Genomic DNA, 288,358 nt, shown 5'->3' with positions numbered 1-288,358 from the left:
GGGTGATTTTTTAAGAGGAACATTTAGCGAGCTTTTGAAGTATAATTACTGTTTCAGCCAGCCGAACCAGAGGCTCATTATTTTCTTTCATCGCATGGTTGGCAATTTTGTCAAAGCTCTGAGCACCCATCACTTCATCTGTTTCCTTGGGCTTATGCTATTTGTGTGTTTTCCTAGAAGAGTCTCCTTCTCTCTTCCCCCCTTACCCCCTCCCTCCCTCCCTTCTTCCTTCCCTCCCTTCCTCCCTTCTTCCCTCCCTCCCTCCCTCCCTTGAGTTTCCTGCTTCCTGGAGCCTCAGCTAACTGGCAGGTCCCCTCCCCTGAGATGCACCCACCCTGCAGGCAGGGGGTCGACAGCCTACCACCTAGAATGTTGCCCAAAGCGCAGTATTCTTAGTTGTCAGATTTCACGTTTTCTCCTTTTCTGCCTCCATCCAACTCTGGCAAGCAAGGGTGCCCCTAGCAGAATTTCTGTCTGGCTCCACCTGCACCTAAGGAAGAAGCCCCTTGGCCAGCGGGTTCGGGCCTCGCAATGGGAGAGGCCACAGCTCCCTCCCCTGTGCCCACCGGGCGGAGGGTCTGCCTGAGCTCCCATGTTGTCCCAGGGGGAGAGGACCGTGCTGCCCAAGTCCATGGACAACACCTTTACATGTGCAATGTTCATCCTCTGCCTGGCTGTTCCCCAGCTAGAAATCTCTCCCAGAGGATGCTGTCTGCAGGGACTTTCCCTGCTGTTTGCAACTGGGGAGGGAGCCCACGATCCAAGCATGTGCCCTTGACCAGAATTGAACCTGGGACCCTTTTAGTCTGCAGGCCCTAGTTGGTTTGGTTCAGTGGATAGAGTGTTGACCTACAGACTCAAGGGTCCCAGGTTCGATTCCGGTCAAGGGCATGTACCTTGGTTGCAGGCACATCCTTGGGGGGGGGGGGGGGAAGAAGGGGGAGAAAGAAGGCGCGCAGGGGGAATGCAGGAGGCAGCTGGTTAATGCATCTCTCTCATCGATGTTTCTAACTCGCTCTCCCTCTTCCTTCCTCTCTAAAAAAGAAGCAACAGTCCTTGCACTTGAAAGAATACGAGGCAGTTGCACCAGGTAGTTTAAAATACTGCGTCAAAAGAGAAAAAGGAAAAAGACAGTGAGGCAGACCTGCATGGATGGCAGAAAAAATATCTACTATTACATGAAGATAGCTAACGTTTACTGAGGACCTACTGCATGCCAGGCACCACGGAGAAAAGGCTAAAGCATGTGAATCTGCCGCCTGGTGAGATGGGCACGGCCAGGGTTTGTAGCTAAACAGAAACGAGGCTGGAGGGAACTGTGTGGTGTACTCAGCGGGGACATAGTTTGAATGAGGGTTTTCTTTTTATTTATTTATTTATTTATTTATTTATTTATTTATTTATTTTGTTTATAAACATTTGGAATTTTATTAAAAAAAAAAATCACAACCATGAACACCGTTACAGTTAGAGGCCCTCTTGGCATGCTCACAGGGCTCCCGTCAGTTAGTTAAACAACCATCTTTAAAAGGAAGAAAGAAAACTCGGCACACTACCGTTGAACTTGTTTTAATGTTTCTTCACAAATGGTGAAAAATACTAAAGTACAGACAAGGAATAATCATAATGTTGTGGCCAACATTATAAATATGGAATTATAAATTTAAAACATTTCTGGTTTAAAAAATAAATCTGGTAGCCAACGCAGCCTGCGGGGTCTCTCATCTAGTAGGGCCGGTCTCTGCGCTCCTGGCGGTGCTCGCCTTTATCCATCTTCCCGGGTCCTCCACGCCCGCCTCTCCGTCCTCCCATCTGCTCCATCAGAGGCCCAGGAGGACCCCCGGGGCCGCCCCGTCTGCCGCCACCGAAGCCGCCGCGGTCCATGCCCCGGCCGCCGCGGAAGCCGCCTCTGTCCCCGCCGCGGCCGCCTCGGAACATGCCGCCGGGCCCGCCGCGGTCCATGAGGCCGCCTCTGCCTCCCCGCATGCCGCCGGGCCCGCCTCTCCCGCGGTCGCCGCCCGGGGGCGGGAAGGGCGGCGGGAGGAAGCCCTCAGGCTTCGGGGCCTTACACTGGTTGCATTCTGTTCTCCAGGCGAAATTCTGGTTGCCACACCCCGGGTTGGGGCACTGCCAGTCTCCGGCGCGGTGCTGCACGTTGCCGCCTCCGGAGGGGTTTCCCCGGGAGCCCCGGGGCCCGCGTGGCGGGAAGCCGCCTCTGTCTCCTCCTCGGCCTCCCATGCGGCCCATGGGGCCGCCGGGACCTCCTGGGCCCCCCGGACCTCCCCGCAGCGGCGGCGGCATCCCCCTGCCCTCCCGGGGCGGCATGCCCCCCCGCATGCTGTTCATCGGGGGCTTCTTCCGGGCCAGGGAGACCTTCAGCTTGCTGCCCTGGAAATCCTTCCCGTCAAACCAGTCCACGGCCGCCTTGGCAGTCGGCGGGTCCTCATAGGACACTGTGGCGTCGCCTTTGGGCTTTCCCGTTTCCTTGTCCAAGTAGATGTGGATCATGGGCTGTCCAGTTCTCTTGTTCATCTTAACCACGCCGCACTGCTTGAAGAAGTCTGCCAGGTCGTCCAGAGTCACATTGTCATTTAAGCCTTGCACATAAATGGCACTATTGTCAGAGTCTAAATCAAGATCCGGTCCTTCATCCATGGGTCCACCAGGCTTATTGAAGCCACCTCGCTCTCCAGCGCTGCCCATTCCACCGCGTCCTCCTCCCCGCCCACCTCTGCTCATGCCTCCACGATCAAATCCCCCTCTTCCCCTGCCCCGGCTATCAGGGCCACTCATGCTCCGGTTCTCTCCGGGTCCGGAAAATCCGCCCGACTCCTGCCCATAAACACCCATGCTGCTGGGGTGGTCCTGTCGGAATGAACTCTGCTGCCCGTAGCCGCTGCTCTGCTGGCTATACTGGCTCGGAGCCTGGCTGTAGGATCCAGTCTGGGGGGGGGTAACTAGTGGGCGGCTGCTGCCCATAGCTGCTTTGTTGGCCATAGCTACTCTGCTGTCCATAGCTGCTCGGCTGCCCATAGGTGTTCTGCTGAGAGTAACTGCTCTGATCATAACTAGTCGGCTGTGAAGAAGAATAGCTGGTGGGAGGGTAGGACGGTGGCGCGGTGACGGGCTGCATGGGGTAGCTCCCCGGCACCTGGGGGTAGCTGTAGTTACTCTGTCCGTAGCCCAGGCTGGGCTGGTTGTAGCCCCCCGTGCTGGACTGAGGCTGGCTGCTCTCAGCGGGCTTGTTGCCATCCTGCGGTCTTGCAGGTGCAGTGGTTGCCGGCTGCTGCCCGTAGGCTGGGTAAGCAGGCTGAGTGCCGTACGCAGACTGAGCTGCATAGGAGGCCTGAGTGGTGGTGACCGTAGCAGTGGTGGTGTCGTAAGCACCAGTGCCATACCCTTGGACAGGCTGACTGTAGGCCTGGGGGGCAGCTGGCGTGGTGTAACCTGCGGGGGGCTGTCCGTAAGAAGTGGCGTAGGCCGTCTGCCCGTAGGTAGCAGTGGTCTGAGCCTGGGTGTAGCTGACATCAGTGGGCTGTCCATAGGTTCCATAACTTTGCTGCCCATATGCCTGCGTGCTCTGTGTGTATCCTTGAGTGGGCTGCGCGGTGTAAGCGCTGTAGCCCTGCTGGGCTGCAGCTTGGCTGTAGGTACTGTAATCCGTGGACGCCATTTTCTCTCCTTCCTCCTCGTTCTCTCAACGTCCGTCTCCCTCTCCCTTTCCCCCGCGGCGCCGCACTGCCTGAATGAAGGTTTTCTGATTTTACTCTCTAGGCTTCTATATTGAGTTTCCCCCACAGTAAATATGCATTGTGTTTGTAATTAAAGTAATACAAAATGAGTCCAGCCAGTGTAGTGCAGTAGTTGAGCATTGACCTATGAGTAAGGAGGTTCGATTCCAGGTCAGGGCACCTGCCAGGGTTACAGGCTCAGCCCTGAATAAGGGGTGTGCAGGAGACAGCCCATCAATGATTCCCTCTCATCATTGATGTTCCTCTCTCTCTCTCTCTCTCTCTCTCTCTCTCTCTCTCTCTCTGGAATCAACAAAAATATACTAAGAAAAGAAAAATAACACAAAATGAGGAAATGAAGTACAGGGGACATGCAGAAATGGAGTCCAGGAGGCAGCCCGGCCGGAGAGCGGGGACACTATTGCTCTGGCTTCCCATCGGATCATAGTGTGACCTTTAATTTTTCGAGGAAAAGAAGGCAGAGAAACAAAACCTCTGTGGGGGAGGTTTCAGGGTCCCCCCAGCTGTTACTGCCTGACCCACAGGCTTCAGGCCTCAAGTCTGGAATCCAATTCAGGGTCAAGTGTTGCATTTAGTTGTCCAGACTCTTTAGTTTCCCTTCATCTAGAGCAGTTCCCTCAGCCCATTTGTGTCTTTTCAGACATGTAGATACTTGAAAAGTCCAAGCCAGTTGTGTTAAAACTGCAATTACTTTAAATATCATAATTGAGCCGAAACCGGTTTGGCTCAGTGGATAGAGCGTCGGCCTGCGGACTGAGGGGTCCCAGGTTCGATTCCGGTCAAGGGCATGTACTTTGGTTGCGGCTGATCGATGTTTCTCTCTCATCGATGTTTCTAACTCTCTATCCCTCTCTCTTCCTCTCTGTAGAAAATCAATAAAATATGTTTTTAAAAAAATAAAAATAAATAAACATTATACTTGAATTCTATGTGGTATCCTCATCCTGTGTAAAATTTCTTATTCCACTAGGTGGCGCTCTTGGTAAGCCTTGGGCCTCAAAAGCCCTTGTGAAAGGGCAATAAAGGGCAAAGCAAGCAAGGCTCTTTGGTAAAGCACAGCATATTGGAAATGCCTTCCTAGTTGTAAAGATGTTATTTCTCTTGAGTGTGACTTCTCACCTATGATTCATAATCACATTGCTCTGTTTATGGGTTCTGGATCATAGCATCCTGATTTAGTGGGCCTGGGGTGGGTCCTAAGATTCTGCCTTCTAACAAGCGGCCAGGTGACTGGGTGACTGGGATACTGCTGGTCTGCAGACCACACTTTCAGGAGCAGGTATTAGAACAAGCACATGAAGAAAGGAATTTGCCGAGACCGGTTTGACTCAGTGGATAGAGCGTCGGCCTGCAGACTGAAGGGTCCCGGGTTCGATTCCGGTCAAGGGCATGTACCTTGGTTGCGGGCACATCCCTCGTCGAGGGCATGCTAGAGGCAGCTGATTAATGTTTCTCTCTCATCGATGTTTCTAACTCTCTATCTCCCTTCCTCTCTGTAAAAATTCAATAAAATATATTTTAAAAAAAGAAAAAAGAGGAATCTATGGGGTGTCCCTCAAAATGTATATACACATTTGAGTTGATAGCTTAATTCATGTTTCTCTTCAGATTTAACCATTGAGATTAATAATTATTCAAAGTATGTACACATTTTTTGGGACACCCTGTATTTATAATTAGGCAACTTTTATTTTTATACCATAATCAGCAATGGTGCTTCTCCTATTGCTGCCCCCCACCTCTCTCTCCCTCTGTCACTGCACCCCAGCCCTTTGGCCTCCTTGCTCTCCGGACTTCAGGGCTTTTGCTGTACTTGTTTCCTCTGCCTGGAAAGCTCTTTCCACAGTAGCCTTCTGCTTGGCTGATGTCCTGGGCTCCCTCAAGCTGTTGCTCAAATCTCATTCTTTTTCTTCTTTTTTAATTGATTTCAGAGAAGAAATGAGAGGGAGGGAGAGAGAGGTAGAAACATCAATGATGAGAGAGAATCGTTGATTGGCTGCCTCCTGCACATTCCCCACTGAGGATCGAGCCCGCAACCCAGGCATGTGCCCTTGACCAGAATTGAACCTGGGACCCTTTTAGTCTGCAGGTCAACCCTCTATCCACCGAGACAAACCAGCTAGGGCTCAAATCTCTCTTCTTAATGAGGCTCTCCCAGACCGAGATTTTTGTCCGGTGTTCCCTCCCCCCCCTACCCCCAATACAGCCTAAACACCTATAACAATGTTTGGCACATAGTAGGTACACAAGAAAATATTCATGCATCTTAATGGAACCTTCAAGGTAATGGAGCCCAGTCCCCTCATTTGGTTGATAAAGAAATGAGCACCAGGTCTTTCTTTGGGCAACATCAAGACCGGCCCAAGGTCATTTAGACTGTAGGGATATTCTCTTAAATGAACAAAATCAAAAGTAAGACTTGTTTGTATGGGTTAATTTTTAAGCTACAATTTTAATTTTTACTATGTGCACTGGGCCTTTTCCAAAAAGGATCTGAAGTAGCCAACAAGATCAAAGGTCATGTGAAATGGAACAGTCAGTAGTCAAAATGGAAGCGATATCATCTAAAAGGAAGAGGGAGCCCACGTAACAGGCACTTGAGGGCAGTAAATTACTCCGCTGGGGTGCAGAGTTTGGCTCGGAATTCCTTGGCAGCTGAGTTAAACAGGAAGCACGTGGGATTGCAAAGTGTCTGCCGTCTAAGCACCCAGAGGCGTTGGTGCGGGAGAACTCCGAGCAACACCCCTTGGACCCCAAATTAGCCAATATTTACAAAAAAACAAAGTCACGGTTGAAGAATGCAATGCTTTTAACTGCGAAGACTAAGCGAATAGCATCAAAGCACACAGCTCTGGTGCCTCAGGTGAATTCTATTCTGATGTTCTACCCGGAAATAAAGATGAAAACGAGAGAATCTAGAATACCTAGTTCAACGTGTCCAGAAATATCTTTCACAGATAGCTGAGGTCTCATATCTTTGATAAACATTGAACCACAGGCAATTAATTCATGGGTTAGATTTTCATGTTTAAGAAATATTTAATGAGCTTTTACTATAAATGTTTGTTCCCCTTTTTCCACAGGCTCTCCTCAGCCCAGCTATCTCCCGGCTACATGAAGGGAAGCCACTTCTGTTTCTCCAAGTTGCACAGAGTGTTTGCCAGGGTTTACCGTGTGTCCAGAAGAGAGACACTGCACATGGGTAACGCCTTCTGGTCACCAGGGAACTGTCCTCCACCTCTGAGCGGGGACAACGCTGTTTTCTAGGAATGCTTTTCCAAAACCCAGGTGCTGTTTTTACAAAGCCTCGCACTATCCTCTGAGTGAATACTGGTCAATATATTCAAAAATGACAATACATTTTTTCTTATACACCCCTTATCTTTTTTTTTTTAATTTAAAGAAGTTTACCATTTCTTCATACTGTACAACCATTACCACCAGCCATCTTGAAAACTGAAACATTTAATAACAGCCCGGCCAGAGCAGCAGCCAGACCCTGATAACCCAATTCTCCCCTTTTAGCCTCTGGCAACCACTCCTCTACTTTTCCTCTCCATGCTTGTGTGTCTTCAGTATGTTTTTCTATTGATTTTAGAGAGAGAGGAAAGGAGAAGGATAGAAAGATTTAAAAATAAATCGCTGAGAGACATCAATCCACTACCTCCTGCATGCCCCTCACTGGAGAATGAGCCTTAACTGGGAATCCAACTGGTGACCTCTTGGTTCCTGGGTCATGGCTCAACTACTGAGCCAACCTGTCAGGCCCCTCCCTTCCTTGCTCATTAAAAAAAAAAAAAAGTATTTATTTATTGATTTCAGAGGAGAGAGCAATAGAAACATCAATGATGAGAGAGAATCACTGTCCCCTGCACACACACACACACACACACACACACACACCACTGGGGATCAAGCCCACAACCCAGGCATTTGCCCTTGGCCGGAATCGAACCTGGGACCCTTCAGTCCGAAGTCTCATGCTCTATCTACTGAGCCAGGCCAGCTAGGGCCCTTGCTCATTTTTTAGTCAAGTTGTTTGTTGTTGAGTTTTAGGGTTTTTCCTCTATATTCTGGATATGAATCCCTTATCAGATATATGATTTATAAATATTTTAATATATTTCTTCTCCATTTTTTTTCTGTCTGACTGTGTCTTCAACTGAGCCCCTCTGTACTCTGCCCATCATGGATGCCTCACACCCACGGAATATTCTTTCTCCAGAAGGAGCCCCAGAGCACTAATAACAAACTACCTCAGTGCCAGTGGTCCTTCCTAAACAATCAAGACCTCAAATGGTAAATTTGCATACCAAGGGATCTCCCGAAATGGCATGGCCCAAAGCTTCCTGGAAGATAAAAGGGCCACCTCATTCGTCCTCTTGTTCTTACCAGCCCTGCCAGAGCAGCAGCCGGATCCTGAGCTCTGCTGAGCTCCGGGACACACACTGTTAACTGGTGGCTGGTGGCGTGACAGAGCTTTCACAGAGGGTTTTGGATGCCTGTTCAGGTTCGGTCCTCACTCTGAAGGCACTGAAATCCACTCCTTCCTTTCCCCAGGACCCAGTCCCAGGTTCCTTCTAAGTCCCAACCATGGCGTTGCCCAAGGCACTCGCTCCTGTCTCTAAGTTCTCTTAACAAACTCTCCTCCTGCTGCCAATTCTGGTCCCAACAGCCCAAGCCCTGAGGAGGGCAGAGGTGGCTGCACCAGAAACTCACGGGATAGTTTCTGGCACTCGTCAGACCCCCCTGTGCCAAGAGGTTCCAGGAAAACTGGCACATCCCAGGATTGGAGGAAGTAGGGCAGCAACAGGGGACTTTTTCCTAATGAATTCAATCAACTCAGAACAATAATCCACCGACGGTCAACTATAGATAGAAAACAACGCAACAGGCTTTTGGAGGCATTTTTTTTGTTTTGTTTTCCTAAAGAGAGAGAAAAATAGAAAATATTCCATGCACTGGCTCTCAAAATAAACCACTGGGTATATAAAACTCATCCATCAATAGGGGTAGGATAAGCTTCAGTTTTGTATGACGGCCCGTTACCTGGGGGCAAGAGGCGGAAGGGAACTTGGAGGAGAAGGGAAAAGAGGAAGCAGAGAAAGGATGAGAGATGAGAGGGAGGGAGAACTTTTGTTGGATCACGTCTCTGAAGAACTGATAACAGCTATGGACCGTTTTTGCAGAAAACTGTGTGCTTTCACAATTTTTGGCACCTACTCTCAGAGGTCCACCATGCACTGCCCCTGCCCCACTCTGTGGACCCAACTGTGGAGACTTGTCCTCAAAGTCTCCACAGAGTTCTTGCTGAGCAACTTTAGGGACCCTCTCCCAACTCTTAAAGACTGAGCCAAGCCAGTGGGAGTCTGACAGAAATCCCCAGGGGACAGCGGAGGCTTCATGAAAGGGACCGGTTGAATCCGAAGGGCCCCAGGGCCCCACCAGCCCCTCCCTTGCCCCAGGGCCTTAGCACCTCCCTTTTGTCAGCGTGCTCCCTCACCTCACCTTTTCCACCTGGTGCTCTACCTACCCTCAGGTCTTGGGTTGGACTCAACTTCCCCTTAGACAGGAGCCCTGTGCCCTACTTTCCTGTGAATTTCTCCACCACAGCATTTGTCCCACAGTTGCAATTGGCTCTCAGCTAATCTGTATCTACTGTGTGTGTGGTTTGTCCCAGGAGAGAAGGTGCCCCCTGTTTTTTATAATCTTCTTCCCAACAATGTGGAGAAAGCCGGGCATAATGGATGTGAACTCGTTGGGCAAAACGATTTCCCAGTACTTACCGTGTCCACCGTCATCATCTCAGGAAGCAAGCTGACCACCAGTTCACCCCTGTCACCTGGAGGGAATCTTCCTGCATAAACAAGCGGGCCCATTAAGGTGTTGACTGCTTTGGGTTTTACAGCGTTTAACAAGCACGAGCTGAGCCACGGGACTACAAGCCATCTGTGTTAGCTCGGACCACTTGGCTGTAGACAACAAGGCCCATCCCTTGTTGGGGTGGAGATGACTGTCTGCTGCCCAAGGCTTCTGTCTCTAAGTTCTCTTAATAAACTCGACCTACTCCCAGGGTTGTCAGCCTCTTTCTTCCCTCTCCAGGCCCCAGGAGATTTCCTCAACAAAGTTTCTTGAGTCAATAAATGAATAACTAACTGGCAGGTTTAATGCAGGATTTCTCAACCTTGGCATTACTGGCGTGTTGGTCTTGGTAATTTTTGTCTCCGGGGACTGTCCTGTGCAGTGCAGCATCCCTGGCTTTCCTACCCACCAGATGCCACCAGCTCCCCATTCAGGTGTGACAACTAAAAATCTCTCTGGGCGAACGGAGGCAAAATCACCGAGGTAGAAAAATCAGTTCCAATGAATGCATGTTGTTGACCTCGGAGTCCAACGGCCCATCTCGAGTCTCTGTCTGGGAGTGAGAGTTCAGTGAATCAGTTAACACCAATGGGCGCTTAGTATAGGCTCATGAAATGGGTGGCTTACCTCTTAGGGCTCGTTGGAATGGGGAGAAAATTCCACTAGGCCTTTGCTATGGAGAGTTTCAAGCCTTTTAATGACTTGTTACAACGCAAGAACACAAGGGGGCGCTCCGACTACCACGTTCAACCGCGGAGAAAGAAGGCCTTTCAAGAAGCTGGTGACTGGACACTCTTGTTGAGTGATGAGCTTGGACTAAGATGCTTTGCTATGCCCTCCACTAAGACAGTGAACCAGGGTCCTGGATTTAGAGAAATCCTTAGTCATAAAACCTACAATGAAAGATCCCTGCCTGTGTGGTTTCCTTGGTGACAAAGACAGTAAGGGTAAATAATTAAAAACCCACTTATGCCCCATAAATAAGTCATAAGCAGCAAGAAGAGAGTCTTCCCAGCTTCCACAGCAATGGCCCTGCTCTGGTCACAACAACGGACTGATGAATGGTCCAGGGACTCTGGCCAGGTTGTTAGAAATCATCTAATCCTTTGCTTCCGACCGGAGTCCATGGCCCTCAAAACTAGGAAGCTGTATAACATGTTTGGGACACAACTTGGTGTGTGGTACAACTTTGTGCCTCTATAGCTCCCATCGTATTTTCAAAGGAGTCTAAACCCTGTCAATGTTACGAACCATTCGTTTAATCTCACTTTAGAGATAAAAAATCGGAAGCTCTGAAGTTCAAGTTTCTGCAGCTGGAACCTAGCAGAGCCAGGACGCACTCGGATCTCCCCCTGCCTTCAGGCCCAGGGGGGTGGTGCTCTGACGGGAACCCGGCCTAAGGGGTGGCAAGGTCTGCGGTCTCTGAGGAACATGGATCCCAAGGCTTAGAGGGTGGGAGGGTGCTTTACCGGTAGGGTTGCCAGATAAATATTGGATCCTAGTTAAATGCAAATTTCAGGTCAATGAATACTTTTATAGCATAAATATGTAGCAAACATTACATGGGACATATTTATACTCAAATATTCATTTATTTGAAATTCAAATTTAACCGGGCATCCCGAGTTTGGGGAGGTTTTGCTGGTTTTTGTTCAATCTGTCAACGCTGGCTGCCAGGACAGCCTCGGAGCCTCCAGTGGGCAGCAAACACGGAAGCCCCGGCCAATGGATATTAACGACTCAGTGTTTGAGACGGGCCACCCCCAGCCCTGACTTCAGTGGAGGCACAGAGGCCCTTGGCCTCTGCTGACCGGACCTGCTTGGTTCTCTCTATGATGTCAGCAGGCCTGCGGAGTCTGTGAGCACTACAGCTATCCTTTATGCATGCGGCCTCTCAGAAGATGACATTTCACAGGTCTTTGAAGAATAAAGATCAAATTTATTGAATACAACACCCGCCAGAGTGCCTGCAGCTGTGTCACCGGGGCAGCTGAAGGGAGCGGTCTCGGTTTGGTGTGCTCGCTAGTGAGATTCCAATGGAGAGGGCGGCAGCCTTTCTCTCACTCGCCCACTCAAGACACCATCGGAAACATCGTAAGACCTCAGGAGACCATTTCTTTAGCAAGGAATAAATAAAAAAAAATTAGTAAGAAAAATATGCATTTCATTCTTCTATTAAAAATAATATTTGCTGTAGGCAACCATCTTCCTGTGGCTCCGCCTTCAGCGTGGGAGAGGAAAAGAAACAGAGAAAAACAGCTTAAGAACATCTGTGCTGTCCAGCTCCGTTTTCTGTTTGGTGCATTGCCCGGGGTGAACCCTGTCTTCAAGTTGACATATCAATGGGGCTGCTTCCAAGCAGCGTTGTTTTCCCATTTGTGTCGGGCAAGGTTGCAGAGAGGACAGGGTGCAGCTGTCCGCTCAGTGCTATGCACTTCCAAGGAGCAAGGACTATCCAGAACTACAGGCCTTTGAAGGACCAAAGACAAAGAGAGAGAAAAAAAAAACAAACACAACTAGCCCCTAAGCCAGGCCATTTGCTAGAAGTGATCCACTACAAAAATAAAAAATTAAAAATAAATCAAACCCCCAAAACAAGCCAGGTTTCTGTGTATGAAGGTACTTGGAATAGTTTTTCATCTCTGTACAAGACAACATATTCAAGTTTCAAAATATCCCAGTAGCCTGCTGACTCCGAACCTCCTGCTGCTGTTCGCCCTCCCCAGGATGCTCCCACCGGGGGGAGGCGGGCCCTGTGGGGAGTCAGCCAGCCCCTCCGGATCTCTTCACGCCCAGCATCAATGCAGCGAGCCGGCGGGAGGGACTGGTGGCATGGCCGGAGGAGCTGCTGTGCTCAGTGGGGGCAGGGCAGGCTCAGAAGGAAGCGCACAGAGCTCTTGGGATCGGGAATCGTCTGCTCTTCTTCGAATGTGGAGGTCCTCCGGGGGACGAGGGTCGACTCTCGCAGTCCTAAGTGCCGTCAAGGGAGCCTTCCGTTCTCTGCAGTGACAAGACACAAGGCGAGGATGGTCACACCCTTCAGGACTGAAGACTGGCATGCTGAAACACAGACAGCGCTTCTCAAAGGAACTCCAAAGCAAGGCTGTCACCCACTGGCACCGCCCACACACATTCCCCCGCGCTCCATGCCTGCCCTGCAGGGCCTGCAGCCTCGACTGCCCACGTACATGCTGCACAGCAGACCACCACCTCAAGCACCTCATCCAATGGGGGAATAAGGACACATATGGAATACCTTAATCAATAATAACAACAGCAACAATAATAATTAATCTACTCTAAAAAAATGGTTAAGTGGGCCAGGAAGCTCAATTGGTTAGTGCATTGTCCTAATATGCCAAGGCTGCAGACTCGATCCCTGGTCAGGGCACATACTACAAGAATCAACTAATGAAGGTATAAGTAAGTGAAACAACAAATCAATGTTTCTCTCTTTCTCTCTCTTTCATTTTCTCTCTCCCTCTCTCGCTATAAAATCAATCAATAAAATATTTAATGGTTAAAATGGTACACTTTATTTCATGTATGTTTTGTAACAATAAAAAAAGGGATTCCATACACCTTCTTGTAGTGCTCTCTAACTGCTTCATACGGTGTTTATGTTACCTGCCCACCCATCAGTGACCAGACCCACATCTTACCCAGGCAGTTCTCTATGCTGAGGATGCAAGAACCTGACAGGCTTCTCTCTCCCCCCTCTCCCCCCCCCCCCCCCCCCCCCCCCCGCAAACAACACCCACAAACAACACTGCTGTGAACTAGAAGGGAGAAGAGATTCTAACAATGAGTAGGAGTTCAGAGGTGGAGCACGATGAAGGTCTGAGGGGCTTCAGGTGGAAGTCCCAGCCTCCACCTTCTCCTCTGCCAGGAGAGACCCTGCGGGCGGGCCAAGGAGCTGTGCTGGCTCCAGGGGGCTGGAGGCCCGCCAGCCTTGGCAGCTACCCCCACCCCATTTCCTCCACCACCAGAGGGTGACCCTGGTGTCCAGTCTTTTTGCAGGGCCCAGACCAAGTCCCTCCCCAGTCACCTCTGCTCTCCTTCTCCGAGGGAAGCCAGCACGTAGGGAACTGCTGTCGGCCCAGCCCTGCAGACAGGAAGGGCTAGGCCACCGTTAGCTGTGCCTGGGGATTTTGAAGTAAAGGTGAACACGCTCACATCTAAGGCCTGTGCTTAAATCAGAGGCCAGCCGCCAGCCACGCAGACAGAAGAGATCGCCCTGCTTTCTGGCCAAAGGTCATGTTGCTTCTAACACCCCCAGGGGATCTCTACTTCCTGCTTCTAGACTATGCCCCTGATGGGCATTTCCAACAAGCCAGGTCTGTGCTAGGTGCTCATTTAATTCTTGCAACAACCGGGGAAGGGGACTTTAAAACTTACAGGTGAGGTAATGGAGGCCCTGAAAAAATCTGCCCAAGGCACATGGCTGATAAGCAGCTAACAAGGAAAAAAGTCCAGCTTTCATGGGGTCTCTGACCCTAACTCTATGCCTGGCTTTGGCTGAATCCTGTGACTTGCGTAAGAAAGTGCCCTGTCCCTCTGTGACGGGGGGCATCTCAAGGCCATGTGAAGCGCCCACATCCACACCCAAACCGCCACAGCGTTTGATGAAAAGAACTTCAAAATGGATCATAAACTAGCTTTCAAATGATGGTTGGCATAGGACTTTGCACGTTTCTCATTTAACACTGAAGAAGTCCTAATGGGTAATTATTGTCTCTGATGTTGTCATCTCCATTTTACAGATCAGAAAGCTTGAGGAAGACAGGATCGCCCAAAGGATGTCTGGAGAACTGGGTCTCACACTCCCATCTCCTGATCCCAACTCCTGGGCAATGCCTATCGCAGCCTTGCTGCTCGCCGGCTCCCAGCGGGGAGGAAGCGAGTTGTAAATATTATAGGAGCTGCCTTTCTTCAGTAAGAAGGCAAGGTTCTTTCCAAGATCCCAAGACCCACGCAGGCCCCGATTCCCCCCTTTCGCCTAAGGACTGGGTGTTCTCTTCCACGTTATCTGTCTGCCTCCCTCCGCCACAAATACCATTTATAAACAAGGCGAAAATGGCAGAGGAAAATGAAGTCAGAGTGTGCCATTGAAGCAAGTCAAACAATACTAAATTGGTATTTGGCTGAGTGGCTATCTCATTGTTAAGATATTTCCTCCAATATGTTTTCAGAAGCCCTTGCCATTAAACAACTGGGAATGATTGCCAGGTTTGATTTCAGGAAGGAAATCCCCTCCCATTTCCCTGCTGGGCAATTCAATTAATTTTTCTCCTGCCCCTCACCCACCAGCTGATTATTAGGGCAACCATACTTGCTTCTTTTATAAACAAAACGCTTTCACTTAAAGATTCAAAATTCCTTCCAATGGCTGGGAACCCCTGCTCTCCCACCAAAAGACCTGAGTATTTTGAAGAGCAGGACCAGTCCTGGGTGGGCTCTGGGGAAAGGGAACTTTCTGTCTGTCCTGGACCTTCGAGCCTCTGTCCAAGAGACCATTTGGATTGAAGATAAATAAGTCGGTCCTGCAGGTCCAGCAGACCTGCCTTGGGTGGACACAGCCGTGTTTACTGCAGCGTTTCCGTATCTGGCTCCCACACTGCCCAGGGAACAATGGTCTCACCTTCCACTCTTCCGAGGCCGTGATGGCTGGGATGGTGACGTCACTTCCTGGAGGGAGCCTTGTGTGGTGGGCTGGCTTGGGGAGGAGGGAGCCTGGACACTAAAATTCCAGTCCTGGCTCTGTATGAGCTAGCTGGGTAACCCTGGGCAAGCTGTTTTGCCAATTTAGGTCTCGGTTTTCTCACCTATCAGTTGGGCTCTCTGCCCTTCCGATGTAATAGTCTCTGATTTCAGCCTGGCTGGCTGGCTCACTAGCTGAATGTTGACCTATGAACCTGGAGGTCATGATCAGAGCACATGCCCAGGTTGTGGGTTCAATCCCTGGTGGGGGGTGTGCAGGAGGCAGCCGATCAATGATTCTCTCTCATCATTGATGTTTCTATCTCTCTCTCTCTGTTCCTCTCCCTTCCTCTCTGAAATCAATAAAATATATAATTTTAAGTCTCTGATTTCAGAAGTCTGGGTGGGTATGGGTTAGGAAAAGACATTCATCCATTCCTTTTGTCTTTAAATTGATAGCTTTCCTCCACAATAAGGATGTCAGCGCTTCCTGTCTGTCAAAGGCACAATGACTTCTCTGTTTTATAAGAAGGAAGACTCAGGCAAAGAAAGGAAGCCAGGGGCCATTGGAAGGGCTAACTAACTTGCTGCAAGTTCTTCCCAGACCTTAAAGAAACAGTTTAGTGGGCAAACTCTTCATCTCTGAAGATGCAATCTGCACTGCTGTGTGGCTCATAAAAAGGCTGGGAGTAGGAAGACAGGGGAAGATGGGTCTTTGCAACATTTGAACTTGGACTTCTGCAAGCCTTCTTCCCAGGCCTGGACCCTGGATGAGCAAGAAATATGAACTTGGCTTGTTTGGAGCTAAGTGTCTTAGATTCCCAGTTCTCTGGGAGGGGATTTCCAAGGTCTCCCTTCATATGAGGGCTGAGATGTAATGATGGAAACAGTGGGAGAGAATATTTGACATCACAACTGGCCCACAAAGCTGGCTGGTCTAATGACCCAATCTCCATGGGCCCAGGGCTCCTGGTCTGAAACAGACGAGGCCAGTACATGGGTGTAATCAGTGGGAATGCAGAATCAAGGTGAGTCTGGAAATATTTCACTGTTCAGTGGACTATATTAAAAAATGTATATAAAATGTGTACTTACAGAATATCTGTTTTCCATGAAATCTGTAAAACAAAGGGTAACAGGGAAGTGAGCAATGCAAAGAGAGCATGTTTGGGTCCTCCCACCCCAACTTCTCAGGGGCTGATCCCAGAAGGGGAAGGGGGAGATGATGCAGAAGATGCCGGACCCACAAGTTTACTGGGTTCCCAGGTTTATGGCTCTTTTGCGCAGACAGCTTCCCCTGGGCCCTGTGGCTCCATGTGACAAGCATACCACGCCCCTGCCAACTTATTTGACATTTAAATGACATATATATGTTTGTATTGATTTCAGAGAGAGGGAGAGAGAGAAACATTAATTGGCTGCCTCCTGCATGCCCCTTATTGGGGATTGAGCCTGCAACTCACGCATGTGCCCTGAATGGAAATCATACCAGCAACCCCTTGGTGCAGGGGACAACACTCAACCTCAACAACTGAGCCACACTGGCCAGGGCTCACTTGACATTTTAAACAGTTTGGTTTTTTTTTTTAAATTAGTACCGCCTATTATTTTAAGAACAAAACTGAAAATCATAGAAAAGTAACAGATTAAAGTATCTCCAGTTCTACTTTTTGAACCCAGTTTATACTTTTCCTCTTTTCTGCCACCAGTAGGCTCCTTTGGGAGTTATAATAATACAGCGCCTGCCATTTCATAGCCTATCTTTTTCACATAACATGATTTTGTAAACATTTTCTGGCACCTTCTTAAACATTATTGTTAGCCGCTGCATAATCATCATTTGATGGATGTTTATTTACTTATCCGGTTCCTTACTTTAATAATTTAGGTTCTTTCCAAGTTTTTGCTATTTTACATAATGCTGCCAATATCTTGTTTGGGAATAAAGCTGTTTTCATATGCCTTACTAGCCTGGCCATTCCCCGGAGTGGAATCAGCGGAGCAGAAAGTATAAACATTGCTGACACTCTTGGCATCTGTGGCCCAAGTGCTGGTCTGGAGGGCAGCACTGCCACATTCCTGTCCCTGAAGAGACTCGCTTCCACTGTCCAGAGACCACATTGTCTTCTTGCCAGAGTGCATGCTGGGACCAGCTGGCCCTGCCAGGCTTCAGTGATGAAAATGGCCCTGGCCAAATGTCAGGAAGAAGAGAGTAGGAGTAAGAAAAACCCAATGAGACGGGCCGGTGTGCTCAGTGGTTGAGCACTGACCTATGAACCAGGAGGTCATGGTTCGATTCCTGGTCAGAGCACACACCCGGGCTGCGGGCTCGATCCCTGGCGTGCAGGAGGCAGCTGATCAATGATTCTCATCATTGATGTTCTCTCTCCCTCACCCTTCCTCTCTCTGAAATCAATTTTAAAAATATATTAAAGGGAAAATCAATGAGAACAGAAGGCTGAATTGTCCCTGACTGCATTAGTTAAGAGTTAGTTTTCACTACAAGGTAAGAAAGGGGTATGGCCGAAACCGGTGTGGCTCAGTGAATAGAGTGTCAGCCTGCAGACTGAAAGGTCCCAGGTTCAATTCCAGTCAAGGGCATGTACCTTGGTTGTGGGCACATCCCCAGTGAGGGGAGTGCAGGAGGCAGCTGATTGATGATTCTCTCTCATCGGATGTTTCTAGCTCTCTGTCCCCCCTCCCTTCCTCTCTGTAAAAAGTCGATAAAATATATATATTTTTTTTAAAAGAAAGGGGTATGATTTGCCCCACTAATAGCAGAGTTTCTGAATGGTCAGTGACCCACATGTTGGGGCTGATTCCTTGAGACTGTGGCCATAGACATAAAGACGGAGAAGCCACAGGGACCTCTTGTTACCTGAGGAAGGCCCCGAGAGGAGATTTAGATTCGAATTGGGGGTGGTTGCCATTCTTGATGGCTATGGGGTGAAGGTGGGAACGCCATAACCCCTCCCCGAGTCCCCAGTCTTACTGGTGGAAGCTCTCCAAGGGGCCTAGGTTTCTACCAGCCACCCAAACTCAAACCTGGTCCCGCCCGAGTCTTGGGCCGTCTCAGGGCCCACCTGTACAACCCTTCTTTTTCTTTTTCTGATTTAGAAATATCCTGTTTCCACAAGTCCACTTCCCCCTCGAGCCCTGTCTTATCACCGCTCCATTGTGTGTCCCCTCCAGAAGAAACAGGGCCAGAAGTGCTAAGGGGCCCCTTCAGTCCCAGCCGGGACAGAGGCAGGCGGCAATGGCCAAATGGATGAATCAGCCCGACCGAGAAGCTGAGCCATTGTGTAAACTTCCACACATTGAGCGAGGCGGGCAGCACCCCACCCCCACCCCAAATCTGACCTGGGAGGACCCAGAGGACCCCATGCTTCCTGTTCCCTCAAAGCCCCAGAGGCCCTGGAATGAGACGGGTGAGGGGGAAAGCCTCAGTCCATGTTTCCTACAGCAATCTGAACAAAACACTAACTTTTGAGTCTGCTGATATACACCAAGTTTCTGTACACACGTTTCTGTAGTTTTCTTTGTGGTAATAGAGGAACCACAACAAAAATAGAATCTGGAGAGCAGTGTCCTCCTCCCTCTCCCTCACCCCTAACAGAGAACATTTTACCCTCTCGAAGTCCAAGCCTGGCTACTCTGGGCCTCACAGGGTGGGGGTGGTGGGGGACATGCCCGGAGGCCCTCTGTTCTATTTTCTGAATGACCAGCTACTCTTGTTTACTGGGTTTCTCCCCCTTAAGAAACATCTGTAAGTCTGAATCCCAGGCAAAGGGAAGCAGAAGGTGGAGGCTGAGTGAGCAGATACTCAGGCTGGAAGGCGGGCTCTGTCTGACCCAAAAGGCTTAGGTGAGTGTCTGGAGTGGGACTGGGTATCTTTTCCCAGGCCCTGGAGTCGTCAGATGGGATGTGCCCAAGACACCTCCCAAGGTGGGCACAGGGCACCTAGAGAGGAAAACCAGCTCTGCTGTTGGAAGATGGCGGGAGGTGAATGCCTCTAAGCCGGGGTTTCTTAACATTGGCACTCTCGGCATCCTGGTCTGGATAAGTCTTTGATTTGAGACTTGCCCTGTGCACTGGGAGGTGTCCAGCAGCATCCCTGGCCTCCACTCATTACATGCTATAGAATCCCCCTCCGTCCAAGCTATGACAACCAAAAATATCTCCAGACATGGCCAAATGTCGCCTAGATTGAGAACCACTGCTCTAAGCGCTGGAATACTACTCACTCACTGGAGTTCTTTCACTGGGAAGAACTTGACCATGTTGCTAATTGTAAGAAACCACTTTACCCTTCTGTTTCAAAATCCAGTGTAGACATGGGCTAATGAGTTTTGCTTTGGATGGCCTATGAGCCACTTTATAAAGTATTTTCAGAATTAGCTGGAGCCCACATGTGCCGAATCAGAGGTAAACTCTCCTGGCCAGAAATTACAGTTCACACAGTCGTGGCTCAGCCAGGCGGAGGGAGCTGCTGAGAGCCATGGACCACCAGTTTACAGAGAGACTCCCTACCTTGCTTTCACTTCTCTAGGAGAACACAGGGGGGGGGGGGGAGAGAGAAAATGAAATCCTCCCTTGGCTTAGCCAGGACCAGACAGAGAAGTGGTGGGTGTGAGGTGGGGTTGACTCCAGGTCACCTGCAACCCAGAGCGCCAGAGGCAGGAACAAGCCCCGGGAAGACACTGCCGCCTAACGCACACAACTCAGGGGAGTAACAGACGGTCCTGCACAAAGTCCTCGGCCCCAGGATGGGGGCAGATCGGGGCTGCTTACAGGTTAAGAGAAAGGCACCACACTGTTACCTCGGCTTCTTTCTTTAACCGCTCACCTCTTCAGACCACTACATTACTGCTTCTGCCTAACCATAAACCATAACTAGAGCGCCTGTTGCTGACTCAGATCTGCAAATAAGTGAAAGGAGAACAAGAACTTTGGGAAACCTCAAGTGCTAAGCTTGCAGATGTAGTCATGAGATATTTCAGTATTTTCTCCATTTCCCTAAGAAACAAGATTACAGACACAACAAAAGCTCTCAATTTGGTTTCTTTCTGATGTAATTTTTCTAGTTTTGGGCACCCCTCTCCTTCCTTCCCTAACATGTAGCAACAAATAATCTCCCCCCCCCCCTTTAATTTAATTCTTTATTATTTAAAGTATTACATATGTAGCCGGGACCAGTTTGGCTCAGTGGATAGAGCGTCGGCCTGAGGACTGAAAGGTCCCGGGTTCGATTCCGGCAAGGGCATGTACTTTGGTTGCGGACACATCCCCAGTGGGGGAAGGGGGGTGCGAGATGCAGCTAATCGATGATTCTCTCTCATCGATGTTTCTAACTCTCTTTCCCTCTCTCTTCCTCTCTGTGAAAAATAATAAATAAAGAAATAAAAAAATAAAAAAATAAAGTATTACATATGTCTTCTTTTTCCCCCATTGACCTCTCCCTGGTCATTTCCCTCCCCCCCTCATCCCCCCCCCCCCCCCCAGCATATGCCCTACTGTCTGTGTCCATGGGTTATAGTCATATGCATGCATACAAGTCCTTTGGTTGATCTCTCACTGCACCCTGCACCCCCCCCACACACACACACACAACCTTCCCTCTGAGGTTGGATGGTCTGTTCAATGCTTCCATCATCTTATAATTGGAAAGGGGAGAAGATCAAAGACCAAGAGGTTTCCTTGCCATAGACTAAGAGTAATTGCTGGGACAAGATGTCAGATTAAGTATATATCAACATATGGTAGGCTCTGAGGGGACAGAATAGCAGACTTTCATGGCCATGGCCATGACTCAGCGGGAGACATGGAGTTGGAAGAGATGTCCCCTTCCTCCTCATTTTATTTACTTCATTATTATCATACTTTTTAATCATCACCCAAGGACTTGTTTATTTTTAGAGAGAGAGAAAGGGAGAGGGAAGGAGGAAGGGAGGGAGGGAGGGGGGGAGAGAGAGAGAGAGAGAGAGAGAGAGAGAGAGAGAGAGAGAGAGAGAGAGAGATATTAATTGTCTACCAATACATGCCCCAAGCGGGTATCAAACCCACAACCTGGATATGTGTCCTGACTGGAAATCAAACTTGCAAACTTTTTGGTGTATGGAAGGACGCTCCAACCAACTGAACCACCTTGCTGGGGTCCCCTCCTCCTAATTTTAAAGAACCCATCTGCCTACCACAGCCCTTCTTTATCCACCTTAGGGCCACGTACACGGATGTGTTTACAGTAATTCTACATGGGTCAGGGCATTTTGTTGAGAATTAATGAGAAAATTACCACTGGTGGATGGGAGGGGGTTGAGAAATGAGGGGGCAAGTCATATAACCTGCTAAGGGCAGAGCTGAGACCAAACCCCAGGTCTCCATCTCCTATGTAGCATGTTCTCCTTTGGAGAGATCAACCAAAGGACTTGTATGCATGCATGTGACAGAGAACCATTCAAGGACTCTGGCCAACGTGAATGCAGCAGAAACCCAGTTACTGGGCCCCTGAGATACCTAACTTAATTAGACTTGAAGGGGAAACTCAGGCTTCAAGGCAAATATCTATGTGGTCTTGGAATCAAGGGTGGGTAAAGGATTAGGACTGGGACTAAGGGAGTGACTCCTAGAAGTGACTGACAACCCCCTCCTCACCAACATGTTCAGGGGGATGATGCTTCCAGACTGACTGAGGCATAGACCAATGACCATGACTGTCACTTCCAAATACCGGGACACTGAGACTCTCTGAATGTTATCACTGACAGGCAACAAAGATCATGCTTTCAGCCACCTCCTTTGACAGATGAAAAGGCAGAGCTCAGTCACACTCACAGGGGCACAGAGGAGCCTGGTTGTTGTTGGGGCTTAGGAGAGAAGGGGGTTTTGTTTATTGGGGATGAAGTTTCAGTTTGGGAAGACGAAAAACTTGTGGGGATAGATGGTGGTGATGGTTGTCCAATATTGTGAATGGATTTAATGCCCCTGTAATGTACACACTTAAAAGTGGTTAAAATGGCAATTGTGAGGTATACTGTACCACAGTTAAAATAAATAAATAAGCCCAGCCAGTGTGGTTTAGTGGACTGAGTATCAACCATGCACCAAGAGGCCACGCGTTCAATTCTGGTCAGGGCACATGCCCAGGGTCGGGTTCCATCCCCAGTAGGGGGCGTGCAGGAGGCAACTGATCAATGATGTTCCTCTCACATGGATGTTTCTATCTCTCCCTCTCTCTTTGCCTCTCTCTAAAAATCAATAAAAATATGCCAGGACCGGTTTGGCTCAATGGATGGAGCGTCGGCTTGGGGACTGAAGGGCCCCGGGTTCGATTCCGGTTAAGGGCATGTACCTTGGTTGTGGGCATGTCCCCGGTAGGGGGTGTGCAGGAGGCAGCTGATCAATGACTCTCTCTCATTGATGTTTCGAATTCTCTATCTCTCTCCCTTCCACTCTGTACAAAAATCAATAAAATATTTTAAAAAATCAATAAAAATACATTTCTAAATAAATATATAAGTAAGGAAGTAAATAAAGCCGAGCTTAGAGACTAAAGCTAAGGTCACAAGGACCTGTGCCTCCCACCGCCTATGAGATCACGTCTCAGTCAGGACACTTCTCAGCCAGCCCCTGCCCTGGGGCTGCTCCGTGGAGGCAGGCCTGCCCTGTGCCCCGTCGCTTATCTAGAAAAGCAGTTTGTTTTGTATCACTCAGGGGAAAATAGGGTGTAAGAGCCAGAACTACGCCCTGTGAGCCAGTTCCCGAAATAGCCAGTCCTGAAGTGCTGCCCGTTGGAAGACGCTGGGGCACTGAGAAATTAAGGTGGGGAAGAATGAAAAATTAAGAAGGAAAGGTCAGATAAGACTCAGCTCTGCCCTCAGCCTGCTCACGGACCTATCCAGAGACCCATTCCCCCACCAGGGCTTTTGTTTTATTGTGGTACACACACACACACACACACACACACACACACACACACACACGGTTATCTCTGCTGTCCACCCTGAGCCATCCTTCCAGATCATTGAGGGCAAGAAGACCCTACACCTTCACACAAGAAGCAGAACTCAGAGTATACACAATCAAGGGAACAGGGGTGGGGAACCTTTTTTTCTTCCAAGGGCTATTTGGATATTTATAACATCATTCTCAGGCCATACAACATTTTCAACTTAAAAATTAACCAGATATAGCCGAAACCGGTTTGGCTCAGTGGATAGAGCATCGGCCTGCAGACTGAAAGGTCCCAGGTTCGATTCCGGTCAAGGGCATGTACCTTGGTTGCGGGCACATCTCCAGTAGGGGGTGTGCAAGAGGCAGCTGATCGATGTCCCTCTCTCATCGATGTTTCTAGCTTTCTATTCCTCTCTCTCTTCCTCAATGTAAAAACTCAATAAATAAATAAATAAAAAATTAACCTGCTATATTTGGTAAACAATTAATTAACTCACCCCTAATGCCCTTGGCAGGGCCATACCGAACGATTTCTGGAGCTGGACGTTCCCCACCCCTGATCTAGAAGGCAGTTCTGAAAGTGTGGTCCCCAGACCACCACCAGCAGCAGCTGTGGGCATTGGTTGGAAATGCAACTCTCAGCCCCACTCCACACCTACTGAGTGGGAAATGCAGGAGGTGGTGCCATGCCACCTGTGTTCAGACAAACCGGGAAATCCCTGTCCTACATCCAAGCCCATGCCCCTCATTTCAGAGACCGAGGTTAGAGAGGTTCCATGGCTCACTCAGAGTCCCCCAGACTAGACCAGACCAGGCTGTTACCCTTAGCTCCTGAATTAGAGAGAGTAGAATCCTATAATTAAGCTGGTGATAATGTGGAAACCAACCAACCAACCAAACAAACAAAAAAGCAGGAAAATGTAGAAGCTCAGTCAATCGGTTTATACACAGTGGATGTGTGAAGGCTCTGCAGCCAGGATCCCTGCCTTGAGTCCCTGCTGGGCCACTGCTGGCGTTGGCACCAAAGACCCATTTCCTCCTCTGTAGAGCAGGAGAAATAACAGATTCCCCATCGGCCCTATGATGATTTTGAGAATTGAGTGAGCATCTGACAGTAAGAGGAAGAGAAAGAAAAGAGGAATCAACCGAGGCCTCTATGCAGCAGCTGAGAGGGAAACAGAAACAGGAAGTGCCTTGGCTTCCAGGACGGGAACCAAGCCCAACTGACCCCTGCTGGCCCAGATGGGAGCCCCTGGCCTGGGAGTGGGGAGATGGCTTTGGTCTCACCCTGGCCCCTGGGGTTCTAGTTCTTCCTGTGTTTTCCAGCTAAAACAGACTGGATGCTTGCTATAGAGTAGCGATAATACACTGACTGCCTTCGTGGGGTGAGTAATTAGCACCATCTCCCCTGATCCTGTCTCATCCCCCTTTCTCATTGAATTCCATCTCCAAGTTGGTCCGAAGGTTGTGGGTTATTGTTAAGCTGCATTCCATCTCCATTTAACAATTGAAGAAATTCAGCCTCAAAGACGTTAGGCATCTCAGTCAAAGGATCAAAGTCACACAGCTGGAGAGGTTGAGGACTCCCAACAAAACAGGGCCCTTCACGGTCTTGAATCCCTCCCTCCGGGGCTGCTGTGGTGCCTGCGGTCCATTCTGTCCCAAGGCCAGAGGGAGCAGTCACATTCGGACAGCCTGGCACTGAGGATCCGGCACCTGGAGCCGGCCTGGGGACCCTGGGAGAGCCCACTTGAGCAGCTGCCTCAGAGCAGATGCAGGAAACCAGAACACACCGCCCCGAGATACGCCACTGCCACTTTGGCACAACAGTTATTTAGAGCTGGAAGCAGAGAATCGGCGGATGCACAAAGAAGCCAACTGGGAACTCCTCTTATCGGAGTAAAAGCAGAAACTTCTGAGACCTAAGAACTGCCATACATCCCCGGTCCCAGGAAGTTTTATGGTCATGAAGACAAGGAAAAGTTGGTGCCGAGGTGGACACCCACAAATAAGCCTGACACCCCAAGGAGTGTCCCCCATGTATTTACCTTCCCACAGCTCTCTACCCTGGAACCCTTTTTCCTTTGTTTTGTCACTTCTCTGAGAATTTATTATTCTTGGTTAACACGCTAAATGAGCCACACATTTTAATCACTTGCTCGTTTTCCTCTTGTTAATCTGTCTTTTTTCAGCAGGGCCTCTAACAACAGCCCTTGGGAATCCACACTGGGCGTGGCCTTCCGCAGCCGGAAGGGGCCTCCAGGGGTAGCCTTAGGTGACTGCAGACCCCAAGGCCTTATCCCCGCGGCCTGACCGCCTACCGGCTTCCCTTCCAAAGACAGTGCTGCTCAGGGGTCAGGAGCATGGAGCCTGGCTCTGGGGTGGACCAGTTCTCAGGGACTTGCTTGCTGTGTGACCTCGGGCAAGTATTTTAACCTCTCTATGCCCCAGTATCCTCATCTGTAAAATGGGATTTATTGTGAGGATTGAAAGAGATCATGTAACATAGACCACTTGGCACAAAAGCTCAGTCAATGTGAGCGTTTGCAGAACCAAAGCAATTACAAGGGAACCATGTCTGGGACCATGAGGAAAGCGGAAGAGACATTTTTGCAGTTACTGAACAGGACCAGCCTTGAACCCTACCTGACCTTTAGCTTTCTGTTACATGGACGAACAGAGAGAAGAACAGAGAAAGCCTGTTTATTTCCAAATTTACATTTTACTAGCTCTGAATATATTGAAAAAATGCAAAATCAGGTACTTAAGTCAAAAATTCCCCTGCAAATGGTTTTCAAAAATTACTTAGTGTTGAGTCCTACAAGGGGCTGAGTTTCTGCTCCAACCATGAAATAGCATTAAAAAAAAAAAATTACTATTTCAGAGAAAAAGTAGGCTCTTCAGGTAAGACAGTTACCTGTCTTCTCAAATGATGTCAGCATCAGAAACATCTGGGAACATGCTAGAGTCCAGACTCTGGCGACTGTGATTCTGTGGGTCGGGCTGGGCCCGGGACCATGGCTGCTTCCGGCCTGTGGACCACACTCGCATTAGCTGGGCTTTCCTGAGTCTCCCAGGCCCCCTTTTAAGAATTCCCTTCCAAAGAATTCATTTAAATAGGGGTCTGTTGTTCAAAGGAAGATGCCCCTCTAGCAACTGTCTCCCCCAGGATGCTTATGCCTTTTAGGTTGCAGTTTATTTTCAGAACTTAAAAGTAACCTCTGTAGATTTCATTTCTGCAGAATGGAATACTATAATTATAACAAAAAACAAGATGGTTGGGAGCATCCCGGTTCCATGTCTGCCAGGCACTGCGCTTGGTCGAGGAGAAGCTCTTCACCAGCAGGCGGGGAGGTGGGAGTGGAAGTGGGTCTAGGCAGAGGCTAAGAGAAAGGAGCAGATCCGACTCCCTCCCCCAAGGTCCGCATGCCCCCGGGAAGGCTGAAGCCACTGACCATCTTCAAAGCAAAGCGCCGACTCTGTCTAAGACCTTCTTGGGGACAGGGGGCTCAGCACCAGGGGTCACAGGAGAGCTCTGCCGAGTGTCCTGAGAACACACACTGTTGCCAGCACCCACTCCCGTCCAAGTCACCCAGCAGCTGGGCGCCTGTTTGCCTGGTGAGAGTCAACTCTGTGTAAGAGGTGGCACCCCTTCTTGACCTCCTTTGCTCCCTCTTTTGCCTGCCCACTCCCAGGACCTCATGGATGATGCCGGGGGTCAGGGCCCCTCACTCACCGGGGTTAGCTTTCCGGATCTCACTGTACACTGTCTCCGTGCCTTTCCTTCCCAGACCTGGAAAGGGACCAGGCACAGGTCAATAGCTGCCTCCGAGAACCAGGTGGGCCCACTACTGAAGCAGGAGAGTGCCCGAGGCTCCCCAGGAAGGCTGCACCCTGCTACCCCAGCCCACAAGCACCGTCTTCAGGAGCGCCTGCAGATCGATCCCCTCACCACTAAGCCAGCGCCACTTCCCAGCTGTAGGAGACCTGGCCTAACCAGTGTCACTCAGCTGGAAGTAGGAGGCTAATAGGTCACCTTGGGAATGCTGGACCGGAGGGGACTGCAGTCTGAAGCTGGGGGTAGGGGTGAGGGGGAGGGGGAGGGTTCCTCCCTGTTTCCCGGCCACTGTGACCCATGTCCAGCGGCACTGTGCCCCCGGAGGCTTGGCTACAGCTTCCCAATCGCCCGAGGTCCGGAAGACAGCCTGGGTGTCCTCTGTGCCTGAGGGTTAGCTGGGACGGAGACCATTTACAAACCTAGGCAGCTGGGCGGCTCAGGTTCACGTGCCCACACCTGGGCCTCACTGCAGCTGCTGTTTGCATTTGTCTGGGGTGGGCCCTGGCTTTGGTGATTTTTTAAGCGCTGCCAGGGGGTCCTAACATGAGACTGGGCTGAGATCCTCTGGGCTGGGCTATTGTGAAACAGCAGGCCAGATGGGCCACCCCGGGTGTGGATTCCACCCAGAGAAGACGCAAGGGTTTGGGAGACCAAGAGCACCCATTCGGCCATCTGTTTAAGTATTAGGCACTGCCTGTATACACACACACACACGGACACACACTCCTAGTGCATCTACACGCATGGTCCACACACACAGTATGCACACATAGTGTGCACACACAGGCCTGCACACCCGTGCGTACACTCACATACACACCCACAGACCCTCAGGGAACAGGATGGAGCCCAGCTGCGTCCCTGGCTCCTCTCACCTGCACCGAGCACCCGGAAGCCTCCCTGTGAAAAGGCATCTGATGCCATGTGGCCAGCACGCTCCCTCTGCACACTGGGAGACGGAGCCCCAACAGGGTGAGACCTTCCTGCTGCCACAGCCAGTGCCATGTAGATGTTTCTTTTCTCAGTGGCAGATGGCCAGGGCATACCCATGGGCTCTAACTGCACCAAGATACCCTCAACTCGCCCTGTTCCAGGGACACCCCCCTCTCGTGCCCCTGATCCTGCACAAATCCCTCCACTACCTGCATGGCCTTTCTCTCTTGCACTATTCCTCCTCATCCTCTAAGCCCCAAGATAAGCATGGCTCCTCTATTCAGAGCACACACCGTCACACACCTACATACTCCCTCACACACTCACCCCTTCCTGTGCCCCCGGCAGTGACAGAGGCCCCTGTGCCTCACAGCACTCCGGGGACACGTCCCAGGACACGCTGACATTCTTTGTCCCCACAGCTGCCTCCCCTGCTGGCCCCGGAGCTCCTCCAGGGCGGTGCCCGGGGTCCTGTGCACCTCCCGCCCCAGCACCTGCGGGGCTACCTGGAGGCACCTGGAAAGGTTTGATGTGACAGCGAAGGCACCCGTCAACGTCCCTGTAAGTGTCTCTAAGATCCAGGGCCTTCGGGAAGGTCTTGGCACAATCAGCCCCATCCCTGAGGTTTTTGGTTTCAGGATTAAAATCCCGGTCATCCATTACACACCGAAATGGTGAGGGCTCTGTGGCAGGACCCGAATGCCAGAAACAGCCTGGGGGTGGGTCAGATCCTCGCGCTGAACTTGAGGCACTGGGGCTTGCCAGGGCCTTGAAGAAGGCGACTCCCCGGTGGCAGGGAACGGGAGCTGGGACTCACAGAGCGGCTGAGATACCCGGCACCTCCCTAAGGGGACAGCGGAGAGGCCCACGCCACTCGCCCCCTGGGACACACAGGTTTGGGGGTATAAAGGGAAGCTCCAGGGGTCCACCACATCCCTAGGGCACTCTCTGCTCAATGTCAGGCCTGGCCAGCCCCTCGCTCAGTGTGATCCTAACAGCTCCCGTGTGCCGGGCACCGCAGAAGAGGAAACGGGGAACTGGACCAGCTTTCAGGAGACCAGGCTACGGGGTGATAGATGTGCAAGCAGCGCTGTAGGGCCGTGTGTCCAGGCGCACCAGGCCGCTGCCAGCTCATCCTCTGACCCAGCTCCCCATGGAAGTGGAGGAGGGGCAGGGGACCCTGCGGGCTAAGCCCGGGGCCCTGGGCACCCTGTGAACTCTGCTGCCCCAGGTGCACAGGGGTGGCCTCTCTGGTTACCTTGGGGACACTATCACCCTCTGGACCCGAAGAGCCACACTCAACCCCCTTTCACCTCCTAACGGCTGGCCAGCCTGGGCAGCAGGGTGGCTGCCTCTTCATGGTGCCCCGGGGTTTCTCCTGGGCTCTCCTGGTTCTTCCCAGCTCAGTGGTGGGCGGGAGCTTGCAGCTCATCACTCCCCTCCCCCCAGCTGCTGCCAGCAGCTGCCTGCTAATGACTAAACCAGCCAGCAGGCTGTTTGTCTCTGCCGTCAGAGAGATTTCCAGATGGGCCTTTATTTTGGCTTGTTGTTCTCTGTTGACAGAGAAAGAGATGGCTTCAACCTCATGGGGTTTTCCCAGCAATTAGGCTCAGAGCAAACAGGCAGCGAACCGGGGCTTACCGAGTTCCTTCCTGCTCCTCCTCCACCCTCAAGGGACACTTGGCCAGCTGCCAGCCATGGTTAGCAGTGCCCTCTGTTAGCATCCTCCTTTCTTCTGAGGAGGAAGTAAGCTGCTCCCCGCAGACCAAGCCCAGGATGCCCAGCGATGGAGGGGCTCGGGCTGGACCAGGGAAGGCTGCAGGGAGTCCCCTCCCAGTCCCACCTGCCACAGCCTTCCCAGACTCAGTTCTGAGCACGAGAGCCCTGTGCTGCCCCCTCTTGGGCACCTGGAATTTAACCCAACTGAACCAGTGGCCGCCACGGGCATATTCCTCCCAATCTCAGACATCACAGCCAGCCATGAAGGAATTTTGTCTCCCCCACCCTGGCTGTGAAATTTTTCATCCAGTGTTGCGATCTGTCTGCAGAATATACCTGGAATCCATCCATCGCCAGCACTTTGGCACTGCGCTCACCCCCTCTTGTCTACTGATAACATTCTTGTTCCCCGTCACATCCGTCCTCCACACCGGCCAGAGGGATTGCCTTTTAAAGAAGGAAGCTGGAACCTGCCACTTCCCTGCTTACAGGCTTCCAAATCCACTGAGACCAGAATGCAAAGAGGACCTAGGAGGCCCCATCCCGTCCACCCAGCTCCATCTGCCTCTTCTCTCTGCAGATCCTTAAGTGAGCCACGCTCTGGGCCACCTTCACGCCGCCCTTCTCGTTTCCTGGGTCCTTCCTCCTCTGGGCGTGGCCACCTTCTTTGTGCCCCTTCAGGCTGCAGCTTAGATGCCACCCCTCAAACGGGCCTCCAGGGGCCACACACGCTGGAAGAGGCATCACCTGTCACGCCTTCTCACTGTACCCCGTCTCTTCCTTCTGAGCACCTGCTATAACCTGATACGATTTACTCTTTGGTTCCTTGTTTGCTTGGCTGTACCTCTGTGGGAGGTATCTTTGCTGCTGGTGCATGATGGGCCCTTCATTTATTAACTTAGCAAGTGAATCATTTTACAGTGAAATAAAGAGGAAGAGAACTTCAGGCCCCCCTCCCCCCTCCCAGGTCCAGTCTGGACTTAGAAGTAGGATGTGCACATGGGCCACACCAACTCTAGGGGCCATTCTCACTGCCGGCTACGGGAACGGTGCCCAGCCTAAGGGCAGCTCACAGCCTAAGGCTGTATGGGACCGTGTTACCTGGAAGGCTCTCTGCACACATCTGCTGACATGTATTGGGAGCCTAAGTGAGAAAAGAAAGAAGGAACCCAAAATGCTTCCCAGTTCTGAGCAAGAGAGGAGGAGAGCCAAAACCGGTTTGGCTCAGTGGTAGAGCATTGGTCTGTGGACTGAAAGGTCCTGGGTTCGATTCCGGTCAAGGGCATGTACCTTGGTTGCGGCCACATCCCCGGTAGGGGGTGTGCAAGAGGCAATTGGTCGATGTTTCTCTCTCATTGACGTTTCTAGCTCTCTCTCTCTCTCTCCCTTCCTCTCTGTAAAAAAATAAATTAAAAATATTTAAAAAAAAGAAAAGAAAAAAAAAAGAGATGAGGAGAGATGCCATCACCATCTGGCTCTGGCTAAACCTATGCTGGCCTGTCCTGGAAAACAGCTCCAGGCCTGCCTGGCTGAGTGGACACTGTCTGCCCTCTGCCTTGATAGGGGACAGCGAGGGGCAACAGCCTGTGAGCTTCCCAGCCGCTGAGATGAATGTTCTAGTGTTTGCTGAGCACTGGCCCACTCCTGACCAGTCTCCCCAGCACAGTACCGGGGACCTCCAGGCCAGCCTGCCCCTGAGGGTACCACACACATAAAACCAAAACCAGAGCCACTAATTTACACAGGAAGGGATTCTGTGCTTTCAAAAGCCTTTTCCCAAGTGTTCCTCTAACTAGCAAAGCACCCACTACGCTCAAAATGCATTTCATTTACACAGCTCTGTCTGCAAGCAACTTTTTAAGGAGGATGCTGGGTTTGAGCCAGGGGGTATACCTCTGGAAGAAAGCTCAAAAACCCAGGAGTGAGGCTGATTTCAAAAAGTCTCAAAAAACACATTTCTTAGGGCTTAGTAAATTGCTCAATAAAACATATCCATTATTCATAGTATGCTAAATAGTAATTGATGAGATTTTACACCTCAAAGCCAGGGTGTGGTCATTGCTCCTGCCTTAGGCATGTTCAGCGGGTCTGTCTGCTGACTGACTACCTCTCTTCTTGAGTGACTGAGGGCTACTGGTCCCTTGTCCCTGGGTCCCAGCCCACCTTACCCAGGAGAGAGCAAAGGGTGAGGAATCACTCGAACGATGGCATTTACCTTCATGAGGCTCAATGGAGTTCACTTCCACTTCTGTGTACTCCACGTCCAAGGTCAGAGGCTCTGCCAAAGGAAACACAGCACCCTGCGGTTAGACAGACTTCCCTTGGGAGCCTTGGGCGGCACTCTAGATTTCCATTCATATGATTGAAGTTTTCCGTATTTTGAAGGGAAGCCAGCACAGGTGTATCTCCATTCTAAGTGGGAGAGAAATCTCGGGCAGGGGAAGGCAGTGTTAGCGGAGCACTCCCTGGAACATGGAGGGGCCCTCCTGCCTGGGTCCCTGGTGTTTCTGCAGTGGGAGGGTTAGTAAAAGCTCAGTAGCCTGGTCGGTGTGGCTCAATGGTTGAGCATTAACCTATAAACCAAGAGGTCACAGTTCGATTCCCAGTCAGGGCACATGCCTTGGTTGCAGGCTTCATCCCCCATGTGGGCAGCTGATCAATGATTCTCTCTCATCATTGATGCTTCTATCTCTCTCGCCTCTCTTTTCCTCTCTAAAATCAATAAAGCTATATTAAAATTTTAAAAAGCTCGCCGAAACCGGTTTGGCTCGGTGGTAGAGCGTCGGTCTGCGGACTGAAAGGTCCTGGGTTCGATTCCGGTCAAGGGCGTGTACGTTGGCTGCAGGCACATCGGGGATGTGCAGGAGGCAGCTGGTCGATGTTTCTCTCTCATCGACATTTCTGGCTCTCTATCACTCTCCCTTCCTCTCTGTAAAAATCAATAAAATATATTTAAAAAAATTTTTTAAAAAAGCTCAATAGATTGCATGCCTTACCATCACCCTTTTTTTTTTTTTACCAGCCCCTTAACACTCTTCTCCCAGCTTCTCTGAGATAGAATTGACATATAACTTAAGTTGAAGATGTCCAACCTGATGGTTTGCAGCTATGCTATTAAAAATAAAATAAAATAAAATAAAATACCCACCTCCTCCTCTACTCTCTAAGAGAAAAGAGATCCTCCTACCTTATTCAGTAGTCCATTCTGATTTAGGAAGTTCTTTTTTGAGTCTAACCCAGTTCTCTCCTATCCCAATTTAGGTCACTTTCTCATTAATGACACTAGATGTGTCTTTGAAGAAAGTGTCCATTTTACTTATCAGCCGCTAACATCATTAAGAGAGGTGGGGAAATACCCACCCACAGGTATTAACCGTTTTAGTTCTTTTCCTAGGGGTCTTTATTCATGTAAAGATTTCTAATATTTAAAAAACCCACTACATTATATAATTACCTTTCTTTTCTTTTACTGGGTTTGTTTCATGGTTTCCAATATCTTCATTGTAACCTAGTTTGAAAAATAACAATTAGGATGGGTGGCAGTGGAAATTCTAGTTTTCTATACATAACTTTTTTTCTTCCTCCTCCCTCATCCCCACTTCCCCCTCCCCAGCAGTGTCTCTGGGTTCTGGATCCCCTCCTGGTCTCCCTGTGGCCCCAGCCAACCCACTGTGCGGTCTCTCCCTAACACCTGTGGGATGACCGCCATTCCGTGGGAGGGACACTTCTGCTTGTGAATGGTTTAAGATTCCGAATTGTTCACTCTGAGCAAGTTCATGAGAAATTAAACTTAATTGCAGAAGGGACGGCTCTGTAACCACAACCAGGAAGGACACTAGGGTGCTAACCTCCTCAAGCAGAAGAAGGGGACCCGTGAGAACAGGTTTTAAAGGCAATGCCTCCAGGCTGCCACCTCAGTAGGCAAACAAATGTTTGATCATTTAATCAGGTTGATCTTTATTTTTTAATCTTTATTGTTGACAGTATTGCATATGTCCCCCCCCCTTTTTTCCCCCCATTGACCCCCTCTAGCCTGCCCCCAGCCCCAGGGTATTCTTTATTAAAAGCAATTCTTCATAATGTTGTAAATAAACAAGTGGCCTGGTGCACAAATTTGTGCACATTGAAAGGAAATTAATTAGGAGAAATATTTTAATATGGCTATTTGCCCTTTCTCTGTAATAGAACTATCAACCAAATTCATGATCGACAATGACAGATGGAAACACACATGCAATTGGTGCCAGTGAGAGCTTTATATGTATCGCAAAAGTGTGAGTCAACTTAGCCTGTTATATAGAGAGAGTAAACTTGCTTAATTAGACCTGCTTTCTGATTTAGCTAAACTTTTTCCAGCCCATCGAAGTACCCCAACTTCTCTTTCAGGTAATTGTCAGAAACACAGCAGTAAATATCAACACAAAGCAGATTATTATTGTAGATCACACAGGGAGAACAAAGGGTAAAATATTTAAGTGCAGCAGTTTGTTTGTTTTTTAATATATTCTGTGCAGTGAAAATGACCTGAAGTCATTTTCAAGGTCTACCTTTCTTACTTCTTTTCAGTCAGGTCAAGTTTCTAAGCTTTCTAAATCCCCGTTTTCTGACTAATGAAAAGAAAATAGAATCTCCTATCTACCTACTCCACGACTTCTGTGAGGATCAAATGAGGTGAGGCACGGGAAAACCCTTCACAGATATTTGGTTAAAGTGTGAAATGTTTCCACCTGGCTTAAAGTAAGTCGTGCTCCTGGGCTGAAGAAACTACAAGGAGGCTAGTCTCTAGGGCACATGTGTCAAACACAAGGCCCGCGGGCCAAATCCGTCCCGCCAGGCCTTGCAATGTGGCCCGCACCGCGCTGTCATCACTGCACTCCACTGCGTTTCCATCACAATGACAGTTTATGACTGTTCAGTAAACCATTCGGCCCGAGATTTAGGCTGGATTTTAGATTTTGGCCCCTTCTCTAATTGAGATCGACACCCCTACTCTAGGGAGAGGAAGCCAGGCATTGCTACATGACATCATTACCTAGGCAGACACTTAGCATATTAGGCTTTTATATATAGAGATATTATCCCTGTTGAACACAAGGCTTCCATTGTACCTCAATATATTTGAACTAATTGCTATTGTGATTAACAACATATATTTATAAACTGAAATAATCCATGGATAGATAACCCAAGACTATTTCTTGCATTTCGGAAATTCTGGGGGAAATTCTGTTTTAATATGTCTATATCAACATTCCATTTAAAGTATCTCAGTATTTCTGTTTAGATAATACAATAGTCAGCAGAACCCATCTTCTACCACAAAAAAGGGTATTTTCTCTATAGCACTGGATTCATTTTGGCCAAATAGTCACTAAAGTTTTCTGAATGTTGTTTCTTAAATAATTTATTTGCTCTTTTCTCTTTATTGGAGCATTACTTTTCTTACTATAAATGTTTCATTTCACTTTTTAAAATTTTATGATTTATTACTAAAAGAATTGATGGATTCTTAAAACGTATCTCTCAAGTATGCCTTGCAAAAGGCATGTCCTGAAATTTTCTTATTTACATATTTATTTTTATTCTCTTTACATTTTTTAAACTTTTTTCTTTCTTCCTTTCTTTCTCTGTTGTACTTTTCTTCTGAACTTTTTCTTATTTTTGTGGAATACTGTTACTAACTTAGAAAAGAACCTGGGCATCCTACTCCCAAACCTGCCGAAAAGGAAAGAAAACTGCTCCAACTCTGGCCCTGGACAAAACTTCCTATGCGATGTGATTACAGTCCCCTCCGGAGCAATTTTCTCCTAGACTTAAAGGGATTAAGAACTCCTGGGATTGGCTACCCACCCAACTGCGCTGACGCAAGCTTATACCAGGTAAGCCCTATGTTGTTGCATTTTTTTTTAAATGCCTCTACTAACAGGGAAATAATTCAATTAGTTTCCTGTTGTGTCAAGTGTGAGATGAAAATGTCTTGTGCTTGTCATAATTCCATCTGAGAAGATGTTTCATCAATGCCTCAAGTTGCTCTCCGGTCTCTCTCACAAGGTATGGTGATTATGCTCAGACAATGTTCAAAGTCTTTGACGATGAGTCAGGATGGGAATTCACAGTATTACCATTTTTGTCCACCTTTTCATTCCTGGGATGTTTAGAAGGTGGTGAAATTAGAGTAAAATGTTCTGGCTTTCTGTTCTGCTTTGCTTATCAGCTCACCGTCCAATGGCTGATTAGGTAAACTGTCCTTCCTGAGGGTGGGGCTTCCCTAGGAATTTATCCCCACCACCTACTCCTGAGAGGGGGGAGCAAGTTGGGAAACCTCTTAGCAACTGCAGGAACCAGTGACTGTACCGTAAGGTCTGTTGGCTTCGGGACTGGATCCTGACATCTTCTCGTTGTTGGAGGTCAGAAGCGGTGCTGCCGGCCTTAAAAGGAAATTTGAAAAGGAAAAAAATATACAATTTTTTGGCTTTAATGTCAAACCAACAAAATAATCAAAGAAAGATCATGAGAAAACCAGGAAGAGGTTTCCGAAACGAGGCCAACTTTACTCTCTCATTTGGAAAACTGACTTTTTCTTTCGGTCAGATTATTTAACAATCACTTTTTGCTGTTAAGATGTGTGTCGGGGCCAATGGGCACAGTGACAACAGGAGTCCTTCCCTAACTGAGCCCACCCCTCTGAGTCCCTCATTCTGTGCTGCAAAGCCATTGTTTGCTTGTTTTTGTTTTCTTTTTAAATTTTTCTTCTTTTGTACCCATGCTTTTGGATTTTGAATCTCAAGAACAGTAAAAGTAGTATGACTGCTTTATATATATATATATATATATATATATATATATATATATATATATGCCAACTCTATTTTGCAAAGTAGGTAAATTTTAAAAATTCCACCTACTACCATTGTAATTTCATAAGGGAAAGGGGATTTCACACATAACTGTATAGGAAGGACGTGACCTCAGAATAAAGCTATTTCTTCACAGGAAAGGACAGTTGGCAATCTTTCACACACACACACACACACACACACACACACACACCCCTATACTATTCACACCCTTGTTATTCAGAGTTTCCCAAGAACCACTGAGCGCTTCCTAATGGCCAGACTCTCCCCACAGACAGGCTCTCTTCCTCGGACACACACTGACCTGGACATCTCCACAGGCATCTGCTTGGCTTTAAAAGAGAAAGAGAAAAACCAAAGTCAGTAAAAAGTGTCCATGTCTGTAACAGATAGGAACTTTCATTTCAACCACATTTGACTTCCTTGAAGATTGGATAACCATAAAAAGAGAACAGAAAGCCAGATATATTTCCACTTTTAAAAAAAGGAAAAGAAAAAATAAAACAAACCAAAGCAGGCCTTCTCTCACATTTATTCTGAGAGATTTCACATCATTTCATCCAGAATATGACATTTTGTTGTGTTAGCCAGGAGCTGTTTTCTTTAGTGGAAAAAGGTAGAGATGAAGACAATGATACAGGAACCAGATTAGCCAGATAAAAAGACAACTTTAAAAAAATATATATGTGGGTGTTTTTTAAATTGATTTCAGAGAGAAGAAAGGAGGAGAGATAGAAACATCAATGATGAGAGAGAATCATTGAGTGGCTGCCTCCTGTATGCCCCTTCCTGGGGATCGAGCCCACAACCCAGGCATGTGCTCTGCCTGGGAATAGAACCTCAATCTCCTGGTTCCTGAGTCAATGCTCAACCACTGAGCCATACGGGCCAGACAAAAGGCAACTCCTTGATTCAAGACAATTCCAAAGAGTAAAGGCTATATTAATCCCTGTGCTTTGAATTCCAAGCTGGTCTGAGAACGAGTCTGTCCTCTAACTTTGTTCTGTGATGGCCCAGTCCCCTTAGAAGGGGTTTGTTCTGGAACCTCTTTTCAGAGGGATTTCCTGTTCTAGAAAAAAAAAGGGGGGGGGCCTTCTTATCTAATCTGCCCCCACCCTTCCCAAGCAGCAGCACCACGCTTCCAACAAAAACTGCCTTAACCCACACAAATCTTGGCAGAATATACAGGTGCTGGGCCCTTTTCCTTGAGTCCAGGCTAACTGTCTGTGGTGCCAGAATATCAACAGGTGGTCCAGGCTTCCCTTCCCGGTTCTATGTGCGGCTAATCTCAAGCACAGGGTAGAAATCAAGCACAGCAGATTAACAGGGGGTCATTCAGTGTATGTGGGGGTGTCTCCATAACACTCACAACCCACTCTACCAACTGCAGGACTAAATGTGGCCAAACCCACAGAGACGGCTTCTTCTGGCCCTACATAGATGGGACTTTCCCCCGAATTCATCTTTTCTGGGTTGCCCAACTAAGAAAGCAACCACATTCTGTTATGCCTAGGGGCAGTAAAAGCACCACACAGAAGCCAAGGTCTTTGGTTATCAAGGTGACACCCCGAGGAGAACAACTGTGGTCAGTTACATCTCCTGAGCTCCCGCTGGGGCAGAGCACAGCCGCCCCTAAAGTTGCATGAAGCCCCTCACATCCACGCGCTTTCCTGGCGAGGGCAACCTGTCAGAAGGCAATGAAGAAACTGCTCACCCTTGGCTTTCTTCCAAAAATAGTATCTGGCCCCAACTGCCAACATGGCAATGATCACGGCGATGACAACCACTGCAATAACTCCTTTCTTCCAGGGGGCAAGAAAGACTGGAAATAGGAAAAATTAAATTAGTTTTTTTCTTCTCTGCCAGCAAGAAACAATAGTAGCCTTAAGCAACAAATAAGACTGATCTGTAGCTCCTGTAATCGTGTCTTATACCAAGCATCTACCTCCGAGGGATTCTGTGTTCAGAGACGGTGCAGAAATGGTTGTTCTTGCTACCGAGTCAGCTATTGTCTTTAAAGAACTGGAGGACGAACGTAGATGCCTTTCTGGGTCTGTTTGATCTTCCTCCTTCTCTAGGAAACCACCCCCTCTATTCACATAGGTGGGCTCCTCTAACCATCTCTGTTCTGCATGACCCAATCCCCATGGCCACGGGTGGGCTCATGGGTAGAAGTTTAACCCAGGGTGGGCCATTTGCTATCTCTCCACCAGGAATTTGGAATTACAACTGTATGAAATACTTCCAATTCCTTGTGAATTGGTTTCTGTCACTTATTGGTCTCATTGCCTTCAGTAATAAGCACTAAACACCACCCACTTCCTCTTACAAATGGTGAGTTTGCTGGCCTCACCCTTGGTGATCACACATCCATCTCACTGTTGAGACCAGTGACTCACCTCTGACAGTCAGTAAGTTGCTTTGGGGGACATTTGTGTTGGCTCTGTTGGAGGCCTTGCAGTAATACTGTCCCCCCTGTTCCATGCCAACATTTGCCTTGTACCAAATGGCCTGGGTCTCATTCGAGGTAGTTATGTGGAAGGGCTTGGCATCTTTTTCCCTGTAAAACTTGTAGGTGATTGGACCAGAGGCTTTGTTCACGAAGCATCGAAGCACGAGATCTGCCCCGGACTCCACTTGTTTATTATTCAGGATAGCAAGCTTGACCTCAACCACCGGAGCTGAAAAGCAGGAAGAGGATTAGCACTGAGAAAAGACAGGAGGTTGGGGGTTGAGGGGTGAAGATCATGACACAGCCACTGTTCATGGCTAGCCTCCACCTATGCCGTGACTCAGACTTGGATTTTGTCTCTCCGCTTAGCCCACATTCTTCGGTTCCTCCCCTAATTAGTCCAGCAAGGCAGCAACAGATGCCTCCTGTCCTCATGTGTTGATTAAATACAAGATGCTTCATTTACCACCTCAAGGCTTACTGACCACTCAGCTTGACTATACCCATTACCTTATGCGTTCTGTGGGGGTCTATTCTGCATGACTTTATGCGTGTGCACCAGGGTGAGTATGTGTGCATGTGAGTGTGTGGTTTCTTTGCTTACAAAGATACATAGCATTACCAGCTCTTAATAACAAGTAACTTAAAAACAAAGAATATGTCTTTTTTTAAAAATATGTCCTAAAGCATTAGTTGCTTTATGTATACGGATGTTAATTTGAAAAGTATTCTTAGACTACATATTAATAGTAGCAGGAATCTCTATCCAATTCAAGCTGTCCACATGGCACATGTAGATAAAAGTTATTAAGCCGGAAGAAAGAGGAGGAAGAGAAGGGAAGCTTATATGCTTTTTACAACAGGATGCAGACTATCTCAGAGATGCAGGCAATGGCACTCCTAAGGCCTCTGAGAGGCACAGATAGAGACTCAAGGAAAAATATCCACCCAGGATGATGGGTATGTGAGTCCCAGGCCATTGTTAGCATGTCCTGTGAGACTATAGCCTGAAGCTCTAATGACTGCGGGTTCTCACATGACAGTTGCCTGACAAGGGTCAACCACAAGAGAAGAATTCTGGTCAACAACTCTGAGATGTCTGGAAGTTCACCTAAAAAGGAGCAAATGCTAAGAGAGTCTAAAAGCACAATTAGAGTCAGGATACTTCACTCTTATGTTCACTTGAGGGGTTCTGAAAAGAGAGGGCACTGGCCACACCAAACACCCCCAGATATTTTCTGGCTCCGTTGACCTGGGGCTTGTCCTGCTTGGCTACGTGTTATGTTTATGGACTTGGCATAACTACCATTCACTTCCCTTGTCCACACCATCCCTGGGTAATCCCAAAGCTTTGAAAATGTGACCTAAAGCCCACACCCCACATGATAACTTTTTAAAAATCCTCACCCTGCTGGGACTGGTTTGGCTCAGTGGATAGAGCGTCGGCCTGCGGACTGAGGGGTCCCGGGTTCGATTCCGGTCAAGGGCATGTGCATTGGTTGCGGGCACATCCCCAGTGCGGGGTGTGCAAGAGGCAGATGGTTGATGTTTCTCTCTCATCGACGTTTCTATCTCTCTGTCCCTCTCAATTCCTCTCTGTGTAAAATCAATAAAATATATTTAAAAAAAAAAAATAAAAAAAAATAAAAATCCTCACCCTAGGATATGTTTAGAGAGAAGGAGAAGGAGAGGGGGTGGGGGGAGAGAGAGAGAGACAGAGAGAGAGAGAAACATCAATATGAAAGAGAAACATTGATTGGTTGCCTCCCATACACACCTTGACCACGGATCAGACCCGAAACCGAAGTACCGGTATGTACGCTGACTGGGAATCGAACCCGCTACTTTTTGGTGTATGGGATGACACTCCAACCAACTGAGTCACCTGGCCAGGGCCCCTGATTTCTTCTCATAGCACAGCAACTTACCTATCACCTTGACCACCAGAGGTTCACTGATCATTGCAGGGGAGGAATGGCAATTATCTGCCTGACACTGGTATTCGGTGTCTTCTGTGGGGTTGTCTTTGAATACTGTGGGCTCATTGGAGCCTACGGTGTAATTCTCCAAACTGTTACTTGCTTTTAAAAATTGATAAGAAATAGGCGCGGTTCCATTTATGGATTGGCAATGGACTTCTATGGTCTTGCCTTTTATCACCTCAGACTTGGAGTCATAAAAAATCGTGGGCTTGGAGAGCATTTCTAGAATGACAGAGAGAGAAACAATCTTAAGCAACACATCGCACCCAAGGGATTCTGTCTCCAAACTCTGTTGATTTTAAGTGCCTGCCTGACTCATCTACCTATCAGGTCTCCTTTAACAGCGGCAGGGAGTGTGAGTGTGTGTGTGTGTGTGTGTGTGTGTGTGTGTGTGTGTGTTGAAGAGACAGAGGGAAAGGGAATGAATGCTCTAAATAAAAGATTATATAAATTCAAGAAAAACATTACGCCTCTCTAAATTCATGTTTATTGTTTCATACATGCACATCCATATGAGGTTATTTTGTTGTTTTTTAGTATTGAGAAAGGATGCACACAGGAAAAGCTTTAAAAACACAGAAACAAGAGCATTATGCTAAATGAAATAAGCCAGTCAGAGAAGGATAAGTATCACATGATCTCACTCATTTGTGGAATATAATGAGCAACGTAAAATGATGAACAAAAATAGATCCAGAGACATAGAAACATCGAACAGACCATCAAATCTCAGAGGGAAGGCAGGGGTGGGTGGGGGGCAGGGCAGGGGGTGGTGGTGTAAGAGATCAACCAAAGACTTGTATGCATGCATATAAGCCTGACCAATGGACACAGACAGTAGGGGAGTAAGGGTGTGTGCTGGGGGGTGGGAGCTGTCGGGGAGAGGTAATGGGGGGGAAAAGGAGACATATGTAATACTTTCAACAATAAAGAATTTAAATGAAAAACAAAACAAGAACACAAACAGAAAATCTTTTCAAAGAAATTCCCAGTGCCTCAGCCTCTCCTGATTGGAAATTGCATGCCTCCAAAACAAGAATCCTACTAGGTCATTACTTAAAAGTTAGCTTATTCATAAAGCTTCTACAAAGAAATGACCTCCTCCAAAGAACAACAAAAAGAACTAAAATGCAATGACCCACATTTGTGTCTTGCATTATTTCCTTTCGAGTTAGATGACTAGAGGATTGGCTGAAATACTGGTTCAGTTCAGACTAAGATCTTAGTTGGAGAAAACATAGCCACAGGTTAAAATGAAAGACCAGGACCAAATGATGACAGTGATAGTGACAGCTTGGCCAGAGTTCATAGAGCCCCTTTACTCAGAGTGTGGCCCAGGGCCCAGCAGAGCCAGCATCTTCAAGGTGCTACTAAGAGATGTGGAATCTGGCCCCATCCTGACCCACACTGTAACCAGGTTTTGCACATTCATCAAGTCTAAGACACGTAGCTCTAGGTGGCCCATGACCTTCTGGTCAGCCAGGATATGGATTAAAAACTGGAGCTTCTAAGGGGGAGAGATCAACCAAAAGACTTGTATTCATGCATATAAACATAACCAATGGACAGAGACAGCAGGTGGAGAGTGGGGTGGGAGGGCAATGGCGGGGGAAGGGGGTAATGAACAAATATGTAATACCTTAATCAAAAATAAAAATTGTTTTAAATACTGGGGCTTTGACCTTAAAGTTTGATGTTGACTAAGCATCATTTACTGCCTGACCTTATGGATAGGTACCTGCTCCAGCAACCAGAATCCTGCCAATTCAGAGGCCACATCACCAGCCACCTTAAAGCCATGAAAATGCTTTTTGCCAACAATATTTCCTTTGTATCGCCCCTCTCCTGGACTCTAAGCAGAAATATCACTTGCTTCTGTCCGGTCTCTTAATTTCACTCATCTTCCTTTCCCTCAAGTTCTAATCCTCCCTCAGTCTGATCTGCCTTCATGCCAGAGAGAGTGGCAACTTCCCTTTTTCCCACTCAGGACTCTGAGCCAGCAAGGGTGTACTCACCACACACGGTTATCAGGACTTCGTTGCTTCTTTTGATCACCTTGCCCATGCTTGCAAGACAGGTGTAGCTCCCACTGTCCCATTTGGAGGCTATCCTGGTGAAATTTTGAGCCTGGGACACATCCATACCTCCCTTCTGGATGGCAAAGTCGACTCCAGGTGCTCCTGGGATGGAGCACCACAGGTTCAGGATGTCACCCTGGTCCAGATGTGTGGCGGAAGACTCCAGCTTGGGTTTGGGAAATAGCTCTGAAAAACCAGTGAGTGGGGATGGAGCAAGACGTTTCCGGGAACCACTCCCACAACCCCTTCACAGAGAGTCCCTGGCCCAGCTGCTCTTGGCAGAACCAACTCCCAACTTCCTTCAAAAGGGTTCCCTTTGCCTCTCAAGGACCTGATAATTATGCAATTTAAAGAACCGGCACATTTGCATCCCTTGTTAATCCAAATTATTTCATAGACATGGATTAGGAAAGTTTTACAACTTGTAATGATTCATGCATTTACCTATTTGTCCATTCCCTCGCACATTTTATTCCATAGTATTTATTTCAAGCGATGTCTGTGCTGGGCACCTCGGTTGGTCTTGGGGAGACAATAGAGAGAAAGAAACAGTCCCTGACTTCCAAGAGCTGACGTCTGGCGGGCGACTCAAACACGGTGTTTGCAGCAGAGCCCATAGAGGGGCCACTGGGCCTAGGCTTAGAGGAATCATCCAGGCAAAGAGGGCAAGGGGCACAGGCAGAGGGAGTAGCATCTGGAAGACTTGGCAGAATGTTCGAGCCTCTGAAAGTTCAGTTGCCCTGGAACATAGTGGGAGCAGGAGAGGCCAAAGGAGGACTGTGGATCTTGAGGGACCTTGGAAACCACCCAAAGACGTACGGATTGCATCCCCACAGCGGTGGGAAGATTGAAGAATCTGGGTCAGGGGGAGGGCAGAGATGTGTGTTGTGGGCAGATCTCTGGGAGTAGAATGAATGGGTGATACTTCCTGAGGTCAAGCTGTGAGCTACACATCCTTTGTCACTTTAAGGAGTTATTAGTACCCTCATTTAGATTGCATGGCAACAGTAGTAAAGACGGAAGTTGACTTATAAAAGGTCTTGCCTTATTTACTTATTTATTTGTTTGTTTGTTTGTTTGTTTAAAACATTGGCCCTTCTGCCTGCTAGCTTTTTTATTAAAGGCCAGTTTTGCCTTATTGGAATATTTCCTGAAATACATCAATATTTCATAGTTATAGTATGTGCTTTTATTTTCAGCTACAGGGAAAGTACTAATTAACTACTTAACCAATGTGAAGACTTGGCTCCTACATGTAAAGTTTGCCTTGTAAACCAATGCACCCTGACTTCATGGTTATACCCTTGATGCGGAACGAAGGAGTCAGTGATTCTTTTTTTCTTCTTCTTCAAATCCTCACTCAAGGATATTTTCCCATTGATTTTTAGAGAGAGTGGAAGAGAGAAGAAAAGACAGAGAGAAAAAGCGATGTGAGAGAAACACATGGATTGGTTGCCTCCTGCACACACCCTGACCAGGGTCTGGGCTGCGGAGGAGCCTGTAACCGAGACACATGCTCTTGACTGGAACTGAACACAGGGCCCTTCGGTCCACAGACTAACGGTCTATTCACTAAGCCAAACCGGAGAGGGTGAGGAGTCAGTAATTCTTGAGACTCTCTGCATATTGAGAAAGGAACTGAGTCCCAAAGTTCCTGTTAGGAAAGTTTTGGGCTTGAGTTTTGAGAATGCAACCAGGAATCAGGAAGTCGAATTCTACCTTTGTCTATAAATTTGCCTGCTGTACAAATCAACATTGTCATCATTGATGTTATCATCGTTACTATGGAAGTGATTTCCATCTAGTCCACAGTGTCTTCCTAGTTTCTTGTACAGGGAATAAAATAAAACTTCAGGTAAGGTGGTGCCCCAATAATGAATGGATATTTTATTAAGGCACATGCCACTCTGCCTTCCTTCCTTACAGTTGGTGTTGACTCCTCACCCTAGCTGGCTTTCAGAGCTCTAGGTTAGGAGTGGGGGAAAGGAACCAAAGAAATTGACATCCTAAAGTGCCTTACCATCTCTTGGGCAGATTCCAAACAAATGTGAAAAAGTGACTTAGATTAAAAAAATCCCAAGGCAATGACTTTACATTTAAAAATATGTAAACAAAAAGGTCAAAAATAGAAACCATGTTGCCTAGGCGGGTACAGGAGGTTTACAATTAGGAAGGAAATGTTAGGGAACAGTCTACTAATAGAGGAGATAATGGAAACAGACTGGCAGAGCCATGACATGAACTAATCAGGATCGGTCTTTTATTCTCTCATGAAGGGATATTCATGGAGCTCCTAGAATGTGCCAGGTTCTAAGCACCAATGATTTAAGATGAATTGAGCCCACAGACCTGGCTGTTCAAGAGCTCACCGTGGGTGGTGAAGACAGATGCTAAATCTTTGCAGTTACTCTTGTCATCAAGACATGAGCAGAAGGCAATGGGACCTGAGGTGTGACTATGGGACTCGGCCTGGGGGAGCCTGGATTGAGATTTGGGGCTTAGCTCTTAAGGACAACAGAAGGTTTCAGTGGCCAAGGAGATAAGATAGGCTGAGTGGGGAGAGATGCTTATAAGAGGGTGGGGTCAAGGTGAAGGATCGTGGCCCTTCAGGAGTCAAAGCCCAGGAATAGTTATGCCAAATAGGGGCCATCTTTCGAGGGCTTCTTCTGCAGCTGGCTGAGGGGTGAATTGGGACAGAGATGCTCAGGGAGAACCCTGGTGTGAGGCCAGTGTTAGGATGTGATTGCAGAGCTGAGAAAGACGGGACAACAGTGACAGACATGTTAGCACTTGGTGACAGATTGGGTCTGAAAAGAAAGACGGGGGGGAGGGGGGTGGAAGAAACCTTTTTTTCTATCTAAAAACAAATACAATGATTTTTAGGTTCACAAAATTATTTTGCTCCTCCAATATTACTATTTAGAGCCATTCACAGTGAGGCTTGATATAATAGTAACAGGGACAAGGAAAGCCAGGTGCATTAAGTGGGCTTGCAGACATTTCCAAAGGCTTGGTAGAATTTGAACATGGAGGTGTCTGCCTGCCAGTCCTGAGGTGGCTGGGTCAGCACCACATGGAAAGGAGAGAGCTCAGGCTCACAGTGCACGCAGGCTGAGGGCGTGAAGGGACAGACCGAGCATAACACTTGGCTTTCCTGTGCCACGGAGACTGATTCACCACATGACTTACATGCCCCGCATGACACAGACATCTGGATGTGAGTAATCAGCTACAATAGTAGCTTATGGCCCAACGATGCTGTATGCTTTCCTAAAGTAGCCAGGCCCAGGGGAGAAGGCTGCTTCTCTAACTGGTGAAACAATCCACATGTTCACCACTTGATCCCTGTTGCTTTCACAGCAATAGGCCAAGCCTTTATGGACTTCCTCATCGCATTGCATTCTAAGGTCTGTTCATGTCTGTGAATTCTTCAAGGGCAAAGCCTGACATTAGGCAGATCTCTATCCTCAACAGGTTGCCCAGAAAAACAGAAGGTGCTCAATATATGTTGAATTGAATACTTTTCTCTAATGAAATGAGACTTGTCACAAAAACATCATGTGCCTCAAAATATTTGTCATCATCAACAATAAACTAAATTGGTAGCACACACTATAGACCAGCAGTACCCAGTACACATACCAATCACCTAGTTCGGGTGTTGGCAGCCTACTGGGCGACTGTTGCTGTGACACTCAATGCTTAACACACAGGAGGCTTTCAGTAAATGAATGAACAAACGGAGAAATGAGTGAATGCCTTCACTTGGGAACAAAGAAGTGCCGACTCTCGAGAATAAAATAAATACCTGTTCATGACATCAGAAAGAGAAAGAAAAGAAATGCTGGCTCTGTTCTCTGAGACACTTTCATCCTATATTCACATGTTCATGCAACAAATAAGTTTTAAATTCCTACTGTGTGCCAGGCCCTGTATAAAATAGGTAATGTTTCCGTCCTAATCAGCTTACACTCTAGATTCCACATCCATAAAGGTGCAATCATGACACGGATCTCATTGCATTGTTATGACCATGAAATCGAAAGTATGCAAGCCAGTCACACAGTGTTCAACAAAAGAGGAATTGTTACCATTATTTGTGAGTTTGCTAATGCTTTCTCACACCTGCCCGTCATAGGGCCTGTCTGGTATGATAGCACAGTGCTTGGCACGGAGGAAAGATAAATGTGCTCTATTATAATAATAGAAACACTAGCTAACCTTCACTGGGTCCTAGCAGTGTGCTCTGTCATTACCTTCATCTCATAGAGTTGTGGCCAAGAGGCACTCAGTAAGTCACCTGAGGTCACAGAGGTGGTGAGTGGCAAGGTTGGGATCTGATGCCAGAATCTGCACCCTCAACCGCCACAGCTAACCGCTTACTGGCTCTGCATTGACTTTTCCCCTCGAGCACACCCCTGCCTGAGTGCATTCATTCGGACAAGCAGGAGTAGAAATATCGGTGTCACTGGCCAACCCAGATTCCAGCACTGTCGCTTCTTGAGCCCGCAATAGGCTGACACCGTCCAGCAGCACCCCTACCTGTGATGTTGACCACGATGCTGCTGACCTTGGAGATCTGGCTGGTTTCCACTTTGCACGTGTAGTTGCCGTTCTCCTTCATTGTGGCCATCACCGAGTAGGTGGCCTCATTGCCCTGCTTGCTGTGCCCCACAATGGTCTTGTCCCTCTGGATGATGATTTCCGGAAATACCTGGGCCATGTGCGTCACCTGAATGGTGCACCTAATGTGCAGCTGGTCCCCTTCGGTGATCATCCCCGCGGGGCTTACGTGGAACTGGGGGTTGGAGAAGGATTCTACAAGAAGAGGACAAGCCAGTTGGACTCAGGTTCCAGCCTGGGTGAGGGAAAGGGGCACATCCTCCTCTTCTCTGCTCTTTTCGTTGCAACCACTATTTTTCCTTATTAATTAAAAACAAACTCAATCTGTCTTCTCAAACAGCTTTGGCTAGGCTGCTCTGAGGCTCCCTCCCTTCTCGCTCCTTCTTGCATCTCCAACCTTCTTCTTAACTGCAATTCTCTAACTTTCTTGAGCTTCCCAAAGGCTAAACCATCGTCTCTAAATCTAAATCTCCAAATCATGTGCAGAACCTTCTTCAAATGACCTCAGAAATAAAGAGTCATTAGACACAGACTCTTCCCTCACCCAGCAAGGATTATCTAAGTTCCTCTCGCGCTGTTCATACAACTCTGGTACTTCAGCATAAACAGCCCATAGCTTTAAAAAATGACAATGGTGTAGACGGTGCTATTTCATGAAAATAAATATTTAAATAACCAGTTGCAAAAATGGTGTATTCTACTTCTTTCTTTAAAATGTTGATTGTAACTGACTGAATTGATTTCCTGGCTCACAGTTTAAAAACACCGTCTTAATAAAATGTGTCAGACACCAGGGGGTGGAATCTCCAGGAGACAGAAAGGGAAGCAGGGCTAGGCCTTCCCTCACTCCAGCTAAAAAATAGCAGAGCATAGAAAGTATGTACAGATAGGATCGTTAAAAATGCCAAAAGTGGTCCTCGCTGGTTTGGCTCAGTGGATAGAGAGTCAGCCTTTGGGCTGAAAGGTCCCAGGTTCGATTCCGGTCAAAGGCCTGTACATTGGTTGCTGGCACATCCCCAGTAGTGGGTATGCAAGAGGCAGCTGATCGATGTTTCTAACTCTCTATCCCCCTCCCTTCCTCTCTGTAAAAAATCAATAAAATACATATTTTTAAAAATAAATAAATAAAATAAAAAGTAATGACAAACTGGAGGAAATATTTGCATGGTGCCAAAGAGCTAATTCCTTTAATTTATAAAGGGCTCAAATAAATCAACAAGAAACAGTAAAAATGGGCCAAGTGCATAGACATAGGCAGTTTATGGGGTCAAATGTAACAGACCCCATAAACATAAAGACTCTATTCAACCTCACTGGAGACCAAAGAAATACAAATCAACCATTTCGGGGAGCACTTTGGCAATATCTATCAATATTGAAAATGCACAAAACATTTCAATCAACAATTTGACTACTAGGAGTCAAGCCCATAAATAATAATAATAATAATAATAATAATAATAATAATAAAATACTTGTAAAAATACACAATTTTTAAGTGCAAGTATGTCTGTTGCAAAATTGTTTTAATAGCAAAAACTAGGAAAATACGTAAATGTCCATCAATGGAAAAAGGTAATACATTATGGCACATCCCTCCAATAGGATTCCGAGCTGCACTAAAATGATATAGAGCTACCTTTCCTGATGTGGACAAAAATCTATAACATATTAAGTTAAGAAAAAGTTATAAAATGGTTTCACAAGTCCTATTTTTCTATAAAAACAAAGAAAAACAAAAACTTTGTGTTTGTATGAACCTACAATCGGAATATGTCTAGAGGACCACACAAGTGGTTTTCTTGGATAGCTGTACATCAGTGTGAAAATGGAGCATCTATCAACTGCCTCCTGCACACTCCCACCAGGGATCCAGCCTGAAACCCAGGCATGTGCCCCAACCAGGAAATGAACCAGCAACCTTTCGATGCCTGGATCGTTACCCAACCAACTGAGCCACATGGGCCAGGGCTGAGCTCTTTATACTTTGCTAGAGGCCCAACGCACGAAATTCATGCACGAGTAGCCTTCCCTCTCCCAGCTGCCAGCATCGGGTTCCCAGGCTTCCCTCATAGCCCTGGCTTTGTCCAGAAGGTCATCCGAAAGAATGTCCAGTCTAATTAGCATATTACACTTTTATTATTATAGATATCATACCGTATTTCCTGGAAATTTAACCCATACCATGAAATCTAATCAGAAGAATATTATAGCTCTAACTGGTTTGGCCCTGGGAATAGAGCGTCAGCCTTCGGACTGCAGGGTCCTGGGTTTTATTCTGGTCAAAGGCACATGCCCAGATTGCAGGCTCAATCCCCAGTGGGGGTTGTGCAGGAGGCAGCCGATCGATGATTCTCTCTCATCATTGATGTTTCTATCTCTCTCTTCCTCCCTGAAATCAATAAAAATATATTTTAAAAATAATAAATAAATAAAACTTATTTTAAAAAGAATATTATATATACATGATATTTATATATGCGTATAAATATACTTATTATGTAATATATGTAGACACATATACAAACACATGGGCAGGGGTGAGGTCAGGTGCTGAAAGCAGAGGGTCATCTACCAAGCTTTAGGGCTCCTACTTTGAAAATATTTGTGGCTATCTGCATGAGAATGTGCCTTCCCCTGACTCCACCCCTGGTTGCCTGTCCTGGACACTCACACCCAGGCTTCCTTCTGCTCTCATCTTTTTCTCTCCAGAGCAATTCTCAGGTCGCCTCATTTGCTTCCTATTGGTCCAAGGTCTTGTTGATGGGGTGTGGGGAGAAGAGGGGAGCTCCTTATCCAATGTGGGAGGCAAAGGCTGAGGACCTGGCCCCCCTTCCCTCCTGATGTCCTCAAACCTCACTCCTTGATGTCTGACCCACATTGCCCTAAAGCTATGGTTTCCAAACTGTAGGTCACACAGCACATCATTTCAGTGAGTCCTGGCCAGAGTTTAAAAAAAACACAAACAAAACTGAAATAGAATAGAAAAGAGCAAAATACACCATATATAAAGGTTAAGTATCATGTGTGAAATTCTGTTTGAGAATCATATATATATAATAGAATACTTGCAAAAGTATACAAGTTTTAAGTACAAGTATGTCATGGGACAAAAGCAGGTTTACAGTTGTTCGTATGGAAAATAATACAATAATAACTAAAGAATAATACAAGAATAAACTCTATGTTTCACACTCACAACTGTAAAACGACTTTTTCGCCTATATATATTAAACTGTGTCACAGTCAAAAAGTTTGAGCCCGGCTGGTACGGCTCAGTGGTTGAGGGTCCACCTATGAGCCAGGAGGTCACGGTTTAATCCCTCATCAGGGTACATGCCCAGGTTTCAACCTCAATCCCCCGTGAGAGGCCTGCCAGGAGGCAGCCGATCAATGATTCTCTCTCATCATTGGTATTTCTAGCTCTCATTTCCTCTCTAAAATCAATTAAAAAAATTTTTTTAAGTTTGAAAACTATGAACCTAAAGTGATTACGAACAGTCTTGAGAACAGCAGCCCAGCCAGAAGTCCCCAGCCCCTTTCCAATCCTGAGCTGTTTCTCCCTGTACCAAACCAGCAAGCCAGAGCAGGACTCTCACCCCTCACGGTGACCAGGTCGCTCTTGGTGGTCTCCGAGGTCTCCAGGTGTTTCCCAGAAATGATGCTGGCTTGACAGAGGAAATAGATCATACGGTCCTGCTCTTCCACTGTGAAGTCCAGCATCACAAAATTCTGGTGCTGAGAATTTTTTTCTCTTTTTTGCTTGGGAACTCTTGTATCTAGTTCGACTTTTTCAATGGTGAAGTGTACTGGGGCCTTTTCGTTGGGGACAGAACAATTGACAATCACGACCCCGCCCTCGATCGCCTCCTTCTTGTCCAGTGTCACTCTGGGACTGGACACTCCTTTGGGGAAAGAGAAAGCACATTAGTATCAGTTTGACTGAATGGCACAAGTGAGTCATTGTGGTTGACCCATCTAAGGGTTCTTTTCTTGGCTGGCCAGTGTGACTCGGTGGATGGGTATCAACCTATGAACCAGGAGGTCACAGTTTGATTCCCAGTCAGGGCACATGCCCGGGTTACGGGCTTGATCCCCAGTGTGGGGTGTGCAGGAGGCAGCTGATCAATGATTCTCATCATTGTTGTGTCTATCTCTCTCTCTCATTCTCCCTTCCTCTCTGAAATCAATAAAAATATTTTTTTAAATAATAAGAGTTCTTTTTTTTAAAATTCCCAGAACACCCAGTGCCACCTACCAGGTAATTATTGAGCATGTATGTGTCCAGCACTTCACCAAGTACTTTGAAAAGTACAAAATATCGATATGTTGAAGATGTGGTTGGTGCTTTCAACATTTATAATCCTATTGGGAAAACAAGTCTCCCCAAGAAAACAGTTAAAAATAAAATAGCCCAGCCAGTATTCATTAGTATTACTGTGGTTGTTGTTATATTCAAAACCCCATATAATTCTCATAATAATCCTCCAGCGTGAGTATGAAAGATAAAGCTATGCCCATTTTACAGATGAAGAATGTGAAGCTCAGGGAAGTTCAAGGCTCATCCAAAACCTCATAGTTATCAAGCCCCCAGAGTTGAGATTCGACCCCAGGTTTGTCTGACTCCAAAGCCTGAGGTTGGGACATAGGAGGGGAGAGAAAGAGGAGTGTGCAAGGCCTCCCATTTAAAAGCAAAGCTGAGCCGAAACTGGTTTGGCTCAGTGGATAGAGCATCGGCCTGCCGGACTCAAAGGTCCCAGGTTCGATTCCAGTCAGGGCAGGTACCCGGGTTGCGGGCACATCCCTAGTGGGGGGTGTGCAAGATGCAGCTGATCAATGATTCTCTCTCATTGATGTTTCTAACTCTCTATCCCTCTCTCTTCCTCTCTGTAAAAAAATCAATGAAATATATATATTTTTAAAAAATAAAAGCAAAGCTGAAAATAACTGAGCATCAGAGGGTGCTGCAGAGACAGTGGGTGATGGAGAAGTCAGGAAAGGAGCGGGATCTCTTTGCCTGGGGGTTCAGAGAAAATGCTAGAAAGGAACAGGGTCTGAGGGGAACCTTGGAGGAAGGGTGCTATTTGGGCAGATGTTGTAGGATGGGGGCTAAGAACAGGCTTTCTGGGTACACACGCACATGGGCAACTGCTGGGGCTGAGGTGTGTGAGGGGAGGGCCTAAAAGAGAGAAAGGGGTGGAGAGAAAGATACATCGAGTGGTGAACCAGGTCAGATTAGGGAGGGCGGGGAGAACCTGGCTGAGATTAGATGTCCTGTCCAGCCCCCATGGTCTTGTGGTCATGAACTTCATCTTGGAGTCCGACAGACTTGCTTGCATACTAAACCTGGCTCTTCCTGGATGTGCCACCTCACCCTGTCACTTATGACTCTTTTTTTTTTTTTTTTTTTTTTTTTTTTTTTTTTTTTTTTTTTTACTATGAATAATCACTTTATTTTTTTTTTTTTTTTTTGAGGCATTCTTCATTATTAAATTTTTTTCCAAGAAGAAAGTTTTTTTTTTTTGTTTTTTTTTAATAAGTTTTTATTGTTCATATTATTACAAATGTTCCTCCCCCTCCCCACCATTGCTCTCCTCCACCAGGTTCCCACCCCACCCTCTGCCCTTTCCCCTCTCCCCATTGTCCTCATCCATAGGTGCACAGTTTATGTTCAGTCTCTTCCCATGCCCCCTTCTCCCCTTTTCCCCAAGAATCGTCAGTTCACTCCCCTTCCATACCTCTGATTCTATTATATTCAATAGTTAATATTGTTCATTCAGATTTTTTTAATTTCCTTGGTTTTTAGATTCACTTGTTGATAGTTACGTATTTGTTGTTCATAATTTTTATCTTTGTTTACTTTCTCTTCTGATAGAACCCCCTTCAGCAATTCATATAAATCTGGTTTGGCGGTGATGAACTCCTTTAGCTTTTTTTTTATTAGTGAAGCTCTTTATCTGGCCTTTGATTCTGAGTGATAGCTTAGCTGGGTAGATTATTTTTGGCTGTAGGTTCTTGCTATTCATCACCTTGAATATTTCTTGCCATTCCCTTCTGGCCTGCATGGTTTCTGTTGAGAAGTCAGCTGACAATCGTATAGGTGCTCCTTTATAGGTTACTACCTTCTTTGCTCTTGCTTCTTTTAATATTCTCTCTTTGTCTTTTGCTCTTGGAATTTTAATAATGATGTGTCTCGGTGTGGTCCTCTTTGGATTCCTTTTGTTTGGAGTTCTGTGCGCTTCCTGGACTTGTAAGTCTAATTCTTTCCCCAGGTTGGGAAAGTTTTCTGTCACTATTTCTTTCAGTATGTTTTCGATATCTTGCTCTCTCTCATCTTCTGGGACCCCAATAATTCTGATGTTGGTTCGCTTGAAGTTGTCCCAGAGGTTTCTTACATTATCTTCAATTTTCTGGATTCTCTTGCCTTCTAACTTCTGTGGAGGAGTGTCTTCTGGCTCTTTATGTTCCAAATCTTTGACTTGATTCTTGTGATCTTCCCTTCTGTTTTTAGGACTCCGTAAAATATTTTTTATTTCAGACAATGTATTCTTTATTTCTTGTTGATCCCTTATTAATTCTAGTTGATCTCTTTTCATATCCTCATGGGCCTTATCCATCTTTTCTAGGAAATTCTTGAAAAACCTTATAAGCATAGATTTGAACTCTATATCCAGACGCTTCTTGTCCTCCATTTCTTTCGTTTGTGATCTATTTTGTTGTCGCATTTCGCAGTTACAGATGGGACGGGGTTTCAGGGTGGAGCCTGCAGCTTTGGCTTCCGTCAGCCCCGCCCTATGCGGGTCCTTCAGTGCTCACTGCCGGCGCCTCTGAGAGAAAGGTGCCCTCGATTTTCGCCTGCTGCCAAACAGTCTATGCTCTCCCCTAATGAGCCCGGTATTGGGGTTCAGTTCAGTTGGAAGTGGAGTTGGAGGTGGCGTTCACAGCAGTCTGGAGCCCCTGTCTCCTTCCCGTCAGGGCAATCTCGCGGCCCAGCCGACCGTCCCTTCTCTATGCGCAGTGTGCGCACCGCTGGGACCTCCTTTCGCCGCTTCCCCGGGTTCCGCCTTAGAGCCCGGCTCCCTGTGGCTGAGCCTGAGTCCCCGGGGTCTGGCTTAAAACTGGGGTTCAGAGCAGTTGGGGGCCCAGCACAGTCGGAGCTTTTCTCTCCTTTCCGCTCAGGAACGCCCGCCAGGCACTCGGCCTCCCTCCTCTCCGGCTCCGTCCTCTCCGCGCGCCGCGTCTCCGTACCTTGGGCTTTTCCAGCTCCTCCGCGCCTCCTTCTGGTTTTCTCCTTGCTTCTCACTGTAGAATTTCCAGTCAGTCAACCTTCCTGTAGTTCTGGGCAATGTCCGTTTTATATTTTAGTTGTATTTTATTGAAATTGTTGTGTGCGGCTGCGGCTAGGTGTTCACCTGGGCGCAGCCATCTTGGATCCTCCCTCTCTGACTCTTATGAATTTTGTTGTTGTTCTTGTTTGTTAATCCTCACCTGAGAATATCTTTTTCATTAATTTTTAGAGAGGATAGAAGGGAGGGGGAGACACACAGAGAGAGAAACATCGACGTGAGAAAGACACATCGATTGGTTGCCTCCTGCATAGCCCCGACCACTGCTGGGGATTGAACCTGCAACTCAGGTACCTACCCTTAACCAGAATCGGACCCATGACTCTTCAGCCCCATATTGTCTAACCACTGAGCGAACTGATTAGTGATCTTTTTTTTTCTTTTTTTTTTTTGGACCCATCAGATTTGGAGAAGGAGGGCTGTCTGCTTGGGAAGAAGACCTGGACTGTTTTCATACCACTACTGCTAGCTGGGATGCAGCTGTTATGAAGGTTCACATCTCCCTCTATCCTCAAGGGAGATGAAGAAGGAACCATGTCTTACTCACTGCTGGCTGCTGGGCCTGGCTCAGAGTAAAAACTCAATAAATGTTTATGAATGGATCAACTGCCTTTAGTCTACCTCGAAGACCTAGCATAGTAATAATCACAACTTAGAGGTCATCTTTAGAGTCAAATAAATCTTGGTTCTAACACTAGCTTTGCCTTTGATGAAGTGTGAAACTCAACCTCTCTGAGCCCCAAAGTACGCGCCTGTGAAGGGGAGGAACTACGCTTCTCTCCCAGTACTATCGTGGGGGTAAAATGAAATGTGTGTCAAGCACTTATAACCGTTTATCTCACGAGAGCCTAATAAATGGTAGTTCTAATTACTGGAAGTAATTAGATAGTTTAAATGACTGTCCTGACCACAAAAGCACAAAAATGCAGAAATGAGTTATGGCAGCAGCTGTCAGAAAGCAAGGGGCTGAATTTACTAACTCTGTCCATTCAATCATCCAAGTTTTAAGAAAAAGTACCCTAACTTTCTAAAGCCTGCTGGCACATTTCTTTCCAACAGACATTTCCAAAACTCTTGATCTACCACTCTTTCCTCGTCACTAATATAAATGCCCAGGCATGTTGCTTCCTCCTCTATCCTCAGGGAAGATGAAGAAGGGTGGGTTTGCATTTCTGTGGCTGTTGCTCCTGGTAACACAAGAGATGCCCGACACCTATGGAGGAACTGGCCTGAAAGATGGTGCTGTCATATTCTCCCATGTGAGCCTCAAAGATGGACAAGAAAGTGGTCAGAGCCGGCTGGTGTTGCTCAGGGGTTGAGCATCTACCTATGTACCAGGAGGTCATGGTTCAATTCCTGGCCAGGGCACATCAATTTTAAAAGTAAAAATAAAAAAAGGAAAAGAAAAGAAAGTGATCAGAGATTGCATACTTATGAAAGGAAAATGCCACCAGACCCTTAACCACTGGTTCTTCCTGCCTCCTATTTGCTGTAAGCATTATTTTTTTCTAAGGATGGCCTGACCCAGTACCTCATACATGATGGGCCATTTATTCATTCAACACTTGGTTTCTGAGCACACTTCATTCACTATTCATTTAATCCTTAAAACAAAATAATCCTTCAAGGGTACATGCCTTTAACTAGTTATCTCTATTTTAGGAATAGGAAATGAAGATCCCAAGAGGTTGGGCATTCTGCTGGGATATTCCCCTCTTTCTCAGCCTCTGCTCATTCACAGATACCACTTGTCTCTTGTTCTACTTCATCATCAAGCAAACTCTTACATGATCTTCTGGATTTGGACCCGATTCCCTCCCTCCAGGAAGACATCTCAAAGTTCTCTAAGCAGAATTATTTCCTCCCGCCTTTGTGCTCCCCAGGCACTCAGATCTTATAACTATTGGACTGTAATTATCTGTGTAAATGTCTTCCTTCCCCACCAGACTGCAACTGCCTCTGGAGGTGGGGCCTGCCTGATGCACATTCATGTCTTGCCTGGTTTTTTCTTGACTTGCAGCCTTGGGAATTGTTTCTTGAGGGAATGAATGAATGAATGAATGAATGAAACCCTATATCTCTGAACCCAAATTTCCCATACTGATTTCTCTCCTGTTTCTCCATCTACTTCTACTTCCCCTTTTCATCTGTTTAATTTATTTCACAATCATTTATTGATGGCCTACTATGAGCCAGATTCTTTATTTGAAATATAAAAATAGACCAAATACCACCTCTTGTCTCATGAGTTCACAGTCCAGAAAAGCAGACACATGAGTGAGAAATAGTTGCAATATCGAGTAAAAGAGTAAATGCCATTTACTGGGCACTCATTATGTGCTAGTATTAGGCTAAGCTCTTTACCCACAGGTATCTTTTAATCCTCTCCAAATTCCCTGAGCTGGGTATTATTATTATCTTCATTTCACTGATGAGAATTTTAAAGTTTAGAGAGGTTCAGGGACTTGCCCAGATTGGAATCCAGGCAGACTGACTACAGAATCTAGTGTTAAACCTTGACTCAATGACCTTTATACAAATGCCACTGAATGTAGAGAGACCCTCGGAGAGCTGTGAGGACCTCCTGGGTGAGATCGATTTTTCCTGGAAACGTGTCAGAGAAAAGATCATCGAGCTGAGTCTTCAAGGAGGAATAGTAATTCTCGAGGAGATGAGATGAGGAAGGGTATTCCTGGGAGAGGGAGCAGGATGTGCAAAGGCAAGACGGTGAGAAATAGCCAGGCATGTTGGGACCGTGTCTAACACCCACATTTTCATGTTGGGAAAATGCCAGGCAGATGCGCGAGAAAGGTGATGGGTGAGCAGGGAGGCCTAGCGTTACTACGCATTCAATCACTGTTCTTGCTACTGCATGTGTTAGCTTCATCTGCTTGAGCTACGTTCAATTCCAGGGACTCACCTCTCACCGTCACTTCGTACTCCGATGTGGTTTTCATCTTGTTGTTCAGAATCACAGTGCACTTGTATATCCCTGCGTTGTAGACGCGGGCTTGGGGGATGAAATAACTCTCTGTGCTCTTCATGGAGGAGACGTTGTGAAACTGCTCGTCATCCTTATAGAAGAGCACCTGGTGCTGAGGCCTGACATGAGAAGTGGTGCTGATGTCCACGACGCACTGCAGGGTCAGATTCTCCCCGTTTTGCACCTCCTGCTTCGGCAGGATCACCATGTGGACACTGTTGATGGTAAAAGCTAGATAAGAAGGGAAGAAACGAAGACTCCTGTTATCTGAGAAACAACATTGTCCTGGTGACCTTCACCACGCTGGCTTGCCATCACCCGACGCAGTATAGGGTCCAGGGTCCCACATGCCTTCGGGGCCAAGTGGGTAATGACTCTGGGCAGTGGGTCAAGCATGAGGCAGTTGGTACTGCTCATACTACACCCCAAGACAAGGTGGCAGTCTTCAGAGTGTGACAAGTAAGATTTGCCCCTGCCCTCGCTGGTTTGGCTCAGTGGATAGAATGTCGGCCTGCGGATTGAAAGGTCCCAGGTTCATTGGGACCATGTCTAATGCCTAAATTTTCATGTTAGGAAAATGCCAGGTAGATGAGTGAGAAAGTGTGATGGGCACATGCTCCAGTGTGGGCTGGACAATCCCCAGTAGGAGGTGTACAGGAGGCAGTCGATCAATGATTCTCATAATTGATGTTTCTATCTCTCTCTCTCCCTTCCTCTCTCTAAAATCAATACAAATATATCTTAAAAATAAAAATAAACAAAACACGTCCTTAAAATATATGTAGCACATAAGCTGCCACACTGTGGCCCCTAGAAGAAGCATAGAATTCAGGCAGACAAGCATGCAACTTCTGGTTCATCATTTCTTTTGCTTTCTTTCTTTTTTAATATATCTTATTGATTTTTTACAGAAAGTAAGGGAGTGAGTTAGAGTTAGAAACATCGATGAGAAACTCCGATCAGCTGCCTCCTGCACACCTCCTACTGGGGATGTACCCACAACTAAGGTACATGCCCCTGACCAGAATCGAACCTGGGACCTTTCAGTCCACAGGCTGACACTCTAGCCACTGAGCCAAACTGGTTAGGGCTGGTTCATCATTTCTTATGTGATCTTAAGTGATAAACCTCTTTATGCTCTGCTTCCTCATTGGTAAGATGAGGTAATAATATTTAGTAGGTTGTTGTAGGCTTATTGGAGACTTACTGAGTCTCCTGGACACTCTAATGCTCCTTATTTTTAGGCTGAGGAACAGCCACTGAGCTTAAAAGCAGATCCCTCAGTTTCAGACAAGTCTTTTGATCATTGTAACCTGGCCAACTTTTTATCTGCAATTTCCTGATAGACCCAGATTCAGAACCACCCAACTAAGCCACTCCTGGATTCCTTACCCTCAGAAACAGTGTGAGGCAGTAAATTGTTATCTTAAGCCACAGTTTTGGGGTAATTTGTTAAGCAGCAATAGATAACAAATATACCACCCAAACAATTTTCATAAATATTTACCTGATAATTAAGATAATACAGAAAATGGGAAATATTATTATAGCTCTTTGTGAATAAACTGCCCAGGAATAACCAAACTGGGTTACTACGGCCTATAGATCTCACTATTCACACAACAGTGATTGTTCCCCACCTGGGCTCCCTGGAAGGTCACCAGTGGGTGTTAGGAGTCTGTGAACCACCTCCACTTGTGTGCAAGTGTGAATTTTATAGAGAGCAGATCCACAGATCCCCTTAACAAATCCAGGTTTACAACTATTGTGATGAAAGGACAAGGTTGTGAAACAACCTAAAGAGGTCAGATCTGTCTGGCTGGTGTGGCTGAGTGATTGAACATCGACCTATGAATCAGGAGATCATGGTTCAATTCCTGGTCAGGGTGTATGCCAGGGTTGGGGCTTGATCCCCAATGGAAGTGAGTAGGCGGCAGCTGATCAATGATTCTCCCTTATCATTGAGATTTCTATTTCTCTCCCTCTCGGAAATCTATATCTATATCTATATCTATATCTATATCTATATCTATATCTATATCTATATCTATATCTATCTATAGATAGATAGATTTTTTTTTTTTATTATGTCACGTCTTTTCAATCTGGGAAGGTGAAGGCTGGTGAAGTAGAATCCAATGTAACAGAGTCACCACAGTACAGCGCCCACAGTGCCAAATCCTCAAACCCACAACCAAGGAGCCTGCTTTCTTCTGCCTCCAGCTACCAGTCAGCTGGTGCTCTGGGAAGATGAGACATGACTCAGTCAGCCACGTGTCCCTCAACCTGGAAATGACTCAGAAAGAAAGGTGGGAGGAGGGAGGAAGAGGGAGGAGAAGGGGGAGGGGGAGAAGCCACACACCATGGTCTGGAAAATCACTGGAGGCATGAAGCATGGAGTCCCTGCTGAACTTCAGTGCTCAGCATAGAGCATGCTGGTGCATCTGCTCATTTGAGTCAGAAATATCTCCAAGTTCAGTTGGAGTCTCCTTCAAGGAGACATTCACCGAGCACCTGCGCCAGGTAGTGGGCTTACAACGTGAATACAAAATCATCCTTCTGTCATGGTCCATGCCGGCTGGTGGAGACCCAGATAACTGGAATACAGCGATGCAAACACCAAGAGGAAGGCTGCCCAGGAGAGGCCAAGGAAAGTCTGAAGGAAGTGACTCCTGAACCAAGCCTTAACCTGGCCAAGAACAGGGGTGCTCGGGCAGAACAGCATGTACCAGGACACAGGGGCATGACAAATGAATGAATCTGGGCACAAACAGTTCCCGGAAGGAGAGTATGGGGCCAGAGGGGCCGTGAGAGCCAGGTAGGAGGTGCCAGAATAGAGGGCCTTGCCTGCTGGGCTGACAAGCTGAGTCCTGTCCTGAGGGTGTTTAGGAGAAGGTGACAGAATGACACTGAGCTTTAGAAAGATTACTGTGGGCTGGGCAGAGAGACCAGCTTGGACAGGGTTCAGGTGAAAGCTGAGGAGGCCTGAGAGAGGGCAGGTGCAGTAGGAATGAAGGGAAGGGATGGACTTGAGAAATACTGAGTGGACACAAAAGGACTTATTTCGGGGGCGAGAGGGGGGTTTCTGGAACTAGACAGTGGTGATGTTTGCACATTATGAATATACAAAATATCATTAATAAAAATAAATTTTATGTTATATGTATTTTATTTTAAAAATGTTTAAAGACTTGTTTGATCGAATATGGGGGTTGAGACAAGAGTGGAAAATAAGGTTCTGGATTAGGAACTCAGGAGGATATCGGTGTCTGCTGACTAACAGGGCAGAAAGAGATAGGGTGAAGAAGAAAGTCAGGTGGTGAGACTGGTTTGAGGGACCTGGGAGATGACTAGGAGATGTCACCTATGGCCCCGCATGATGCTCAGGGGACAGGCCAGGGCTCCGCTAGACCAGTGGGGCATGTGGAGGAGCAGAGGGGGTTGAGCCGCTCCAGAGCGGATAAGACCTGTGAGCCTGCAGAGACAAGAGGATGGAGGGAGTTCTATTCCTGGGGAAGTCACACATCCCCTGGGGTTTGTCAGGGATGAAAGAGCACCAGGGAAGAGGGCCAGGGTGGCCAAGGAAAACTTAGTGCACAGGCAGCACAGGGCCCCAGAGCTGAGGGCTGGAATGTTCACAGCTTTGGTGTCAGGCTCCAGGAGAGGTTTTCGGAGCAGGGAATGGGGGGAGAGGGGATGTGTGTGCACAGCCAGGTGCTAAGTGAGGACTGACTGAGAGGTGAGGAAGCACAGACAGGGAGTATAAACCAGCCTTCAGAAACCAACGGAGAGATAGGGGACGTGAGATAAATGGAAGGGGTGGGTTGTGTGTGATTTTCCTTTTCCCCAAAAAAAATAAGAACCACCAATCGCATTTGTCGGGAAAGACCAAGAGAGGGGACGGGGGAAAGATACTAAAAGTGGGATGGCAATTGCATAAATTATAGATTGTGATCCTGGGGGGCAATGCAAGGCCTGGACTCAGACCCCAGGGGTACAGGCTGGCCCAGGTCTACGTAAGGAGGGGGGGGGGGGGGGGGGGGGGGGACAGCCGCCTCTCTGAATCTGGAGGGAAGCCTGGAGGATGGGTGGGGATGCAGATAAGCCTGCAGCCAGGGCAGGGCGGGAAGTTGAGGGAGTTCCCTCCAGACAGCACTGTTTTCAAGGTGAAGATGGGATTGAGATCATCTCCTGAGACTGGCAGGCCTAGTGGGCTGAGGGCCTGAGATAAAGGAGTGGAAGAGGCCCAGGCTGACCAAGCACCTCGGCCACAGAGAGCCTGCGGTGTAGAGCAGGCTCCTGGTGTGAAGGGCTGTGACAGGCGAGAGCAAAGCAAGAAGGATGGGCCAAGTACAGGAGGTGCCTAGCCATGGACAGTGACAGGGTGGGACCTCACCCCCAGGGTGACCTTTCCTCCCCCAGTATCTCCACTGGGGTTTGGGCCCCCGGGCCTTTCCTCCCAGGGATAACCTCTAGCCCTCAGTTGTATTTCAGCTCCAGGCCCAGAAAAGCCACCGAACCAGCCACCCCAGGGCTGACCTCAGGACCAGCTGCATTAAATAATGACCCCTGCCCTGGTGCTGGCCAATCCATCAGTGGAGACCACAGCCCTAAAAGGACACCCCTGGGAAACTGCTGAATATCCTATTGAGCTCTTCCCCTGGGACCGCCCCTAAAATCTCCGTCTATAAAACCGGTAGGACAGAGGACCCGCAGGCTCTTCCTCCCAGCAGCACACCAGTCCCTTTCCCAGTCCCTCTTCCTGCCCTCCCTGCCCATCCTCCCCTCCCCACCCCATTATCTTCCTCAGTCCCAGGCTCCTAGGGCCCTTCCTTTGCCTCTACAACTTGTTTCCTAAGCCCATTTCTTCTACAAATGACTTCTTCTACTTTTGCGACTTTATAAATAGATATTCTCTTAAGAGTTGGAATGTTGGCTCTGAATTCTTTCCTAGCCAGAGTTCAAATACCACGGTGGCTGAGCCCAGGTCCAGTCTGACCCCACAAGTCTAACACCTGGTGCTGTTCCCGCCGCCTGCAGCCATGGGTCATGCGTGTCCCATGCCCAGACAGCATGGTCTTGGGTGGCCTAAGGAATGGGAGACCCGGGCCCTAGCCTCCACTCTCACACCCAGTGCACAAGGACTTTCTGGCCTCTGGGCCTCAGTTTCCTCAATTGTAAAACAAGGTGGAGGCATGGGAAGAGATCAACCAATGAACTTGGGTGTATAGATGCATAACCTGTGGACACAGACAATAGGGTGGTGAAGGTACGGGGCGGGGCAGGACCGGAGCGGGCTGGAAGAGTTTAATGGAGAGAAAGGAGGATCTATGTAATACTTTCCACATAGAAAGTGTTTTTAACAATTAAAAGAAAAAGTAAAAAACTAAAAAACCAGGAGGAGGCCTGAGGAGGCGGTGGGAGAGCCTCCTGCCTGAGTCATGCAGTTCCCGGGTTTTCCCTGAAGGTACAAAGACGTTTTCTCTACGAACCACCACGGGAAGGAGGTGATTTACTTCCATGTGAGGTGGGGAAGGAGCGGGGAGAGCCGGGAGGTCCTGGGAAACAGGATGTGCAAGAGACACAGAAGCCCAGAGGCAGGAGTGTTGGCAGGGTGTGGTTGGTCAAAAGCTGGCGGGAGTGGGCTGGCTGGACAGACAGGGTGGTGCGGGAGCGATTGCAAAGGTGGGGAGGACCCAGGACTGCGTGATAGTAAACCATCCCTCATCACATGCTGGGCAGGCCGGTCACCTCCTTTTAGCTACTCTCACCCTCACGGGACTCCACGGTTAATCCTCTTATCATCCCCGCTCTGAGAAAAGGGCTCACAGAGGCTGAGACTGGCCATAGAGAGTTGAGGCAGGCCTATGGCTGCAGACAGATTTGGCGGGTTTTGGAAAGTGGAGATTCTAGTGCCGACGCCCTGCCAACTGGCCAGTCGGTTATTTCTCTGAGATGCAGAGACACCATCAGTTAATTGGGGTGATGAGGATGGTTATGGATATCCTGCCTCCATGGGTTGGATCAACCGCCTGCAGTAGCACATGGGCCGTTGACCTGGAGACCTGCAGACGGGCTTTGCTGGTCACCACACCAGCCCTCTTTGTCCTGGAGCCTCTGCTCTGAGCCCTGGCTCATCAAACCGGCATCATCCAAGTACATCATCTCCAGAGGCTGTACAATTCTCTACAACCCAGTCACCCCCATACTTTGCTGACTGAAGTGACCACTGACCAGGGATCCTGCTCCGTGGGCCTCACTAAGCCCCCAGCCCCAGCCCAAGATGAAGCAAAACCGTACCCACTTATCCTGTTTCAAAATTAGCTCCAAAGTGGATGATCAAACAGACTCCAAGGATAAGCCCGCTCCCCGTGCACAGCCACACGGGATTGCAGTTATAATTGCTGCCTCATGGATGTATGAGAAACGGAACCCAGTATGTTTTAGGTCATTTGGGAGAAAACGTTTGTAACAACAATTTACACTCTGTCCTGCCTTCCTGCATCTAACCAACTGATTACCTTTCACCTGGGAATGAAACCATTTGGAAGTGGGTAGAATAGGCAATCGAGAAATTTAGGGTAGAAAACAACAACAAAACAAATGACGCACTCACTCACTTTTTAAAAATCACCTCCCCAAACCTAACAGACAGCAGTGAACTGGGACCTAGCAAAGGTATGCTACTTCTAGATTATGTTGATTAGAACTTGGCTTAGAACAACAGTTTTTTGTTTTTTTTTTCTTTTCTTTCTAAAACCTTCTAAAAAAATGTCCGAAAGCAATAAACTTCAGCTCTCCACTGGACTATCTTTTCTCAATTGTTACAGATATTAAACCCAAGCAATTTGACAGGAGAGTTAAGAATCTCGAAAAGACACAATGCACTGAGGTAGAAACTTTACAACTTACAGTTCTCTTGACCCTCGAGGCTCGAACCTGGAAAAGACAGAAGAAATATGGTGACTTCATTTGCTTCAGTTCTCACGAAGCGCAAGTGATGTGGAAAGAGAAGAAAACTCACAGAGCAGAAGCACTAGCAGGACTCTCAGCCACATCTTGCCTTCTTCGGTCAACCTCGGCTGCATCCAGAAAGCAAGGCTGCGGGCAGGCGGTCACAGCCGCCCCTGGGCCATGCCCCGGGGGCAGAAGCCTCTTCCCTGCAGTGCTGGAGCCGCCCTGCGAACAGCAGAGAGGTCACTGGTGGCTTCTCCCAGCGCAGCCAGAGGAGATGGGCTGGAAGCTGGTCAGGTAATGGCGGCCATTGCTGGAAGCCGGGAACAATGACTGGGCTGGCCTGATATCTCCTCAGGAAATGACTGGTCTTCCTGAGGGGCCACTGAACACACTGCTTTGTTTAGTTTTTAAGGGGGAAAAGGCGCAAGTGGTCATTTCGCCTCAGATTTCCTGGCCCTCCTGGTTAGGCCGGGTAGGGAGCCCCTTCTCGTGGCAGGGGAAGAGGGTCCTCTCTCTCTCCCTAGGCACACAGCAAGACCCCTCTGCCCCCCAAGGGGCTCTTCCCACACAGCCTAAGTGTGGACCTCCTGCCTTTCCCAGGAGGCCGTGGGACAGGGCTGACTTTTCCAGAACATCGCAGGTTCATCAGGGAACCTCCTAATGGCTCCCACTGCTCTCCAGAGAAAGCCCATTTACAATCCTCGCCTTCCAGCCCTGGCTTATCTCGCCCGGTATCTCAGGACAAAAAGAGTTTAGGGAAAGTAACCTCCGGGGTGATCTAATCGTAAACTCCTATCGGAGTGGGTCGCTCAAGCTCAGACATGTGACTTTTTGGTTTCTAATCGATTTTCGGGAAAGTGGAAGGAGGAAGGGGTGGGATATCGGTTTGTTCCACGTATTCATGCCTTCATTGGTTCCTTCTTGTATGTGCCCTGACCAAGGATTAAACTCAGAGCCTTGGTGTATCTGGACGTCACTCTAACCAACTGAACTAACCAGCCAGGGCCTATGACTTTTTAGTAAAAGGTCAGTCTTTGCCTTAAGCAGACCCTATGCGTCATTTTTTGTGCATCTAGGTTAACACACCTTTGAACCTCTAGGTAACCACCCTCAAGAGAGCACATAGGCCCTTTGGCAGGGGAAGTTGGGGGGGGGGGGGAGTAAGAGATCAACGAAAGGACTTGTATGCAATGGACTCCAACACCCGGGGGGGGAGGGGGGGGAGGGTATGGGGTGGGGTGGGGTTTTGATGGAGGGATGAGAACACATATGTAGAACCTTAATAAATAAAGAAATTTTAAAAATAAAATATTTTTAGGTGAAAAAAATAAAAATAAAAAGAGAGTACATAGGTCCTTTGGCAGGTGGGCGGGGGGGAAGGAGACATACGTAAAACTTTAGACCACATGTGTCAAACACAAGGCCCGCGGGCCAAATCCGTCCCGCCAGGCCTTGCAATGTGGCCCTCACCGCACTGTCATCACTGCACTCCACTGCGTTTCCATCACAATGACAGTTTATGACTGTTCAGTAAACCATTCGGCCCGCGATTTAGGCTGGATTTTAGATTTTGGCCCCTTCTCTGATTGAGTTCGACACCCCTACTTTAGACAATAAAAAAAAAGAGGGCACATAATCTTTATATATATATATATATATATATATTATTGATTTTTTTCAGAGAGGAAGGGAGAGAGAGAGAGAGCTAGAAACATTGATGAGAGAGAAACATTGACCAGCTGCCTCTTGCACACCCCCTACTGGGGATGTGCCCACCACCAAGGTACATGCCCTTGACCTTTCAGTCCCCAAGCCCTTAATTTCTTATGCATAACAGAAACTGCTTCCTGGCAATTGTCCTCAGTTTGGGCTCAGATAAACACCTATAAAAATGCTCCACAGATTTGGACTTTTCTCTCTTTTTTTATGAGTTTATTTGCGCCAAATTAACGGCATAGGCTAGGGAACAAGATCTCAAATGCTCCTGGACATTTCTTTTATTTTTAAAATTTATTTCATAGAGGAAGGAAAAGGGAGGGAGGGAGAGAAACATCAATGATGAAAGAGAAGAACTGGCAGCCTCCTGCACGCCCCACACTGAGCCCCAACCCAGGCATGACAGGGAACTGAACCATGACCCCCTGGTTCATAGACTGACACTCAACCACGGAGCCATGCCAGCCAGCGGACATTTCTTAAGAATGCTCTTGAACATCTCTTAAATTGACATCTCTCACCCTCTGCCTTCCTTGACCCTGCGTTCTTGCTGTTAGAATTTACCAGTTCCCAGAACACACCATGTGTCTGTGCCTTTGCCAATGCTGTTCCCTGCTTGGAGTACTCATCCCCCTCCTTTTTTTTTCTGCCTGACTCCATTCACCATAAGACGGCATGCCATGCTTTTCTGAAATGCTACCCTCTCCTTCTGCCACACGGTAACGCTAAGTCAGACTTGAACTGAGATTATGGAAACCAAAGATTTCTCTGCTTCAGGGCCAGTACCAAGACGTGGTGGCTTCCAGCTCAAGAACAATTCTTTTCTCTGACCTGTGATTCAGTAAGTTCTGATAAGCGCTGTTGAGGAGCAGTGGGAGCGTAAAGGAGTTTTCCTGTTGCTTTTTGTTGTTTTGTGTTCTCCATTCCCCACTCTAAACCATCTTCTTTGGCAATCTGCTGGAAAGTATTCCCGCCCACATACCAAATTTTGATTTGTCAGGGAAAAAGGATACACCACGAGTACCGTATTTTCCAGCGTATAAGACGACTTTTGAAACGGAAAAAAAAAGTCAACCGAAAATCGGGGCAAAAGACCAAAATTGCACAAAAATTACCTGCAGATCTTGACGGCAAAGTAAGTCTTTTCTTTGAAGTAGGAGGTAGTCTTTTACAGCGAATATAGGCCTAAACCTATGTTTTAACTGTAAAATTAGGGGGTCGTCTTATACGCCGGAAAATACGGGGTAAGAAAATAAATGTTGACTTCAAAAGTAACTTTCACATACTGTACAGTAAGCAACTTTTGCTTCTCAAGCAATAGGGACAAATGTCCCTTCCCTTACTACTAAGCTTAAAAGTAAGCTTCTAAAAATTAGTCATTGTTTCAGATTCAATGCTAATACTTTTAGAACACCAGGAGGGGGGAAAAGGCTTTATTTCAAAAATAAATGTCAGTGTTTTAAAAGAAAAGCAGAAAAACTGTATCCTACAACTTACATCATGCACCAGAACAAATTCCAAATGGACCAACCATCTGAAGGTACAAAGGAAACCATAAACGTTCTAGAAGAAAACATGAAAGAATTCCTCACAATCTTGGAATGGTAAAGGCTGGTTTAACTATGACTTAAAACCCAGAAGCCATAAAAGAAAAGACTGTTAAATTGTACTTCATGAAAAGTTTGCTTTGCCAAAAAATAAAAAAATTAGTCCAGAGAAAAACTGGAAAATATCTTTGCAACTCATATCCTAAACAAAGAGTGAATCTTTCTAATATGTATAAAGCTCTCAGAAATTAAGAAAAAATACTTTTTAAAAAAGAGATAAAAGAAGAAAAAGATAAACAATATAATAGAGCTCTAACTGGTTTGGCTCAGTGGATAGAGCAACAGCCTTTGGACTGAAGGGTCCCAGGTTCAGTTACTGTCAGGAGCATGTACCTTGGTTGTGGGCACATCCCCCAGAGGTGTGCAGGAGGCAGCTGATCTATGTTTCTCTCTGATCGAGGTTTCTAACTCTCTGTCCCTCTCCCTTCATCTCTGTAAAAAAAAAAAAAAAATCAGTAAAATATATTTTAAAAAACACAGAATACAATAGAAATATGGGCAAAGGACATGAACAGATAGATAACAATCAAAAGTATCTGAAATTCAGAAATAGGTAAAAAGGGTCTCAGTGTGTTCTTTCAGTGCCTGGCATAAGTAGCAGGCTCTCCTAGGGCTTACCTGCCCTTCTAAAGGTATGTAAACCTTTGTTTGACTTGCTGTTACTAAAGATGAAGATATTTTATAATCCATAAAGGTAAACATTAATTTTTGGAATGTCTACAACGATACAAATAATTCCTGTTATCTGTGGTGGGGGGACAGGTGGTGAGAACTGAGCAGTTGGCACCCTTTCATTGTAATCTTCCCTAATTTTTAGTTTTAAATTACGAGTCTATTACTTTTTAGAATTATCTTTTAAAATTGTAATAAGAAGTTGAAGTTTTAACATCTTTATTGAGGTATCATTGATATATAGTACACAGCACATATTTATTATTTTTTAATATATTTTTATTTATTTCAGAGAGGAAGGGAGAGGGAGAGAGGTAGAAACATCAATGATGAGAGAGAATCATTGATTGGCTGCCTTTTGCATGCTCCTTTCTGGGGGTCGAGCCTGAAACCCGGGTGTGTGCCTTTGACCAGAATTGAACCTGGGACCCTTCAGTCTGCAGGCTCTATCCACTGAGAAAAAAAAACACACACACAAAAAAAAACTAAGGCTAAACTGCCCATATTTAAAAAGTACAATTAGAAGTGTTGACATAAGTATATGCCATGACACAACAGCCACAATTAAGCAAGTGTACAAATGGTCAGGGAGATGAATAATCCCGCCCCATCATCCTTTAGTTCTTATGGCTGGAATAATAAAATAATAAAATTGCCAGAAAACCAGGTAAACAGGGAAACACAACGTAATGCTTGTGCCCAGGGGAATCATAATATGACACTCCTCAGATCATAAAATAAAGCTCAAAGAAATGACTGAATTAGGCAACTTATACTTTTCAGACAAAAAAAAAACACACATTTCTGAGAAATAAGACAAAGAAAGCGCTCATTAGAAAGTAATCTGAGCAAGTTTCAGCTTGGGTAATAAATTAGTAAAGGCCTTATAAGGCATTTATACAAGCTTTTCACTCTGGATTTTATAAGTACATCTTCTAATAAGGTTTATTTCCTTCATTTAAAAACAAAACAAAACATGTTTTTATTTATTTCAGAGAGGAAGGAAATGAGAGAGAAACACTCCACATTCAGGATTGAGTCTACAAACCCCTCCACTCCCCTCCCTTCCACTCACCCCCCTTCATGTTTAAATGAAATGTTTCCTATTTTGCCTTTTTAAAAAGCGTAAACTCAGTGGCTTTCTATATGTGCATGACTTTTACATGTCTTCCCCTTCTTTCTTCCCCTTTCCTTAGTGAATTCCTTGATCAGGAAAAAAGGTTCCCCACGACTATTTTAGTTCTCTGGTAACTAATCAAGTCTCTGACTTATACATTGCCAAGGTGGTGGTCCCAGGTGTGCTCACCAGGCATGAACCACTCACCCAACACCCTATTTCCCCAGGACCACCGCCCCCTCTTCCCCTTTTTGGCCAAAGGGACTTTAAGGAGGACAGAATGGTTTGTACATGCTGTGCTTCTGCCTTCAAACACCAGGAACGTCATGCAAACCCCAGTCACATATGTCTTTGCCACATGAAAAAGCTACCTGCTAGAATAAACCTCAGGAAGTGTCTTTTCTGAGAAGTGGGAGTGGGTGAGGCAGGCAGTGGTCTTGCCAGGCAGCTACAGGCACCACACACCGCTGACCTCCCATCTATCTCAGGACCGAGGTGTTAGGAAATAAGATGCCAGCCATTTCTGCCAGCCTGTAGCCGCCCATCTGGTGAATTAACACTCAGATCAGAAGCCAGAGTTCCAGACTCTTCTCTGCAGTTTAATAACTTGTGTCTTGAGGTGCATTTTCCTTGCCTATAAATGGGAATAATATGCTCATTCTACCTATTTTTCTCTTGTTGTGAAGATCAAAGAGAGCTGGCATTTGAAAGACATTTAAACTGCAGAGTACAATGGAAATATAAAAACAATGAAAATAAGAGTATTAATAGCAATAGTCGTGGGTCTGGTTTGGGGCCCAGCCTGCCCCATCTGAACTGCTGCTCTGGAAACTCTGCTGTCTTACTGAGCTCCAGCGGAGGGCCACAAAGCCCCCTGTTCGGTGCCAGCCTGGGTGCTGCCCTCTAGCTTTCCTCCTCGGTTTAAGGTGGATAAAGAGATTGACCTCCAGCTTAGCTGGCCTGCTCAGTAGTTTGTCATAGACCTATAAACCAAGAGGTCACAGTTCAATTTCTGGTCCAGGATGTGGGCTCGATCCCCAGTGTAGGACATGCAGGAGGCAGGCAATCATTGGTTCTGTTTCAATGGTTCTCTCTCTCATTGATATTTCTATCTCTCTTTCCCTCTCCCTTCCTCTCTGAAATCAATAAAAACATATTTAATTAAAATAAAAAGATTGACCTCCAGGTTAGAGCCTTTATCCATTCTCTTGACAATTGATTCTGTCCTCGGACTTCTCCCTCTCAGCTTTGAATCATCTACAGATTTTATCAGATCACCATAATCCCCATCATTAGTCATTAATAAAAATATTCAATAGAGAAATAACGATCAAGACCCTTGGCTCTCTACCGGAGATTTGCTCTTCGGTAAAGACCTATGGCTCTTTACCAGCTTTGGAGCTGACCTCAATCAAAATTCTTTTGATATAAATGTTCAGCAAGCTATAAATTCGCTTACTCTACTATCATTCTCTCAACCCCCCTCCATGAAGCTATGAGGACTCCTCATGAGGATAAAACCCAGAAGCACTAGTAAACCACACATCCATTCGATAGTGGCTACTCTTGATACTGTCATAGCATCAGTAATGATAATAATAATAACAATAATCAAAATCAAAAGAATAATTTTTCGTCCTTTCCCTCCCTTTCCTGACTTTTCTATCCAAGATGAATACATTTTACTAAAATAAGAGGAAACCCCAATTGGTTTATCATAAATTCTTGGAGAAATTACTCTGCCAGAAAAAAACTCCTGAGGAAGTGGTGGGGAGTGGGGGCGAGTAGTTGTGGTTTAACTAAAGACCAATAAAATGAATTTTAGATATAAAAAATGACTTATGTTTAAAGTATAGGCAGTTTCCAGCTTATCCTCAGGTTTCAATTCATAGTTTATTTATTTTTCTTTTCTTGTGTTTTTTTATTAATGAGGTATATTATCTTTTTTAAATATATATATATATATATATATATATATATATATATATATATATATATATTATTTCAGAGAGGAAGGGAAAGAGAGATAGAAGCATCAGTGATCAGAGAGAATCATTGATCAGCTACCTCCTGCATGCCCCCTTACTAGGGATTGAGCCTGCAACTCAGGCATGTGCCTTAACTGGGAATTGAACCATGACCTCCTGGTTCATAGGTCGACACTCAACCACTGAGCCACACTGGCCAGGCCAGAGTTTGTTTTTAAACCGATTGTTGAGCAAATGCTAAGTGTACTCAACAACCATCTAGGGAACACTGATGAAGTTCTCTGGCCAGCCCCGCTCAAACTATTTACCCGCAATGAAGTTAAACTTGACTATGAGCAATGTGCAATCTAATGAACAAACTGAACTAGCAAGCAAAACAGAGACAGACTCATAGATGGAGAGCAGGCTGACAGCTTAGAGTGGGGTGAGGGGCTATTGTGGGAATAAAGGGATTGAGAAAAAAAAGAGAGAGAGAACTCATGGAAAAGAGTGTGGTGATTATGGGGGTTACGGGGTGGGTGGAGGTGAAGGAAGGTAGAGGGGAGATAAATGGTAATGGAAAAAACAAAGAGGGGGAAAGGGTAAAGAAGATAAATATATGTGACAGAAGATGATGTGACTTTGTGTGGTGGGAACACAATGCAATATACAGATCATGTATCATAGAAATGGACACTTGAAATCTATATTATCCTATTAACCAATGTCACTCCAATACATTTAATTTTTAAAAGTCCCCCCAAAAGACATTTACTGTGAGCAGCCTGAGCCTCAAGTCTCTTCAATGTCTGAGCTCTGAACCCCTTTATTCCTGGGGGCAGGTGGGACTGGGCAGCTGCCCATGTGGCGGGATCACATTAAGTTGAATGTCTGTAACTTAACGAAGTGTTTAATAGAGCCTCAGCCCCTTTGTCATGGGACTTACCAACAGGAACAGTGTCCCCTTCCCTCACGTCACCCACCAGTGCCTGGAGACTCCTACCTGAGTACCCGAGCCTCCCCTGGTAGCCCAGAAGGTAGCAGCCATTTATCTGACTGGTTTTCTTAAGCCTCAAGCTTTGGGCTTTAAGTATCCATCCTTTCCTGAATAGTTTAATGTTAGGGATTGAGGGGGAGCAGCAGAAAACAGAGAAAGTAAGAGACAGAATGTTGGCTGACAGCTGCTGTTCCCATCATCCCTCTGGGGTTTTGCCCACTTCCGCACATAGGCTCTGGAATTTACAAGCGAATAATACTTTAAAATACTTAAAACACAACTCACCGGATTGGTTCTCAGTCTAGTGAGTGATTAGCTTTGTCCAAGTCCAACCAGCAGAAGTGTGTGACCTTTCTTATCATGACGGCTGTCACCTCAATTTGAAAAGGAAATCTGGCCGGAGATGCTGCAGAAGCTGTGGCCAAGAGGGCATGCTCTTCTCTGCTCTCAGCCGAGGGCGCTGTTTTCTGCTTTGAAAGGAAACATCGGCTCTTAATTAAGAGGCTTCTCCTTCCAGCTTTTAGGACCAAGCCCGTGGGTGCTATTCCTGAGCTCCGGCTGATGAAGGTGTGCGGAGCAAACTTGTCTCTTCTACTATCCAGCCTGAAGCCCAGAAAATGTCCTGAGCTGAAGAAAACAGGGATGGGGGAGGAGGAAGGGGGAGAGAATTCCAAAACCATAGATCACAGAGGCCTCCATACTCATCTTCTACAAAAGTCCAACAGGAAAAAAACAAACAAAAAAAAAATGGCCAAGAGGTTATTTATTAGGTATGTAAAAACTTTATCTGTCTAAGCATCCCCTACAGTCTTTTCCTAGTGAGTCATGACTCACAGTGTGCAGAACTTCAATAGAGTCTTTGTTGAAAACATTATGGAGAGGGTCCAGGCTTCTATGGCTGGAGTTAACAGAAAGGTAGAGACTGAGGAGTGTGGACCAGGCCTGACAACAGCTGCCTGTGAAGGGATCAGGCCAGGAGGGATCAGGCCAGGAATTCAAGTCTAGCTGAGGCCTGGGGTATGAAGCAGGGGGGCCAGGAGAAGGGGTGCTCAGTGGGATGGGGACCTAGCAGCCAATAGCTGGTGCTGACCAGAGCAGAACTCTTTCAGGTTTTGGTAGAGGATACTAGTAGCTACCAGGCCAGAAGCAGAGATGACCAGAAACCAGCAAGGGTTTTCTAACAATATGTCAGGACAAGTTAACTAGCTTTCAACTGTTGTCAGGGCTACTAGGTTGTTAAAACAGTCAAATACTGCAAATATAGGGTTTCTGGATTTCAGAAGGACATATACCCAGGCCTGTCCTGGGGTCTTCACAGAAGAGTGTGTGGCAACTGTCATTTGTAGGACAATTATAGCAAGGGCTCTTTTTAAAAAAAAAAAAAATCTTTTTAATTGATTTCAGAGAGGAAGGGAGAGAGGAAGGGAGATAGAAACATCAATGATGAGAGAGAATCATAGATCGGTTGCCTCCTACATGACCCACACTGGGGATCGAGTCCCCAACCTGGTCATGTGCTCTGACTGGGAATCGAACAATGACCTCCTTGTTCATAGTTCAATGCTCAACCACTGAGCCACTCCAACCAGGCCCAAAAGAGTTTTGATCAGGTTTCATTCAAAGAAGCTCTCTAGTGGAGTGCCACATGATTCTGTCTTCTTCCCTCTCTTGGTTGACACGTTTAGCTGAAACACAGTGATTGAATCACTAATGATACAGCACTGAGAGGGATAGGGAAGAGGCCAAATGATAGAATCGGCAGTCAAGAGGAAGCAATGGGCCAAATGGTGACATGTATTGAGTGGTGAGATTATTATTATCTCTGAACACATAATAAATTGGCCAACCATTGTATACCTATATAATAAAAGGCTAATATGCAAATTGTCTCCTCGACCAGGAGTTCAAGCAGCAGGCATGCTGGTCAACTGCCCATGTCCTCTCCCTCTGGCCAGGCTGGCCAAACCCCACCCCACCCCACCCATACACAAATTCATGCATCAGGCCTCAAACACACATACACACACACACACACACACACACACACACACACACACGAATCCTTTTCTCTCTGGGAGAAACCTGTGGCCACCAAACATCTCTCCACCTTATAGATGAAGCTGCTAAAGAGGCAAATCAAAACCAAAGCCATGAGTCAGAGAAGTGTTCCTGGGAATGAAGTGATTGCTGGGGCTGAAGACAAAAGAAAAGGAAAAGAGACAGTTATCGTTAGTCATGGCAGAGGTGGTTAGTGGCGCCTGTTGCCGGTGGGCTTGATCACGGTTCTGGCTTGGTGCTGAGAAGGGCCCTGACTTTGTGGAGCCCATGAAGGCCCAACCAGACGGCATTTCCCTTCGAGGAAACCTGAGCACATCCACTGACCAACCGAACAGCAAGTATGACAGGGACCAAAAAGACAGAAGGAGAACAAAATGTGGCCCAAGTGCTCACAGTCTTCATCCCCCAGGACTCAGGGCAGAAGAAGGACACACGCCATGGATGGGACACAGAACTGAGGAAGAGAGGAGGGTGACAGAGCAAGACGTATGGCTGATGTTGGGAGGGGCAGCAGGAACTTGACTTTCTCTGGGAAGTGTGTTACAATTCTCCCCTCGCAGCCTCCCTCGACTAGCCCCCTTCAAACCACCTGCCTCGGAGGGCTGTGTTGTTCTCCGTGGGATTGCTGCTGGAATGTATGGAGCACTCAGTGTCTCCCAGGTGGAGCATACACGTGTTTTCCAGCGTCTCGTTGGATCCTAGGAGCCACGTGTATCCTCATTGTACAGGAGAGAAACAAGACCCTCACTGAGGTTAGTACACTTGCCCAAGGCCCTACAGCTAGTTTCAGTGGTCAAGTGCATTGGAGTCCTGGCTGCCTGATTCTAGCGCGGAGCCCTTCAGCTTTTGCACAGTGTCTCTAGAAGAAAAACGTTTTGAATGCCCCACAATAGGAAAATCTTTGGCTCAGAACAACAACTGACGGGGTCAAAACCTGAAAAAGTGGAAGTACACAGAATATGAAGTATTTATTCACCAAGGTTATTCTAGGACGTCATCCTTCAATTTGTTCTATACAACTGTCTTAATGTTTCCTGTTTCTTTACAGCTTCGTTACCTGATTAAACACAATTAGAATCACTAGATACCTCCAGATGTGAAAGGCAGCCAAGCTGGGGCATGAGAATATGCACAGGAAGCGGTGCTTCTAGCAGAACTGTGATTTGTGTGAGTTAGGACCAAGTCAGGAATCTGTATAAACATTTCTAATATTGAGGATGTGAGAACTCATACAGATCTCCAAATGAATCTCTACGTACCTCAAGGATCTGCTTTAATTAGAGCTGTTTTAAAAATGGACCAGTTCCCCAAATAAATTTAAAAGAAACACACACACACACACACACAATGTTATGTTCACACAAAAATCTGAATCTGAATGTTGACACGGCTTTATTTGTCCTTCCAGCTTTCTTGGAAAACTGGAAGCAGCCCAGGTGTCCTCTAATGGCTGAATGGTTTAGCACACCGTGGTCCATCCATGCCATGGAATATTCCATACTATGGAATATTCCTCAGCAATAAAAAGGAAGGAGCACCAGATCCATGTAACATCTTGGGTGAAACTCCAGGGAAATTCTTGCTGAGCAAAAAAACCAACCCTCCAAATATGTTTCTATTTATAACATTTTTTAAATAACAACATTTTAGACATGGAGGACAGGTTAGCAGTTTCCAGAGGTTGGGGATGAGGACAGGGAAGGAAGTGGGTATGGCTATAAAAGGACAGAGAAGGGCCCTGCTCAGGTAGCTCAACTGGTGAGAGCATCATTCTGATACACCAAGGTTGCAGGTTTGATACCTGGTCAGGACAGGTATCTGATCCAGGCACTGGCCTCTAAGGAATGTCCTAAGTGCTGGGCCAAACCCAGCAGCCTCAGCCCTCTCCTGCCTCCAGCTGAGAACTCCTGGAATGCAGAAGTGACTGATAAAGATACTGTGTTTCGCCAAAACCGGTTTGGCTCAGTGGATAGAGAGTCGGCCTGCGAACTGAAAGGTCCCGGGTTCAATTCCGGTCAAGGGCATGTACCTTCGTTGCGGGCACATCCCCACTGGCGGGTGTGCAAGACGCAGCAGCTGATCGATGACTCTCTCTCATCGATGTTTCTAACTCTCTATCCCTCTCTCTTCCTCTCTGTGTAAAATCAATAAAATATATATATATATAAAAAAAAAAAAGATACCGTGTTTCCCCGAAAATAAGACATCCTTCGAAAATAAGACCTAGCGCATGGAAAGATGAAACATCCCCTAAAAATAAGACCTAGCGCAACTTTGGGAGAAAACATTTATATAAGACACTGTCTTATTTTCGGGGGAACAGGGTACGAATGTGCCGTGCTCCTCAAATACCAATAGCCCCTCCACCAGAATCAACCAATGAATTCATAACTAAGTGGAACAACAAATCAATGTTTTTCTCTCTCTCAAACCAGTAACTTAAAAGAAAAATATTTTAAAAATAAAAGCCCCTGCCCTAGCCAGCTTGGTTCAGTGGATAGAGCATTGGCCTAAAGACTGAAAGGTCCTGGGTTCGACTCCCAACAAGGGCACATGCCCAGGTTGTAAGCTCCATCCCCAGTAGGGGGCATGCAGGAGGCAGCCTATCAATGATTCTCTCTCATCGTTGATGTTTCTATCACACACACTCTCTCTCCCTTCCTCTCTGAAATCAGTAAAAATATATTTTTTTAAAAAAACAGTAATAAAATAAAAGCCCCTGTGGTGCTGGAATCTTGTCTTAACTGGTAGAGGACACATGAACCTGTCAGATGACAAGGCGATGTAGAACTGCATACAGACACAACGAGAACAAGTAAAACTGGGTTGTAGCCACGTCAAGTTCCTGGTTGCAACATTACATTGTAGTTTCACAAAACATTACCATTGGGAGGAATTGGTCAGGTATACTAGGGATCTCTCTGCATTACTGACTACAAATGCATGAATCTACTATTATCGCAATCAAAAACCTCTATTTTTAGAAAATGAACTGGACAGTTTCTGGTCCTTGAAGGATTCAAGCTCTGGCCAGATGCTCCCTGTCTCAGGTGTTGGGGGATTAACTCAGTAGGTAGCCCCTACAGTGTTCAACCCTCCAGCTCTCCTGAGGTCTTATGGGGAGTGAGGAGAAAGCTGAGCATCGCACGAAAGCCCTCCCTTTCTGCCGGCCCCATAAGCACACGGAATCAGGGAGAACTGGAATGTCCTCCCCAAAGAGGCTCATCCTCTCGGACCGAGAGGAAGAGGTGGGCTGCGCTGCTCTGAAGGCTGGACCACCGCTGTCACCACCGGCTTTTCCCAGAGGCCGGGGCTCCCTGAGGTGCAGGGACTCGGGCCACTCCTCTAGCAAAAATAAAACATAAATTTTCACATTGCAAGCCTAAAACCCCAGGGTGACAAGGAGCAAACATGCTCCGAATAAAGGGACATCCCAGACGGAAAGTGGAGAGGAACATTTGAGACCTAAGGAAGACACAGAAAGAACTTGGATGTTCAAGGAGGCGAAGGGGGATTTTTGGACATTATTCTAGAGACGCCCTGAAATGCCCAGTTCCTAATCATTTCGTGATCAAGTTGCACCCGAAAAGTATTCTTTAACGAACCTCTGGAGCAGTGAGATGGGTAAATGTGAGGTGTCCGAGGTCCCCCTTTGCCCCTGTAGGATGATGCCAAGAGAGCCATCCTTTAGGTCAACTTACAGAGAAGGTCCCTGAGGAGGGCAGCCAGGGAGGGGTCTGGGAGCTTCCTTCACTGTCTCTGGGACCCCCACTCACCACCTGCCCTGTGTGCTTACATCCAGGACCCCCACAGGCCCTGGGTGCTCTGACGCAGGCACTGGCCTCTAAGCAATGTCCTGAGTGCAGCCAAATCTAGCCACCTCAGCGCGCCTGCCTCCAGCGGAGAACACCTGACACTCCTGCGAATGCGGGAGTGACTGATGATGCGGGAGTGCCCTGTGCCAGAACACCAATCTCCCCTCTGCTGCTATCTCAATTCCGCCTGCAGCTCCCCTCTCCGGTATGCACAGGCGCCCTCCAGCTGCAAGCCTGACCCTCCAAGAGGGGATTTCTCTTGGGGTCTCCACAGGCGGGTAAGCACATGCAGAGGAAGGGGCTGTGCCCTGCCTGGACTCGCAGCTGCCCCTGCCTGCGCGGAAGGCTTGGCCACACAAAGCTAACACACTATTACCTGCGCCTGCCTAGAAAGCCATTTTAAAAGTGTGGCGAGGAATGCGAGGGAAGGGGAAGAGCAGGGGCCCCAGTTCAGCCATTGTTCGCACACCAGCATTGTTCTCAGGCCTCCCGCTAACCCTGAAGGCCCCCGGGACCCCTGGGGAACCAAAGGAGATTGTTTTTCCCAAGCTGGGCTCTTCAGGTGTGAGCGCCGTCCTAGGACGGCGACAGCAGTGACGGCGGCATTTCTGCAACAGGAAAGAGGAAGGAACTACTGATCTGTGCAGCAAAGGCCGTCAACAATGACAACGTGCGCCCCCAACCAGCCAGCCGCGGAGGGAAGGGAGCTGGGTTTCCATGGTGATCAGTCCGCAGGACTTTTCCCTCTGCTGCAAACACATTACTCACCCCAGAGCTGGTTAGACGCCTGGCACCTCTCCAGGCTGACCCTCCAGAACCACAGGTACAGGAAGAACGAGCAGGCCCCCTGCCAGATGGAAATCAACACTGAAAATCCCTGGCCACTGAGAGCGGGAGGAAAGGGGTTTGGGCTACTCTTAAAGGTATACATGGGGCACAGGTGCCCGGACGACTCGGTGAAGCCCAGCACTGTGTCATACTTGGGTGGCCAACTGCTGACTTTAAAGCTCTTATAGAGTGTAGGCCACCTAAACTATTCCCTTTCATTAACTCCCATTGTGCCCCGCACCATACTGGGTTCCATCATGAGCCCCTCAGCATGGGTATTATTAGCCCTTTCATGGCGGAAGAACTGACCAGGTGAGGGAGAGTGCTTGGCCAGAAACAACCCATCAAGTAGAGATGGCTGCCACAAGCCACTTCCGAAGGTCCCCAGGGCTCTCATCTGATACTATCTCTTGCCAAAAATCAGACTTTTTTTCCCTAAGGAAAATTCCAGGATATTTTTTTAATGCTCTGAAATGCTATTTGTTCCAAGCCTCGTTGGTCACTATTTTTTTTAAATATATTTTATTGATTTTTTACAGAGAGGAAGGGAGAGAGAGAGAGAGAGCTAGAAACGTCGACAAGAGAGAAACATCGACCAGCTGCCTCCTGCACACCCCCTACTGGGGATGTGCCCACAACCAATGCACATGCGTTGACCGGAATTGAACTTGGGACCTTTCAGTCCGCAGACCGACGCTCTACCACTGAGCCAAACTGGCTTCGGCCCTTTGGTCACTCTTCATCGTGCCATGTTGTCATGCCTCTTGCCTTTTCATATGCTGTTCCCTCTGCTTGGAATGCTGTTCCCTGACTCTCTGACCAGTTAACTCCTGAGGGAGATGCCTGGCCCCTCCTTCCCAGCGGCTCAGACACCTTGCTTTCTGGGCCTCCACAGAACGTACCACACCATGTGGTGAGCACAGAGTAGTGGTAAGAAAAGGCTCCTCTAGGCCCAGCCTAGCTGCATGCCCTTGAGGGACTGACTTAACCTCTCTGGGCCTCCAATTTTTCATGGGCAAGATGGAGAGAGTGATAGTATCTGCCTTACAGCATTTGTGAAGGTTAGATGTTTACACACATAAAGCATGTAGAAAACTCTAGCACACGGTTAGTGGTCAGTAAACATGAGCTGCTGATGAATTCATTTTCCTAAAGCTGGGGCCATCTTCCATGCAAATCCTCAAACCTCAGACCGAGATGCTTCAGCCCTCCGTGAGTGTTCAGCAACATGAACACTGACTGAGCACGTCAAATGAATTCTGAATTTGTGGACGGCTGTTTTCAAGCTACCATTTATACAACAGACACAGAGCGAGGCACCTTGACACTTCACTAAATATTTCAAGACTGAACCCGGGTAGCTACAGACCAGCATTTTGCCAGTGGAGCACGCAGCATCCTTGAATGGGAACTTCTGATTTCCTGACAGCCCCTCCAAACTGCCTTGCCCTGGCGGGGCCTGGAAAGGGTCCCTACCCTCACTGCTAGGCCACAGCCGGATTACTAACTGGATTACTCATGTGGTCTGTAAACACCAAGAGATTCAAATATTCCACATACCTGCAAAACGAGTGCCACTCGGATGGCAGAAGACAAAACACACCACCTTAGGCAGCCAGCTTGCGCTTGAAAAAGTGAAACCAAACTCTTCATATAAATATACCTTGTGGTTTCACTTGGAAAGGTGGAACCAAACTCTTCATGTAAACACTTTGATTTTAAACTAAATTGTAGCCTGGCCAGCATGTCTCAGTGGTTGAGCGTCGACCTATGAACCAGAAGGTCACGGTTCAATTCCCAGTCCAGGCACATGCCCACATTGCAGGCTCGAGCCTCAGTGTGGGGTATGCAGGAGGAAACCTATCAATGATTCTCTCTCATCACTGAAGTCTCTTTCTCTCTCTCTCTCTCTCTCTCTCTCTCTCTCTCTCTCTCTCTCTCTCTCCCTCCCTCCCTCCCTCCCTCTCTTCCTTTCTGAAATCAATACAAAATATATTTTAAAAATAAATAAACTAAGTTGTATAACAGCCAAATCTCTCCCCTTAAAAATGCAGCCTTCTTCAACTCTATAGAGACAGAATGTAGACCCATGGTTGCCTGGGCTGTGAGAAATCAGGGATCCACTGCAAATGAGCAAAAGGGAATTTTGGAGGTGATGGACATGTTCTAAAACTAGCTTGTGGTGATCATATATATTTATAAAATGTCAAGTTTTCAAAATTAGCAAATAAAAACGGGACATTCCGTTAAATTTGAATTTCAGATAAACGACAAATAATATTTTTAGTGGATGTATGTCCTAGATATTGCATGGGACATACTTATACTAAAAAAGCATGTGTTGTTTATCTGAAATTCAAATTTAACTGGCAATCCTAACTAAAAGTCATTACAGTGTGCAATTAGAATGGGTATATTTTACGGGCCTGCAAATTATACTTTGGTGTTAAATTTAGCACAGTGCCTACAGTCGTTTTGTTGATTAAGAAAAGCACAGCTTTTCCTCCCATATACCCTCTCACTCCCTCCCCACTCTCACCCCTGGCAAAATGCAACTATAAAGGACCACCCCACCAGCCCAGGAACCCAAAGAAGTCAACAGTGTAGGAAATCGAAACAGTCGCCATAGCTTTGTTTTCCTGGGGCTTGGAGCCCGCAGAGGGACAGATCCCAAGGTCAGAAACACACAGACTTTAATTGCAGGGTGATCCTAGCCCTATAATCACCTCCCCCTGCCCCCTCATTAATTGCCGCCCAGCAATTCAACTCTCATCAGCTTGGCGGCCAGCCACCAACTGCCCAGCTTGGACTGCCCAGCACAGGCTGGGCAGGGGGCTGCACAAATGAGTGTGTCGCTGCCCTGCTCTCAAGTACTATCTTAAGAATTGCAAGCCCAGTACATAGCCACCCGCCAACATACACACTAAGAGCATTAAAAACAGAGAAAAAGTACACTTTTCTCTGCTAGGGAAGAGAAAGTTTTTCACCTTCTCCAAGAAAATGAACTTCCTATACTGTATCTGTGGGGTTTGCCCAGAATTGCATTGTGCAATCAGAAAGATAATGTCAGTTATCTTATTAGAATTAGCATAGTTAATGCTTCGTACGTAGTAACTATAGTTGCCTCTGAACAACACGGGTTTGAGCTGCAAGGCCCGTGTATACTTGTATCTTTTTTTAATGTCCCTTCGTATCCCTGGGTTTCACATCCACAGATTCAACCAACTTCTGAACAAAAACAGTATTTTCTCATTCCCCAATGGCAGATTCCTAACTGTGGATGGAAAATACTGTTTTCAATCCTCAATTGGTTGAATCCCTGAGTGCAAAGTGCCAACAAGATTTCCTACCGTGCAGGGGTCAGTTCCCCTAATTTCTGAGTTCTTCACAGGTAAACTGTACATACAAAGCCAAATTCTGACCAACGGTCAAAATTGATAATCTGGTTTTTGGTTTTTCTTAATCCTCACCTGAGGATATTTTTCCATTGATTTTTCAGAGAGAGTGGAAGGGAGAGGAAGAGACAGAGAGAAAGAAATATCAATATGAGAGAGACACATCAATTGTTGCCTCCCACATGCAACCTGACCAGGGTCGGGAGCCTGCAACCCAGGTACATGCCCTTGACTAGAATCGAACTGGGGACCCTTCAGTCATCGGGCTGATGCTCTATCCACTGAGACAAACCAGCTAGGGCAACGGTATTATTATTATTATTATTAATATTATTATTATTATTATTATTATTATTACTAAATTCCTTCAATAAGCACTTCAATTCATTTATCCCCACTGACTTGAAATAGGGTATTTCTGAAGGAAGCTCTTACTTTTTTTTTTTCAAATGACTTAAAAGAAAAGCAAGCAAAAATAGTCTTTACAGGCAGAAAAAATGGGCTGGTGGGTTCCTTTCCAGGCCCATTTGAAACTACAGAAATTTGACAACAGCGCCATCTAATGGAAGATTAGAAGGTTAAACAAAAACAAAAAAACATATTTCTTTCAAATTTGTTTTAGCAGCAGCTTCTCCTAAACACCTTTTTATCAGCTTTGGATGTCCCCGTTATTTATGTCACCTTAAAGTTATAATTTTTAAAAAATATTTTATTGATTTTTTACAGAGAGGAAGAGGGAGGGATAGAGAGTTAGAAACATCGATGAGAGAGAATCATCTATCTGCTACCTCTTGCACATCCCCTACTGGGGATGTGCCCTCAACCAAGGTACATGCCCTTGACCGGAATCGAACCTGGGACCTTTCAGTCCGCAGGCCGACGCTCTATCCAATGAGCCAAACCAGTTTCGGCTTAAAGTTTTAATTGATAGCAGGAATATACCATTGATGTAAAAAAAAAAAATGTATATGAAAATAGTATAAAAATATTGAAAACTTCCCTATTTATTTCTCTAGACATATATACATATACATTAATGAACAAATACATAAACATCTCTATATATTTATATGTGTGTATACATATACTTTATAAATAAATGGGCGCTGTTATATATTTTCAGCAACATGGTGGGGTTTTTTGCTTATCATGAACATATTTCCATTTAAATACAGAGAACTACCTTGTTCATTTGTTTTTTAATCTTTAAAAAAATTGTTATTGATTCAGAGAGGAAAGGAGAGGAAGAGATAGAAACATTAATGATGAGAGATAATCATTGATTGGCTGCCTCCTACACAACCCACACTGGGGATCGAGCCTGCAACCTAGGCATGTGCCTTGATCAGGAATTGAACCATGACCTCCTGGTTCATAGTTTGTAGTTCAACCACTGAGCTACTCCTACTCCAGCTGGACTTCCTCATTTTTTGTTTTAAATGGCTTCAAAACATCTCATCATGTGCGGAATTTCTTTTCAGGTTAATAAAAATTTTCTAAAACTAGATTGTGTTGATGGAACTATATACTTTAAGTTTTATGGCATGTGAATTATATCTCAAAAAAGCTGTTTATCAAAAAGCACAGATATCAAAAAAAAATTCCCCATTGTAAGATCTCCCATAATTTAAGTTACTAGTTCCCAATTGATGGGCACTTTGCAGTTTTTCATGATTATAAGCAAAACTGGATGGATGCCCTATGCCTAACGTTGCATCCCTGTCGAGGGGAGATTCTAGGGCTACACAATCCAGCTCTGGATATGCATGCAGGAATTCACTGGTGTGGTAGAAGCCACTTCAAATTTCTTCCAAGAATATAGGGTTGTAATTTGCTAAAGTACATTTTCTGTTGCAGATGGACTGGTGTTCCCCTCAGTGACCATGGATACAGGAGGAGAGAAAGCTGGTTTAGTCTTCTAAAGAGAAGTACCATAGTTGGGGTGGTGATGGAATATATTAAAAATTTTTTGATCCATGAATTAAGTTACATATCTATATAACTCTACTGGTTGTTAAATATTTTAATAACTAGTGGCCCAGTGCACAAAATTCGTGTCCGGAGGGGTTCTCTCTCAGTCCTGCCTGACCCTCTCCAGTCTGGGACCCCTCAGACATCCCTCTCGAAATCCAGGACCACTGGCTCCTAACTGTTCGACCTGCCTGCCTGCCTGATCATCCCTAACCACTCTACCTGCCGGCCTTCTTGCCCCCCTGCCAACCTGATCATCCCCAACTTCCCCCCCACCAGCCTGCTCGCCCCCAACTGCTCCCCCTGCTGGCCTGATTGCCCCCAACTGTCCCCCCTGTTGGCCTGCTCACCTCAACTGCTCTCCTCTCCTGGCCTGATCACCTCTAACCGCCTTTGCCTCAGGGCCCTGCCACCATGGCTTTGTCCGGAAGGTCTCCCGGTCTAATTAGTATATTACCCTTTTATTGTATAGATACTTCTGGCCCTAGCTGGCTTGGTTCAGTAGATAGAGCGTTGGCCTGCGGACTGAAGGATCCTGGGTTAGATTCCACTCAAGGGCACTTGCCCAGGTTTTGGGCTCAATCCCCAGTAGGGGGCGTGCAGGAGGAAGCCAATCAATGATTTGTCTCATTGATGTTTCTATCTCTCTCTGATAGAAACATCACCTCATTGATGTTTCCCTTCTTCTCTGAAATCAATAAAAATATTGATTTAAATAATAATAATAATAATAATAATAATACTTCTGTATACCTTATAGCAGTTTTATAGGGATTAGAATTATAGGTATTACACAAAGACAATGTAAGATCTGCGTGAGGCTTAGACAACAGGAAGGAATATAGTACCTTTCCTGTTTGTATGACTATATTTATTGTTATTACAATCTTACCAATATGGTGAGTTACGGTGGACCACGAGAAAGTGTGTTTGCCATCATTTGGGTCCCCAGGGATGTGCCCCATCCATGTACAAACTTTGTTTTTTTCCATTTCCGCTGTCACTTCTGACTTATTGTGTAACTTTTAACAAATTACGTCCCCTTTCCTGGGGCCTCACTGAAGTGCTCCTAGCAACGTTTACAAACAGCTGCAAGTTGCACTTCCTCTGGTTTCCTCTGCTATAGTTGTGTCTAAGCTGTGGTCTGAGAGCTTCCTGCCTCAGCTGAAAGGTTCCAGACACACAAATGCCCCAGCCATGTCAGCTTTTCTGAAAGACCCCAGTCTTCTCAGGCACAATGGCTTTCAGGGCCCAGCCCCACCCTCTGCTCAGCACAGATGGATGAGATGCTGGCTGGTAAAGTATCAAGAATAAAACCTCCAACTCCCTTAGCAGAAACTCTGGCATTCCCAGGGTCATCTTACCAGAGATCAAATTTGTGGGGTTCTTTCCCTTCCTTTTGTGAAAGAAATTGCCACTAATATCACAATGTGAAAATCACCATCTATCACTGAGTGCTGTCTTTCTTAGGAGAGTTGGTGCCCAGTAGTAAATTTGACTGTCAGAAGGAAATTAGGGCCTTTTGCAAACTGAGGGCTACATGAGAGGATTTGCTTCCAGACAGGAGTGGGCAGCCAGGGAGGAAAGAGGAGGGGCAGCAGCTGGCCCGCCTCCGTTCAGACCCCAGTGGTGGCTATCACCATCGTTGATAGTAGAGGTTGGAGAATGTCCTAGAACAGGGGTGGGAAACCTTTCTTCTGCCGAGGGTCATTTGGATATTTATAACATCATTCACGAGCCAAACAAAATTATCAACTTAAAAATGAGCCTGGTATATTTGGTCAAACATGTAATTAACTTACCCCTAATACCTGGGCAGGGCCAAACCAAATGATTTTTTGGGTCTTATGTAGCCCTCGGGTCGGACGTTCCCCACCCCTATCCTAGAACAACCCATACCCGGGCAGGGACCTGGCTTCCCCACAGAGAGGGCACCTGGCCACAGGAACGTGCGAGACCTACAAGGCCAACCCTGGCTGACAACAAGAACCAGTAGCCCGAGTGGCCCAGTCACAGTTCTCTCCACTTGGGAAGCCCCTCAGCACTTCCCAGGCCCCACTTCAGAGTGGCGACACCAGAATATGTGGTTTTATCTGTGTACACTTCACAGAGCCAGGAGAATTCTGCATCAGGTAGAAGTGAACCACAGTATATTCTGTGATGTAATTTAGAGACTCTGAGACAGCTGAGGCTCTTGTTAAAATTTAGAGTCCCAGGTTTCACCCCCAGTAAGTGTGGAATAGGGCCTAGGAATCTACATTTCACAAAATCAGGCATTTCTTTTTTTTTTTTTTAATATATTTTATTGATTTTGTACAGAGAGGAAGGGAGAGATAGAGAGTTAGAAACATCGATGAGAGAGAGTCATCGATCAGCTGCCTCTTGCACACCCCCTACCGGGGATATGCCCGCAACCAAGGTACATGCCCTTGACCGGAATCGAACCCGGGACCTTTCAGTCACCAAGCCGACGCTCTATCCATTGAGCCAAACCAGTCCCGGAAAAATCAGGCATTTCTGATGCCTTGCTTGTGTATGTCTGCTCTAGACACTCAATATTTATTTCCCAAGGCTAAAGCAAACTTCCATTAAGTTCCTTTTGTTATAGGCCAAATCCAAAGAGAGATGATCAGGTGGGTTTTCAAAAGACAACAGTCATATTTTTATTCCTCTCCCCCCACCCCCCAACCCCAACTCCCACAAGCACACAGTTCAACTTCTCTTCCAACCTGAGTTGGCCCAACTTCCCACATCTCTCTCTCTTCTTACAAGAAGTCATTAACACGTGTTGAACAAACCAACCAGTCGTATTATGCCAAGCTTACGCAGGCAACTGTGAACTCTATAAGTTAGTCTAAAAGAAAGAAGTTCTCTAAGTGACTCACCACTATGGTGCCACCACACCTCCTTTGGCTTCTTCTCCAATTTCACTCCAGAGAATGCGGAGCCATATGAACAGACAAAGGCATTTTTCTTCTGTCACATCTAAAGCTTGCATCTCAAAACCAAACTGTGATGTGGAAAAAAAGTTTTTTTTGGTTTCTTTTCTCTCTTTTGACTCTAAAAGCAGAACTGGATTCTGAGACAATGAAAAAAACAAACAGTAAGTTTCATTTACTTCTCTCTCTTGTACTAAAACAGTCTTCACCAAAACAGTGGATGGTCAGCTTTAAACATGATCTTTCATGAATAAGTTTTTCGATGCTTTTAGATGAATAACCAGAGTAAAGTCTTTTCTATTACCTGCTGTTTAAAATGAAGTGATTTTAGGGAGGGGGTTGGAGTATCTTTCCTGAGACTGAGAGATAAATTATTGTTAATTGTTAGGCATGATAACGGTAATTGTTATGTTCACAAAAGGGTCCATATCTTTTAGCGATTCAAACTACCAATATCCTCCAGCCAAAGATCACCAGGGATACCCATGTAGTTGAACAAAGTTGGGTTTGGGGAGAAAATGTATACCAAGAAAATCATGGGATCTCTCAGTAGGAGGATGATAGAAAGGTCTTATGATAAGATTTAGATCTGTATTAGGTGGTTTGGAGGAAGATTCAAAGCAGCAGTCTCTACTCTGGATTGGATCCAATTAGAAAATGGAAATAATGATATAATTAGGTATATTAGTAATTCTGATCTATGTCCAGACATGGTTATGGAGTTGTCTCTTTTTTGTCTTGATCCATCATGGTCATAGAGTGGCCTTGGTATTGGTTTTTTAGCTGTGAGTGACAGGTCAGTTCCTAGCCAGGCCAGTCCCCAACAGTCAGGGGCTATTTTTCTCTTTCTCAATACTGAAATTTATGGATGCAATAACATGCGGTCTGGTATTTTCTTTAAAATAATGGAAAGGGGTGGGAGGCAGATGAAGTAGGATGGACCATGAGTTGATCGTTATTGAAGCTGGGTGATAGGTCCATGGAAGATCATTGTACTCTCTTCTACTATTATTTTGAAAGTTCTTATTTTCCAAAATAAGAAATTTTAAATAAATAATGGACAAAACTAGCTACCAGACATAAAAGTTGGTTATAGAACCTAGAACTTTAATATTTCTAAGTCAGCATAGCCATGTTTATTGGGTCCACTTCAGGCTCTTACTGGCCAGAGAGATAGCAAGCACAAAAAGGCTTGTCGAGGCCACCATCTCTCATTGGGTGGGGCCTCTGTAGGCCCTGAGACTTCCTCACACACTGATCAGCCAGGCTGTGTAGGCAAGAAACGCCCTCTTAGGAAAGTTTGCCAAGAGCATTATCTCCACCACTTTGATTCACAAAATGTGGCCAATTATTATCAAGGGACATTAACAAGAACTTTCTCTTATGTTATGTTGTTTTCCAGAATGCACGTCTCCAAGTTTGTACTCAGAAACAAATATAGTCGTAAAGGGTCAAAATGTATCTCTAAGTTGTTCCCACCAGAACCAATCACTAAAAATCACCTTGTTTCGGGAGAAGAACTGCATAGGAACCATCCAGGAGAGCAAAGGAAAACCCGTGATTTTTAACCTAAGCATCTCAGAAGCCCGTGATTTGGGGCCCTACAAATGCAAAGCTGTATTTTCCAACTGTACAACCTACAGTCCCGAGTTCAACTTCACAATTGTGGGTAAGAAGAACACTCATTACACAGGGCCCTGTGATGTGTAGGGCCCTCTTCTATTCTATAATGGTCTCTCTTCCCCTTGCAAGCACTCACTTGAGAGCCTGAAAAGTATGTCACTGAGACCTTTATTCTTAACTAGAAGCCGTGTGCATGAATTTGTGCACAGGTGGGGTCCAGCCGGCCCTCCCCAATTGGGGCAATTGGGTGGGGCCGGTGGGAGGGAGGGGCTGAGGGTTGGTCAGTTGGCCCCGCCTCCCAATCAAACTCCCAGTCAAGGGGATAATTTGCATATTAGCCTTTTACTATATAGGATAATTCCACTTCACTTTCTCCCCAAAGACTTTTTGGCTATTTCAGATGATAATAGGCTGGTTATCTAAGACAAAAAGTCTTACATCAATGATTTGGAAAGTTGTTGAAATCTTTTCTAGAGGCTTTACTCTAGGATGACCATCAGCTAGGCAAAAATTACTTCTTTCTCTGCAGATTAGAGCGAGAAGTCTGAGAATCAATGTTGGGCCTGGTGGCAAAGGATCTCCAAAGCCCCAGGCTTTGCCCACCTCTTCCCTTTGCAATGACCACCCACCAGCCCATGTTCTTCCTGCCCAACCACATCCTATTGATTCTATATATTTCTCTCCCATATCCCACCCTAAGCCTCTCACAACCTGGCATTAATGGGCTCCTCTATAAAGGTGACCTTGATAATAAACTCCCGGGAGAGAGGGTTTCCAGGTAATACATGTACAGTGTGCCTGGATTCTTCTAAACATAGATGCTCTGATACTGGCAAAACCTTGGAGCGGTTCCCTAGATCTATATTCTCCATTATGGCAGCCATCAGTCACACATGGCAATTTAAATTTAATATTTAATCAAAATTAGATGGGATAAAAAAACATAGTCCCTCAGTCTCCTTAGTCACATTTCAGGTGTTCAGTAGCCATAGGTGGCTGCCATATTAGACACCACAGACACAGAACATTTCTATCATTACAGAATGTTCTATTGGACACCTCTGCTCTAGGTCAGTGGTTCTTAGCTTTTTAGATTATAGCCGTTTTAACAATCTAATGATAGGGCGGTCACTGGCCTTTCCCAATGGTTGCAATCTTCTTGACTTCTCAGGAAGGGTGTCCATCATCTCTGGGACCACATCGGGGAATAGAGTAGGGTTTTGATCCACATTTATGGACTGGGTGAGTGAACCCAATCTGTATCCCTGTAACATGCGCTTTCATTTTTCTAGACCCAGTGACCACTCCAGTGCTGAAAATTGTCATTCAAAAACAGCCAAACCTTTATATAACACTAAGCTGCATCTCCTTCAACGGTTCTCTGCCCATCAATTATACTTTCTTTAAAAAGGGCATCGCCCTGTCACCAGTTATTTCCAAGCACGTAAGGGAGCCTGCTGAATTTGATTTAACCAAGAGCAACACCAGAGAAGGGGAAGAGTATAGTTGTGAAGCTAAAAACAGCCTGCCTGACTATGCAAGACGCAGTCATCCCGCCACTGTGCCTTCAACAAGTAAGGACTACCTGAGCTCTTTCAACAGGGTCTGGATTTGCTTCCAGAAACTTCTCCTGCCAGTTCACTTCCCACTTTGGCCACCTGCTTCCAAGTGCTTTTCCTTTGGTAGGGTCCATACAAACTGATGGGATTGCTTTCTGCCATAAAAACAAAACAAAACAAAACAAAAAGTCATAGAAAAGCCTAGACACTGTGGCAGGAAGAGACTTTGCAATGAGACTTTCTGACTGGACCCTGCTTCCTGCCTCGACCTTCCACTTTCTGGGTTCTGAGCAATCACACTAGAATCTGCATCTCTCTTGGAGCCGCCAGGTCTCTTTTGCTTTTTCGGTGACTTCTAATGCCTACTTGGCTGTTTATTGCCCCACTGCTAACAGTTGGTGAGTCTAGACTTTCAGGGTGACTCTTGGGGCAAGAGGGGCCCCTGTCCCTTTCCTGGGTTTTGGAGGGTACTGCTCTGGTGTATCTTGGCCATGCACATTCCCACAGGCTGAGGAGTCCAGGGGGCCATGGGAATATGCCCACCTGGACCCTGTATCCCCACTTTTTTACACCACACTCTTGGTACCTGTGTCCAAATTCCCTACCCAATCAGATCAGAACCCACCCACGGGGCCCGGGCAAGTCTCTTTCCCAGTTCATCCTCCCAAGGGTGGACCACAGTGCGGATTCCTGAACCCAAGCTAAGGGAGCTGTTTGTGGGGGGTGTAAATGGCATTTGGACATGCAGGCTAGGGTCCACATGCATGCAAGGCCCCTCAGGGTGCAGGTCAGAGCCTGGGTGGAAAGGGGGGTCAGGCTGGAACTGGGGCTGGCTCTCACCTATGCTGCCCCATGTTCCAGTACAGAACTCCAAAAAGCCTGCGAATTCTAGTTTCAAACCTGGCCAAAAGGTAGGTTAGCAAAGGCAATAGGCACACTTGGCAGTAGCACTCCACCCGGCCTCATCCTCAGAAGAGCCCACACCCTAGCTTTAAGTCCTAAAGAGCGAGGCAGCCTGTGGGAGTCAGACCCCAGGATCAGGCTTTTGCCCACAAATCATAGCCTTCCCGCCTACTAGATGTGTGACCTTAAGAAAATCACTTAACCCTTTCTGAGCCTTATTCTACTCATATGTAAAACGGGAGTGACACTAATAAGACAAATAAGGCAATGCATGTGAAGTGCTTAACACAGTGTCTGACGTGCAGCTAATAATAAATGGTAGCCGTTTGGGTGCCATAAATTATGCCAACATGACTAAGGGCTTTGTCCAATAAATGGCCAGGCCATTCGGAAGCTTATTGTAGCCACATTCTGGTCTGTTAAATGCTGTGTTGTCTCCTTGTGTGACCCCTGTGGAAGATGCAACTTGGTTGTGACTTTAAGAACTTCACTGGGAATTGCAGATGTCCACAGCAGTGCAGGGAGAGGGTGCACAATACATTGGTTACCATGGAAACGATCACTTTTTCCAAACAATTCACAGTCCACCGTCATTAGGAAAGAAAGCTGTGCACTGACCGGTGAATGCCATCTTCCTCCAGGTGGAGACGGCTGTCCACTCTGCCTGCAGCTACTGCTTCCACTGCTGATGCTAATTGTAATCCTACTTCTGGCATTTTGGATTCGACAGAAGTACAAAGCCAGTAAGTTCTATTGAAGCTTTTCCATTGTTTCCCATGGGTTTTGGAGACAGACTGAAGGGGAGGTGAGGAGGAAGGGAAAGGGGAATCAGAAATGGATGTGAAGAAATATAAAGAGAAGAAAAAGCTGAGAAAGGGGAAGGTAAATGGCACAGATTTGCTGTTGTTGTTGATAAGAGCTTTTCTTATCTAGATTGCTCAACGGTGTGGGCCCTAACCCTAACCCTAACCCCTACCCCTAACCCTAACCCTAACCCTAACCCTAACCCTAAACCCTAACCTAGCACACTATTCATAGCCCAAAGGTGGAATAACCCAAGAGCACAACATGGATGGGCCTTGAGGACATTAGGTAACTGACATGAGCTAGTTACAAAAGGACAGATTCTCTAGGACAGCGTTTTTCAACCGCTGTTCCGCGGCACACTAGTGTGCCGCGAGATGTTGCCTGGTGTGCCGTAGGTGCAGACAAGACAAGAATTTTATAATTTTTCACTATTTTGTTTACTTAATATTTCATAATAAAGTAATTATAAAATACTTTCTTTGTGTTTATTTGATTCCTATTCAAGAGAATTACTTTATATATAGTCAATATAGGCACAGAGTTAAATTTTTTTAACATTTTCTAATGGTGGTGTGCCTCGTGATTTTTTTCATGAAACAAGTGTGCCTTTGCCCAAAAAAGGTTGAAAAACACTGCTCTAGGATCCCACTTGTATGAGGTCCTCCCTAGAGTAGACAAGCAGAATGGTAGGGGCCCGGGGCTAGGGGGAGGGAGAGGTGACTGTGAGCTAGTGTTTGAGGGGGCAGAGTTTCGTTTTACAAGATGAGAACAGTGCTGGGGATGGATGGTGGTGATGGTTGCACAACAATGAGAATACTCAGTGCCCCTGAACTGTATACTTAACCTGATTAAGATGGTACATTTTATGGTCATGTATATTTTACCACAATTTAAAAAGTAATTTTCCCTTGGTGGTTAACTGTCGACCTATGAACCAGAAGATCATGGTTCGATTCCCGGTCAGGACATATGACTGGGTTGAGATTTGATCCCCAATAGAGGGTGTGCAGGAGGCAGCCAATTAATGATTCTCTGTCATCATTGATGTTTCTCTCTCTCTCTCTCTCTCTGAAATCAATAAAAATACATATATTTTTATCTCTTAACGGTTTCATGTGACGCCACCAGGTTGAATCCTCCGGGCGGACTGCGGGGACCCCACCCGTTTACCTCTTAATTAATTACTTTTTAAAAATATATAAAAATACATATATTTTTAAAAAGTAATTTTAAAAAGTGAAAAGTATTAAGAATTTCAAGCCAGTGACAGCATGGAGCATTAAACCAAGCGTGGGGCTCTTCTTAGCACAGGCGCTCACTGCCCAAAAAACCTGGCGGGCCAGATCAGACTCCTCTGCGGGCCGCATGTGGCCCGCGGGCCGTAGTTTGAAGACGCCTGCTAGTATAGACTCTTACTAGGACCACAGTTTTCCTTCAATAGACAACAAGGCCATTGGAGCAGCTCATTGTTTGTTTCAGAACTTTGGGGAATTCTGCTCCTTGGCAGAGGAGATCAGAAAAATGTGGCTGAATTGGTTTAATTCAATTAATTTTGCATAATTTACACAGGAAAAGCTATGAGAAATAAAGCACCCAGAGACTATGGAAATACACCCACAGAAGTTGGAATATATGCCAATGTCCATGAAGATCAAGCAGGTAAGATAACTTTTTTGGGTATTTTCATTCGTTTGGTTGGTTGGTTTTCATCTTATTTTTTAAAGGTCATACAGACACACAGGTACAATGTTTCCTTCCCACCCCTGATGCCCAGTCCTACTTTCCAGAGACAACAATCAGTTTTTTAAATCTTTCTACAGATAGTCTATGTGTGTGCTGACTTCTAAACACAGGGCAGAAATAGCAGTGTGTCACAGAGAAGTTATTCTACATCTTGATTTTTTTTCACTAAACAACAGACCTTGGAAATTTTTTAATATCAGTTTGGAATGATCTTCACTGTGCCCCAAATCCCTTTATGATCACTTAAAAAATATTTTTTATTGATTTCAGAAGGGGAGGGAGAGAGATAGATAGAAACATCAAAGATGAGAAAGAATCATTGATTGGCTGCCTTCTGCACGCCCTGCACTGGGGATTGAGCCCATAAACCAGGCACATGCCCCAACCAGGAATCTAACCGTTATCCCTTGTTTCACAGCTCAGTGCTCAACCACTGAGCCATGCCAGTTAGGCACCTTTTTTTAAATTTTTTTTTAATTGATTTAAGGGAGAGGGAGAGAGATAGAAACACTGATTTGCTGCCTCCTGCAGGCCCTCTACTGGGAATCAAGCCCCGAACCGGGCATGTACCCTGACTGGGAATTAAACTGGTGACCTCTTGGTGCATGGGACAATGCTCAACCTATTGAGCCACACTGACTGGGCTATGATCACCTCTTAAAGCAGCCATCACACACGGAGTTATGGTCAACAGACCCACAGCCTTGGCCAACAAGAACAAATCCAGTCCACACTGACTGAGGGCCAGCCGAGTTCCAGGCACAGTGCTAAGCAATTTACTTGCCCTGTCCAACATAAACAGCCCTAACTCCCAATCTATGCCGTTCCCATCTTACAGATAAGGAGTCAGTGCCAGGCGTGGCACCAAGACAGTGTGTTTTCACAGCCCAAGAGGGTAAGCACTCCCTGCAAAGTCCAGAGGCTACATGCCATTGCGAGGGCAGCCAGCTAAGCCACTGCCCTTGAGTGACCAGGGGTTCAGCTCATAGGCCCAATAATTCTGTTTCTTGTCTTTTGCCCAGAAACTGAACATTCTCACGAGATACATTATGCCACCCCCATGTTCCTGGAGGTGATACCAGGTGAGCCATAGTTTGGGATAAGAGATACTGGTGAATGAGACAGTGGTCCCTGTGAGACCACCACATTCCAGGACTTCAGGAGCCCAAAAATGGGGTGGATGGGGACAACACGCACACCCAGGAGACCAAGAGTAACCAGTACCCCGGCTCCTAACAGGGAAGAGGGAACAGTGGGACAGGGGGAGTATCACATAAAACATCGAGAGGAGGATGCAGGAGCATTTCTAAGCCATTTTCAATAATAAATTACTTGAAACAGGTGAAGAAATTAAGAAGTACAAATTGGTAGTTACAAAACAGTCATGGGATGTAAAGTACAGCATAGAGCATATAGACAGTAATATTATAATAACTACGTCCGGTGTCAGGTGGCTACTAGAAATATCGGGAGAACATGATGTAAAGTATATGATTATCTAACCACTGTGCTATATACCTGAACCTAGTACAAAATAATATTGAATGTAAAGTGTAATTGAAAAATAATTTTATTTTTAAATAATAAATTACTTGATATAGTCCAGGAGAAAAGTTAATAGTTGTTTGTCAGTTCACCCTGCTACTAAAATAAAAAATGTTAAGCGACTCTATGGCTATATATTCTAATTTTACTAAATTATTTCTTCTTTTATATTTCAGAAGTGCAAAATGATGATAAAACTAGATGTGTCTATGCTGAACTCAGCTTATGAAATTTAAAGATACAAACTACATCTCAAGGTAAGATAATTTTTACAAAGCTGATTTACATGAAGAAAAGGCACACTTGATTTGACATTTTAAATATGTTTGTATTGATTTCAGAGAGGAAGGGAGAGGGAAAGAGATATAGAAACATCAATGATGAGAGAGAATCGTGGATCAGCTGGAGATTGAACCCACAACCCAGGCATTTGCCCTGACCAGAAATTGAACCATGACCTCTGGTAAATAGGTTGATGTTCAACCACAAAGCCACACTGTTGGTTTTGAGCCTTAACATTGTTGAGCCTTAACCCAAGACCTCTTGGTTCTTGGGTTAAGGCTCAACCACTGAGTCAGTTAAGGCTGGGCTTGACTGACACTAAAATATCTCTCCTGCCCAGCTGGTGTGGCTTAGCAAATGAGCATCCACCTATGAACCAGGAGGTCACAGTCTGATTCCAGTCAGGGCACACGACGGGGTTGTGGGTTCGATCCCCAGTAGGGGGGCATACAGGAGACAGCCAGCCAATCAAGATTCTCTCTCATTGATGTTTCTATCTCTCCCTCTCCTTTCCTCTCTGAAATCATTTTTTTTTTTAATAAGTTTTTATTGTTCATATTATTACAAATGTTCCTTCCCCACCCCCCCACCATTGCTCTCCTCCACCAGGTTCCCACCCCACCCTCTGCCCTTTCCCCTCTCCCCATTGTCCTCATCCATAGGTGCACAGTTTATGTTCAGTCTCTTCCCACGCCCCCCTCTCCCCTTTTCCCCAAGAATCGTCAGTTCACTCCCCTTCCATACCTCTGATTCTATTATATTCAACAGTTAATATTGTTCATCAGATTTTTTAAATTTCCTTGTTTTTTAGATTCACTTGTTGATAGTTACGTATTTGTTGTTCATAATTTTTATCTTTGTTTACTTTCTCTTCTGAAAGAACCCCCTTCAGCAATTCATATAATTCTGGTTTGGTGGTGATGAACTCCTTTAGCTTTTTTTTATTAGTGAAGCTCTTTATCTGGCCTTCGATTCTGAGTGATAGCTTTGCAGGGTAGATTATTTTTGGCTGTAGGTTCTTGCTATTCATCACCTTGAATATTTCTTGCCATTCCCTTCTGGCCTGCATGGTTTCTGTTGAGAAATCAGCTGACAATCGTATAGGTGCTCCTTTATAGGTTACTACCTTCTTTGCTCTTGCTTCTTTTAATATTCTCTCTTTGTCTTTTGCTCTTGGAATTTTAATAATGATGTGTCTCGGTGTGGTCCTCTTTGGATTCCTTTTGTTTGGAGTTCTGTGCGCTTCCTGGACTTGCAAGTCTAATTCTTTGCCCAGGTGGGGGAAGTTTTCTGTCACTATTTCTTTCAGTATGTTTTCGATATCTTGCTCTCTCTCATCTTCTGGGACCCCCATAATTCTGATGTTGGTTCGCTTGAAGTTGTCCCAGAGGTTTCTTACATTATCTTCAATTTTCTGGATTCTCTTGCCTTCTAGCTTCTGTGGAGGAGTGTCTTCTGGCTCTTTATGTTCCAAATCTTTGACTTGATTCTTGTGATCTTCCCTTCTGTTTTTAGGACTCTGTAAAATATTTTTTATTTCAGACAATATATTCTTTATTTCTTGTTGACTCCTTATTAATTCTAGTTGATCTCTTTTCATGTCCTCATAGGTCTTATCCATTTTTTCTAGGAAATTCTTGAAAAACCTTATAAGCGTAGATTTGAACTCTATATCCAGACGCTTTTTGTCCTCCATTTCTTTCGTTTGTGATCTATTTTGTTGTCGCATTTCGCAGTTACAGATGGGACGGGGTTTCAGGGTGGAGCCTGCAGCTTTGGCTTCCGTCAGCCCCGCCCTATGCGGGTCCTTCTGTGCTCGCTGCCGGTGCCTCTGAGAGAAAGGTGCCCTCGATTTTCGCCTGCTGCCAAACAGTCTATGCTCTCCCCCAATGAGCCCGGTGTTGGGGTTCAGTTCAGTTGGAAGTGGAGTTGGAGGTGGCGTTCGGAGCAGTCTGGAGCCCCAGTCTCCTTCCCGTCAGGGCAATCCCGCGGCACAGCCGACCGTCCCTTCTCTGCGCACAGTGTGAGCGCCTCCGGGACCTCCTTTCGCCTCTCCCCGGGGTTCCGCCTTACAGCCCAGCTCCCTATGGCTGAGCCTGAGTCCCCGGGGTCTGGCCTAAAACTGGGGTTCAGAGCAGTCGGGGGCCCAGCACAGTCGGAGTTTTATCTCCTTTCCGCTAGGGAACGCCCGCCAGGCACTCTGCCTCCCTCCTCTCCGACTCTGTCCTCTCCACGCGCTGCGTCTCCGTACCTTGGGCTTTTCCAGCTCCTCCCCGCCTCCTTCTGGTTTTCTCCTTGCTTCTCACTGTAGAATTTCCAGTCAGTCAACCTTCCTGTAGTTCTGGGCAATGTCCGTTTTATATTTTAGTTGTATTTTATTGAAATTGTTGTGTGCGGCTGCGGCTAGGTGTTCACCTGGGCGCAGCCATCTTGGATCCCCTGAAATCATTTTTTTTTTAAATGTCTCTCCTGGAGTATTATGCTAAGTGAAATAAGTCAGTCAGAGAAAGATAAGTATCCCATGATTTCACTCATAAGTGGCATTTCAGTAACAAAATAAACTGAGGAATGGAGTGGATCCAGAGGCTCCAAGCCTGGAACAGAGTGCGGAATCTCGGAGGGAAAGTGGGGGAGGGAAGTGGATGGGAGGTAATCAACCAAGGACCCTGTATGCATATAGGCATGCCCCATGGACACACACACACAAGTCTCTCGTGGTTACCTACAGTGAATCACTGATTTTTGTGATTAAACGCTCTCCCTTTGGCACATTCAGGCACTGCCAATCCTGTCATCAGACCACAGCTTTGTCAGGTGGGATCCTGACTGGTGACAGTTCTTAAATGCTTTTGCTATTTTAGGCATGAACTGTTCTCCCCATTTTCACGTCACTTAACTGTTAGGCCACTGTGCTTTTCATAAATGCATCCTGAAAACATTATGGCCATCTTTCTGGTTTCCCTGGCCATGTGCTCAATAAAGGTTCAAAGCAAAAACACAAAGGTCTAAATTCTAAAACAAAAAAACGGTGACCTTGAAAAGGTGTCTAAAGAAAACAGTGAGAGGCAGGCCAGATTACTCAACAAGTACGCGCTTGTTACTCATTGCCATTGAAATCTGTTCTCAAATCTTCAGAGGCTGCAAAAATAATAATTTATTTATTGATATTTATTATTTTTTAATTTATTTCAAAGAGAGAGAGAGAAACATCAATGATGAGAGAGAATCATTTATTAGCTGCCTCCTGCCTGCTCCCTACTGGGGATTGAGCCCCCATCCGGGCATATGCCCTGACTAATCGAACCAGTGACTTCTTGGTTCTTGGGTTAAGGCTCAACCCCTGAGCTACACCCAGCTGGGCTGCAAAAATATTTATATTTATTTTTCAGTGATTTTCTCAGTCCTCAAGACTGAGCTAATGTCAAAGGCATGACTAATAAGTGTTGCATATCCGATCAGTGTTCTGTGGAGAGAACAGCACAGAGTTGAGTTGGTGGAGAAGAGAGAATGGATTACTTTCCTAGGACTGTGGTAACAAATTATCATTATCTGGTGAATTAAAACAGAAAATTTTTTCTCACAGTTCTGGAGGCTAGAAATCCAAAACCAAGGTGTCCACAGGCCCACACACCCTCCAAAGGCACTATGGGAGAATCCTGCCTGCCCCTCCGTTTCCGGTGGTTCTTGGTTCGCAGCAGCATCACTCCAATCTCTACCTCTGTCTTCATGTGGCCTCCCCTTCCTCTGACATTCTCTTATAGGAAAACTGGTCACAAGATTTAGGAACTGGCCGAAACCGTTTTGGCTCAGTGGTAGAGCATCGATCTGCGGACTGAAAGGTCCCAGGTTCGATTCCAGTCAGGGGCATGTACCTTGGTTGCGGGCACATCCCCGGTAGGGGTGTGCAGGAGGCAGCTGGTTGATGTTTCTCTCTCATAGACACTTCTAGCTCTCTCGCTCTCTCCCTTCCTCTCTGTAAAAAATCAATAAAAATATATTTAAAAAAATAAATTTAGGAACCGCCTGGATAATCCAGAATGACCTCATTTTAAAATCCTTAACCTAATTTCATCTGCAAACACTCTTTTTCCAAATAAGGTGACATTCACAGGCTCCAGGAGTTAGGACTTGGACTATGTTTTTTGGGGGGAGTCTATTCAGCCCACTACAGGGGACAAATGAGAGAAAAACAACACCTATGTCATGGAGCACCTATGAGAGTTAATTCAGGCTTCTTCACTTCTTAACCTGAGCTCCTTGCTGAAGCAGACCTGAGACAAGACTTGGGTGCAAGTTGTTTATATGGGAGGTGATCCCAGGGAGCAGGAGAGTCCAGGGAGAGTGAAACAGGGAAGGAAAAGAAGCCAACACAAAGGGTAGGGAAGGGCTACATCTACACAATGGAATACTACGCCACTATAAAAAAAGAAGGAACTTTTACCATTTGCAACAGTGAAATAAGCCAGTCGGAGAAAGATAAATATCACATGATCTCTCATATGTGGGATATAATGACCAACATAATTTGATGAACAAAAATAGATCCAGAGACATATTGCAGGGAGGTGTGGGGGGAGGGTAGAGAGCAGCCAAAGGACTTGTATGCCTGCATATTGGCATAACCAATGGACACAAACACTGGGGTGGTGGGGACTTGCCAGGATGGGAATGGCTGGGGTGGGGGGTGGGGGTGTCAATTGGGGGAAAAAGGAGACATATGTAAAACTTTAGACAATAATTATTTTTAAAAAAAGAGTAGGGAGGAGCTAGCAAATGAGTGACCATTCTGGTCATTAGATTTGGTCCTATTTAGACCTCCCAAGGTCTTGAAGTGCAGAATGCTGCTGAGTTGCACAACTTACCCTCAAACTATCCATAGCTTCTCATTTTCTCCTTGCAAAGCTTCTGAAGTGGTTAGTAAAGCCAACCAACACCACCATCCATATAATTACCATTGCCCTGTGTCTTCCAAGTGCTAGAACTATTGCTTAACCTAGTGCTCACTGCCTCTGCAGTGGAAAGTCTGACTAAGTGTGAAGCTCTAGTGTGTAAGGGTAATCACCACTCCCTTTACTTCCATCCAGGAAGTAATTCCCTTTCTCAGGGCTGCTTTCTAGAACCTTCTAATACCCCATCTTATCCTGGGCTAGCCCTGAAAGCAGAGCCTGAGATAAGATCTTCTGGGCAAGCCCTGGCCAGTGTTGCTCAGTTGGTTAAGCATTGTCCCAAAGATTAAGAGATTGCTGGTTCAATTCCCAGTCAGGCACCCAGGTTGCGGGTTCGATCCTTGATAGGGGGTGTGCAGGAGGCAGCTAATCGACGTTTCCCTCTCCTATCAATGTTTCTTCTCCCTTCCTTGATCGCTAAAAATCAATAAAAATATTTTTTTAAAAAGATCTTTCAGGCAAATAATTTATTTGTGAGGAAACAGGCATGAGGCACTGGAGAAAAAGCCAGTCCAAGGCTGTATTGCTGTGTTGAGCACTGCTGTGGGCCACTGGGGCTGGATCCCATGGGACCTGCTGAGGAATGAGAAAGGTGCCTCTCAGAACTGTCCACTTGAGGAAATTGTGAGAATCATGTGTCCAGGAGGTGAGGAACCGCCCCCCACACCCCAGCCCGACTTCTGGGCTATGCCTGTGGGCATTCCAAGCAGTCTCCCAGCAGTGTCTCACCCAGGACACGGGCAAGCCCCAGGGCAGAAAGTGAGTGGTATGTGTTGTACACTTGAAGCATGAAACTGTCAACACAAAGTGAGTGAAGTCGCAGATGCAGCTGGAGTCAGAGGTGAGGCCCAGAGGATGTGACACGGGGCACCGAGGGGGCTGGGATGCCATCTCTCGATGTTTCCTTTGTAACAACTATAAGGACAATAACTATCAAGTGTTGAGCACGTAGCAGGTTCCAGGTACTTCAGTGCTTCGTGTACCTATCCTCATGTAGTCCTCAAAAGCCCCTTCTCCCCCAGCTCCGCCTCAGCCCTGCACAGACGTCAGCCACCCTTGCCATGTGCCACACACCATGGCTTCTGGATTGAATTGTGTAGGAAGGGAAAAAGAAGAGGAAGAGGAGAACCTACTGGATTTTCATTTCAGTATCTACTTTTTTTCATGTCTAGAAGTTTCACTTTGATTCTTTTTCAAATCCACCAATTCTTTCAATATTTTTTTGTTGTGAAATACAGCACACATTATATGGAGATGAATAAAAAATATATATATATATATATATTATATATATACGCAGTTTGATGTCACCAGCAGTCTAGAAACCCTTGGCAGGTCTCTTCCCAATCACAACCGCACCTCCCCAACTTAACTACTACTATTTAATTGGATATTTAGGTGGTTGTGAGTTTGGGGCTAGTACAAATAATGGGGCTATGCCTGGCTGGCGTGGCTCAGTGGTGGAGAGTTGACCTGTGAGTCGGTTTGGCTCAGTGGATAGAGCACCGGCCTGCATACCAAAGGGTCCTGGGTTTGATTCCAGTCACATACTGTGGTTGCAGGCTCCTCTCCAACCCTGCCCTGGTGAGGCACGTGCAGGAGGTGTTTCTCTCACATCGATATTTCTCTCTGTCTTTCCCTCTCTCTTCAATTCTCTCTAAAAATTAATGGAAAAATATCCTTAGGTGAGAATTAAAAAAGAAAGAAAAAGAAAACATTAATGTGAATCCATGATGAGTTTTTTAATTTGTGGGGAAATACACATACACACAGATATGTTTGCTATAATAGCTCTAAACCAGCGTTTTTCAACCGCTGTTCCGCGGCACACTATGTTGCCTGGTGTGCCGTAGGTGCAGACAAGACAAGAATTTTATAATTTTTCACTATTTTGTTTACTTAATATTTCATAATAAAGTAATTATAAAATACTTTCTTTGTGTTTATTTGATTCCTATTCAAGAGAATTACTTTATATATAGTCAATATAGGCACAGAGTTAAATTTTTTAACATTTTCTAATGGTGGTGTGCCTCGTGATTTTTTTCATGAAACAAGTGTGCCTTTGCCCAAAAAAGGTTGAAAAACACTGCTCTAAACACTGAAAAGACGTCCAATTTAGCATCCAAAAGATTAACTTTAAAGGGGATGAATCCAATATTTATCCCAAACCTTTTCCACACCACTAAGCAAACAGTAGATGAAACATTTTCCTTTATAGAATTACTAGAAGCCAATGCACAAGATTCATGCACTTGGAGGGTCCCTCAGCCCGGCCTGCGCCCTCTCTCAGGCCGGGAGCCCTCAGAGGATGTCTGACTGACGCTCCCCTTAGCGCTGCCCCAAAAGCAGAAGAGGCTCCTGCCACCACTGCTGCACTAGTCAACTGACTACCAGGGGGCAGCTCCTGCGTTGAGTGTATGCCCTCTGGTGGTCAGTGCACGTCAGAGCGACCTGTCCTTTCAACCGATTTGCGTATTAGCCTTTTATTATATAAGGTAGAATTCTAGCTAACAAAAGAAGACAGAATCAGAATATCACCACTTTGCCATCTAAAGAACTGACTGATCTATGTATTGATCAATGACTGCTGGCATCCCCTCAAAAGAAACAAACAGACATTACTAACGCCTAATGGGAAAATACAACCTAATTAATCTGGCTACAAAAATTGCACTTAAAAGATGATCAAGCCTCTGGTTTCAATTTCCAATCTAGAGGAACAGGTTAAATAAACTATATCCTGAGGATGTAATAAAATCCAAACAGTAAAAAACCCGATAATAATTCAATTCTGAGAGAGAGAATGAACCTGTAGGATGAGAGCTAACAACCAATTTTAATAAATTAATATGACACCCAAATTAAAAAACACAAATATTTATTAAACCAATATTGAAATTTATACATTCTTAGCTGATGATATATACTTGGTTAAAAAGTCTTTTACTTTGGATATATGCATCATTTCCTTCATAGTGGTGTCTCTACTTCTCAGATGTATTAATCCATTCTCCAAAGTAGCATCAGTAATCAAAACTGTGAAGAGGATACTCATTTCATCATATCTAAGAAAAAAGGTAGTTAAACAAAATACATGCACACATACATAAATTGTAAATGCACCACATTAGCAGCTTTAATTACTTTAGAACCCATGCCACTTTCAGAGACATGAAATTCAAAGCAGGGCTGCAGGGCTAGACCAAAACCACTTTTTTCAAGTTTCTGAATCGTATTTTAAGTAAAATTTTCAGAAAGTTTCTGACTCATTGTAATAGCTGAAAAGTCATAAAAAGAAAATAAAGTCTGAAATAATAAAAATATCATTTGGGGTGATATTATGGGTGAACCTCAGAATAACCTCCACCTTTTGGCACTTTAATGCAGTCCAAGAAAATTATTTTAGATGAAAGTCTCTTATAATGCTACCATAATAAAAGTCCAGTGCACAATATAGCATACCAAAATCATGCTTGATATGTAACTTTGTAGGCCAACAGCTTTTTAGTCAGTCACACTATCTCACTGTTTCTTTGTTTTGTTGAACTCTTATCAACATTATCTTACTTATCTATTTATTTGTTTAGTGTCTATTTATCCCACTAGCTGCATAAGCTGCATAAGGACAGGAAACTTTCCTGACTTTTTTACTGCTATATCAAAGTACAGAAAACACAATAGGTGCTTAATAAATATTTGGATAAAAATACCCTAAATCAATAGAACCTTTACTGTATCAAGAACAACTATAACTAACCTGATAACGTCCATATGACTCAAAGGATATAATTCTAGAATGGAGAGGACTGGAAAGTTTAAATACCATCCCTTCATTTTGGTTTATCTTACCCATAGCAACCTACTTTTCTTTTTACATCATCTGAAAGGTGTATTTTAACCAGTTATTAGAGAACCAAAGAGCAAAACACAAAGTTTGACAACTTTTCACCCAAAAGATAATGTATTCAACACAAAAAGCTACATAAAATAACAAAATAAACCCAGAGAGAAGAATGAATTCCTTTATTTAAAAAACAGAAGTTTTAAAATTAGAGACAGGAAGGTCAATTAGGAGATTACTTCAATAATCCAGGCAAGAGATATTGGTGACCTTCACTTGGTTAGTAGCAGTGAAGATGGAGAGATGTGCATTTGAAATGTATTTAAGAAGCAGGGACAACATTTTATGATAAAATGAATGTGGAGAATAAGGAAGAGGGGGGAGCTAAAAATAACACCCAACTTTTAATCTTGAGCGACCAGGTAAACAGAGGTGCCAATCACTGAGGAGACTAGTTTTCTGTCCTCTGGGTTGGAATTATTTTCCGTTAGGCCTCAAAATAAACACCAGTAAGGAAAAGGCATTCGATTCAAAAATGCATCCAATTACATAATTCAAATCCTGATAAATCAATAAACTCAGGCATACGTACTTCATGACATTAAGTCTTGAAGATACACATAGCATGTACTCAAGTATGCCTGATGAAGAGTGTTTCCTATGGGCATGTGGTTCTGTAAATGGAAAAATTAGGAATACTTTCAAGTTACATTATATAAAGATATATTTAGAAGGGAGATCTGTTACTCATAAAATAAAAAAGGAATACAAAAAAAAAAAAAAAACCCTCTAAAAAAATACTGTTTTATCGAAAGGAAGGCAATTCTTACTTTGAATAAAGTTGTTCCAATGAGGATTGTGCAGTTTCCAAATAACCAGGCCACACAGAAATTCCACTTTCTAGTAATTCATTAAACAGCCCTTGACAAACCTGGAAAAAATAATTTCAAACATGAAAGAAATAAAAGTAGCTAGAGTGAATACTCTTATTTTTTTTGAAACCACAAGTTACCTTTTTCAATCTTAAAAATGGGCATAAATTCCCTTAATTATGTGATAATATTGCTTATAATTTATATATTGTACACTTAAAAATTGTATACTTTCTCTGAAAATAAAGAAATTAAGCTCTGCAAATCTGAATATTAAATGCAAGTCTTCTGCCGAAACCGGTTTGGCTCAATGGATAGAACGTCGGCTTGGGGACTAAAGGGTCCCGGGTTCGATTCCGGTCAAGGGCATGTACCTTGGTTGCGGGCATATCCCCAGTAGGGGGTGTGCAAGAGGCAGCTGATCGATGACTCTCTCTCATCGATGTTTCTAACTCTCTATCTCTCTCCCTTCCTCTCTGTACAAAATCAATAAAATATATATTTAAAATAAAAATAAAAAAATAAATGCAAGTCTTCTGAGAGAAAATTTTATAACAAATATAAGAATTTTTATCATCATTATAATTCAAAACACAAATAAACCCAAAATAGGTTTTATCAGAGAAAAACAAGTATTATACAAAGGGCTATCTATGTCCACTCTAAACTCAAGTTGAGAAACTGAGCCTGAAGGTTTTACTACCATATCAGGAAGAGAAGAGCCAGGAAAGGAAACTACGGAGAAGCCACCAGACAAGTATGAGGACAACTTCGAGAGTAGTATTCTTGGAGCAAACTAAAGAAAATGCCTCGAAAAGAAGAAGATTAGTTACAGTGGAACGCTGAAGACAAAAGCCTGACTGGAAATACAGACGTAATAATGAGTCAATGACATAGTAAATTTACTGTTCTTAACAAGCAATGGTGGAGCAAAATGAAGTAAAATTTTAAACGCCCCTGCCCTGGCCAATGTTTTTTAGTGGTTGGAGCATCGGCCAACCACCCAAAGGTCTCTGTTCCATTTCTGGTCAAAGGCATATATCTGGGTTGTGGGTTCAGGAGGCAACCAGTCAATGTGTCTCTCTCACATCAATGTTTCTCTCTTTCTTCCTCTCCCTCTCTCCCTCCTTCCCTTCCTCTATCCCTTTCCTCAACCCAGAAAAAACAATGGAAAAAATATCCTCCAGTGAGGATTAACAATAACAACAAAAGTGGTTTGTTTTGTAAACACCCTTAACAATCTAGAGCTAAAACATTAGAGTAGAATTTCTCCCCTTTGGCTCTGCTGACATAATATGTTTAGAAGCATCCCTGGCCTCCACTAGATCAACTCCAGTAGCACCCCTTCTTCACTGTGACAACCAAAAGTGTCCTACTTAAAGAAGAATAATTTTTTTTTACAAGAAGATGAATCAAAATAAAATTCTAAATGGCAAACTCCTCATTTACTTGAAATAATGGTTATAATTAAAATCATGATATCAGAACTCATTTAACCCACCTGTCTTAGTTCCACTGTTGGGCCTTTTCCCATATCCAAAGCAACCTTAATAGGAGCCAGACAAGGGTGAAGCTTAAGTACCTAAAGCAAATGAAAGGGGTGGGAGAATACATCTTACGTAAGTAAAATACAACCACTAACAAACATGGGCTTCTTAAACAGTAAAATTTTCTGTGTGAAAATGGAAGCTAGCTGGGGCCATACAAAATCCTGTAACGATGTCTTCAGTTGTGTATACCCAGCTGCTCATGGATTTCTCCAGATGTTCTGCAGAAATGAGTTCACCTGATAACTCTCCCATTTTCTGACAACTCTATTTTTTGTCAGTCAAAATGCCTCCTGGCATCATTGTTTTCCCTCTCAGCTTATGGACTTACCACTTAGAAAGAGTGGAGGTGGGAAGAAATGGTCTGATTCAGGATATATTTTGAAGGCAAAGTCAAACAGGTTTTGCTGATGGTTTGATGTGGGGTATAAGAGAAAGGATCCACCTTGTTTGTATGCTACAGACACCCTATAACTCCCATCCCCCAGAGCAGTTCTATAATCTGACTTTCTCTATGGCCACAGGTTAACTGAGCACTGCATAACCAATCACTTAACTCCACAGAGTGTGCTACAAACTCACAGTTTCCAAATCCAGTTGAACACTCAACGTGTTAAAACTTTGATTTGGGACAGCTGCCTTTCACGTTCAAGGGGAATATGACCATTCTAAACTATTGCCACTTAAATCCCTATTCCTCCACATTTTAAGCTAATTCTTGCCTCCTAATTCCCAAAGAAAATACAGTGTATCAGTAAAACTTCCTGCAAAGGCTAACCAGTCCTGGTAGCCTATTTATATCTATACCATCATTTCTTTCCTCCCTGTTTCAACTAACTTCTTTTCAAATCCCTCCATCTATACTCAATTCTGTCTCGATTCTTCCTGTTTCTTCCAAAATTTTACTTCTTTTAAAAAAATTCATCTTTATTGTTGAAAGTATTACAGATGTCTTTTTACCCCCTTGACTTCCCAAATATTACTCTTTAGTAATTTATTTCCTTTCCTACATAGTAATCTTTCTTTCCTATAGCATTAATTCCTTCTGCCTCTCGATTTTCAGTCCGCCTCCCCTTCCCTCACCAAAAACTTGTTTGTCCTAAAATAAGCCTTTCCCTTAATCCATCCCATATCTAATCCCTATGATCCAGGGATCAGCCACTGGAAATCAGACCAGAAGCAGAGGTCAATACCACAGTTTTGACCTCACCCGTCTTATTTACGTACTCTTACTTAACCCTCAGCTTCTGAGGCAAACGGAAGCTATCAATGGAAAGGCTTAAAGGCTAAAAATCAGAGATAGCTGTCTAGCTCTCTAAGATGAAACAGAAATGCCTTTTGGATTACCCAATAGGAATGTCTTGTTATATTCTGTGAGCACCTGCTAATTATTCCTACAGCCAGATTCTAAAAACAAACTGAAAAATACTCAAATTACTTGCACTAAAATAAAATTATTTTTCAGGCTTTATGTTAGAAACTAAGCACACTAACATTAAAAAAAGGAGGGAAACACATATTTTGTTTTCCTAAGTCTATCTCTGAAATAACAAAAGCACCTTTCTATGAAGATTTTTCTTTCTTGTAAAGGAATTCTCTGTTAGCTGGAAAGAATCGTAGAGGTAAGCCAGCATGCCTCGGTCGAGATCTCCATTTATAGATAAAACAGAAGGAACCACATTTTTTCGTCCATCTCGGCCCTTCACAGAAAAGTAGAACAAAAACAAAATCATTTAGCAGAGCTATCTTTTAAAATTACATATTTTAGACATAAAATCAGATGGTAAACTAACCAATAAATCTAAAAGAAATTATAAAATTATTTATTTAAAAATCACCATTTGGCAACCCTTTGTGGTAATAATTGATTTGGGCAAGAATCATCAATGGAAGCTGCAACTGGCAGGTCAAAATTTTGTGAAAAGCAAATAATCTTTAAGTATCTGCCCAAAAAAGACTTATCAATTACTCATAATTAATAAATACAACTTTACATTGGAGAAACTCACCATGCATAGCAACATCTAGCAACAAGTTAACCAAGTGATAAAAATTAATATCACCAATAACCAATTTATATCACAAGCCTCCTGTGATATAAGGAATGAGCAGCATCATTTCTGTGGCTGAAGAAATATGAAACTCAAACTAAGGAACATCCTACAAAGGAGCTGGCCTGTACTCTTCAAAAATATCAAGATTATGAAAGACAAGGAAAGACACAAGATATTGTTCATTTGAAGGAGACTATCAGAATACACGACAACTGCAAGAACTATGTGACTAGATAAGGTCCAGAACCTATAAAGGGCATACTGGAATAATCGGCTACATTTGAAGGATTCTCTGATTGGATGGTAATCCTGGATTACTCTTACTTTCCTCATTTTGATGGTTGCATTGTGGTTATGTAGGCGAGTGTCCTTCCACTCGAGAAATACACACTGAAGTATTAAGAGATCATGTGCACATGTCTTCAGCTTACTAGTATTTTCATTCAAATGGTCCAAAAATGATCCCAGAGAATCTGGGTAAAGGATACACTAGGAGTTGAAGGTAATACACACATGTAATTGAGACACATTTCCAGGATACATGTGTAAAAGTTCCTGATCTCCTAGATTCCACAGCGTTTCTATTGGCTCCTTTCCCCAGGGAAAATTGTAGTAAAGTTTGTTTCCTTTCCGTCCCTCTTCATCCTGACAGTCACTGCTGCTGAAGTTAGATGGACTCACAGCAAACTGAAAAAGAAAGTTTGTCTTATTAACTTAATAAAGTAAGTGTTGAAAAGTAAGTTGCCTAAGGCTATTATCCAGCAGCTGAATAAAAATGGTCAAGCCTAAATCAAAACTACAGAGAAAAACTGTTGATGACCATATATATATTAATTAATAAGATGGGAAGGCAACCAAGGATTAAGTGAGATGAAGAAGTATCACATACCATACTTATCCTTTTGTAAAGAGCTTGATTGTGATTATTCCATTTAATTTAGGTTGGTGTTTGGGGATTTTAAGAGTTGAAGAAATGGGGAGACAGAAATGCTTACTTCAACTCTTTCGTCTTCAGCATATACTAAAACCTGATTACAAATTATAGAACCATTTTTACTAATATGGAGAGTTTGTGGAGATAGGGAGCCATAAGAGTGGACAAAGGTCAAATTCATACCAGCCAGGAAGGAATGCCAGGTGAGGAATGTGAACTTTACCTTGAATGTAAAAGCTTATCAACAAAGGTTTTTGAGCAAGAGAGAAATACTAACAAATGTCTTTACCAAAGTAACTTTGTTAGAAGGAACAATGAAAATCATTAGTTTTTATTCATATTTGTTAATTTAATATAGCTGTATCTTATAACATAGCTCCATCAAAAATTTTCATTTATTAAAGATAAATATTACCTCAGACACGTTAAGACAACATATTATTAACTACTGGAATAAGGGTGATTACTGTCGTACCTTTCTCCACCACAGGAGTCGATGACGTAACCAGAAATCAAGCCACTGGCTGGCAGTTCTCGCTGAAGTAAACCATACCAGTGAAGCTTCCATCGTCTCACCGATTCTTTGAATATCAGAAATATCAAATAGTTACTTATTTGAAAATCATATAATCTATCTCAAGTGAAAATGACTGGTTCTTGACTATTTAAACACAAGCCATTTTTCTGTACCTTTTAGCGCCATTAGGTGTCTGCTTAGTATCAGAAGCAGGATGAAAACACACTCCAATCTGAGCGAGGCCATAAGGCAGCCTCTTGTTTACCAGATCCAAGCAATTAACATACTGCTTCAAGGCACCTGTCAAAAGGTAAATCAATTATGTAAATCTATTCTATAAATCCAAATCATTTTGGTCAATTCACAGACAAATTAATAATATATTAATGCTAACACAACAGTACAAGTAGCTTAGAGCTATTTATTAAGGCAGATGTTTTTAAAATATATATATTTTATTGATTTTTTACGGAGAGGGAAGGAGGGGAATAGGGAGCTGCTTCCTGCACACCCCCTACTGGGGATGTACCTGCAAGCAAAGTACATGCCCTTGACCAGAATAGAACCTGGGACCTTTCAATCTGCAGCCGAGGCTCTATCCATTGAGCCAAACCGGTTTTGGCAAGGCAGATTAATTACCACTTAATTTTAGATAGCTTTCCAACTTTTCATTTTGAAGATTTTCAAATCTACAAGGAAGTTGAAATTGTACAAGCATCAAATATCTGTAAACCTTTTACCAACATTCACCAATTATCAACATTTTGCCACACTTTTTTTGTTCACTTCAAAAACATTTCCGCATTCAGCCGGGGCCGGTTTGGCTCAATGGATAGAGCGTTGGCTTGGAGACTGAAGGGTCCCGGGTTCGATTCCGGTCAAGGGCATGTACTTTGGTTGTGGGCATATCCCCAGTAGGGGGTGTGCAATAGACAACTGATTGATGACTCTCTCTCATCGACGTTTCTGGCTCTCTATCTCTCTCCCTTCCTCTCTGTAAAAAATCAATAAAATATATATTTAAAAAAAAACAAAAAACATTTCCGCATTCATCTCCTAATTTTCTGTTACCATAATTTCATCTAACATATGGTCAATATCCTTATTTTGTCCAATTATCAGCCAACATGTCATTTATTGCTGTTCTCTTTCTCCCAAAGGTTCAAACACCATTTTGACCAAGTCTCTTTAATCTCTTTGAATCTAGAAATTTCCCGACTCCTCCCTAACTTTGCTTTTAATGACACTGACCTTTGAGTCCAAGCCAATCAAAGGTTATTTCACATTAGAGATTTGTCTGATTGCTTCCTTATGATTTAATTTGGGTTAATTATTTTTAGCAGAAATAATACTACATAGTCAATGTGAATGTCTTTGTCATAGTGCATCTTAATAGGAGGAAAATATTAAATTATCCTATTAATGAAACAAATTTGATTACCTGATTAAGGTAATCCATTTCCTAACAATACCCTGCTCCCCCATAATCTTCCACTTATATTTTAGAATCCATTGATGATCCTTGCTTCAATCAGTTATACCTTTGGGGATTATAAAATCATAGCATGGTGATTTTTCTAATCAATCTTTCCTTCTACATTTAATGCAGTTTCTGTACTAGTAAAAACTTTTCCCTTCAACATCAGCCCAATTATTTACTTCTTTCATTAACACTATGGTTTAAATTTATTTAACATGTATGATCCATTACCATCAATATTTAATATTCAATTTGTCTCAAATTTAGCCAGTGGGAGACAGTCTCCTTCAAGCCAACATGTGTCCTTTTGACAAGTTTTCAAGTAATTCGTTGCTTTCTAGCACCATAAAATGTCCCAAACTCACCTTGTACTTTCCCTGCCCTGGATCTGGAATCAGCCATTTCTCCAAGCACTGGTTTATTTCAGAAACCAGATGTTGGGTACTAGGTGTACTCATTGTTATTGTCATTGCTTCTAGGTCCTTTCAATGAAGAAAGTTAGGGGGGAAAAACTTTTTTTTAAATCCCGAGTTCATACTGATATTGCCAATTCAAATTTAGCATTACAAAATGTATTGTCTTTTTTGTATTTTTTCTTTTATATTTGCCTATTTTCTATTACTGAGAAAATCTTGGTTTCTAATAAGATTAAGCTATTTGCTTTATCCTATAATATATATGAAATAGCCTCAGAGTTATAATTCCAACGTTTCTACTTAGAGTAAACCTAAGTTCAAAATTTCTTTGTAGTTGTCTATGCTAGTTATATAAAAGGTTATATCCCACTAAATGACAGGAATGTGTTCAAAAGTTACTTGAGATTCCCACTAGCTTGGTATAGCTGGTCCAGAAACTTAAAAAAAAAAAAAAAAAAAATTGTTTAAAGACACAGGAGAATGCCCTAGCTGGTTTGGTTTGGTGGCTAGAGCATTGGCCTGTGGATTTAAGGATACCGGGTTCGATTCCACTCAAGGGCACAATATTTTTTTTATTTTTTTGAAGACACAGAACTATCAAGGCAGTAAGGACTTGAGGGTCCAAATTTTGGAGAAAAGGAAAGAGCATAGAAAATCCAACATTCAGTGCTATTTTTCCAATTCTCAAGTAGCAGAGCTTCCTGACATTTTATGTGATTGGAAAGTACAAAAATTATACTTCCTGCCCTAGACGATTTGGCTCAGTGGATAGAGCGTTGGCCTGTGAACTGAAGGGTCCCAAGTTCCATTCTGGTCAAGGGCACATGCCCAGGTTGTGAGCTTGATCCCAGTAGGGGGTGTCCAGGAGCCAGCCAATCAATGATTCTCCCTCATCACTGATGTTTCTCTCTCTCTCCCTTCTCTTCTGAAATCAATATAATAAAAAGATAATTTGCAAATTGACCAAATGGTAGAGCTACCGGTTGCAATGATACTGACCTCTAGGAGGCATTGGTCAATGCAGGAGGTGCCCCTGGTGGTCAGTGGGCTCCCACAGGGGGAGCTCCGCTCAGCCAGAACCAGGCTCACAGCTGGTGAGTGCAGCTGGGTGGCAGGAGCTTCTTCCATCTCTGCAGCAGCACTAAGGACCCCTTAGCCAAGGAGCAGGCCTAAGTGGACATCCTCCAACGGGTCCTGTACTGTGAGAGGGCGCAGGCCAGGCTGCGGACCCCTGCCCTAGTGCATGAATGTCCTGCACCGGGCCTCCAGGATATACAAAATTATAGATCTTGCTTCATCAAGGAGGGGCCCTGGTAAATAGCCCCACCTTTCACTAGGGACACTACATACACTCTAGGGGCAGAGATGACTAAAAAAACAGAAGCCCAGTCTCCAACTAAATTTAATCCTGGATTGTTATTAAGAAGATATGCCCCCACTCTAGCTGCCTGCAAAAAGCAAAAGTAAATCCTTCCAGAAAAAAGAAAACACCACTCAAAGCCTCAATTTATCTCCACAATTTTCACAACTCACCTAGACTATCAGGAAAGTCCAAATGACCACAAGCCCAGAGAAAACCAGATAGTAGAAACAGATACATGTAAGTTACTGGACATGGACTTTAAAATGGGATTGTGTTTAACTAAAATATGTCTAATTATCACAGAAAGATAGGAGAATGAGTAAAAATATTTGAAGACAAAATGGCCAAAAATTTTAAAATACTAATAATAAAGAAAGGAAGGGTGCACAGCCGGTGTGACTCAGTGGTTGAGCATCGACCTATGAACCAAAAAATAAAGGTTCAATTCCTGGTCAGCGCATATGCACAGGGCAATTTCAGGGTGGTGGGCTGGATCCCCAGTGGGGGACGTGCAGGAGGCAGCCGATCAATGATTCTCTCTTATCACAGAGAGAGATGTTCCTGTCTCTCTCTGCTCCTCTCTGAAATCAATATATTAAAACAAAAAACAAACAGACAAAAAAAAAGGGGGGGGGGGGAGGGAAGGTTATTGGAAATTGTAAGCAATGGCAAACCAGGTGACTCTTAAGCTAAAAACACTAGATTACCATAGGCAACAGAAAGTCTGGCACAACATAGATGCTTTGATGGGTGGGCATCTAAGAGAGCTAAGTTTCATTTTCTAATAGGAAGAAAAGATTGATTTGTTTTGGGACATGGTAATGAGCAGTGGTTTAACTCCCCCAAAGTAAAACCATCATGGAATAAAATAATGTAAATAAAATTATCACATTTACTCATGTTTCCACTTGATTTATTCCCTTAAGGCAGTGTTTCCCAAACTTCTCTCATGATGAGAATCACCTGGTGGAGTTGTTAAAATACAGATTCCTGAATCCCAACTAGGAAGTGCTAAACCAGAATTTTTGGGAACATATAGGTAAAATTGTATACTTAACTAGTGCTCTAAGCTTACAATTTTACAATTGTATACTTAACTAGTGCTCTAAGCTTACAATTTTACAATTGTATACTTAGTAACTAGTGCTCTAAGCTTACAATTTTACAATTTTACCTATATGTTCCCAAAAATTCTGGTTTAGCACTTCTTAGTTGGGATTCAGGAATCTGTATTTTAACAACTCCACCAGGTGATTCTCATCATGAGAGAAGTTTGGGAAACACTGCGTTAAGGAAATCTTTTAACAAATTTATAATTTAGGTACTGGTTTTCAGAGAACCACGGACATTGGTTATTTTAAATTACTTTATAGTATCACTTAATAAAAAATGGCAAGGATAGCATTTTGCAAAGATGAGATGCTGTGCCTGCAAGTTGGTCCTATAAAGAACCTGAGTTACTGAAAATCTCTGCAATCATGTTCTATTTGACTTTAAAAGCAAATGGTCCCCTATAAGTCTGTTTATACACTCAAAAATCACTTACAAAGTTTGATTAGTCCTATTTTGCCTACATGACTCTTGAAACAAGATTGTAGGTCAGAAAAACCAGGAAAGGGCATTTTCTTTTTGCTATAGGAAAAGGATGTTGATTTTGTGTAAAACTGAAGGGTGATTGTGGAAGTATTTGCAAGCATTTTAGTAACAATGAACAAATTATTGAAATACAGGCTTTAATTTAGGTCCTAATTCTAGGGCTGCTCAATTAACTCTAAAATTATAAGGGTTGCTCTGTGAAACGGGAGAGCATTATCAGGTTGCTCCCTTCGGTCAGATTAACAGTAAGGATTACATGGACCAGCTTTCTCCAGTACAGAAGCACTGTCAACACACCCAACTACGTACTTCAAAAAGTTGAGAACCACGTAACTTCCTTCCCACGTGAGGGAAGGGCCAGTTCCAATTCGCGGAATCGCGCGAGATTGCCTTTCCTCCCCGACACCTATTTTGAAGCAAGAAATCATGAAGCATACCGTGAAGAAGGTTCTCCCGTAGTTTCCCAGGAGTTTTTAATAAGTTCTCAAGAAATGCTACTAGCTGTTCCTTACTCAGTTCTTTGTCTTGCAGGATTTCGCGTATAGTTTCTGCGGCAACTAACCTGAAGGCATTGTCCCCGGGCAGCGAAGGGCCCGATTCATGGTGGAGGGCGTCTACCGGAAAGACCTGTTCCCTGAACGCCACCACGGAGGACCACCATTCTGCCTTCAGGTTCTTCCGCAGCTCTAAGCCCAGGGGGCCAAAGCCGGCGTGGCACCCGCTCAGGAGAGAATCGCGGCTAACCCGCCGCTGGGTGCCATTGAGGAAATGTCTCCTCTGACAGATCTCTACCAGCGTTTCGCTCCCCTCTCCAGACTCTGGGACTTCTCTTGGTTCGCGCCCCCCGGGCAGTTCCGTGTGCGAACTCGGGGGCCCTCCAAGGAGGTTATTCCCTTCCGTCATCGGCTCTGGCTGGCCTCCATCTACGCGACCCCCCAAACCAGACAACAGGCATCTGCAGACTTTCTGGCAGGCCCTGACAGCTGCCCCAGAGCGCATGGCCCTCGGGAGTTAAAGTACACAGTCCATTAGCGGGCAAGCAACCCCTACAAACAGCCGCAACCAAAGAACCCGGAAACCAACTTCGCAGCCGCGTCGGAAGTGACCTTGCGTGCAGCTGGCCACGCCCACGGAAGTGCGTCAAAGTCCCGGCTGCGGCCGCCCAGGGCCTACCTCGCTCGCCCAGGCAGACAGGCCCTCCTAAACTGTCTAGCCTGGTCCCCCCGCCAGTTGTCCTCAGCACAGCATTCCCAGTTACTTTTCACTGTCGTGCGGTAGCCGCCGCTGCATCAGCTTCACTTTCCTTCTCCATTCTCTTGTGTATCAGACGTGAAAGTATTTAAGATTGAGGTGATGTGGAGAACATCTTTGGTTCCCGTTTTAGTCCTTTGTGGTGGTTTAGAAACCAAGATCGTCCAAATACACCAGCGTGCCTGCCTCAGTTCTCCTGGATGTGAATGGGGTTGTAACTGGGAAGAGGTAGGGTAGCTACTCTATCAAGGGGCAGTGCGGGGAAACTGCACCATTTGGGAACCTTAACCTGAGGGACTCAACACTTTTAAATAAGCCCTGCATGTGAATGTATGTACTTGTACAACTGAGAACCAATAGTAAGTTCCTCTACCAGAGGTTCCTTTTAGGTTCCATCAAAACATGCAATATAACTTGACAACCCAGGATTGCCTTAGCAGGCCTATTTAAAAAAATTTTTTTAATTAAAAGCCCATACAAAAATTACTCAGAAAAAGTGTAAAAAATGAAAATTGTTCATCCCCAAACCCATGATTATGTCTTCCAGGTTCCCTTCAAGTTGTTTAGGAAAACCTTGAAAAATTCAGGTGAAATGAACTACTAGATTCCACTGGGGCAATTTTCGGAGGGTAATAGCAACTAACAGTAATATAGAACAGCTAAAACTTTTCATCACAATAGTGTTGTAGGACAATCTCAGAAAATCATTCCATACAGCAAGTGTTATTAAAATTTGTAAAAAGAGAAACTAGAAAATGGGAACAATTGCTAGAAAGCAATTATATTAACTGCAAAGCTGGGCACTATTAATGTACGTTTCTCACACTCAAGAAACGAACCAAAGAGGCCTACACACAAATAAACCAGAGAGAGAATGGGGAGGGAAAAAAAACATTTATTAAAGACAACCACAGGCTGGACACAACACACATGCTAAAAAGTGGACTGTCTTTTAAAACTTCAAAGGTAAATAGGTAAATGTTTCCCACAGCCCCACAATCATTTCAATTAAGTGTTTACAAATTTAAAGGCCCACATTAGACATTAAACAGTAAAATATGTAATAGATACTCCAACCTACCCCGAAAGCTTATGAGTTGTCATTATGAATTTGACCTATCATGCTATTGAAAACTTAGAGGTTGATCAGTTTTCAATGTATTAGTCTAAAAATACCACTCCCCCGCCCCTCCAAATCTATTTCAAGGATAAGGCATTAACATTAATTAAAGCCTCAGCTTAATAATCAGAATTTAAATGTCTTAAAACTTCTCTCCTGGCAAGAACGTATACATACCACTTTCTGGGTAGACCATCAGACCTACTTGTAGACATTATTGAAATAGAGTACTAAGAAATATTGGTGAGCCAAAGCTAGTTCCTGGTTCTTTCTAGCAATAAACCCATGTTGACACTAACAAGACTTGTACTATAGTCCCTGTGCTCTTGGTTGTTACTTCCTCTTGGTTAACCATTAACTTTGATGAGGATTTTTGTGTTCAAAAGATTAAGACCTTAGTTTGAAGTGCTGTAGAGTTCCCTGGATTATTGGAAAAACATTCAATGATTCCCAGTGTGACTGCAATTATGAGTCCCCGGGAGCCTGTGAAGACTAGAATTTGCAATAAGAAAGCAAATTTAAACAGCTCCTGCCAACCTTATCTTTAAAGATGCAGTCTTACTTTTGCTCAACATTCCAATAATTCATAATAGACAGGAGAATGAATATGATCTTGGAAAAAAGTTTTTGGAGCTATTAAATGATAAATTTTGCAAAAGGAATGAAGTCATCCATGTTCCTACACTAACCAGTTTGAAGGTGGGGCTATTCAGTTGATTTCCTATTTACTTTAATCTCATTTCTCCATTCTAACGAATAGGCTACTAAATGACTCACATTATGTTAGGAGGTACTGACAGAAAGCCATTATGAAATTTAGCCTAGAATTATAAATTAACCTAAATCTCACTTTAATTCTTGCAATATAAATAGATCACTACAAAGGCCTTCTGATCTCCCCAATTCCCAAAACTAAATTATGTAAAGTTTAACTTTTGATTAAAAAAAAACAAAAAAACAAAACACAAAACCAACGGACCACCTTAGCAGTTTTACATGACATTATATATGTAAAATAAAGTACAATTTCCACTTAATTCAGTCTTCAAATATTTTTTATTGGAAGGCCATGCATTGCCTTCATTCATTGTATTTCAAATCACTGTACATTTACTTTGTGAAAACACTGCCTGCATTTTCTAGTACAAAAAAAACCTAAAAATTGTTTCAGGAATGTAGAGAAATATCCAACTTAAATAGCGAAAAAGTGCACCATAATTACTGCTGCACTGCAGTCATTTCTGCATTTCCCATGTTTCTTAAATAACTATCTTGTCTGATAACACACAATATAAAGAGCAATTATGAAAAACAGACATTTACATATACTTCTAAAGTCTTATTGAGAATATCCTGTTGGCATTGGATAACCAATCATAGGTGCAGCTGCAGTAGCAGGATATGCATATGCCTGTTGGTTCATACCATTGTGCATGTTTGGAACATTACTTCCATATTGCTGAGTGCTATCATAACCATTCTGGTAAGTCCCTGTTGGATTACCAGTCCTAAAACTGGTCTGTAGACCAGCAGACACAAAATTACTTCCAAAGCTCCCATTGGTGTAACTTGCAGCACTATAAACACCATTCTGGGTCTTTGCCCCAAAATCTCTCTTAAGCAGACTAGAATAACCTCTGTCATAATTTTCCCTGTCTCTAAAGGTAGTAAATCCACCCCTTTTGCCTGCAGAGTATCTGTCCCGACGGTCATCCTTCATGCCTCCTCTACCCCTGGAACGACCTGTTAAGAAAAAACAATTGTAAGCTGATTACTTCTGTGGCACAAATCATTTCTAACACAGAAGGAACTAGGTACCTCTCACTATAGATGAGGATCACTTTCTCAACTTGTGTCACACTTGCCAATCCCTTTTAAAAACGGGTCTGTAGAAAATTATGTACCCAAAACCACCATTTCTTAATGAAGATTAGTCTTACCTGAACCTCTGTCTTCAACCAACTGAAGCAACTTGGGATTAATTGCTTGATTAGCTTCACGAAGCACAGAGATAAGGTCGCTCACTTGCTTTATATTATTAGGTGTAAAGAAAGTGTAAGCTGTGCCTGTTTTGGTACTGCGAGCAGTTCTTCCAATTCGATGAATATAATCCTCTGAGGAGTTAGGGTAGTCATAATTGATGACAAATTTCACATCTTCCACATCTGTAAGGTGTTGCAGTGTGGCAAAATAGCAATGTATGGAGTTTTGCACACCACAACAGCCAGACCAAAAATAAAAAGTTAGACATTTGTATTCCCAAGAAGGTACGGGCTGCAAAAAATGGTCAAAATGGTTATCTGTTCCCTGTAGGAATACCATTAAGTTTGGGGAGGGGGGAAAAAGAAAAAAGAAAAAAAGAAAAAAACACACTTCGTGTGTTACTGCCCACCCAAAGATAGAACCTGTCAAAAGGATGTATGTGTATTCCCTAACACCTTCCCAAATCAGCAAGTCCCCGTATAGGTTATCAAGTGACATCTGAATGCTTCTGTGCAGTAGGGCCACTTAAAGGTTCACAGCAACCTCTTCATGTGCTCACTTTTAGGACCTTTAAACAAAAATGTACGTGGTCCTTTGCATTACACACTCATCAGAAGTTCAAAATTCTGGCCACACTGCTTGTCTTGCCAAGACCTTACAACTGCAGCTGCAAGAAAAACATACCTGTCCCCCAAAAGTTGTTTTTATGCACTGTGTCTCGTCTAGGCAAGCACTTCCAAGAAGCCAGGATTCACTTGAGAATGTGTCTCTCTCTGGCAGGTCTCGACATGACGACTACTGTGTAGGTGAGGGAGGAACTTTCAAAGCAGTTTTATTTTCCCACTGACTAAGTGTGGGAAGTTGTTCCTGCTCTAGAGGCTCATGTGCCAGTACTCACCAATTTGTAAAAGGCTTTTAGTACCTTTTAAAGCTGCTCTCTCCATTTCAAACTTGAACAAAAATGTCATTGAACATTGAAGTTTGGAAATATTTCTTCGACATTTCAGCAAACTCACTGAAACTCAAAGACTCACAGATCACAGTAAACAGTCTGAAACAATGCAGTACCATGGCAATCATGCAAAGCATGGGACAGAAGAAATACCACGGCAGTGACTGTGAGGATAACTTCCATTTTTTTCCCCCGGAGAGAACAGTTTATGCGGCAGAAGTCGTATGTTCTGCCTTTTGAAGATTACTGGCACACTTTCAGTTTTTCACCTCTCTAATCGACTGGAAGCAGCCAGCCGATCACTAGTCCTCCATCCCCCTCGAGTCCTCCGATTGTCATGCCTAGGCCTTGCCACAAAGACTGCACCTTTATATGAAAAAGAACTTAGAAAAATGCAGAGGTTAAAGAAAGCAATAAACTTTCTTTAAAAATTGTATGGAGATCTTCCGGAAAACCAAGCCATGAATTCGAGTTTGTACTAACCTAGCCCTCTGGAAGCCACATCTGTAGCAATCAGAATAGGAGCTTTTCCATGTTTGAATTCTGCAAAACAAGGTGTATATACATATATATATGATCACTAATCTGAACAAAATCTTATGCTGTAGGGAGGGAATCTTCATTTTAAATACTTACCATTTAGAACCCAATCACGTTCCTGTTGACTCTTGTCACCATGAATACCCATGGCAGGCCACCTAAATTAGAGGTTTTATTAGTATACTTGCATATAAAACCTCATAGATTTTATTTTAACACCTAACCATTTGGGGGGGCAGGGTGTCACAGATCCCTCCCAATTTCCCCTGAAATAGTTACAGTTTTACCTACAATATGACTCTCATCTACAAAACTCAAATCACTCCTGACCTAAGTTTGTCCTTCCCCTAAACTCAGCTCTAATACATCTGCTCCAATGGAGGAAGCCCACGTACCCATCTCTCCTCATTTTTCTAGTAAGTTCATCACATCTCCTTTTGGTTTCAACAAAGACAATGGTTTTATTCTCCTTCTCACTCATGATCTCTTCCATCAGACGAATAAGTCTTGAAAAAAAGAAAAAGAGGGAAAAAAAGATTGTTAATTTTAAAAGAAGTCCATGGTGTGATCATAAATTTATGGTCAATGTAAATGGCTAACCACCTGATTAGTAAACACTCATCAAGCAATTATACCCCTTTGCCCTTAAACCACAGAATCCCCAAGTTCCATTTCCTACAGAAATTCGGTAGTAATAGCCAATTATCTGAATTAAGAAAGCAAGAATTTTTAAAAATTACTGACAGGCTAATTTTAAATTAACATATTCAGGTTACACCCATCTGAAAGTAACTTTTAAGATAATCTATAAAACAGGAACTGAATTTACAGCTGTTTTTGTGCAAGAAATAACTTACTTTTCATCCTTTTCTACATCATGACACACGTCCACAATCTGAAGAATGTTGTGGTTTGCACTCAGTTCCAGTGCACCAATGTTTATATGAATATAGTCTTTCAGGAAATCTTCAGCAAGCTGTCTTACTTCTTTTGGCCAAGTTGCACTCCACATTAGGGTTTGTCTGTCAGGCTAAAGAATTTTGAATTAAAAACCCACAAGCCTTATAATTCTAAGAATAAGCTTAGAGCTTGAAAAAAGTTTGAAAAAAATTTATGTATGGACACTTACTCTTATCTGATCCACAATCTTTCTTATTTGGGGTTCAAAGCCCATATCAAGCATTCTATCTGCTTCATCAAGGACAAGGTAGGTGGTTCGTCTCAGATTTGTTTTTCCACACTCCAAAAAGTCAATCAGTCTTCCAGGTGTTGCAATGCAGATTTCCACACCTTCAATTAAATACATAGACTAAGACATCTAGAACTTTTCATAGCATCAGTGACAAAAAGAATCTTTTGCTACGTACCTCTCTCCAAATCTCGTATTTGTGGTCCCTTGGGAGCACCACCATAGATGCAAGTAGACTTCAATCGGCATGCTCTACAGTATTCAGCAGCCACTTGCTGCACCTGCTGGGCCAGTTCCCGAGTTGGTGCCAGCACCAAGCACTAAAGAAAGAGGAGCAAAAAAGTAGAGCAGCTTTTAGTAGAATCCTAAAGCCTACTTTTAAACTAATTATTATACCAACAGACGACAATATCCAACTAAACCAAATAAGACAAAAAATCACAAATTACGTCTTTTGTTATATATTCTACAATATCTCCACACCAAACTTATGGCTAAAAATTGAAGAAGAAAAAATACTTACAATAGGTCCATCACCTCTCTCTAGGAACGGCTGATGATTGATGTGGACAATGGCAGGCAGCAAATACTATTTAAGGGGTAACAGAACAGAAGGTGTATTTAAAAAATATCGGATTTATTTTTATTCCCAATCCATTCCCTTCAAACATCTCAAAAATTCTCCAAACTTACGGACAATGTTTTCCCAGATCCAGTCTGTGCTACTCCAACCATATCCAATCCACTTAGGGCAACTGGCCATCCCTGAGCTTGAATAGCAGTGGGGTCAGTAAAGTTCTGTCTTGCAATCACATCCATGATGTTTGCTGCAATTAGTAGCAATTTAGAAAAATTAGTAATGCCAAGAGAAAGAAGGGCATTTTTTCAAAAGAAAGAAAACTCAAAACTAGCACTTACCAGGAAAGTTTGCTTCATAAAAATTCAGAACTGGCTTTGGGCAGTTGTGACCTCTAACTGTAATTTCCTTGCTTCTTCTGTATGTCTCTACCTCTTGCTACAAAACAAACAATTTAGTTAAATTTTATGACAATTCCCCTAACTTAAATATGCAACTAGTAAACCCCTAAGTTTATAAATGATTAGGTATTTCAACACGGCCATTTTAAATCTGGATCCACATATAAAAACGTCACTTAATACACAAAACACCTATTGTGTTATACATAATCATCCTAAGTAGAAAAATTCAAAACCATCTGTTTCCAAAAGTGAGCAACATTTCTTTCCCAACAAATTATTAAGCATGAATTTCCTACAATTTGGTCATTTGGAAAACAATTTTTTTCTGATATTGATTCACTATGTTATTTTTTAGTTAAGCTTGAAGCTACATGAAATTACTCACCGCTGTGCGCCTGGCCAAATCAGGATGTTCTTGATAAAAATTCTTCTCAAATTTGGGCAGCTCGTCAAGATTCCACTTCTTTTTAACTAGTTTCTCCCCAGGGTTTCCAAACTTCTTTCCTGATAGAGGCCCTGCCCTACTTCCTCCAAATCGAGGTGCACCAAACCTGAAATAACAAAACAAATAAAAAAAACTCACGCTTTCAAATGCCTACATAGCAACCTTTAAGGTGTGCCAAACTACCATCCGCTTGGCACACCCTAAAGATCAATTAAAGAATTGTAGTTGTGAGATCGAGCGCTGTCCTTAGCACCCCAGGTTTCATTTCCTGTTGCCCTAAGTACACACTACAGAAGCCAAGTCAATAGCCCAGGATTTACCAGGTCAGAAACTGGCTGCCCAAAGGCCAAAAGCTTAGATTACACGGATAGACTGCAGCTTGTGGCTACCAGTCTTTCCCACGAGCTCAGGAATTAAGTATCTGGGAGAGACAATACACGAAGGGAGGAGCTTAGCGGTGATATGCTTTACCAGCTGTTTTCAAGCCAAGAAGCTTTGGTTTTCATGAATAACGGGGCAGAACAGGCAAGGAGAACAGAACGTGGACTGGGGGGGAAGAAGGGGTCTCTGGGACACTTATAAAAGCCAATTGAAATCCCGCGGAAGGGCTCTCGATACCGGTAGCAAAATTATATAACTAAAAAAAAGAGAAGGAGGAGCCGGCGACTACCGGGGGAGGAGTCGCGGCCCGGGCGGAGTCGGCCGGGCGGCGTTCCCGCTGGGGCGGCGCTTCCCCCTTTGTCTCGCATTTCTCTCTGCGCCACATTTTCTCGCCGCTGCCATTTTGAGCTCCTCCGCCGGGCGGGGTAACAAAGGCGCCGCCATGTCCGGCAGCGGCATTTTGTGCCCGCGGCCCCGCCACATGGCGGAATCCCGTGGCGCCGGCCACCGTCCTGCCCCCGCCGCGCCCATGGCTTCGAAGGTGGCCCTCTCCGCTCCCACAGAATTCCCGGGGCCCCTAAAACGCCTCTCGGAAGTAGCACCTCGCAGCGGCGACGTCGCCCGCCTCGAAGCGTCGCCGTCTCTCCCCCTTTACAATCGTACGTTCCTCCGAATTCTCCTCACAGCGGCCTAATCGCCGAGGCCCCAGAGCCCCGTCCCAAACTAAAGGCGAGGTTGACGGCCGTTAACAGGAAAAAATTTTCAGTCAGCTTTGGACAAAAATCGAAATGGCGCAATCCTTCGACGGATGAGGCCCCAAAATTCGGTTGAAAACCTATGTTCCCATCGCTACCCACCCCTCGTTACCTCACCGGCCTCCCATCCCCCACCCAGTCGGGCCTGACAGGTCGGTTCCCACACTCACCCTCGATCCCGGCCGCGGTCGCGGTCGCTCGAGTAGCCCGACATGGCGTCAATGATTGCGGTTGGCGGGGAACGAAGCGGAGAGAATCGGGTGCGACGAGTCGCTGGTAAAGGCTTCGGCGATAGCGAAGCCTTGCGGAGGCGGCAGCGGCGGAGGGGCGGCGATGATAGAAGCCGGAGCTGCTCGCCTGGAGGCCGGTGGAAATGAATGAGGTGCCGGCCGCGTCCCGGCAGCCGGTTTTATAGGCTGGCCCGCCTCCTCTGCCGCAGAGGATGCTGGGAGCCGCTCTATGACCTAATCACCCCGCCCCTGCGCAGAGGCCGCAACGCCCGCCGGCGTTCCGGAATCCGCCATGTTCTCGCCCCTCCCCCCAACCCCTCTTCAGATTCGCCCGTTTTTTTGTGTGTGTTTTTTTGCCCTTTTCTTGGCTGGGCCCACCCACCACCGCGATGCCTCAGCCGGCACTCTCTTGACTTCACCTTTTTCTCGTCTTTCTACACCTCGAGGAAGCCACACCACCCTTTTTCAGATCCAGCCCAAGCGATAAAATGGCCAACACAAGACAACCCACTCCTCCTCCTCGGAGTTGTTTACGTCCCCAAAGAGCCTTCACGCCCATAACCAAATGAGACGAGAAGGCGGAGCCCGTGTTTGTCACGTGGCTGCCCCGCCCACCGAGTGAGAAGGCTGCACTATTTCCTCATTTGGAGTCGGCGGAGGGATACAAAACGAGAAGCGCACCGGAAGTGCCACGCTAGGCCGCGCTGAGGCCGCACTAATGCCGCGGGGAGACCACCAGGGGCTGTAGGTGACCCGCTCTGTCAAGCCCACCCACCTGAGAATCCCTCAGCGCGATCTTGCCTGAGGAGAACAGTATATAAGGTCCGCAAACTGCCGCCTCGGCGCGCGCGGCGAGAGGAAGTGCCCCGACGACCAATCAGCAGCGAAAAGCCGTTTTACCGTTCCTCCCTCTCTCGCCCCTCCTCCCGGGTCTGTGTGCGCGCCGTGCGACCCTTCCCGGACACCGTCCCTCGCGCGCCCAGCTCGGAGTCCGGACGCCGCGACCGGTCTCCGCGACATGGCCGGCTCAGAGGCTGGTGAGTCTCGGTCTGGAGTCCGGGTTTATGCGGACTAAAAGCCTTCCAAGTCCCCGGACGCCCTTGCCCGCTTTATATTGCGACCACAGGCCAGCTCTGCTAAGTCTGGCTTCTGCCGATCTCCCGTCGTGTTGGGCGTGTTCTCTGGATGGGGTCTCTCAGCCCAGCCCTGTCCGACGGGAGGTCAGGGGGTGCGATTTGGGTTTGGGGGTAGAGAAGACCCGTGGTATACACCCGCATCCTGGCTGCAAAAAGCAGTGGAAAGTTTCTGCCCCGGACTCCTATTTCTCTGCGGAATCCAGCCGCTGTCAAGGGGCTCTCTGCTTTTGCATTGTGGGGACTGAGGTCGTACCTGCGCCTGAACTTACGAGGAACGACACTGGCAGGAGAGATCTGTCGGTGCCCCAGCCAAAGTAGAATGGTTGTGGGTTTTTCTCTTCAGTGCCCTATGGAGTGACCGTCTTTGTGTAGCACAGCTTTTGAAAGCGACTTGGTTTGGTTGTCTAGGACGCTTTCCTCCTCTGCTCCCGGACTGCGTTCAAACTACCAGATGTCATGGTTTGGTCATATGGGAGAGAGGGAGATAATGTGTCTTTAACACTCAGTCACACACATGTCTAGAACATAATCGAATACAGAATAAAAATAACTTTCCCTTTAATCACCCATCACTTCAGGGAATATATTTCAAAGTTTTTAAGCTACCTTGGTCGAGAAACCTTAGAAATAACTTTGCTAATTCCAACAATATGGGTGGTGGGAGGGGTACACAGAAAATTTAAACAGTATTGGCAATATGCTAATTCTTAGCTTAGGGACTTTTGGTGTGTATTTTTCCATATTTCCTTTAATATAACCAAATATAAAAAACTAACAAATGCACTAATGTTGAACAGCCTATGTTAATTACTACCTATTTGGACACCAGATTCTGCCTTGCACAAGTGGATAAAAAACTATAACTAATGCTATTGGGAATTTGAAACAACATCCATTAATTAGTTTCTAGTAGCCTCAATATCATTAACAACACGTCTTGAGACATAATCCCATTTACTTGTAAACACGTTCTAAATAATAATAAAAAAAAAAACACCACACATATGGCTTATAAATAGGAACTACAGTAAATAACAAGATTTTAGGTTCCAAACAGTGAAGATTAGATTTGCATCATATTCTTGAAATTATAGCAGTCTGGAAGACATTCCAAGACATTAAAAAATCATACCTTGGAGAGTCTTTGAAATTCTGTCATAATCAAATTTCTTATATAGAGTTCTATCCCTATTCTTTGTCAGTTTTGTGAGGATTGGTGTTTTAAAAATGTATGATTTTTTTCTAGTGCTATTTAAAGCTGAACTTTTCCCTGTCTTTCCCTGTCGTGCCCCCAGAGTGGGTAACGGTTGCCAATAATCTTCTCCTGAAATGTCACATACACCTGAGGATACGTGAACTAGAAGATTGTGATGCTAATGTCTTTATTGCTCTTTATCAATGCATTTTGGGAGAAAAGGTACCAGGTAAGGATACTAAAAAATGAGAGTGATAATGTTTGTATCTTGAGCCAGAAGTTTCTAGTGCCGTTAGTTAAAGCCTATAGTATTTATAAAACCTTGAGTTTTCGCTTTGTCTACATGTTATTTCTTCTAAATTATTCCATTTATTTCTGTAATGATATCTTATGAGACCAAGCCGTAATAACAGCATAGGTCAGATCTGTTTGACTGGTCTTGGTCATTGCTGTTTAATCTAATCATGCTAAATTCCCTGTGAAAGTCACACCTTTTCTGTAAATGTACCTTCAGAGGTCCTAAAATTGAGTGGTCAGGTTCTCTTATTTAACCAATATTATGGATGAGAATTGGTATTTGTACTGTATCCTTGGACATTCAGTAAGCCTCCTTTCACACCTGTTGTGGGATTTTTTCTCATTGAAAGGAGCCTATGATTATTAGTTCAAGTCTTACCCTCATGTATTGCCTCACTTATTATCATACAATAATATCTAATATTGATTAGATATTATATTAATAATATCTAATATTGCTAATTCCATGTTGTTGGAATTAGCAATATTAGAGGCCTGCTGCTCAAAAATTCGTGCAGTAGGCCTGCCTTCCCCCAGCTGCCGGCACTGGTTTCCCTCCGGGACCCCGGCTTCCCTTCTCCGGCCGTCTGCAGCCACCCAGGACCGGGCTGGCTTCCCTCAGGCTGCCTGTAGGCACCTGGGACCCAGGCTGCTTTCCTCCTGGCACAGCTTTGTCAGGAAGGACATCTGGTCTAATTAGCATATTACTCTTTTATTATTATAGTAGAGGCCAAATGCATGAAATTTGTGCACAGGGGAGGGGTCCCTCAGGCCAGCCTGCCCCTTCTCACATACTGGGAGCCCTCAGGGAATGTCCTACTAATGGCTTAGGCCCGCTCCTCATTGGGTGTGGACCTAAGCTGCAGTCTGGCCTCCCTTTGTGGGAGGTGACCAGGCTGATCAGGGGAATGCGCCAGCTTCATCACCCCACTGCTACAGCCACTGCCAGTCACCTCAGCTGCCAAGGTGTTTTCATCAGCATGGACTCCAGTCCCTTCACCATGAAAATGAGGATATGTTTCCATTGCTTTTTCCCTTCCCTCTGATCCCAGGCTCGGTCCCTCCTTACCCCCGCCCCTCTGATTGCCAGCTCAGGCCGCCCAGGCTTTAGGCTTGGGCAGGCCTGCTCCCCAACCCTCTCATTGAAGACTTATATTGCATATAAGGCTAATATGCAAATTGTCCCCTTGGGAGTTTGACTGTTCACTATGACGTGTGCTGACCACCAAGGGGTGACACAGAACGAAGGAAGGCCCCAGCCAGCAGCTGGGGGAAGGAAGGCCCAGATCTGGGGACCCTACCCATGCACCAATTTCATGCACTGGGCCTCTTGTGTTCATATATTTACTAAACTATATTCAATCAATAAATAGTCAACCAATAAATATTGTACTGTGTGGAATTTATGTATGCTCTGTTAACTTTATCTTTACTTTTAAAAACCTGTTCTATTTGGGACAGAGTTTGCTTTTGTGGTAGGTGAGCTTATTTAGAAGCCTAATCAGAGACAGATGAAAATGTGGACCCTCATAGATGCAAAATCATGTAGCTTTCTTCCTCTCCTCTCCTCCCCCCAGACCTCATAACTAATCCCAGGAGTCAAGAGGATGAAGCTCACAATGTACAAGCAGTAATTGATTCTTTGGCCTTGGATTACCTGCAGGTCAGCTTGTCTCACATAACAGGTTGGTATATACTTAACCACTAGATAATTTTGCATTCTACTAACATAACTTGTTTAGAACCCTAGACATTGTTTAGCAAAATGACTAAGCTTATGATATAGACCAAACAACAAGAGTGAACTAAGACAGATGATGGGGTATAGTTAAGGCAACCATCCTTGAAAACTTTTCGAGGACAGTCAAACATCATATATGATCCTATATAATAAAGAGCTAATAGTAAATGGTCATCACACCCTCATGCTATCATGGCTTAGACACTTAACATTGGGGAGAGAGGAATGGGAATCAGCCAGGCTGCTGCCTGGGAGAGGGACAAGCCGCCTGCTCTGCAGTCCTTGGTGCCAGCAGCTGCACTTGCGCCTGCGACTGGGAAAGGGACAAACTGCATACCCCGTGGTCCGGGGCACCAGCAGTTAGGGCCTGGGCAAAGCCACCCGCCCATGATCCCCTGCAGCTGCAGCTGCAGCTGGCCTGGGTCCTGGGTGCTTGCGCCGGCCAGAGGGAGGGAAACCTGGGTCCCGGGTACCTGCGACTGGCCAGAAGAGGGAATCCTGGGTGCAGGGCAAGGTAGAGGCGGTTAGGGATGATCAAGCCAGCAGGAGAGCAGTTAGGAGCTATCAGGCCAGTAGGGGAGCAGTTAGGGGTGATCAGGCAGGCAGGCAGAGGTGGTTAGGGGCACTCAGGCAGGCAGGCAGGCAGACTGGCGCGTGGTTAGGAGGCAGTTGGACATCCCCAAGGGGTCCTGGATTGGAGGCGGTGCAGGCTGGGCTGAGGGACCAACCCCTGCCCCCACACAAATTTCGTGCACTGGGCCTCTAGTTGAGTTTTAAATTTATCTGGGTCCATAGTACTAGCTGGTAGTTTGAAGTGTGATTTTATTTTAAAGCTACCATGCTGCTTGTTTGTAGTAGCTAAGAAACACTTAGATGTCCATTAATGTCAACAGGTTAAGTAAATTATGGTAGCTCCATAGAGGCAGCTACTCTGCAGGTAATTATAATGCACTTAATGTACAGTGTTCCATGTTAGTGAAATAATCTCCAGTAGAGTGAGAAAAATGGTGTAGTTACAATGACAATATGTAGAATATGCTGTTATTTGTAAATACAAAGGTAGGGACAACATATGTGCAGTTGATTTCATACAGAAGGACTCTCTCGAAGCATATACAGGAAACCCATCGTACTGTTTGCCTCCAATAAGAGGAACTAAAGGACTCCAGGACAAGGGAGGATGAAACTTTCCATTGTATGTCTATTATACTTTTTGAATTTTGAAGCGTGAATATTACCTATTCAGAATAAATGAAACTGTAAATTATTTTTGAACCTTTCTCTTACAGTGAATTATTTCCAGCTAACAAACAGAGGGTATCTTGGAGACTTGAAACTATATTTAACTCACTTGAGAGAAGGTTTATATTGTTGATCTATTCTTTGACAGTATGTAGTTAAAAGAGATAAATGTTAATCAGGATAGGCCAATTACATCTCTTAATTTAATATTCACAAGAACAAATTTTTGTAAAAATACTATCTTAAGTTTTTGAGTACAGTTCTACTCAAAATGTGGTAAATTAGGTTTGGACATAATTTATTTTGAGGGCTAATCCTGGGGTTTGTTTCCCTGTTCTTTTTTGCAATTTAGAATTGCTGTATCATTGGAGTAGGGCAATTTCTAGTATTTGTGCTTTCTAAACATACTATATAGCAATGTTGTATATGCTTACAGAACTTTTTTTATTGTAGAACTTCCCCAAGTAACTCATTCCCACCCCATGAAAAGTTGCAAAACTGCTTACCTCTTCCAGTAGACTGCAAAGCAGCTTTTTACTCCTTGTGTTTTGTTTAAATCAGTTTCCATGAATTACTGGATTCTGGCAGGCAGTCTTAGTTGCTGGGTTGACAGAGTATAGTCCCCTGCCTGGAAACTGTGAAGTCCTAAGTATGCCCTTGGGTATACCTGTGTATCTTGTTAAACCAGAAAAACATAAAGCTGTAAGATTTCTGTTTAGTAGTTGTTTTAAACAAAAAAAATCTGTCAAATATTGTTTGACTAGCAGTATTGCAAAACATTAAGTTTCTGGTTGGTTTTGCATCATAATTAAAGTTACAAATGGCTAGATTCTCTCAAATATCAAATTTCCACTCTGCTTCTTCCATGCTGCTTTGAACACATGAGAATGCCAGGCATGATGTCCCCATCTTGAGTGTCTCAAGAATTTTGTCCATACCTGATGTTGATTAAAGTCTATCTTATGGGACATTTAACACATCAAGTTTCCATGCTTTTAGGAACCCATTTCTTGTCAACATTTTCAATTGAACTTTTATTAAAAATGTATTCTAGGCCAGGTGGTGAGCTAGGTACTATTTCAAGATTAACTTATGGGCAAAAAGTGGATGTAGTGGGAGATGAAGCTGGAGAGGTTGAGGATGAAGTGAGATTAAAAAGGGTTTTATAGCCCTAGCTGGTTTGACTCAGTGGATAGAGTGTCAGCCTGCGGACTAAAAGGTCCCAGGTTTGATTCCAGTAAAGAGCACATGCCTGGATTGCAGGCTCGATCGCCAGTAGGGGGCGTGCAGGAGGCAGCCAATCAATGATTCTCATCATTGATGTTTCTCTCTATCCCTTTCTTTCTCTGAAAGCAATAAAAAATGTGTGTGTGTGTGTGTGTGTGTCTTAAGAAGTGTTTTATATGTTGGGAGCCATTGGCGGTTTGTTGTTCGTTTGTTTTTATTGATTTAAGAAAGAGAAACATCAACCCTAACTGATAATCAAACCCACCACCTTTGGTTTTTGGTGTACGGAGATGAGGCAGACCAACTAAGGCACACTACCAGGGTGCATTGATAGTTTGTTTTTGTTTTGTTTTGTTTTTTTAATTTTCACCTGAGGATATTTTTTCCATTGATTTTTAGAGAGTGGAAGGAGTGGGGTAGAGAGAGAAACATTGATGTTAGACAAGCACATCAGTTAGTCAGTTGCCTCCAGCAAGCATCCTGACTGGGGTCTGGGATAAACCTGCAATCCAGGTATGTGCCCTTGATCCTGAATTGAACCCTTCATCCTTCAGTGGTATGCACACCAACACCATACCACTGAACCACACCAGCCAGGGCCCATTTAGTTTTTAATATTAAAAAAAAAAAAATGGTATGATCTATGCACAATGAATAGGAATTAACATATTTGAAAAAAATTAGGAAATCTGATTAAAGTATCCCAACACATTTTTTATTGTTTTCTTTTTATACTTCTTTATTGCTATTATCTCCAAAAATCCACCATCTAGGAGTAGGATGCCACAATTTGTAACAGTGTTCTCTCCTGCCATTTTTTTTCACCAGCCAAATAAAGTTCTGCTTAGCTGTTTTATACTTTGGTATAAATTTTGTCAGAGCATGTTTTCTTAAGTCCATTTATTTTGCTTCTTGATAAAGGAGGGAATATGCCAATGAATTAACAAACACCATATTCAAGCCTACCCTCTTTGTTTCTTCAGATATAATCGGGTATCAGGAAATTGATGTTTTTAGTACAGTGATCTTTGAGCAACACAGGGGTTAGGAGTCCCAATCCTTGAGCAGTCAAAAATTCAGGTATAACAAGTTAGCACTCCACATAAGCGGATTCCCAACCACAGATAGAAAATACTGTTTTTAAACTGTGTTTGGTTAAATTCACAGACACAAAACCCAAAGATACAGAGGGCTCACTGTATATTTATTGGGCGGGGGGAGGAATTAGCAATATTCCCTGACTGTATATTTATTGGGCGGGGGGGAGGGAATCTGTGTGAGTGGATCCATGGAGTTCAAATCTGTGTTGTTCAGGGTCAATAGTATTACATTGTTTCTTCAAAATTGGTTTATAACCCTTGTATTTTGAACAATATTTTCATAGTGGTATATCCATTTCAAAATTATGAGGCTTTTGATTTGTTGGTTAAATTTTTTAATAGCTCTGTATTCTATGTCCAGGAGAAAATATAATGAAAGGAGATAAAGAATCTATTAAGAATCTCCTAGAAATATTTGATGGGTTGCTGGAGTATCTTACAGAACACATCAGTGAAGCATCTCACGAGAAAAGTAAGTTTAAGAACAGAAATTTGGTTTAGTTCATTTGTTATGTCCCTTTTTGCCTTTTATATTTGGGCCTCCCTATGTAGTCATACCTTAGTTGGACAGTGTTTTCTAAAGTCTGATTGTTACCTTGCAGGTCTAAGTTTATATGGCAGTATTACCTGTAGCTAATCAGATTCCTCAAAACATCAATTAATGATGGGAAATAAGTCTTTATTAACACTAGTCACATCTGGTGTGCAGAGCAGCTTCTTTGGTACCTGACCTAGCACTTCACTTACCAACATTAAAAAGGTATTTGAAGGCAGACCATGGGCTAAGTGCCATTCACTGTATGACTGAAGCTCTCTAAGCCTGTTTTCTCATCTGAAATTCACTTACAGCTGTAAAGAAGGTTAAGTAAGTAGATATGCATAAGTAGTTAACACCAAGCCTACCTCAGAATAAATGCACAATGATTGTTACCTAATGTTATTAAAATGTTGCTTGGTAAATACAGAGGGGTAGATCTAAATCATAGGACGTTTCACCCACATACCTCCTGAAATCCTCCCCTCGTGAGTTAATGCCGCTAGTGAAAGTGTATTTATCATGTATGTTGGTGTAGAAAAAGATGGATAGTCCTAAGGAAAATATTATGCAAGACTTGATGTGGTCTCACTCTTAGATAGAGCTGATGGTAGACTGACAAAGTCATTTTTTTCTGAAGCCATACCCTAGTCATCTTGCCTCAGACATCCCTTACAGATAGAGAAGTATAAGGATAATAAATAAATCTGCTACCTAACTTAAATAATAAAACATTGCTAATACAACTGTAGACTCACCTTTTTTTGTTGTTGTTGTTGTTTGTTTGTTTGTTAATCCTTACCCAAGGATATTTTTCCACTGATTTTTAGAAAAAGTGGAAGGGAGAGGGAGAGAAAAACATCTATGTGAGAGAGACACATCGATTTGCTGCCTCCTGCACGCACCCCATCCAGGGCTGGGGATCCTGCAACTGAGGTACGTGCTCTGAACCAAAATCAAACCCAGGACCCTTCAGTCCAAGGGCTGACACACTCCACTAAGCCAGGGCTAGGGCTCGAGCCCGCTTTTAAAACAATACTTGTACCCTAGCTGGTTTGGTTCAGTAGATGGAGTGTCAGCCTTAGGACTGAGGGGTCCTGGGTTCGATTCCAATCAAGGGCACATGCCCAGGTTACAGGCTCGATCCTCAGTAGAGGGTGTGCAGGATGCAGCCGATCATTGATTTTCTCTCATCATTGATGTTTCTGTCTCTCCTTTTCCCTCTCTCTCTAAAATAACATATACTTTAAAAAACAAACAAAAAAAAAACAATATTATATTGTTTCTTTGTTATCCAAATAATACATTCTCATTATAAGTGATGATTTGGTCCTTTCAAATTTCAATTTTGCAAGAGCCCAGTTTACCAGGAAGAGTTGAGGGTGCCATACTATTCCTACCTTTACCCACTCCTGTATAGAAATAGTAGTATATTAACTTGGGGTTTTGTGTGTGGTGTTTTTTGGTATTGTTTTTATCTATTCTAAACAGGTGAAACTGGAGAATGTTTTAAGGAATCCCATAGAGAAGAACCTTTGGAAGAATCAGAAAGTACTAAAGAATCCAAATCATCATGGAAAAGTGTTTCTTCTGGGAGGTATCACTCAATGTCTGAATTTAGTCATAACAAGTTATACTTTTTCCTTCTCCTAACAATTAAAATTGTACATAATATACCATAATGGCAGCAAAAAAACCACACACACACACAAAGCTAGTGTGAAAATTTTACTAACTTTTAAACCTCTCTGAAGGAGTTTTAAGAACCTTGAGCTATATACAGAGCTTAATTCTCAACATTAACTACCTATTTATTTTTTTAATTTTCTACTACCTTCAAAATAGTTTACATTCCTTGCAAAAAGCCTATAAAGGAGAGAAATTAAAAAAAAAAAGAGAGAGAAAGAGAGATCTACTATTTAGTATAAATAGTTACTTTAACAGTTTGTTATACTTCAGTCTTCCTTACTGTGTTTTTTTTATTTAGTTATATTGTTTATATAAATTTGTTTCCTGCATTTTAAAATTAGCATATCAAGTCTTTTTCCAAATTGTTAAACTCTTTATAATCATTTTTTTAAAGAATTTTTTTAAAAATATATTTTATTAATTTTACACAGAGAGGAATTGAGAGGGATAGAGAGTTAGAAACGTCGATGAGAGAGATACATCGACCAGCTGCCTCTTGCACACCCCCCACCGGGGATGTGCCCGCAACCAAGGTACGTGCCCTTGACCGGAATCAAACCCAGGATCTTTCAGTCCGCAGGCCAACGCTCTATCCATTGAGCCAAACTGGTTTCGGCTCTTTATAATCATTTTTAATCACTGTGATAACATACCATTCTTATGGGTGTATCATAATTTACTAAACCACTTCTCTAAAGTGAAGGTGGTTGTTCCAGTGTGTGTGTGTGTGTGTGTGTGTGTGTGTGTGTGTGTGCTTTTTAATATATATATAATTGATGCGAGGGAGGAAAATAATTGATGCTAGAGTGCAACATTGATTGTCTGCCCCCCAGTCCCCCGGGGATGGAGCCCACAACCCATGCATGTGTTTATATTATTTTTTTAAATGTGATCTGTACCTTTGTTTATTCTTTCTTCCCCTTTCCTCCCAATATCTTTAAGTTGCACTCATAGTCAAAGAGTATAAATGCTACAAGGCTGTCAAAAATTGTTAAATTGCTTTCCCAAAAGGTCATGATTATACGCCCACTAGCTTAGCAGGATGAAAATGCTGGGTCATTGAACCCTCGTGTACCAGAATCATGTACCAATATCATTAACCAATAGCGAGTTTTAAAATTGGTGCTACTTTCATAGAAAAAATAATTATTACAGGCTTGATTATACTTCTGCTAATTAGATGTTGAACATTATAATATTACTTTCTTTTAAATATATGGTTCTCAGATAAGCACAAGAAGTGATAAGTGATAGAGGGAGTATCTTTTTCTTTCTGTGTATAGCACATGTGTCAAACACAAGGCCCGCGGGCCAAATCCGTCCCGCCAGGCCTTGCAATGTGGCCCGCACCGCGCTGTCATCACTGCACTCCGCTGCGTTTCCATCACAATGACAGTTTATGACTGTTCAGTAAACCATTCGGCCCGCGATTTAGGCTGGATTTTAGATTTTGGCCCCTTCTCTGATTGAGTTCGACACCCCTAGTGAGCAATCTGATACTCACAGGCAGGCTGCTTGAAGCAGCTCTTGGGGTTCTCATGGGAGGGGCCCTCTATGGTCAGGCTGGGCCCTGAGTAATTAAGGGAACTCTTTCAGGTGTTCCCGGTCATCTGAGGCTTTGGACCCCTCTTGGGATGGAGATGAATTAGAATCTACTGGTGAGATAATTAGACTTGGAGACACAGCACACACCTTTTCTCTAAGAAGTAATGGTGAGTAGTTAAACTTTAAATATCAGTTATTGTTATTCAGCATACAACTATTAAAATGTAAATAATTATATTTAGAAGTGTTTAAAGTTGAGAATAGAGAGAGCCCTAATTGGACTTAAGAATTGAAATCCCTGAATATCACCATTACCCACTAAATATGAACAGTTATCTGAAATCTATGAAGTGGGAATCATAGGCACATGGGCAAATAGGCGAATGCAAGTTTGTCCTGTAATATGTGGGCCTTGATGCCATGGGAATGGAATTCTAGATGCAGCTTAACAATCTATCACATTCAGAGTACCTCTTAAGTATAGTTTCCTGAACTGGGTGACTCTTTTTTTCATGGTTTCAACCAACATTCTGTACATCCAGTGGCAGTTTTTCTCTCAGGCTTCAGCACACATATCCTATAATCTACTGCTTATATACAATAAACCGGAATATCTTTCAGGCCTATTTTGAGCCTTTCTCCTTACCCGCCTCCAACCATCCCAATTCCCTGTGCTGTCCACTTGATTGCCATGCTCTTCTCTGATATATTGTTTTTTCTGCAGGGATGCTTTTCCTTTCTATTCCTGGCAAATTCGCCCTACAAAGTTGTGTCTCTCCCTGACCTGCCTCAGGCTCTGGGGCTCTTTAACCCTGAGTATAATCCTCACCTTACTTTGGTAACACCATTGTATTTTCTTAATATATCATGAAAATAATATCTCCCTTTCTCTCTGAAATCAGTAATATATATATATATATATATATATATATATATATATATATATATATGTAAATAAAATGCACAGCTCTAGCCAGTTTAGCTCACTGGATAGAGCGTCAGCTTGCAGACTGACGGGTCCAGGGTTCATTTCCAGTCAAGGGTACATGCCCAGGTGGAGGGCTTAATCCCCAGTGAGGGGCATGTAGGAGGCAGTCAATCAATGATTCTCTCTCATTGATGTTTCTGCCTCTCTCTCCCTCTGAAATCAATATATATATATTTAACTTTACTTTTTTTAAATTTCTTTATTGATTAAGGTACTATTAAAATATATATGTACCCTTATCATCCCACTACCCCCACCCCAATCATGCCCTCACTCCCCTGTAAATGCACAGAGACCCTGGCCGGGTAGCTCATTAACTTGGAACCAAGGTTTTGGCTTCAATCCCAGCCAGGGCACATACAGGAATTAGCCAATGAATGCATAAATAAGTGGAACAAATAAGGGGGAAAAGGAGATAACTACAATAGTGTCAACATTAAAAATTTAAATAGTTTTAAAAATAAAAATTGAAAAAGGGATTAAAAAGTCAGGAGAGGAGAAGTTATGAATCCATTTCATTTATGCAAAGTGTGTATGGTAGATTTATAAAGGAGCAAAGTGGATATCCCCTCAATTGCAATAATATTTTAATATAATTTTGTTTGATCTATAAATCTTTGATTATGGTATCATCCAAGACTCCTAGCTCAGAGCTATACTTACACAACAGTCAGCATTTCTACAACTCTGGCATCTATTTTTCTAAAGCAAACTAATGAAACATTAGTTCGTAAAACTTATCTTTCAAGTTGTACACATGATTCTGGGCTACAGAACTACATCTTGCTAACTAACAGTCATTAAAAATAATTGTTAATTTGAAAAATCACACCAACATAGTTCTGTTATTATGTCATTTCTGAGATCTTTATCTTCTGTGTACAAAATTTTTGTTTCAGTATGACATTCACAATTTTAAAAATTTATCTTTAATATTTTCTAGGTACTCAAGGTCCTAACAAAATGCATTCTGAACAATCCTCAACTGTACCATGTTCTAAGTCAGGTGAAGAAGTGTTGAACCCTCTCTCACCCAGTATTTTGTTCAAGAGTAAGACATCCTTTCTTAAAGACAGTGAGTAGTAATGTTATTAGTTTTTGGACAATTTCTATGTGTTGGAGATAATAATTAGTTCCTGGGACAATGCTGCTGCTGTTAGCTCTTTTCCTTTTGTTGCTCTACACTTTATGCAGTTTTTGTTTTTTTTTTACATGATCCTACTTGTAAACTAGAGGCCCAATGCACAAAAATCATGCACTTGGGGGGTGCCTCAGCCCAGCCTGTGTCCTCTTGCAGTCTGGGAGCCTCAGGGGATGTCTGGCTAACAGCTTAGGCCCACTCAGCAGTTGGATATCTTTAGCACTGCCACAGAGGAGGGAAAGGCTCCCACCACTGCTCCTGCACTTGCCAGCCATAAGCCTGGCCTCTGGTTGAGCGGCCATCCCTCCTGTGGGAGGACACTGACCACCAGGGGCAGCTCCTGCGTTAAGCGTCTGCCCCTTGGTCGTCAGTGTGCATCATACCAACCGGTCATTCCGCAGATTGGTCAGTTTGCATTTTAGCCTTTTATTACCGTATTTTTCGGACCATAAGACGCTCCGGACCATAAGACGCACCAGTTTTTAGAGAAGGGAAATGAAGAAAAAAAGATTCTGAAACAAATAGTGTCCTAAAATATTTTATGTGCATTAAAACCCAACATCACAGTCATAAACACATGTAATCAACCCTGTAAAGTAAACAGCAGCATTTAGAACCATTTTAGAGCCGGGCAAGCACACAGAGACCACACAGAGCCGGGCAAGTAAAAAAACTTTTTTTTTAAAGTATATGTGTAGGCTATATTTGGACCATAAGACGCAGGGACTTTCCCCCCACACTTCTGGGGGGGAAAAAGTGCGTCCTATGGTCCGAAAAATACGGTATATAGGACTAGGGGCCCAGTGCACGAATTCATGCACCTTGAAAAGAACTCTGTGGGCTGCAAGGCTTCAAGTGAGCACAGGGGTGGGTCTCATCCCATCCTCCACACTGCTGCCCAGCCCCTCCTGCTGTGGACTCCAGTCCCCTCTCTATCAGCAGCTCTGGTCCCACTGCTGCCGCTTCCATGTGCTGACAGTGCCAGCCCCACTCATACCCACTGACGGCACAGAGCAATCAGGGCCGCCAGCCACCACTCGCACCCACTGACAATACCAAGTGATCGGGACCGGCGCCGGGTGCTAGCAGCCAGGTGCAGCACCAGGCAGGACCACGGCATGCAGGAGCAAAGAATTTTCAGTAACCACCAGAGGTTCGCTCCAATGCCAGCGACCGGTGCCCCATTTTGGTCTGGTGCTCCTGTTCATCTGCTCCACCATCCCTCTGCAGCTGACACCCGCCACCTTCCACACATACCCCCTGGTGGTCAGCACACATCATAGTGACCGGTGTTTCGTGGTTCATATTAGCCTTTTATTATATAGGAGAATATTTGCTATTAAGTATGAGCTCTGATTTCTTTTTAAGATGGTCTTTGGGCATACATTTTATATCCCCCATTTTATTACCTAAGTCCTCTCTTCTCAAAGACTTTAAGACAATAAGAGTCCCTGATATATTAGTTTATCAGGTGGTAGTCTTCAAATTATTCATGAATGACAAAATGTAGTAACTTGAAAAATATTGTTACTTATTGTTATATCTTGGGTTTTCATGTGATTAGTATTACATAAAACCATTGTTATTGACTGCCTTTATAACATGTAGACAACCATAATTATATAATTATTCTTCAAGCCATTTAGGATTTTTAGTAGATTTTTCATTGCTTTTAGATAACTTTTCAGGAAACTTTTATAATAATTAAAATTACATTCTTCCTTATTTATTTATTTATTTATTTTTAAATATATATATTTTATTGATTTTTCACAGAGAGGAAGAGAGAGGGATAGAGAGTTAGAAACATTGATGAGAGAGAATGATTGATCAGCTGCCTCTTGCACACCCCCTACTGGGCATGTGCCCGCAACCAAGGTACATGCCCTTGACCGGAATCGAACCTGGGACCCTTCAGTCTGCAGGCCGATGCTCTATCCACTGAGCCAAACCGGTCCCAGCACATTCTTCCTAATTTAATTAGATCTCTACTTGTTTACTGAAAATGAGTCCCTGGTTTTTTTTTGTTGTTGTTGCTTTTTAAAAAAAAATCAAGTTAAAATATATTTCTAAGTAGTATTATGAACATGTTTCTATAGATATATGTATATATAAGATGATTTATTTCTTAGAATTTCATTTTTTTTCACTTTCTCATTTCTATTTACTCATTTTGATTACTTAAGAAAATAAACTTATGTAGAATTTCATTTTAATGTTCACTTAAATTCATCCAACTAGCAGAAATTCCTTCTGTGGATATGACTCCAAGTGCTAGGAAGCTAGGAGAGCCTATCCAATCAGCTATTCCTTTACATCCACCTTATCAGCCTTCAGAGCCTCGTGCACCCTACCCCATAGGAAAAGAATACTTGCATTCAAGTCACTGCTCCCCTGCCATGAATTCTACTGGAGAGGGCACAGAATTTTCTGTGGTAAGTAAAAGAGCTTGCTTTCAATTGGTTAGATGTCTAGAGATTTAAAGAAGTCTCTGCTACAATAGTAGTCAAGGATATTACACTAATCAGAGCACTGTACTTCTTAAACTTTACTTCTGCATACTCCTAATGGTCTTACTTTAGGAATATAGGAACAGAATGGATGTGTAAATATGGGAATAATAAGAGCCGACACATTTACTTTGTACCAGGCACAGTTCTAGTTACTTTACAAATAGTGCATAATTTACTCTTCTCAACACAGCCCTGGCAGTAGATACTATTTTTATTTCCCATGGAGAAGCAGATAGAGGTTTATATCTTGTTCCAGGTCACACAGCAATTGTAGAGCCAGGATTTGAACTCAAGTATTCTGACTTCAAAACCCACATTTTATGTCCCTGATTAAATAAAATGTTTAAAAGTATAAAAAGTGAAAAATAACCTTTTATTCAGCATGAACTACTGTTAATATCTTGGCCTATTTGCTTCCACTCTTATTCTTTAAAAGAAAAAAATTCTGCCAAGACCGGTTTGGCTCAATGGATAGAGCGTCAGCTTGGGGACTGAAGGGTCCCGGGTTTGATTCCGGTCAAGGGCATGTACCTTGGTTGCGGGCATATCCCCAGTAGGGGGTGTGCAAGAGGCAGCTGATCGATGACTCTCTCTCATCGATGTTTCTAACTCTCTATCTCTCTCCCTTCCTCTCTGTACAAAATCAATAAAATATATTTAAAAAAAAGAAAAAAGAAAAAAATTCTTTATAGAGTTACCTGTCCTTCATCTTCCTAAAAATAAGAACAGGCAGGTATATGCAAAGAGTAAATTTATAAATAATGATATATTTTCATTTTGAAAAAGTCAAAACAATGCAGAAAAAGTACAGAGAGAAAATGAGCATCGTTAGCATTAGGGTGACCACCATTTTAAACATCCTATGTATCTATTCAGATAGGATGGTGGATGAAAGAAAAGAGAGAGAAAGGAATTACAGGACAATGATTGCATTTGAAAGAGGCTTGGGGGGGGTGTGGTGGTGAAAGGACTTATGAATTGTTGGTAATACTCTATTTCTTGACCCTAGTGGCAGGTGGGAATATTCATTTTGAAATAATTGTTGAGCAGGATAGTTAAACTTCAATTAAAAAGTTTTTAAAGTATTTTTAAAGTTTTAAAAAAATATTATAGTTATTTACTAAAAAATATTAAATTTTAACTTCAATAGAAGAAAAAGATATTGAAGTGAAACTAAAGACGTTGTTAAATATCAAATATTCCTTTTTAAAAATATTTTCCATAAGATTCCCTCTGAAGTTAAGAAATAATTAAAAATGTTACAAATTTATATTCATATTTTAGGAGGTTTTGTCTTTGTTTCAATTTTGGACAATATATATTGACTGCTTAATATGAAAGATAATGACTTTAATACTTTGCACTTGTGATTTGATCATTTTTCATTGTTCAGGTTTACCCATAATCCCTGTATTTTCATATTTGCGAATACCTCACCTGTCTTTATAGTTGAATGACATCCCGAGCCACACTTTTTCTCCAAGTACAAGTTTACAGACATTGCTCCATTCTTTTAGTATTGAGGATCCATCGAGTATTTTGACAAATTTTCTATTTTTTTAAAAAAAGGAAAACAGAGAGAATAAAGGGAACTAGCTTTATGCAATGGATCCTCCCCCTCCCCCACACTCAAAATGTTATTTTTGTGTGTCTTCTTTATAGTTTTTCAAATCAACTCTTTTTGTTTTTAATAGGAACCAGATAATAGAGTTTTCTTAACTTTCAAGTTGCCTGAAGATAGCAAACAGGAAACAAGTCCAACTCAAGTCCGAAGCCCTAGGACAAGGAAGTTTCCTAAAGGAAAAAGGTAACATTCCCCGCAGGCTTCATTGTTTACAATCTGGTAAAGGGGTTTGAAGTTAGGGGTATATTCTCCAAATTTAGCTGTGAAGACGAGTATGAAATACTTGTTAAAGCACATATTACAGTTATTTTAAACTAAGTAATGTACTAAATATCTGCTGCCTAAATATCACCAGGTCATTTTATTACAGATATGAAAACAGAGGGGCAGCCTCATCCTGGAATCCACCTTTCTCTCAGAAGCCGGAAGATAGGTTAACAAGGCAAGAATTACATGCAGTGTCAGAGAAACTCTCTCAGCGGCTCTCTGAGCTAGATTGGGCAAGTCTTGTTTTTATCTATATTGATATTGCCATAGTTAGTGGTCATTAAATAATTTTATAATTGAAAGAGAAAGCTAAGCTAAAAACCAGAACGTTACTTGTGTTTTAGTTGCTGTGAAAATGTTCTTTAAATAAGACAGCTAGAACAGAGGATGAAAAACAATAGTATAGCCTTTCGTGGTATAACTAACTTTAGTACAGACCCAAATTTTTATTGAATTCTGATCAAAACAAATCACTTAACATAAGTGATTACATGAAATCATTTATCTTTTTTGTTTGTTTTAAAATATATTTGTAGGAGATCCAGTGGTGCAATTGGTTAGCATGGTACTTATAAAATATATTTGTATTGATGTCAGAGAGAAAAGGAGAGGGAAAGAGAGATAGAATCAGTGATGAGAGAGAACCATTGATTGGCTGTCTCCTGCACAATCCCCCAATGGAGATCAAGCCCATAACCTGACCAGGAATTGAACTGTGCATGACCTGGTTCATAGCTCCACACCTGACCACGGATCCACACTGGCTGAGCTAAATCATTTATCTTTTGATACATCTATAATGTAGTTCCCTTTTGTCACTAAAATTATATGGATCTCTGATTCTCACAAAATACAATATAATAGTTTGGGGTTATCACTGAATAAATGTATTAAATCCTTATTGAATTACTCTAACGTTTTTTGAAACTGAATAGCCCATAGCACTGGTGTACACTCTTTAGAAATTAAACATGCATAAACATCTGAAAACTTATTAGTGCCTAATTATCAGGGGAAGCTTTCTAAAGGTTATATCTGTTCTGTCCTTCCAACTTGCTTTCTGTTAAAAATCAATGAAAAGATGTTGAATTTCATTGGTAGATGTTAAAAAGTGCCCTGGGTGATCGAATTAAAGAAAAGACTTACCACAAAGAAGATACTGGAAATGAAGAGGTGAAGAGAGGAAATGATGAGATACTGTCACAGCACAGTGACGGCATCATAGAGTGTGGGCCGAAGAAGCGAAAGCCAGGTACCTATCCCAGAGGGTCAGGATGAGGACCACATAGGCACTTCTATGTGTTTATAATGACTGTCTTTATTATTTTAAATAGTTCATAAATATAAAAAGGATAAAAAATATCAAATACCTATATCTTCACCATCTAGAAGTAGCAGATGTTAGTAGTTATATTTACTTTACACCTTTGTGTTGATATCTTATCTGTTCTTCCCATAGTCCATTCTTTTTCCTTCCCTCAAAGAAACCCCTCTCAAAATTAGCATATTTTTTCTTATTCCTGTTTTTTATTTTTTCTTTGCAGTTTTATTGAGATATAATTAACATCATGATTTGATATATGTATCTACTGCAAAATGATTCCACAACTTTAGTTAACATATAACCTTTAATCTCTTAGAAACTTTCAAATATGCAATACAGTATTTTTAACTAAAGTCTCCATGAAGAACATTATATTCCCAGAACTTGTAACAAAAAGTTTGTACCTTTTGTCCACCTCCACACATTTCGCCACTCCTAACCCCCACCTTTGTCACCTGCAAATCTGTTCTCTGTACGTGAGTGGATTTTTTAGGTTCTACATATGAGTGAGAAAATAGACCATTTATCTTTTTTGTCTGACATAATTCATTCAGCATAATACCCTCAATGCCCATCTATGCTGCCACAACGACAGGATTTTCTTCTTCTTTTATGGTTGAATAATATTGCATTGCATTTATATGCATTCGTTATCCATTTATCTGTTAGTGAACACTTAGGTTGTTTCCATGTCTTGACTGTTGTAATACTACTACTTTTCACGTGGGGTATAGCTATCTTTTACATGTTTCAAAATAGCAAACAAACCAGCCCCCAGCACTGTGGCTCCAAGTCCTTAGCCCCCACATTGCCGTGAATTCTCTAATTATTTAGATGACAATGTTCCTTCACTTTGTGGTTTCTGGAGAATTGCCGTTTTCTGTTACCTGTGACCTTGGTTACTCATGGTACTCGATTGCATATTTGAAGTAGTGAACACCTTTATTTAGGTATAGTCTTGATTTTAACAATCCAGCAGGTTGATAATTAGGTCTTTCTTTTTTTCCCCAGTAGGTGGTGCTATAGCACAAGTTTTTGTTTTCTCTTACCTGCACTATTTTGCACCTCTAGGATTGTGGTTGGTGGGGGGATGTGGTTGTAGGAGTCTCCACCTGGGTGACTGGGTGTGTGTCCCTGCTGTATCTTAGTTACTTGGATCTCCAGACATCACCTTCATGGTGGGGAGATGTGACATGTGGGGACAGGCTCGATTTTTGAGCCTGCTACCTGGTTCCCTGAGGCTGCTGGCGCTACTATGCTGTAGCCAAGAGGCTGTAGACATGTCTCCACTGCTACTGCATGGCCCACTGCAGCCAGGGGAGGGAGTAAATTCTCAGATGCAGACACTGATTCTGCCCCTCTTACCCTCTGCAGGGCTGTAATGTTTGGGCTGCACCCCTATTACACCACCACCACCACTGTTGTGTTAGCTGGAGCCATGGGTCTAGCCACAGCAGCGGAACTGCATCTGCAGGCATCATCCTTGTCCTTACCCTCACCTCTACATTCTATCTAATATAACCACCTTCAGATGTACCAATGTATGGATCTCTCAGGTGTGGTAGTGTTGAACAGAGGAACCTTTGTTGGGTTATAGATATCTGATTAGTTATAAATTTAAGGATAGATACATAGGAGTCTTCCCACTCCACAATGATGCTGACGTCACTCCTCTACTGCCATTTTGAAGAGGAACCCTTTTAACCCTGTGTTTATATGTCTCTTCTGTGTTATAGGACTTGCCACGCCCAGAAAGCCATCCCATAGATCTCATTCGCTCTCTCCATCTCCAGTTAACAAAAGCAAACAGTTCCATATGGAAAGAAAAAAGCAAAGAAAGCCAAAAGAAACAGACACCCGCCAATTCCAAGCTAAGGTACATTCCATCTCTTGACTATCATTGGACAGTAGGCAGTATCATTTACCCTCAGCCAAATGCTATAATGAACATGCTGTTGATTAAAGGCTGAAATGTATTTAATATTATTGAGCTAAGTAGATGATAGCAAATTATATGACATGGCTTTTATGTCCCCCATGTGAGAGCATAAAACTTGTACTCACAAAATTTTAAGAAGACTAACCTTATCAGATACAGACCAGTACTGAAGGAATTTAAGAAAGAGTTGATAGTTTCAGAGAGAGCTTTAGAGAGTAACAGAATTTGAGGTAGATTAAATGTGACAGGCCATTTGAGGTACAGATAGGATGACAGTAACCAAAACAGGAATGAGAGGAGGTGATTAAGATTCAACAAGGAGAATGTATGATTACTAAGGAAGACTTCCTGCTATGAAATAGGGATTTTTGAAATGTAATATAAATTTAGAACACTTAAGTTGTTTTCTATAGTATCCTATATAATGAAGAGCAAATATGCAAATTGTGCCCTCGGGTGGTCATTCACCAGGAGACCGGGAGTTCAGCTGCTTGCTATGACATGTGCTGACCACCAGGGGACAAGCGTGGAAAATGGCGGGAGTTGGTGATGCACTGCGACCTCTCGCTTGCTACCTGGGGGTGGAGGAGATGGGGACAGAGGTGCAGTGAGAATGTGGGGTGTCCACTGAACTCACTCTCATTCCCCCTGCTCACTTCCCCTGGGACGCCAGGGCTCAGGTGCTGGGCACCTTCGAGGAGCCCATCCCATGGGCTCCCCGTGGGTCATGCAGGAGCTGGTCTGTGAGGCCTGCTGGGAAAGAGTGCGCTGCCAGCCCCATGGGGAATTGGGCACTGTGACTCAGGCGGAGAAGTGTGCAGCCCAGCAACCAGAGGCCCACGTGCTGCCCAGGTCCCAGAGATTGGCTGGGACCTGCCTTTCCATGCCAGACGTTTGTTCTTTGATGGCCAGCCAGGCCTAGGGACTGCACCGATGCAGGAATTCATGCACAGGTGGGGTCCCTCAGCCTGGCCAACGATCGGGGCCATCTTGCCCAGTCCGTCAGTGCCGATGGGGATGAGCCGGCCAAGGGAGGGATCATGGAAGGTGGAGGTTGGCCGTGGGAGTGCACTGACCACCAGGAGACAGCTCCTGCTTTGAGTACCTGCCCCCTGGTGGTCAGTGCACATCATAGCTACCATCCGGTCATAATGGTTGCTTAGGCCAGCGGTTGTCAACCTTTCGGACATCATGGACCACCAGTTGGCAATTGCTGGCTTAGGCTTTTATATATATATAGTTGTGTTACAATAGCATGCAACTTCAATTCAATATGTAAATTCCACTCAAGGGAGTATCAAAATAATTTCAAGAACTAAGAGGAAAAAAAAAATACATTATGTAGAATTTTATTTTATGTCTCAAGTACATGTCTATTAAATAATGTATATTTGTGATATAGAGCCTGAAAGATACTTTTTAAAAAAGTGAATACATTGGCAGGATCTTAGATGGATTTTTCTTCCTTCATTTTCATTTGTATGTTTTTTTATAACTAAATGTCATATGGTCTTTTCCTGTGTAGGCACTAACTGAGGCATTTGAAAGGGAACTAAGAAGAAATAAAGTTCAAGAAAATATTGAATCTCCAGAAACAAATGAGGAGGAAACAGTGGGTAAAAGTCTCTACTGTAATAAATGCCATTTGATCAGATCAGTGGAAAGTAAAGAGATGAACTTTTTAATATGAAAAAAGAATCAGCAGGCCATTAGCTCCGTAGAAAAAGCAGGATTTCATTTCATGATGAGGGGTTTTTCTCTTATTTATAGGGTATCCAAGTTGCTAAATGTAGCAAGACATTATACCAAAGGACACAAGCATTTTTCCTTCCTGCCCAAAGGTTTAATAGTCTAGGCCAGTGGTCGGCAAACTCATTAGTCAACAGAGCCAAATCTCAACAGTACAATGATTGAAATTTCTTTGGAGAGCCAAATTTTTTAAATTTAAACTTCTTCTAACAGCACTTCTTCAAAATAGATTCACCCAGGCCTTGGTATTTTGTGGAAGAGCCACACTCAAGGGGCCAAAGAGCCGCATGTGGCTGTAGAGCTGCAGTTTGCCGACCACGGGACTAGGCTAACAAGTTAAAGGGACATAAAAGAAGACAGGAAACCTCAGTTGTTACATACCCGGTGGGAAGAAACCCAAACATCAATTTCCATTGCCTTTCAAAAGGATGGTTACAGAAACTGAAAGCATGGAAAAAAATGCTTATGCTAAAGTGTTCATAAATAAAAGAGGATACAACTAAACATTGGGAACTTTGACAACTTTTTCCAATTAGATTTAAAAAGAAACAAGTACACCAAAACATTATTAGTTGTATTTAGGAAGTAGGAATGTGGTGACTATGAAATAAAAAAAATAAAAAAATTCAGTCCTTTTTCAAATTCCAGAGGATGCCAAAAGTCAAAGATTCTTTTTACTTAGAGTATATAAAAACCAGATTTTAGAAATCTAAAGTAAGATGATTTGGCTTGGGATTAGTTAGCTATTTTTGTCAATATGTAATATTTAAGATGATTATTAACAAGTTATTAGACTTCTGTCTTACTTCTATTCTGTTTTATATATGCTTTTAAGGAAAAAATATACCGAGAAGATGGTCATAAAAGAATTCCAAAACATAGTCAACCCTGGAAGATTTACTCTAGAAACACCATAACTCCGAGTCCAAGAGGTGGCTTGCCAAAAGCAAATAAAGAAGTTCCAAGTAAGAACCACAAAATTGTACTTTGTGCAAAACTGGCCTTTAAAAGTGTGTGCTACATCCCAAGGACGTGCACTGAAAACTGACATCCACAAGTTAGTTGGAGAAAGTTACCTCTTTTATCACTGCCATGCACTAGATTTCTGTAAAAAGATAAAACTCTTCAATAAGGCATTTATTTAAAACTCATCAATAATATCTTAGTGAGGTTTATATCCTTAGCACCAAAGGAATGCTAGGGCCACTCACTACCTGCTGCTCTGGCTTTTGTTTTACTCTGCTCATTTATGCTGGCTGCCTTTTCTTTGTTTCTGGGAAGTTGGTAAAATCAGAGGGATGCTCCAAAGCAAGCAGATGGCCTGTCCAGCTCCTGTTATACTGACAGTTGGTGCTAGTGAGTACTAGAGTCCTGTTACAAGGAAAATGAGGCCATATGAAATGCCAAGGTGCAGTTTCAAAGATGGCTGGCCTTCTAACTGCATCCCATCAGACACACACTTTGCCAACTAGGAGGGCTGAGGAGTATGTGTGACTACACACACAGCATCCACCCAAGGCAGCCGAGTCAGCTGAGCAGTTAGAAAGGACTTCACAAGACCAGCTTGTCCTCAATCAGAACTGTTGAGCTTCTTTTCATTTGTACTAGTAGTTGGCTCACTCTGAGCAAGGATGCAAAAGTAATAACATACTTTTAGAATTGTTCTTTTCAGGATCAGAACCACATCACGTAGGTAAGCTTTGATCTATCAGGAAGGTAGGATGAGAGTTATTAAAAGCTGTCAGCAACTCTCTCAGATTAAGAGCTTTTGGGTTTTTTTCCTTGCAGTGAAAGTAAATGAACACAGTCTCCTGCCCCTGATGCTTGAGCAGTTTCCATTTCTCTATGTTTCTGGCCAAACACTAAGCAAAATGTGGAAACAGCAAATTGCACAGATTGAACAGCTCAAAAAAGATGCATATAGAGAAGATCGATCAAAGAAGAAACTCCAGGATGAAGTAAGCTGTCAATTTTAAGCATAGGAATAATCAAAAAGGGAAAGAACTTACCCTGAAAATTTAATTAATAGAAATTATTAACCTCCTTCCCTGTTGTCCCACTTAAAGATAGAAGAGGCCTTAAGAAGGCATGACCTGCTTACTGCACTTGTCAAGAAAGAATACGAACATAACAAGAGATTGGTATGTCAAGAGCAAGTTGGTATAACTTTGAATTTATAACTTGTATTACTTACTTTTATTTGTACCAGCTGGGCAGTAGCCCCACAGATGTTACCTTGAACACTTGCCTGTGGAAGCATCTGGACTTGAACCAAAACTGATGGGGGAGTTGCTAGGTGCTTTCTAGCACATAGTTTCGCTTAGTCTTTTTTGTAACAAGATGGACACATTTTCTATGAACTAAAAAAACCAAGGCTTTGAGATGTTAACTTGCCCTGGATCTCACAATAATCAGTAAGAAGGAAGGTTGAGATTTTAATCCAAGTCTGTTTCTACCTTCATGGCCCCTTTGAGGTACCACGTGGTTGTAACTAGTGCTTTAGTCCTCTCCCATCTTCCCAGGTCCCAGGTAGAGATGAGGTAGTTTACCAGCCTCCATTATAATTGGGATAGAGAATCGTACACAGCACATTATCTTCTGTTGAGAATAATGAAGGGAAAGGACAGCGGTTAGACACAATATGCCAGAGAAAGGGATTTAAAAATGATTGGCTGAAAGTAGAGACAGGCAATGAGAACGATAATTAATCCCAAACATTTCCAAAGAAGGGGAAGCCATCTGAAGAACTGCATGTGGTACTTTGCTATGAGGGAAAGGAAACAGATATCTGAACACCTAGTTAGAGGGTTTATGTGCATGACCTCATTTCATCCTCACTCTTTTGTAAGAAGATATTGCTTAATTTCCTTAGTATTGATGTAAATACTCTTGGTAACTCAAATTTTGCTTGAAAGAGTTTTCTACTAACTGGCATGTGGATGTGGAATGGAGATGAGATCCTCAGCTCCACCAGGTCTCTGCTGCTCTCTGCAGCAGAGGGGGCTCATTGGGGCAGCTCTTAGGACTAAGGTGATGAACCACCAAAGGATAGAGGACATCTGGGGGCTGAGTCTTTCACACTCTGTGCCAGACAGTAGGCCACTGGTCCTCCATACCTGGCTGACTGCTGGAAGACATTGTGGGGACAAATGAGAATGCTGGAGTCTGTATTCCTCTTATCCTTCTGTTTCTCTTTCCCTTTCCCAGCAAGACTTCAAGGACCGCATTCATAGGCAGAAGTTGACCCAATCAAAAATAAAAGAAAGTCGACAGCAGATTGTTCGAGCCCGAAAATATTATGATGATTATCGAGTTCAGTTGTGTGCAAAAATGATGAGAATGAGGACACGAGAAGAATTGGTAAGTATGGCTTTTCAAGCTAACCCTGTTACGAAGGTGCATTTTGTCTGTTACCTTTCAAGACCACCTTCTTTGTGTGTAACACTTGTCCCAGTTTGAATCCAATATTCAAATACAAGTCCTAAAATGGTGGCTGTGAGAGTTCAGGCTTGACCATACCTCATATTATTATCCCAGTAGTATATCCCAGGCTCTTCTCAGTCTCCACTGCCCTCATCCGAATTCCCTCTGAGCTACTGCACACAGGTACTTCCCCCATAAAACGGCTTTAGGGGTTTGGGGGCATATTATCAAAGACAGGAACTTAAGATGTGATTAGATGACCTAGGTTTCCACATAAAATCAGGAAAAAACATAGGGCACATATGCTTTGAGATGTTTCCACAAAGTATTTACAGTCTCATCCAAATCAGGCTGAAATGCTTAATATTTGAGATTCTAAACTGGCAATAAATTTCATCCCTAAACTAAAACTTGAAGGTAATTATAGTTAACTGGGCTGAATACTCTAAAGTGGATCATACGTATATTATTCTCATTTCTAGAAGATACTACGAAGGCTTTGAGTGGTTAAGTGACTTGAGTAAGATAATCTGGCTGGCTTGATCAAGAATTCTTATTTAATCAATGGAGGACAAGTGGGCATATCCAAATCCATTGAACAGTTTGCTTTCCTGTGGCCTGCTACATGCTAATCAACATCATCCTCAGTTATTCACAAGAGTAGATGCAACATTTATTTCTGCTTTGGGGTTCTTGCCCTATATAAATGACTGCTTTAGATATCTTTTCTGAAAGCAATAAAGAATCTTTGGGCTCCAGGAAAAGATGCTGAAACATCATTAGTCATAACAGAAATATAAATCAAAACCACAGTGAGATACCAGCACACCCACTAAGATGGCTGAAATAAAAAAGACAAGTGGTGGCAAGGATGTGAACATGGAACCCTCACGCAGTGCTGGTGGGGCTATAAAATGGTACAATGACTTTGGAACAGTCTGCGAGTTCCTCCAAAAGTTAACATAGACCTACCATATCATTCAGCAATTTCACACAGATAACTTACAAGTGTTTGCAGAAGCACTATTTATAGTAGCCAAAATGAGGAAATAACCCAAATGCTATCAGCTGATGAGTGGATAAAAGAAAATTATATCCATACAGTATTATAAACTTTGGCGATAACAAGGAATGACACATTGATACATGCTACTATCTTAGATGAACCTTGAAGACAAGACGTCAAGTGAAAAAAGCCAAATACAAAAGGCCACATAGTACATAATTCCATTTATATGAAACTAGAGGCCCATTGCGGGAAGATTCCTGCAATAGGGCTTCCTCTGCAGTCTCCCCTGCTTCGCTTGGTTGCTTCTCTACAGCTTCACTCCCTTTTGCAGTGCTTGGCTTCTTTCTACCCTGTCTTGATAAGCAAATTAACTGCCATCTTGGTTGGGTTAATTTGCATCCCTAATTGGCTGGTGGTTGTGGCTTGGGCATAGCGAAGGTACAGTCAATTTGCATATTTCTCTTTTATTATATAGGATGCCCAAAATAGGCAAATCTATAGACATAGAAAGTAGATTAGTGGTTGCCTGGGGAGGGCAGAATGGGAAGTAGGGTTTCTTTTTGTAGTCATGAAAATATACTGAAATTAATAGTTGCACAACTCTGAATATAATAAAACTTTCTGAATTATACATCTTCAGAAGGTGAACTTTATGGTATGTGAACTGTCTCAATAAATGTTACTTAAAAAAAAAATCTTTGTGCCCTAACTGGTTTGGCTTAGTGGATAGAGTGTCAGCCTGTGGACTGAAGGGCCCCAGGTTTGATTCTGGTCAGGGGCACATGCCTAGGTTGCAGCTTGATCCCCAGTGGGAGGTGTGCAAGAGGCATCCAATCAGTGATTCTCTCTCGCCATTGATGTTTCTATCTCTCTCTACCATCCCCCTTCCTCTCTGAAATTAATAAAAAAATATATTTTTAAAAATCTTTGTGAAATATAATGAATATATACCTCTATTTGGGTAAAATGATTATATTCCTCCATGAAAAGTTCAGCAGAACTTAATTTTTCTAATTAAATAACTGACAGATATTTAAGAAATTGTTTGAAGAAGGCTTACAAATTCAAAAGCAACGATTACGAGACCTAAGAAACTATGCCAAAGAAAAGCGAGATGAACAAAAGAGACAGCACCAGAATGAACTGAACTCGATGGAGAACTACTATAAAGACCAGGTGGGCTTACTGATGCCTGCTTACTTTCTCATGTGCTTAGTACTGACCACTCTGTCAAAAGGCAGCTCAGTCTGCTGAACTGTAGCTCTACGTATTAATTCAGAACTTGTGACTATGCAGGTTAGACTAACCCATTTTCAAGATTGAAATTTAAGACTAAGTTAGTGTTTAACTAAAGTACAGGTTCTATATTGCCCTATTTCTATTAAAATAAAAATATAGAACTGTTATATTTATACTACAAATAAAATACTTGATTTTTTTTTTTCTTCCCTGTAAACAGTTTTCATTGCTGGCAGAAGCCATAACACAGGAACATCAAGAACTCAAAGCCAGAGAAAAATCCCAAGCCCAGGTAATGATTAACAGGATAGAAATTTATTTACATTTTTAAGAAGTAAAAAAACACAATTATATCCGTAAGGGGAACAGAGAGAATACTAGTAAAAAGGTCCATCTATGGTCCAAAACATTTATCCTATGATTTCAACTTTACCTACTAAGGCCTCTGTATATTAAATTAAAATTATTTCAAGTGCTTGATCAGCTATAAGTTGGAGAAGGAATAAAAATAGATAGATGAGGGTGGCCTGGCTATATGTTCTGAATAGCAGGATGACATGAATTCTCTTTTAGACATTATATAAGGTGAAGAGGGAGCTGAGATCTAAGATGGAGAAGGAAATTCAACAACTGCAGTGCATGATCACACAGCATGACGAAGATGCTTTCTTCCGGGAATTAGAAGCTCAGCGCTTCAAATCTCGGCTTCACATGGCTTCCTTTCAGTACAGTAAAAATCCCTTCCCCTGAGGCTACTTCCCCAGGGCAGACTTAGAATTGAGTAAGTAAACTAAACCAAAAGAATCATTTCTAAACGTCTTGTCTACATATTCATTCTAATACTTTTAATGAAATAACGTAATAAAAATTGTTTTCTTAAAATTTATTGCTCTTGAATTTATGAACTAAAGCCTTAAAGGCACACATTCTTCATTAGTCTTTTGTACTAAAGCAATCAACAAGCCTTGATTGAGCAGCCAGCTCCTGAAGCCTATTGTGTGTCAGCAAAAATAGAAAGGAAAAAAAGTGCCTGAGGACAAAAAAACCTAATTCAAAGAAGAGAAGTGTGAGCTTGTCATCAGAGATGGGACATAGGAGTAAACCTTAAAGACAGGTTCAATTGTATGTAGCTTTTTCACATGGTGGCTAGAAGAAAATTTATGCATATGGCTTCCAGCGGTTGGTAGCATGAGGAGAGGCCAAGGTGGAAGGCCAAATGGTGTGTGTCTTAAAAGCAAATTAGTGATGGCAGATGGGAAAGAGGCATAATAGACTTGAAGTAAGCAAGAGTACACCAACCCTAGTGTGAGAGAACATGAGAAAAAAGAAAACCCACTTGGTGTGGTGTCTTCCATGGAGAAGAGGGCTTCAATGGAGGCTAAGAACTAGAGAAAGGTTTTGGAGCAGTTGAGAATATGAGGACTTTTGCTGATCAAAGCCACAGAATGGCAGGTGACACAAGGAAAGGATGGTTGTAAGGGAGAAGAGAGATTCCCATTAGGGCATGTAGAAAGGAGCATGGCGCCCTAGCTGGTTTGGCTCAGTGGATAGTGTCTCGGCCTGTGGACTATAGGGTCCTGGGTTTGAATTCTCTCAAAGGCAAATGCTGGGATTGCGGGCTCATTCCTCAGTAAGAGGCATGCAGGAGGCTGATCAATGATTCTCCCTTTATCATTGATGTTTCTATCTCTTCCCCTATGAAATCAATAAAATAATATTTTTTAAAAAAGGAAAGTAGCATGGTGATGAGATTATGATCGGTGGTCAATGGAACAGAACAGCCCACACATATGTGGTCAAATAATTTATGACAAGTGAGCCAAAAATATGGGGAAAGGACAGTGTGTAAATGTTGGGCAATCTGGATAGTAACATGCGAAAGAATGACACTGGACCAGCAGATCTTACACTGTACACAAAAATTGACTCAAAGTGGATTAAAGACTTGAATATAAAATTACAAGAAAACATAGGTGATGAACTCCTTGACGCTGATATTGGCAACCATTTTTCTGATTTGACGCAAAAGCGCAATGAAAAAGTAGAACTATATCAAACTAAACAGCTTCTGCATAACAAAGGAAACCAACAAAATGAAAAGGTAACCTATGAAATAGAAAATTTTTTTTGCAAATCAGATTATCTAATAAGGAGTTACTATCCAAAATAGAGAACTCATACAACTCAATAGCAAAAAATCAATCCTATTAAAAAATGGGCAGAGGAACCTAACATTTTTCTGAAGAAGACAAAGATGACCAAAGATACATGAAAAGATATTCAGCATCACTACTCATCTGGGAAATGCAAATCAAAACCACAAGGAGATACTACCTCTCAACTATTAGAATGGCTGCTACCAAAAAGATAAGAAATAAATGTAGAGGGCATCAAGAAAAAGGAGCCTTGTGCACTACCAGTGGGAATGTAAATGGATGTAGCTACTGTGGAAAACGTGAAAATATTAAAAATAGAACTACCTAGCACTTCCACTCTGGGCATTTATCCAAAGAAAACAAACACTAACTGGAAAAGATAGCTGCACACTCCGCCCATGTTCACTGCACCAGCATTTACAATAGTCAAGATGCGAGTAAGTGTCCATCAGCAGATGAGTGAAGAAATGTGGTGTGTATGTATACAATGGAATATTATTCAGCCTTGAAAAAAAAGAAATTTTGACACTTGCAACAAGGTGGACCTTGCATTATGCTAAGTGAAATAAGTCAGAGAAAGACAAATACCATATGATCTCACATATACTGTATGTGGAAAACAAAAAAACTGAGCTCATAGATAAAAACTGGTTAAAGGTTGTCAGAAGGATTTGGGGAGTTAGGGAAAGGGGTCAAAAGGTATAAACTTCCAGTTATGAGATGTGATGTACAGAATGGAGACCATTGTTAACAATACTATATGGCACAAAAGTTCCCTTCACACACAAAAATTTATGTACAGTGATAGGTGTTTAGTACTAGATTTATTGTGGTGATCATTTCAGAATATATACAAATCATCATGTTGTACACCTGACACTAATATAATAATGTATGTCAATTACACTTCAATTAAAAGAAATACCTTTTTGGTCTCGCTGGTTCTCCACCACCTGGCAATGCCAGCATTGTCTTGGGGGCAGTGAGTGGTCTAAAAGGTTGAATCTGATGTGCTCTCCATCTTCACTCCCAAATCTGGGGCTGAAAGTGAGACAACTTCATGAACACTTAAGTGGGCAGGAAAAACTTCGAAGGGTCTACCAAGACCCTTCCCCACAGACTGCTGTATTTGCCTCTCTCCACTTTTTACTTATAAAACACTCACCATAAGGGAGATAAAAGTGGGATTCACAGCTCATATTAGAGACTAATTGATAACCTAGATAAGCCCCAGCCCAAATACTAACAGGAGGTATATAAGAGTTGAGCACATTACCTTGGAAATGCAGCCAACCGTATGATGAACACAAGGAAGGAGCTACCTGTCCTGGAGACCAGTATCTGAAGTATCATGGATCTGAAGTATCTGAAGTATCATGAGGGCAGGAGGTAGAACAAAATCGATGGTTTTAAAAACCAAATCTGGGACTCGAGGCCTTGCTGAAGAAAGGTACTTAATCCTGTGCTCCCATCATGAAGGACTTCTTTGCTATACACAAACTGAGTTATGAGTACCCAGATTTAAATTACAGTTTTTAACAACTATCCTAAACTAGTACGGAGCCTGACACATGGTAGCAGCATAGTTATCTGTTGAATAAACAAAGAACAAGTCACATTTAGGGCAAATACCTTTTAATACCATGTAACTTTAAAATCTGCTTTGTCTTATTTAGCTAAAAATATTAATGTAGGAATGTAACCCTTTTTCTGTATAATTACCTTTATCCTATCACTAGGCTATTGTTCTGTTATGTATTTCCTACTATAAGAATTTAGGACAAATAAATGCAGTTGGTGCCAAGGTTAACCATTATAATGAAGGGACAAACCCTCTAGGTCACCACACAGAAAAACATCACATATTAGTCAAATCAAACTTTGGGTAATTTATAGATTACTAGTGCATGAATTTGTGCACCACTGGGTCCCTTGGCGTGACCTGTGAGGATCAGCAGAAACCAGCAGTCCAACGCTGCCTTCTGCTTCAGTTCATCCTGGCCCCACTGCACCTGCCACCACTGCCGCTCAGTAGGCTCACTGCAGCGGCCAGCCACGAGCACTGTGTCTGGTGCCCATCAGTCAGCTGAGTGGCACTCCCGTTGTGGGAGCGCACTGACCACCAGAGGGCAGCTCTTTGCGTTAAGCATCTGCTCCCTGGCGATCAGTGCATGTCATAGCTAACCGTCAAAGATTCGCTATGGCATGCACTGACCACCAGGGGGCAGACAACACAGGAGCTGAGCCTTGGTGGTCAGTGTGCTCCCACAGCCAGCCAACCTCTCACAGTCCCTCCCCCAGGCCAGCCTGCCCCCACTGGGACTGAGCAAGATGGCCCCAATTGCCAGCCAGTCCAAGGAACCCCACCCATGCACAAATTCATGCACCAAGCCTCTAGTATAGGTAATACTAAATTCCTTATTTTACTAAAACTTTACAAATTTTTTTATATATATTTTTTAATATCTATGACTTTTTAAAAAAAATTTTTTTGATTTTTTTACAGAGAGGAAAGGAGAGGGAGAGAGAATTAGAAACATTGATGAGAGAGAAACATCGATCAGCTGCCTCCTGCACACCCCCTACTGGGGATGTGCCCGCAACCAAGGTAGATGCCCTTGATGGGAATCGAACCTGGGATCCTTCAGTCCGCAGATCGATGCTCTATCCACTGAGCCAAACCAGTCATGGCTAAAATATCTATGATTTTTATTGGCACCAAAGCCACAGGAATATGAAAATATATATATAAAATTGATTTGAGAGAAGAAGGGCAAGAGGGACAGAAACATCAATGATGAGAGAGAATCACCAATCAGCTGCCTCCTGTACACCCCCCACTGGGGATCAAGCCCACAACCAACCGGAACTGAACCTGGGACCCCTCAGTCCACAGACTAATGCTCTATCCACTGAGCCAAACAAGCTAGGGCTATGGTTGTTTTTTTGTTGTTGTTGTTGTTTTGCTTTCAGAGAGGAAAGGTGAAGAAGAGAGAGAAACATCAATGATCAGAGTATCATTGATTGGCTGTCCCCTGCACGCCCCCTATTGGGGATCAAGCCTGCAACCCTGGAATATACCTTTGACCAGAATCAAACCTGGGACCCTTCAGTTCTCAGACCAATGCTCTACCCACTGAGCCAATCTGGTTAGAGCGAATTTTACAGATTTTAGATAATAACCAGTAAATATGGCAATATGAGACAAAGCAAAAAATAAATTCAAAAGGATAAAAATGGACAGCATGCCCACTCCTGGAACTTTAATACACTGCTGCTACATCACTGTATTTCCCAGACCTTTACTGTGGAGAGACAACACAGACTACATTGTGGATGAAAAAGCATCATCTCCATTCTTTTCCCCACCAGGTATTAAAGCTGGACTTTCATCCACTGTCATGTATAGAGTTGTGAATAATTACCCTTAAGAAAGTCATGGCTTCATTTCATTCTGAGGATTCTACTGTTCAACACCAGGGTAGGAAGTGAAGCCCCTACTGTAGCTCTGCCCTCCAGAACCCTGGCACATTGTTTGCTGGACTGGAACACTCCAGAACCCAGTAAGCCTAAGAAACCATCTCTACATGCTCCCCCTTCCCCCAACACACAGCAACTATTGACCAATTTGCCATGGTAGCACAAATGCCATTAGGCACTTCCCTGCTTTACCTGGAGACAGAAACGAGGTCCTGAGCGCTCTGACTTGACAGAGGCATCAACTAAGGAAGGTGTGTGAAACTTCTGAAACTTCTCACTTTCTGGTTCACATGCTGTCACTTTTCAAAGAGCCAATCAAGTTTTTTCAAAACAATTCATTATAAACTCAGTCTTCTTTAAAAACTTTGATGCTGTGACAGTGCAAACAGCATTCATTTTATTGCTCAACTTCGGCATGGGCACATACATAGTTAATTTTTTAAAACCATTTATACAGATGTTATTGATAAAGCTCATGTAACAACTGAGTGAAAATACAAAGAATATCAAAGCTAAAACACTCTGTAATAAATACAAATACAATGAAAATGATAAAACTTTGTTTTTAAAGTCAGTTTGAGAGAAGGAAGAATCTTACATTAAGTGAACTAATTACATCGAGAAACAAAACAACTCAGCATTTGGTACAATCATCACCCAACAGAAGGTTAAATACCACAAATGGCACCCACGTGTGGTGCTGCAGCTTACAAACAGAAGCGGAGGCTGCTCTGTCAACGAAAAGATGGCTGGAAAACCGCTAACTCCCATCAATGCAATCAGCTCAATGCACCAGAAGTTCAAAGCGGACTTAGTGTTGTAAAATAAAGCAAATTACATTGTATTTAAAAGAAAGGAAATTTGTGCTTTGGACTGTAAATACAAGGGGGAAAAATGACAATAAAAATAAAACCCAAGGCAACAAACTATGTGCAAAACAAGATGTACATTATACACAGCACTATTTAAAAACTCTTTACACCGAGAAATAAGACCCTCTGAAATAAAACTCACCTCTGTACTGCATATGAGCACTACAAAGTAACCACTGTTCATAATTAAGAATTCATGATGGAAAGGCAATGCATGGGTAACACGACAGCACATATCTGAAATAACACTAGAGGATTAGGGGGAAACCCAGTTAAGAGGGACATGTGGAAATAAATATTCACATTAAACACGAGGTGCAAATCTAAGGTTCAAAGGACACATGAGGGGGGGGAGGTTGTTTGCTTAGCACCTATTTGGGAATAATTAGGTAACAACTTTTGAAAATAAAATCTAAATCATGTTTTTATAAATTACGTTGGTGATACCACAGACTATTAGGGTAATTTATTTCTTTAAAGCTCTATTAAGTCATTTTATAAAATTTAAAAAGGCACTCAGAAAGCGATGGTATTTGCCTGCTTGATATTGTCCATTATGACAGTAGCATTTCATTAGCACTGCCTCCATCAGCTATGATTTCTCTGAAGTGTTCACATACTTAATTTTTACTGAAAGATTCTAAGAGTAGGCACAATGACACTGCACTCGTGCTGTAATACGGGAGAGATGGACCTGCGACTGGTTATCAAATAATACACAAACCTTTTCTGTACCTTTCAAGATGTTCTTCCATGCTACTAAGAATGCAGAGGGAAAGCACAAATTGGGAAGAAAAAAGCCAGTAAAAGCACAGTTAAGATTATAACTAGGTTTGCATGTAACAGTCAAATCTGGCTGAATACAATGAATTTAAATTCTTAGAAACTACAGAAGTAGTTTTCAACTTTTTTAAAAAAGCAGGTTTCTACTTCTTTTATACTCCCCTACCCTATGAAAGCTTACTTGGAATTCCTATAAAAGAAAGAATCTGGAGCTGCTCCGGGTAAAGGGGGTGGAGGTGGAGGTAAGGAGTTAGAAGCCCCTGCTGAATACCAACTAGTCCTCTCCTCTCCCTCACTCTGTCCCTCCTCTCGAAAACCTCCATTCTGAGGCACCTCTGAGAACCCGTGGCTCCATGCACAGACTGAAAACCAGTCCATCCCATGAAAGAACACACGGGCCTATTATTCACTTGGTAAGCCACAAAATTTAAACAAAGCTATATCATCAACACTTGCTATTGTTGGTTTCACATCAATATATTTTAAAAGAATAGTTCAGATTTCTAATGGCCAAGTTAAAAAAAAAATCTGCCCATGATTTCAGATTTTTCCAGTCCCTCACTCCAGTATTATGGTTGCCTTCTGGATCATGCGACATGCCACACCCTGAAAGCTAAATCTGGATATTTCAAACTCAGAAGCTGATCTTCAACACCAAGGGAACTGGGATTCCCTTCCAAAATTCACTCTTCGGTTTAAAGTCATTTATACCATAGAGTTAGAATCACTGTTTCTTTAGTAATCACATCCCCTGCCCCACCAGCCGCACCAGCCCCACTTCATTTTGTTAAGTAAAAGCAGGGTTTTTTAAGTTAGCTAAATAATCTTTAGAGCAATTTTTTTTCCCTATTTCATAACTTTAACTGATTAAAATATCATGAGCAGCTGAATAAAGATTTACGATGATTTGCTTGATAGAAACTTACACCATATATAATATATAATATAAACTAGGTGTACTGGTCAGAGGAGACTTTGGTTTACAAGAAATAGCATATCTATTAAAGTTAAGTTGACCCAGCAAAAGAGTTAAAATCCTATCCCATCCACATGATTTGAGAAGCTATAAAAATGCAGGATTTCCATTTAAGGTGAAAAGTAAAATCCAAAACGCCTGGTCATACTGATTCAAGATAAAAAATTAGAATTTGTTTTTAAAGTCTCTTAAAAATAGGGAGCCCCTGAAAGCATCTTATGTAGCAGTAAGCTACTAAATTTAGACTAAATGGTTGCATTAGGAATTTGACAACCAAAATTATATAGCTGTATTCCAGGTAATTTGTGCTTGAAAAAATATAAAAAAGACTCACCTAGGCTAGGTTGAAACATATAATGCTTTTAAAATATAATGCTTTGCTATAGAAAAATGTAATTAAATGTATAAATGGCTTACTTTTTTAAAGACAATGATTCTTTTAGCCAATTGTTTACAAAGGTAGAATAATTCAAAATAATTTTATTTCATTTTTTTTTTTTTACAAAGAGCAAGTACAGGAGCTGTTCAAAATCATGTATTCAATCAAAAGGAAATGTGACTTGTACCGCCTGCTGAAGTTGTCTTGATGTCTGAGACTTGAAATCTGTGAAGCGATGTGAATAGGTTACCTTTTATAAAAATAGTAGTAGTCTTTAAGTGTAGAATACTGCCTAACTCTGGAAATGTAGGAAAAGTCAGCATTCTTTAGGTTCAAGATATTAATTTTAAATAGCAGCTGAATGCGGCCCCATGGCAATGCATAAAGACCTGTTTGTTTGTTTTTTTCCTTGAAAAGGAATTTCAAAATTGTCCTTTCCCCTCACAGTGTCCTAAAATTTAAAAAAGGGAGGGGGCATGTTCCTGCACTTCAGCATCCCTTGAAACTGCTGAGAGGAGGCTGTTGAGCATAAATAGAGTCCGGGGTAACTCCGTGAAGTCTGTCATTCCACAGCAAATCCACACGTTTCTTCAATGGCTGTTAGCAGCTTCTCATATAACTTTTCATAGCTCTCATAGGGTGGAATGTCGATTCGATTGAAGCTGTAAATAAGCACATCAGGTTTAAAATAAGCAAACCAGCCTCATCTAGCCACATCGCTCTTTGTGTCACACAGAGAAGTAAAGGAATAAGGTTCTATTTCTCTATAGCAGAGATTACCACTTTTGGGTGTTCCCACCAATGTCAGAATAACCTTAAATCACTGAGTTCTTATCATTCCTTTTACAGGTCCATTTAATAGTAAGAACAATAAATGAAAAGCTACCTGTTTAAAACTAATACACACCTGGAATAAGGGGAGAAAGCTACAAAAATAACTCACCACGTGTGGGCTTTGGGCAGGTTGTTAGTGCAGGCATCAATCTGGTGGATGGTAAAGAGTCGTGGGCCTGCAGCACCTGCCAAAGAAGCAAGCATGGGTCAGGTCACTGCAGGTGCCTGTATTCGTCTCTAAGATATCAGGATGAAACTGGCACAGAAACCACAGGGTCTAGGGATAGAGGAAAACCGGCGACTCTACACAAGCTGCCAAAAAAAAATTATTTTGCCAGGAAAAGAATCTGCGTTTGAAAGCTGGAATTGACCTTGGATAAGGCTGGATTCCTTAATATCCTGGCATTTCAAATTCGAGAAAAGGTTCAGGATTGAAATCCTCTGCCAGCTTCTTTCTTATTGATATATAGGATATCAATGTCCCAAAAGCATGAGAAGAAAAGTAAATGGGCAAATCCATGATTAAATATACACACATTCAGGTTTCAATGACTCAGACTTGGCTGAGAGCAAAAGATCAGCAGTCTATAGAATAAATTTGTTAACATAAGACAGCCATACAAATATATGTAGAAATACAACTTCACTTTACAGGCAGGCTGATAAGAATGAGTTTTCACAGTAGGGACAGTCAGCATAACTCCGAGTATGCTTTCCCCAAGGACTTCTGACACTGCACTGTGGGCAACAATGTCAGAGCATGTACTGTCTAGCTTTGTATATCCTCAGTCACCAGCAGCAGCAACTTGGAAAATGAAGAGCTTCGAAGATAAAGCACTGCCATCCAGTTAAGCATCATTGTCCAGTCATTAGCAATTTTACCAACTCATCCAAAAGGTAAGCAGCTATTCCACAGCAAAGTATGCATTAAAATGGAATGTGGTTGTAAATAAGCAGGCTGATGCCATGCAGTAATGCACATGCACTGACCCATCAAATGGCTTCCACCACTCATGCTGCCTCTTTCTGTTAAGGGATGAAAAAGGAGAGGGGAGAGGCGCCCCGGGCTGAGATGTGGAGACGGCAGTGGGCAGACTTCCCCACGGGAATGTGCAGCAGAATCGACAGCGAGGGCGTGGAGAGGCAGAGCATCACCACACACAGTCCAGCGTGCAACACTCACTACAATCACAGAGAACCCCAGCAGAAAAGGCTCTTGGGAGAGTAACAAAGAAAAAGAAGGAGAAGAAGGGATCAAGACATGAGAGTTACAGATCAGAAACAAGGTGAAAGAGAATCGACTGATAAGCACGGGGTTGTAAACCAGCTAGATAACCCAAACACAGACCCCTCCCCATGATGTGGTGCCAGCGCCGGCCCCTGGCTGGCTACCTTGTAAAGCTTTGAAGCCCTGCAGAGGCACTCGAGACGATCCCGTCACAAACTGAAGCAACCGTGCTCGCTGCTCTTCATCAAAAAACTCCACGGCTTTCCAGAACCACTTGACCACATTGCTGTCCGGTGTGCAGTGTTTCAACCGGGTGTTGACCTTCCAGTCGTTAACATCTATCTTCCCAAGTCCACAAATAATGAGCTGTTAAAATATTGCACAAAGCATGAGCCAATGGAAACCCAAGTGAAGCCAAAAATTCCTCAAAATAGAACTTCAGATGTGTAGTGTTGGTTCTCAAAGGGTGATTCTTAAATTCATCAAGGGTACACACCAGAATCATCTTGAAAGTTTTTCAAAATACACACACTAGGTCCTATGCACGGAGATTTTAATCTGTGGATTAGGGTGATACTCAGAAGCTGTGTTTTAAAAAGCTCTATTGGCACCTATATTCACTTTCAAATTCCCCACCCAGAGTCTGAGAACCACTCCTGTGAGCAACTCGGCAAGATGGAAGTTCCATAATTCCATATAATTCTTTTTTTTAATGGGCAGAAACTAGACTCCACAAATAAATACAATTTATATGTGCCTTACTTAAGACCTGCATCATATTCTAGTTTCAACACTTATTAACTTGGGGATTCTGAGCAATTCAGTACAGCCCTTGGCCAGCAATTAGTTCCCTATGGCAGTAACATCTATTTCACTGCATCCTTGACAGCAACCTGTGTTTAGGAACTCAAGAAATGTGGCTGAAAAATGAAAGAAATTTGTTGAAAAGTAATGCAATATGTTCAATAATCTTACAATTGTATCAAAGTACAAAATACATAAATGCACTGATCTAGCGCTCTGTGTGGTGTCCTGATGCAGGGTCATTGTAGGTGAACTCTATCAACATCACCTCAAACTATTAATACTTAGGGTCCTTTGGGTCCAGTGCTAGCTCATCTCAGCAATGTGTTCTAACAGTGAATTAGGATAGTGTGTAGTGTAAAACATAACTTGCAAGCCCTATCATTCTATTAACCCAGTATAACACTAAAATAAATTACAATATATATTTTTGTAAAACAAAAATTTTAATTTCATTAGCAGCAGAAGCTATATAATAAACCCTATCTCTATTGTATAAACTCTCCAACAAAGCTTCTACAGGGTTCTGAGGATTACGGAGCCACAGCCACACTGAAGAGGGAAGTGGCTATCCAAACAGGATCACAGAAGTATTTATACCAAAAAGGTAACTCGTAAATTCTTTTCTTCAGCCGAGTGGTAATTATAAGGCCAAATTCCCCATTCATTGTATGAACTAATGAAAATGTATTGTATTTCAACTTTATTATCAATCTTATTCTTTTCCTCCTCCTGACTACTTCATTCTAACCATTCACTGTTGAGTAATTCAATTACAAAGAGGAAAGGGGATGGTACTGAGTCAAATCAATTTTTACATTTGTTTGCTAACAGGTCTGCTAACAGATTTAGTTTAAAAAGACACTGAGGTTAATTAATAAATCATGTAGACTTTGAATATTTATGCTCTCCATAGTTAAATTTGGAACCTCTGGTAGAATAAAACCTCATTGATTTTTTTTTTTTTTTTACAAAGTAGTTCAATGAAAATTCAGATGTATTTGTTAAAGGTCTTAATAAAAATTAATTAATTAATTAAAATTTTTTAAAAAACCCCAGACCTAAGGTGCTTAAAGGACCAGCTTTAAATGAAAAAAAAAAAAAAAGTTAACTGTTTATTACTGCTACTATTACTAATGAATGTTTCCAAAGAGCCTGAGGATGTTTAGATACAGTTTATCCTAAGTGTTTTAATTATTTCCTCTATGATCTTGTTTACCAAATGCTTTCTTGCAAAGCTTTGCGTAAATCGACTGAGCTTAGGATTTCATTCCAATAAATTTCAATAGAAAACAACATTGGAAGAAGTTATACATAAGACATGAAATCTGTTGAAAGCAAGAAAGAATATGAAAAAATAAAATGTTCACAACATAAGGGAGATTGCTCACTTGTAGAAATTCCACAGCAAGATGGACTTCCTATGAATAGGAATGCTCACAATACTGAGCCATGAAACTTCAAAAGTGCCAGAAAACTAAGAGAAAATTCCTAACCTTTCCTTGTTACACTAGATGTCATGACATTAATATACTGACCTCTAACTCCTTCTCATCAAATGTCTTCAGCAGATGCTGTGGAATGACTTCATTAAATCCTTTCTGCAGAGCCAGGAACTGGGCCTCAATGCCTCGTAAAAACCTCCAGTTCACATAGAGCCTGGAAACATGGGGCGGGGGTTTCATATGATCCAACATGTTCAGCTTTGGTCATTATGATGAATCTCTACTTTAGCAATATTAAAAGGTGGTAACCGTCCATTAACAAAAGCTGCATCAATAAAGCAACTCCTCACATCAGATAAATTCTGAGTAAACTGGAAGCTGGCTGGAGCTTGGATGGGTCTGAAGTCACAATGTGGATGAGACTTCCTTCTAAACTTCTAGCCAAAAGCCACAAACAGGAGGCCATTCAAAAAAATCACTATTTTTCTGATTTCGCTTGAAAATATGGTCTGAATATGTTAGACGTTCTGTTTATATTTTGGGAGCAGTAGATGAGGGAAGAGGAGGTAAAGAGAATGAGAAGCAATAGTAAAAGCCAATAGTAAGCGCCTTTTAGTTAAATATTCATTGTTCCCTGGAGGCTTTAAAACCCACAGAAGATGTAATTTACCAACAAAAAGTACACTACACCCAATGTGTAGCCTTTTTTGATGCTTTTAACTTGTAATTTTATTAGTGAATTGCTTTTTAAGAAAATCTACTGAAGAAAACCTCTCCATCTCACAATCTCAGAACTATTCATCTTCCAAGTTTGTCAACATATCCTTTGCCAAATTTGGAGGAATAGTTCTCTACTTTAAGAAATAAATTACTTAACATTAATTATATGCTTTGGGGGAACCTCATTTTTGTGTGTTTGGTTAAGAGGACACCAAAACTTCTCATCTATAAAAAGGTTTTCTTTGTCTCAAAACTCTACTGGATGAAGGATATTACTAAGCCCTATAACCACAACCGACTCCTGGAGAGTGGGAGCCAGGGCCTGAGCAGTCCACACCAGGTCCTGGAAGTGACGCACGACAAATTCAGGAAATGCCCATCCATTCTTTCATTTTTTTAATTAGAAATATCATAGGTGCTTGTTAGATAAAGAAGGGAAAAAACACCTAACTGTGGAGACAGAGTAAACGCTGAAAGTCCATTATTTTATCCGCTTTCCCCTCTCTACTCCCAGGCCCAGGATCTCTGCTCCCTCATCCCAAACACTTCATTTGGTGAACAGCCTTTCTGAACATCTTACGTATAATTATAAAACACAGACCTTGTCTCTACATAATTTTTCTAAGACTTGCTTTTTAAATCCAACAGCTTATACAGTCTCTGTTCCTTTTAAAAATCCACATACTCTTCTGCCAAACATATATATATTTCTCTAAATATATTCATTCTCCTCTAAAAACATTTAGCAGTTTTTAATTTTTACAAGTAATATTTAGTTGAACATCCTTTCTCATAATTATGTAATTGCATGTGTTTCCACAGCATAGATTCCTAAAGCTGGAGCTGCTAGTTAAAAAGCATACACATTTTTATTTTGGAAGCTATTATCAAACTGCTTTCCAAAAAAGCTAACTCGATGCTCACGCCCATCAACTGTCTGTGATAGGACTTGTGCATAAAGTGGGAACATTTTAGCTAATAAGACTTGGGTACATAATCTATATAAAGTAGTATAGATGCATGTTTTTATTTATATTCTTAATTTGGTTACCAGCTTTATGTTTAGGAGAACTTTAGTTCCCACAGCCAAATGATCACTACTTTTAAATTCCTCCATCAACAGGTGATTTTGTAAAACTCAGAGAACATTTTCTTGTATCTACCCTTAACCTCACAACATGCTTATTGACAACAGGGCAGGTGCTAGAATACAGCACAGAAGTGCTTCTGCACAGCCAGCCTGGAAGCTCACAGCACACGCCCATGCACCATGTTTCCTGGTATCTGTGCCTGTACAGTCTCCTCCACACTGAACCTGGGTGGGCATGTGACTGGCTCTAACCAAAAATATAAAGCACAGAGGTGGCGCCGACCAGTTCTAGGCTTAGGCCTTAAAAAGCTCTGACAACTTCTCTTGTGCTGTGGGAAACCAGCCATCCACCCCTCTACCTTGCTGAAGAGAGTGAGAGACCTCTGATTCCACGTGGGGATAACCATGGAACCCCGCCAGCCAGCCCCAGCCCTCGGGGCCACCCCTCTTGAGTCATCAGATATGTGAGTGAGGAGGCTATCTTGCCGTTTCCGTCCCCACTAACACCAGGTGGAGGAGCGGTGTGCTATCCTGTTAATTCATCCAAACTCCTGATCCTCAGGACTGAGCAAGAATAAAATGAGTTGTTTTTAAGCCACTAATTTCTGCAGAAACCTATTTTGTAGCAATAAGTAACATGACCTAAATACTGAAATGTTTTTTCTGTTTTGCTACTCTAGAACATTTAAACAATTCTCAGTTTTGGGAACACAGAAGTGTTTACCTGACATATTCCTTTTTATTTTCTTCGGTAACAGGGATACTCTTGCCATTTGGCTTAAGTTCATGCTGAATAATTTCCCCATATGCATTATGTTCGACACAGAAGGTATGGTCCAAAACACCTGTAATATCATTCTCACTAGAAAGGAAAGATACTTAATTGGAAAATCTAAAATACAGATGTATTAACTGTGAGACAAATAAGACAGTTTATGGCATGACCGTGACAAATACAAGATCAGATTCCTTTTAATATTCCTATACCCAAACCTCCTAGTTCTTGGGCAGAAAAGTCAGAGCTTTTACCCTCATCAGCACAGGAAGCATTTCACTTCCTGAGCAATGAGAAAGGGCTCTGGCCATGGCCGGGCTTTACCACAGGGAAACTCCAGTTGTGTCCGGCCTGCAGGTAAGAGGCCCTACTTGAGTCTCATTGGTTTGGCAAATAAGTATGGCCAATATATCTTCATAAGATAATGCCCTCCCTCAAAACAGAACTGGTTCTTACAGACGCCTTTTTTAAAGCATGGCTTCAACAATCATCACTTCTGCAGGAATCTGCTATTCTAACACATGCAGGACTGGAAACAAACTGCATCACTTGGAGAAAATCACTTACATATAGTTGTACTTTTTACAATAGAATATATTAGATATTATTTTCCTTTTTAAAGTAATAAAGTTCACAAACTTCTAGGAATTTGAAATATTCAGGAAAGCAGTAGAAAAAGGAAAAATCTAATGTGGTCCTATCATTCAAATAGTCACTCTTCGTGCTTTCTATGTTTTTTAAATTTTAAAGAAGTACATCCATTGAGACAGGACCTTTTTTTAAAAGCTCAGATTCTAACTATAATGAACAAGACTCAATACATACAGTATCCACACTAAACTGTTATGAAGATCTGGATCAACTAACTCCATGTCATCCAAAGTAATTGACTTCCCAAGCAGCTGTTTATAGAACGGCAGTGTGAAGCCACCATCGATGTAATGTCCATGAAACACAGCCATTCCCATTATTCGTCCAACGAAATGGAAATATGATAAGTGTTCCTGAAATGGAAAAGAGTTTATATAAATACTGAAGCTAGACACCATTCAGGGAATTTTTAATAAAAAATTAAATATTTAAGCAACATTAACCTTTTTATAATATCAACTTATACTTTAAATTACAACTATTTCAATGGAACAGGCTATCATACCAAAGCTCAGTAATCATTAGGGAGAGTTTCTATTGGGCATGCTCAAGATTCCCTACATCGCTATAAAATGTTACAGAGTCAAGCCTCTCTCAAAGGATATAGTCATTTTGTAAAATTCATCTTGAGATATTAAGTCCAGACAAGAGTCCCATTGCAGCTTCATTAAACCACCCATAGATCCTGTTCTCTTCCTCTCACATCCTGCTAAGTCTTTTACAATCTTGGCTGTCACAGAGAAAGAAAAAAAAAAAAAGCTTTCAACCCTAAACCTCCCTATTTCCCTGACCTAACCAGAAACTGAAATTCAAAACCTCACAGATTTAGGGCACAGATTTCATGTCTAACTTGGACTTGAGTCCTGAGTCTGCCAGTTACTTGTTATGCATACTTGGGCAAATTACTTAACCCCTATAGGATTAATTTTCCACATCTGGAAAAATAATTGTAATAATAGTGTCTAAAAAGGATCTCTGTGAGGAGTAAAATGAGATAATGGAGCCCATGGCACTGTAGCTGGCAGAGGATAAAAGCTCAACAACAAACATGAACTATTATTACTACAACTACAATGGCAGTAATGGGACCCCAAGCAAAACCTTTGCCTAAAAATCTTCCCTTTATTAAGGATCTCCTGCAATGTATCTAACATTCCTACCATGTTTGGGTATATCTGGTCTTTCCTGATAAATTGTTTTGTTAATTAGTATTTTAAACTTCTTTTACTTCTCTAAAAAGTAATCTTTAAACACCCCTTTTATCTTAAAAACAGCATTTATTTCTTTGTAAAACGTAATATATGTTCATTACCCATAATCTAATACCCATAAATAACTAATGTCAATATTACAGGATAGATCCTTTCAATCTACATATACAAATTTACCAAAATTATATTATACTATTTTCCAACCATCTTTTTACTTAATACATCACAAATACCACCTTGAAATGTCATTAACTTTTATCCCACAATGTCATTTTGGTGGCTATATAGTATGCCCTTGTACGAAAAGCTAATGGAAATAATGTAGAAACAAATTAGTAACAGCTGCTAACTTTTGTTGAGTGCTGAATAATTTTTATATGGTTAATAATGTAAAGCGCCATGCTAAATATAAGTGCAGAATCTCACTGAATCCTCACAGCCCTTCTCTGAGGTACAAACTATATTATTATTAGCAACTAGAGGCCCGCTGCACAAAGATTCATGCAAGAAGAGGCCTTCCTTCCCCGGGCTTCCCTCCCGGTGCCCAGGAGCCTGCAAGTCCTCACTCCCCAGTGGAGCACCACTCCTGTAGCTCCCTCCACCACTCCCCTCCTCCTCATAGCAGGTGCCCCGCCTCTCCTGGCCACTCTGTGCCAGCATATGTCAGGTTAATTTGCATATTCGCTCTTGACTGACTGGGTGTAGCAGAGGTACGGTCAATTTACATGTTTGTCTATTATTAGGTAATAAAATTGAAGCTCAAGTCAATAAATTTGCCTGAGGTCACAAAGCTATTAAGTAATAGGACCTAGTTATTATCTCATGTCTAACTCCAGAATTTATGTTTTGTAACTGCTAATGTCATTCTGCTTCATGTCACAATGTAATCAACCCTCTGCTTATGGACAATGATGCTCTTTCAAATTGAAGCTACTACAAACAAAGATGCCGTTAATATCCGTAGGCCCAAATTGCTGAACACATCCATAAGCATTTACTTGAGCAATTTTCTAAAAAGGAACTGCTAAATCGAAGGCTGTGACTAGGACAAGGAAAATAATCCAGATTACATTGACATTTAAAGATGACAAGTATTGTAGATCACTTGTTAATTCACATTACCAGAACAGCAACCATACCGGGTTAACTGCAGAATCAGGATTGATCTGCAATGTATAGATATCATCTCTTGAATACTGGAAGAGGCCATAGTATGGATTCAACATTTCATGTGACAAGAGATATAACCACTCCCTAGAAAACAAGACATGACAAAGGAATTTTTTGTTAAAGAATATATTTTTATTAAAATATGCTATTGATCATTTCAGCAAATAACTTTTTAAATTAAATAAAGCACTAATTATAGATCACAATGGAAAAATCTACATGCCCAAAAAGCAAATGGAAATGCCTGTTTTATTATTATGCAGTCACTTCTCTCTCACACAGGTAACTTTATGACATAGCAGCAGAGTGTAAAGATATTACCCAGAAGTACCAACTATTCATCACATAATGCATCCCAGCAGTCTGCTCCTTTTAACGCTAAATAAATTTGTAATCCATCGTAAGTATAAAATAAAGGGAAAGGAATAGTTTTTGTGTAAAACTTGAAATGTGGTGTGATAAAAGTGTAAGTGGTCACTTAAAACCAAGAAGTGGTATGGAACATACTAAGAAATACATCTTGTCCTCACCTGTATTTTTTGGTGTGTTCCTTATCTCTTATTGGTTTCAAATGCACATCAATATTTTTAAAACCTCATAATAAATAGTACTATCACCTTAAATTTATTAAATCCCTCATATTTTTCAAAGGATGAAAGATAACACTCAATTGAGGAAACTGAAACACAATCACTAGGCTCTCTCAGATGCAATTCTCACCCTGATTCCTGGCACTCCTCAGCTAGGAAAGGTATTTAAATGATATGTTCTGTTATTATGGATTAAACACATTGAATTACCTACTTCAAGGAAATACTGTGAAATACTTTTAACAGAAAGTTAAAGAAAAATGTTTTTCAGTTCTATAATGTGATGAAGTCTAGCTCAAATCATCTCCATTTATGTAATATTTGAAAAACTCTATAGAGATTAAAAACGAAAAGTGAGGTCTCCATATAAGCAACTTTCACAACACACTAACACTCACAGACATGTCTATACTTTTTTTGTTGTTTTTTGTTTAAATATATTTTGATTTTTTACAGTGAGGAAGAGAGAGTTAGAAACATCGATGAGAGAGAATCATCGATCAGCTACCTCTTGCACACACCCCCACCGGGGATGTGCCCACAACCAAGGTACATGCCCTTGACTGGAATCGAACCTGGAACCTTTCAGTCCGCAGGCTGATGCTCTATCCACTGAGCCAAATTGGTTTCGGCTATACGTTTCTTATATATGTATGTGTGTTTTTAAAGAAAATTCTAATTTTTGTTTTGTTTCACCATGTATTTAGAACACATGTGAAAGCAGAACCCAACTACTTTTGGCTTCTAGCATGGAATTAAGATCAGAGAAAGCAGTTCTCTGCCACATCCCTTTTACTCTGCCTAAACCCTGAGAATAGTGGGGTTAAGAAATAACAAAAATGATTTATCTGGCATATATAATTATGGCATTTAGATCCCATCAGCATGTAATTAATAAGTTTTCATAATAATCATTCAAAACCAAGTTATAAATAAATAAGAATGCCACAGAAACAATCAAGTCCTAAGTATAATATACAAGCAATCAATTCTAAAAATCCAAATTTAAGGTACTTCCATTTGCAGGTAAAAAGGTTGCAGAATGAAAGTAAGTCTATAGGTAAAAACAAGTAATGCTAAGTAATAATTATGGGACTTGGTGAAAATACAATTTAATTAAGCCTGGATTTAGATTAGGGTAAGTGGAATTATCATGATGGTTCTTTAGAATGTTTCAATATTGAGCTATGTTTTTGCTACATTTACATAAAGTGAATTTTCACACCTAAAAAAAATACTTTATGTATGAAAACAACAATAGGACCACACACACACTCCTTTAACAAGGTTAAAAAGCACGGCAGTGAAAGCAAAGGGAGCAGTATTCCGTTTAGATTATGTCATTAAAGCCTGAAGATTGCCCCTGACAATGTAAAGCAGAGGGAATAACACACACTGAAGGGGTAATGAAGAAGATACAGGGCCTGCCAGTATATCAACAACCCTTGTATGGTTGCAGCTAGTTTTCAGAGGGCGTTCCATTGGCCTCCATGATCTATTAAGGAGTCCCAAATGGAAATTCCAAAATAATGTAAGTAATCATTAGTGTCCTCTTCTGGTGGAAGTACTATCCTAACCTCATTATGAATGTATTGATTAGGATATCCTCCTAATGCAAACACTAGGGAATATTATACTAGAAAATAAGTATCAATGAGAAGGTTATACCACAGGGAGTCTCTTAAATTTGTATATATAAGGATTCATGTGACATTTCCTGATTAGCAAGTCTTTACCTGGCAACCCCTCCATAGTCAAGACCTTCTTCTCCACGAAATTTTATCATCAATCGCTTCCAAAGATCTTTTGGTCTCATTTTCATGACCTGTCGATAAGATTCCTAAAAAGATAAATAAATAAAATTTAAAAATAAATAAAAATTAATATACTATAATTACTAGGTGCTTTAAACCTGTTATTTAAATTCTTCCTCCTATTCCACCAACAAAAGGTATTTATAAATAAGGTGAAATTCAACAATCAAAGCAATGGATAAAATCCAAGTGTTTGAAACCTCTTTGGAACTTCTAAAAACAAAATGAATATTGTTTAATGCTACTGAAACCAATTCACGTGATGAATACTATATTAAAACCTACAAGTGCAAAGTTCTATGAACCATAGCAATGATTTCACTCATATTAAAAACAGAATTTGAGCCGAGACCGGTTTGGCTCAATGGATAGAGCGTCGGCTTGGGGACTGAAGGGTCCCGGGTTCGATTCCGGTCAAGGGCATGTACCTTGGTTGCGGGCATATCCCCAGTAGGGGGTGTGCAGGAGGCAGCTGATCGATGACTCTCTCTCATCGATGTTTCTAACTCTCTATCTCTCCCTTCCTCTCAGTACAAAATCAATAAAAAAAAAATAAAAAAAATAATAATAAATAAAAAATATAAAAACAGAATTTGATAGAAGTACCAAAGTTTTCAAATTGGTCGAATTAAATCTAGGTCACAGGCAACAATAGAAAATAAAGGTAAGAAAAAGAAAATTCCAAAACAATATAAGTAATCATTAGTGTCCTCTTCATTAAATGGACAATGTTATTATTTTAAAATACAAATGATGGACTATAGACAAGACCAGAACTGTTCTGAGAGAAAAAAAAGTTTATCTTTTGGGAAAAGGGTTCTCAAGTCCCCAAACCTCTTGCCCAGGAGTCAGCTAAAGAATGGAAGTGCTGCCTTGGAGCTCTGCACTAATTCTGTAAGAACTCCGGAGGTGATGTTAGGGTATAAAACCCAAAGATAAAAAAGTATATTAGGAAGGTAGATTTTCAATAAACGAAGGAAGTAGTCCAACAGTAATGAAAGAAAGTGATTTTGAGTTAATAGCCCCTTACCTTTTGGAAGCATTAGAAAATAAGAGGTGGATGATACTTAAGGTCTTTCAAAACTCATTATTAACAAACACTGGCAATGCAGAGGCCACGCTGAACCACTGGAACACCAACCACTCTTCATCCTATTTAAATGTTTACCTTCTACATTACATCTCTCCCATGTTATTGCCGTTAGTCCCCACAATCGAAAAAGAAATTAATGAAAACTCTTTCATTCTAAAGAGTCTCAAAAAGTTTATTGGAAAACACAGCAAAACATTAAAATGTCATTTTTCAGTAAGACTTAAAAGTTTACCTCAAAAATCTCTTCCCTGGAAACCTCAATGCGGCAATGGCCAGCCTGAGGCTGTTGTTGGGAAAGTTCTTGCCGCAAAATCTTTAGTTTCTGGACCAGGTCTCGCTTGTACCGTGGGACTGTCAGACACTCAGTGTCGTCAGGGCATAACGATACCACCTGCTGTTGCTGTTGATCTTTTAACTGGTTCTGCCGACTAGAAGTAAATAAAAATACTACTGAACGAAAAAGATTACAAATACACATTTAAAATAACCATCAACCATAAAAAAAATCTAGCTGTATCATTTCCACACCTTATGTATTCTTGGCTTGTCATTTGTGACAACGATAAACTAGCTCCAAAGGTTATTTCTGAGAATCCATATGACTGTATGGAGTTGGGAAATGGAGTTTTATCCATCTACCCATAAAGCAGCCTGTCTCTTCCCGTGTGCCATGGTGCAGGCTGCTGCTTAAGCACAGCAGGATTAAAATACTCATATTTTAACATCAAAGTAAAACTTGTCATATTCTTATATAACATTTTGTTCAACAAAATAATGGAAGACAGCAGTCTATCACATTACAGAAAGCACCATCCGTCTTCTCATGTTCAAACTTGCATTTTCACACATATTGTTTCAAAAACTTACTTTAAAACTAAATGCAAGTTAGCAGAGAGCCGAGGATCTGTGAACTGTGTTGTTCTGTTGTTATGGTCAACAAAATAAACTCTGCCTGTTGCTGTATTACGGATCTCCCATCCAGGAGGCAATGGACCAAGCTCTTCACAATTGATGTTGCTAAGATCCCTGCAAAAACAAATAAAAAATAAAAAATACCTCATTGCTGAGCCTGCTGAGCCAAGCAAGTGTAAATGACACAGAACAATTCCATGAAGTCTGAGAAAATGTATTGTTTCAGAAACTTGAGATGTTCAGCTGGAATCTTTAATTCCCAATGGTTTAACAAACTTGCATATTTAAAACTCAATCCATAAATGGCCCAGAAACTTATCACATAGCCTACATTTTTTAAAAATTTGTTCCTGGGCTTTAATGTGACACAGATTTTAAATTAATATAAAAGCAATCACAACACTTGCCAACATAAACTGTACTTCAATCTTTATCTGACAAAATATTGTTTTACAAATGCCAGTGGTATAAGGAATGAAATGTTTTCTAAAATTTCCCTTCAATTTTTCTTTCATTACTATACTGTAAAATATGGGTAAATAAATGTTCATTCTATTATTAATTTTAGGCTCTCCAACAAAGCAAAACTATAAGTTATATTAAAATTCGGATCCTTAAAATAATCACAGCATATATTTTAAAGAATAACATCTGCATTTTGAATTTTTAAGCTAGTGAGTGAAGAACCTGTTTAAGATACGTAAGGAAGAATAGTCTAAGGCTTGCTGCTACAAAAAAAAACAAAAACAGGAACACTTTTATTTTTTAAAAAATATTTTATTGATTTTTTTTTACAGAGAGGAAAGGAGAGGAATAGAGAGTTAGAAACACTGATCAGCTGCCTCCTGCACACCCCCTACTGGGGATGTGCCCGCAACAAGGTACATGCCCTTGACCGGAATCGAACCTGGAACCTTTCAGTCCGCAGACAGATGCTCTATCCACTGAGCCAAACTGGTTTCGGCTAGAAACACTTTTAATGGACCATTCCCATTGTTATGTATCACACATTCTTAAATATTATAAACAAAGATTTACAAGACCTTAAGAATGAAATAAGAACAGCATGTCTAATGTAAACTTAAACTCTAACAAATAATTATAATGACAAATATCTTCAAAATCATGTTTTAAAAGTTAAACTAGGAAAAAATTTCGACTGGTCATAATGAAACACAGCTATATGCACATATAAGCACCCATAGATTTGTTGAAACCATAACTCTGGCTTTTGCTTATGGGTGCTCCAAGAGACTCTTGCTACAAAACTATAGCTTGACAAGAACACAGTATTTGACACACTGTCAGTCTCAAAAGAGACAAGAGGGAAAGTTCTAAAATTCCTTCTCAAATTTTAAAGAAAAAGTGGATTGAGCTTGCCCTAGCTGACACAGCTCAGTGATTAGAGCGTCAGCCCAAGCACCAGAGGGTAGAGAGTTCGATTCCCAGTCAAGGGCACGTACCTGGGTTGCAAACTCAATCCCCTGCCCCAGTCAGGGCACATGCAGGAGGCAACTAATTTGTGTGTCTCTCTCTCACATGGATGTTTCTCTCTCTCTCTCTCTCTCTCTCTCTCTCTCTCTCTCTCTCTCTTCCCCTCCCTCCCTCCCTCCCTCCCTCCCACCTTCCCTTCCTACCTCACTCCCCACATCTCTTCCACTCTCTCTAAAAATCAATGAAAAGCCAAAACCGGTTTGGTTCAGTGGTAGAGCATCGGTCTGCGGACTGAAAGGTCCCAGGTTCGATTCTGGTCAAGGGCATGTATATTGGTTGCGGGCACATCCCCAGTAGGGGGTGTGCAGGAGGCAGCTGGTCGATGTTTCTCTCTCATCGACGTTTCTAGCTCTCTATCTCTCTCCCTTCTTCTCTGCAAAAAATCAATAAAATATATTTTTAATAAATAAATAAAAATCAATGAAAAAAAAATCAGGTGAGGATTAAAAAATAAAGTGGATTGAAATTTAGCTGGTACCCCAGTGGCAGGAAGGCACAGGGGTAGGATCGCCAGTGGGTAGCTGTTAATTGGAAAACAGCCTCAGGTCAGCAGCAAGGTTGGAAAAGAAAATCTGACACTTCCTCCCTAAGTTGGAAACTAAAAAAGAAAAATGAAGGGATCCCAGGAAAACTTCCTAAATTCCAACTTAGGTCCACAGAACTTAAACTAATTAAGATCAAACAAATTCACACAGATCACCAAACACTTCAGAAAGGAAAGTCAAGCTGATTGAGAGTCAGTGGAAACAATAAACCACAGAATCAGATCCCTAAGTATTGTCAGAGATCAGAGAACAGCTATGATATGGGACATTAAAAAAAAAGGGGGGGAAAATAATAATAAAATAAGGAAACAATTACAAAGGCAAACTATCAATGAAGAGATTATTAAAAATGAACAGCTGGATTTTTAAGTGGAGCTTTTAGAAATAAAAAGCAAATACTGAAATCAAAGGACAATGCTGATATAACGCAGAATTTTATTTCATATTTTTTTACTTCAAACTTATAAATCTACAGTTTTACATGGAGAGCTATAAAGAATTGATTAAAAGAGCAGAAAACTGGGAACAATATTTATTTCCACTTGGAAAATGATTGAAGAAAAATGTTTCATAGCCATAAAAAGTAATAGCTATATTTCAAGACTACACAGTGAGGATGCAATGGCATTAATCACTGTTTTAAAGAGATAAGCAAAACTTGATGAAATGGGACTTCTCAGATAAACCTAAGTTTACTGGATATGTTGAAATGAAGTATCTGAGTTATACTATTTTATAAATGTCTTTGAATAGTGTTTTTAAAAAATGTACTTTTATTGATTTCAGAGAGGAAGGGAGAAGGGAGAGAGAGATAGAAACATCAATGATGAGAGAATCATTAATAAGCTGCCACCTGCACATCCCCTACTGGGGACTGAGTCCACAACCCAGGCATGTGCCCTTGACTGGAATCAAACCCCGAACCTTTCAGTCCACAGACTGACACTCTATCCACTGAGCCAAACCAGCTAAGGCTGAATAGTAATATTTTAACAGAATCTAGATATTTATAATCTGCTTTGATAACAGATCCTCCATACAAACAGCATGTTTACTAAAGGATCCTCCAAAAACAAGAGATATGATGATACTAGTGGCATTCGTGCACACTGAAAGGAAATTAGAAGAAATATTTTAATATCGCTATTTGCCCTTTCTCTATATTAAAAGTGTCAACCAAATTCACGATCAACATGGCAGATGGAAACACACGCATGTGACTGGCGCCAGTGAGAGCTTTATATGTATTGCACATGCGCAAGTCAACTTAGTGTTGTTGTTGTTTTTATTAAATTATTATCTTTGTACATATTTTAACATTGCTTAGTGTTTTATATATGTGTGTGTGTGTGTATATATATATATATATATATATATATATATATGAGAGAATGTGTGTGTGTGTGTGTGTGTGTGTGAGAGAGAGAGAGAGAGAGAGAGAGAGAGAGAGAGAGAGAGAGAACTTGCTTAGACTTGCTTTCTGATTAGCTAAACTTTTTCTAGCCCATTGAAGCACCCTAACTTCTCTTTCAGGTAGTTGTCAGCAACACAGCAGTAAATATAAACACAAAACAGATTATTACTGTAGATCACACAGGGAGAACAAAGGGTAAAATATTTAAATGTAGCAGTTTTTTTACTATATTCTGCAAAGTGAGAAAACCTGAAGTCATTTTCAAGGTCCACCATTTCTTACTTCTTTTCAGTCAGGTCAAGTTTCTAAGCTTTCTAAATCTCCGTGTTTTCTGGCTAATGAAAAGAAAATAGGATTCCACTGAGTCTCCTATCTACCTACTCCAGGACTTCGGTGAGGATGGGCATGGGAAATGCTTCACAGACATTTGGTTACAGTGTAAAATGTTTCCACCTGGCTATAAAGCAAGTTGTGTTCCTGAGCTGAAGAAACTCCAAGGAGGCTAGTCATCACTAGGGAAAAGAAGCCAAGTGTTGCTCTGTGACATCATTACCTGGACGAACAGTTAGCATATTAGCCTTTTATGTATATAGATATGATGATATGAAGATTGTTAAGATAACAATTTGGAGCATAGAGATTAAGGAAAAGAAAAATAATCCAGAGCATAATTTAATAAAGCCATTATTCAGTACTCAACATGAAATATTCTTAAACCTTTATTGAAACCATATATACATTAATGAAAAACTGACACGTTTCCTTAGGAGTAAAAACATATTACCAACAGTGCTGCCAAGACATCTCTATTTCATCTTCTGATGCCAACTTACATATTATTCTTTCAACAGATAACTCAAGATGTACTTTCTCACTACTGTAAAACATTTAGTTTTTAAAAATCACTTTCTTCTATACATTTCCTTCTAATGATTTTAAATTATTTTATTGAAAAGCTCATCACTGACCTTCAGTTGGACGCATACCACTTTTTATAATTTACATAATAAAAGTCTTGTTGCTAAACGTCAGGCCCATGGATTTTTTTTCAATGAGCTTATTCATAAAACAAAAATTTCCTCCCCACTACTTTTTTTTAAACTAACAACTTATATTACCAAGACAGAGAAATGGCAATCTTGATACGAAAGTTAGTGATAGCACATTTCTTTGGTTACCAACCTCAAAAGACTAAGCTCTATGACAAAGTAAAATATTTTTATTACTTTGCTTTATTTATAAATAAAGAGAGGGTATCAAAGCAATCCAAAATCAGCTAGTCACATCTGGTTTTGTCATGAATCTTGACAAATAGAGCTCTGAGTATAAGCTTTGGCATTTAATAAAAATTTAATTTAATTAGGTTATTTATTTTCTATATTAAAATGAAGCTTTATTAAGGAACACTGGATATACTCACATAAGGTTAAAATAAACTCTTTGTTTAAAAAAAAAAAAAAAAAAGCTAACCAAAAATAAAAATATCAATTTACTACCGTTTAAAAAATGGGTGTTTTGGTTTTTTTGGTTTTTTTGTTTTTGTTTTTTTTTAAGATTTTGTATGTTTTCCCTCCAGGTCAGTTTTCAAACTCCCAAAAGACTCGTGTTTTTGCCCAGATATTTTTTTTAATTTTTTAATTGATTTTTAGAGAGGAAGGAGGAGGAAAGAGAGAAGCATCAATGATGAGAGAGAATTATTGATCAGCTGCCTCCTGCACATCCCCTACTGGGGATCTAGCCTGCAACAGGACATGTGCCCTGACCGGGAATCAAATCCTGATCTCCTGGTTCACAGGTATTAGCTCAACTACTAAGCCACATTGGCCAGGCATTTTGCCCAGACTTTTTAAAAGGGAAGAGTGGTGAGAGACTGGTTAGAGGTTAGGACACTGGGGTAGGATTGCAGAGAGATAGGTAAGATTTTCTACAGACTTCAAACTGAAATGAGTATTAGGAAGATCCAACTTTTACATAAGCTATTTTAAGACATTAAAGATTAAAAATCAAAGAAATCCTAAGTAAAATGGAGATTCACGATATGAGGAACATTTAGAATGTGTTCTTACCTAGGCACTCTTGGATCATGCCACGTGCTCACGCCAGTTTGAGTATGTAAGAAATACACCTGACCTTGTTGTGTTGTCCTCTGTTCTGTAAAATTAAGAAACACTAATAATAAAGATATATTCAGAATGTTCAAATAAAAGACAGCTATAGACATGAGAATATTATATTAAGTTATCCAAATGATCAACCTGTATCATTACAACAATTTTGTTTCACAAATCATTTGTTCTGAACTCAGAATACATTTTCTCCTAAAAACAATCTTATTAGTGATGAGGTGTCATAGGTTAGCTATTTAAAGCCAACTATACTTATAATATGGCTCAAATACTAACCATGGTGCAGTGCAAAATAGAAACAGGATTGTGACAGTACCGATGATTCAACAAGACAAACGTGAAGAAATGACCCTTTATTTGTCTTGAATGTGGAGCGTGAGGGAACAAGAGAAGGCTCAGAGAAAGCTAGCCAACTTTGGGAAGATTTTGAGGAACTTTCAGAAAGTTTCAAAGGGTTTGCAGGACAGTAATGTTTATTTTTTCTTATGTCTAGTTTTTTTCCTTAGAGAGGTATATTGTCAAGACCAAATTTGGACTTAAAAGGGAGACAAGACGCTCTATAGTTAAAAATAGGCAAAGATGAGGACTAAAGAGCAGGGTGCATACTGGAGAGTGAGGAAGCCAGGGCAGAGAGGGGGGGTCTGTGGAACGTTCACTGGTGGTTTAGGTCTTTACTTATCCATTTTTTTAAACAAAATCTAATGAAAAATTCCAACATACAAAATGACAACACATTGCTAATTATTTATTAGTATAAATTTGTTTATAAACTTATAATTAAGTCAATGAATTTCAAGTTTAAACTTTTAAAAATTATAAACATAAAAATAATTAAAATTGGTTATAGATGACAACTGCAAAGATTTCAGCCTTGGTACCCACTTTACTCCTATGTTTTGGTTGGATTTTTTAAAAATTTAATCCATACCATACAAATATTATAAAAGTATAACCATTCCCACTCCAAACAGCTTGCCTTATAATTTCAATTAAAGAGAAATGGCAGAAAATACTTTATTCTGAGGTCTGAGCATTAATAATAGCAGCTACAATTTACTAAGTGCTTTCTATGCTAGACATTGTATCAGGCACTTCAAATGAAATTACCACTTATTTCTTGTAACAAGCCTACATGGTTGGTACTATCATTTTCCCCTTTTTTTAGAAGATAAAATTGGGGTTCAGAAAGGTTAAATAATGTGCTCACTATTATACAACTCATATGTGGCCAAGCCAGGATATAAACCATGCCTGCCTGTTCCTCAAGCCCAAGCTGTGCTGTAAGTTCACCTGTGTAGCATAGCACAATGAAAAACAGGGTAAAATTTAAGTAAAGAGTTAAAATACGTTAAAAAAAAATCGTGTCTGCAAAAAAGTTTAAAAAATATCCTACATTAAAAATAAAAGTTAGATCAGGTGATTCCCAATATTGGCCACTAGGTGGCACGAGCAGTCCAGGACAGTTTATGAGCAGACTGTTGAGAGCACAAGGATGTAACTGGTTAGCATTTAGCAAGAAAGGACAGTTGAGTTCATACTATCTGCAAGAGTGTTCACAAGTTGTGATTTAGAAAGTTTCATATTCAACTAAAAGATTCATGTCATCCTTCACATGAAATTCTACAATTCAGGAAATTATATAAGATTATAATTTTATACAAACAGAAATGAATAAATCATTTGTAACAATAACCCAATTATGCAGATAATTCAAAATTATAGGCAATACAAATATATAAATACCAACAGAAATATGCTTTTGGAATTACTTCTAAAATGTATATCTAGAAAATTACATTTCAGGTCTGAATGCAGATTTCCATTATCAATAACAATACCATCTTACCTTTATACAGTGCCTATTTTACAAGGAAGTAAATTATTTCATATGCTGTTCACAATACTTTTGTGATACAGAGAGGTATCATTCATCTTATTTCATTACAAAAGAGCAAAAAGTCCCTGGCTGGTTTGGCTCAGTGGATAGAGAATTGGCCTAAGGGCACCAGGTTTGATTCCTGTCAAGGGCACATGCCCGGGTTGTTTCTCTCTCTCCCTTTCCCTTCCTCTCTGAAACCAATAAAAATATCTTTTTTTAAAAATAAAAGAGCAAAAATGCTGAGATTAAATGATTAGCCCAAGGTCAAACTGTTGGTTAGGCAGTCTTCCACAATTTCAAACACTTTTCAAAGTTGGGAGGTTTTACATTTACTTTTATTTTCATGCAGAATTCCAAAACCCAGATTAATAACTTATTTAAAAAGTAGATTTTCCAGATTTCTTAGTAAACCACACTTTATTTTTTAAATTAGTAAACCACACTTTATTTTTCCTCTGCTAGTTGTCATACCATAGCCTTCTGGTAGGTCTGGAGGAGTATGTAAATGTGTCCTGCTCATGTAATTTCTATGTCGCTGTGACCTGACTCTCCTCTCTGCCAGTCTGGGATCTGAAGATTGTCCACACGTTGCACCATTTGTTCCACTAATTGGAGTGTTCTCATCAACAAAGCAGCTAAGAGGTCTGCCAGGACTCGAATATTCAGATGCCGGTCTATTGAAAAGTAACAAGAAAAAAAAGTAACTCAAAATTCAAATATCAAAAGTAGAACTCTCTAAACAATGTATGTACTTGCCGTAACAATAACTTATAGGAAAATGGAATGATTAATACAAATATAATGATTTCAAAAACTCTGAATAAAAGCCTGAAACCTCTAAGCACCAATGAAATTTGAGAGATTAGCAGAATGTCAATTATGTCTTTAAATCATTTAATATTTATTTTAATTACATTTTATATGAAATCCACATATATCTATAGATATAAGTACTAGCTCGCCAAGCACGACTTGACTTAGCTACAGCCCACTTCTCAGACCTGACTTCTGCTTCTGCCACACTGACATTCTCCCTGCTCCCTAAACTTGCACAGGTGGGCTACCTTTAGTTCTGGACAGTAAGCTCCTCCTTCCACCTAAAATGTGGATTTTTTTCCTATTCCTCCTAGACCAGGGTCCTTTATTTTCTTTTTTTCGCGCATGTGGGTTGTGTGTGTGTATGTGTGTGTATCATTCAAATCACATTTAGCTTTAATGAGGCCTTGCAGAGGTCCTTCCTGACATTAAAATCTGAAGTAATCACATTTGATAGGGCATCATCCTAATTCATCAGCATAGCAATTATCTCTGATATTGTTCTTATTTGCTTCCTTGTTTTGTCCGTCTTCCAGCACTAGAACACTTACTGAGAGACGAGAGTGCCTAGTTTGTTCCCCTTTACAAATACCCCCTCACCCAAAATAGTGCCTGGCATACATGTAAGAGCAGCTCAATAAATACTGAATGAATAAAAGAAAATAGTCTGTCTTTTCAAAGAGCTTCCAGTCTATTGAAGGTCATCCAAAATAAGAGGATAATCAAGAGTTAATTTTTAAACTAACATTTACAACACAATCAACTTTATACGTGTGGAAATTAAAGTCAATTTTATCAGTTTGAATGAAGTAGAAGGAAACGGATTTCACTAAAATACTAACATAAGTACACATTCGTTTATACTCAAATATAATAAAAAAGCTATCTCACGTCAATAAAAACGTTGGTCATTTAATGCAACTCTCAAGCATCTTTTTTTTTAAGAGACTGAGATAGGCTTTTATTTCAGAAAGGCAAGCCTGATAAACAGAGTGAAGGCTGGGCATGGGAATAAATTCTATCAGCAGAAAAATATTTTCTCTTAGATTCTGAAAGTCCAAGACAATAACCTGACACAAAAAACAAAATGCTAATTTGCTCATTGTGCTATCAAGAATTTTTTAAGCCGAAACCGGTTTGGCTCAGTGGTAGAGCGTCGGTCTGCGGACTGAAAGGTCCTGGGTTCGATTCCGGTCCAGGGCATATACATTGGTTGCGGGCACATCCCCGGTAGGGGGTGTGCAAGAGGCAGATGGTCGATGTTTCTCTCTCTTCAATGTTTTTAGCTCTCTATCTCTCTCCCTTCCTCTCTGTAAAAATATCAATAAAATATATATATTTTTTAAAGAATTTTTTAAAATAGTAACATGAGCTAAGTTTTTAACCAAGAATCACAATAGGGAAAATTGTGACTCAGTGAGTTAAACAATTAATCCCTAGCAAATAAAAGTACATATAGCTAATGAGAAGCATTTGATGTTCTATGTCTAGTGCCAGCCAGGCCTGCTCAGGGTGGAGTGGGGACAAAACAAACACTGAGTACAGGTGGCAATAAACTTTGTTCTTACTTTTTTTTGTTATTGAACTTTGTTCTTTTAAAAAAAATGAAAAAATATTCAGCCACTTATCCTATTTTCAGTAATGTATAAAGTACTCCCTTGGAGTTTAAAAAAAAAATATCTTGCATCCCTATGTCTTCACACATTAAGCTCCATGAAGGTCTTTCCGACGTGTTTTGAGCACAGTGCCTGGCATATGACCATTGGTGCACTGCACGACAGCTGTGAGCACTCCTACCTTCCCCTTACCTGGCTAACCCCTCACATTTTTTCAGGATTTAGTTCAGAGATTTTGCCCCTTCAGAGTTTTCCTCCGCAAGTTCCACCACCCCCTTCCCCCCATTCTAAGCCAGGTGCCCCTCCATATAACCTCAGAGCATCTGGTTCTTATCGTGATTACAGACCTTACTGGGTGCAATACAATACATTCATCCCCCTACATGACTGAACAAATGTAGATCCTGTATACATATTTTGTTACAGCAATTCAATAGGCTCAACAAATTTTAAGAGTCCCAGAAATAAGATGACTTCTCGAATTATTCATTTACCTTATTTAATAAATATTTATTGAGTATCATCGCAGGCCCTGCAGCTACAATAACAGGATAACCTGCTAAACAATCCTTATTGAAAATTACTTTTAAAAATAATAATGGCACTTGCTATAAGATCTACTGATCTAGAGAAGTATAAACCAAGATAGGAAATCTGGTAAAGCTGATATAGCTAAACAGAAAGGAACGCCTTCAGGAGGGTGAACAACATAAACTATGGGAAGATATTTGTATGTTCTTACCGTGTTGGGCGTTCCCATTGCGTAGTTCTTGTTATGTGGTTTAGATACTGGATTCTTCCAGAGGCAGTTCTCCTTTCTTCCCAGCTTAAATAAAAATATTGAAAGATAAGGTATTAGTAGGAAGCTGGATACAAAATCTTTTCAGTGCATTAACCAAGCCAGGAAAAGATTTGTGAGTATGAATCAAGAATGACAAATTGAAAGATCAAGCCACAAACTATAGAAATTTTTTCAACTTATTTTTAAAATGTATCGATACAATATATTTTCTGGAATTCTGAAGCTTCTAAAATATTTATATTGAGGTGTAATTAATATTTTCCATCAGCCAAACTGAGAATTTTTCAATAATGTCAAAAAGGTTCAATTAAATTACACTAATTGTCAAGAATTTAGGAGGGAGGGCAGTGCAGACCATACTAAAATCCACATAATTTTTTAAATATTTAATTTAACTAAGAAAATACATAAAAGCTTTTTAAAGCATTTAGCCTACTCAAACTAATTTTTTAAAAAGCAAGACTGTCACCTTTTCCTCAATATCTTATTAATTTACATAACAAAAATTAGTCTAATGACTATAGAGATGTGGTAATGTTAATATTTCCACTAAAACACTGGCAGACCATTGGAAGGTCTTAAAAAATAGAAAATAAGGCCTGACCAACATGGCTCAGTGGTTGAGCATCAACCCATGAACCAGAAGATCATGGTTCGATTCCTGCTCAGGGCACACATGTCCCAATTGCAGGCTCAATCCCCAGTGTGGGGTGTGTAGGAGGCAGCCAATCAATGATTCCCTCTCATCATGAATGTTTTTCCCTCTCTCTCTCTCTCCCTTCCTCTCTGAAATGAATAAAAATATATTTTTAAAAAGAAAAGAAAAGGAGATGTTAACATGATCTCTTCCCTGTGATTACAATTATATAGTACTAGAAACACAGCATGTGAAATTGCATGGCCCCCCCCACTCGCCACACTCACACTCCGCCCACCCGTGCTGGCCTTTTATAGTATAAAGCAAGTTTAGAATGATTAAGCTTTACATTGTTGATTAGTTATTTCACCTTCAACTTCCCCATAAAAACTACCATAATATACCTCACATCCATAAAAGTTAACAGATCTATCAAGAAGCTAAAAAGATCTATGAATTGGACAAATTTAAGTGCTTTTTATCAGTTTAAATAAAATGAGCAAATGCCACAGCTTGAATGTAAAATGTCATGTCAAAAATAATTTAAGTCACAACTCAGCTGCTTATACATACACTTTATATGGATATAATCTATAGAATATAAGCTACACCTCATTGAAGTTAATTAAAAATACTTTGAAAGTTAAAAATAAAATCAAAAAAGTGTCAGAACTAGTATCAAAGATAGAGAAGAATGATAAATAAGCATGAGCTTTGGAATAAGTTTAGATTAATGTTCCAGCTCTTGCCATCTACCATGTGGCCTTTGGCAAGTTACATAATTTTTTGAGTTTCAGTTTTTTAATCTGTGAAATGAATGAGGGTTTCAAGGATAGTAGCAGCAGTAATAATAGTAAATTATTTTTAAAATTACATATTGATTTCAGAGAGAGGAAGGGAGAGGGAGAGAGAGACAGAAACATCAGTGATGACAGGGAATCATTGATCAGCTGCCTCCTGCACACCCCCTACTGGGGATCGAGCCCGCAACTTGGGCATATGCCCTGGCTGGAATCGAACCTGGGATCCTTCAGTCCGCAGGCTGACGCTCTATCCACTGAGCCAAACAGTCTAGGGCAATAGCTAATTATTTATTAAGCACTTACTATATGCAAGACATTGTGCTAAGTGATTACTGGAATAATTTCATTTAGTCCTCACAACAATTTATGGCACAGGCACTATGATCATCATCCTCTTTTATAAATAAGTATAAACCAAAACTTACATAATAAATTTATTATATTCATACAGCTAGTAAGCATAAGAGTAAGGATACCAGATCATCTAATTCCAGAACCATATGCTATGAGAATTAAAATATATAAATGCATTATACTGTGCTTATAACAGTATTTGACATATGTATACTCAATAAATGTTACTATGTTATTATAATTATTATTATATAGATTCTCAATTCTATACCTCTAAACAGAGCAATGTTTCAGATTCAGTACTTACTAGTATATAGCCAGTTTTGAGTAATTTTTTAACATATATTTTTATTGATTTCACAGAGGAAGGAAAAGGGAAAGAGAGATAGAACATCAGTGATGAGAGAATCACTGATCAGTTCCTTCCTACATGCCCCACACTGGGATCAAGCCTGCAACCCAGGCATGTGCCCTGACTAGAAATTAAACCGTGACCTCCTGGTTCATAGTTTGATGCTCAACCACTGACCCACACCAGCCAGGCTTGAATAATTTAATAAAACAAAAAACGTTTTCTTTTGAATATATAATATTTACAAAAGAGTTCTATTTGTCAAAAAATTTTTTCCTAATCAAAACTCTTCAAAAACAAATTTAGCATCTAATTTGTGGTTTATTTTATAAATTTATGACAAGATCCCTTACTAATTTTCCAAATACAAGGAAAACCTAGATTTTGGAATTGATCAGCAAATTTTTAAAGTTACATATACAATAAACTCCAACTTCTTTCTCATTGTTTTAAGGATGTTATCCACATATTTCTCTAATGATTTTAGCTTACCCATCTGGTAAATCGTTATCAAACAAGCGACTGCAGTCCACAACTTGTCCTCCTGTGCCTATCCGGTCTCTTGACTGAAGACTTACTATTAAACAACAGAAGCATTACTAAGAGTCATAGATAAGAAAGAATTGTTACAATTTCATAAGACATTTAGCTTAATTTTTAATACTTTACAATGAACTCTTTAGTAATTTATTTTTCCATGAGATTTTTTCCTTTAAGAGTGATGATATTAGAGTTTTAAGGTTTGCTACACTTTATCATATTCATGGAGAAGAGTCTAATTACTTTTTCCACTATAATGGGCAATGCAAAGCTACTACTTCATTTAAGAAAAGGCAGCACACACAAACGGTACATTCATGTACAGAAGAATTTGAAAAGATCACATTAATTTCAGTTTAATTCTTGACTCATTTAAAAAAAAATACACTAGATTCTGACATTGGACAATAACTGAATTCCATGAGTTAAAACAGTAATCATCATCCAGTGTAATATAAAACTATCACTATATGCCAAAACCGGTTTGGCTCAGTGGATAGAGCATCGGCCTGAGGACTGAAGGGTCCCAGGTGCAATTCCGGTCAAGGGCATGTACCTTGGTTATGGGCACATCCCCAGTAGGGGGTGTGCAGGAGGCAGCTGGTCAATGTTTCTCTCTCATCGATGTTTCTAACTCTCTATCCCTCTCCCTTCCTCTCTGTAAAAAAGTCAATAAAATATATGTATATATATTTTTTTTTTAAATAAAACTATCATTATAAACTTGGCAGCAAGAGATGTAAACTCTAAACCAGGCTACACCGACTAGTTTAGCTCTGTGGCCTTGAACAAAATACTTTTAAGTTTTTGAGGGTAAAATAATCCCAATCTGAATAATGAGGAAATTTGGCTAAATGATATGCCTGAAATCCTTGCTGCTCTTATTCTTTAACTAGAGGCCCAATGCACGAAATTCATTCAAGGGTAGGCCTTCCTTCACCCAGCTGCTGGCACCAGCTTCCCTCTGGCACCCCGGCCCCACGCTTCCCTTGCAGGCACCCCGGCCCCACGCTTCCCTTGCAGCCCAGCTTCATTGGGAAGAACATCTGGTCTAATTAGCATATTAAGTTTTTATTATTATAGATTGTATTTTTAGCAACTCTCTCAAATCAAGAAGAGATACAGGAAAACTTAACTATAGCCCAACTTCTTAAAAGAGCACTACATAAAGTATGACATCTTAAACACCTTTCATTCTAGGAAGGCTCTCAAAATTCTGAAACTTTCTGAGTCTATAAAAATTTTGAAAAATCAGACAGTTCAATGCATTGTTCCATTTACAGGAGACAATACCCTAACACACTTTCTCAGTGAATGCAAATAAGACGTTAGTGTTAGAATTATACTAGAAAACTATATCAGAAAAGCTAAGTGAAATGCTTACCACAATAAAATCCCAGCAGAAACAAGGTATTTTCTCATTAGCTTTGTTCAGAATAATATTAAAGATCAAAGCTATACGATTTCATGAGCTTCAATGTATATCTCCAGAATACTGTCTTACAAAAGACCTCAGAAATTTTTAGATGATATTCTGATTTTAAGTAGCCTAATTCTAGCAATATATAAAATGAGTCATAGAAACCCTATGTTTATCACAGCAACTACTCATAGTATTAAAACATCAGAAATAACCTAAATGTCCGACAATAAAAACTGGTTAAATTAGTTACTCGTCTTACCACAGACTACCAAACAAAATTTTAAAATGCTATAGAAATGTATCCAGGTTCCCTAACTGGACATCGAACCCATGACCTTCCTGTGCATGGGATGATGCTCCAACGAATTGAACCACACCGGCCAGGGCTGCACTTCTATTTAAAAGGATTTAGAGTTTAGGTCAGCTTAAATGAAGGCAAAAATTCATGTAATTTTGAGTCCCACACTTACCTACTATCTGTCCTCTAACTGTATCATTGTCATTTGGCCCAAGTTTGCAGAGATCCAACCTCTGATCTATTTCAAATCAGCAACAACAAAAAGCAATTAAAAAAAAATAGACTGGTTGCAGAGATTCTAACATCTATTAAGTGACAGTAATTTTCCACAATCCACTGGAAATCGGCCTATCACTTAAAGCAAGCATGTCAAACTCATGGCCTGCGGGCTGAATTTGACATGCTTGATTTAAAGAATTAATTATGTTTTAATGATAAAACATGTTTTAAATTTTCTGACTACATATGTAATTGATGTAAATGTCTCAACAAACGTTTTGATAAATTTAGATTTCAAAAACCTTGAGACACTGGTGTGATACTGCCAATATGCAATTACTTTCTCTTGAAAGGTTTCAGACCACTTCAGTCTGTGTCTTGGCTCCACACTTAAATAGCTGTTGTTCTTAAGCAATTTATCCCCGAGTAACATTCAATAAATGTTAGTGTCATTGTTTTTCTCTCTAACCACTGCAAACACCCCCCACCCCATCACCACTACCACCACACACAAAGCAAGTATTAACAAGCAGCCAAGTATAAACTGTAAGATAAGGGTTTGTGTCAGTTCTGCTAACTCAGGTAGGGGCAACCCATTCTCTCATGTCCCATCTATAATGTCTACCTTTCTATAACTTTAATTTTTTTCAGCTTTATAGATCATTTTTATTCACTAGTAATTCCCCTTTAACTGCCACCTTAAACACTCCAATTGTCTAAATAAAACTCACTTTATTTCACAAATCCACCAAAGCCAAAGAAGGGTGCTAAGAAATAAAAAAGGCACATATATTCTGACATCTTTCTTTTTTTATTATTTATTTTATTTTATTTTTTTATTGATTATGGTCTCACATATTAGTCTTTATTCCCCCATCCCATTCCCATCCTAACCCCCCTTCCCCCCTCCGACATCTTTCTTATTACTCTCTGGAGAGCAATCATTTCTGAACCTTTACATATTCACTGGAAACCTAGCACCAGCTCTGATTCAGGATTCACATATCTAAAATATTTTGTTGCTTCTTTTAAATAATATGAAATAAATTTAGACCAGGAATTATTACAACTGTTTCAAACATACACAGAAGTTCTTAAACTCTTCCCCAAAACATGTATATATGTGTATGTATATATGTACATTTTATCTACTCACAACCAGTGTCTTTGAGGCGGTTGATGGCATTGGAAAGAAGACGAACACAACCAAGAAATCCAGCACCTTGTTTTTTATGGATCTTCTTGTGATTCCATACACTGATCGTAACTGAATCAGACTTTCCAATATACCTAAAAACACAAAATGACTACATGAGTAACTTGACAATTTTAAATAAGCAGTATAAAATTTTCATTTTGCTTTTGTAGCCTAGAGTCACAAATGGCTAAGTAATGTATAACATGTTTTGAGTTCAATCAATCCATAGTATTGTATTTAAAAAATTTTTTGTAATCTTAAGAGTAAAATCTAAAAAAAATTGGTTTTTAATTGCTTTTTAGAGAGAGGAAGGAGAAGAGAGAGAGAGAAAGAGAGAGAAACATTGATGTGTTGCTTTCCATATGTGCCCCAACTGGGGATCAAACCCACAAACTTTTGGTGCATGGAATGATGTTCCAACCAACTAAGCCACATTGGCCAGGGGTAAAAAGAATTTTTAATGTATCTTTATCACATCTGCCACTCTCAGGCTGAGTTATAATTTTTATTAGTGAAAAAAACTATTTTAGTAGCTGGTGTTAAATAACACCATGAGAATGTATGGTTATTCCAAGAACAAAATCTTGTAAAAAGATCTTTATAGTCACATTTTAAATATATCTCAATGATATGACTTGCTACCTCATCAGTACTCCGTTCATTTTCAAGGGGCAGTGTCAAGGCTGACAGACCAAAAATCTGACATACCTGTTATGTTTTTAAATGCTGTAGAACAAAAGCTGACTGTAACGCTTTTTCCCTGCTTCTTTCCTGTATGCAGGCCTTGAGCGAGCAGGACTCTTGCAGATTTCACTTCACTGCCTGCAGACAAGCAGAGCAGGGAAAAGCGTTACTACACTTGTCTGTGCATATACCTGTAAGCATGTAAAAGCTCTACCACAGCCAATTGTTCACATGGTGTCATCCCATGCAAAAATATAATAAGATAACATAATGCTATCAGAAGGACCCTAACTATATTTCAATGTCTCTAAGCGGTCAAATTTTTGGTCCAGCAACCTTGATCTTAATGTCATTTAATACAGCAGCAAATTCAGAAAAATTCACCAATACATTAAAAAGGCTAAACCAGTAAGTGAGAACTAAAACTTTTACATGAGGAACATGAAAGCCACATGTGTGTTCCTGGATCCAGCTGTGTTTAAAGCATGCCCATCCCATTCCCTAACTTTTAATTAAGCACTCTCTTAATTAAGCACTCTCTTAATTAAAGAGAGTGCTTAATTAAAAGCATTCTACATTCTTTTTTTTAATTAGGCCAATTTGAATTTCATGCCTGTTGCTTGAAATAAAATATCTTAACTAAAGTATCACTAAGTATGAATGTACCGATTTTCAAATAGACCTAACAGACCTAACATGGCAAATACCTAACACATGACATGTTGAAGTTCTAGAACCAGATCATGTATTAAATAGCTAAACATTTTTTTTTAAATCACATTAAATCAGTTTCCCAACTGGGAAGCTGATTTATAAGTATGCTAAAATACTGATTCCCTCAGGTCTGAGAACAGCCCACCATGGCTGAAGTTGCCTGTTGGGAGGCTAGATGTCAAGACACATAGAGACCCTGAGGCCACACACTGCAAACAGGGAAGCTTCTGTCAGTCTGTATTCCTGAATGGCTGTTTGGCAGTCTCACCTCCCTGCCAAATGGACTTTATACACCAAATACTAGTACACTTCTAGTGTTATTAAGCCAATGAAAATTTGATGCTGTCTGCTCTAATCGATAGAGAAGACAAGTCATAAAGGGCCTTGTCAGCCAGGGTATGAACTTTGGCTTCTATTTGGAAGTTAAAAATGTGAGAGCAGAAATAAGAAGGGAGCAGAGAATTGCATTTTCCCATTAAAAGTCTCACAGTGGTATCATTTGCCTTTTTGAAAAAGTATATATCCCATCCTATATAATAAAAGCCTAATATGCTAAGTGTCCAGTTGTCCATGCAACCAATCAAAATATGATATGCTAAGGCCACTCAACTGCTCACCATGATGTGCACTGACCACCAGGGGGCAGACAGCTGACCAGTAGACCAGTTGCTATGATGTGCACTGATCACCGGGGGAAGATGCTCTGACAGGTAGGTGAGCTTGCTGCTTGGGTCTGGCTGATTGGGACTGAGCAAGACAGACCAGACACACCCCAAACCCTCCTGAGGTCCCTCTCCAGCCCCAATCATGCACCGGTGGGGTCCCTGGGCTTGGCCTGCACCCTCTCACAATTTAGGACCCCTCAGGGGATGTCAGGGAACCTGTTTCAGCCCAATCCCATAGGCCAAGGGACCCCACTGGTACGAATTTGTGCACTAAATCTCTAGTATTATTATGATTAAAATAAAATTTAACAGAAATAAACCATCCATATAGAAGCAAAAAGAATGCCTATAGTGAACCCCAATTATGATCTGGTTTTATATTTATAATTGGCCTAAAGTGAATTAATACCTTCATTTAATTGATAGAAGTGGAGGGAGGGAACTGTGTATACATTTTGTTCTTCATAGAGTCATCATGAAGGTTACTTCATTTTCCAAAACCAGCTATAAATTAACCAAAGTACCTTCTCAGTAGGTTTTATATTCCTCTGTGAAGAACAAATTATACCATAGATCAAACCCAGATCTTTTTTAGTGTTTATAGATCTTTTTCAAGACTATCAAGTAATACTGATTTCTATGTTTCATTTCAGATTAATCATTTAAACCTACAGGTCATAATGTTGATTCCACTTTGGATCGAGTGTATTCTTCACAGTATCTGTAGAATGGCATTGCCCAGATCCATCAACCACCACCTTAGCAAATGGGTCTGGAAGTCCTGTGAAAAAGGAGATGATTTTTTTTTTTATTAAAAAATATTTGACATAAAGATTATTATTTAATACAAAGATTACTTCATTCTTTATAAAAGTTTAATGTTTACCTAAAAAAGTGATCCATTTAAAAACTAAGATTAAAGTTAATTCTACATTAAATACCAAAACCTACATTTTTTTCTTAATTTAAAAAAATATATATTTTATTGATTTTTTACAGAGAGTAAGGGAGAGAGATAGAGAGCTAGAAACGTCAAAGAGAGAGAAACATCAACCAGCTGCCTTTTGCACACCTCCGAGGGTGTGCCTGCAACCAATGTACATGCCCTTGACCAGAATCGAACCTGGGACCTTTCAGTCCGCAGACCAACGCTCTACCACAAGCCAAACTGGTTTCGGCTACATTTTTTTCTTATTCCTATCTCAAAACATTCTCAGCTTTAAACTACCTAGAGGTTACCTCAAATGTGGAAGTTTTTATACATCTTTATCTCTGACCCCAGGAAGGAGAATGCTTATAACACTCCTGGTTCTCAGAGCTTTTCCAAGGTCTCCCTGGGTAGCTTATTTAAAGAAAGAGTTTACTAAAGGTTTTCACACAGGAACATGGGCCACAGAGAAATTAAATGAGCCAAAAAGTTTTACTGAGTAACTTCCATGAGTGTTGAGAAATTGAAACAAAAAATTTAATACCCTGCCTTAAAAGAGATTAATAGCTAATTGGGGAAATAAGAATGCCACACACACACACACACACACATACACACAGAGCCCTGAAAATAAATGATTGAACTGATCTGTAATGCTATGAATGTTTTACATATGTATTAAATCTCTTAATCCTCACAATAACCTTATAGAGTAAATAATACCATTATCTCATTTTATCTATAAAGAACCTGAGGCATAAAGGGTAATTAACTAGTCCAAGGTTACAGTAGTAAGTGGCAAAGCCAGGGTCTAAAGTTTAGATTCTAAAACCAAACACACACAATCTGGTTCCTGATTTCATGCTTTTAACTACTATGCTGTACTATACCTCTCTCTTACTATGTGATTCACCAGTCTGTACAAAAGCAACAGTTTGAGTTTGAACAGTAAAGAAAAGCTTTTTCTTTTCTTTTGAGGGGAGGGGACTCATTTGGGCTTTAAAGAATAAGTAGGAAGAGCACCAAGGAGAGTATAATAATATCTGAAGGGCTCAGAGTAGTCTAACCACAGGGTTTGTGCTAAGGTGTAAAAGTAAATATGGTTGGAGAAATAAGATTGACCCACGAGAGACTGAAAAGTCAGAAAATCCAGGCTGAAAGTGACTGAGGTAGATAGCAGAGAGCTATTTTAGGTTCCTGACTGGCGGTGAATATATTTTCATAATTTCTATTAGTGGTATTCAGATGGGCTAAGCAGCATAAAGAACACTAAGACGAATAGACCCTGAAGCAGTGAAGTCACATGGAAAGGAAAAGGAAATGACAGTGAAGAAAGCTACTCTCAAAGATCTAATATAATTCCTAAGAAACTAACGTCAAAAATGACACTACACTTTTCAGCCCAGACAACACTTCAAACAGTGGCCCTTTTGGCCAAAAAAAGTTAGGAGAAAATAGAACTAAATAAGATATTAAAAAGACAAAAATGACCGTTTAGATGTGAGACATATTGGTATATGGTATAGATTTCCTATGGACAGCTGAAAAATAACAAAATTTGATTAAGTGTTAATAATTGGAGAAACTTTGCACCTAGACAAACTTTGCTAGCTTCTTTTTAAAGTCATGATACTAATATGCCAAGATTCAAAATCAGACAGAAATCAGGACATCTGTAATGGTGTCAACAAAAATAGTTATTTTTAAAAGTATGAATGCTTGAATCTCACCTTCCTATGTCTCTCTTCTATTAAAGAACACAAAATACAAGCTCTATATCCTAACCAAAAAATACCTAATTATATTATTCTACAAAATTTTCACCAGAGAGCCAAGTTAATCTAATGTGGTCAAAGAGCTATCAAGTTTGCTGAAATTAGAGAGGCCTCTAAGAGTAGTAAATATAAAGTGGCTAAAGTATTTTCTGTATTTTTTTAGATGTCTCAATTTTCCCCATCACTCCGGAGTCATATAAAATAGCTAAAGCTCAAGAACTTTTTTACTACACAAATTTACTTAATGAGCTGAAAATAATAAAATAAAAACTTCAACTTAAAACTGAGTTACTTACTAGGGAAAAAATTTGAACTTAAAACTGAGTTACTTACTAGGGAAGCTTTGTTTTTGATTAGGGAAGAAAAAAAGAATTCAGCTAAACAATCTTGGTTCTGAGTGACTTCAGTATGGCCCCTATACAACATCTCAACAGAGTATATTACACACAGATATTTAAATGTTGAATAAAAGAAAAAATAATTTGAAGCTAATAGCATTCTTTTAAAATAAACATAATGGGTATACGGATAAAGTTAATGGTAAAATCAAATGGTGTTTTCACTGTAAAATTCTTTATATGGTCCTATTTGTTTGAACATTTTGCTGTTAAAATTTTGGAAGAAGGAGAAGTACCTATTTTTAAAAGCCAATAATCTGGTAAACAGTTCTAAAAAAATGACTGAGCAAAACTTTTCTCAACAAGGGTAGATACCCTGAATTAAATAGTATTATCTCAAATTATTCTACAAAAGACCACACATGGCAGTACATTTTTTCCTATAGTTAATAATAATAATTATATATATGGTCCTGCCTCATATTAAAATTTACTTTTCTCGCCGAAACCAGTTTGGCTCAGTGGATAGAGTGTCAGCCTGCGGACTGAAAGGTCCCAGGTTCGATTCCAGTCAAGGGCATGTACCTTGATTGTGGGCACATCCCCAGTAGGGGGTGTGCAAGAGGCAGCTAGTCGATGATTCTCTCTCATTGATGTTTCTAACTTTCTATCCCTCTCTCTTCCTCTCTGTAAAAAATCAATAAAATATTTTTTTTTTAATTTTTTTACTTTTCTCATACAACACGATTTAAACTGAATTACAACAAAAACTTAGCTATATTTCACTAACAATGATAATTACATTCTGGTTTCACTCAAACTTAAGAGATTTAAGAATTATTATTTAATTCTTTCTCTGAAACTAATGTGAACAACCTACAACTTATAAACAGAGGGAAACAAAGGTAAATCTACCAGAGCGGGAGGACCGTCATCACAGTGTGAACCTGGGGTGGTCCATCCTGGCTGATTCCCTTCTGAGGCCTCAGGACTGGCTTTCCTGTTTCCCTTTCCAGGGCCATCAAGTGTTTCTTCTACTCCGGGTTTTAAAGATAGTCACACAGTTTCCCCTAAATTTTTTATCCCTAAAAACAAGCTCACTATTCTTAAGAATCTTCATCATTTTTTTACTGCTTATGCCAATAAAAGGGAGAAAGTTTCCTTTTTTGTGTTGTTTTTTTTTACATACAAATTAAGGACAGATAAAGATCATTTGAGTGATAATCGCCTCTTAGAGGTTTACAAAGAATTAAAGTAAGATCCCTTTAGATTTCCTAGGAAAGCTGAGACATGGCTATCTGGATATTTCATTGGAGAAACTATCTTGGGGCTGTGAAGGAAGGAAAACAATTTGGGGAGGAAGGCTGGAAGACAAAACTGAAGATTTTATCTTTAAAACCAGAGCAGATGTCTTGGGAAGTATGCAGCTGAACTTGTGCAGTCCTCACTTTCTCGTCCTTTTCTCCTGGTCACCAACCTATCTGATCCTACTTGCCATACTGCAGTCCCACTAGGATAAATCCTATCTCAGACCAATCTTAAGAAGGGTAAAAAGAGTACACACTGGCCCAGCTGGCATGGCTCGGTGGTTGAGCCTCCACCTATGAAGCAGAAGGTCATGGTTCAATTCCCAGTGTGGGCACATGCACGGGTTATGGGCTTAATCCCCAATAGGAGGCATGCAGAAGGCAACCAATCAATGATTCTCTCTCATCCCTGATGTTTCTATCATTTCTCTCCCTCTCCCTTCCTCTCTGAAATCAATATATATATAAAATAAAATAAAAATAAAAAGAATACACACTGGTTACTAGGTTATTAGAGACAAGGTTGATGGTAGTGAGTAGTCAAGCACTAGCTTGTGAACATAACAGTAATTAGTGGCAGCCCAGAGAAAGACCACTGAGTACAAAATTGGGGCACAGGGTACATGGTACATCAACTGCTTATATCTTTCTTCTTAACTATGTCTTATAGCACAGATACCACACCAATTTTTAATTAGAGTTTTATAATAAGTTATTTTATAAGCTTTAATTCAGATTCTACATTAGGAAGACTGGAAATAGTAAAGTTTCAAGTGGAATAAATTAAGTACGATTTAAAAATATATCAAGAGCTGAAACCGGTTTGGCTCAGTGGATAGAGCATCCGCCTGCGGACTCAAAGGTCCCAGGTTCGATTCCGGTCAAGGGCATGTAACTTGGTTGTGGCACATCCCCGATAGGAGATGTGCAGGAGGCAGCTGGTCAATGTTTCTCTCTCATCAATGTTTCTAGCTCTCTATTCCTCTCTCTTCCTCTCTGTGAAAAATCAATAGAATATATTTTAAAAATAAAAAATAAAAAATAAAAATATATCAAGAGATTGTTATTTCTTTTAACCAAACCCTCAAGAATTATATAATGTCATATTAAGTTAGCACTTACAGCTAGATTTTGCTGGCTGCTAGGGCATGAATTTTTTAAAATATATTTTTATTAATTTCAGAGAGGAAGGGAGTGGGAGAGAGAGAAACATCAATGATGAGAGAGAATCATTGATTGGCTGCCTCCTGCATGCCCTCTATTAGGGATCAAGCCTGCAACGCAGAATCAAACCTGGGATCCTTCAGTCCACAAGCTCAACCCACTGAGCCAAACCAGCTAGGGCTAGAACATAAATTTTAAAATCTAATAATTATTGATTTCTAACTTCAAATACTTTACATATAAAATTTTGTTGGCTTAGAGTTTTTAATAAAAATTTTATCCTGTTATACTCAATAAATTAAAGCTACCCTTAATTTATCCTTCTTCACAAAACTTAATCCTAAATAAAGCCACAAGAAAATTTCACAATAGATCAGCAAAGAGACTGCAAATGCAGGAACCAAATGTCCACTTTGGAGTCTGAGACAAGAGCATCTATGATCAAATGTGGCAGAGATTTCTTTCCTACAGCCTGGAAACTCCAAGCAAACTGAATGACTTTGCTACTTTCCAAGGAATCCTGAATGCATGGGTAAAATTTGCTATAAAATGTTAGGGGGAAAGTGTTTACAAAACAAATAATCTCCAACTTTTTCTAGAAATCTAGTAGCATAAACATCTTTAATATACATTATACTCATCTGCATATACACAGCAGCGTGCACACTCACACACACACACACACACACACACACACACACACACACATTTCACACAAATATATCGGAGGGATGACTAAAGGGAAAAGGATTAAAACTAAAAAGATCAAAATCCTCTAAAAGGAGGAAAACTGCTCTAGTCGGTTTGGCTCAGTGGATAGAGCGTCAGCCTGCAAAATGAAAGGCCCCGGGTTCGATTCCAATCCAGGGCACATGCCTAGGTGGCAGGCCAGATCCCCAGTGGAGGGCGTGCAGGAGGCAGCCAATCAATGACTGTCATCATTGATGTTTCTATCTCTCTCCCTCTCCCTTCCTCTCTTAAAATCAATAAAAAATACATTTTTTTTAAAAACACACACAGAAAAAGTGATGCCAAAAGGCTCTGAACCAAACAACAACAATGCTGAGTATGTTTCTGAATAGAAAAATTCATAAAATCAGACAAGACAATTCTGAAAATGCTATCCAAAAAATTCACACAAAACATACAATATTTAAAGTTAATTTTACTTACGGAAAAAATCCTTTTTCACCAAGTTTTTTGCACAGAGTACTGTAAAGGAAGCAAAAAATACATAGAAAATTAAAATAAAATGGTAAGACTGCATTGTCAAAAGTGTCATTTTCAAACACTGAAAACACCACTGAATAATAAACACTAACTATAGCCAGGTATGAAATATGATCACAAACTTTCATTAAAAGACTAGCAGTAGACAGTTGAATTAATTAGTGGTTGCAACTTTAGCAATGTAACAGTTGAGGGCAGAAAGTTTGTAAATCTGGTATTTTAATAAGGACCCAATTCCTATCTTCCATCAAGATCTGTTCTCAGGGTAGCTTGGTGGCAAGGGGAAAATAGCTCTAAGGCAGAAATATGTAAATTCGGGTTAACATATATTTTAGGACAGTGGTTACCAACCAGACCACTGGTGGTCCATGAGGTCTGAAAGGCTGGCAACCACTGTTTTAGGAGATAACGTAACTTTATGCTGAAGAGGACCATAAATAAAATAAAGCTCCCCTGATATAGATGAGTTGTTTTGTTTTTTTTAAATAACACTTTGTTATTTACTCTGCATCTAAATGCCACAGAAACTTTACAGGAGAGATAAATTACCTTCTAAGTTATCAGCTCAACTAGTAGCCCAGTGCACAGATTTGTGCACATTGAAAGGAAATTAATTAGAAAAAACATTTTAATATTGCTATTCGCCCTTTCTCTATAATAGAAGTGTCAGAGATGAAAGAAAATTGGTAAAATGTATATGATAATATGTAAATTGATTAACAAACAGTAACATGACATAACAATAAAGACAGAATATAAAAACAACTAAAACATGGTATAAAAACAACAAAAACATTATATAATAACATTGATAAAAACAATGACTGATAAATTGATTAAACTTATTTTAATATCTCCCTGTATACCACATTAAGAGTAAAAACACTTTTAGAGTGCTTGACAAATTTTCCTTGTGATGAAGTATTTACAACTTTAACACCACATGCTCTTCAAACTCAAGAGAAAGCATATAACTGACCATGTCTTAAAATGGGTTCAGGTAGGAATATTCCTACTCTGTCTAGAGTTTGTCCTTATTAATAGTCATCACAAATGCTGGCATCACAGGAAACTGTCTTCGAATTGATTTAAATGGGAGGTCAGTGTCATACAGGGACAAATCAATTCTTGGAATCAGAACAACCTCTCCTTCTGCAGATCCTTTTAATACTTCAGCTTCAATTATGTTAGGTCACAATCTTTTGATAATAAATCTAGTACCATTACAAAGATCCCATTTAATATTAAGATTTCTCAGTAGCATGATGATTGCACCTACGGATTTATGTCATGGCATTTCTGAAGGGGTAATACTATTAAGAAATTTGATGGGAAAATTTTCCTTTTTGGCATCATCTGCCGAATTGATGGAATCATCATTCAAATAGGTGTGGAAATCTCCATCAAGTATATCCAAAATTTCTTCATTTAACTTATGAACGTGCACATTTTTAGGTCAAAAAATCACACGTTTAAAGTGTATTTTTAATATTATCTATAGATATACTATTTCCAAAGGCAGCTTAAATAATAGATCCATTACAAATCATTTCACAGGGGATTTCAATAATATCCATTCTGAGAGGTTTACATGTATTGCACATGTGCAAGTCAATTTTTTTAAAAAAATATTTTATTGGTGTTTTTTTTTTTACAGAGAGGAAGGTAGAGGGATAGAGAGTTAGAAACATCGATGAGAGAGAAACATCGACCAGCTGCCTCCTGCACACCCCCTACTGGGGATGTGTCCACAACCAATTTACATGCCCTTGACCGGAATCGAACCTGGGACCCTTGAGTCCACAGGCTGATGCTCTATCCACTGAGCCAAACCGGTTTTGGCTCAACATTTATTTTTAAACTGCCAGTGCACGTCAGACTAGCTGGTTTGTCAGCTGGTCAATCGGACGGAATGTCGGGCACTTAGCTATACATACACACACACACACACACACACACACACACACACACACACATATGACAAGATAGATCTACTATACCTTAATAAAAATCAAGAGTTGCCCTAACTGATTTGGCTCAATGGATAGAGCCCATTTGTATTTTCACAGAAGCTTATTGTTCATCACACTTCATTATAAGTGCAGAATCTATATAATAAAGAGATAACATGCTAATTGGTCCTAATGGTGTTTCAGTCACAATCAGGCTGCGTGTGCACAGCAGCTGGTGGACGGGGATGGGGACGGGGACTTGCACCATGAGGACATGAGGCTGCCCCAGTGGAAGCATGCAGAGACCTGCAGCACTACCTGGCCTGGAGGGGAGCATTATGACGGGCTGCAGCAGCGGCCCCCACAGAAGCACAGACAGGCCTATGGTGCCACCCGGCCTGTAGGGGGGGTGTCAAGACAGGGTTGGAGACTCAATGGAGAGCTCTCAGCACTCCTGTGCCAGGGTCTGAAGGCATGGAGAGGAAGGGAGAGCACATAGGCAGTTAGGCGGATCAGGCCAGGAGGGGAGTACAGATAGGCAGTTGGGGGATCAGGCCAGGAGGAGAGAGCAGATAGACAATTAGGGGGATCAGACAAGGAGGGGAGAGCAGTTGGGGCATCAGGCAGGCAGGAAAGCAGTTAGGGGCATCAGGCAAGCAGGTGAATACTTAGGAGCCTGTAGTTCTAGATTGTGAGAGGGATTCCAGATTGCAGAGGGTGCAAGCCAGGCTGAGGGACCCCCTCCCCCTGGGCATGAATTCCATGCACCGGGCCACTAGTCTATACTATAATAGAGGAATATGCAAATTGTCCGGGACACCGTCACAGTAACAGTAACGGTCAGCAGACTGCCTGAGGTGACAAGGCCAGCAGGTAGGTTAGTGAGGGATAACCAAATGATTGAACAGCAGGCTGCATAGGGTGACCAGACATGCAGGGGAGGCCATTAGAGGTGACCAGGCCAGCAGAGGGCGGGGGGGCCACTAAGGAGCGACCTGGCCAGCGGGGGAGGTGGCAGTTAGGGGTGACCAGGCCGGAGGGGGAGAGGGGGAGAGCAGTTAGGGGCAATCAGGCCAGCAGGAATGGGGGTGGGGGGGGGGGGCGTTGGGGATGACCAGCTGGCAGAGGAGACAGTTAGGGTAGTTCAGGTAGGCAGGCAGTGGCAGTTAGAGGCAATCATGCAAGCAGGCAGATGAGCAGTTAGGAGCCAGTGGTCCCGGATTGTGAGAGTGATGTCCGACTACCAGTAGTCAGGCATCCCCCAAGGGGTCCCGGATTGGAGAGGGTGCAAGCTGGGCTGAGGGGACCCTACCCCCATGCACAAATTTCATGCACTGGGCCTCTAGTGTTGTTTATAAGTATAGAAGTGGTAAACTCCATACAGCAAAAACTATGTCTGCCTCATTCATTTGTACTTCCAGCCTCAATTACACATTGCCAGGCATTTGATGGGCCCTCAATAAATACTTGTTGAATGAATGAAGCAGACTTCAAAAAAAAACTAAAATAGCCGGGACCGGTTTGGCTCAATGGATAGAGCGTCGGCTTGGGGACTGAAGGGTCCCGGGTTCGATTCCGGTCAAGGGCATGTACCTTGGTTGCGGGCATATCCCCAGTAGGGGGTGTGCAAGAGGCAACTGATCGATGACTCTCGCTCATCGATGTTTCTGGCTATCTCTCTCCCTTCCTCTCTGTACAAAATCAATAAAATATATATTTAAAAAAAAAAAAAAAAAAAAAAAAAAAAAACTAAAATAATTGCATTGAAAAAGTAACTTTTATTCTGAATGATAAATAAATTGCGGATTCTCAAGTAATCATGATTTTGACTTATGAAATCTTATTTTTAGAGTATCCCTTTATTTAAAACTTACCCATCAGACAAATTTTCTTTTAAAAATCACAAATAAGATGTTGCTAATATATGAAAAAGTTTCAAAAGGCAACTGAAAAATCAAAATAACAAAGAATTTTAAAATCAAGTTTATAGTTTATGAAGAGAAACTGAAATTCAGTAATCCAGAGACTAGAGAAAATAAAACAGGGTCCTACAAGAGATTCATTTAAAACATAAAGAAATACTAGGATTGGTCAGATTGCTAACTTTAACACTAGATAGACGGCTCCAACCAATTTTGTTTTAAGATTTTTAATTGATTTTTTTAGAGAGGAAGGGAGAGGGAAAGAGAAACATTGAGATACTGATAAACTGCTTCTGCACACTCCTAACCAGGGATCAAGCTACAACGCAGGCATGTGCCCTGACCAGAAATCGAACCATCAACCTTTTGCTGCATGGAATGATGCCCAAGCAAATGAGTCATACCAGCCACGACCAGCCAGTTTTTCCTTAAATAATTTTATACCCTAAAAGAAAAAAAACTCTCAGTTGTATATTTCAAAAGACTGATTCTTAAACATAATTTGAGATTCGGTGATTTGCATAAATAAATTATTTTCATGCCTTGGAGTCTTTATTACACTGTTCTTTTTCTTGGAAATATACTCTGAGTACTTGAACTAGCACCCATTGCTCTTTCCATCCTTAGTACCAATTATAAGAGCTCAGGAAATGCTCAGTGAATTAATGTATTAATAGGACAAATCCTATTTGTCACCATAATAAATTCTCAACTACAGAGGTACTGTATATATCAGAATCTCCCGGGGAATGTATGCACCATATTAGAATGTAACTTTATATGTGTAACAAATGTATATTTGTATAAATTTGTATTTGTAAATTTAAGATATTTTTGTAATAGTTACAATCGAAATTTGAAACAAGATTGGAAATTGTGAAGCTAGGGAGGAGTAGCAGTGTGGAAGAACTTTCATTTTAGTTTTCTAAATGATTATTACAGAATAAAGGTTTAGAAATACCAGACTAAGCTACTAGAAGGGACTAGCAGGAGAGAAAACCTGTAAGGTGGATGGGACCAGAGCAAAGGCTGGAGAGTATATACTTTTTCCTAAATAGTTACCAATATTTCAATAATTTTAATGTTTAGTAAGCTTTCTACTGAAGTAACATATACAGAAAGGTGCAAAAATCTTAAGTATATAACAATAAATTTTCACTAATTTTTGTACTAAAACAAAACATTAAACTGGACTCTAGATATTTATGTAGCAGTCATGTGTCAATTTGATTAATGCTAACCACAAATGTGGCATTACACCAGCACAACCCCATTACTCCAGAATCCATTAGGGACCATGTCTCACATGGCCTATAGATTTGCACTAGATTAATCTTACTCAGCTACTTTGATCATCTACCTTTCTCAAATTCCTTCAAAGTATTTCTCATTCTTAAGTTTACACTTCTAAAATCTAGCCTGTACTAGTTATTCTAATCACCCCTTCTACAGATAGATGGTTTGAAATAGGTGGAGGAGATTATCAAAATAAGCTAAGGTTGGCCTCATTGGTGTACGGGTAACTCCTATTTCATACAGATGCAGATATGACCATCTTGAAATGCTTAATGAGAAGGGAGCACTACCTACATCATTCATTCTTTCATTCAAAATTTCCTGAGCACCCACTTTGAGCCAAGTGCTATGATAGATTCTGCAGATACAAAGATAAATAAGATGTCGTCCTTCACCCTAAGAGCCTGCAAGTCAAGTATAATTCAAATATGCTATAAATGCCTTTGTTGTTGTTTTCTCAAGAAATGTTCTCAAATTTTGCAAAAATCCCCTTTTAGTAACTTTCATTTGAGGCAGTAACTGGAGGAAATCATTTGCAGAAGTGCAGATGTAATAAATATTACCATTTCACTTAAGTCAATAATTCTTTTCTGGATGGAAAGGAGTTACTACATGCAAAACACTATGTAATAATATCAGAGTATAAATCCCAGCTGTAGAAATAGAATGCTATTGCTGTTCTTACTGAGTTGTACTCATAATGAATGGCTGTCTATGCTTCATCTGAATAAAACTCCCAACTGCTCAGTGTCTTCTTGCCAAAAATTCCCTTTCCTCCTCCAGATTGGAGTTGCATTCCAATTACACTGCTGATTGGAATGAGACTGCTTGAAAGAAAGGAAAAAGAAACACTCAGATATCCCGACTTCCTTCGCTGTACAAAAACAGATTTTATAATACTGTTCCTGCAACTCAAAAGTTGTACAGACTATTTTTGAACAGAGTAGATTTCTCTGGGTTTTCTTTGAACTTATATTATCATTGTAAAATAAAACTGAAGTTCAAAATTCCTATGCAAATTCCAACAAGATGGGCTAGTGTTTTAAAAATGTCTACTAATATGCACCCTTCCTGATTGCTGGCACATAACAGCAATTGAGATTTTTCTGCTCCAAGAAACAACCTCTACCTCAACTCTAAAATGTGAAGTGAAAATGAAATAAGTTCTACAGAAAACTTGTACACAATATAACTTGTATAGGTCTTGTTGTAGTAGTTATTGTTGCTTGAAACAGGAGCACTGCACAAAGAGCCACATTCAAGAGTGCTATTATAAAACGAGAGGCCCGGTGCCCGAAAATCTGTGCGAGAGCAGGCCTTCCCCCCACTGCCGCACCGGCTTCCCCCCAGCACCCGGGACCCAGGCTCCGGTGCACGAAAATCTGTGCGAGAGCAGGCCCTCCCCCAGCTGCCGCACCGGCTTCCCTCCAGCACCCGGGACCCAGGCTCCGGTGCACGAAAATCTGTGCAAGAGCAGGCCTTCCCCCAGCTGCCGCACCGGCTTCCCTCCAGCACCCGGGAGCCAGGCTGCTTCCCTCCTCCAACCACCGGCAGGCAGGCACCCAGGACCCAGACTGGCTTCCCTCGGGCCACCCGTAGGCTCTCGGGACCTGGGCTGGCTTCCCTCTGGCCCCGCTTCATCAGGAATGACATCCAGAAGATGTCATCCAGAAGATGTCGGTCTAATTAGCATATTACCCTTTTATTATTATAAATGTTGCAATGAGCAAAAATATCAAATACAACCCTATTTGCCCAATAATAATAAAATGGATAAGGATGACAAACAGCATCTTGAAATATTACAGAGCCATTAAAATTATGTAAATATGTTTATTGACAAAATATTTTCTTAACATGCTATTAAAAATAAAAGTCCAACCTTGGCAGTGTGGTTTGGTGGTTGAGCATCAACTCATGACCAGATTTGATTCCTGGTCAGGGGACATGCCCAGGTTGGGGGCTGGATACCCAGTAGGGGGCATGCAGGAGGCAGCCAATCCATTATTTTCTCTCATCACTGATGTTTCTATCCCTCACTCCCTCTCCCTTCCTCTCTGAAATCAATAAAAGCATTTTTTAAAAGGTTAAAAGTCATTTACAAATAGTACATTAATACAATGTAATTTTAGTAAGGAATATAAAAAAATTGTGTAACATTTATTGAATATTTACTATGTGCAAGTAAGTATGTATCACCCACTCTGTGAAGTCAATAGTATTACCTATATTTTATTTATTTTAGAAATAAAGAAACTAAAGTTCAGGCATAAAAGACTTGCTAAAGAATACTCTAAGTTCTAGAGTTTCGATTCCAAGTCAAATTAATCTAATTACCGAACCCAAACTCTTAACCACCATATATAAAATGAAACAGTCCCTTAGGTCAGCTCTTCCTTTTCAAAGCTACTTAAAGCAATTATTGGTGATACAGTTTCACAAGATGGTTATTAAAAACTTAGATTCCAGAAGAGCCTTCTCCAAAATATAAGAAGAGCTTTCTCCCACCTTCATGTAATCTTCCTTCCTTAATTCCAAATGCAGAAAATAAACTTCGAACTGTTATTCTGGGAAGCATTGTTCTCAGTCTATTGAAATCTTGCTTCCAGATATATCTTCTGTTTGGCTCAAATAAACTCTAATAAATTATTTTTAAAAATACACATAAGAATTTTCCTCTTTCAATAGCTATAATAAGTTTACTTCTACATCCATATTAGACCTACTTTTAGCTAAATATCTTGCTACAATGCCATCTAATCAAGGAATTTTAGGCAATTCATGCTGCAAAACAAACTGGACCTCTAAGTTTAACTTATTGGACTTAGTACCTGGCAGGTAATTTAATTAGTGTATCAGATGATGTATTAAAAGACACAGGTTCTACCACAATGAGGTAAATATTCTTACTAAAACAACAAGCAATATCAGCATTTAAATATTTCACCAAAGGAAAAACTGGTTCGTAAGTTAACCAATTAAAAATGACTTTTCTAGCCCTAGCCAGTTTGGCTCAGTGGATAGAGGGTGGGCCTGTGGACTGAAGGGTCTCCAGATTTGATTCGGGTCAAGGGCACATACCTCAGCTGCAGGCTCCATTCCCAGCCCTTGCAGGGCCTCATTGTGGGAGGCAACCAATCGATGTGTCTCTCTCACATCATGTTTTTCTCTGTCTCTTCCCCTCCATTCCACTCTCTCTAAAAATCAAAGGAAAAATATCCTCGGGTGAGGATTAACAACAACAAAAATGACTCACTTATATTAAACGTATGAAGATTTTAGTCAAAAAGTTTCCCAACACGTGTAGTTTTAAACTGAATAAAACTGAAACCAGATTAGGGTATACAAATAAGAGCTTTTTTAAAGTTAAGTGCAAGTTTATTAACTTTCTCAACAAAAACAATGTTCTACTTTTATGTAATAAATGCAGATATTATTTGTTCCAGCCAGCCACAACTGTAAATTGTTACCTTACAGAGATCAGAGGTAGCTTTAAAATAAAGCTTCTCTTAGGAACATAATAATCACGTTCTGGTGTAAATTCACGTTAAAAAATAAATAAGGTTCAGCTAAAGCCAAGCAAGACATTCAGCACGAGATAAATGCAAAGCAAGTAGTCTAGGTGCCTGGCACATTGGAGGCACACTGTGGAAGCTATTACTGCCAGAAACTATCTGAAAGCATTTCAGCTATATATCTTAAGTAAGTATTTCCATAAATTTCTCCAACTTGAGGATGAAAACACATAAAAGTACTTTCATTCACCATGTTAATTGTAGACTGAACACTATCCTAGTTAGTGCTATTGGAGACTAAGCCACCCACCACCTTCTCTCTACTGGTCACTTTTATTCAAACAGATCCACTTCCTTATTGAGGACTAAAGGCCCGATGCACGAATTCATGCAGGGGGTGGGGAGTCTCCCTCAGGTTGGCCTACAGAAATCGGGCCCCAGCTCGAACCCCCAGGCTCACAGCCCTGAAATCCTCACCTACTCCACCAATCTGCCTGTGGGGCAATCCATTGGGCTGGCCCCCTCCCCTGTCACACCTGCCTTGGCCTGGTGCTGCTCGCTCACCTGCTCTGCCATCCTGCTGTGGTCCCACTCTCATTGGGGTCTATCAGGGACTGGCAGCACCTCCGCTGCTGCCCTCTGGTGGTCAGCACACGTCATAGCAAGCGGTTGAACTCTCGGTCTCCTGGTCATTAGGAACAGTCATCCTTTTATTTACAGGATGACTGTTCAAGAGATTTGATACAGTATATCTAAATTTAGTCACATTCTTCGTAGGAACACCAAGAGAAAGAAACATTATATGATTTAAGTAAATAGTTGCAATGAAGCCACAACGCTATTCTATATGTAGGGGGGAAATTGCATCACTTTCTGCCATTCCTAAATTTCTCTCCTGTGCCTTCCTTTTCTATAGACAGCATAGTTTAGTGTTGAGCTATCTTTAATCATAAAAGCCTAAGCGACCATCGCAACCAAACGGACAACCGAACAGGTTGCATGGGCGACTAGGCTGGCAGGGGGTTAGTGAGGGGCGACCAAACAACTGAGCAGCAGGTTGTGTGGGGCAACCAGCCGGCAGGGGCATTAGTGAGAGGCGACCAAATGCAGGCTGCATTAGGGGAGCCAGTCCTGCAGTGGGGGCTGTTGGGGATGACCAGGCTGGCAGGGGGGGACAGTGAGGAGCAACTAGACTAGCAGAGGGGGAGCAGTGAGGGGCGACCAGGCTGGCAGGAGGGGGGCAGTTGAGGGAGACCAGGCTGGTGGGAGGGCAGTTACAAGGCACCAGGCCAGTGGGGTGGGGGGCAGTTGGGGGTAACCAGGCTAGCAGTCAGAGGCGGTTAGGGTGATCAGGTGAAAGGCAGGTGAGCAGTTAGGAGCCAGTGGTCCCAGATTGTGAGAGGGATGTCCAACTGCCGATTTAGGCCCGATTTAAACCGGCAGTTGGACATCCCCCAATGGGTCCCGAATTGGAGAGGGTTCAGACTGGGCTGAGGAGACCCCACCTTCATAAATCTCATGTACCAGGCCTCTAGTAAGACTATATAAAGTTAAACACTTAGAGTCAGATGCCTGGGTTTTACTGGTATTTATTAACTTGTGAAGCTGAACAACTACTTAATATCTCTTTACCTCAGCTAGCTGATCTGTAAAAATGAAAATACTAATACCTGATAGTGCTGATTTAAAGATTAAATAAATTAAAATATAAAACACTTGGAATATTACCTGATATACAAGTGCTCAATAAATACCAGCTATCATTATTCCTTCTACTCTAAAATTTAAAATAAAATTAATCCACCAGATTGCAAATCTTAAAGAGCAAGAAAGGAATCTTCTCACAACATGGTGAGAATCCTGTTTTTGTTTGGGCTGCCATAACACAGAGGTGGTTTAACATTTATCTCCTACAGTTCAAGAGGCTGCAAAGACCAAGATCAAGGTGTCAGCAGATTCAATGCCTAGCAAAGGTCCTCTTCTGTTCTGCAGACAGCGCCTTCTTGCTGTATCCTCACGTGGCCAAGAAAATGGTGACCAAGAAAATACAAGTCTCTTCTTATAATGGCACAAATCCAAATATAAGAGCTCTACCCTCTGGATCTAATTACTTTCCCAAAGTAATAACATCACATTGAGGACTGGGGCTTCAACATATGAAATTTGGGGGACACATTCAATCAATAACAAAGTTTATGCATCTAATAAATTTTCAGTAAACATGAATAAGTATGTCTAAATCTGTATGTCTCAAAAAAACACAAAACTCTGTATGTCTAGCCTCACTCCTCTCTCAAGCTCCAAGCCCACATTTCAGTCAACTACCACATACCCACTGTGAAATCTCACCAGCATTTCAAATTATATTTATTCAAAATTGAATTAATCAGCTTCCCTAGTGAACCAGCTCTTCTTTCTTTTGACCTCTCTGGTTCTGTGAACTGCACCACATGCTTCCCATTATCCAGAAAGCAAATGTCTTCCTTATCTCTCCCTCTCCCTGGCCACCCCACACCTAATACAGTTGCCAGATTACATCAAGTATCACATATCTCTCTGCCTATTTCCATTTCCAATATTCACATTTAAATATCTATTTTATAATGTGCCAAAAGAAAAAGAAAGAAAGAAAAAGACCTCCACACACAGTTTCTTGCTTGATCCTTAAAAGTTTGTGAGTTATGTTTTAATATCCACAGAAAAGGAAATTACAGCTGAGAGCTGTGGCTTGCCCCAACCTGTCACCTTGTAAAATGAGCATTCTGAACCCAGGCTCCATCCTCTTTTTTCTATAGATTCCTCACACAAAAGGCTATCAGTGATCTCAGCCTTGTCTCTCATTAACCTCTAGACTAAAAATCTGAACCTCTTTGTTCCCACTAATAAGCCCAGGACTTTTCTGCCTTTGCCTTAATTCAAAATATTCCCCTCATCTCAAGTGCTATGATTCTTTTTTTTTTTTTTTCAAGTTCTATGATTCTAACCACTGACTCTCAAAATCTTATCCATTTATTAATTTTTTGTTGTTTTGTTTATTAATACTTTCCTGAAGGTATTTTTCCATTGATTTTTAGAGAGTGGAAGGAAGGGAAAGACACAGAGAAAAACAAGAATGTGAGAGACATATCAATTGATTGCCTCCCACAGGCTCCCTAACTGGGGCAGGGGACCAAGCCTGCAACTGAGGTACATACATATGTGCTCTTGACTGGAATCAAACCCAGGACCCTTCAGTCCGAGGGCCAACACTCTATCCACTGAGCCAACCTGGCTAGGGCACCATTTATCAAATTTTAATCCCATGTGAAACCTCTGATTCTCCTTTTTTCACAATCTGATTTTGTTCTCTCCCTTCCTGTGAACTTCCAACAATATTTTGACTCATTTTTCATGTCTCCTCATTAAGCTCTAAATTTCTTAGAGATAAAGTTGTGACTTTTTAGCTCTCCTACAGCTTATTATATAATATCTTAAATATAATATGCATTAAAATCTTGCTGAATCAAGACAATCCTCTAAAAACCACTGCCAAGGTGGTTTTTTGCTCATAAAGATGAGCAAACTAAAAGGTAAATAATAAAGTAAAACTCACTCCTGGCTTTTCTTATCCTCGTAAGTCTTTTTCTTCAAATCAGAATTGCTTCCTCAACTATTTGTAAGCTTAATCTAGGGCCCAACTAACCTTCCCCTAATATCAAACATGTCAGTGAGCCTTCTCTCTAACTGTGGCTGGCAAACTGCAGCTCTCGAGCCACATGAGGCTCTTTGGCCCCTTGAGAATAGCTCTTCCACAAATACCATGGCCTGGGCTAGTCTATTTTGAAGAAGCGGCGTGAGAAGAAGTTTAAGTTTAAAAGATTTGGTTCTCAAAAGAAATTTCAATCATTGTACTGTTGATATTTGGCTCTGTTGACTAGTGAGTTTGCTGACTTCTGCTCTAACACAATAAAAAGGTATATTGTCACATAATGTTTTCCAATTATATAAACCATATCTCTATGACAAGGATAAGCTCCTTGGTCTTCTGCATCCTTCCAACCTCTAAAAGTCTGTAGTCCCTCAAATACCTGATGGCCTACTCTAACAGAGCAAAGTGGCCGCCAAGATATTTAGTTTCCCAAATAGACTCCATTTGTATTATAGTACAAACGGGGGGGGGGCCTATAAAAGCTGTTAATTTGTAATAAAAAATATTTCTGCCCTAGGCAGTTTTGCTCAGTGGATAGAGCATCGGCCTGCAGACTTAAGGGTCCCTGGTTCAATGGCTTGGTCCCCAATAGGGGGCGTGCAGAATACAGCTAATCAATGACTCTCTCTCATCAATGATATTTCTCTCTTCATCTCCCTTCCTCTGTGAAATCAATAAAAATATTTTTAAAAACAACTTCATACTTTTAAAAAATATGTTTTTATTAATTTCAGAGAGAGGAAGGGGGAGACATAAAAACATCAATGAAGAGAATCATTGATCGGCTGCCTCCTGTACCCCTCCCCCTTTTCTGAGGACTGAACCAACAACCTCTTGGTTCATGGGTTAATATTCATCCACTGAACCACACTGGCCAGGCTATTACTTCATAATTTTGAAGTATTTCCTGGGTTAATAGGGAATTACTAAATTTAATAAATTTATTTTAGAATAATTTTAGATTTACAGAAAAGTTACAAAGATAGTATAGGGTTTTCATATATGCACACCCATTTATCCTATTGTTAATATCTTACATTTGTCACACTTTAATGAACTATTGTAATATTGATACCTATTAACTAAATCTCATATTTTATTCAAATGTCCTAAGTTGTCACATCTTTTATCTGTTTAAAGATCCCAATGAAGACACCATATTACATTCAGTCATCATGTCTCCTTAGACTCCTCTTGGCTATGAGAGTTTCTCAGATTTTTTGTTTCTCAGACTTGTTATTAATGACCTTGAAAGTTTTTAAGAACAATGTCGTTTTGTAGAATGCCCCTCTATTAAATTTGTCTGATTTTTCATGATTATTCTATGTTCATGGGTTGTTGGAGGAAGGTAAGAATACCGTTTTCACAATATCCTATCAAGGGTATATACTATCAAATGACTTACCACTGTTGATATTAACTTTGACCTGACTCAAGTTGTGTTTTTAAGGTCTCCTCTACACTGTAAAATTATTCTTTTATCCTACTTTCTATAGTGTACTCTTTAAACAGAAGTCACTATATGCAGCCCATATTAAGAAACAGTGAGTTATTCTCCCCTTCCTTAACAATGGAATGGCTACATAAGTTATTTGGAATTCTGCATGAGAGATTTGTTTACCCTCTCCCATTTATCTATTTTTTCAATCACTTATTTTTATCAGTATAGATTCATAAATATTTATTTTATACTTTGGGCTATAATCCAATACAACTTGGTTTTATTCTTTAAATTATTTTAACTTTGGTATTGGGAGCTGCAATAGTTGGTTTCTGTGTTCCTTTGACATACTCACATCACTGGGGAGAAAGAAGCACACTTCCATACTTTCTGACTCTAGAAAAAGCTTTAGGCTTATCTTGTATGTTCCCTGGCCCAGCCCAGGAATCAGTCATTTCTCCAAGAAGGCCTAAGAATTAACAAACTTAAACATACATAAAGACCCACATTTTTCAAACAAACAGTTAAGCCAATTAACTCTTCAGTTCCTAAGGTCTTCCTCAACTACATTAAACTCCATGAGGTCAAGAGCTTAATTTTGATCTCTTTTGCATCCCCAGAGCCTAAAATACCATGCAGAGAATACACAATTCAGTAACTACTACAGATACTAAAGTCTCAGAAATTCTGAAGCTCTATAGCAGGGCTCAGGATTGAGTCACAACTCGCCATTCCAATGGAATCTGCCTAGCTTTATCATATTTAGACTTTTGTTCTAACATCGCTATGTCTAATTCACTGCATTGTTTTACAGTAAACAAAAGGCTTCCTTTTTCCACTGCTCCTCCCTCTTATTCCACTGCAAGCCAAATGTGTGTTAAGTATTCCCCAGGAAAATTTCCAGTGCAAAGGACTAATGCATCACATTTCCTAGATTTTTTTCTATAATGGCATATTGCCATTTACATCATTCTGCCCAAGCACCATTCAAATGATCATTTTTAACTTGCTATGTGTAGTTTAAATGAAAGGCATAATGCCAAATTCTTATCAACATTGGCAGAAGAAAAATCACTGACAATGAAAGTGCCAGAAATTCACTGATACCTGTTTATACATAATGCCCCCTCAAGCACCCAGTTAGTATGCATGTAAAATAAAGCACCTGAAACCTACCAATATCTTTTTATAAATTTGTAAAAATGTAGAAAGAAAAAAGCATAAGCTAAACATATACTGTCTTATGTGTGCAGTGTTCGATTACAATTTGAAGGCATGTTTCCACAGTTACATGCAAAAATAAGATTATAATGAGATGGTTCTACTATTTGTATCTACAATTTAATTAAAATATTCACTAAATAATGTGTGACAGCTTATTTTTTAGAGTAAGTTTCTGTAAGGAAAAAGAAAGTTACTCACTACTGACCAAAAGGAAGACACATTTACATAGTGTGACATTTCCTCTGGCTAACTTACTAGGTTAAGGCTTGTTCTGTAGATAGCATTGTCAAGTTAAATGCTCTACAGAGGCATATATTTAGAGATTCCAAAAGAAAAATGAGCACAAAACAAAATTATAGCAGCCCTAGAAGCCCTTGTTTTTTTGTGCATACTGGCCTTTCCCAACCCAAAGATACATCAAATCCCTGTGCTCTGGACTAAAGATCTTACTGACAGAATATATGATGCTGACCCTACTAAGAAAGACTTCAAGTTGATCCTTACAAAACCCTGCCTTGGTTGCTCCAATATCCATTTAAACCTTAAATGATTATTAGAAATAAATCTCAAATTGAGTCTTTTTTAGAAGAAAGGCTTATTGTAATAAGTCTTCTGTAATACTCCCCTACTGCTCCTTTAGAAAATTAATGGAAAAGACTACAGAGTTGTTCAAGTTCTCAGGGCAATCAAAAGAATTGTGATGCTTAGAATCCCTGTAGCTCTTAACCAAACCCCTCCTGATCCTCCATTCCTTCCATAAGAAACCGAACAGCAGTGTTCACACCAGAAGCCTACTGCTTATCTTGCTAAGACATACCCTCCCTGCTTGTATTTCGTAGCATTTTCCCACTCACTCTATGGATCCCACATGCTATGTAATTTTTATTATTTATAAACCATATTCAATAATTTGTCAACTGAAATCCTTTTTTATTAAATCCTTCTCTGTTCACTTTGCATATCACTCTTCAACTCTTTATTCAAAACCTAATTTTGCAATAATATTCCCTCTTTAGATGAAGGAAAACTATCGTGTTTCCCTGAAAATAAGACATCCTCCGAAAATAAGACCTACTTATAGGTTTCCTTCTGAGTGAAATATAAGGCATCCCCCCAAAAATAAGGCTCCCCCTAGGCTAAACATGAGAGATTTGGTCCACTGATTCTGAAAGAAATGGCAGTCACAAGAAATTCACCAGGAAATTCAGGAATTGGATTGTTATGATGATATTCCAGAAGATGATGACATGATTGTCATTAAATAAATGAGTAAATTCTTGATACTGTAGGATTCACAGTTTGTCTGGTTTGTGTTGACAACTACCGTACTACTGTACCATATACAGGAAATAAATTTCCTTTATTTTCATTTAACAATAAATGTGTACCGTATTCTTCTTCATGGAAAAACAAGACATCCCCTGAAAATAAGACCTAGCGCATCTTTGGGAGCAAAAATTAATATAAGACACTGTCTTATTTTTGGGGAAACAGGGTACATGATTATTTAGCTATAACTCAAAAATTAATATGCCAGGTCTAATCCTAAAACTACCTCCTATTGTCACCTCTGATTTAATATATTTTGTGGAATGACTTATCTTTAAAATAACAAAAAATAAATAAAGGCATTTCCTGAGCAGGATACACTGTTACCATTAAACATGCAGCCACTGACACAGGTTCACTGCTAAATGAAACATGGGGAGGCCCTACCTTACTGCCAAATGACCAAGAAGTTTGTTTCACTGGAGGAGTTAATCACAAACTGGGTAATATCCTTCTCTTAACACAGAAATTCCACTGTTCATATCATCCCCAAAGTTACAGAAACTTTTCATGTTTCCCAGCCTAAAGTTTTGCCACTTGCACTAATGGCCATGTAGTTGTTCCCTCAGAGCTTACAGACTTTCTACCTATGAAATCATTATAATGTGCCCAATGCAAATGGGATCAATTCCACTAAAAACTTATTCTGTACACTTACGTGAAAATCTAAGTAATGTCAGGGACTAACCTGGTCTACTCAGTCTTATACTGAACAAGTGTAAGTTTCACCCTTCTTCTCTAAAAATGATCTCACCTAAAGGGATCATTTTCAGGTCTTCCTGTCAATAGATACAACAGTCAAGCTTCAAAGTGTTGACACATAGGTTTATGTGTCACAGTAAAAACAAGCTACCAATCCAGACCACCAGATTTCCATGCCCCTGAGTGATCTTAAACTGAGTCTAATTAAAAGACTCAGAAGCAAATGACTCCAAGAAACACACAACTTGCCCCAAAACTGCAGCTCAAGCTCATGACTACGTATACTGACAGATTTTGGAACACAACAGAATTATGTGTTATTTTTTTTAATCGTTTGTACACTATAAGCATCTATAGACGCAAGCAGCGGACCTTTTTAAATTCAAAATATCATGGCAGTTAACTGGTTAAAAAGGACTGCTATAGTATTTTTGTGATTCAATTTAAATCTAAAGTGATATTGTTTTCTCTTGGTATAGTGGAACTGAGCTTGACTATGTTTAATTCCTGATACACTTGAAACATATGTTTTTAGATTAGCCTATGCCATGGCAGCTATCTATCTACACACCATAATCTCAAGACAGGTACATACTCAAAACATATACACAGACCACTTCTGGCCGATCCACTCGTCTGACCAACAAATCCATATGTCATCAGCCTATCAAAAACATCAGGGGCCCTAACTAGTTTGGCTCAGTGGATAGAGCATCGGCCTGCGGAGTCAAGGGTCCCAGATTCGATTCTGGTCAAGGGCATGTACCTTGGTTGCGGGCACATCCCCAGTAGGAGGTGTGCAGGAAGTAGCTGATTGATGTTTCTCTCTCATCGATGTTTCTAACTCTTTATCACTCTCCCTTCCTCTCTGTAAAAAAAAAAAAAATCAATAAAATATATTTTAAACACACACACACACACACACACACACACACACACACAGGGACTTTGCTTTCCTAATATAAACCAGAAATATCTCAAGTTCTTCTAGCTACTTCATTTCTCCTTCCCAAAAAGTTGTCTCCAGCCTACCCAGACTTTACTAGATCAGGTTCCTTGCTTGGCAATGCTCAATTTTTGTTCTCTAATAGTCTTTGTTTTTCTTTTTAGTAACTGTTTCTAGGGTTCCCCACTATTAAATTCTTATTCATCTTTCCCTCTCTCCTTCATTTAACAGCATCACCAATCCACCTAGTCATCAAGGAAGCCTAGAAATTTACCCATTATCCATATACTGTCCATAATAAATATTCTAAAACAGAACTCAGACTTTATCACTTACTTGCTTAAAATCTTTCAATGGCTTGCCAAAACACCTTAGCACACACAGTACTTTATCATTTGTATAAGCACCCTTCGCCCACTATACTCTTTCAATACTGAACGCCTTCTTCACTAACCTCCAACTTACCTGGTTAAATCCTACTAATACTTAAAAATTGAGCAAAACCATCACTTCCCAGTAAAAAGTGATCCTTAACAACTACTCAGACCTTTACCAACCTGGCCAAGTTCACTTTTCCTTTCTTAGTCTCCTCACAGTACTGTTTATCTCTACCATATTAAAATACCACACTGTAAGCTACCTTAAAAATAAAGATAATATCGTCTTAAACCTCTTCTGCTGCCATAGTGCCTGACCCTTAACAAGTACTCAATAAATAATTCTTTACTGAATGAATGAATGAATGAATGATGCTCTTAATATGTTAGACTGTCTCTGTTTTTCTTAACCCCTCCCTCAGTTTTATTAAGACACTAGAAACCCAGCACATGAAATCACACACAATAGTCTGCCGCTGCACACCACCCCACCCACCCACCTACCACTGCTCACCACGCCCGCTGCCCACCTTGCTGCGATCAGAGCCTGTGGGCCTCGGGGGAGGGACCTCATGCACCTCATGGTGACCATTCATTTGGTCATCCTGGTCATCATGACACTGGCTATATATATATATGACATATAACATTGTGTAAGTTTAATGTGTACAACATGATGATTTAATATACATATATATTGCAAAATAATTATCACAGATAGGTTAGTTAACTGAGGTCCAATTCTTAAGTGGAAATAAAACCTTTGGAATGTAGATGCTCACTATCTAGACATCATTTTTTATATAAACTGTCCTCTTAGTCCTACAAAAATTATATGAGGTATATATAATTTTACTGATGAGGAAACTGACTCAAAAGTCTCAAAACTACCAAGTAGAATAGGAAGATATAAAATTCAAATTTTTCTCAGTTTAAGATCCATACTCTTCCTGTTACGTTTTGCTATTTACTTATAGGTAGAATCTAGAGAGAAAATAGCTCCCCTCATGTACTGTGGCAACTTTATCCCCACCCAAAACACCATCATAAATTGTAAAGGGTATTTAAGAACACATAAGGCAAATTAGAGCAATCACTGCACTGAAATTAAAAGAAAAACTAGACCAAGGTAAACCACGAGTTTCTAAAGAAATGGAATTTCTAAAGGAATCAACTGGGAAAGAATCTTACGAGGTTGGGACCGATGTCCCACGGCAAAATCTTGAAGACAACTTTTTAGTAACACTGCTAGAACAAATGACAGGTAAGTGAAATTTAAGAGGCTAAGCCTGGAAGGTGTAGCTCAGCAACTGAGCATTGACCCAGGAACCAAGAGGCCTCTGATTCGATCCCCTGTTGGTGACATGCAAGAGGCAGCTGATCAATGATGTTTCTCTCTCTCTCTCTCTCTCTCTCTCTCTCTCTCTCTCTCTCTCTCTCTCTCTCTCTCTTTCTCTCTCTCTCAAAAAAAAATCAATAAAAACATATTTTTTTTTAAAGGAAAAGAGGTTAAGATGAACAGCATGTTAATAGCATTTTAAAAACAACATAGCAAAAGGAAACAGAAAAATAGAACTAAGAGAACAGAGGCCAGGAAAAGCATTCTGATAACAAACAGGTAAACTATCCAAAAGCAAAGTAAGTCTATTCAGAAACCTCCTGCAGGAAGAGCCTAGAACACTCACCAAAAAAGCTGCCTTGACACATGAATTTTGGCCTAAAGTCTGTAGGAAATTAATTTGATAAATTAACTGCAAGAAAAATACTTATTCAGAAACCTAGGCTACTGGTAGAGAAAATAAAGGGTTAGGCCCGGGAGATGTAGAGACAACTTATAAAGACAATAAAGCTTAAGTGTTAGCTTAGGAGAAATCATAAAAGGTACCTGGAAAGAACTACTTAATATCTGAAACAAGGTTCAATCTGAGAGACATGAAACTACGTATATGTAGTTTGAACCCAGAAATGCTCTTGTAATATGAAGATTAGCTATAAACCTACTTAGGTGAAAAGGGTGGTTTTACAAAAAGGGATAATGAATGACAAGGAAAGACCAGCCACTTGAAGTGACTAGAGAGAATCATCATCTGCTTTTGCCCTTAGGTAGTGAAATATAAACTTAATGCAAATGAACTGAACAGCAAAAATCTTAAAAGCTTTTGCTTGTTTGTCTGTTTATTTTATAATATTCCAAAGTCTTCATACCTGCATCAAGTAGAAAACCACTTCACTTGAGAGATTATCAGTCAACTGGGAATTTCTAAAATATACAATCCCAATCCAATTAAAGGTCACAAAAGATGTTACTCTGCAAGTGAGCAGAGAGCTAATCTGCCCAAACACAATAAATGAGTTCCTGCCACCACGCCTAAACTGGTGCAACAGGTTGGTATAAGCAGTAAGACAAAACTATCTGTTAATACAGTTCGACCTAAAAATTTCTACAGGCTCTAAGACAATCATCAGGGGAGAGAAAACAAATGATGGTCCATCCTCAGTTAAAACAAACTGAGTCAAATTGGTTTTTTTAAACTGTCCTTAGAAAACTATAAAATGGAGAAACCAAAATGGCGGCATAGGTAAACACCTAAACTGCTGCCTCGCACAATTTCAAAACTACAGCTAAAAGACAAAATGGACATCATCCAGAACCACAGGAAGGCTGGCTGAGTGAAAATTCTACAACTAGAAGGAAAGAGAAAAGCACAGTGAGACTCAGAGGAGCTGCAGAAGGTAGAGGTACCGAGGTGTGAGCACGGAGAGGGCAGGCAACTGAGTGCGCGGCTGGCTCTCTCAACTGGGAGGGAGACAAAAGCTCCCTACAGCTCTGAACTCCAGTTCTGGGCAAGACTCTGGGGACCCAGACTCATACGGGAAGAAACTGGGAGTGGCAAGAAATACCTTGCCACATGAGAATATTTAAATTCTGAAAGAAATAGAAAAATGTATTTGATAGGGCAAAGTTCCAGATCCCAAAAGGAAAATTAATCGCCTTGATGTGGAACACACCATGACAGGTGTTCTTTGAAAACCCACCCAAGCTCCTATGACCTACTCTTTCATGACACCAAATGCACTTAACCAATGCCCTCAAAGAAAGAGATAACAAGATCCTAAATTCTACTTCTGAACTCATTTCACACCCCCTTTATTGAATGTAAAAAGTATTTACACAATAATAACTAATATTCACTGAGCATTTACTACCTCCCAAGTACCTTATATGATTAGCTCATTAAATTCTCTGGATTAATATTTTCCCCATTCTACAAAAGAAAAATAAGGCTTGGAGAACAGCCACCCAGTGAGGTTGTGCTTTTATTATCACACAGATAGCCTCTCATCATCTGTTAACCACCCATCATTCTAGTTTTCCTCTAAGCCTCTCTTTTTTTAAAAAAGAAGGGAAAGGCAACACTTTCAATCTCCACAAGCTTTGACTTGATTAAGTTTTGGCACATTAATCACAAATTTCTCCATTAGCTTAGAAGTCTAAAGGTACAATGGTCAAAGAATCCTGTGTAATCCACATCACATAGTTAACAACTCACCACACCCCAACATACTCCTAAAATCAGTCTTCCCAGGGAATATTTGCCAGTTAAACAAAATGAATCTCCAACTGACCTAACATTCAGTCAGCTGTCAAAGGAGACATGGGCAGAGAAAACACAAACTTCTCTTAATCCAAAACACTCACTCAGCCTATCTGACCTAAACCTGATTCTAAGGAAGTTACAAATGCTTCTGTCTCCCTTTTCTTTTCTTTTTTTAAACTGGAGGGAAAACTGAGACAAAAAGGAACTGCTTAGGGGGAAAAACTGTTCAAAAGTCTCCAGTCCTCTCTGTCAAGAGATCTTAAATAACTTAGGAGACAGAACACAGAGCTTAGAAATGAGAGAAAAACACATGTTTTCAAATTTTAGCTCCCCCACACCTATTAGCTTTGAGCCGTTGGAGAAATTACTTAACCTCTCGAAGATCAATGTTTGCTGATAATATTTGTATCACCTATTTCATAGGATTACTTTGAGAATTAAGTGAAATGATTTAGGTAAAGAATTTCTTAATAGTCGGCAAATAGAGATAATTGATATTTACTATTATTATAAAAGGAAGAATACCTAATGACAGATTCCTCCATATCCAGGGTATTGGGAGTTGATCAGGATCCCTTAAATCAGAGCAAGGGAACAAGAACTTCAAAGAATATAAAACAGAAATAGAGGCAAGAAACTCCCTTCCCATTGACTCCTTCACACCCACCCAAGTATAATTCCATCCCAGGTGAAATGTTTGTATTAGCTGAGTAAAAATAATAACTTTGTTATTATTAACATATAAATTTATTGTTATTAGTATGTTAATAATAATAATAAAGATAGTAAAATGGTCATTAACATAAATCCCTTAGTATTTATTTACAATCCTCCAGTGATGATCAATAACAGCAACAACAACAAAAATCTACACTAATAAAAGAGAAAGATGCAAACTAACTGTACCTTCGTGACGCCCACAAGCCAATCAGGAGTGGGTATGCAAAATAACCCAACAAAATTGCATGTTAATTTGCATACACAGGCCCTGGGAGCAGGACGCTTGAGTCATAGCCATGGTGTCAATGCAGGCATTCCGCACTACCCCAGCTGCCCTTGCCTCTGGGCAGCATAGGAAGGCAGAAAGGCAGCTCCAGGCCAGAGCAAAGGTGGTGCCAGCAGCCAGGGGTAGGAAGGCCCATTCTTGCATGAATCTTTGTGCATCAGGCCTCTAATGTATGTGTGTGTATATGAATATATATATAGACTTCATAGAAGTAAATAAAAATATAAAAATCTGATGTCCACACTAAGAATCAAAGAAATTAAATACCTTTTTTTTTTTTAAATCCTCACCATAGCCGAAACTGGTTTGGCTCAGTGGTAGAGCATCGGTCTGCAGACTGAAAGGTCCCAGGTTCGATTCTGGTCAAGGGCATGTACCTTGGTTGCAGGCACATCCCCAGTAGGGGGGTGCGCAAGAGGCAGCTATCAATGATTCTCTCTCATCGATGTTTCTAACTCTTTATCCCTCACCCTTCCTCTCAGTAAAAAATCAATAAAACATATTTTTTTTTAAATAAAAAATCCTCACCAGAAGATATGTTTGTTTATTCTAGAGAGAGAGGAAGGAAAGGAGGGAGTAGGAGGAAGAGAGAGAGACAAATATCAGTTGGTTGCCTCTCTCATACAACTTGGGTATATGCCCTGACCAGGAATTGAACCCTAAACCTTCAGTGCACAGGATGACAATCCAACCAGCTGAACCACCTGGCCAAGGCTCATGATATTTTTAACCAACCAAATTGGCAAAAATTTTTAAAAACCTGTTAAAAATGAGTTTTTTAAAAGTATATTATGTATACATTATAGAAAGATTCTGAACGTATACATCAGACATATTTCCTGCCCTTAAGAATTTTATAGTCGCCAAAACCGGTTTGGCTCAGTGGTAGAGCGTCGGTCTGTGGACTGAAAGGTCCCAGGTTCAATTCCGGTCAAGGACATGTACCTGGGTTGCGGCCACATCCCCAGTAGGGGGTGTGCAAGAGGCAGCTGGTTGATATTTCTCTCTCATCAACGTTTCTAGCTCTCTATCCCTCTCTCTTCCTCTCTGTAAAAAATCAATAAAATATATTTTTTTAAAAATTTATAGTCTAGTAGAGAAGCATGACTAAAAATCATAAAACTGCCATATCTGTTTTGGCTCAGTGGACAGAGCATTAGCCTATGGACTGAAAGGTCCCGGATTCGATTCCAGTCAAGGGCAAATGCTCAGGTTGCAGGCTTTATTCCCCAGTAAGGGGCATGCAGAAAGCAGCCAATCAATGATGTTCTCTTCATCATTGATGTTTTTATCTCTCTCTCTCTCTCCCTCTCTCCCTCTCCTTTCCTCTCTGAAATCAATAAAAATATATTTGAAATAAAAAGAATATATCGATAAAACAAAACTACCATCAATTTAGTGCATAAAAGGTAGACCAAAATAGGAAAGTTCAATTAACAGAATAAATATTTATCAATCACAAGTACATAAAAGCACTGTGTGGGAAATAAACACTATATCTATATCTATAAAAGGTTAATATGCTAAGTATCCATCCAGGTAATGACATCACATAGCAATGCCCAGCTTCCTCTCCCTAGCAACAACTAGTCTACTTGCAGTTTCTTCAGCCCAGTAACACGACTTGCTTTATAGCCAGGTGCAAACATTTCACACTTTAACCAAATGTCCGTGAAGCATTTTCCCATGCCTCATCTCATTTGACCCTCACATTAGTGCTGGAGCAGATAGATAGGAATGGAATCCTATTTTCTTTTCATTAGCTGGAAAACGGAGATTTAGAAAGCAAGAAACTTGACCTGCTGAAAAGAAGAAATGGTTGACCTTGAAAATGACTTCAGGTTTTCTCATTGTGCACAATATAGTCAAACACTGCTGCAGTTAAGTATTTTACCCTTTATTCTCCCTGCATGATCTACAATAATAATCTGCTTTGTGTTAATATTTACTGCTGTGTTGCTGACAACTACCTGAAAGAGAAGTTTGTGTGCTTAACTGGACCAGAAAAAGTTTAGCTAAATCAGAAAGCAGGTCTAATTAAGCAAGTTTATTCTATACTAGAGGCCTGATGCACAAAGATTTGTGCAAGACTAGGCTTTTCTCCTCCTGGTTGCCAGCATCCTTTTGCTTCAGCCTGGATCCACCATTCTGCCTTCCCATGCTACCCAGAGGTCTAGGGCAGCTGGGGTGATGCAGAACACCTGCATCGTCGTCATGGTGACAATTCAAGTGTCCTCCCCCCAGCACCTGTGTATGCAACTTAACTCACCATCTTTGTTAGGTTAATTTACATACTCCCTCCTGATTGGCTGGTGGGCGTCACAAAGGTATAGTCAATTTGCATCTTTCTATTTTATTAGTGTATATCTTACCTAATTGTAGACAAACATGTAAATTGACCATACCTCTGCTGTGCCCACAGCCAATCAGAGGCCAAATTAGAAGGCCAAAGATGGCAGCCGCCCAACTGCTCCAGAGTGGCCAGGCAGGCAGGACGCCTGCTATCAGAGGAAGGGCAGAGGGCGAAGGGATCTACAGGAGTGGGGTGCAGCAGCCAAGACAAGACTGCAGACTCCAGAGTCTGCAGCGAAGATGAAGATGGCAGACAAAGACGAAGGTGGCAGATAATTAGAAGGCAGTCTGCAGCAAAGATTGCGGACTCCAGCAGGAGTCTGCAGCAAAGATGAAAACAGCAAACTCCAGCCAGAGTCTGCAGCAAAGACGAAGATGGCAGACTGGCCAGAGCGAAGGCCTGGGTCCCGGGTGCCTGAGGAAAGCCGGTGCTGGAAGCCAAGGGAAGGAAGGCCTATTGCATGCATCTCTTCGTGCAACGGGCCTCTAGAGTGTGTGTGTGTGTGTGTGTGTGTGTGTGTATATATGTATATGGCTAAGTTAACTTACACATGCACAATACATATAAAGCTCTCACTGGTGCCAATTATACATACGTGTTTCCATTTGTCATTGTCAATTGTGAATATGGTTGAAACTTCTATTATAGAGAAAGGGTGAATAGCGATATTAAAATATTTACTCTAATTAATTTCCTGTCAATGTGCACAAATTCATGCACCAGGCCACTAATGTTATATAATCTAGCAAGGCTGGTAAGACAAGCAACAATAGAAAGCAATAAGTGACAAGTGCTTTAAGTACAAGCAAAAAGTTCTGAGATTTCAGAGCAAAGAACTCAAACTAGCTTCCCAAATTATTTGAAAAAGCTCTACAAGAAGGCACAATGTTAACTGAACTCTTGGGATGGACATAATATTTAACCAGTAGAGATGAGACTAGAGAAAAGATGACCCAGAAGAAAGAAAGAAACAGACAAAATTAACAAATGGAATGGGGCTAAAAATATGAAAGGGTAAAAGAAAAATTCCAAGTTTGCTAGAATCAAGGTTAAATAAAGGGGAAAAGGTAAGGTAGATTGCATTAATCTTTAGAATGCCTTGAATGGCTAAGAAGTCTGGATCTTATCCTGTCAACAACAGGGAGATAGATACTAAAGGTTTCAGAGAAGGAGAAATATATGATCAAAATGAAGCTCTAGGTAAGATTAATCTAATACTGGTGTCCAGAATAGGCTGCAGAACAAAGGGCTTAAAGCTGAGAAATTATTTATTAATTACAACAGCAGCAATCTCAGTCTGATGTGAGAAGGACTGAATTATGGTATTAGAATGAGTAAGAATGGAAAAGGAAGGGATGCGTTAAGAGAGTTTTCAAAAGAGAAAAAGTAGGGCTGAGAGGAATGGGAAATTAATTATAAATTTTCCCATTGTTTGGAAATGTTTATTAACTCCTGACTACCTACTGGATAAAACCCAGGCTCCTTGCCTATCATTCAAGTCACTGTACAATCTGAACAGGTGTTCTTTTTCTCTCTTCTCCCCTTCCCCCCTTACTCCATATGCATAACTTGGTATTTATTGCCTGTGCTTTTTTTGCTCATGCATCTCTTTACACCTGAGGATTAGAACAGCTTGAGTCAATGAGGTGGGCTTAGACCAGGGGAATTACTTGGACTGTGAGTGAGACAGAAGAGGTTCCCAAAAGAAAAAGTAGGATAAGCTACCAACAGAAGGGGTAAAACCACAAGCATCCTCTACTTTAGCAGTTAGCAATTTACAAAGTAGGTGAAACTGGTAACATTACATCTGGGGAGCACTTTCAGAAACTAGGCACACATGGAAATTAATCTTTTCACTGCACAGTCTCTGTACAGGCTAAGTTTACCATGTACATACACATTTTAGCTTGTTCTATTTTTTTTAACTTTTTTAAATTGTGCACAAAATACATAGAAACTGGGTAACAACTTTTTTAAGTCACCTCAAATCAATCACAATATCAAGAACATAGTTCAAGCCAAAAAACATTACCCCAAGATAACGCTGGTCCTTCCCTCCCTCAATATATAGCAAAGTTAAAAAAAAAACAAAAACTTTTCATCTGAGGGGCTGGGGGGTAATTTCTTGACTGTACAATATAAATCCATTTTTAAACTTAGGGGGGAAAAGTACCATAATTTCCTCATTAAAGAACATTTCTGGGCCAAAAACTATTAAAGAAAATGTTTAAATATAACCCAAAATGTAAGGTAATCTTGGGGTAATGATTTACTTTACTTTTCTAGTACTTAACAGTAATTTTCAAAACTTCTAAAATATATCTGCACCATGTATTCAATCCAATTTCCTACATTACTTAAGGCCTCAATGCTAACATGCATTCAAACTGACATTCAAACTGCAAAAGTGGGAGACCATGAAACAGCCGTGAAGACATTACTAACTAGGGCAGAAAAGGAGATTTACATTTTAGAAAAAAATTCAGCACAGCAGCTAAAACAACCCAAGTTGTCCCTAAATACTCATTCTTCAATAATTCTAAAAAAAAAAAAAAAATATATATATATATATATATATATATATATATATAGTGTGTGTGTGTGTGTGTGTGTGTGTGTGTGTGTGTGTGTGAGAGAGAGAGAGAGAGAGAGAGAGAGAGAGAGAGAGAGAGAGAGAGAGAGAGAGAGAGGTGCACTTTAGCCCTTTAGGAATTTTTCTAGAATTTTTCTTCACAGTTCTTTTCCTTCACAAACAGCAACATGTAAAAATTCTGTTCTCCATAATGCTAAGGATTACTTGAAATGTCTATTTTAGGCTGTTTTAATGTCTATTTAGGCTTTTTTAAATAAGGTGTTTTAACATAGTACTCAAAAAAAACCTCATTGGTTCTTAGAGTCATCTTATTTATTATACACTGTTCAAGAAATTTAAAAGTGACCACGCAACAAAAACTATACTAATTCAGACCCCTGAAGACAGCATGCTATAACAGGGAATGTACATCAAAATGGGAGTCAGGAGATCACTGTTGAGTAAGCCACTGAACCTTTCTGAGCTTCTTTGTGTGAGCTGAAATTGGACCCTATGTGGCGGGGGGGGGGGGGGGGGGGGGGGGGGGGGGGCGGGGGGGGGGTTTGCCCATATATACAAATTTACATACAACCCAGGGGATTCACAAATTCTTCACAGTCCCAGGAGCCAATCCACAGGTTTTTGAAAGATCTACATGTTTCTATGAGTATTTTAGCCATCCATCCATAAGGTAATTGACAAAATAGATAAAAAGAATCAACTTTTTATAAAAGACTTTCAAACTCAAAAATTTTAAAACATGCCATTTCACTCACCCACAAAATTGTCAAAAACAAAAAAAGTTGATCATGTTCATGGCTGGCAATGCATGAGTTTGGCTTTTGGTCATCCTTAACAAGAGCCCCAATGCAGACTTCTCCCAAAAAAATACATACAAAACGTTGCATAGAGTTTCAGTCTCTTGCCCTAAACTTTAGGTTCACTGTTCAGGGACTTCCCTCGGACAGTGTGCTCCTTCTCTTTGATAGGTACATCTTTCAGTAGCTTCCTAAAAAGGGACAAGTGAAGATCTGGCATGCCCCCAAATGCCTTTATTCTGCCTTCACACTTGACTGATCAAATAAATGGTTGGGTTCTGGGCCAGAAGTCATCTTCCCTCAGAATTCTGAAGGCATTGCTCCACTCTCTTCTCTGTTCTGAAACTCTTGAGAATTAGGGGGCCATTTCTAATTGTTCATATGAAGTATAAAGAATGAGTGGTCAGACTCTTGATCCCCCACCTGTCAACTGATAAATTTCACTGTATGGTTTGGCAGGGTGATCTAGCTAAGGAGACTTTAAATATCAGTGTTTATAAGTGTTTTCTGTTAATTGCCCAATTTTTTTCCATAAAGGATAAAAGATACAATTGGCTGCTAGTTGCTAGTGTTCATGAAGCTGAGCAGTGCAAGGGGGCTGAAAGTTTCACTATTTAAGATGTTACCAGGCCCTGACCAGCTTTGCTCAGTGGATAAGAGCGTTGGCCTGCAGACTGAATGGTCCCAGGTTCGATTCCAGTCAAGGGCATGTACCTTGGTTGCAGGCACATCCCCAGTGGTAGGTGTGCAAGAGGCAGCTGATTGATGTTTCTCTCTCATCAATGTTTCTAATTCCATCCCTCTCCCTCCTCTCTGTAAAAAATCAATAAAATGTATATTTTTAAAAAGACATTACCAGTCCCCTCATTTTCAGGTGAGCCCTTACCCTCCTACTTTCTACAGTGCCAGACACCCTGGGTCTAAAACCAGTTTGGTTAACTTTCTCCACAAAGTAAGTCTAATTTTTGTGAGGGTTGAGGAAGAACAGTCACAAGGCTGCCTGGTATGAGGCATGTACAGAAGTTTTCAGCTTCATATACCACCTGCACCCAATTAAGCCAATTTATTTTTTTAATAAAGCTGCTCTGTGGAAAGTGGATTATAGAGGGCTAAAGAAAAACAATGCAGAACCAATGGGAAGCACTAAAATTATTTTATTCTTAAGCCTAAATTATAATATTTTAATTATAAAAATAGAGAATTCTCTTCTTTGAATAAAATTATTTCATTTGAATAAAAATGTATGCTTTCTTTCTTTTTACCAGTCTGCTTCTGTTTCCATTGAGTATCTTTATTCCTTACCAAAATAATTTATGGATTTTTATACTTTAATAACAAACTATAACTTTTCTAAAAGCTGTTAAAACTTTCTATGCCATTTAAGTGCTCTGTAATGAAACTCCTAGAAACTTCAAAGGCAGGACATAACAACTAAATTATAAAATCTGGGAAATGGTATCTATTAGATTAGGATACCAAAGAGTATGTAATCCGACCCAAAAATCAAAAGGTAATAGCAGCAGCAGCAGTCACTGCTACTGCCATCTATAAAACTTTTTATTTTTTATTTTTTTATTGATTTCAGAGAGGAAGGGAGAGGGAGAGAGAGATAGAAACATCAATGAGAGAGAATTATTGACTTGCTACCTCCTGCATGCCCCCCACTGGGGATCAAGCCCAAAACCCAGGCATGTGCCCTTGATTGGAATCGAACCAAGGCCCCTTCAGTCTTCAGGCCACGCTCTATCCACTGAACCAAACCAGCTAAGGGCTATAAAATTTTTAAATGACTGCCGATTCTTGATACTTTTTCCATTAAGAGGTGGGGTCAATAAAAAAAAAGACCCTGCCAGCACGGCTCAGTGGTTAAGCATCAACCTATGAATCAGGAGATCACGGTTCGATTCCAGATCAGGGTACATGCCCGGCTTGCAGGCTAGATAGATCCCCAGTGGGGAGCATGCAGAAGCCAATCAATGATTCTCTTTCACCGAGATATATATCTCTCTCTCTCCCTCTCTGAAATCAATAAAAATATATTTTTAAAGAAAGAGCTGGGGTCTATGCTCTTGCCACTTGAATCTAGAATTTGTAACTTACTTGCCTGTAACCAATAAAATGTGGCAGGACTTCCTAGGCTAAGTTAAAAAAGGAGATACAACCCTAACTGGTTTGGCTCAGTGGATAGTGTATCGGCCTGGGAACTGGAAGGTACCAGGTTTGATTCTGGTCAAGGGCACATGCCTGAATTGCAGGCTCAATCTCCAGTGTGGGACTTGCAGGAGGCAGCCAATCATGGATGTTTCTATCTCTCTCTCCCTCATCCTTCCTCTTTGAAATTAATAAAAATATATAATTTTTTTTTAAAGGAGATGCAGCTTTCACCTTGCTCATTGGGCAATTCCTGTTGGTGTCTGAGCCAGTCATAATTAGCAGTGTAATGGCCATAAACTAGCCCATGAAGACAGACCACCTGAAGAGAGATAAATACTCAGCCAACCTTCAGCTATTCCAGCTCTAGCCAACATCTAAATAAAACACAGAAGGGACCCTGAGCCAAAAACATCTAGCAGAGCCCTTCCCAACTTATAACCCACAGAAACTATGAGAGATAATAAAAAGTATTGTCTTGGGCCTCTATATTTTGGAGTAATTTTTCATGCAATAAAAATAAGCATTTATAGCAAATACATGTTAATTCAACTACTTGGGGGGAGGAAAAAATTTCCATCAATAAGGATGGTTTTCAATATGGTGAATTTTCCAGATAGAGACCAGCTTTCACATATTTAAGAGATTTAAAAAAGCTATATAATAAGGCACATTCTTCCTGAAGTCAACATTTTTATCTTATAGCATCTACAGATTCTTTTCCTGCATTGTGATTTTTCTATAGCAAAAGAAAGTGCATAAATATACTAACCAGGCCACTGAGCAATCAATTCAGAGTCCTGCATTATAATTCTTCTAAATGTAGTAATCTATTATGGCCTAAATTAATCCCTGGCCTCTCTTCAACCAAAATGAATGAGCCAGTTATTGCAGAAGCATCAGAACTGCCAAACAAAGCAAATATTATTAGATTTACTCTTTTGAACAAAGAATCACCACACACAAAGAATGACCACACTTTACCACTAAATAAGACAGATCTTTTAAATTACGTATCTCATCCATCTTTTATACTTTTATTCACTTAATTAATAAATACCTAATGAGTATTGTGGTTATATAAATATAAATAAGAGATAGTTCATAGCTCTAAAGAAGTTCATGGTGCTATGGGGAAAACATTAATACAAGCAATGAATTTTCAGTCAATATGATAAACAATACAATAAAGTATGCTAAAGTGCCAAGATAATTCAATAAAGGAAACAAAAATATTTTAACAAATAGTACTAGGAAAGTCAGGTAGTATATAGGGGGAATGGAGAAGAACTTGACTCCTACCTCTCATACCATATTAAAAAATTAACTTTAGAAGGGTCATAGATCTAAATATAAGAGCTAATATTCTATATAATGCAGAAGAAAATATAGAAGAAATCTTTAGCACTGACAATTAGGAAAAAAATTTCTTAGCTATGACATAAAAAGCATAAACCATAAAGAAAAAAATGACAAAAATGTCTTAGTCAAAATCCAAAACTTTGCCGAAACTGGTTTGGCTCAGTGGATAGAGCATCAGCCTGCAGACTGAAAGGTCCGGGTTCAATTCCTGTCAAGGGCATGTGCCTTGGTTGCAGGCACATCCCCGGGGCGGGAGGGGGTGTGTGTGTGAGAGGCAGCTGATCGATGATTCTCTCTCATCAATGTTTCTAACTCTCTATCCCTCTCTCTTTCTCTCTGTAAAAAAATCAATAATATATATATATATATATATATATATATATATATATATATATATATATATATATAATTTTTTTTTAAAATCCAAAACCTCTGCTCTTTAAGATACTACTGAGGGAAAAAAACGTCACAATATAGGAGAAAATACTTGTAAAGCACATACCTGATAAAGGACTTGTATCTGGAATACAAAAAGAATTCTCAAATCTCAATAATAAGAACACAGCCCAATTTTAAAACTCTGAGCAAAAGTCCAGTGGATATGGCTCAACGGTTGAGTGTCAACCCATAAACAAGAGGTCATGGGTCAATTCCCAATCCAGGGCACATGCCTGGGTTGCAAGTTTGTTCACCAGTAGGGGGCGTGGAAGAGACAGCCAATCTAGTATTCTATCACTGATGTTTCTATTTCTCTGTCCCTCTTCCTGCGTTTCTCTGATATCTATTTTTTAAAACACAATAAACTATGAACAAAATATTTGAACAGCTATTAACCAAAGATACAAGAATAACAAGTCCATGAAAAAGATGCTTAACACTGTAGGTCAATAAGGAAACTACAATTAAAGCTACATTAAAATATCTCTACAGACCAATTAGAATAGTTATAATCAAAGATTGACAACAGCAAGTGTTGACTAAGATTGGGAGCAACTGGAACTCTCATACACTTTTTCAATTCTTTTTTTTTTTTTTTTAATATATTTTATTGATTTTGTACAGAGAGGAAGGGATAGAGATAGAGAGTTAGAAACATCAATGAGAGAGAGTCATCGATCAGTCGCCTCTTGCACACCCCCCACTGGGGATATGCCCGCAACCAAGGTACATGCCCTTGACCGGAATCGAACCCGGGTCCCTTCAGTCCCCAAGCCGACGCTCTATCCATTGAGCCAAACCGGTCCCGGCTCAATTCTTTAGTGTTTAAAGTATTACATATAGTATTACATATGTCTCATTTTCCCCCATTGACCTCTCCCTGACCACTCCCACCCCTCAGCATATAGCCTCACTCCTCTACTGTCTGTGTCCATTGGTTATACTTATACGCATGCATGTAAGTCCTTTGGCTGAGCTCTTACTCTCCCCCTCCCCACCCCCAACCCACCGGGAACCCTCCCCTCCCCTGCCTTCCCTCTGAAGTATGACTGTTTAATGAGTCTGTCTCTGGATTTATCTTTGTTCATCAGTTTATGTTGTTCATTATATTCCACAAATGAGTGAGATCATGTGATATTTATCTTTCTCCAACTGGCTTATTTTACTTAGCATAATGCTCTCCATGTCCAACCATGCTGTTGTGAATGATGTAAGAGTTCTTTCTTTTTTACAGCATCATAGTATTCCATTGTGTAGATGTACCAGAGTTTTTTAATTCACTCATCGGCTGATGGGCACTTCGGCTGTTTCCAAATCTTAGCTATTGTAAATTGTGCTGCTATGAGCACAGAGGTGCATATATTCTTTCTGAATATATTCTTTGTGAATTCTTAGGATATATTCCTAAAAGTGGGATTACTGGGTCAAATGGGAGTTCCATTTTTAATTTTTTTAGCAAACTCCATACTGTTTTTCCACAGTGACTGCACCAGGCTGCATTCCCACCAGCATCCCCACATCCTCACCAGCATTTGTCATTATCGATTTGTTGATGATAGCCATTCTGACAGTTGTGAGATGGTACCTCATTGTCGTTTTGATTTGCATCTCTCAGATGATTAGCAACTTTGAACATGTTTTCATATGTCTCTTGGCCTTCTGTATGTCCACTTTCAAAAAGTGTCTATTTAAGTCCTTTGCCCATTTTTTTATTGGATTATCTTCCTTTTATTAAGATGTATGAGTTCCCTATAAATTTTGGAGATTAGGCCCTTATGGGATATAACACTGGCAAATATGTCTTCCCATGCTCTCACACACTTCTGATAAAAATGCAAAACTGTATGTCTTTGAAAAATAGCTTGGCAATGTTTTTTAAGTTAAATACATATTTACCATACAACCCAACAATCCTCATCACTGGAAGTAAACACATTCATAAAGAGAGGTGTACTCAAAAGGTCATAGTGACTTTTTCCATAATGTCTAAAATCCCGAAACAACAAATGTCTGTGAATATATGTGAATGAATAAACAAAATTGGATATATGTATATAATGCAATATTTCTCAGGAATGGGAACAACTGATACACAACATGAATGGACCTCAAAAGCACTGTGTTAAATGAAAGAAGCCCAATTCCACTTACATAAAATTTTAGAGAAAGCAAAACTATAGTGACAGAAAGTAAACTAGTGGTTGCCAAGAACTAGAGATGGGAGAAGGAGACTAGCTAAGCAAGGGCACAAGGAAACTCTGTGGGAAGAAAGAAGTAGCCTTTGTGCAATCATCTATGTAGTAATTCCTCCTAGAATTAATTCAAGATTTACTTTAAAACTGAAGTTTTATATATGCTGTCAATTTTTAGTAAGAAACTAAACTGCCAAACTTGAGATACATGTTGATACTTAAAGTCTTATAGTTTTTTTTTAAAGCATTCAATGCTTTCAGAAGTTACTCTAAAACAAATTAACACAAAATTCCTCATTTTATATTAATTATACATTAGTGGGAAAACCTAAAAGGAAAGAAAAATGTTAACATTCAACTGCAAAAACTGCCGGATACTGATACCCAGAAAACTAGCATCTAATGGGAAATTAACAGGCTTAGTGTTCTGCAAAACTCTAATCAAGAAAAAATATGTATGATGGCATTCCTAAATATAAGCAATAACTAAGATTAGAAAATACAATAAAAATGCCACAAATGTAAATTAGTTGGGATTACTTTAAAACATAGGAAGAGCTCAGTGGATAGAGTGTCGGCCTGTGGACTGAAGGGTCCCAGGTTCAATTCCAGTTAAGGGCACATGCCTGGGATGAGGTCTCAATCCCCAGTGGGGGGGGGCATGCAGGAGGCAGCCAGTCAATGATTCTCTCTCATTACTGATGTTCCTATCGCTCTCTCCCTCTCCCTTCCTCTCTGAAATCAATAAAAATATATATTTAAAAAAATAGGAAGAAAATCATTAAACTATCCTGAGCAATACAGACAAATGCTTAAATATAAAAATATAAAATGCTCCTAGGTGAAAAAACTAAAAACTGCACTCAAATGCCTCCTTCTCCCAAAGTAATGCAATTCTAATTACAATCCCAATTAAATTTTTTTATAAATTTAACAAGTTTAATATTCATATAAAAAAGCAAATATATAAGTAGCAAAAAATATTAAACTAAATTATAAAACTACTATAATGAAAAAAATATGGCACAGAACAAGAGATAATCTGATTCTACCATAATTAATTTAATGTAACTAAAGAGATATATCACCATGGAAAGGAAGAATTGGTCAATAAATAATGATGAGGTGACTAAATAGCAATTTGGGAGGAAAGAACCTCCTAAACTGTTTTTTTAAAACATTAAAATAAAATATACTTAAACATTTACTAAGCCTCTTGAAGAAAAAGGCCTTCCTAAGTATAGAAATAATAGGAAAAACAAAAGAAAAGTTGGACAGATTTGACTCCTAAAAATAACAAATTTCTGTTTGTCCAAAAATGGTCAAAATGAAAAGACAAATAACAGACTGGGGAAACGTTTGTAGCAAATATGACAACAGACTGATATCTTTTTAATTCTCAAGCAAATCAATAAGAAAAAAACTAAAACACTAACAGATAACTAGGACAATGCCAAACAAGTCAACAAAGAGAAATATAATTAAGAAACAGAGAGGAAAACATTCAACTTCACAAAGAAATGTTTAAAACTATTTGGCAACTCCTGACCGGTGGCACAGTTGGTTGAAGAAGCATCATCCATATCAACAACAAAAGACTGTGGAATTGATTCCCAATCAAGATATAAACGTAGGTTGTGGGTTCCGTCCTCAGTCTGGCACATATGGGAGGCAATTGATCGATATTTCTCTCTCTCTCTCCCTCTCTCTCTCTCTCTCTCTCTCTCTCTCTCTCTCTCTCTCTCTCTCTCTCTCTCTCCTTTCCTTTCTCCCTCCCTACCTCTCTCTAAAAATCAATAAAAAATTGTCTGCAAGTGACAGAAAGTGTGAGGATTTTTTTTTTAATTTTAAGTAAGAGTCAATGTTTGTAAAAGAATGAAAAGATATATTTACTTATCCATTGCTGCTCTGAAATAGGCACAATTCTTTCAGGAAGCAGATTGAGAAAAATTAATCAAGGACTTTAAAACCATCCATACCCTTTAACACAATAGCACTCTTTCTATAAAAGATCCTAAGAAAATAATCCTTACAACAAAGTCCAAGTTATCTACATCAAAATGTTCATAGCCATTATCTGGAAAAATTACATTTGGAAATAAAAGTGAACAGAAAAAAAAACACCACATGAACAATGGTTTCTGTGGCATCCTCAACTGATTATCTAAAAAACCAGTCTTCCTGATTCCCATCCCAGTCCATCCTCCCTATTGCCCCAAGATTAGTGTTACTAAACATCAAATACCTATATCTAACCTTATAATCCTCAACACCTTAAAAAACAAATCAAACTTACTGGCAAAATATAACAGGGTTTTAAGTGGGTATCTGTTGTCTCACATCTTGACAATCACACACAATGCATTAGCGGTAAAGAACACATACAGAATTACATATAATGACTTCTTTTTTAAAAAATATATTTTTTATTAATTTTTAACAGAGAGGAAGGGAAAGGGAGAGTTAGAAACATTGATGAGAGAGAAACATCAATCAGCTGTCTCCTGTACACCCCCTACTGGGTATGTGCCTGCAACCAAGGTACATGCCCTTGACCGGAATCGAACCTGGGACTTTTCAGTCCACAGGCTGACGCTCTATCCACTGAGTAAAACGGGTTTCAGCTATAATTACTTCTGTGTCTCCAACATCCTATATAATAAAGGCCTAATATGCTAAGTGTCTGTTCAACCAAAGTGTAATATGCTAATGATATGCTAACGCCGCTCATCTACTCGCTCTGATGTGCACTGACTACGGGGGGGGGGGGGGGGGGGGGGGGGAGACAGTCAACCAGTTGCTATGACATGCACTGACCACCAGGGGACATACAGTCGACCAGTCAACCAGTCGCTATGACATGCACTGACCACCAAGGGGCAGACACTATGACCAGTAGGAGAGCTTGCTGCTGGGATCCAGCCAATTGGGACTGAATGAGACAGACCAATACGCCCTGGAGCCCTCCCACAGTCCCTTCCTGGCTGGCCAACCTCCCACGTCCCTCCCCAGCCCCATGCAGGAGCTGCTCCTTGGTGGTCACTGTGCTCCCACAGGGGGAGCACCGCTTAGCAAGAAGCTGGACTTCTGTCTGGCCAGCACAGCGGCAGTGGCGGGAGCCTCTCCCACCTCAGCTGCAGGCGGGCAGTAAGGAGTAAGGGGTCCCGAAGTTCAAGAGCCCCGGAGGGTGAGAGGGATGTCTGACTGCTGATGGGCGGACATCCCGAGGAGTCTCAGGCTATGAGAGGGTGCAGGCCGGGCTGAGGGAACCCCACACACACACACCCCCGGTGCATCATTTTTGTGCAGCAGGCTGCTAGTTGGTTCAATAAAATGCCAAAATGCTTTTAATCTATGCTGATACAAGGATTCTGCCTTCATGGATTTTACAGATAAAAACAACAAATGCCCTTCTGTGAGTTACAGAGGAAAGGTCGACTCAGGCCAAGAAAAGTTCTAAGGATAAGGGTAATCCTGGACTTGAATCTTAAAAGACAGGCAAGGTTGGCAAGGGTAATTCCAAATAAATAGAAAGTATTTGTATTTCCACACAAAATCTTCTAAGTTTGTAACAGACTCTATACAGACAACTCCAAGTTAACCTCTCCAACCTTCTATCTGTTGGAGCTATTGTGAGAATTAAAACTAATAATAGTATCTGGCACTTAATAAGCATTCAATACATGTCAGTTATATGGAAACATAACAATGCTGGTTACAAAAGTATATTTCAAGGGTCTAGCATTTTTAGAGCAAAGAAAGTAAGAGTAAACAAGACCAGGGCAAAAAGAGAAAAGCAATAAGAACAGAATTAAACAACATATCACCAAATAGCCAGGGTCAAACAGTTATCTCTACACACCATGACAATATCCTCATACTATAATACATATTACATACAAACATAATAATTTATACTCATAACTAGAGGCCCGGTGCACGAAATTCGCGCAGAGTTGGGGGTCCTTCAGCCCGGCCTGCGCCCTCCCAGTCCTGGAGCCCCACGACTGATCACCCAGCAGAGGCAGGTCCTACCCACCACCCCCAGCTGGGTAGCCTAAGCCTCCCTCTGCAGGGCAATTGTGGGGCAAGGGCGGGAGCCCCCCAACCAATCACATCACACACGCCTTGGTGGTGGCAGTCAGTGCTGGGTCGCCACAGTGCCCACAACCCAAAAGGGACCAAGAGGTCAGCAGTTCAGCCTGCTCGCCAGTCCCCGCCCACCCGAGCCTGCTGGGCCCGCAGCCTGGCGTTTGTTCGCCTGTTCTGTCACTTTGGATGTTATGGACCCTGGCTCTTTATACATTAGGATGATACTAAATCATAAATAAAACACTAAGTTCTGATAAGTATGATCTATTTTAAAGGAGTAGGACATATTACATCTTTGAGTCTTCAAAATCTTTAAAACATCAAAAATAGCTAAAATAAGAATCTTGTTGCCTAAAGCATAGTCCTTCATTTACCTTGAAAACTTAGTTATATGCAAAATACACTAAATTATATGCTAAATAAATGACACGTTAATATGCTGTTATAGTTACAATTCAACCAAGAGGAAAAAAGTAGAATCCGTGATTAAAACACACACACACACACACACACACACACACACACTTTACTTGCCAATGAAAACGAACTACATGTAGCACCTAGGCAGGTCCAACTGCCTGTGTAAAGGTGAGAGTAGTCAAAATAACCTAAAGAGAAAAGGAAGGAGGAAAACTAGATTGCCTTACAGGCAGTCCTCGGGTTACTCGGACTCGATATACGTCATTTCATGGTTACGTCACCCTCTCCCATTTATTTTAAAAAAAAGTTCCATCATTTTGACATATTTACATATGTATTTTATGTTTTTTATTATTTATTTACCACAATTAAAGGTCAGGAATTGTTATCTTTCTTTTAATTTTTTTTTTTATTGTTTCACTTCATTACTGCTGTGTATGTGCTCCATGTGAGTGACGTAGGTGCTTATGTAGGTGGGTTCCAACTTATGGCAAAAATCAGCATTTCGTAGAGCTGTAGGAAGGGATCTCCGACTAACCCAAGGACCCACTGTAAAATGAATTGGGGACATTCAAATCACTAATACCCCTAGAATAAGTCATTATGGTATATAGGCACTTTCCTACTCAGAAACCTGTGACATATAATCAAGATGTAATTTTTAAAGCCTTATATCAATAAAATATGCAGGAAAACAATATTAAAATACCAGAATATCTAAGTGAGGCTTTTAAAGTAATTTTTCTTTTTTTAAATTTTTTAAAATATTTTTATTGATTTCAGAGAGGAAGGGAAAGGGACAGATAGAAACATCAATTATGAGAGAGACTCATTGATCGGTTGCCTCCTGCATGCCCCCCACTGGAGATCAAGCTCACAACCCAGGCATGTACTCCTGACCAGAACCCTTCAGTACACAGGCTGACACTCTATCGAATGAGCCAAACCAGCTAGGGCTAAAGTTAATTTTTTATTAGCAAGACAAAGTTAACCTCATTACCGCCAAGGGTTTTATAAATTAGTAATATGAGGAGCTGCATACAAAAATATTTAAATTACAAAAAGTCTGGAAAGGTCCTCCGTTACTTCTTCATATCTAAGAATTTTAAATATTAGGAATTATATTAAACTGATTTTTCCGAATAGGTGGGTCAAACAGTTCATTGGTTCTCAAAAACAATAATGAATGAAAAAACACACACAATATTTAAAAATTACCAACTTTTTACTATAACCAAATACAAAGAATATGTAAGAAAAGCCTATTATCAGATATTCATGTGTAATGTACATAAATTTTATAATCAATTTGCTCTAGAAGTACTTGTTAAAGTTGATATCTTTAGCACAGAATTCACTATAATGAATAAGTATTAATATATCATAAAGATAAACAGAAGTAGCTTAATGGACTCATTCTGATTTTAACCACTAATGGCCTGAGGAATCTTAAATTTGGGTTTAAATTAGTAGTACCAACAAGTACCAAACTGTTCACTAGTTGATTGTGGTCTTCAGAATAGGTGGAAAAATCTAATGTCTGTTGTGGGCAGAGATCTCATAGCTCAAATATTTCTTCTCATTCAGTTTGTGTGTATGTGTACTAGTAAGTGAGTGAGTGTGTGTGTGTGTCACCACGTAAGAATTGTTGACACCTTTCAGTAAAGGGGCACCTCTCCATTAAAGATATAACTGAGTAACTACAGTTCATAAAGCATCTTGAAATCGAAGACACTAAAAATTTTTAAATACTGGTATTGTATTAACATAAAGCAAAGAACAATCATCTAAAGCATCTTACAACTCCAGTGTATTATAAAACATATAAAAACTCACTGTGTGATCTGCCTTTTTTTTAGTGATTTTCCTCTATTATGGAATCCGGATCTAAATGAACTGTTAAACACTTAGTCTAAAAGTATGCCAAACATTTCTTAAGGTCTTAACAAAGAATCAACTTTTTTTTTCCAGAAAACAAAATGAGGCCTAGGTTAAATATTTTATTTGGCTTCTCAAGATGGACTGAAAAGTTGGGCACCAGCTCCAGACCAATTCCTGGACGAACATCAAACACGGCCCTGTCATTTATCCAGTCAGTCAAAACAATCTTTTCCATCTAACCCTTTAATGTTTATGTCCTAAAAAGCTGCTAATTGAATCCAGCTCTTGAGATCTATTTGTTAAAATATATACCATCTAATTTGTAAATGAACAAAAAAGAAAAAAAATATGTTAACTTTCCTGGCAAAACAGAAGAAAATCCATCACATGTAACCAAAAGGGAAAGAGCAGTGTTTTTAATATTTGAGTATTTCTCTCTTAAAATACAACAGAGACAAATTCCCAATGGTTTTATGAAATTGAGAGTACCTTAACTGTTTTAACAGTTACTAGTAAGGGGACACAGTATATTTAAAATTCCTCAGAAAAATCTAAAAATACAAAATCACTCTATAAATTTAGTCCAGTGTTCCTCTCCTTTCCTCCCCCAAAAAATAATAAGTAATCTTTCCTCCTAACTTAATGTGTGAATTTTTCTAATATATCATATGCAGTCAGGAAATCACAGATAAACACTTTAAGATCTAATGAGTCACACAAAAAACCTCAAACTTATTTTTTCTGCAGAAAATCAAAACCCCTGTTTTGGGATTTTGAAGTCAATGGCCAACAGCTTATTTCTGATGCTTTCTGCACACCTGGAATCACAGGTTCTTTTCACAATCACTGACTCGAAGAGGAACAGCGGTAGATAAACTCGCAACAAAGATCCTTTATAAAGGTTTCCATTGATTCATAAGAAAATAAGGAAACTGAATGGGGGAAACAGGAGACAGACAGGCATTCCCCCAATCCAGGTTTTCCATTAAGAACCACTCAGTTAATGATTCTTTGCAGCTTTCCCTAGGGAAAGTAAAACTGTCAGGAAAGTAATATATTTTGTAAACTGCAGCCAAGACAAGCTAACCTTCTCAAATACCAAATTCACTGCAAGTTTGTATCTCGCAAGTTCAGCCAGTGGGCTGGGATGTGACATATAGGCATACAATTACAAAAATTAGTCCATATAAATCTCAAAGTCTAGTGTAGGCAAACATAATTACAGTTTACTCTTACACATGCGCGCGCGCGCACACACACACACACACACACACACAGATTAAGGAAAACCATTCTTTCTCACCACACATCCGAAAACCATGGTGGGTGACTTATTAACAGTGAAAGGCAAATCGCATTTTAGTTACACTTTTGAAACCAAAAATCAATGTTCCCTTAACATGTGTAACACGACTGTGTCAGAATACCAGAAATGGCAGGGGAAGCAAAAATGGACCTGGGCTGTTCAAGATCCAATGCCCTTGGACTCCTCCACACTTTGTAAGGGAAGCCCTTCTTCTAGCTAGCAACCCCTCCAGATATCTCTTTTCCATTTAGAAAAGGGAAGAGGGAGTTGAGAGAAAGGAAACTTCGCTTGTAAGTTTGTAGGAGCACTTAGACATGCACACACACACACACACACACACACACACAAAGTGTGTTTGTCAAGCCGGTCTGGAGTTAGAAGTGAGAGACACCGTTCTGCGGCCTACAAGGAACAACCCCAAACGTGCTACCCTGCAATCAAACACTGCCAAAACACGGTGTGCAGTGCGCCGGAGCCGTCGGGGCGGCAGACACGCCGGAAAAGCCCACCGCGGGCTCCTGCCCCCGCCGGGACGGGCGTTCCAGGTGCGCGGCGCGGGCCCGGCGGCGGGCGGCGCCGTGCGTGCGGGGCTTTGCACGGAGGCTCCAGTGGACGAACAAGTTAGCAACCGGGGAACACACACACCCTCCCGCTAAGCGCTCCATCTTTAAGGAGTGTTGACTGCGCGCAGCCGGCCACCGGACTCAATCCTCCCCGCCCGGGAGCCGCCCGGCCCCGCACCGACCCCACCTGGGCTGCCTCCCGAGGCTGCTCCCCGGGGCCCCGGAGAGAGTCACGGCTTTACGGCCTCGGATCCGCCTGGGATTCCAACCGGGTCTCCCCGCTCCTCTCCACAAAAGATCCCGAGTCCCCTTTTCAGCTTTTTCCAAGAATTTCCGAACAAGGGCGAGTGGTCTGGCCCTCGCTCTCCCTGAACTAGGCCTTCCCACGTCCCCGACCTCCCCCCTCACCATTGATCGCGACCCTGGCCCTTCCCAAGGCCACCGGCGACCCCCCGCCGGCTCGCCCACCCGCGGCCGCCCGGCCCGGCCCGCCCTGCCCCCTCACCTGTCAGGCGCAGCTTGACGGGCCCGTTCCGCCGGCCCCCGGGGTTAGACATGTCCCCGGCGGCGGGGGCGGCGGCGCTGCGGCCGCGGCGCGGGGCCCGGGCCGGCGGGCGGCGGGCGGGGGCGACGGCGAGGCGCGGCGGAGTCACCACAGCGGCCGGGGCTGCGGCCCGAGCAGCCGGCGCCGCGGCCGTGGCGGCCGGAGGGTCCCGGATGTGCCGAGCGTCGTCGCCATGAGCCGCGGAGGGAGCGGGACGCCGGGCTCCCCCCTCCTCCTCCTCCCTCTTCTCCTTCCTCCGCCCGGGCCGCACAACAAAGCGGCAGCCGCGGCCGGCCGCGCCGCCTCGGCCCGCGCCCCCGCCGCCTCCACGCAGCCGCCTCCGCCTTTTCCTCCTCTCGGCGTGGCGGGGCCCGGAGCCGACGGGGCTGGTCGGCGGCGGCGGCGGGTGGTGCTCGGCGGCGCCGGAGCAGACTCGGGGATCGGCCGCTTCCTCCTCCACCCGCCCTCTTGTCTGAGCGAACCCGGTCCTGCAGCCGCCGCGGCCACTCGTCGGCTGCGGGGGGCAGGGAACTGGGGGGGGGGGCGGGGGGGCGCGAAGGGCGGGGCCTGGGGCGGGATCAGACGTGGTGGGCGTGGTCTGGGCGGGGCGTGGGCGGGGCGGGCGCGCGCGGGGTGCCGGGGGCTCGGGGCGCGAAGCTGGGCTCTGCCTGGGCGCTCGAGGTCCGCCGGGGGTCCCGCGCCGACCCTGAGGGGGAGCCCGCGGGGAAAGTGGCGGCGCGGAGCTCTCGACACCCGGAGCAGCTCCGTGTCCGGGCCTCGGAAGGCGGCGCAGACTTGCACTTACCAGTCGCCCCCTGCGCGCCGTGCTCCCCGAGAGGTGGGGCGAGCCGAGTTAGAACCGCTGCCCTCTGGGAAGGGAGCGTCGCGGAGGGAACAGACTATTTCCATACCGAGGATTCCAGCAAATGCCCCCAGGGCGTTTCGCTCCTGGTACTGTCGCTGCCACCTCCATCCAGGACTCACCTGAGGAGAGAGATCGGGTTACCTGCCTGCTCGGGCTCTTCCCAGCTGGAGCGCCGGGATGGGAGGATAATGACCCTGCCTTAAAGGATTATTAACAGGACAAACCGTAGAGAGAAATGGGTGAAAAGCCCGGCGTGCAGGGCTGTGTGTCGTTATCTCAGGAGGGCAAAACAAAAATAAGTTCCTTATCCTTGGCCTCTGTCATTGCACTCGTAGAAACTTATTCTTGACGTACAATCATACAGAAGATGTTCTTTGCAAAGTCTGGTTCCTAACAAAAGGGGGGTTGAGCAAATAGCCCCTGGTGATTACATTGCATCAACCGCATGGGGTTTTGTGCAGCCATTTACATGGCAGTTGTGAAGATCATATATTATGGAAGAGTTTACAAATAATCGAAGTTTAAAAGTACAATAAAAGTTGTGCAAAAGTGTCCAGCACAGTGAAAACTAAGGATGACAGCATGGGGGATTTTTTTGGGGGGTACGCTTTGTTTAAGGCTGGTATAACATTAATGCAATTTTAAATGTTGAATAAAGTCAGAGTTCTTTTCATCCTAAATCAGTGTCAGTTGTTATTTTGAACTCATCAGTGATATGACTTCAAGATCCAGATGAAGTTACTACCTCATGGAGCATTTCATCAGTCTGAGTACAATCTGCAATTAAAGTGATCCAAAAATTACATAAAGCTCTAGAAATACCACCCTGTTTCCCCGAAAATAAGACAGTGTCTTATATTAATTTTTGCTCCTAAAGATGCGCTAGGTCTTATTTTCAGGGGATGTCTTGTTTTTCCATGAAGAAGAATATGGTACACATTTATTGCTAAATTAAAGGAAATTTATTACCTGTATACGGTACGGTAGAACAGTAGTTGTCAACACAAACCAGACAAACTGTGAATCCTACAGTATCAAGAATTTACTCATTTATTCAATGACAATTATGTCATCATCTTCTGGAACATCATCATAATAATCCAATTCCTGAATTTCCTGGTGAATTTCTTGTGACTGCCATTTCTTTCAGAATCAGTGGACCAAATCTCTCATGTTTAGCCTTGGGGGGGCCCCTTATTTTCAGGGGGATGCCTTATATTTCACTCAGAAGGAAACCTGTAAGTAGGTCTTATTTTCGGAGGATGTCTTATTTTTGGGGAAACACGGTAGGTAAATATTAAATGCCTCCTATGTGCCAAAGTGTGAACAAAACCCTTTTTAAGTGCTTCTTTTGCTACAGAAGCTCTGAAGATACAGTACACTAATCAATTCTAATAATAGCCACTATCACCATATAAGAGACTAGATGAATAATGGAAGTAAAAATTAGCAAACTGACATATACATACACTTTTCCCTTGTTGTTATGGCAAACACTTGGTTCCCAATCACCCATTAAGGTAATTTGCAGATTTTTATTAGGTAGAGGTTAGGATTTCAGAACTTAATGGGAGAACTGGGGAGACTGCCTGTTGTGAAGTTCAAAGCAGTGCGTCTATATATAAAAGCCTAAGTGACCTTTATGACCGAAAGACCAGTCGCTATGACATGCACTGACCACCAGGGGGCAGACACTCAATGCAGAAGTTGACCCCTGGTGGTCAGTGCACTCCCACAGCCAACCTCCAGAAGCCCCTCCCTTTGCCAGTTTGACTCCTATTGCTAAACCATTGGTAGAGACCTGCTTCTACATGGGGGTTTCATACATAGCAGAGCAGCTTCCTCACTGCGATCTACTGAAAGTCAGCCCTCAACACGTAGGTTTGTCTCGCTGCCATCCTCGTGGTGGTGGCATGGTGGCAAGGGAGAAGGGCGGGGCAAGACGGCAGCATTGGCTTCCGGTGTCCATTCCTTCTGCACCTGGCCCAGTAACCATTGCCTCCTCTCCTGACTCCACCAGGGACCTCAGGCCCAGGCTGGGATGGGGAACCAGGTTGGATAGCAGCAGATGTGGCCTGTTTCCCAGGGGGGGCTGAGGGCCAGCTCCCTCCCTGGGGCCAGGGGCCAACCTCCCACAGTCCCTCCCCTGGCGGGCCAACTTCCTGTGGTCCCTCCCTTTGTCCCCTCCCCTGTGCACAAATTCATGCACCGGGCCTGTAGTTCAACTATAAGGGACACTGCAGAAAAATGCACACATGCTTAATATGCAGGGAAGACTCTGTTTAGGCTTGTCTATGTGTAAGTGTAAATCTTAGTGCTTAAAACAAAAGATTCCAATAAGAATAATACTTTAAAACCACACATACATCAATACCTGTCATTGAATTAAATTTTAGCATTAGATGGGTAGCACTGACATCATCATAATTTTACTCATATTTTTTAAGGAAAAGGGGAAGAATAACAATTCTTAGGGAATTCACCTTTTTCTTTCTTCCTAAAATAGAAACCCACTACCTATACGTGTCACTAATGGGTATGGGAAATACTGAAAATATTTCAAAGCCTTTTTATTCCCTTATTTCTTCTCATCCTCAGCGCTCTTGGTTGAATTGTGCACCTTTATCAAACCATTGGTTTAGGCATCTGTCTCAAGTACACAAAATCCACCTATTTCATACCGATAAAATGTCTTTTTCCAAGGATGTCACTAAATTGAACCTTCCAGTAAAAATGCTGTAACAGCTAGTACAGGTTTGGCTCAGTGGATAGAGCGTCGGCTTGGGAACTGAAGGGTCCCGGGTTCAATTCCGGTCAAGGGCATGTACCTTGGTTGCTGGCATATCCCCAGTAGGGGGTGTGCAAGAGACAGTTGATCGATGACTCTCTCTCATCGATGTTTCTAACTCTCTATCTCTCTCCCTTCCTCTCTGTACAAAATCAATAAAATATATTTTTTTAAAAAATGCTGTAACAACTCATTAAATGGCAGTTTTGAGCAAACATTCTCAACTTTTTTAATATTGATCACTTAATGTTGCACTCTTTATGCTGTATCCTAAATCAGAGGTAAAAATGGACATCAGGCTATAAGAATATTTAAAACCTTTTGTTTAAAACGTGTTTCTGTTTTCCAAGGCTAATGTTAAATTTGATGTAACTTTGCAAGCAAATGCTTACCATCTGTAGTTGGTATTTTTCTCCTGCTCCAGCCATTAATATATTTTTTACATAAAAGAGTTGTCTCCAGTAATAAAAAATCTGTCTGAGGTAAGGTTATGTTAATAACAGTACTCCTGTGAAGCTATTTTTACAGTATAAATTTCAAATTTAATGCCGTTTATGTGCCATGGAAAAAGCAAACATCAGGCACGCAGCAATTTCTACCCTTGCTGAAATTTCAGCTTTCTTTAATGTTTAAAGTGTCATGAATTGAATTTAATAGTTCTGGCTTCCTCCGAATCAGCTTATAACAGATGAAGCAGCCAAGCCCAGCCCCCAGGTACTTGCAGTTATCAATCGGACCCTTCCTTCGCCATTTCCACTGATTTCCTTTGCCTTCCCAGGTCCTCAAAGTTAGGATCACCAAGTTTGGTTTAGGATTAAGTCACATTCCAGGCCATTTTCTGTGACCCCTTTCCTGCCCCTTCACTGTAGATCTGGTCCCCAGTGATGATGAAAACTGAGGTCACATCCGAGACCCATGTCTCCATGTCTGGGTTCCCCCATGCCACTCTCCTTGGCTCTTGCTTCTCAGCCTCTACCTTGGTATACCAAGATGGTAGTCCTTACCCACATCTCCTTCTAGGATCTTACCTCACCTACTGCTCTAACATAGTGTCCTCGGCTCCATCGCTACAGATACTGATTCAACAGGTTGTGGTGGGCCCATGAATTTACATTTCTAATGCTGCTGGTAGGGAGAACCTACTTTGAAAACCACGGCCTTAAACCGGGGAAGAACTTGGACAGCTCTGTTTGTAATCGTTGAGCTCACCAAGAGGCAAATCACATTTTCTCCCCTTGGAACTTGAAATGGGGACACTGGGACACGGAGTTAGTGGTGGGCTGCTGGGCTGCGAGGTCACAGAGTTAGCAGCTGAGAAAGCCATTTTAAGTTGAAGGAGATAAACCAAAGAGGAAATGAGTGTGTAGAAAATACTAAAAAGCAGACAGAGAAAAGTGGAGATAAGAGACTTCCTAACCCCAAAGCGGGAGACAAAGAGAGTGATTGTCTGACAGATTTCCTGCCCTCACTCCTGGCCCAGGTGTGCCTTCTGACAGTTTATTTCTAAGGGATCTCACTGTGCAGAGTGACCCCCTAACTCCCCACCCCCACCCCCCCACCCCGAATTAGACAAGCTTACATGCATCCCTGTCCCTTGCATTCACTTTGTCTCTAGTCGGAACACTGGGCCTGTTTCATCTTCAGGCCTGTTCTAAGCTCTTCCCCCAAAACCCTCCATCACCCGCCTTGCTCTGCTTGTAATCTTCCTCAGAGCCGAGCCTTACCTGCAACTCAGCTGGTGGCTTGGATCCTCCCTCCCACTGAGGGGCTGCACTTCTAGAACCTAGAGCGGTCCCATACATGTGGCTCAGGTGCTCTTGAAATATGGCTAGTGAGGTGCTGCAAGTATAAAATGCATATTGGATTTTGAAGACTTAGTTTGGGGGGAAAAGAAAGCAAAATATTTTAATTTTTTTATGCTGATGGCATTGAAATGATAATATATGGGATCTATTGGGTTAGATAAAAATATAATATTAAAGTTCATTTCCCTGTTTCTTTTTACTTTTTCTAATATGACTACTGGAAATTTTGAAACTACAACTGTGACTCTTGTACTCAATCATACAGTCGTGATCTAGAGGATGGTCCCACCCATCTACCTCCTTAATGTTTGCCACCAGCTGGATTCCCCATCCTTGGGCTCTGTGCTCTGCCCAGCACCAGACTTGCTCTACATCGCTCTTTAGACCTTATCTTACCTACCCAGCCCTCCAACCAATTTCTATAGCTAAGTCGGTTCAACAGCAACTATCTCACCCCAGTGAGAATGGGAAGATATTCTTCAAAGGTAAGTTTAAGTTCTAAACTGCATCCCCTGTACCAGTAAGTGTGGCCTTACTTGAAAAATAGGGTCTTTGAAAATGCAACCAAATTAAGATGAGGCCAGTAGGGTAGGTCCTAATTCAATGTGACTGGTATCCCTATAATACCGTGTTTCCATGAAAATAAAACATCCTCCAAAAATAAGACCTACTTACAGGTTTCCTTCTGAGTGAAATATAAGGCATCCCCCCGAAAATAACCCCCCCCCCAAGCTAAACATGAGAGATTTGGTCCACTGATTCTGAAAGAAATGGCAGTCACAAGAAATTCACCAGGAAATTCAGGAATTGGATTGTTACGATAATGTTCCAGAAGATGATGACATGATTGTCATTGAATAAATGAGTAAATTCTTGACACTATAGGATTCACAGTTTGTCTGGTTTGTGTTGACAACTACCGTACTACCGTACTGTATACAGGTAATAAATTTCCTTTATTTTCATTTAACAATAAATGTGTACCGTATTCTTCTTCATGGAAAAATAAGACATCCCCTGAAAATAAAACCTAGCGCATCTTTGGGAGCAAAAATTAATATAAGACACTGTCTTATTTTCAGGGAAACAGGGTAAGAGGAAAACACCATGTGAAGACAGAGACACACAGGAAGAATGTCATGTGACAACAGAGACAGCGATGGGAGTGTGTAGCTGCAAGCCAAGGAACACCAAGGATTGCTGGCAGCCACCAGAAGCTAGGAAGACGCAAGGAAGGAATCTACCAGTGTCTGAGAAAGCATAGTCTTGCCAACACCTTAATTTTTAAGTTTAGACTTTCAGAACTATGAGGGGGGGAAAAAAACTTCTGTTGTTTTCAGCCATCCTGTTTGTTATACTTCGTCGCAGGGGCCCTCAGCAACTAATACAACCTGTAAGGCCCTTCCACGCTGTGTAATTTTATACACAATACAAGTGAAAAAGCACACAGCGTAGCTGATTTTTATTATTTGTTGCATCTACAATACTGTGCTTCTTACATACAAGAAAACCCTGTAAATCTAGGCCATTTTTATGCCCCCATTTTCAAATGTCTTAAGTAGGCAGACTGCCCTGTTACATTGTGAATTCTGAGTTAAAAGAGAATATAAATTTAAAGAGCTTGCATATTTTCCAAAGCCAATTTGGTGATTTAAGCATGGAAGTATTACAATTAAATGTTTGAAAAGTTATCTGTGCATGGTTCGCTGTAAGCTGATATCATGAAACAACACATCTTTTCAGGATGAGGTAGCAGCCCCAGCCCCCGTGGGAAAGGGAGCGGGTGCATCACTCAACTGCAACTACTTTGGACAACTGAGCAACATGAGCAGGCACAAAAAAATAGTCATGTCCAATCATCTTCAAAATGAAAACTGTAGTAGCTACAACACGATTCTCTAAGGGCAGGATGGGAGGAGATGTGGAAATACTTGTATGATGCAGTCTTCATGGGTAATGCAGAGAACATGGGCCAAAATGAGATCAACATGGCTCATGAGCCAATGGGTCAATGTCAACCATCGCTTAAAAACTTTCAATGGCTGCTCGTTGCCTTTGGCAGCCAATCCAAACAGCCTTAATGACATAAAGGAATGTTCATGATTTAAATATATAAACTTTCAAAAAGCAGAAAACAAAAATGTATGTGGAGAATGATCCCAATTTTTAAATAAATATACTTATGCATTCATTCAAAATGATGTTTACTAAGCATATGTTAGCTGTTGATTACAGCTAACTAGTGGAGGAAAATAATCAACAAGAAAAGAATACAAAAAAAAAAAAAAAAAAGAATACATAAAATACAAAGGGTAAGACAGTATCATCTGTTGCTTCCTAGAATACATTTTCAGTGTTTAAGTCAAATCAATCCCATTGATTCACCAAAGTTTAACTGAAATGTTAAGAAAGATTTTTACCTCGCCCTAGCTGGTTTGGCTCAGTGGATAGAGTGTCGGCATGTGGACTGAAGAGTCCTGGTTTTGATTCTGGGTTACAGGCTCGATCCCCAGTAGGGGGCATGCAGGAGGCAGCTGATCAAGGATTCTCTCTCATCATTGATGCTTCTATCTCTCTTTCCCTCTCCCTTCCTCTCTGAAATCAATTAAAAGACATACAACTGATATTAGTGATACTCTTTTTCATTATTATAGATGAGAAAATAAAGTTCAAAGAGATTAAAGTAACTTGCCCAAGGTCACACAACTAACAAGTAAAAAAGGCTGGATTCAGTTCCAGGTCTGAGACTATAGTGTGTAATTCCTCCACCAACACACGAAAAGGGCTATTATAGAGCTGAAGATGTTAGGGAAGAGCAGAATAGCTCCAAAGGTGGCCTCACAATCAAGTAAAATTGAGCCAGGTATTAAACCTGTGATGGGACCAGACCTCCCCCAACAGGTCTGAGCCTTTGCTATACACCAAACAACCTCAGAAGTCAGTGTGTAAAACACAGTGAAATTACATTCAGTTCACAATTACATGGGTCATCTATGTGAACTGGGCTCTGGGCTCAGATGGACTCACCCATACATCTTTGGTTAGCTGCCAGTTAGCTAGCAGATCAACTGGGGACTGGCTGGTCTAAGAAGGCCTCAGGTAGGTGGCTTCCCTTCCCTCCACGTGGTCTCTCATCCTCCAGCAGAGTGTCAAGAAGGAGAGTGAAAATATGCAAGGACTCCTGAGAACTAGCTCAGATCTAGGAAGAGTTTCTTTTTGACTAGGGACTGAGGTGAAAAAAGATTTTCTTCCCTCATCATACAGAAAGATTGATGCTATAACACTTGAGCGACAACACTATGCCCCATTCCCAGGTTTGTAGTTCAAATAAATTGGCCTATTTTATGGCCAACGTATTATGTAGGCTCTCAGATGACAAAAACTCTTACCTAGACATGGCAGATAACATCCGAAGGTGGGTCATGGATTTAGCATAGAGTGTTAGAAAAGCAGCACTGTAGTCAATGGATTGAGGCTGAGATAAGAAAACATGAGGACAGCATCTGAAAACCAAATATTTAAACCCAAAGACAAAATTGCACCATCAATTTGTGTCACCTGCCCCCAAAAAACATTCCATATGATAATAAAAAGACCAGAGCCATATTTTCTACTATCCTGATAAATATAAGCAATACCTTCATTCATCAAATATTGTTTGTACCAAACTCTGTCAAATGTGAGATGAATTAAATTCTTATTTATTAAGTTGCTATCTTTTAAAATATCCTTCAGAAGGGCTTTTGTTATCTTTATAGCAACCGAGAAAGTTTTCCCTAATATCAGATTTGCTTTATGTGCAATATTATCAAAACATGTGGTCTAATCTTTCTGAAAATATTAATACCTTTTTTCTGAATTCATTCACTGCTATCATTAACAGTTTAAATCTATGGCTGGTATGTAAGCATTTCAAACTTTTCCTTAATTTCTAAGGAAAGGTAGTGAGCACAAGCAAGTAGTATTTCATCCTGTGAACCCATTCAGAAATTTACAGTCTAGGTCTGAACTCACACAGCATGGAGCCTGGCCCACAGCTTTTCTGAAAGTGGAATTTGGCTCATGCGAATTCTCATAACAAAAGAGGAATTGCCAAAACAAGCAACTTCCTCTGCATACAGGTGAAATAATATTCTTACAGAGTAAATCCTCACAATGTGAAAATATACAAAGCTCACTAAACGTTCTCTAAAATAGTTTTCCATAGAACCGAAGCCATGAATAGCGATTGAGTCACTGCTATAGAGGGAAGTCCTCTCCTGCTTCATTATGCGGGAGAGACAAGAAAGAACTCAGGCACACCAAGGTGGAATCACCCTCTGGCAGAGCCTGAAAGAAGAGGTTCTATTGGCTTGAATTATCTCCGCTTCTGAAGCTTGAGAAGAGGCACAGATACAGAAAATGTTCATGAATATGAATATAGAAAATATGTAGAATATAGAAATACAGAAAATAAAACAAAAGATATTTACTGTATTATTTAATGTTCACTGCGAACTTCCTTGTTGAAAACAGCAATTTCTAATGTGCCATTCATGATTATGTTACAGCTAAGCAATTTATGATGTATTCAATTAATAGATGGCCATATGGGCCATTAAAAGATGGCCACATGGGCCATTAAACTACATTAATACACTGAAATGTATATTTGTAATAAAGTTATAAAATGTTCGAGTTAGGCATCATTGAGTTAGGTTTTACGCACTGACTTAGGAGGGTGTTTTTAACTTCTTTGTTAGTAGTAAGTATTAGCAAAGAAGTTAAAAATACATGACCTAGTGGAGTGATTCTGTTTAGAATAAAAAGGTTGTATTCCAGCAAGAAAGTTTAAACTATCTGAATATCTAATCATATAGGATCAGTTAAATAAATGATGGCACCTTCATATTATAGAATGCTGACAGCCATTAAAATATTATAGAAATGTATTTTTAAATATAAGATACATAGCATATATAATATATAAATATATTAGTCATATGTCTATTTCTTCACTTAATTGTAGCCAAAAGACCGAGAAGTAATTATATGTCTACTTCTTGACATGGGAAAATAATTTGGCATGCTGTCAAATGAAAAAAGCTTTATAATATTACTGTATAAATTCATTTCTTAACAGAAAAATAAAATATACATGCATATTTAAACATCTTAAAAGAAACACATCAAAATGTAACTAGAAGTTATTTCTAGATAATGAGGATTTCTATTTCTTCTTCTTTCATATATTTGTGTTTTCCACTTTCTCCCATCCAAGTACTAACCAGGCCCGACCCTGCTTAGCTTCCGAGATCAGACGAGATCGGGCGCGTTCAGGGTGGTATGGCCGTAGACAGTGTGTGTGTTTTCCACTTTCTACAATGAGCCTCTATTACATGTAATAACACAGTAAAAATATTGGGTTTTAGCAAACTAAAATTATACAAATAAAAAAATGAAAAAAATGCACCAAATGTCAACAATGATTACCACTAGATGACGGCATCATATGGGATTTTCATTTTCTTCTTTAACCTTGATGTTTTCTTAATTTTCACAAAGGGCATATATTAAGATCATACTATATATTACTGATGTATATAATCTCACCACACATTGAACAAAGGGGCAGGGGAAAAGAAAAGGTTACATAGTTAGGAGAAAGGTCCTATCAATAAACTAAAAATAAAAACTTCTGCATTATCATCAATTGCTATAAATTCTTTCTTCAGAAATGTCTGATTTTCAGTAGCAGGATCCCTAAATAAGCTGATAAAGGTATAATTTGCAAATACCAGTGACACCTTTATATTGGTCCAAATGGTGGTGGGATTCCCTGACTCCACACTGCCCCCTTCCTGTAGTCATAGCATCTTTCTCGGAGATAAGAACAGCCCTATGTCAAATTCAAGTGAGTAACTGGAGCTTAAGAGGGGCTCCTTGGGTAACTTGGGTTCAAACAATCAATTGCTCAAGTACGACTTGAGGGAGATGTGAATCAACAGCAGCTCATGTGGAAATAACTTCAGGATCTTAACTGACAATGGGCTCAGCATGAGTCATTCCAGTGGCATGGACCTTAGCTGAATTCAGAGCAGTATTCCACTGGGAACAAGAGTCATTAAGGTCCCCCTCTACTTGTAGCCCAGCAGCCTACACTATAGCAGTACTTTGGATGCTGTACCGAACAAAGGACCAGGGGTAGTGGAATAAAAAATGCAGAGGGGGGCCTGGCTGTTTTTTCAGTGGTCAGAGCATCAGCCCTTGGACCAAAGGGTCATGGGTTCAATTCCCAGTCAAGGGCACATGCCTCAGTTGCGGGCATGCAGGGGGCAACCAGTCAATGTGTTTCTCTCACATCAATGTTTCTCTTTGTCTCTCCTCCCTCCTTTTCCTCCTCTCTCTTTAAAAAAAAATCAATGCAGAAATCAGGTGAGGATAAAAAAAATTAAAGTGCTGAGGGGCTTCAAGTCATGTCTTATGAAGAATGCCTGAAAAAGCTGAGAAAGAAACCGAGAGAAACACATCAGCTGCCTTAAAATAATACATGCAGGTGAATTAAACTTGTTCATACAGTTTTACAGGAGGAACTGTGACCAGTGTGCTAGAATTGGAATTCTATTGAGACAGACCTTGAGATAAGAGGAAGGCTTGTTGAGTAGTTTGAATGAGCAGAAGATATACTGGCCTTGAACCTGCTCCACAAAGTGTGGTCCATGGAACCACCGCGTGGAGTAATGGGGAAACCCATCAGAAAAGTGCTGGATCTTAGGACTAGTCTTGACCTAAATCAAAATGTGCAGATTTAAAAAAAAAAATGGCCAGGCAACTCAAATGCACATTATTACACAGACATGATTGATTTTTTAAAAATATTTTTATTGATTTTAGAAAGGGAGAGACAGAAACATCAATGATAAGAGAGAATCGTCGATTGGCTCCCTTTTGCTCAACCCACACTGAATGAGCCTGCAACCCGGGCATGTGCCCTGACCTGGAATTGAACTGTGACCTCCTGGTTCATAGGTTGACATTCAACTACTGAGCCATCCTAGCAGGGCTATGTAATCATATTTATCCATTTGTTATTTTATGGATTCTGGGCTTAGTATCATACTTGGACAACATTTTCATTTATAAAATAAAACAATATTCTTCAATGGAATTTTCAAGTACTTTTATAGTTCCTTGTGTGTGTGTGTGTGTGTGTGTGTGTTTTATTTTTTTTATTTTGTGGTGTTTTGTTTTGGTTTGATTTGGTTTTGGACATCTAAATATTTAGTGCATATGAAATTGATCCCAGTAAAAGATATGAATTTAAGTATTTTCCCCCAAATGGCTATTTAATTGTCCCCAACATTATTTTTTTAATTATCTATATTTTCCACTAATTTATACACTGTTATCCTACCTTAAATTTCACTGACAACATTAAAATGATAGTTTTTTTATTTGAATGTTAAAAAATACTGGGTGTAGGCACTTCGTTTCATCCCCTTTCTCCCCTGATACTTTATTAAATCGATATCAGGAACACCTTCAAGATTATGTCAAAACGCAGGGGAAATGCTTCTGATGCAAATGACAAGTGGAAAAGGAACGAGAGAAACTTTATGCAAAGGGAGAATGACCACACTGAGAAAGCATGTGCAGCAAAGAGTCACATGAGCAACACACCAGCAGGAGAATAATGGTTTTGTCGGGATGAGAGACGAGAGATTCCCCCTACATTTTTCTTCTGAACTTTCTGTAAAGTGGTGGTATCGGCATAATTTCTAAATATATTTTTTAATAATGGCCGATTGTCCACATGGGTTTTTTTCCCCCTCTTAAGAACTCACTAATATGATAGTAAAGAAATAAAAATATTATAAACTACAGAGAGAGAGAGATGGGGAAGAGGAAGATCTCATGGTTGAAAAATTCCAACTCGTTTTGGGAGAGGGCACGCTCATGGAGGAGTGGTAACAGGCACCACAGCGCCGTGAAGGCACCAGAAGACGCTGGGTGGGGTGGTGATTAAAATAAAGCATGTCACTTAGGGACAGGACTCCAGACTCCCCTCCTAGGAGACATCTCTGACTCACTGTGTGTGCCCTCGAGCCAAGACACTGAGAAGCGCTCTTGCCTCTTCCCCCAGCTGAACAAGGAACACTTGTATTTAACATCTCTAGCTTCCACTTGGGGCTGCGGGGCGGTTAATTACTGTGTGAGAACGTATGTGAGCTGGTGGAATAAAAGGCCCAATAGGCAGGAGGAGGGTTATTACCAGTCAAGTAACCCTTTAAGTCCTGAGATCATCTCATGCAGCCAGAGGGTCAGCACTCGGGTTTCTACCTTGGCAGCAGCAGGTGCAGCTTCACGCAGACTTGGCCAAATGCTCGCACCGCTGTGAGAACAAGGCAGCCTGACCACCCGTGCAGCTATGAAGGGGTGTGAGGCTCCCAGCTGGGACACCAGCCCAGGCACATGCCTATGCTCCCCATAGAGCCAGTCACATGTCCTCCTTGGTCTCCCACTCAGTACCCTTATTTGTCCCCAGATCTGGGGCCCTGTCTTAAACTCTCATCAAGAGACGCTCATGGCCCTGCCTTGCTCCTACTCATCAGGACAAGTTCAGACCTAGCTGGTTTGGCCCACTGGATAGACCATCGGCCTGCGACCAAAGGGTCCCCAGGTTTGATTCCAGTCAAGGGCATATACTTTAGTTGCAGGCTCCTCCCCAGCCCAGGTCCTGGTTGGGGCATGTTCAGGAGGCAACCAATCCATGTGTTTTCTCTCACATCAATGTTTCTCTCTGTCTTCCCCTCATCCACTCTCCCTAAAAATCAATGGAAAAATATTCTTGGGTGAAGATTAACTACAACAGCAAAAAAGACAAGTCCAGTCTCCATGTATTGGGAGTTCCAATGCCCTAGAGTTGCTGCTCAGAATGCAATGGTCTTGTCAAGATACAGAAATGTGGTACAATTTTATTATCTCTAGTAAAATGATAGTGTTGACAGTTATATCCACTCAGGAGTGCAACGTGCATACACACACACACATAAACACACACACACACACACACACACACACACCTGATTTCAAGAATTTTCTGGTGGTTTTAGATACAGTCTCTTTTCTGTGGTTTGAAAATCAAATAGAGTTAAAACTATTCAGTCATTCATTCCATCAGTTGTCTCTATTCTTTCTTTGAGAAAATGAATTCTTAACCCAGAAACACAGCTTTTTTTTTCTTTGTTTTTTTTTGTTTTGTTTTGTTTTTTGTTTTGTTTTGTTTTTTCAGAAACACAGCTTTAAAGACCATAATAATCACTTATTGAAATTCCACTCTCTGGGTCAGTCCCTGTCCCAGACCCTATGAGAAAAAGAAAGAAGGAAGGAAGGAAGGAAGGAAGGAAGGAAGGGAGGGAGGGAGGGGGGAGGGAGGGAGGGAGGGAGGGAGGGAGGAGTAGTGAGGGAGGGAGGAGGGAGAGAGGGCCGTAAGGAATGCATAGGACAGGAAGACAGATAAAGAAGCACAGACCTCTCAATACAAAACAGAAATCCAATAACTCAATCCAAATACAGAAAGCAATCACTCTTATCTCAGAGTCAGCCAGACTATTCATAGATCTTTTAAAGATCTAAGCATTCTTTTCTCGAGAAAAGCAGGAACCACGTCTGTCTTATTCGCTGCTGCATATTACGTCCATTCATCAAGTAAATATTTACTGAGCACTGCTGTGTGCCAGGTCCTAATTCAAGCTCTGGAGCTTCAACAATGAACAAAGTATCTGTTTTCACGGAGCTCAGACTCCAGTAAGAGAAACAGGCAATAAATAAATGAACAAACAAGCCCACAATATGGGAGGCAGTGACAAGTGCTTAAGAAAAGTTAAGAGGGTGAGGGACAAGAGAGGTAGGGGATGTCGTTTCGCACAGGTTCCTTGGGGGAAATCGCTCCGATAAAGAGACGTTCAGGCAGAGACTTGAATCAGGCGAGAGAGTGGGCTGCAGGGATATCTGGGCATAGATGGAGCTGTCAGTGCAAAATCCTCAAGGAACAACCCAAGCTGATATGTTGGAGAGCAGTAATGAGGAAAGGGAGCCCAGCGGGAGCTGCTCAGTGGGTTGAGTGTTCTCCTGTGAACCGAAAGGTTGCCAGTTCACCCTGGTCAGGGCACCTAGGTTGTGGGTTTGATCCTGAGTTGGGGCATATAGGGAAGACAACCAATCTCTTCTCTCCTCTCCTCTCCTCTCCTCTCCTCTCCTCTCCTCTCCTCTCCTCTCCTCTCCTCTCCTCTCCTCTCCTCTCCTCTCCCCTCCCCTCCCCTCCCCTCCCCTCCCCTTCCCTCTCTCCCTCTCTCCTTCTCTCCCTCTCTCCCTCTCTCCCTCTCTCCCTCCCTCCCTCCCTCCCTGTTCTTGGGTGAGGATTAAAAAAAAAAAGACTGGAGTGAGCAAAGTTGGGGTTCAGCTGGAAATGGGGGTTGGGGAGAGAGAGTGGCATTATCACGCAGGACAAGGACTTTGTGTAAGCTTCTAAAGGAAATATAACACATGTAGAGAAAAACACACACATCATAAATGTACAGCCCAATGAATTTTTACCCCCTGGACCATCTACTGAACTATCCATCCCAGCTGAGCTATGGAGCATTGCCAGCAGCCCTGAGTCTCTCCGGGCCCCTCTGTCATTATCCCCCAAGGATAACTACTGTTTGAATGCCTATTACCACAATTAATCTTACCTGGTTTTGAACTTCATGTAAATGGAATCATACAGTATTACCCTTTGGTGTCTGGCTTTATTTGCTTAATGTTTTGTTTGTGAGACTACTTTATGTCTTTGGGTATAGTCATTGCTTTTTTTCCCCCCTTCTCATTATTGTGTAGTGTTGCACTGTTTAAATAAACCACAATTTATCTCTCTATTCTACCACTGATGAACATTTAAATTTCTTTCAATTCGGGGGCTATTTCTTTTCTTTTTGGCTTGTTTTTATGTTTTTATTGATTTCAGAGAGGAAGGAAGAAGGAGAGAGAGATAGAAACATCCACAATGAGAGAGCATCATGGATTGGCTACCTCCTGCAAGTCTCCCATTGGGCATTGTGCCCATAACCCAGGCATGTGCCCTCGACCAGAATCGAACCTGGGACCCTTGGGTTCTCAAGCCAACGCTCTATCCACTGAACCAAACCAGCCAGGGCAAGTTCACATGAAATGAAACCCAAGCTCGTCGGTGCCAGCCTGAAAAGCATGACTCCAAATCGATATCTGTAGCCAGGACCACTACTCTGAACCACAGAGTCATGACTCAAAGCCTACCCAACAACTCCATGTGGACGTCTAACCGGCACCTCCAGCTTCCTATGGCCAAAGCCAAGTCCTCCGACAGGGTTCCCATCTTAACTGATGGCAGCACTCTTCTGTTTGCTTGGACTGAAAATGCTGGTGCTATTGATGTTATCTTTATGTCCTCGTATTTTCCCACAGCTCTTACCCTGTCTATCAGCAGACTCCGTGAGCTCTCTCTTCAGAATATGCTGGAGCCACTGCTCATCATACCCCCTGCCACTACCTTTCTGGGCCACCATTATCTGGCCTTCACATCCTGCCCTCGCCTCTTCAGGCTATTACCGTGTTTCCCTGAAAATAAGACATCCTCCGAAAATAAGACCTAGCGCATGCAAAGATAAGACATCCTCTGATGCCGGAACCGGTTTGGCTCAGTGGTGGAGTGTCGGTCTGCGGACTGAGGGGTTCCAGGTTCGATTCCGGTCAGGGGCATGTACGTTGGCTGCGGGCACGTCCCTGGTGGGGGGTGTGCAGGGGGCAGCTGGTCGATGTTTCTCTCTCATCGACGTTTCTAGCTCTCTATCTCTCTCCCTTCCTCTCTGTAAAAAAATCAATAAAATATAGATATTAAAAAAAAAAAAAAAAAAAAAGGCATCCTCTGAAAATAAGACCTAGCGCAACTTTGGGAGAAAAAATTAATATAAGACACTGTCTTATTTTCGGGGAAACAGGGTACTATCTGTACGGTTTCTCCAGAGAACCTGTTGAAGCATAAATCAGATCCTGACCCTTCTCTGTTTAAACACTGGGTGAACACCGAAGTCCACACTACACTCAGAGCATGCTATGGCTCCCTAACCTCTCTGACGGGAACCCCTCTGCCTGCCTCTTCTTTAGCCACACAGGCCTCCCTCCTGTCCACAGTCCCACCGCAGGGCCTCTGCACTCGCAGTCCCCTCTGCCTAGAACGGCCTTCTCCCACTGCTTGCTCCCTTGCTTCCTTCAGATCTTTACTCAAAATATCCTTTCCTGCCCAGCTGGCCTGGCTCAGTGGTTGAGCATCGATCTATTAACCAGGAGGTCACAGTTTGATTCCTGGTCAGGGCACATGCCCGGATTGTGGGCTTAATCTCCGGTGGGGGCATGCAGGAGGCAGCTGATCAATGGTTCTCTCCCATCATCTCTCTCTCTCTCTCTCCCCCCCCCCCCCCGCCTTCCCCTCTGAAATCAATAAAAACATATTTAAAGCAAATATATCCTCTCCCAGCAAGGATGTCTCCAGCCGCCTGGTTTAGCGTTCCCTGCTCCCGCCCATCCTCAACATTTTGTATTTGTTCCCCCGGCTTTGTTTTCTCAGCTTAGCATCTATCCCTATCTCCCATGCCATCATGTTTTGTGTTTTTTTTATCTTATTTATCAGCGGTCCTTCCCCGTGAGCGTAATGGCGGTGAGGACGTTCATTTTTATGTTTTGATGTTTACCTCCGCAGCCCGGCATTGAGAACAGGGCGTGGCACGTAGTAGGTACAATAAATATTTATTGCACGCATGAATGGATGGACGGACGGATGGGTCCTCGCCCTGGACCCTATGCTCGTTACCTGTGCCTGAGCAGCGGTGTTCTAGCACCTCTAGGACTCTAGCGAGTCCGCGTTGCCAATGGAAACATGCTCCTTCGATGCTCCCCTTTCCTGGCGTGCAGGGACTTGGGAAAGCGGAGATGCTGATGGGTATCTCTGGCCGGGGAGGAAGATGGGATTAGGAACCAAAAATGAGAGGAAGGATGTCCTCACCCGTCTGCTCCCAGCACCAGAGACGGGATCTGCCTGGCCAGCCGCCTGCTCCCAGAAACAGGATGTGTCCCGAGAGGAAGTGACTGCAGACACGGGGCGGGCGGGGGGAGCACGCCGTGCCTGAGACAGAGCACTCGAGGCTAGTCATTCTGGAGCCTTCCAAGGGTCCATTCCTAGGGGATGAGTAAATTCCGCTGCACGGTCCCGGGGTGACTCAGCCTGCATCTCGGGGAATTCGCAGCCCATCCCTAAGACAGAGCGGACAGGTGTTTCCTCCTGTGGGGTCCCCAGCGTGGGGGGCTGGACGCTGACAGGGAGAGGATGCTGGTGCCAGGCCCACAGCCAACTCAGGAGGGCTGAGAGAATCCCCTGCGCCTGTGCCAGCATCCTCCCGGGGCGATGTGGATGAGGACCTGAGCACTGGACATCAGGTCTTTTTCTTTTTCTTTCTTTTTTTTTTTTTTATATATATATATTTCATTGACTTTTTTGCAGAGAGGAAGGGAGGGGAATAGAGAGCCAGAAACATAGACCAGCTGCCTCCTGCACGCCCCTTACCGGGAATGTGCCCGCAACCAAAGTACATGCCCTTGACCAGAATGAACCTGGGACCTTTCGGTCCGCAGACCGACACTCTATCCACTGAGCCAAACCGGTTTCAGCAGGTCTTTTTTTCTTCTTATTCATTTCATAGAGGAAGGGAGAGGGAGAGAGAGATAGAAACAATGATGAGAGAGAATCATTGATGGACTGCCTCCTGCACACCCCACAGTGGGGATGGAGCTTGCAACCCAGGCCTGTGCCCTGACGGGGAATCAAACTTCAACCCCTTGGTTCATAGGTTGATGCTCACCACTGAGCCACACTGGCTGGGCAAGGCAGCGAGAGGAGTACCCAGGGCCAGGGAGAGAGGAGAGCGCCTGTGTTTAAGGCTCCGCAGGAACTGTCAGAGGGAGTGCTTTCTGGCAGGTGCTCTGGCCAGTCTTGTCTTCCTTGATTGAGGTCAGAGGTTAGATGGCTTAGAAAGCTATTGCCTGGGGCTTTCTAGTGTCTGGTACCTTCCCCAGGAGTTGGGCAAGGAAGTGAGCTTGGCCTGCCATCCCTGGGGCCTCACACGCAGGCACCCCAGCAGGGGGCTCTCCCAGCTTTATGGAGGTGCTCCAGGCTCAACACCGCGGAGGCAGGGCCTGACCAAAGTCTCCTTTCGCAGCAGAAGTGAGAGAAACGGTCCCTCCAGACTCTCCACAGCGGCTCTGCTTTATGGCTCTGAGACGTGGACTCTGCATTTTGGCCAATAGGCATTAATGTCATCAGACCCGTACCAGGAAACTTGGTGAGAAACAACGTGGCTGTTTAAGAAAAAAAAACAAACCACAAACCCAGGGCCCAGCATGGAAATGGCAGATGCATCACTTTAAGTTCCCAGAAGAACAGGAAAAGAAGAAGAAAAAAAACCTCCCGACACGCCGTGTGACCACAGACCTCTCCAGACGGGCTCCGGGCCCTCTGCTGCTGGTGAAGCGCAGTGAGCAGCTCATGGCCGGGAAGGTGCCTTAGGAGCATCACAATGACTGTCAGAAACGCTGCCTTGTTTCTGTTCTTCCTCTCTGAAAGCCAAAACAAGCATCTCGAAGCTTGTTGGTGATAAGAGATGAAAGATAGCAGGAGGCGGCATCCTGCAGGCTGCGCTTTTATTTACAGAAAAGAGTTCAGAGGGTACACACCGTGCTACAGCCTTTTTTTTTATATATATAATATATTTTTTTATTAAATTATTATTTTTGTACATATACCAATGTCCCCCTCTCGTACATACCCTCCCTCCCCAGAGTTCTGTGTCCATTGGCTGTACTTATTATATATGCATGTATACAAGTCCTTCAGTTGATCTCTTATCTCCCCCAGATCTCCCCAACCTCCCCGCTGTAATTTGACAGTCTGCTTGCTGCTTTACTGTCTCTATATCTATCTTTTGGTTCTTCAGTTTATAATGTTCTTTATCATCCATAAATGAGTGAGGTCATGTGGTGTCTCTCTTTCATTGACTGGCTTGTTTCACTCAGCATGATGTTCTCCAATTCCATCCAGGTTGCTGCAAACAATGAGAATTTTTTCTTTTTTATGGCTGCGTAATATTCCATTGTGTAAATGTACCATAGTTTTCGGATCCAATCATTGCAGCCTGCTTTTTTTTGCTTCAGCCATGCACGGTGAGCTCACATAGGTACTGGTGATGGGTGTGCATTGTATACACATCTGCATCTTCCTAGGTGCTTCCGATCAAGTAAGAAACTAGTCCTCTTGGGGTGGCCTGAAGGTGGGCCCCAAGCAGACATCCCCTCTGCCAAATGGCCTGCTCCCATCCCCTCACCAGGGGCTCACCCCCCCAGCACTGCCTCATGCTAAGCAGAAACTGGCCCGTCTTTGTCCGAACCCCCTGTTCCATGTGACAGTCCAAAACGTGGGGAGGGCTGAAACCAGTTTGGCTCAGTGGATAGAGCTTCGGCCTGTGGACTGAAGGGTCCTGGGTTCGATTCTGGTCAAGGGCATGTACCTTGGTTACAGGCATGTCCCAGTGGGAGGCGTCCAGGAGGCAGCTGATCGATAACTCTCTCATTGAGGTTTTTAACTCTCTATGTCTCTCTTCCTCTCTGTAAAAAATCGATAAAATATATTAAGAAGAAGAAGAAGAAGAAGAAGAAGAAGAAGAAGAAGAAGAAGAAGAAGAAGAAGGTGGAGAAGGTGCCTCCTCTTGGCTGTCTACTGCTCCCGTTTTAGCAACTTCCCTTCACCTTGCTCCCACCTCACTTGTCCCTTCTAGAAACTGGAGAGGGAAGGCAAAGCAATCCTCCCCCTGGCAGAGGGAACAACCCTCCTGGTTTGCCTGAAAGTGAGAGGGCTTTCCTGGGACCGTGACAGTTTTAAAACCAGGGCAGTCTCCGTGAAACCAGGAGGGGTGGTCACCCTCTTCCCAGAATTATGGGGTTGGGAGGGCGTGGTCAGTCCTGACTAAGTGGCTGGAGATCCCCTTTTCACAGATCCACCGAGGGCAGGCTGGAAGTTTCTGGAAGGCACGCTCAGAGGTTCCCATTGACTGAGCCTGCTTAAACCCACCCTGGGAACGCCCGCCGGGACGGGAGGGGGATGCCTGGGAGGATGAGAACCAGCCACAAGGAAGGGGTCAGCTCAGGTCACTGACCACTTCCCAGTGTCTGAGCCAGTCAAGCCTCCCCTGAGTCTCTAATGTGTCCCCGGAGGCAGCGGTCCCAGACCCTTCCCCAGCCCCGTCCGGGGGATCAGGACAACCATCCACCTGCAAGGGGACCTGCAGCTTCTGCTCCCACCTGAGGGTAGGTGTCCTCCAAGGAGCGAAGCTGGGAGGCAGACAGAGCCCAGGAGGGGAGGAGCCACTGACAGGCAGGACAGACTCCACTCCTGCAGTCAGAGACCAGGATAAACACACGTTTAAGGAGTATGTCAGGGACACTTGCCAATACCATGCTCCACATGTGTGAATACCCCTATGTTTAAACCCATGGGGAAATATATAATACCAGCACACAAATTTCCCTGTTTTCAGACTTTCTGGATATTCTGTGGCACACATATTGTAAATTTTTTTGGCTTAACCATTGACCCAATAATTTCAATTTAAATTGAAATTATTTCAATTCAATTTCACTTCCGCCTGGCTGGTGTGGCTCACGGTTCCATTCCCGATCAGGGCTCGATCCCCAGTAGAAGATGTGCAGGAGGCAGCCGATCAATGATTCTCTCTCATCATTGATGTTTCTTTCTCTCTCTCTCTCTCCCCTCTCCCTTCCTCTCTGAAATCAATTTTTTTTAAATAGCAGACACTTTATAAAATAAATTATTGAATACATAAATGAATGGAAAACAAAAGATAAACCTCCCCATGGGAGAATTCCAAATAATTGATATATTACTCCCCACGCAGGCAGAGGAACGGAACTGCCAGCTCTTGGCCGTGCAGCGTGACTTCCTGACACAGAGCTCAGCCTGGAAAGGGGGTCACACGGTAAGTAACACGGAGAAACCTGACCACACAACCTCAGCCAGGTGATTCCAGAAGGCAGAGCTTGTCCCGTGTTCCTGACATCGCCGGACACCACAGAACTGTGGGGAGGCAGACTGCTGAGGCACAACCTCCTTGGATCTGCGTTCCAGGCCTGCAGAGGGGCGTGCTGTCCCCACCCCCCAGCCCACTTCCCTCCCGCCTCCCCATCCATCTGGCTGTTCACTCATTCTCCCCCCGTGTCAGCAAGGTCAAGGGCCCTTCAGACCCTCTTAGTCAATTTGGTTAGGGTAGGGGGCGGGGTGGGGAGGGGGGTGCACAAAGCTCTGCTTGTTCGCTTGGAGGGCCCCGAGGGCACGCCTCACAGAACACAATGCTCATGCCAGCGTCGCAGACCGCAAACCCCAGGAGGCTGCATGCTGAGACACTCAGGAAGTCGAGAGGGTTCTCTCGTCTTCGGGGGGGGCCAGCCCCGCTCACGGGAATGGCATGCATCAAAGGCAGGAAGTCCCTGCACGTCTGTCCCGTCGGGCCACCAGACACTGGTTACCTTCATGTGGCTGCACAAGAGGTTGTGTTCTCAGGGGGGGGGGGGGCGGTCTGGGGCCTTCGGAGCCGGAGGAACTGGTGTCTGAGAGGGGAGGCACCACAGGAAGCCGGGCTCCCCGCGGCCCAGAGGGACTCAGAGCTGGGCCTTAGCTCCCTTCGGGATCAGGGGCGTTTGGCTCCTGTGTTCTCCCTGTCTGTCTGTCTGTCTGTCTGTCTGTCTTTTCTTTTCTATATATATATATACATATATATATATATATATATTATTGATGTTTTACAAAGAGGAAGGGAGAGAGAGAGATAGTTAGAAACATCGATGAGAGAGAGTCATCCATCAGCTGCCTCCTGCACACCCCGCACTGGGGATGTGCCCGCAACCAAGGTACATGCCCTTGACCGGAATCGAACCCGGGACCCTTCAGTCCGCAGGCCAAGGCTCTATCCACTGAGCCAAACCGGTTATGGCTGTTTTTCTTCCCCCCCCCCCCCCCCTCATACATTCTCCAAGGAAGTCTGAACCATGGACTGCAGCCCCCAGGAGCCAGCTCCCCAGAGTAACACGGAGAGTGGGTGGCCTTCCGTCAAGCCTGGATGTACCAAAAGCCAGGGACAGCCCTGGCTGTTGCTCTCACTGCTGGCTGTCCCTCCCCACTGGCCGGCCAGGCACCTGCTCCCTGTCCCGGGCTTCCCCGGGCAGGGGGGGGGGGGGGGGTCAGATGGCCGCACTGCAGAGACAGCCTGAAAAGATCATGAAGTCGGACTTAGTCACATCTGCCTGTGGGAATTTCTCTGCAGTCAATGGCCCCAGGATGAGAGCAAGAGAGAGAGAAAAGCTCTTAAAGAAGCATTTTTGTAGGAGGGAGAAGAAATAACAGTTGGTCAGGGGGACTGGCCTGCCTCCTGAAGGCAAGCTCTCACTGTCCACTGCATTCTCAGTTCGAAATCCACAGCTTTCTGTTTTTCTGTCTCCCTGCGTATTCTCTCTATAGGGATGTCAGTGGACACAAGTGACTCCACAAGCTGTCTGATGGCCATGACTGACACAGTATCCACAGTATCAAAGTGCCCAAGTCACTCCAGTCCCAGAGCCTTATCCTCCACTGCCCTTCATCCCTGCCACTCCTGGTAAGTTGAATGACTATATTGCCACCCAATCCCATTGGTGACACCTGGCCCATTCCATGCCCACTGCTTCCTTCAAGTAGGTTTGGCTCCTTGGATAGAGAGCCGGCCTCTGGACTGAAGGGTCTTGGGTTTGATTCTGGTCAAAGCACGTACCTCAGTTGCAGGCTTGATCTCCACCCCGGTCAGAGTGCATGTGGGAGGCAACCAATTGATGTGTTGCTGTCACATCAATGTTTCTCTCTCTCTGTCTCTGTCTCTCCCCCTTCCTTCCACTCTCTCTAAAAATCAATGGGAAGCGGAAACCGGTTTGGCTCAGTGGTAGAGCGTCGGTCTGCAGACTGAAAGGTCCTGGGTTCGATTCCGGTCAAGGGCATGAACATTGGTTGCAGGCACATCCCCTGTAGGGAGTGTGCAGGAGGCAGCTGGTCAATGTTTCTCTCTCATCGATGTTTCTAGCTCTCTCTGTCCCTCTCCCTTCCTCTCTGTAAAAAATCAATAAAATATATTTTTAAAATTTTTTTTTAAATGGGAAATATCCTTTGGTGATGATTAACAACAATAACAACAAAAGAGAAAAAAAGAAAGAAAGAAAGAAAGAAAGAAAGAAAGAAAGAAAGAAAGAAAGAAAGAAAGAAAGAAAGGAAGGAAGGAAGGAAGGAAGGAAGGAAGGAAGGAAGAGGAGTGAAGTGACAGCAGCAGAAATCCAGGTGACACAGGAGCGGGATGGGCGTGAGGAGATAAAAAGACAACCCACAAAATGGGAGAAAATATTTGCAAATCCTATATTTGATAAGGGCCTAGTATCCAGAATATATAAATAACTATTACAACTCAACAATACAATGACAAATAATCCATTTAGAAGGTGGGCAAAGAATCTGAATAGACATTTCTCCAAAGAAGATATACCAGTGGCCAATAAGCCCTTGGAAAATACTAACAAAATCAATAGTCATTAGGGAAATGCAAATCAAAATCATGAGATACACCTCACCCCCACTAGATGGCTATACTCAACCAGATGGATAATAAGATGTATCGGTGAGGACGTGGAAACATTGAAACCCCTATGCATTGCTAGTGGGAATGTAAATAGTGCAGCTACTTTGGAAAGCATTTGACAGTTCCTCAAAATCTTAAACATAGAGTTGCCCTGCAACTCAGCAATTCTACTTCTAGCTACATACCCAGGAAAACTGAAAACATATGCCCACATAAAAGCGTGTACACAAATATTCATACAAGCATTATTCATAATAGCCAAAAAGTGGAAATAACCCAAATGTCCATTGACTGATAAATGGGTAAACAAAATGTGATATAGCCAGGCGGAAACCGGTTTGGCTCAGTGGATAGAGCATCAACCTGCGGACTAAAGGGTCCCAGGTTCGATTCCGGTCAGGGGCAGGTGCCTTGGTTGTGGGTGTGTCCCCAGTGGGGGTGTGTGCAGGAGACGACTGATCGATGTCTCTCTCTCATCGATGTTTCTCTCTATCCCACAACCTTCCTCTCTGTAAAAAATCAATAAAAATATATATTTAAAAAATGTGATATAGCCATTATATAGAATAAAAGGGTTATATACAACTTGACTCTAACAGCAGAACCAACGGTCGCTATGACCCGCACGGACTACCAGGGGGCAGATGCTCAATGCAAAAGCTGCCACCTGGTGGTCAGTGCGCTTCCACAGGGGGAGCTCTGCTTAGCCACAAGCCAGGCTGACAGCTGCAAGTGCCGCGCCTCCTCAGCAGCACTAAGGATGTCTTACTGGGGCCCACCTAAGCCGTAGTTGGATTCCCCCAAGGGCTCTTGGGCTGCCAGAGGGATGTCTGACTGACAGCTTAAGCCCGATCCCCTGGGAAGTAGGCCTAACCTGGCAGGTGGGCATCCCCCAAAGGGTCCTGCACTGTGAGAAGGCACAGGCCGGGCTGAGGGACCCCCCTCCAAGTGCACAAATTTTCATGCACCGGGCCTCTAGTCTATATATATATAAAAGGCTAATATGCAAAGTGTCCCCTCAGGAATTCGACTGGGAGACCAGGAAGTTCAATCACTTGCTAAGACATGCACTAACCACCAGAGGGCGGTGCTGAGCAAAGGAAGGCCCCAGCAGGCAGCAGGCAGCTGGGGGAGGAAGGCCTGGGGGAGGGGAGTGCGCTCGCTCAGCCAGAAGACCCCATCAGCCCTGATCGCTGGCCAGGCTTAAGCATCCTACCCGTGCACAAATTTCATCCACAAATTTCATGCACCAGGCCTCTGGTACAATAGAATCTTATTTGGCAATAAAAATAAATGAAGAACTGCCCTAGACAGTTCGACTCAGTGGATAGAGCATCAGCCTATGGATGGAAGGGTTCTGGGTTCAATTCTGGTCAAGGACACATACCTCAGTTGCAGGTTTGATCCCCAACTCTAGTTGGGGCCATGAAGGAGGTAACCAATCAATGTCTGTCTCTCACATTGATGTTTCTCTCTCTCTCTCTCTTTCTCTCTCTCTCTATGCCCCATCCTTTCCACTTCCTCCAAAAAAATCAATTAAAAAAAAATAGCCTCAGGTGAGGATTAACAAAAAAAAATTTAAAATTAAAAAATTAGATGAAAAACTGACAAATGCTACAACATGGATGAACCTAGAAAGAATTATGCTAAGTGAAAGGAGCCAACACAAAATCCCACACACTGTCTGATCCCATTTGTATGAAATGTGCAGAATAGGCAGATCCATAGACACGGAGGCAGATGAGTAGCTGTCTTTGGCTGGAGGGGAGGGTGAATGGGAAGTGACTGCTAATTGGGGACGGAGTTTCTTTTTCGAGTGATGAAATGTCCCAAAATTAGAGAGTGGTGATAGCTGCATAAATGTAAATACACAAAAAGTACTGAATCCTGCATTTTAAAAGGGTCAATTTTATGGTACATGAATATGCTTCAATTTAAGAAAGCACATTAAAGATCCTGCGTTGGAGTCGGCGGCCTGCTCTGCCCCTCCCTGTCTCCCTGGAGGGGGTCAGGACAGCATATGGGAGCATGAGTTGGCGGTTGCTCAGAGGCTTGTCCTCCCACGAAGACCATAAGGAAGTGAAGCTGGAACCCTGTGTCAGAATCCAGTTTTACAGGCTGCAATGTGGCATCAAGAGAGTTTGCCTCCTTATCCCATAGCCAAGCAAAACACGTGCTGATTACAGGAAACAAACGATCTCTGGAGGGAATGTGATGGTTTAAAAAATCTCTGCATATTTTCGACCTGTGTAATTGCCCTGAATCCTATATAATAAAACCCTAATATACAAATCGACTGACCAGCAGAACAACAAGTCACTACGATGCCCACTGACCACTGCAGATGCTCAATGCAGGAGCTCCCCCAACTGGCAGAGTGGTTAGGGGTGCTCAGGCAGGTAGGCAGAGGGCTAGGGGTGCTCAGGCAGGTAGGCAGAGGGGTTAGGGGTGATTAGGCAGGCAGCAGCTAGAAGCCAGCAGTCCTGGATTGCAAGAGGGATGTCTGACTACTGGTTTAGGCCTGATTCCAGATTGGAAAGGTGCAGGTGGGGCTGAGGGACTCCCTCCCATCCTGTGCACGAATTTCATGCACCAGGCCTCTAGTACATAATAAAAGGGTAATATGCAAATTGTCCCCTCGACCAGGAGTTTGACCAGAGTTCAGAGGACCCTCCCTTGGTCGGTCTCACCCCCAATTAGCCCCCCACTCCAATCAGGGGCAGGGGCAGCCCACCAACCACCCAGGACCCCTCCCCCTGGCCGGCCCAGCCCCATCAGCCCCAATCAGGGCAGGCCAGCCAGCCCCCACCCATGCACAAATTCATGCACCAGGCCTCTAGTTATTTATAATATCCCAAAGACAGAAACAACTCAAATGTCTATCAACAGATGAATGGATAAATAAACTTGGTTCATGTGTATTATGTGTGTGTGTGCCCTATATAATAAAAGAGTAATATGCAAACTGACCATCACTCCAACACACAAGATGGCTGCCCCCATGTGGACACAAGATGGCCGCCACAAGACGGCCAGCAGGGGAGGGCAATTGGGGGCGATCAAGCCTGCAGGGGATAGCAGTTGTGGGGGACCCAAACCTGTAGGAGAGAGCAGTTAGGGGTGACCAGGCCTGCAGGAAAGGGCAGTTAGGGGCAATCAGGCTGGCAGGGGAGCAGTTAGGGGTGATCAGACTGGCAGGCAGAAGGGGTTAGGGAGAATCAGGAAGATAGGCAGGTGAGTAGTTGGAAGCCAGCAGTCCTGGATTGTGAGAGGGATGTCCGACCGCCCATTTAGGTCCAAGGGGTCCCAGATTGGAGTGGGTGCAGGCTGGGCTGAGGGACACACACCCCTGTGCATGAATTTTGTGCACCAGGCCTCTAGTGTATATATAATAAAATATTATTCAGCCTTATAAAGGAATGGAATTCTAATACATGCTACAACATAGATGAAACTAAAAACCATTATGCTAAGTAAAATAAGCCACATACAAATGGACAACTATTATATGATTCCACTTATATGAAGTAACTAGAATAGGCAAATTAATAGAGACAGAAAACATAAAGGAGATTGGCAGGAGTTGCGGAAGGAGGAGTGGGCAGTTACTGTTTAATGAGTAATGAGTTTCTATTTGGGATGATGAAAAGTTCTGGGAATGGACAGGTTGATGGTTGCATAGTATTAAGAATGCATTTGCTGAAACGGGTTTGGCTCAGTGGATAGAGCATTGGCCTGTGGACTGAAAGGTCCCAGGTTCGATTCCGGTCAAGGGCATGTACCTACATCCCCAGTAGGGGGTGTGCAGGAAACAGCTGACCAATGTTTCTCTCATAGATGTTTCTAACTCTATCCCTCTCCCTTCCTCTCTGTAAAAATATCAATAAAATATATTTTTAAAAAAGAATGTACTTAATTCCAATATCTTGTACACATAAAAATGCTTAAAATAAATTATATATTATGTATATCTTATAATTAAAAAAATAAAAAGAAGGTAGGGTAACCATTCAGAACAGCCAGGAGACAAATTCCCATCCCCCACATTTATCAGAGAGGGTGACCTTTCAAGATGGTGGGGAGAAATCTGCAAATCCGAGAGCAGACACTGGGGATGAACATGCTTTTACAAGATAATGAGATCATACGTCTAAAACACTCCTCTATGAAAAAGACTGCCTGTGATGTGGTCTAAAGCATCACTGTCCAACAGAAATACAACATGAGACACATATAATTTTACATTTCTAGTTGTCACATAAAAAAAAAAAAAACAGGTGGGATTCATTTTTGCAAGATTTTTTTTTAACCCAGCATATCCAAAACATCATCTCAGCCTGTAAACAATATTAAAAAATCATTAATGAGAGTCTACATTCATTTTTTTTTTTTTCCATACAAAGCCTTCCAAAGCCAGTGTGAGTTTTGCACTGGCAGCATAGCTCAATTAGGACTCGCCACATTAAAAGGCTCCAGGGCGGCCCTGCCCCTGTGGCTTGGTTGGGTGTGGTCAGCACGGACCGGTTCAATTACCCATCAGGGCACCCATGCAAGTGGCTGGCTCCCTCCCAGTAGGGGGCATGCAGGAAGAACTGATTGATATTTCACTCTCACATCAATGTTTCTTTCTCCCTTCCTCTCTCTCTCTAAAAAGTCAATTAAAAAAATTTAAAAAAAGGCTCAATGGCCACACACAATCCGTGGCTTCCATACTAGACAACTTTAGGCTAGGAGGAGGAGGGAGGCTCTGAACCGGCGTCGGTCCCCTGGCCCCAGCTCCACCACTTAAAACCATGGGACCTGTGGAAAGAGCCTTCATAGTTGTAAGTCTCAGCCAAAACCGGTTTGGCTCAGTGGATAGAGCGTCAGTCTGCAGACTGAAAGGTCCCAGGTTCAATTCCGGTCAAGGGCATGTAACTTAGTTGTGGGCACATCCCTAGTAGGGGGTGTGTAAGAGGCAGCTGATCGATGATTCTCTCTCATTGATTCTCTCTCTCATTGATGTTTCTAACTCTCTATCCCTCTCTTTTCCTCTCTGTAAAAATATCAATTATATATATATATATATATATAATATATATATATATTATATATATATATATATTTTTTTTTAATAGTTGTAAATCTCAGTCCTCATCCTGGTAAATTCCTTATAAAACAGAGTTAGCAGTTCACCTGGCTATTGGGAGACTCCAGAGAGATGACATCAGACTAGAAAGGTTCATACAGTTGTGATGTCTGGTGGAATCTATGAATCAGCCCCCCAATGCAATGTGCTAAAATCCTAGTGTTAGGCAATCATAGCCGTAGGCAAGACAAATACTTCTGTGCCTGTGAAGTTGGGGGAGGCATGCAGAAAGGGTAGGAGGGAGAAGGCTATGGTATTACCAGCAAATAACTCCACGGCAGGCTTATCCAAGAAAAGGATTTTGAGCCCAAGGAACACAGGGTCATAACTGCTTTGTAAGTCAATTTTCTTTAAGGTTTTAAGATGCTATTTCTTAAAGGAAGGAGCACCGAGGTTCCTTGTTGGTGAATTTATGTTTCGGGGGTGGAGTGTTTTAAAGAGCCCGGGCCATTTCCTGACAGTGCACAGCGAGCCGGCCTGCAAGCCTCAGGCCCCAGCAGGGCTGACCACGCGCCAGACCCAGAGTAAGCTTCATCCCACGCTTCCTGTCGGGTCCGGCAGCCTGAGTTTCCTGGTGACCCTTCCCTGCACCCAGCTGATTCAAAGGCCTGGCAAGACCTGGTGCCAGCCAAGAAAATCTGAGGCAGCCAGGATTGTTATTTCAAATCTTTAACCCTGCAGACCTCTGTGTTTGGCTAATAAATATGAAAAGTTAAAACAAGGATGCGTGCGATAGCCGTGATTATAGGGCGCGTGAACAAAAATGCCTGCGTGACCAGCTTTCTAAATGCCAGCCCATTTCAAAGTTAACTTAACTCCTGTAGCAAAAATAATAAAAGCAGAGGGGAATGTCAAATGTACAGCCCCTCTAGAAAATAGTTTGGCAGTTTCTTATAAAGTGAAACATACATTTATCATAAGATCCAGCAATTATACTCTTGGGTATTTATCCCAGGGAAATGAAAATTGATATTCCTACAAGATCCTACACATCCATGTCTATAGCACCTTTACATATAACAGTCACGTGTAAACGTGTCAAGAGATTTGTAATAAAGAGCTGGCTCACGTGAATAGAGAGGCTGACAAGTCCCAAGATCTGCAGTCGACAAGCGGAAGAGAGCCAATGTGTAGTTCCAGTCTGAGTCCAAAGGCCTGAAACCCAGAAAGAGCTGATGTTTTCAGCTGCAGTTTGAAGGCAGGAAAAACAGACACACACACACACACACACACACACACACACACACACACACACAAAGTGTTCCAGCTCAAAACAGTTAGGATGAATTCTCTTATTTGGAAGAAGGTCAGCCCTTTTGTTCTATTCAAGCCTTCAACTGATTAGATGAGGCCCACCTACATTAGGGAGAGCAATCTGCTTTCCTATGTTATTGATTTAAAGGTTAAATTCATCCAAAACACCCTCATGGAATAAGATCTGTCCAAATATCTAGTCGCCCTCCCATGGCCCAATCAAGTTAACACATGATAGTAACCATCACAAGTCAAAAACTGGAAACAAGTCAAATGTCCTTCAACAGGCGAGTGGATAAACAGTGTGCATCCACCCAGAGGAATATCACTCAGCATTAAAAAGGAAAGAGCCATTGATACATGAAACAACTTAAGAGGATTTCAGGGCTTTATGCTGAGTGGCGAGGGTGGATTAATCTCAAAAGGTTACATACTGAAGATGCTGGCTATGTTAACTAGCTTGATTGCAGTATTCACTTCGCAATGCACATACACAAGCAGTCCTCGGGTTACGCTGGAGATCCGTTCCTACTGCGCAATGTAACTAGATTTTCGCCTTAAATCGGAACCCTCCTACATAAGCACCTCCATCACTCACATGGAGCACATACACAGCAGTAATGAAGTAACACAGTAAAAAATAATTAAAAGATGCCCCAGCCGAGTAGCTCAGCTGCTTAGAATGTCCTTCCAACCCCGGGTCAGGGCACATACAAGAATAAACCAATGAATGCATAAATAAGTGAAACAAGAGATGTCTCTCTCTTTCCCTTCCTCTAAAATGAATACATTTTTTAAAGGAGTACTTTTAAAAATGAGGATAAATGTCTATTTGGTGGTGAGTACCACATTCCCCACACTACTCTTGAAACTTTATATACATTACCCATGACACTGAATAAACGTTATCATCTCCATGTTAAAGAGGCGGAAACAGTCACCCAGAGAATGTAAGTAACCTCACATGGTCACACAGCAGGCAAGTGGCAAAACCAGGACTTCAACGAAACCTGTCTGACGTCAAGTCTTCTGCCTCATGGAACCTCCATCACTCACATAATAAATAGGTCATTCCAGCCCTGATGTCAGCTTGTGCCACAGCTAAGCATCCTGCATTACCCTTCTCACGTTCCCTGGAACCTCGGGTCCTGGGCAGGGGTCCCAAAGTACAGGGAGCAGCGCTCCCCTCTAAACCTCACTTGAATTTAGAAGGCGAACAACTTTTCAAGTCCCTCTTCAATGCTCACGTATCAATAGAGCTTATCAGACTTACCGTATCGCTCTAGAATCCCCAGTGTACAAGCCATCGATCTTGGAGAACAGCACAAAACTTGATTTGAGTGGGGGCTCTGTGTTTGTTGAGCGAATGAATGAACTGCAAAAACCTAACACAGGGGTTGTGGACTTAAATACCGTCAGAGGCCAGGCAGACAATACAAACGAAGGAGGTAGAGGTTGGTCAGCGTAGGGAGCAGTGGAGACGAGAATAAAACGGGCCACCTGTGCCACCCCTCGAGGGGCAGCCGCTGCTCAGTTCTGGCCATGTGGACCATCTATTCCCACATCTGATTTTTCAACAGAAGCCAAAATGCAGGCTTTTATGATGAGCTCCTGATTTGTTCATGTTGTAAACAAATTTTAAACTTTATTAAGTGAGGGCCAAATGAAACACATGTGGTAGGTGACCACTGCGCGGAGGGCATGCTTGGAACATCGGCTCTGAAACTCCCAGCTGTGTCTGATGTGGTGACAGTGAGTTTGCTGAGAGCTGCTAGGCAAAGGGGTCAAGAGCAGGCAAAGGAAAGCCAGCATCACCAACACCCTTAAGCCAGGTCCATGTGGAGGGAGGGCCTCTTCAGGCATGCCACTGAGAGAAGCCCCAAGAGCAGGCAGGAGCTCTGAGGCTGGGATGGGGGTACCAGAGGGCCTGAGGACTGCTAGCAGCATTGGTTATGGGATTCCTCTGGAACTCCACCCTCCTAGAAAAGGCATCTCTTCTTCATTACCTGGTTATTTTCATCCTGGCACCACAGGCACAAAGGCCAGGCAACCTCATCTAATGGTCAAAAGATGGTCTTGCCAGGTCTACTTGAAGAGGTGCTACTTGCTGCAGACAGAGGGAATTTAAGACAAGACTGGACAGGGCACTGGGAAGAGGCCACAGGGGTGAATCAGCCCTGGCTGAAGGACCGAATATGGATGTAAAGCCTCCCACCTCCCACTTCCTACCCTCCACGTCAGTACCAGGGGCCTTGAGTCATCTCCTTCATCAGACAGCTCTTCCTCTCAAACCAAGGAAATGGCACAACACTCAGAATGGCTGTTTCAAATCCTTCTTCTACCATTTACTTGCTGTGGGACTCTTGGCAGGTGTCAGCTTCGGAATCCCAATGTATACCTCTTTATTTATTAATTTATTTTTTTTTAGAGAGAGAAGAAGGGGGAGAGAGAGACATCGATTTGTTGTTCCACTTATTTACGCATATCATTGGTTGATTCTTGTATGTGCCCTGACCAGGTGATCAAACCCACAACCTTGGCTTATGAGGACAACACTTTAACCAACTGAACTATCCGCCAGGACCCCAGTGTCTACACCTTTAAAATGTAATGAATACACATTGATATCACACATCCCATTATATGATAGAATAACGCTTCATCTCTTTGGTATTCTTTCCAAAAATATGCATCCCCAGTCTAATCGTGAGAAAATATCAATGAGCTCAAATTGGGGAACATTATGTAAAGTATCTGTGTGTACTCTTCAAAAGTGTCAGGATAAAGAAAAACAAGGATGGACTGGGAAAATGTCCCATAGTGAAGGAGACGAAGAAGTCACAATTCCATGCAACATGATATCCTGGATTGGGTCTTGGGATGAAGGAGGCCATTGGTAGGACAGCTGGTGAGCTATGAATAAATTCCATAGTTTCGTTTAAAGATCATGAGAATAACAAAAAGCTCTTCTTCATATCCCTTTTCCCTTCCTGAAAAAGTCAGTCCTAAAATGTAGGTGGAACAAAGTAAAATGTAGGCAACCAAGGTAGGAGGGAGGGAACTGTGGCCACACAGGGAGGAAGTGAGAAATACCGAGGCAGAGCCCAACAAGATGAGAAGAGTCCACATAGGACATGGTCAGGGGAGAGGGGTAAAGCATCACTGTCAGAGAAGGGAGTTACAAATACAGAAGGGAAGAGGCTGGGATGAGCCCTGTGGTACTGGATAGACACTGGACATAGCAGTGGGAAATCAGACTATCAAACACACAGATACAATAGATTTAAAAGCAATCCTAAAGATGAGTGCTTAATAGGTATTGAGTTTCAGCTTTACAAGGTGAAAAGCGTTCTGGAGATGGATGGCAGCGATGGTTGTGCAAAAACATGAATGTGTTTAATGACCCCAAACTGTACATTCAAGAATGGTTAAGACAGTAAATTTCATTTTTTGTGTATTTTACCACAATTTTTAAAAATAACAAACAGCCATAGCTGATTTGGCTCAGTAAATTAGAGTGTCGGCCTGTGGGCAGAAGGATCCTGGGTTTGATTCCAGTCAAGGGCACATATCCAGGTTGCAGGCTCGATCCCCAGTAAGGGAGGAGGCAGCCAATGATTCTCTCATCATTGATATCTTTCTCTCTCTCTCTCTCTTTCTCTCCCTCTCTTCCTCTCTGAAGTCAATAAAAATATATTTTAAAATCATAATAATAAACAGCCCAGCCGGTATGGCTCGTGGTCAAGTGAAGACCCATGAACCAGGATGTCACAATTTGATTCCTAGTCAGAGCACATGCCCAGGGTATGGGTACAATCCCAGAGGGCATGCAGGAGGTAGCCAATCGATGATTCTCTCTCATCATTGATGTTTCTGTCTCTCCCTCCCTCTCCCTTCCTGTTGATCTTAAATCAATAAAAACCTATTTTTTAAATAGATATAAGCATAGGTGTAAATGACTGTGTGTGAAGTGTGTCATCTTGTGTGTGCATGTGTATCTATAGCCACATTCCCATGCCCCGCCCACTGAGAGGGCCTGGGAGGCCTCCCTCCAACAGTGGTGAGCACACCCAGCATCCAGATCTTGACTTCTAAATACCATTTAACTAAAACCAAACCGGGTTCCCTGGCGAAACAGCTGATCCCAGGGCCGGGCCAGGAAAAATACAAAGATGAGCCTAGAACAGCTTGTGCTAGAAAGCTCAAAGAATGACGGACTATCGCCAAAGGACACTGCAACCAGCCAAATGGGAATAATTTCATTAACAAAATAAGTAATGAGCGTAATGGATGCAGACACAAAAATATTATTTGCCCAACATCACAAAGGGGTAAGAACACTCACTCTTTTTCTTTTTTCCTTTCTTTTCTTTTTCTTTTTTAATGTTGTGAGTGGAAAAGGATGACACATAGAACAAACTAGAAGCCAAAGGAATTCCTAGAGAGACTGTCCAGGACATATGGACTTTGAGATCTGTCCCGTGTCATTTCCTGTTGGTGGGAAGGGAGGATGCAAGGTGCCCATGAGGAATGGGATACGGGGGTGAGGGCAGCAGGCGAGGGGGCTGGGCCGCAGGCAGAGCAGCTGAGGGGTGGTGAGAGGCCTCTTGGAGTGGCCTCTGCCCTGCAGAACAAGGCAGGTGCCCCACATCTGGTTCATGTCGCCGGGTAAACGCCAACAGGTTTCTGAGTCGGAAAAAGCCCAGCCTCACCTCTTCCGAGGGTCACCAGACCTGGCCAGCTCCCATGGGCCCCCAGAGGGGCTGCCTTTGGAATGAGGCCATCTTCTCTGCTTAGAACCACGTCCTCTGGGCCCAGCTCTGCCTGATACATAAGGCAGCCTCCTTGTGTCCAGAGGGGCTGGCTCTGTGACTTTCAGATGACTAATGTCAGGTCTGGAATGACGCTAGAGCTGCACACACACCAAACGTAACCATCTCCACCCACAGGGCTTGTCTGTGCTTCTCAGGATGCCTCCCTTGGCTGGGAAGGGACAACTGTTTGCTGTGGAAACTTGAGCAACTTTCTTAGCTTCTCTGAGCCTGTTTCTCCATCTGTAAAATGGGAACAATTCTTTCCATGGTTGGCCTATTAGAGCTACTAAACATGAGGCAGTTACAGGTCCAGAAAGCTCTCAAACTGATGTCCACCATTCCTACCAGCCATTTGGATACCAGCCGTATCCTTCTAGCGGATGACAAAATCTTAGGGAAAATGAATTATTTCTTCCAGGCTTTGTAGCCCAACAATTAATGAGTACCATCCGTGGCGACATGAGGCAAGGACAGCCAGCCAATCATTCCCTCTCCGCTGTTGCTCTTTGGTGGCTGTGTGACTCTCCGTAGCTTCCTTACTCTGTCGGAGCCTCCCTGGCTTTCTCTGCAGAAGCGGGATTCTGGCCCCTGGGTCCCAGGTGTTTGAGAGAATTGAGGGAGGTGATGCACGTCAGGGGATGGTTTGGGGTGGAAACTCTTTTCCTTCCCAGACTCATTTTCAAGGCCCAGAGAACTCCGAGTTATTGGGTGAAAGGGAAGCTTCTCTTAAAACCATCAGCTTTGGCCCAGTCTCTGACCAGCATTAATTCTTTCCTCTTCAGAAACTGGCAGCAGCCGGACCAGAGCTGATTCATTCTGGAGAGAGCTCCGAGGCCCAGCATCCCGGCCAGTGCACCCTGAAGGCCTCAGCCGCCTCCCCGCCGCTGTGTCCTCAAACTTAGAAAAGGACGTTGCCCCTTTGCCAGATGCAACCAGCTTGCTCTTCCCCAGTGCCCTCCTGGGTGGTCTCAGGGAGCCAAGCAGCGTCAGCGGGGGTTCCTGTCCATTGCAAAGAGCCCTGGCCAGGAGCCAGGTCTGCAGAGCCGAGTCCAGGTTCCAAACACCACCTCCTTTTGTCCTCGGGAGAAGACAACGAAACCAGACGAGCTGGCTACGCTGTGGCAAATCACTTGACCTCATTATGCCTCTGTCTTCTCATCTGTGAAAAGGGCTTATAGACACTGCCCACCGTATGGAGTGTGACGAGGCTTTCCTGAGAGGTCCCAATAGGGGCGAACTCAGTACAATGCCTGGGACACAAGTGCTCAGCAAAGGGTCACTCATGATTATTGCCTCTCATTTGGAATCTCCGGCCCTAAATAATCCCTGCTGAGACGCTCAGAAGTTGCCAGGGTTCAAGCTCAACTCTGACATAGCAGGGCTACTGGAGGAGAGAAACAATCTCTTACTTCTATTCACTAGTGAAGAACCTGGTATTACATCAACATCTAATTCACTCTTATAAAACCAGCCAGACAAGCGAATCAGCAGATGGAACCATAACACAGTGCAGTGATGAAAACTAAATTCCTTCCTTGCCCTGGCTAGCATGGCTGTTGGTGAGGCATCATCCGGTGCACAAGGAGGTTGCTGTCCATTGCAAGTCAGGGCACATGCCCGGTAGTGGGCTAGGCCCCCCAGTAGGGGGCGTGGAGGAGACAGCCCATTTGTTTCTCACATCAATGTTTCTCCCTTTCTCCTTTCCTCTCTCTCTAAAACTCAAATGTTAAAAATCTTTAAAAAAAAACAAAAACAAAACTAAACTAAATTCCTCTTATCTGATGACCTAGATCTCAACACACCAATTAACCCTTCTCCTCTCCAAATCTTATCACCCAGTGAAATACCAGCCATAATATTGAACCACCCACCCCCAACTTGAACACTGTTCAGTGTAATCAACACCCAAACTGAAAGCTTTCACTTAAAGCTGTCTTTGAAAGCTTGAATAAGAAAAAGAGCAGGAAAAAAAAAGCAGCCTTTCTCTATGGAATCCTAACTGAAAAGCCCAGAATAAAAATAAAAAAAAACAAGGATACATTAAATGCAAAATTATAATATGTAATAATATACTCTATTACATGTTAATAAAATAATTACATAACCTAGATCATTTCCATGTGTGTTTGTATACACGCTACCAAAGGCTAAAAGAAAGCCTGTCACCCTCAAGAGTGAAATGGAACAAATTACACATATTTTTGCATGACAAGGAGAAGCTAGAAGAATAACATTGCGGAGGCCACTGTTTCTCTGAAGCAGCTGTTGGAATCTGCCTCGTGACCAAGACTGCAATGTGAAGCCTGGGGATAGGTTCACTGAGTAACTGTTGAGAGAGATTGTTCTCAAAAACATTTTACCTAGCTATCATCTAGCTATCGGAAATGTGTTGCCCTCAACAAAATAGAAACAGACTCATAGATACAGATAACAGACTGACAGCTGTCAGAGAAAGCAGGGTTAGGTGGCTAAGTGAAAAAGTTGAAAGAGCCGAAACTGGTTTGGCTCAGTGGATAGAGTGTCAGTCTGCGGACTGAAGGGTCCCACGTTCGATTCTGGTCAAAGGCATGTACATTGGTTGTGGGCACATCCCCGGTGGGGGGTGTGCAGGAGGCAGCTAGTTGATGTTTTTCTCTCATCGATGTTTCTAGCTCTCTATCCCTCTCCCTTCCTCTCTCTGGAAAATCAATAAAATATATTTTTTTTAAAAAGTTGAAAGAATTAAAAGTCCTCATAGCCACAGACAACTGTATGATGATTACCAGAGAGAAAGCAGGGTGGGAGAGGAAAGAGAGGGTAAAAGGGGGATAAATGGTGATCGGAGGAGACTTGACTTGGGGTGGTGAACACACAATACAATGTACAGATAATGTGTTATAGAATTGTACACCTGAAAACTATACAATTTTATTAACCAATGTCACCCCAATAAATTCAATAAAAAATAAAAAAATAACCTACCTTACAATTTTTATTTTACATTCCACTGCTCAGCTTGAGACTAAACCCCATTACAGCACAGTCACAAAATGTAATCAATTTGTCTAAAAATAAATACATAAATAAGTTAGTTAAATTTAATTTTAAAAAATTTGTTGCCATCCTGGTTAGGTGGCTCAGCTGGTTGGAGTGCTGTCCATACAACAAAAGGTTGTGGTTCAATCCTTGATCAGGGTGCATACAGGAGGCAGCTGATCAATGTTTCTCTCTCTCAACGATGTTTCTCTCTCTCTCCTTTCCTCTCTAAGAAATCAATAGAAACATATCCTCAGGTGAGAATTAAAAACAAAAAACAAAACAAAACAAAAAAACGACAAAAGTTTAAGTTGCCCTCATCTTAACCTCCTACTTTCCAAAAATTGAGGTATAGCCCTAACTGGTTTAGCTCAGTGGGTAGAGCATCAGCCTGTGGACTAGAGGGTCCCAGGTTTGATTCCAGTCAAGGGCATGTACCTTGGTTGTTGGCACATCCCCAATAGGGTTTGTGCAGAAGGCAGCTGATCCATGTTTCTCTCTCATCGATGTTTCTAACTCTCTATCCCTCTCCCTTTCTCTCTGTAAAAAAATCAATAAAATCTTTTTAAAAAAGAATGAAATGAAACAAAAACTAATTTTATATTTTAAAATTGAAGCATAATTGGCATATAACATACTAATTTCAGTTGTACAACATAATGATTTTATATAATGTGTGTATGTATATACACACATAATACTGCAAAATTATCTCCACAATAAGTCTAGCTGACAGCCATCATGATACATAGTCACCAAAATGTTTTTCTTCTGATAAGAACACCTTTAAGACCTACCGTCTTTACATCTTCCAAATATGCAATCCAGTATCCTGCTTTTTAAACCACCACCAATGGAGAGCTTACTCGTGGAGCTAGTCTCGTTCACCCTGAAAACATCCCTGAGTTGGATACCACTTTTATCCCCCTTTTTGCTGCATTGGAGTGAGAGCAGTTAAGTAATTTCCCGGAGGTCACACAGCTTTTCAGGGCCAGATTCAGATTCAAACTCAAATCTGACTCTGGAGCCCATGCTGTTAACCACTGGGCTCTACTGCCTCCCTGTGGCAGGTTTTCCAGTTGGGAGGAAGTCTCTGGTTTTCACAAACTGGGCCCTCCCACCACGTAAGACAAAGAGCTCAGTATCCCCCATGGTACTTTTCATAGCAAACCCCACACCCTGTGTTCCCAGTTTCCACGTGCATGAAGCATTAACCCACTGGGTGTGTGTGGGGGGGGGGGGGGGGAATGCATTGGTTTGATTTTCTTTTCACCATTCATCTACTCTCTCCCACTCGCAACCATTCTAAGCAAAGCATTGTTTGTCACCTTCGGTGTAAATCCAAAAGAATGAACTCACGGTGGACTCACAGCGCATCTTGGGAGCCATTTGGAGTCTGCTGCTGCCCGGCCTCCATGCCAGAGAACTCACCCAAATGTGTCCACTCGGAGACAGGTCGCGTCTCCAAACTTTTAGAAGCATCTTCGTTCTTCGTATCAGGGTTTCAGACTCCTCAGGTGACAGGAAGGCAGGTTTATTTTTTTCCTGTTAACACTCTCGGCGTTCAAAGCAAAAGCTTTTGGCCTGGAAGGTTAGTTGCATTGCGTGGTGGGTGGGGTAGGTTTGATTTAATTGTTGGAATTGGAAGCAAATGTAGCCCCATTAACTAGATGAGAGCAGAGCTGGTGGGATCTGGGTGGGATGGATTGAATTAAGGTTTGATTGGGCATTTGGTTCCTTACTCTTTACCTAGTAATGTGGAGACAACAAAAAACAGCCGAGGAAAGGGCAAAGGAGTGAGTAGGAAGGGAAGACCCACTGGCGGGATTCTGAGGCCCAGAGTTAAGTGTATGACAAGGGGAGGGGAACTAACAAACAGGTAAAAGAAAATCATTAAACAGATGAAAATACTGTGTTTTTTTTGTCTTTCTCAGATACCCCCGTCTCTGAATCAAAGCTTCCCGTGTGAAGTCTGCTGAGAATTTGTGACTGTGGAAGGCAAAGACCAATGCACCCTGCCAACAGCTGGGTG

The 288,358-nt window shown here is 42.4% G+C and overlaps 7 protein-coding genes across 32 annotated transcripts; 2 read left to right on the top strand and 5 right to left on the bottom strand.

The window, feature by feature from the left end:
* Window positions 1-1,553: 1,553 nt before the first annotated feature.
* LOC118726400 (RNA-binding protein EWS-like) lies at window positions 1,554-3,736 on the bottom strand. The gene is given in 2 exon segments (XM_036451135.1): window positions 1,554-2,952; window positions 2,954-3,736. Coding segments are annotated over 2 exon segments (1,947 nt in total). The 5' UTR covers window positions 3,674-3,736; the 3' UTR covers window positions 1,554-1,725.
* Window positions 3,737-11,532: 7,796 nt separating this feature from the next.
* On the bottom strand, window positions 11,533-65,397 carry PECAM1 (platelet and endothelial cell adhesion molecule 1). Of its 11 annotated transcripts, XM_036450934.2 has the most exons (17): window positions 65,100-65,386; window positions 64,988-65,014; window positions 58,013-58,306; window positions 51,346-51,651; window positions 47,666-47,941; window positions 43,061-43,309; window positions 40,992-41,267; window positions 39,011-39,292; window positions 38,326-38,433; window positions 36,916-36,943; window positions 36,109-36,182; window positions 33,209-33,262; window positions 31,970-32,032; window positions 27,001-27,057; window positions 26,182-26,296; window positions 16,410-16,432; window positions 11,533-12,614 (listed from the first exon to the last, which is right to left on the bottom strand). In XM_036450934.2, exons 1-15 carry the CDS (start codon window positions 65,161-65,163, stop codon window positions 26,190-26,192), a joined length of 2,265 nt encoding a protein of 754 aa, XP_036306827.1. In that variant the 5' UTR covers window positions 65,164-65,386; the 3' UTR covers window positions 11,533-12,614; window positions 16,410-16,432; window positions 26,182-26,189. The 11 variants fall into 11 exon arrangements, with proteins under 11 accessions (XP_036306827.1, XP_036306828.1, XP_036306831.1 ...); XM_036450935.2 differs by lacking the exon at window positions 16,410-16,432; XM_036450938.2 differs by lacking the exon at window positions 27,001-27,057.
* A 22,537-nt stretch (window positions 65,398-87,934) lies between these two features.
* Window positions 87,935-102,998, top strand: MILR1 (mast cell immunoglobulin like receptor 1). 2 transcript variants are annotated; one of them, XM_036451523.2, is made up of 9 exons: window positions 87,935-88,278; window positions 89,517-89,783; window positions 91,030-91,311; window positions 92,841-92,942; window positions 94,576-94,665; window positions 95,588-95,644; window positions 95,772-95,831; window positions 96,471-96,551; window positions 102,545-102,998. In XM_036451523.2, the coding sequence occupies exons 1-8, from the start codon at window positions 88,191-88,193 to the stop codon at window positions 96,521-96,523; spliced, it is 999 nt and encodes a 332-aa protein (XP_036307416.1). In that variant the 5' UTR covers window positions 87,935-88,190; the 3' UTR covers window positions 96,524-96,551; window positions 102,545-102,998. The 2 variants fall into 2 exon arrangements, with proteins under 2 accessions (XP_036307416.1, XP_036307415.1); XM_036451522.2 differs by lacking the exon at window positions 102,545-102,998 and adding an exon at window positions 100,160-100,353.
* A 1,388-nt stretch (window positions 102,999-104,386) lies between these two features.
* Window positions 104,387-117,346, bottom strand: POLG2 (DNA polymerase gamma 2, accessory subunit). 4 transcript variants are annotated; one of them, XM_036451520.2, is made up of 8 exons: window positions 116,583-117,342; window positions 111,464-111,590; window positions 111,249-111,354; window positions 110,353-110,526; window positions 109,345-109,485; window positions 107,740-107,820; window positions 106,197-106,297; window positions 104,387-105,688 (listed from the first exon to the last, which is right to left on the bottom strand). In XM_036451520.2, the coding sequence occupies exons 1-8, from the start codon at window positions 117,142-117,144 to the stop codon at window positions 105,607-105,609; spliced, it is 1,374 nt and encodes a 457-aa protein (XP_036307413.1). In that variant the 5' UTR covers window positions 117,145-117,342; the 3' UTR covers window positions 104,387-105,606. The 4 variants fall into 4 exon arrangements, with proteins under 4 accessions (XP_036307413.1, XP_036307411.1, XP_036307414.1 ...); XM_036451518.2 differs by having other exon boundaries at window positions 104,387-104,590; window positions 116,583-117,341; XM_036451521.2 differs by lacking the exon at window positions 107,740-107,820 and having other exon boundaries at window positions 116,583-117,346.
* A 2,207-nt stretch (window positions 117,347-119,553) lies between these two features.
* DDX5 (DEAD-box helicase 5) lies at window positions 119,554-126,521 on the bottom strand. 4 transcript variants are annotated; one of them, XM_036451514.2, is made up of 14 exons: window positions 126,392-126,519; window positions 125,913-126,099; window positions 124,547-124,712; window positions 124,099-124,195; window positions 123,874-124,007; window positions 123,704-123,769; window positions 123,359-123,500; window positions 123,121-123,281; window positions 122,849-123,021; window positions 122,387-122,497; window positions 122,088-122,149; window positions 121,935-121,994; window positions 120,457-120,681; window positions 119,554-120,259 (listed from the first exon to the last, which is right to left on the bottom strand). In XM_036451514.2, exons 2-14 carry the CDS (start codon window positions 125,954-125,956, stop codon window positions 119,856-119,858), a joined length of 1,845 nt encoding a protein of 614 aa, XP_036307407.1. In that variant the 5' UTR covers window positions 125,957-126,099; window positions 126,392-126,519; the 3' UTR covers window positions 119,554-119,855. The 4 variants fall into 4 exon arrangements, with proteins under 4 accessions (XP_036307407.1, XP_045442264.1, XP_036307409.1 ...); XM_045586308.1 differs by lacking the exon at window positions 120,457-120,681 and having other exon boundaries at window positions 126,392-126,521; XM_036451516.2 differs by lacking the exon at window positions 121,935-121,994 and having other exon boundaries at window positions 126,392-126,520.
* A 238-nt stretch (window positions 126,522-126,759) lies between these two features.
* CEP95 (centrosomal protein 95) lies at window positions 126,760-155,778 on the top strand. Of its 6 annotated transcripts, none has more exons than XM_036451505.2 (20): window positions 126,760-127,009; window positions 128,404-128,532; window positions 130,178-130,285; window positions 134,272-134,382; window positions 135,937-136,042; window positions 137,731-137,846; window positions 139,611-139,742; window positions 142,050-142,243; window positions 144,016-144,128; window positions 144,316-144,445; window positions 145,314-145,464; window positions 147,273-147,412; window positions 149,001-149,087; window positions 150,060-150,189; window positions 151,013-151,182; window positions 151,291-151,365; window positions 152,432-152,584; window positions 154,686-154,832; window positions 155,116-155,187; window positions 155,469-155,778. In XM_036451505.2, exons 1-20 carry the CDS (start codon window positions 126,991-126,993, stop codon window positions 155,643-155,645), a joined length of 2,460 nt encoding a protein of 819 aa, XP_036307398.1. In that variant the 5' UTR covers window positions 126,760-126,990; the 3' UTR covers window positions 155,646-155,778. The 6 variants fall into 6 exon arrangements, with proteins under 6 accessions (XP_036307398.1, XP_045442261.1, XP_045442263.1 ...); XM_045586305.1 differs by lacking the exon at window positions 126,760-127,009 and adding an exon at window positions 127,022-127,112; XM_045586307.1 differs by lacking the exons at window positions 126,760-127,009; window positions 137,731-137,846 and having other exon boundaries at window positions 128,515-128,532; window positions 134,253-134,382.
* Window positions 155,779-163,612: 7,834 nt separating this feature from the next.
* SMURF2 (SMAD specific E3 ubiquitin protein ligase 2) lies at window positions 163,613-246,973 on the bottom strand. Of its 4 annotated transcripts, none has more exons than XM_036450896.2 (19): window positions 246,850-246,973; window positions 203,143-203,181; window positions 197,130-197,238; window positions 194,353-194,486; window positions 193,150-193,215; window positions 191,209-191,293; window positions 188,511-188,594; window positions 185,808-186,010; window positions 183,398-183,482; window positions 177,834-177,992; window positions 177,199-177,394; window positions 175,796-175,899; window positions 173,439-173,553; window positions 171,263-171,441; window positions 170,387-170,524; window positions 167,946-168,090; window positions 165,768-165,969; window positions 164,485-164,560; window positions 163,613-164,203 (listed from the first exon to the last, which is right to left on the bottom strand). In XM_036450896.2, exons 1-19 carry the CDS (start codon window positions 246,899-246,901, stop codon window positions 164,104-164,106), a joined length of 2,271 nt encoding a protein of 756 aa, XP_036306789.1. In that variant the 5' UTR covers window positions 246,902-246,973; the 3' UTR covers window positions 163,613-164,103. The 4 variants fall into 4 exon arrangements, with proteins under 4 accessions (XP_036306789.1, XP_036306790.1, XP_036306792.1 ...); XM_036450897.2 differs by having other exon boundaries at window positions 167,946-168,066; XM_036450899.2 differs by lacking the exon at window positions 170,387-170,524 and having other exon boundaries at window positions 167,946-168,066.
* Window positions 246,974-288,358: the final 41,385 nt, after the last annotated feature.

The sequence above is a fragment of the Pipistrellus kuhlii genome, unplaced genomic scaffold (genome assembly GCF_014108245.1).
Source record: "Pipistrellus kuhlii isolate mPipKuh1 unplaced genomic scaffold, mPipKuh1.p scaffold_m20_p_22, whole genome shotgun sequence".
Classification (NCBI taxonomy): Eukaryota; Metazoa; Chordata; class Mammalia; order Chiroptera; family Vespertilionidae; genus Pipistrellus; species Pipistrellus kuhlii.
The sequence above is the reverse complement of the archived record's forward strand: the minus strand, read 5'-3'. Positions and strand labels throughout refer to the sequence as shown.

What these genes read in the sequence shown, in the direction of transcription:
- MILR1 (XM_036451523.2), top strand. Translation starts at nt 88,191, where the DNA reads ATGTGGAAAAAAAGTTTTTTTTGGTTTCTTTTCTCTCTTTTGACTCTA. An exon ending in GACAATGAAAAAAACAAACA is followed by an intron (nt 88,279 to 89,516) that starts GTAAGTTTCATT and finishes GTTGTTTTCCAG; the next exon opens with AATGCACGTCTCCAAGTTTG. An exon ending in TGTCCATGAAGATCAAGCAG is followed by an intron (nt 94,666 to 95,587) that starts GTAAGATAACTT and finishes CCCATCTTACAG; the next exon opens with ATAAGGAGTCAGTGCCAGGC.
- PECAM1 (XM_036450933.2), bottom strand. Translation starts at nt 65,163, where the DNA reads ATGCAGCCGAGGTTGACCGAAGAAGGCAAGATGTGGCTGAGAGTCCTG. An exon ending in TTTTTGGAAGAAAGCCAAGG is followed by an intron (nt 36,944 to 38,325) that starts GTGAGCAGTTTC and finishes TCTCTTTTAAAG; the next exon opens with CCAAGCAGATGCCTGTGGAG. An exon ending in ATGCCTGTGGAGATGTCCAG is followed by an intron (nt 36,183 to 36,915) that starts GTCAGTGTGTGT and finishes TTTCCTTTTAAG; the next exon opens with GCCGGCAGCACCGCTTCTGA.
- SMURF2 (XM_036450896.2), bottom strand. Translation starts at nt 246,901, where the DNA reads ATGTCTAACCCCGGGGGCCGGCGGAACGGGCCCGTCAAGCTGCGCCTG. An exon ending in GACTATGGAGGGGTTGCCAG is followed by an intron (nt 173,554 to 175,795) that starts GTAAAGACTTGC and finishes CTTGTTTTCTAG; the next exon opens with GGAGTGGTTATATCTCTTGT. An exon ending in CTGCCCAAAGCCCACACGTG is followed by an intron (nt 164,204 to 164,484) that starts GTGAGTTATTTT and finishes GCTTATTTACAG; the next exon opens with CTTCAATCGAATCGACATTC.
- CEP95 (XM_045586305.1), top strand. Translation starts at nt 127,037, where the DNA reads ATGCGGACTAAAAGCCTTCCAAGTCCCCGGACGCCCTTGCCCGCTTTA. An exon ending in CCACAGGCCAGCTCTGCTAA is followed by an intron (nt 127,113 to 128,403) that starts GTCTGGCTTCTG and finishes TCGTGCCCCCAG; the next exon opens with AGTGGGTAACGGTTGCCAAT. An exon ending in TGAAGCATCTCACGAGAAAA is followed by an intron (nt 134,383 to 135,936) that starts GTAAGTTTAAGA and finishes TATTCTAAACAG; the next exon opens with GTGAAACTGGAGAATGTTTT.
- POLG2 (XM_036451518.2), bottom strand. Translation starts at nt 117,144, where the DNA reads ATGCGCTCTGGGGCAGCTGTCAGGGCCTGCCAGAAAGTCTGCAGATGC. An exon ending in ACACCTAATGGCGCTAAAAG is followed by an intron (nt 111,355 to 111,463) that starts GTACAGAAAAAT and finishes TGATATTCAAAG; the next exon opens with AATCGGTGAGACGATGGAAG. An exon ending in GAAATGTGTCTCAATTACAT is followed by an intron (nt 109,486 to 110,352) that starts GTGTGTATTACC and finishes TTTTCTGTGAAG; the next exon opens with GGCCGAGATGGACGAAAAAA.
- DDX5 (XM_036451514.2), bottom strand. Translation starts at nt 125,956, where the DNA reads ATGTCGGGCTACTCGAGCGACCGCGACCGCGGCCGGGATCGAGG. An exon ending in GATCTGGGAAAACATTGTCC is followed by an intron (nt 123,770 to 123,873) that starts GTAAGTTTGGAG and finishes CCCCTTAAATAG; the next exon opens with TATTTGCTGCCTGCCATTGT. An exon ending in AGAAAAATGAGGAGAGATGG is followed by an intron (nt 122,150 to 122,386) that starts GTACGTGGGCTT and finishes CCTCTAATTTAG; the next exon opens with GTGGCCTGCCATGGGTATTC.